Below are 275141 nucleotides of genomic sequence, written 5' to 3' on the forward strand. Positions count from 1 at the left end.
TGGTGCCTTGCAGAGCAATCAATCCATGATGCTTGTCGAGCCAGCGCACTATATCTGCAAGTTTCACTTCAGCCATTATGGAATGTGAAAAAAACCACGCCTAGTTAGAATGAAACGAAAGTTTAAATAGTAATTTGTGGGTGGATGGTTTGGAACCATTATCTACACCAGGTTGAAGTAGAACCCAACTTGGATTGATAAAATACAACACGGTTTCTGCCACAACGTGACAGGGTTCGCAGTCTGGCCGAAGTATAAAATTTAATAGGGAAGAGATTAATGTTGCGCCAACACGTTGGAAAGGGTGTACGACAATAGGAAAGAAGATCGGTGAGAGAGATAAGGTAGAAACATTTGGTAAGGAGAAGAGGTAATAGTAGAGTAAAATGTTATGAAATACATGGTAAAGGTTGAGTGTCTTTATTTCCTGCTAAGTCAGATCAGGTAAACGATATCAAGGTTAAATATATGAAAATACAGAATGCCGCCCATCGCCGGAAAAAAAAAAAATGTAAAGGAAAAAAGACATCTAGATGTAACGCCAACGCACAAAATACTCGTCCCGTTGAATAAAAGTTGTTTCAGAATATGATAGCTCTGATAACGTCGACAGAACAAATGAAACGCGACCAAGCGAAGGTGCATAATTTGATCCATGGCGAACCAGCGCTGTTGTCTGTAAAAGGATGGATACTGATGTATAGGAAAACTTTTTGAACTGATGTTTGACCTTGATATTGCTTATGTCGAAAAACATAACACCTGACCAAACGCCATAAAGATATATAAAAACCCGAAACAAGACAGATACGGTCCCGCGAGGGACGAAAGACACCCATGACTATTGTGAGCTCGAAGACTTTTCTTTTCGTTTTGCCGGCGTGGCTGATCTTTTTGTCTATTAGTATACTTTTTAGAAAGCGCGGATCCGAGGCTTCGAAGAGCGTGAAAACTGGACAGTTGTCGGTAAATCGTTCGTATTCGTGGCGCCGGACATATTTATGCGAAACAAATTATCGAGTACCCCATTCTGTTTTGATTTGCTCCCGACCGTTGATGTGTTCAGGGATTGGTTGGGGTCGAGGATGGTGCAATGAACCATTGCGAGATTTCACATTGTAGGCTTCCACTAACGGTCGGTCTAGACCATCATGTGGTATGGCTCCTACAGGCATCCCATTGGGATAAACCTGGCCTGTTGAGTAGGCTCTACCAACTCGTCGGCCCTCAGTTGAGATAGTACGACCGAGTGGAATCCCGGGGCTCCCAAGAGCCTCCTCCCTGACGTGAGCATAAGCAGGAGAGGTATAAGGACCTTCATTCATTAAATGTGGTTGATTGGCTCTTGCCATGGTCCTGGGCGAGAGCTGGAGCCCGTGGCTGTTGTGTCGTGAAATTGGTTGCTGATTCCCAAGAGAGGATGAGATTGTATTAGGTAGTGGCGTTCCGGCATATCTCATTGCAAGGTTCCGATAGTGGTCCCTCTCTTCCTCAACTACCTTCAGTCGAGTCTCAAGCTCAACGATTCTTGCGCCCATCTCCCTTTCCCTTTCCTTGCGGCGTTGCCTAAACCTAGCAGAGGCGCCAGCATTTCTTCTCCTCTTCTCGTCAGCCAATTTCGAAGCAGCAGTAGTATCTACAGGAATAGCAAGGCCTTCTAACCCTGCAAGATGAAGCCCATATGTGGATGGCTGGCTAGTAGTCCGACCCATGGGCGACGATGAATGTCCTTCATGGAAAGGAGGATTCATTGGGTAAACGGGACTCGTCTGCGAGTAGCTGGGGGGTAATGAATGTGAAGGTTGTGTCCTGGAGAATGGTGAAGCGCTTGGTGAGGTTGCCATGGCGGGTTGCGAATGTTGAGGCTGGCTCTGAGCATGTTGTCCATTGATCGGCGGGAAAGGAAACCCGCCAGTTGGATGCATCTGGCCAGTTGCTGGGGATGCCAAGGTAGCAGGATGTCGAGGAGGAGTTCCACCCGACGAAACAGAGGACTGATGGGGTTCAATCATTGGGAGCGGACCATCCCTTTGTTTGGATGATGGCGGAACTGGCTGCTTGATATTCCTCGAAAAGGCTCCATGATTGGCGCCCTCCTTCATTGTAGAAGGATCGTACCTATCAGTCGGCGATGGAGGAAGTGATCTTGTGAAGGGAGGTTGATGAGGCGTAGATGATATCCTCTGAGGTGTGTCAAGCTCTGCCTCTTCCACATTCCGCCGTCGAGCGCTTTGGCCGTTTCCTAGATCACCCTTATTTGGGGTAGGATTGAGCATATTGCTCACGTTTAGAGCCCTCGAGGCACGTTGGTCAGGACTTGGGGCGGCTGAGGACGCAGCTGACATCTCAGAGCTTTGAGAGGGTGGCATGATGCCATAAGGTTGCAACTTCTGAACGAAATCACCTTTGGCGGGCACCTGCCCAATGTGTCTGGAAGGTTCATCATGGTGCCTCTCGCTATCACTGCTGTCACTGCTGCTAGACGCAGGCGAGTGAGGAGGGTATGCATGCGACATAGATGGAGCGTCCCTTAGCTGCGCGGCAAGGAATTGCCTAGGCCAGCGGACGCATTGACGGCCGTCGTCCTCCTCACGGTTACCAAGCAGAGATGGTGACCTGCTGCGAGGAGGAGGGGACAAAGGGTACTGAGGACGAATTACAGAAGCCAAACCCGCGACTTTTGAAAGGAACCCCTCTGAACAATTTGGTATAGAACGGGTGGGCTTGGGGTTTAGTGTTGTCGCTTGAAGGTAGTCCACGGTTTTGGCAGGAAATAGGCGAAGGGATTCCAATGCAATAGAGGCCGACTGGGAAAATCAGGCGGCAGAAAGGCAGGTCCAAAGTGGTAGACGAAGAACTTATTCGGCTAGCTTCCGTGATAAAATATATATACTTTCGAATGATATGATGTTCAATAAAGCGAACTCGTGAGGGCTGCAGCTGCGCCGATGAGTTTGAATAATTCTGAGATTGCGAAATAATTAGGAACGAAAGGTGTGGGAAATATGTTCGAGGCTGTCTCGAATTCTCTTTCTCTCTATATCTTTGAATTGCAAAATTGCAGGTAGATCCTCTTTCGGCGAATATACTCGAGATGTATGAAAGCTTTGTAGAATATCGGGTCTGCTCTATGTATGTATGTACTTTAGGAACAAGAAGATAAGAAAGTGTGCTCTTAGAAACAACTTGATGGCGAGTGGGACACCACAGGCTATAAAATAGTAATGTTGCGGGAGCACCCTCTAGGCCTCTGCACGCACAGCATCTCGAGCTGGGTGTGGCCGATTTGGCTCGCAAAACACCAATGGGTGAGCATGGGGTTGACTTTTTTTCCCTTGAGGTGTGACTGGGGAGGGTTGCTAGCGCGATACTTGACGATGCAAGAGAGCTGTATGCAAGAACAGTCGGGTACAAATTGTGCCCCATATGGTACCTTTTCTTTTTCCACGGAACCTAGTAACTTTCATGGTTCGTTTTTCTGCTAGTTATGCATGGGGATGTTCCCGCATGGATTTAGACACCGGCAAGAACCAGATGTGGGTCGACGACCGTTCCCGGGTATAAAGTAGGCTTTGACCCATGACAAACACTTTAGTATCCTTGTCAACATTGCGTCGGGCTCTCCCGGAGCATATTGTCTCGGCCGGGCCAAGTAAACAACACTAGCTTCAAGGCTCCCTTGAAATATCTGGTGCACTGGGGTGTTCGAACTGACCTAGCCTATTCAAAAAAAAAAATAAAAATAATAAATAGGCCAGCATGCGAGAAGAAGAAATGTTAATCTCCTTCATCTTCATTAGCCAGACGCGTGAAAGGTCCCCAAGGATGCTCCTCTTGCCGTTGTCCCCGAAAGAACTAACCTCTCTTTCTCTCTTCTTCAAGGAAAACTCTTCGGTATCCAACTTAAGGTTGTTGGAGCGAAACGTTTCAGTGTTACTGTCTTTAGAAGCTCAGAATTCAACTTGTACAGCAGATCAAGGTTTCCCAACCGATGTTCTATCCTGCCGCCTTCGCCAGGTATCGAAGGTGATAATAAATCGTAGACGAAAGGAATTACCATGGCATAGGTACATTAACTAGGAAGCTAGTCAAGTAGCCGACGCGGGAGCGGGTTGAGAAACAAGCAGTTTCGCAGCTTGGGAAACGTGGGATGTCCCAACCTCATGCCGTCAAGGACTGTGGTATTTGTTGGAAGTGGAGGCCGCCTGGGGAGTAACGATAGAGAATCCGCAGGATTGCCTTCCCATCGCCATAGCTCCTTCTACTATACTCATGCTTGTCATTACTTGATCTATAAGGTGGATTCCCTTGAACTCAATCGATCCTTATATCAAATCTGGAAATGTGGAGACAGCGCTCCTCCTAACTATTTACGTCTAGTTCTCGTCTAGCTCTCGCTTTGCGGTATCAAAATAAGGAAGTAATACCCATCCAGCTATCGTTATGAAGAATCTATTTTGCATGGTTTGAAGAATATTATCACTCATACTACTCCTTGGTTTTGGAGGTTAATATTTGGAAACTCATCCGCCAAAAGATGTCATCTTTTCTAGGGGGAAAAAATATTCCCGCGTCAGAAAGCAGGACGATATGATGCCGAGAAAAGGTTAAGTGATAAACATATAATTATAATAGCATGCCCCGGCCTTCTACGAAAATCTTGCCGCACTACAATACATGCGAACAATTTGTCAGGTGGTGATCCTGGGGTGTGATTAAACAAAAGACGACAAAAGATTCCGGCGAAATACGATAAGCTGTGATAGGAAAGTTAGCAGGCGTAATACAATCCCAAAGTGACATTCCGAATAGCTGTGAAGCCCAAGAAAGATCGTGCAGTTCCCAAGAGGCATCCTTGCGAACGCCTCACAATCTGACACATAGCCAGTCACATCACGCTTCAGAGCGTTGTGGGAAGCAAAGCGGACATTCAGTTCTGCCGTATTGCATGGGGATGTAGCACACACAGTGCGTTCCGTTAAGAACGCCTGAATTAGAATTGTTTGACGGATTCGGTTCGACTTTAATTACCAAATATCATGTTTGTTATTGCTGCTATTTTTCCCTTGAAAAACTATTTCCGTGGGGGGTAATTTTAGTCTCTCATGATCTCGCTACTGTCTTTTGGGAACCCATCTACCTGAAATTTGGCACGCTGACGTTTTTCCTGTTCTCTTTTTTGGTCGGTGTGGTACAACGGACAGGGAATATGCGAGTCCCGGTAACTTATTGGCTGCCCGCCTAACCCAGATCCCTGGAACTACAGTCGGCCTCCGATGAGCATGAGCATTCGCTTTCATCCCGCTCTCTCTTTCCAAGTCTTTGTGCTCCTTTATCTTCATACTAGAACCGGTCTGGGCCATAGGATAGATCATCTGCTCGTGAATCTGAACATCACGTTTACGAACTTTAACATCCTCACAAGGAAAGTTTTCCCATTGTGGTAAACATTTGAAGCTTGTGGTTCATGCTTTTCCGGTCTTGAGCCCCATTCGCTGGGTGTCCACTTGGAATTGGAGCATGAGCCAATCTTGGTCCCACCATCTCCACATCTCATCGACCGATGTCCTTGAAGCATTTCTTCGATATTGAGTGAAAAAAAACGCTATTTCCCCTCAAAAGTGATGATTTCAGCAACCATGTTCGGACCCGACACTCTGGAAATTAGACCCTTGTGGCAGCGCCTTCAGTGCTTTAAGCGTTTTGGAAATTTGGGGGGTCCGGGTCACAGGGCCAGTTCTAGTTAAGGCAGCAGAGCATCGATCCCCACCTCTGGTTATTCGGTACAATATCATTGTTAAAAATTTTCCCCCAACATCTGGATGTAAGTATTTTCCAACACAGATTGATATGGAAAACATTTCTTTGCGGAAAACTTTTCCTCGTGGCAAGTAGACCAACAAAGGGGAAAGACAAGATCATGCTTTGGTTTTTTAATTTTCATTAAGACGTCCGATGCAATGTACCGGGATCTAATTGTGGCTTCCGGAACCCCACAGACCGTTCTGGACAATCTCTCGTGTTGTCTGGGACATTTATCATATTATACAAGTTCTCGGGAAGAGATTCATTGGTTATCGATACTTCAGGAATGAGAGGCTTGATCCACTTCAGCGAAGTATCTCTCATGATCATGATTCATCCCTTTTCCTGGGAACATCCCGATGTTCCGGTTTCCCCTCACTTCCTTCTGGCTTAATGCTCAGCCGTGTCGTTTCTTTTTCACTCCGGGGCATGGCAGAGGATAATGCGAAATATGGACTCAATTCGTCAAAGCAGAAACAAGGACCAAAACCTATCAAAGGGGTTATGAAAAAAAACGAAGACGGGACGGCAAAATGTTTCTGATGAGGCCACTACGCCCAAAAAGCCGTACCCAGCTAAGCTAGTAACGTCATCAATGTCCCAATGAACCCTCCCCAGCGATTTCGCGCCAAAGAAGGGATCGTGACGGCTCGTTGGTTCTGTTCCTTCCCAGCACCCACACTGACGGGTCATTTCCCGATAACCTTAGTTTCGTTTACTCGCCCGTTTCCTTGATATCCTCATGATCCTCTTCAGCAGAGAGCCTCGAAGGCCACACCCTATCTCATTTTAATCTTGGTCCGCTGTCACTTGACTATGGAAGACGAAACTTGTGAAGGCAAGAAACGAATATTTGATGTGACTGCTGCTGAAAAGCGTTTCCATTTCATCCGATAAATAAACCTTCCCTGTAAACCCCCAACCCTTGTTTCGCTTTAATTTGACGTCATCGGCGATGCTCAAAATAAAACGAAGAGAACCAGAGAAAGAAAAGAAAGCACCTAGACCCACGGCCTTATCCGAGTGTGTCCACTGGAGATAACAAACCCCAACCAAACTACCGTGAGCCGCTTGCGGAATTGCAAGATTTGAAAGGAAGGATGCAAGGGATAATCACATCTGTTTAGTATTATATATCAAAGAAACTACACCATTCATGGTCAAGGGATTCCTTGGCTCAGGCACGAAAGGAATCCTATGATATATCTATTTAGCTTAGCGGAGAGGGGTAAAACCGCAGGAAGGAGCCTCTATCATTAGCATAAATATATAATGTGGCGTGCGATATACATACATATTATCAGGAGGGCTCTTGCATCTCATTTCAATTAGCGATCTTCTTGTCGAGTAAAGCCATGGTAAAACAATCTTGGGGGTATGGAAGTGAATTTCGAAGCGGTGAACAACCATCATCCCAGCTGGCTGCACAAAATACTCGTCCAGACCTGTCACAAGCTGCCTGACCAAAAAAAAAAAAAAAAAAAAAACAAGATTCAATCACCAGGTACCGAACACATAGCAGGTTTCTCGTGTACCGGGAGAACGACAAAAGTCGAGGGATCATACCTGGTGTGTTGCACGAAATCGCAACGAAACATAAGTTTGTAGATAGTCTTCACAGGTTTCGTGGACGCCACTGTACCAAAATGGAACAAAATGTTGCTGTTGTGTTACAGGCGATGTCGTCAATCTACCCTACTTCACTGTTGGTTCCCGTTCCCTTTCCCTCAGGCGAGAGGAAAGGGTAAAATGCCATGAGGCATGCAGATTATTTGCAGGATGGATACCCCAAGCGAAGGGCACAGCAGCCATTAAAACTCTGCTGTTTAGACCCAATTGTTTTTTAGACAGTCGACTCTCCTAACCACCTAAATTGTTTATCAACTGCAAAAAACACCTTTAAGTTTGTCAATTGCAAGCTGCGCTAGTCAACGTTCAACCATGTGCTACTGCTGTACCGCGATAATCAATTACAATATTAATAGAACTGCTAACTTAACTCTCGGACGAGTAAAGAACCAAGAGCTGCTAGCTATGCTTATGGGCATTCCCCATGCGCTATAACATCACCTAAGAAGTCTGCAGAGTATGAGAAACGGCCAAGTGCAAATCATGATATCCGTATCAGAGCGTCCCAGCTCCCGGAACGACCGCGAAGTGGATATCCGGCTATCATAATCCGTGGCTAGCTTCACCTTGGCTAGCCTAGTATTCAGCGGACCGTGCCTCGAACATATGAATCTAAAAACAGCCTAACCCTTACGCTATGCGAATGGATTTCATTTTAATGACATTCAAATTTCGCCATATTAGCTCGGTGGAGCTGGGAGAAGACGTTGAGATGAGGCCATGACCGATGCTTGCTGTCTAGCTAACTAAAAACTATTCATGCAGTGACAATCACAATTAACGACACGAAAAAACGAAAAAACAAAACTAAATCTGCCTAATTGTGACTAAGTGAAGCATCGCCTTGAGGTTCACAAAAATACGTATAGAAAATGTTGACCGCCCCACTTCCCAGGGCTAGGGTGTTAAAAAAAGCAGCCACAGGGAGCCAGGGTTCTGGGGAAATGGTAAGCAGAACGCCTCAAGGGCATCCCTGGCTACGCCCCAAAATCCAACCTCACGGGAAGATTACTTAAGAGAAAATAACACGCTCGTTTCTCTAACACTCATGGGACGAGATAAATTCATATCGAACAAAAACAGGGCTTACGATAATAATGAAATGTCATGACTACAATCGATAATATAGCCAACAAAGGTTTTATCAGGTGGGTTTGTGAAACGCGTTGGCCATGGTGAGCCTAGATTTTTCTTGTCCCGTTATCAAGTTGTGGGACCGGATGCGAACACGGGACGCAGCAAGTCTTTGAAAGTTCCAGATCCTCACAACATTTTCTTTTAGTCGTTGATCGATCGAAATCGGGGACGACTTCCTTCTCATCTGTATCACATTTTTCGTAAAAGGGGATGGTCTACAAGTGAGATATTCTTGGCGTGTCATCGGAGAAGTTGGAAGTGTTGGCTGTTTATTGGCTTGGAGGGCTTCAAACCCAGTTTAAGGCGAGATATGGATGCGAAATCGCCTTAATGCAAAATGCCTCGCACCGGACCATCATCCGAGACCAACATCTCTCATCTAGCTTCGTTGATTTCTTCTCCTTTGATGTGAGTTTTAATGAACATGAATCTGCTAGTTATGCAAGAGACATATAATTTCGACGCATTAGGAAAATCTAGAACAAAAAGATTTCACTTCCTGTTTCCAAGGTTGACGTGCACCGCCTTCGCCTGCGTATACGCCTGAAGGCCGTATTCACCAAGTTCCCGACCGATACCTATCAATGACATTTGAACGGTTAGCGGCACGCCGTTGAAAAACAACGCCTTAAATACTACAAAAACCCGGCAATTGATTGGTGGTAAAGGGTAAATTTTGATAATAAACTTACCAGATTGCTTGACGCCACCAAAGGGGATGCCGAAATGTGAATCGTTTGAACTATTGATCCAGACCATTCCAGCTTGGAGTTTCGCAGCGACCCTGTGGGCACGTTCGATGTCCCTAGTGAACAATGCTGCCCCTAGCCCATAGGTTGTGTCATTTGCCCTATCGATTACTTCTTTCTCTGTTTTGAAACTCGAGAAGCAGACGAACGGGCCGAATATTTCTTCGCGAGATATAGTCATGTGGTCTTCTACACCTGCAAAAATTGTGGGCTGAATGAAATAACCTTTGTCGCCATGTTTCTTTCCTCCCGAGATCAACTTTGCTCCTTCAGATAGACCGGTTTCGACGTATCCTAATATCTTGTCATACTGAACTTTCGAAACTTGGGGCCCTTGGAAAGTGGCTTCTGCAAATGGGTCACCGATCACGTTGGCCTTGGGGGGCAATCAGCGACAGGCTTTTATAGGAAAAGAAAGCAATGGGAACATAGGTCTACGTACCTCGGTCACGAAGTTCTTGAACTCTTCAATGAACTGATCGTATATATTCTCATGCACGTAGACCCTTGAGGTTGCAGTGCAGACCTGTCCCATGTTGCCCATGATGCCAGCATGAGTCCATTTGACGGCTTGGTCTATTTCGGCATCATCGAAGATAATATTCGGGCTTTTTCCTCCGGTCTCGAGAGTACTGTACGCTCAGTAACATCAGTAAACACTAGCATCTACCAGCCACAGGCGAGCTACTCCGAGGTTTCACTCACATATTCTTCAAATTCACGGACGCCATCTTCATGATCTGCTTTCCTGTGAATGTGGAACCGGTGAAGGCAATCTACGATACAGAGTGTTTATGAGATCGGAGTTCCGTTATCCCCAAGAAGGAAAAGAATCGTAATTCATGCGGTACAAGGAACGGCATGGGATTACAGACCTTATCCACATCTAGGTGTTGCACAAGTGCCGCTCCAGCAGTCTTACCATAGCCACTAAGGACGTTGACGACACCTGGAGGAAACCCAGCCTCGTTGATGAGATTGCACAAGTATAAGATCGATAGCGGGGTCTGTTCAGCCGATTTCATGACCACGACGTTGCCGGTAGCGAGAGCTGGCCCAAGTTTCCATGCTCCCATCAAAAGTGGGTAGTTCCATCTTTCCACCGGTTAGCATGACTGACTTGTGGTCCACGAAAAATCCTGTCCTCGAAATGAAGCAGGGGCTACGCTTACGGGATGATCTAAGAAATAACGGTTAGTCACACATATACACATACAATGTTGGATTTTCACATCATCGGGTCGACGCACCTGAGCACAGACGCCAATAGGCTCATGCCTGGTGTAGGCAAACTTCTGAGGAGAAGTATCAATAGTTCTGCCGTAAATTTTGTCTGCCCAACCAGCATAATGTCTGAAGCACTGATTAGTACTAGTACTGCATCCAACAGCAAAGGAAGTTTCAAGGGTTTAAATGTCTCCAATTCTTGTTTCTTACGTACCTAAATACGTTAATAGACTCCGCTACATCCTCATTAAGAGCCACCGTGTACGGCTTCCCGTTATCCATCGTCTCGATGGTAGCGATTATTTTTGCGTCACGTTCCACCAAGTCGGCGAGTTTGTGCAACAATCTGCCTCGTTCGGATGTCTCAATGTCAGACCACTTGGGGTTCTTGAAGGCCTTCCTGGCTGCGGCCACGGCAATGTCGACATCGCCCTCTTCCGCGGCGTATACCTGACATATCTCTTCTTCGGTGCTTCGGAGGAGTTATTAGAGGTTCTCTCCCACACGCTCTCTTTGGGATACTTACGCTGGATTGATAGTTGCGAGTTTGTTCCCGGCCTTGGACTTGATCCATTCTCCGCCAACGAACAAGCCAATCGGCTGTTGATAGATCACTCCGTTGGGAGCTTTAATCTCATGCGTCAAGGATGGAGACATTGTAGAAAATAGTCGGCGGTGCAGAATGCTAGACTGTGAAAAGTTACAGGACTGCGAGAACCTAAAACTTGTGTTTGGGATGACAGAAATATATAACTGTTGTAATTGAGGGATTCTGCAGCACAAAGAGCCAATCCTCCGATTTCGAGCCTGCGGATGTTGAAAATTACGTAGCCCTTCCTGTTTCGTAAGTATCAACGGGCGACGGATGCAGTTAAAGGTAGAGCGAATCATATATTCCGGTGGTCCTCAAAATACTCAATACCTTTTGTATGCATAACCTCAAGAATGAAAATGCAATTGCTTGAATTAATATCCAATTGATTCTAGCCGTTTGTAAGCTTTTATGCACGAAAAACACCCCGCCTGTTGCTGCAAGATACCGATAGCTGCTAGATATGGAGGTGAAGAGCTCTTGAAGTGTACTTTGTCGCAAGATCGAAGATAGTATAGCCCTTAGCCTTTGCGTGCCTACCTCATCAAACCTTAATATTAATAATAGGTAATATGCAAGGAGTAGCGACGAGGTAGAGCTCAAATTGCAATTGAGGGATTTGGATGTCGAAGACCGCGTTGTTTTCGCTAGCTAGAGCTAGTCGAAGATTCTATTATATAAGTTGATAGTTAATCTACTTACTATCTACGAGCTACCAGTAACTAGTGGCACCGGGTGTGAGCAATCTGATATCAGATAGCAGAGAGTCGGGTTTAGATCCCAGAGTCTTAGATTTGTAAGTCGGGTTAGATTACCGGCGGAGAGTTTTGGAAGCTCAAGTCTAGACCAATGGCAATTCTATTTAGTCTCGAGGGCCCTTCAAATTCTTGCGTTGCATGGTTTTGATAGCAGAGCTCAACAACATGGCAACACATCACGAACTTCCACGCTATTCGTGAGCAGTACTAGCCGCAAGTTTCCCCGAACATCGACGACACCGACGACTTCAATTGGTTGATGTCAAAAGCAAAATGATACTCTGTAGTTACTCCTTACTGCTTGCTGGCGATATAGATAAAAAAATAAAAATAATAATAAGAATAACAGAAAAGAGAGATACATGGCATCCGTAGCAAATGCAAAGCTTAAGTTTGTCCCGCTAGGCAGGCCACGGCCAACGTCGGAATCTCAACTCTCGATACTGTACATACATCGGTTCGGCCAAGCGGGGCGGCGGATGCGCCAGAGCTCCCGTCGGAAGCTTAACAGACTGGTCGGACGGCAACACGCGAATAAACAGTCTCTCAATCGAATCCCCCTTTGCCAATTTCTAATCTAGCCTTTTCATTCACTCTCATACAAACTTATTTGAAAACTCTCTTTCGGTTCTTGTGTAATCGCGCGATCATCCGTCCCTCTTCAGCCAAGGAAAGGCTCAATCGGTTACCGGTATCCATTTTATCTAAGCGGCTTCATACCCATCAATTCCTGCAAGTAATAATAACTAGTCGGCTCCAATCGGCCGAGGTCGGTTTAATAATTTGCCTGGTAAGACTTTCGGCTATTCCGACGTCATTTCTGCGTACACCGGGACGACCCCATTTTCTGTCCCTGTGGTTTGGCTCCTCGAAGACACCAGGCATCCTCAAACTGCAACTATTGCAACACGGCCTGGCAAACTACACTCCAAAAAAATTCACCCGAACACGAAAGGAGGACGGACTGACCCCACAATTCTCAGATATACAAGGGGGATATTCACATACAAGCTAAAAGAAAAAGACGCAGCGTCGACGCACAACGGGCCAAGATATTTGAGAGCCCACAATTGTCTTACTAATTAATTTTCTATTGGGGTGAGTTTGTCTTTGGTTCTTCCTGGCATCGTGCATTAGAGCTTGTATACCGAGGGTTTTTTCGTCCAATATGTTAGTTAGCATAACCTAGGCTGACGATATCCTCAAACGAAATGACTGATGCACAGACACTTTGTGATTTAAAAGCGAGCACCAATGTCCCGTTTTCCATCCCTTCTCATTTCAGCTGCTCAAAATACAACAAGAGGCCTGAGGGCGCCGAAACAGTATCCACTGTTCACCAGAATCTTCGCAATGACAATGGCAACGTCGTCTCACCTAGTGCCTCCGGTAAATACGTTTCCAAGACCTTATGCCACGTTCCCAAAGGGGCCCCGCCAAAGGATCGCAAGCTAATAAATTGCCCGTTTTGACGTGTGACATTAGCTCAAAGACAAGTCCTTGTTCAAGGAGAATGTGGCATTCGTCAATGGCAAATGGGTCAAGGCGAAGTCTGGCAAGACATTTGAAGTCTACGGTAAGCTGGGTTTATCCTTGAATTGGGCTTCAATTATAGACCGAAAAAAAAAAAAAAAAAAAAAAAAAAAACCCGTTTTATTGCGCATGCGCATCTCCATCGGAGTAATATGCTCCAGGACATAGGCTACAAAATAATCACGATAAACACCATACTATCCCATATCTCAAAATAGCTAACGGAAATGGAATGTCCGCTTTTTGCTAGATCCTGCGTCGATGAAACTTATTGGGACGGTCCCTGAGATGGAAACGGTCGACGTAAAAGAGGCGATCGGTCATGCTGCTGCAGCATTCAAGGATTTTCGAAAGACGCTGCCTCGTGAGCGGGCACGGATGCTTAGAAAGTGGTATGATTTGATGTTGGAAAACAAGGAGGACCTTGCGACGCTGATAACCTGGGAAAATGGCAAGCCTACCGCCGACGCGCTAGGGGAAGTCAATTACGCAGCCGCTTTCCTTGAATGGTTTTCAGAAGAGGCTCCGCGATTATATGGCGACACGATACCAACGGCTGTTCCAGGGAATCGGGTTGTAACTGTCAAGCAACCAGTTGGTGTTTGCGCACTGATAACACCGTAAGCTACCCTCCCGAAATAGTCGAAATCATATTTTTTATTATTATTATTTTTTTATTTTTGAATAATATGTCAAATTATTATGGTCATGGGCCGAAAACGCCTCTATGAAACTGAAATCATCGACGGCAAATAGTGGTCAAAGGCTAACATGGAGTCTGTGGCAGTTGGAACTTCCCTGCAGCTATGGTCACACGAAAACTTGGGCCTGCTCTCGCAGCTGGGTGCACTGTTGTTGCAAAGACACCCAGTGAAACTCCTTTCACAGCCTTCGCCCTTGGAGAGCTTGCTCAACGAGCCGGTATTCCGCCCGGTGTTGTTAATTTCGTGACAGCGCTTGATCATACACCGGCTATTGGTCAACTGTTATGTGAGCATCCTACAGTCAAAAAACTGTCCTTTACAGGAAGTACAAATGTGGGGAAATTGTTGATGAAGCAGTCGTCATCCACACTCAAGAAACTTTCTTTTGAATTGGGAGGCAACGCTCCACTTATTGTGTTCGATGTGAGTGAATTAAATAACCAATTACATGGCCTCTATTTCCTTCATGTTCTCACTGGCTTCCGTTATCTATAGGATGCCGATCTCGAAACTGCAGTCACGGGCGCCATCGCTTCGAAGTTCAGGTCGAGTGGTCAGACATGCGTCTGCGCCAATCGGTTGTATGTACAGTCCGGTATATACGACAAATTTGCCGAGAAGTTTGCGGAGAAGGTCGAGGGCTTCAAGGTCGGGTCAGGGTACGAAAAGGGTATAACACATGGTCCCCTGATTCATGGGAGGGCTATCTCAAAGGTCGAACAACATATCAAGGATGCTATATCGAAAGGTGCCCAAGTCCTCGTAGGTGGCCAGAGGCTATCCACCCTCGGTGAGAATTTCCATCAGCCCACCGTGATCACTGGGGTCACGGCGGATATGGATATTGCCGGGGAAGAGACATTTGGCCCTCTAGCCGGGATATTCAAGTTCGATACAGAGGAAGAAGTCATCAAAGCGGCCAATAACGCAGATGTCGGACTCGCAGGATACTTTTTCACCAAGGATGTTCAAAGAGCGTGGAGAGTGGCAGAGGCTCTTGAAGGCAAGTTGATTATGTTTCTTCGATATTAATATTATAATATATTCCTGACTCAAAGTGCTAACTGCTTCATAGTTGGCATGGTTGGTATCAACACCGGCATCATTTCAGATGTTGCCTCTCCATTCGGTGGGGTAAAATTCTCAGGATTCGGACGAGAAGGAAGGTGAGTTATATTTTGAGATATTACGAGCATCGATCGGGGCATCGGGAGGCAGAAGCTGACATAACGGTTTACTTAGCAAATACGGCATTGATGAATACATAACCATTAAGACAATGACTTTCGGTGGGGTCCAGGCGCTCTAATTTACTTATCGAAAGTCAGTCCGGTCGCATACCATAATCACCGGATTGTTCTCTCATGGCCTGTACAATCACCCGAAAGTCTGTTTCTCAAGATTTGATTCAAAAACAAGAAGGCCATGGGCCACGTTGATATCATACCGGTGCCTTAGCTTACGTAGTTTAATAGTACTATATTGGAACCTACGAACAGAGCTATCTACAAGCTGCGACATGTTGCAATATGTAATATGCAATTAAACGTGCATGAATAGGATTTATACCAGCCACCAGTAAATCGTCGATACGCTATGTTTCGTATAGAATTGCTTGCTTATAGAACCAAATGCGAAATGCACTTCCCGCAGAAGCATACCATTTCGGGTCCGAAGATACCAAGTCTAACGTTGACGTGGAAATGCAAAAATGCGTTGCTCGGTAATCAGCAGCCAATCGATGGCATCATATGTCGTTCTTTGTGGAGCAAAGTCCAACAATTGCCAGAACCCAAAAGGCCCCGTTGGGAAGGTAAGACGTGGAGTCGACAAAGTATCTATTTCTAACCTCAATCAACCCACTTGAATTCAGACACCGTTGCGGAACTCCAGTTCTTCAAATTACCACATTTGCCAATTACGCTTGTAAGTTGCCTGTTCATACCTCCTCGAGACATTTGGGCGACGGAGATATGCCCGATCTAGACCAATGTTGCAACACGATGCCTGAATTAACGCACCAGCCGAGACAGAAACCAGAATCTGAAGAATCAGAGTCTCATATCAGCCAGCCTATCCTTAAGCAAAGATGGCAGTCAATCCTAAGTTTGCCGCCCATGTCTTCGCCGTTAATGGCGGAAGTAGACCTGTCCATACCCTCGAACTGTGTAAGTCAGCTCTAGCTCTCGGGCGACTGCGCATTCAATTGGGACTGAATAGTTCCCGATTTGGGCTGTTGTCATTTATCACATTTTCAACACATCCACCATACAGGAGCTAGGCTGACCCGTTGGCCCTCGCCTTGTCACATATTTTCGGGACGGGCCTGGTGTAGATCTCGATTTTGTTTGCCCTGTAAGTGGCGCGCCCTGTGCTCGGATTTCAACTGTTGTTGGATTGCCTGGTCCACAGCTACCTGTGGATTCGGCCGGAGGAACACTAAAACCTAAACCCACCGGATTGCGAACAATTTCCCATTTTCTGACCCCTCTGCTTCTGTTGAAATCTGTTGGATGTGTATTCGCCCTTCCTTGTTCCCGTGTCTCAGTGGGCGCAGAGGAGGCTTCAGCCGTCCTTGCCGCCCGACTACCAACTCTACTGCAGGAAATAGGATCTCTTTTCACATTATTCTTGGTCTTAAGTTGTTTTGTCTATCGCTCCGGCTGAAGGGATTGTCTGCGTGAACGCTCAGTGTCAAGGGCTCAGCTTTACGTAAACAGCTCATGGGAGCTTTGATAACGTTACGGGAAAGCTAACTACTGGTTCATCTCATGCAATCGTGTGATACATAGTACTCTGCCAAACTTTGGAAAAGGTGCGTTTAACAAATCCTCTTGTCCTTGCTAGTGTGGCTACGGGGCACGGCTCGAAAGTCGTAAGGGAGTTACGTCGTACGGGTGGCAGTGGGGATCCAAAGTCTATGGGGACCACTATACCCTACATGGTCTTTTAGGACTTCTAATACGAGGAAAAATAAACTACATAAGCATCACTAACATTCCTGAGTTTTGTTTCTTGTTTGATATCTCAGGATCAACGAAGATGTGATTCCTCATCTGAAGGCGACGAAGCCTGATCAAGTGGAGATCATATTCCGCCAGGTACGTACACTGCAGCTTCCTAGACAAAATTTACTCCCTACATCCCTGGTCGAAAATTATCTCGAGACGATTTCTTCGGTTCATGTTCTAGGACTACGCTCCATGAGTCTCACGCATTTCGGTACTTTGCTAACCGACTTTGCCTTCGAAAGCTTATTCAACCGTGGCATCCATCGTCCACTCTTGTCCATGAATCCGCGCTCGCCGTCGAGAGGGTTGACCCCGGAAAGTTCTGGGAGTACTCGAATGCCCTGTTCGGTGCCCAGAAGGAATACTTCGACGTCAATGTCGTGAATGAAACCCGTAACCAGACGTACGAACGACTCGCCGAGCTCGCGGGTACCGTGGGAGTCGACAAGGATGCCATTTATAAGCTGTTGCATATTGCAGACAAACCGGATGGAGATGCTTATAACATCGGGAATCAGGTGGGTTATTTGTTTTTTTTTCTTGCTTTGTTTAATTCGTAGGCTTTGTTTTCTTTCCTTCTTTCTTTTTTTTCGCACTCATTCATAAATGTAGTTCGTTTACTGCTACTATAATTGGAAGTTCTTGGAAGAAGTCGGAGGGAGTTGGACGGACCGTCTATTCGTCTATTGACTTATGCTACGAGTGAGACCGGAATACAAGATCATCATTGCTAATACATTATCTACCCGACGGGAATTTAGGTCACAAGCGATGTTAAATTCATCACCAAAGCGGCTCGGCAGGTATCTGCGCATGTGACGCCCACTGTGTTCTTTAATGGAGTTGTGGAAAATTCTATCAGCAGTGGCTGGACTTTGGACCAGTGGAAGGAATGGATTGACAACAACGTGGTTTGAATAAACGATACGGCAGGAATGAGGGGGCTGTATGATGCCATGCAGTTGTCAATCCTTGCTTGAAAAATGCCGATTTCTGTGAGAAAGGAAAGAAAACAGGGAATCGGAGGTGCAAAATGCGATCTTTTTCGCTTCGTTTTGTTTCTAACCTCTTTGCTTTGAGTTAGCTTATCGCGTCATCGTGCTTTTATGCGCCGGGAATAAATGATAAGATATTGATCGTTATGGAATGAATCTACATCTTCAGGACGTTAGATCGGATGAACGTGAGGTTTTGATATGGCCGTGAAGGAAGATCCTACCCTGGTCATGTAATGCAATGTATTGCTTCGTGGCCGAGCATATCCGCTGAAAATTGACACGACAGTGACTTGATCAAGAGGTATCTGGGCCAGGCAAGAGAATGGTAGAACTACTTGCCGTCATAACCTGAGGTTTTATGATATTATATTTGACAGCTGGTACTTGTCTAGACGCAAAGACGGGTGCTGGCCCGGTTTGACAGCTTGCTTCGGGCGACAGATTCACGTCTTCTGGGCGACGGTGATTTGCAATATTTGATACAGGCCCGACATAACGTTCTAAGCTCTTTGAGCTTGTCCTGGTGTACTGTTCTAGATCGTATCGAGCGGTTTGTAAACCAAGACTTATTCTTACGACTACGTAGACGATATATTAAAAAGCTATATGTTCCGTTACTATCCGCTTAGGCAAGTCAATAACTTGATCTCGAGATGTTAAGATTTCGGCATTAAATTAACACCGAGCTGCAGGACTTCATTCTTAAAAGAGTACATAACTACAGATTCTCGCTTCAAGCCCCGGTGGTGCCTGTCAATTCTCCAGCTGCAAGGTAAAAGTTTTTCCTGGCTGGGTGCTTAGCTATTACCCTAGGATTGTATCTAAGTTGACAATCAACCAGGCCTTTGGGGGTTCGCAATATGTGTCATATAGTCAGCTGTGCCACATCTTCTACTAGTATACTAGTACTAAGCCTATTCTAAAACAGTTTTTCACATCTAATTGTGAAAGCCCTCGCTCTTGATCTCTGAAATTCCTAGGATGCATGTACACGTCGACACAATTCGCTTTTGTACTTATCGGCGAACCGTTGGCGACAGACATCCCCGGACTCTCGTGTATAAACATAGGATTTGAGTGCCCTCCTAATCCGCATGCGGCTTGGAATTCTGTGGGTGATATTTGACTGCGATTAATACTTCCTGGTCGTCCCGTAGACTTAAATTCATAGGTGTCCAATGTATGCTCCCCGGTTCTATACTACGAACCCTTACCTAGTTAAGTTGCCGTCGGCCTAGCCTTGTTGTACTTGGTTAGTTATATTTTCTAACCTATTTTTTTTTTTTTTTTTTTATATAAGTCCAGCTATGACAGAAACCTAAGATCACATCCTCTTTCGCATTTATTCCTACTTGAGTCTAAGGCCGCGAATTCGCGAAATTAATGTAGCACTATCAAATCTTATGGTGCCACATCGGTGGCATGCCAGCGTATGCTCGAAGGATTTGTATTGTGTCGGGCCTCACAAAATACAACGTCTGTACAACGAATATGTTTCCCCCCCTGTTGAACAATTTAATTGATTTTACTTCTTTAGGGGGTTTTTTAAATTTTAAGGGAAAAGGCTTTGTATTGATTAAGAGTTTAGGATATAATTATACAATCCCATTTGAAGTTCTAACTCTTTTAAGTAGTATACTAGCTAGTAGGTTGTCGTTATTTGTGGTGATTTCCCAAGCCCACGTGGCGAGGTAACACAAGGTTTTACTCTATATTGCAACATGTCGCTTCCTAAACACTGAATTAAAGGATTTAGCTCAATGGAACCTTTGAAAATGATAATCAAGATCTTGAACATTTTTAGGTTTCAAATACAAGTGTGTACTAGGACACCGATATCAGCCGATTATTCTGAATAAAATTTCACCGTGTTCGCTCTGGGATGTTTTTATCTAGATATATCTAACTAACATCACTGGAGGCTTTCGATAAAAGTAGAATGTAAAATATACACTAAATAAGTGAGAATATCTATATATTTATTTACAAACGTTCGTCGAGTGATAATCTCGCACTAGAGATATCATAAAATGTCAATGTCCGGTTTATACGGTAGCAGTACAATTACCGAGTCTCTCTATGACACCCGCACAACGATCACAAGCTTCTACCTCACTCCTTGACGTATACATCCAGCATCTTGGGCACTTCTGTCCCTTCGCTGGTACGGCAATGGCCGTCCCTTCCTCTGACAACAGGTTAAACGGCTTAGAGTATGACCATGCTCCTTCGTCTAGGTTTGTGGGTTGGGAGGTGGAAACGTAAACTTTTGAGCAAAGGAGGATGGCGGTAAGTTCTGATTCTATTATGAATGGGTTTGGTATTAGCACTCCTTTTCTTCTTCTTTCTCAAAATTCGTCAAAGTGGGGAAGAGTATTATTGACTTACCAATTTCCTTCAAAAACTTCTGTGACTCACCACCCTCAGGCACAACGAGGATGATATCCGCCTCCAAATTCGCCCTCAAACTCTTTGCATTCCTTGCATCCTCAACCGCGAGATTAACGGCTTCCACGCAACTATCGAAGGATTGGAATTTCCTTCCTAACTCCTTTGCGGCATCGCCAGACCACTCTGCTGGCGGTTCGGTCCATTTACTCCTTACTGGCTGTTCCATATTTTGTGTAATAGCCGGAGTAGAGTGGCTCCAGATTTCTTCTGTTAGTAGTGGAACGATTGGAGATAAGATGTTGAGGTAGTGCTTGAGGATGTAGAAGAGGGTTGTTTGTGCGGATGCACGAGAGATGCCGTCGTCGACGTAGAGCCTATCTTTGAGGATGTTGAGGTAGAATGCTGATATGAATACTTTGTTGAAGACGTTGGTTGAGTGGAAGACTGCGCGGATTTTGTTAGCAAGACTTTTTCATGGTCCTGATGGGAAAATAAGATGGAATATAGTCCAATAACTTACTTTTGCTAAAGGCCAAGGTATCATACTCCGCCTTCGAGGACTGATTTAGCTCTGCGAGACGGTATAGAGCGTATTGGTCGATCCTAAGAAGTTCATCATACGGTACTTCCTTTCCATCCCAATCCCCAAGATTTCCAAGCAAGAATCTACCTGTCATCCTATACTTCCTCAGGGCCTCCTGCGCGAATCTCAACACATTCTCGCCAATAGTTCCATCGGCTGTAAATTCTGTCATAGCAACCCAAAGTCTCAAAGTATCGATATCAGGACTTTGTTCCTTCTTGGCTGGCTGTGATGGCTCTGTCACTGCCTTTGGTTTCTTTTCTGCCTTCTGTTTCTTCGCTTTCCCGGGATTTTGTGCAACTTTTGCCATCTGGCCAGCTCGTTGCCAATACGACCCGTCAATGATTTCTTGAGGGCTGATGATATTCCCCAAAGACTTTGACATTTTCTTTCCCTTCTCATCGAGAACAAATCCGTGTGTGACTACTTTCTCGTAAGGTGCCTTCCCTGTGCTCGCTACACAAGTAAGAAGCGAAGATTGAAACCATCCACGATGTTGATCTGATCCTTCAAGGTAGATGTCTACTAACGCACGACCTTCCCGCTCCCCGAGTTTCTCGCGAATAAGTGTCCAACTGGTTCCACTGTCAAACCAGACATCCATTGTTTCTATCCCGCGCTTGTATTTCTTATCACGGTATTGAGGGGCCACCCATTCTTCGGAATCCGGGTCAGACCACCATGCATCTGTACCCTTCTTCTCAATGACAGAGATGATATGTTCGACGCTTTCTTCGGTCAGGAGAGCATCACCGCTCTCTACTTCATATAAGGCGGGAATTGGAACACCCCATGTTCTTTGTCGGGAAATACACCATTCATCACGGCCTGAGACGTAGGCATGGAGACGGTGCTGACCGGCTTCGGGGACGAACTGGAGTTTTTTAATTTCGGATAGAGCAGACTCTTTGATCATTTCTACGCCGGCGAACCATTGTGGGGTTGCACGTTGGATGATGGGGAGTTTTGTACGCCAATCGTAAGGGTATTTGTGCTGGAATTTGGGTTGACAGCCGAGGAGGACGTTGTGGTCTGAGAGGAGGGAAAGGAGTTTGTCTTGTCCGGCAAAGAGGACGGGAAGTCCGGTTAGGTCATAGGTGGGCAGGGCGTCTGAAGTATAGTTTCCGGAGTCGTCAATTGGGGAGAACGGTTGGATGTTATGTTTTTGACAGGTGAGATAATCTTCCATGCCATGGCCTGGCGCACAGTGAACGAGACCTGTGCCTGTGTCCGAAGTAACATAGTCCGCTGCGAGGATTGGATGTGGAGGAGTAGTTGCAGGGAAGAGAGGATGATTGTAAGTTATGTCTAAAAGAGCCTTTCCAGGGATATCTTTGATGATGACCTCAAGTTCCTCATTCATGAGCTTTTGTAGATGCTCGACCCGCTCTTCACCCACTAAAAGTTGACCATGCTTCGGAGAGTTTACCACTACATACTTGAGATCTGGGTTGACTAAGATGGCAAGGTTTCCTGGGATAGACCATGGTGTAGTAGTCCAGATGGCTGCACTGATGGTTTTATCAATTTTGGGGAGCGAGGAAAGGTAAGAGCCTAGGTTTGCAAGTGGAAACCTGATAGTGGCCGCCTTGCTATTGTGGGCTTCATTGTATTCGAGCTCAGCCTCAGCGAGAGCGGTTCTCGAACTAGGTGACCAATATACGGGCTTGAAGTGCCTGTAGATAAGGCCTAGGGTATTATCGTCAGTAGATGAGCAGTGTTTAAATTTAATAGTATCTTACCTTTCTTGATCATTTCTTTGAACACACGAAGTTGTCGAACTTCATATTCCAGGTCTACCAGCAATTCGTTTAGTAAAGAGTAGTACAGTATAGACTATGCAGTGAAATAGTGTACCCATTGTCCTATATGCATTTTCCCAGTCACCGATGACACCCCAGCTTCTGAATCCTGCTTTCTGCGCTTCAACCGTTTCTGCGGCAAGCTTTCGGGCAAGTCCACGTATTTCAGTGGCATGAAGATCTTTATTTTTCTCGATAGCCTCTGCGGGCGACATTACAGATACGTCTTCAGTTGTGCCACGGATGTTCTGCAGAGCTTTGAGCTCGATAGGAAGCCCATGACAGTCCCATCCTGGGATGTAGGATACCCTTTTGCCCAATTTGATGTTATATCGGACAATGATGTCCTTGAGGATTTTGTTCATGGCATGGCCTGGATTGAATGATTGTTATTTTAGACCATATCCCCGGCTAAGGCATACAATATATATAATTCCTAACCTGTATGTAGTGCACCGTTTGCGAATGGAGGGCCATCGTGGAATACAAATGTTTTGTCACTGGATAAATTCTCCCACTGGAAATATAATTATAATGTATCTTAGAATTAGTCTTTGTCTACTTGAAAATATAGATATTATGAATAAAATAAAAAGGGGAACTAACCTGCCACTTATATAAGTCGTCCGTACATTTCTCAAGAAGTTCTTTGGCAGAAGCCGGAGTCAGAGTACTTCTGATAGGAAATGTTGTGGTTGGTAACTTGAGGGTATCTTTCAGATTGACCCTGGAGTTCAGTGTTGCTGAAGTCATGATGGATCTCTTCCCGTGTTTTGTGATTTGGAAAAGAGACCTCATCATCTCGAGCGCCCGCAACCTTTATGCTAGATTACGGGAGGACTTTGTAGTCATACATGTGAGTCAATGGGGGGTGTTGCCGGTTATGAGATGCGGTTGGCTGCATAGGAAGACCGGTTCCTGGTAAGCTTGGTTCTCTCGAGCCGTTACATCGAAACTTGAAGTTCAGGTCCAGCTAATGACAAAGGTACCCACATTGACGGATAATCGGACCAATACGACGGGGAAAAAAAAAGGGAACTAGGCAGCAGCGACGGCTCTAAAGCCTCTCATGCATAACATTCAGGACTTACTTCTTACTTGGAACCGGCACATCTGCATCAATATCAAATCTTCTTCTGTTGTTTTTCTGAAACAGTGCAGCAGAAGAGGTTTTGGTGGAAATTTCAGCTGGGCAAACGCCGCCTGCCATTGGCTTGCGTTGAAATGGACAAACATCGCAACACTTTTGCGAATTAGCGAGTACTTGGCTGCAGGCACACGGCACAAACGATCCAACCCGAACGGACTTCGAGGCTGCCCGAACCGACCATAACATAATGGCCTGCACGACCCGGCCTTGAGCTGCACGCACCTCCTCGCATGAAAAGCATTCGAGCTGGTTGGCCCCACGTGAGGGCTCGCTAATATCAATGAATGGCCATAGCTAGCTGATTCCCGTCTTAGAACCCGAAGCCGGGCGGATCGGAGGCGTTCCATCCCAGCAAGCTAAGCAGCGAGAGAGCATGGGGGCCCATAATACCACCCCGCCGTAAAGAGCACCGCGCGTCGAATCGAAATATTGCAAGCAGACCAGCCAACCAGCCGGACGGTTGGGATGTTGGACGGGCGTCAGGCAGCAGCAGGCAAAGCCCGTTAGTATATGTAGCTCTCGTCCCGCTGTTGTCCATGACATCTGGAGCTTGATTTAAGCTTAAAAGGACGGCATGTCATGGAAGTTGGAAGCTCTGATATGTGCTGGTTGCTTTCTTAGTCCCCTGCACCTTTCCGCTCTCTTTTTAACGACGGCTTGGGAGGGATGGGCAGTTGCTTTCTGGTCGAGTTCGACCTCAAGGATGCATTCGTTAACGTTCATTCATTCATTCATTCATTGCAATGCAATGCAACGGGACGCCCAGCTCTAACCACGGCAGCAGCCACAGTCCAGCAAACTTTTCCTTTATTAAAAACCAGGTCCGACTAATAACCGATCTAGCTAACCAAGGATAGTTACTATCAGAGAAGGTTATACGCCATTTGCTCGGTCAGTCGGTCCATCTCTTCTGCCTCGTGCAACCGCTTTGATTATCTTTCGGAGGGAAGTTGAGGGAAAAGACAAAAGTCTGGGCACGTGTGTTGTTGCCTCCAACAGAAAGGAGTCCTGACGGAAAATGGATGAATTGGGCAGGCGGAATTCTCCTCCCTGATGTTCCCCAGCTCCTTAGCATTCTGGGCTTGACTCCTGGCTTGCTTGTGCCTGCTTGCTTTCTTGTCTTGCTCGCTGGACATGGACGGATCCGACTGGCACTGGACTGGAACGAACTGAGCCGAATTGGACTGGACTGGATTTGACTGGACTGGGAAAGAGGTGATCAGTTGGGTTGAATGATAATACATTCTTCCTCGTCAATATACCCTTACGATACGACGGAGTATCCTGTATTGTCCTATCCTGTAGTACTTACGCCATCTTGTAGACCGCCATCTCGTCGTCTTGTGGGCGGGGTCTCGTGGGGGTCCCATAGCACACACACCGAAGGCATAGCCGTCTTTCCCCCCCTTCCGCTCGAACTATCGATCCATCGCTTGCTCCTTCGGTGCATTATTCGGTACTGTGTGTGCAGCACAGCGGCCGTATTTACTAAGAATACGTACTTACGTTAAGACTTAAGTGCAAAAGAAAGAACGAAAGACAGAAAGATAGAAAACGAGAAAGAAAGACAGAAAGAAAGGTATCCATCCATCCTTTTGACGAAATCGAATGTACAAACGATGCACACCCACCGCATAGACGCAGCAACAGCAGTAGCCATACATACACTACCCGATAGTTATAGTCGATCCTGCTGTCGAAGCAGCTGTTCGTTATTCTTCTCTGCATTTGTGAGCAGAGCCTTCTAACGTTAGCTAGTTCCGTTCCAAAGCAAAGGTTCCGACGTTCCGAGTATCTTAATCTTGTTGTATCACATCTTTTTGCTTGAGCAGGGGTTGGCTTCTACCTACACCAACCCAAGGCAGGTTCTGTCCTTATCTCACGCGACGTCACGGATCCCGACTTCTTTGCCCATGTTCTATAATCGCTTAAAGATATTCCGACCGACTGTGTAAGAGCGACGGCGACTCTCTATTCTTTTCAACTTCAAACACGGCTGGGAGCTTCTTTTTGTCCAGAGTTTGATCGACATCCCTCTTTCTTTTCTGTGCGGTGGAGTCCATTCGACAAAGCTGCTGCTTGTAGCGCACATGCAGCAGCAGTATTCCAAAATTCAGCCCGGCGGACGGCAATAATCCACACCAATCACTCGAACCATTGCATCCCACCTGCAGACTTGTTTTTCTTGGTTACGAGATTGGACAGTTGTCTTCCTCATTGGGCCGTTGGAAACTTGAGAACCCCATCAATATTTTCCAATATTGGGAGATTCAGGCCCACGGAATTGTGATACAACGAGAATTTTAGGCCTTTTCGTCCAATTCGCGATCGGTTTTCCGCTTATAGCTGTAAATCCTTGCTTCGGATCACAGTTTTCCGCTTGGATCAAGTCCCTGTTCGAGCTTTAGACTCGTCCTTGATACCATATGAGCTCAATGCTAGACCGCTCGGTGTAAGTTACCCCGACTTTTTGGCTCTCGCTTCCGCCCGGATACCCCGAGAGATATATCGATATAAAAACAATAATTCCTAAGCGTTATATTCTCTTTAGATCCATATCCTCAGGTCGATCGCGAAATGATAACTCGATAGACAATGGAACGAGGAAGAACAGCTCGGCAGGTAGTTCTCTATCTGTTGCTTCCAAGGCAGCCAACGGTGTTAGTCACCGGAGGGCGCCTACGAACGGGTCAAACCTCTTCCGCCGGCGACATATCGATGTCATCGTCCGAAATATCCTCATAGCTTTAAGGAAACCTAAGCCTTCCGAAATCCACCTAGTATATCATCTTATCAGCCAATTAAATGCGATCTTGCAACTCCAACGCCGTTATATGACCGTTTCGGAGTCAACCTTTTTGGATGAAATTGTGACAGTACCTACTCTATTAAAAATTATCGATACTATCACAAAGGATGACTTTGTTGGTTGGCAGATTGCTAGCCATACGGACCATGGCTTGCTTTGCCGTGAGCTCCAGCTAAGGACGATTATCTGTGGATTGAGACTCTTACGGCTTCATGGCCTGAAAACTCTTGATGGAGAATTGCTGGATAACCTGACAAAGAAGTTACCATTTGCCGCGGATCCGAATAGGAGGAAGGAAAACGATGCGGCCGGCGAGGCCGATATATATAACTGGAACATTGGTATGTTAGAGGATAATTTCTGCGTCTTGTTTCCCCTGAATACCATGCTGATTTCCGATGCATAGATTTTTTGCTCGTTTATATCAGAAATTTCCTTTCGAGTCTTCCCGAAAGCCGAACTGCGAATGCTGCCATAGTCAGCAAGGTCATAACAAGCGCCTCCGGTCTAGCAGATGACCAAGCCGAAGTCATTCCCTTGAAGATCCTCAGCAAGTCAAGGGAGCTGTTAAGCCAACCAGACATATCAGACTCATCTCAAACAAACTGGTATAAAATATATATAGACTTGGACGACCTCAGTTGGAGCTTGGTGGAATGGCACAAACGAGCAAAGCTTTCGCAGGATGTGGCACCCGATGCACAGGAGCACAACTTGCACCTAATACAAGAGATCGAGGAACTTGTGGTGGAACAGCTCGAGCTAGTAATGGATAGACAGCTGTCACTCCTCGAACAAGCAGAAAACGAAAATACAGAGGCTCCGGAAGGCAAAGATCCAGAAACTGTCAAGAAATGCTCCGACGATGCTCAACATCTCGCATATTCATCTCTCGATCTCCTTCAGCAACTAGTGTTAGGAGCTCTAGGAGACGGCTCATTAAAACGAGCCCGAGAAATCTCGATGCATGTTGTAAAGTCGACAACAAAGAGCAGCCTCCGCTGCAAAGCATTCGACATCCTCTCCATATTAATGCAAAAAGGCGTTCTTTCTCTGATCCAACTTGACGCAGAGCTGAAGGGCTGGGACGTGGACAGCAGCTTCTATTTAATGGTTTTAGAACAACGGGATAGATCCCAATCCGCCATGCTAACCAAGCGACGGCTTGACGAGCAGAGCGAGGTTCAAACGGACCAGAGCATATTCAAACTCCCCGACAAAGAGCTCGATAATCCATACCAAGAACCAGAGCCGGAATCTGCATCACAGGTTGCTACCTTGAGCTTTAGGTCGCGGCCGAACGTATCAGTCCCCCTGCTTGCCGACTTGGATGAGTGGCGGACCTTCCTATCTGAGATTGAGTTGGAGCTAGAGTGCGAAGGCAGAAAAGGTACCATCCACGGGAACCACTCAACCATGGATATAAGAGAAGCCGTTTTAGCTAATGCGAAATGGTTCTAGATGGGAAACCTTCGGATGATCTTGGAATCATGACATGTGGTTGCGTGATGTCGGAGAAATTTGCCCGATTCGAGTTGCAACGCAGTATTGTGAGTAACTTCATCCCTGTTCGATTACTCTTCTTCTTCATTGTGGGGCCACATGCTGATCGTAGCTTCTGCATTAGTGTCCTCGCTGTCATAGAGTGACGGAATGGAAACACCCTGCCGAGAAACTAAGGCGTATAGCAAAGCTGGTTGCCGGCAAGCGAATGGAAATGGGTGCCGTCCTTAATACGAATCATCGATTTAGCGTTGTGATATCCTCGCCGGGTGGGCCGGAAGAGTTTGAAGATGGAGCCTCGAGTGAAGTCGGAGGATCCACTGCCCCATCAGAGGTTGAAGATGCTATGGCAGTAGGGGCGGGGGCGGGTGGATTTCCAAAGGAGGTTTCATGGGAGAACCCCTCTATCAAATACACGCCATCCACTTTTAAACAGCTGTTCGGGGCTGTTCGGCCACGGACAGCTCAGCGTAACTCTGGAAAGTACGTTCTTGATATATATTTTCTAATTTATCGTATAACTAACTAGCCGATGGTGTAGCGATTCCGACGGGTCAAGAAGTACGTCGCGAAACCCCTCTATCACTGATACTGCTAGTGAAGAGAACCTGGCCGTCCCGGCGATGCCCTCAGGCTCGCTTCCAAATCGTCAAATAAGCGGCCGTATGGGCTCCAGCTCAATGTCTCCACTAGTACCTTTATCGACAACGAAACAAATCATCGGGATGGGGGGTATGGCGGGGATGCAACGGAGGCCAAGTGGTTCTGACCGATTCTCCGACCGATCTGGTCCGCCTTCTGCAAATGGTGGAGCATACACCGAGCCTACACCTAGGTCACCTGGCAGGGCCCAAGGAAGTAATTCTCCAATCGCCCCCAGAAAATTCCAAAGGCCGGCTCCGCTAAATACAAATGTATCGTCAGGTGGTATTTACGGCTCATATCCACGATCTGGTGCGACATTTCCCACATCACCCATAGGCCCTGCTTTGACACAAACCTCGTCTATAAGCTCGAGGCATAGAACGCCAAGCCTGCCGGTTGACACTTCGAGGACGAAGCCGTTGATGGGTTCTTTGCGGATGCATTCACCAAGCACAGCCCATCCGGAAGCTGAAGATGAGGCTGGTCCATCAGATTACCACACCCCGAGGAATGATAGGATTGCCAACTGGATCGATCGAAACCAAGAGGTTCCACAAGAAAATACCGTGATCCGACCACCTTTGAACCAACAGGAGGAGCATAGACACAACAAATTCGTGAAGAACTTCCCGTTCTACAAAGGTAAATTATATTGCCCCGCCAGTAATTGCGAAAGGAGGCTAACGCTCTAAAAGCTGAATATGTTCACCATATCCCAACCGGTGGCCGACTACGATTTGCTGATATCGTCGCTACCGCGATTTCTCCAAGCTGTACAAAGTTCGTCCTTCTGGAGCGGAAGAAATTCAAAGTATTCTCGATACTATCAAGCGAGAAGACGCCCGAGCTGCTTTGTGCCGGGAAATGCACTGGAGAGTACGGTCCGTTTACAAACCAATACGGCCTTATCTCCGCTGAGGACCGTGTCATGAGCAAGGTATGGGCATCCGAGAACCCTCTTTAGCTACATAGCTGGTGGTAAAGCTGACATCATGTGTACTGTAGCAAAAACGATTCGAGTATCTCTTTGCCGCCTGTAGCGATCAGCTGCTTGCCATTGCTGGGACAAGCGGTACGCTGAAAGTTCACGATTTGAGGGAAGATGGTCGGACGGTCTACACTTACATATCCGAATCATCTGATATTAAGTGCATGGTGAGAACAACTTCTCTTCATGACCTATTGGAAGAAATCCCACTAATATAGACCAAGGCAATGTCCGCGGACGGCTCTACAATCGCACTGGGAGTAGTTAACATGGAACACGGCAAAAACCAAACCATGATCGTTCTCCACCACCTCGACACGGCCCCAGAAGCCGGAAACGGCGGGGTGGGTTTAACAAAAATTATTGTTCCGTACACGGATACGACGGGAACGCTTTCCTTCTCCGACGATGGTGTTTACCTTGCTTGCAGTACCCTTCGGGAACCTCGATTCCTGGTCTATGACCTCGCTGCCCAACCTCCAAAGCTTGTTATGAAGTCTTCTCGAAAGCTCGATATTTCGCATGACGCTGAGGGGATTACATCTGTTAAATTCTTTCCGGGAAATCGACTCATGTGTGTTACTAGCGTTGCTACCGGCGCCATTCCGATTGTGGTGGATAATTGCATTGGCCTACTGGATTCGACAGGCCGTCAGGAACCTATTCGTCTTGTTACCAGACTCAACTCCGTAGGAGATAAGGTGCACGGGTGTTGCACATCCCCAACCGGAGAATCCCTCGCCGCACTCGACCGTTCCGGCAACGTTTTAGTTCTATACTTCCCTCTAGGATTAGTTAACGACGAAGGAAGAAGACCGAGATGTTTGAAGGTGGCGAAGGTGCAGGGCGCAATCAAGATGACAGAGGCTGCGTCTATGTCATTTTCTCCGGATGGGTATAGGTTGATTATTGTGGATCGAAAGGGCGATGTTACAATAATCGACTTTGCGGAACTGGATGATGGGAAGCTGAGTAAGAGCACTGCTTGGGAGTAATATTTTCGGTATTCTTTGGATTACCCGACTTTTATGACTATTTTCGTTCCGACTATTTAATATCTTGGAACCTTCACGACTATTTGCACGTTTTTCGATGACCTAAAAATCCTTTATTTCAGAAAAGTATCTTTTATACCCGATCTACCCCCCTTCCCCATCCCCTTTGATATTTACTATTGTCATTTTTCTTTGGCTCGTTTGCGCTTCGAATTCATTTAAAATGATACCACTATTCATGACATTTTCATCAAACCTGAGCGCCTTTGTTTTATTGTTCTCCTCAAAAAATCTTGTTTAAAATTATAAACCAGGAGGTTATGATATGTTAAGACGACACCCTTCACACCTTTTCCCTCCAAGCCTGTCCTTTTCATGAATTCAGTTGCAAAAACATTGCAGTGGCACTTACTCCCTGTTCATATAATATTTATCTTTCCCCTTCCCACTTCTGCATTTTTGCCATTGTCTGGTTAGATCCTCCGGAGGTGGTTCTTATCAAGTCTTTAAAATCTTGTCGATAAAAAAGAATATTATATATGTATTTATGAATAATAAATTTAAATAATTGAACCTTTGGGTATTATACCCTATGTATACTCAATTGGACGTCAATAAAAAGCTACGATATCACCGAGGCTTTGAATCCTCAAGATCTTTTGCAATTTTGAAACCACCAGTATCTCTCAGATGCTTCGAACGCCGCTCCGTCAAACACTTTATCTAGACAATCTGATTCCAAAACTTTCGATTTTGGGCGTGTAGTCTAGTGGTTATGATTTTTCCTTTACAGCTTCTGAGTTGAAATCGGAAAGGGTCCTCAGTTCGATCCTGAGCACGCTCAAATTTTTTAGGATTTCTTTTGCTATTTTACTTTTTGCTGGTTGAAGTGTCGGTTACCGTTTTGGTTTTGGCTTGGCGAGGAAGAGGTGATGTTGGAGGTTCTTGGGTGGACTCGAGGATGGTGTAATATTTAGGACTTTAGAAATTGTCTTCAAGGCTGCTTTTGGAATGTTATTTTTGGTTCGTTTGCGGAGACAGAGTTGATTCGAGGGATGAGTAGTTTTGGAGGGACTTCGATGGTTACAGAATTCTATATAATCGCTATTCGTAGGTGTATCTGCCCTCGAGGCTAGGGTGGACTCGAGACCAGAGACTGGGTGTATTTCCAAAGCTACGAAAGGTTTATAATTTAAGTATAAGCGTGTAATCAACGAAAACTAATTTTGGGACTTCAGAAACAGAAAAACAGCTAAGCTATTCAAAATATTCTACAGAGGATTACGAAACTCCCATCCAACACCAATACCACAGTATGTATATAATATAATACAGGTTGATTGATTGATTCCCCTCGTCGTATATATAGCTCCATGACATAAATGCCCTTCGATTAATTCTTGGCCTTCTTCTTCTCCCTTTCAATCTTCCTTCTCTTACTCTCCAGCCTCTCCTTCTCATCCTGCTTCTTCTTATTTCCATATTCCATTCTTTCATACAATTTCCTCTTCTTCTTTGTCATCATCATCTTCTGTCTCTCCACTTCGTCCTCTCGCTGTTTCTTTTCTTTATCTAGCTTCTTCTTGGCCTCTGACTTCTTAGACTTCTTCTTGTCATCCTTGTATTCGACTCCCTTGGCTTCAGCCTCCAATTCGCGTTGATGTTGTAGCTGTCTTGACACTTCGTCGTCTTCGGACTCGGCATCAGATTCTTGTAATGCTACACCACCGTTCTCCTCTACCTCTTCATCCTCTTCACTATCGTCCTCACCCTCGCCGGCAAGCTCGGTGTTCATACCACCCCACTCTTCATCCTCGCTACCCTCAGCCTCAACACCATTCTTCTCGCCATCTTCCAACATCTTGACGTCTTCCTCTTCCTCCTCTTCCTCCTCCTCCTCCTCTTCTTCACTTTCTCCGTTGTCTCCAACTGGTGCTGTAGGGTCGTATTCTCCTTCGTTCACTTTGACCCATGGACTCAGATGTGGCGGTAACTCCGCGCCCTGTGCATAAGCATCAGGTCTCAAGACCCTCCCGGCATTCACGCAATCCCAGATATATTGAGGCTGCACGTATAACCGTCCCAAAACCTTCCCCCTTCCAGCGTTTATGCCTTCTTCTGCTTCACTACCGGCCGGCATAGGCGGCAATCCAACTTGAGGTGGTCGATCAACAACTTGAAGGGTAATGCTTGGATCTCGATCGTCCTTCGTGAAGGATCCTTCACCAAGCACTGCGTCCCAACCAATTCTCTTGCATCCGAAAGACCTCAGCAAGAATTCCAACGGTTCTCTCGGTGTTTCACGAGATAGGTATACTGTCCATTCTGAGAACATGTTGGAGGTCCTCCCTTCCCCTCCAAGGTCTTCTGTAGGTTGCTCCAAGATGTCGGTTGTAGCACCGTCCTTCGATGGTATGGCCGTGAACTTATCGAGTCCCTCATTGACCTTCTCTCCTCCTTCGGTGGCTAGAACGATAGCGTTCTCCTCCTCCTCCTGTTCCTCACCCTTCTCCTCGATTTCCTTGATTTTATCTCCCAAAGTCTCTAGCTGCTTGCTCACATCCTTCTTCACCACAAGCTCCCCATTGGTCCCATTCTCCAACTGCCCAACCTTCTTGCTCTCCAAACTAAACGCCCTCAACCCAGCACCCATCTCATCCATCTTCTTATCAAACTTCGGTGGATACACCAATCCTTCCAAGGTATACAATCTAAACAGAACAAACCCCAACAAAGTCGTATAAAAATCCAAGAACGTAAGCATGATCCTAAAATCCACATCTCGCGGTACGCTCTGAGCGAATTTATACGGAACAAGCCAGAGTACATCCTGTCCTTGAATAGTAGCCTGGTAATAAATACCCTTAATCGATAAAAACGACTTTTTCAACGCATGTTTTCGAATGATATAATGCTGGAATTCATTCGCCAATCTAGCACAGGTTTCTATTGTCTTTGGTGGGATATCTCTGTTCGATGGGAGATTGGCGAAGAGGAAGACGGTGGAGAGTGCATCGTCAAGATCACGGATTGCGTCTGTGAAGGCTGGGTACCGTTCTTTGATGATGTGATCGAGCTTTATACGGGGTTTGTGGAGATCTTCGAGACGTTTGGCATCGGAGAAGTCGCCGCGGCCGAGGGCTTTAGAGAGTTTTTTGCTGAAGGTTTTGTGCTCACGGAATTTTTGGAGGACAGGCTCGTGGAGAAGGTATTGAATGTCCTTGGTCTATTTTCCGGATCTATTAGAAGGCTTCTTTTTGGCGAGGTGAGGGGTCATGGAAAGGTTATATACGTAGTAGAAGGTTACTGGGGCAGTAGAACCCTTGTTGGCTTTCTTCTTGTTACGGGGCTCTCGTGGGTAGATTCCTGCAGATGGACCAATTCGTATTAGAAACCTGCCGCAAAAGCGAATGACCCAAAGCATAGACGTAGTTATGCATACCCTTAAAGATGCAAAGCCTCCTAAAATCCGGTAAGGATATTTGGAGCTTGCGAACGGCCTGTGTCCTGGTGATGAAGTTTCTGGCATTTCCAGCCACGCCTAATACAATCAAACGACGGAAGTTGTCAGTTCTCAGTTACAAAGTTTCAAAGCCCTTTAAGATAAACCGTACCCTTCTTTTTAATTTTACCCATTGTGCTGGTTCTGCGACGTTGAAAGATATGAAAGATCGGGTAAGGTTGATGTTGGAGCTTCGTGTGGAGTGGGAAGAAGTTTCGCGACCAGAAATTTTTCGCAAAGCTTAAAGCGAAAAAAAAAAGTTTTGGCTTGCAGCTTTGTAGAACCATCGCAACACAAAAAATGCAACATGTGTAGGGTGAAATCTAGCCTCGAATTAGGTAGTTAGAGTCGAATCCATGGTCCCAGACCACTGCATTTCAAAAGTATTAATGTACATAAGTTAGTATAACCCATCGAAGGCCCCAGGAAGTCCTAATGAGAGTCGCTAACAAGGGAAGAATGGATCGTCTCCCAAACTCCGTCTAACAGGTTATTCACAAGAAAACGAAAGTAATAAAACAACCCTTCACAACCGCATTTCAAAAATGGGGGAGGAAAAAGAACACTGCTTGCAAGGCGCCTGAGAAATGCTAAGATCCCATGCAAATGCAGAAACAAGACTTCATCATCAATCATACAGAAGGTCATTAATAGGAAGACCCCTGGTCGTCGTCAAATCTAAATGCAAAAATGTCGGGGCTAAGCGGTTGTTAGTGTACTGTAAAAAAAAAAACATCTGTCTACTTCCCTGTCATCTCTCTGATTTGAGCCCTTAGTCGCTCGTTTTCATCTCTCAAAAACTTCACTTCTGCCTTCTCACCCTTAATCAACCCTTCCAAAAATTCATCCTGCTGCTTAAATTTAGTCTTCATCTCAGCCTTTAGAGCCACAATTTCCTGGTTGAATGAGGTCTTCAAGTCCGCGATCATATCATGGATGCTCATCGTCCCGTTTTGTGTGCTGGTGGACAACATAGCTGGTCCACTGCTTCTCATATTTGGCGGGCTACCTCCAACGTTAACACGTTTATGTGGTTTCCTAACTTCTTCTGGCATCCAAATATCCTCCGGGATTGGTGACTTCTGCTTCCCTTTTCCTTTGGAAACTAGTCTAGGCGCATTTTGCGAGGCTTCCTCCCTAGTGGCTTCGTAAGGATCATCTGCCGCTTTTCGTTTGGCACCACCAACTTTCGGCGACAATGTCGGAAGATCAGGATACGGTGGGCCATCGATTTCCATATCTTCATCCTCGAAGACGAGATTCGAGACAGGTGGGAAGCTCCCCTCTTTCTTCTTTCGTTTCTTTTCTTCCTTCTCAGACTTCCTTCGCTCTTTCTCTTCCAACTTAGCCCTCCTTCTCTCCGCCTTCGCATCTACTTTGCTGCTTGCGGAGTTCTCCTTACCCTCCACACTTTCAGGAGCACTAGAATCATGTTTGGACTTTTGATTTGGGAGGTGCGATGAAAATAAGGATAGGACAGGATGTCCGTGTCCGGACTCAAGTTTAGCTCGAACCTTTCGAAAATCCTCGACCGCTTTGCTATCAGTCGAAGGAAGGGGAAGTCCTGTCGGTAATGTAGAAGGGGGGGCAAAATCTCGACCCTTAGGAGGCTCTGGTCGAATCTCGTCTTTCAAAGGTACCGCGGGTTTCGTTTCTTTGGCCTCTTCTGCTTGTGTGGCAGGCGGGGCCGGTCTCGTTGTTGGTGGTAGTTTCTGCTGTTTAAACTCTTGATCAAACTCTCGTCTGACTTGCTCTTTCCTCGACCCTTTTTGCCTCGATAATTCCGCCATAGCTCGTTGAACTGACTTTGTTTCTCCTGGAACGGCTGCCTTCTTCCCAGGGCTTCTCGACTTCGCGACCGCCAAGGTCGGGGACGAAACACTCGGTCTCAACAATCCCTCTTCATCTTGTCTGATCGATTTGTCAATCTTGTCCCCTTGCTCCTTGTCCGGGGAATGTTGAACGGATCGAACACTCAATCGTGCGCTCCTCCTCCTTGGGGAGTTCTTTATTGGCTCGTTCTTGACTGGTGAAAAGATGCTCATATAATCCGTGGTGTACCCTTTTTGAAGGTCCTCCCATGCGGGTTTCTGTTCCTTAAACGTTCCTTCGACATCTTCCCACGAGTCTTCCTTCTCGGCTCCATGTGGAGCTTTCGGGAGAGGCTTGTTTGGGTTCGGAGGAGGGACCCGAGTCACAGGCGATGAAGGGGGGAATTCGATCGGTGCCTCCGGTTTTTCTGCCGCAACGATGGGTTCTTCCTCGTTTGCAGTTAGCAGGGTCTGCTTAAATTTCAATTGGTGTGGTGTGCGGTTAGCAGGGAGGGGTAGCAAACTGCTAATTTTGCGGGGAGACGTATGGGGTCTGATAGTTTTGGTAGCAGTAACGGGCAGCTTGACATCCCCTAACTTCCACCTGACTTCACGGATTCTGTTATCTCGTTCCACCTGAACTTCGTGTAACCGGTTTCCGTCTTGGTCATAGATGTAGCACCACCCATGAAGTGTTCCAATAGTGGCTAACCATTTGGTGCCTTTTTTCCCATCTTCAGACCTGATCGCAAGGCAGGTGGCTGGTGCTCCAATTTTGAAACTACCGACAACCGTCTTTTTCTCAAAATCGAGAACCACGCATTTCCCATCTTCACCAACCGATACAGCTCTAGCCTGGGGGCACGGGATAAATTCTGCAGCAGTCAGTCCCTTCCCACCCATATTCGCATCATGCAAATGTCCAAATGCATGGATATGTTGTCCAGTTTTGGTAGCTTTTGCGTAATCATATGCAGCCAGAACGCCATCGGCAAATGAGATCAGAAAGATGTTCTTCTTCATAGGATGAAAAGACGCTAGAATAGCTTCCTGATTCGAAGCCTGTGGCTTCAGATGGTAAGTCGTTCTAAGACTTAGGTTATCCAAGTGAAGAGTAGGTGGGTCTTTAGATGCAGAGAGTACAAGAGCCGAATCAAAGGATGTTGCGAAGGTGGTTACTGGTGACGGATGCGGTTTGAGGATTTCTGAGAACTTATCGTCCTTAATACTATAGGTTTGAATAGCATTTCGGAGCATAATATTCAGAAAGAGGCTTTTGCCGTCGGCAGCATACTCGAGCAGACGAGTGGACTAGAAAGAATATTAGCTATTGCAGCTACATGTTTGTGCAAGATATAAGGCTAACATCAGCGCCTCTGAGTCTGTAGGAGTTCGACTGTCCCTGTTCGATCCTGTGTAAAACGACAACCAGGTTTCCAGCCACGGCGAGGACATTCCCTGGTGGTGATCTCGTATCAGCTAATGCCGTTTCCATCTTTCAATCAGGGAGTCGGTATGTACCCTCTTTGGCCAACCTTGCGGCGACAATGCCTTGGGGATCGGACGTAAACACCGTATCATACTTGTTGTCTATGCCGTCCCAAACATTGACCTCCGTGGCTGTCGTGATGATAACCTTCCAGGTAGGTTCGACATCCTGCGCTGGCGGCTGTGACCTGCTGCTTCTGTTTTTGAGCCGTAGGGACATCGTGGATGATGTTGAAGAGTCTGGCGCTCAGCAGGTGCGGGTATCGTATGCTATCTCATCAATGTCGTTGGCAAGGCTTTGAGGAGATGGTAGATTTATTTGGAAGAGATTCGAAGGATAGCTGGTTGTTACCGGTGTCGACTTCCGTTGGCGACGATCTAATCTGCGACGGCAACAACACGCGACGATGGTAAACAACCCGACATCATGTGTTGCCAAGACTATTTGCCCCCTGTATTATTTCCCTTTTCGGACACGATTCCGCAAGCCAAAAAATTCAATGTCCAACGTCGGCCACAACACATTCGCCCCGCTGGCTTTCTTCAGCGCAATCTTCCTCGACGATAGCCGTCGGAAAGTCACCCCGACGGCCTCATCCGGCATCCCTTCTCGACATACTACATACAATCCGACACGATGTCGACAACTACACTTCAATCATCGGCTTTCGTCTGCCGCTCTTGCAGCCGGCACCTCCGTCAATGCTTGCCTTCCTCGGCCACTCGTGCTTTCAGTACTACCGCCTCGACAGATGGGCCATCATCAGCCAGCCCATATAGTCCCTACTACGTCGACATTCCTTTCCCGCCTCAAAGATATGCTCCCTGGAAGCCTAGGGCGAAGGGTACTCGTCCTGAGCCACGGAAGGTGTTTCGCAATGACAAGGACAACAAGAAGATAACCTCGAACTACCTCGCACTCGTCTCCAAAGAGCCCACCGTCTTCTCGAAGCCCGGTGAGACCGCTCCGGCGAAGGAAAAGGCATATATCAGTTGGAAGGAAAAGATGGCGGCTTCCCGTCGTCGCAATATCCGTGATGGCCTTCTTCAACTCCACGCCGAGAAGACCCGTCGAGATGAATACATTGCACAACGATCCACCCAAAAGCAAGCTCTCCGTGCCAAACTTCTCGCCGAAGAAGACAGTGAGGCAGCAAAGCTCACTACGCCAACTATAATATCCGCTTTGCAAAAAAAGCATCCTTTAACAGACCCGGGCCGTGAAGAACGCCTTGCCGCAAAACGTGAACGGTACCTAAAGCTCGAAGCAGAAAAACGCCTCGGACGACTCGAGGAACTTCACGAACTCTACATCCGTGCCCACGAATTCATTTTCACCGAAGCACAGCTTGACGAACTTATCAATAAAGAATTCTCGCTTATAAACCAGGCTGAGACGGTCCACATGCAGCCACCAGACAGCTACCAAGTTGTAGCCAGGCAAGCCAGGTCGGATCAAGAGGGCCAAGGCTTCTTCCTGAAGGATGAATTGGTTTTCAATGCCTTTACAGACGCCTTAACAGGCGGTTCCAAGAGAGCTGAGATGAGCAAGCAAACCCCAGAACAAGTACTTGAAGAATTTGCACCAGATATGACATATACCGGCTACGGCTACGGAGGGAAAAAACCAACCCAGCCGGCAATGAAATCAACTTCTGATCTTTTCAATATCCTGTGAAGCCCAGACTGGGCGTAAATGGCTCAAGGCCGAGGTATGGTGGAATAGCCACCTTCTTAGTTACATCTTAGCCACTTACGAAATCAAGCTACATCTACAACCACATAACCGAAGTGTACATCACCTAATAAGTCCTACCTATTGCTAGGGTTCTCAATACTTAGATATTGGATTATCAAAACGAATAACTGGTCTGCCGTTCGTTGTTATAATTAATTTAACAAAGGCACGCCTTTTATTAACATCCCTTGGTTTCTGCAATCCCATTTTCTGCTGCTATCGCCATTAATCTAAAGTCTACAGCTATCCAGTATAAATATTACTCCCCAGTCCCTTCACGTTCAATTCACATTCAACGCCTCTAGCCCTTCCAAAGCCGCCTCCTCGTCTACTTTGTTCAACACTTTTTCCATTCTCGAAAGCCCCAACTCTAGCTCTTCTCTAGGTGCTGAAAAGCTGAATCTATACCACCCGTGTTCTTCCCCAAAGAACATCTCAGCGGATCCAACATAAACACCACCATCTACCATCTTCTCCCATAGGATCTTATCTCGCTTTTGTGCACCTTCAGGCTGACCTGGGATATTAGTCTTCCCACCAGGAATCTTTCCATTATCACCCTTCGGTAACCTAATCTTTGCCAAATACCGCCTCAGGTCGGTCCAAACGAAGAAACCGGCGTTAGATCCAGCCACGTAAGGGATATTATGCTTCTTGAACCAGTTAACGAGGATCTGGTAATGCTGTCCTAGTTTCTTCTGGTTCTCGGATACAAACCCATCCAGGAATTTATGGTCGTTAAGAATCGTTCTCCAGGCGAGGTCTGGTAAAGAACTTGGCCATTGGAAAACTCCAACTGCCCCGACAGCAGCCAGGAAAATCTGTTCGTTCCACGGAGAAATTAGACATCCCATACGAAACCCATTAGCGCAGAAGTCCTTGGACATTCCATAGACGACATGGACAAGATGCGGAGAAATAACGTCCGTCAGTCCGGGAACTGCGAAAGTGGATGTGAAGGGAACAGCGGTAGTGTTCGAAGGCGTGGAATAAATTGAAAGGGCGTAGATCTCATCAGAGATGAAGTGGATCTGATGGGAGTTGCAGAATTTGGCATATTCTTTGATGACTTCCGGGGTCTAGATATGTCAATTAGTGCCCTCTCCAGAGTTTTCCCGTTGTATTCCAACGATCCACTTACGTAGCATTTTCCAAGAGGATTGTGGGGGCTACAACGATGTTAGTATCGATTCGGTTTCGAGGGTTCAACGGCCAACATACTTGCAAAGGATCATTCCTCTAACCCTAACGCCATTATTCCTCTGGACCTGCAGCTCTTTTTCATAATATTTGATCGCCTCAGGTCCCATCGGATCCACATCCTTCAAGCTAACCGGCACCAACTTCAGCTTACTCCTCCCAAACAAATCATGCGCAAACCCGGTGTATATCGGTCGCCCAATCAGTATAGCCTCGCCTTCATCAGCTATAGTATGGAAAAGTAGATCCAAAACACCGCTCACACCAATTGCAGTGTACACGTGCTCTGGTTTCACTTCAAAAGTTGGAGAGAATTTGCGGTTGTAGAGAGAGGCGAGGGCTTCCCGCAGCATAACTGAGCCACCGGGGCCCGCGCCGTAGGTTAAGTCGAATGGCGTGATTTTAATCTACGATTTCAAAGTTTCCGGTTAGGTTCTAGTGATAATTGACAGGAACCTATTATTTGAGGGTTGTACTTTATCTGCATAGTACTCTACGAGTTCTTGATGCATGAGACTGTTCTCTGCGACTCCAAGCGAAATGCTATGTGCCAATTATTAGTTTTTAGACTTTGCCAAATTTATAAATTAACAGACTATCCGGACTTGATAAATATGACTTACATTCCATTTGGATTCTTCTCCTTATTATACATGTTTTGGAAGATCTGTATTTCCAAATCACGAGTTTAGTTGTGGAGCTTTTAATGTAATTAAGGTCTGCATTACATCCAGAAGCATACCCTCATCAGATCAGCCATTGCACCAAAGGCGCCAGCGCTTTCGAGTGCTCGCTTGGACAGTGATTCCTCCATGGTTGAACCCATCTTGTCATCTTCTGGAAGTAGTTGCATTGGGAAGGAAAACTAAGGTTGTTTGTCGGGATCAGTCGATATTAAAAGCAAACAGAGCTAATTATAAGCTTGAGCAGCTCCAACGATAACCTTGAAGGTTAGCTTACATCAGTAGTATCTCTGACAGAAAGTATTCTGCGAACTGGTCGTATTGTAATTGACTTTGCTCATATATTATGTAATGACCTGCTGAGTCATAAAGTTGTATGCAAGCCCTACGTAATTACAGTAGTGTATCTTGAAAACGAGGGGCAAAGTGGTATTTTATACGGCCCAGCGCATTGCCACTAGGTTGACCCGCCACGGCGGAAGGGCCCTATTTGCGCTCCGAGACCGAAGCTAAAAACTTGGATCTTGGATCAAAATGCTAAAAACCGGGGTAACAAGTCGGGCGAGAGAAGGCTGCACCTGGCTTACCAATTCACATTTCATTTTACCCGAAAGTACCCGCTGACTCTCGAGCTCTCGTCGCAAAACCAAAGTTGGTTAAAGTATCGGCAAAGAGTGCAAAGAATAGAGACGCGGCGTAAATATCAGATACCAGACTTTTCAATTCCAGAGAGGAGCTTATCAGCTTGCCAATTTAGTCTCGGGTCCAGGCAATTGACCTTAATGTTTAGGCCCGGGAACATGCATGCCCTAGGTGGGTCCTTTGTGTCCGTCTTATGCTTCGTAACCCTCTAGATTCCACCGGCACATCTCTATCCCGGCTGTTGGGATTGGGGATTACTTTGCCTTGAAATGTCGTGGAACATGACTAATACAACAGCTTATCGCTCTAATTTAGAGGTCTCGATGCACGATGCTGAGCTCGCTACTAGAGCTTCAATCTGCCAGGCATCAGAGTCATACGCGTTCCCTCACCTTCCTCCTCTCTCGCCAAAAAAAATCGAGGGCTGAAGTTAATGTACACAGGAAGGAGATAGACACCCCAAACGGTTCAGACCTTGCAGCTAAAAGGTATGAATAGCGAAATATTCAAAGTATGCGTCTCTGAGGTTTACCGACATTTCGTCGGACTTAGCCCTAGTCAACCATTAAATTCAATCTACCTAACCACCATCCCCAGATTCTCCACGTAAGATTTATTGCTTTTCACTTGTCCTACTCGAAGACTCCCCGTTTGCAGTTGGCATCGGTATCGGCCCACCAGGCGAGTCTGGTTTCCTCGCCGTCAAAACCTCGCATCCAGTCTCTGTGACCAACAAACAATGTTCAAACTGTGCAGATTTTAATCCATCCGCCGTTGTGCTTGTCCAGTTGTCTGGCCACGTCTTATCTCTCCACGTACCCAAGTTAATCATTGGTTCAATAGTAAAGCACATCCCGGCCTTCGCCGCGCCGACAGCCTTGTTTTTAGCGTAATGGGGAACATTCGGTGCGCAGTGGAAAAGGGTATTTACGCCATGTCCGCAATAGGTTTTTACGACGGAACAGCCTCGAGATTTGGCGTGTTTTTCAATGACATTTCCTGGTTCACGGAAGAGCATGCCAGGCTGTGGATTCACAACGTTAGCATCTAAACTCTCCCCATTTTTGCGGACCAAAATAGTACCTTGACAATTTCGATTGCCTTGTCCAGACACTCTCGACTGGTCTCTACAACCCTGACAGTGTCGGGGTCTGCCTTAGCCTTATCCCCGACGTAGTAGGTTTCGTTCAAATCGGCATGGTAGCCATTATGATAAGCCGAGATATCGATGTTGATGATGTCTCCGTCTTCTAAGGGTCTTTGATCTGGGATACCGTGACATATCGACTCGTTTACTGATGTGCATACCGACTTCGGGAAGTTGTTGTAGTTCAAAGGTGAAGGGTAGGCCTATTCGAGTCCAAATCAGAATGGATTCTTTCCAATACATCGCCGTAGCTCTAGGGATTCCGCCTACATTTCTCTCAATTGTCGCTTTGTGCACGATCTCGTCAATCTCATCTGTCGTAATTCCCGGCCTTACTGCAGCTGCCGCAATATCCAAGATCTCTCTTCCTAGCTTACAAACCTCCTTCATTGCTGCAATCCCCTTCTCGTCTAGGATTTGGATTTTATTCGCCCGCTGAAATATTCCTTCCGATCTAGGGATTCCATCTCCGGCATAATCTGGTTTCGGGATATGGTCTGGGACGGAGCGGTATGGGGACAATGGGTACACCGGACGTAACGGGCCAGAGTATGGGTAAGTCGGGAAGGGATCGTAGGTTCCGGTAGCTGGGTTCGAAGGGTAAGGTGTTGGTTTTTGGAGATCTTTAAGTGTACGGAAGATGGAATTTTCTTGCTCACTTGCAGTCTTATGGACTTGTTTATGGTTGGACTAGATATTTCAAGATCAATAGATAAATCATGACCTGGCATTAGCAAAAGGCTCTCGTGAGAACAAAAACACCGATTCGGAGCTCTCCAAAGACTATGGAGTAGTATCCATACCCAACTCTTCTTGAAGCAATCCTGCGAACAGAAGAAACTGTTCTTAATACCCAACTTCAGACATGTCGGACACTGTAGTGTGCCAGCGGGGTTTGTGCACTCTACACCTTTGCATTTCGCGGCGTCACTTGCGGTCATGGCGGAATATTTACTTTCTTTGCCTCTTCACACGTAAGGTCGAGGGATCTTACTGGCTTCGACTAGCGGGAGCACTTGGGACTGCGAAATAGCGACGATTCTATACGAAATGTTGTGAAAGGTGTCCGGGGTTGGAGATAGTAGGTGTTGGTAAGTGGAACTGGAATGGTGGGCGAATGAAGGCTGTGGGGTGACAGAGATTTTGGGGTTGGCAACACACCAACACACTCGGTTTGTTGCATTTTCTAGTGCTTCGAATTTCGATATTTCTTGGTCCTCCGGAGGGTCCTAATTAACTCTTGACCTAATTAGGCTCGAGCACGGCAGATAAGGCTATAACGGTAGCAAAACAGTTTGTATAACAAGAATCGTACGTCGTTAGATAATTTAAATATTTCGCACTTGTCGGCTGAGCCGGATGACCAGATCGAAATTCCACGAGTAGTTTAAACTAGACAAATACCCTATGCACAAAATAACCCAATTATATACCGCCCATCAGGATCCAAGAATCTAAATTCTGGAGAATCTCCCAAGAAAAAAATATATTTTGAAAGTTGCTAGCCTTGGCACGGATGCCTGGCTTCGTGAGTCCCCCTCCCGCAAGTGAAAGCGTCAGACTTTGCAAATGCCCAGTTTGATAAGGCCCAGCTCCATCTTCAGCCGAGCAGATATATATATACCTAGGTATATATCTAACAACCGGAGGATGTTGAATTTGTCCTTAATTAAAGGGGTCCGGATTGCCCTGGCAAAATAATTTGTTCCTCACCAGGGTCTTTACGGTTCGCGTTGGAGTCGGAAGCGGCGACAATGTGCTACCATTCTCCAAACGTAGTGTACCTGTGTGCCGGTTCCGGATATCGATATTTTAGTATGTTTTGTTTGTAAAATATATGATCTAGTATATTAATTGCAAAGGAAATTTAAGCTTACCGTCTGATGATGCGTAATCACTTTCATTTGCGCGCAACCAGGAGCGTACTGCCCACAGTTAATGGTTATTGATCGCGTCAGAGTTGTTAAGAGCACCTCCTGTCCGACTATATTAGGAAGTGCATGATCTGTAGCAACTATATACGGACAAGGTGATGTTGCTCGTTTATCAACAAGCATGGGTTTGATCTCAGGATTAGGCATGGTGCCCACAGAACTAAAGAAATTAAATCTTTTAGCAAATATACATGTACGACAAGGTAACCAAATATCAATTCTCGTATATCAGCTTCCACGAAGCGTGTGAAGCCGTGACGGTATTGAAGTAATCGTCCATAATATATGATTGCAGGCAGGTACGAGCATAAAATTGCGAAGATTGTAAGGAAATTAAATAGGTAAACTAACCTAGCTAACTCTATCCAACCGAGCCCTTCGTTTTCAAATTGGTCATTTACAAGTAAATTTTATCTTGAATCTCGATGTATCCTACAGTCTTTAGCCAAGCTCCCGTAGAGCCGACGTATCCAACTCACTATCGTTATTATGGTTCGTCAATAAGATAGCTGGTATCAGATTGAGCAGGGCACGCATCGCTGACGCCTTAAATTTTGCAAATACAGTGCGGCCTCCGCTTCTGCACAATGCACAACGACCGTTACTGTAGCTCAGCCAGTGGTTTACGGCAAAAACTTTCCCCATAAATATGTCGCTACTTCGACATATACCCAGAAATACCCATGCGGGAGCTGTAAGCTTGCCGTCGTCAAAAAATATCAAACAGTAGGAATCAAAAAAATATGCCATCAAGTTGATTTATAAATTTATCTAACCAACTTATCCGGTGATCAAGAATAACTACGAGATAGACGACGAGGCTAGAGAAATCATGCCTACGGTATCACTCCACAAGGTGGAATATAGAGCTGTCTGTGCTAAGGTATTAGGATATGTTAGAGCAGCTTTTGCCTTTCCATCTGGGTTTGTGAGATGATGGGGCGCCGATAGCAAATCAGTTTTATCATTAGCTTCGATCTCTAGAAGTTTCAGCCGGGCTGAAATGTATTTGGAATAATACCACCCTGTCGTGCCAAAAACACTATTGCAATGTTGAATCATATCAAAGTTGTAAATCATAGTACCCAATTCCATGAATTAAATTTGCACATAACTTCATTAATTTTAAACAGTATTTTGAAAATGACAACATCCGCCCCGTCTAGCCTAAGTATAGACGTCTGTACTATCGATAATCCCTAAGGACCATTCTTCATCAGCTCCTAGTAGGTACCTACTTTCAAAACCTGGTCTCAAAAAGTAATCGAGTAGATATTCGAGATAAGGAGAACCAAAGCTAATAATAATGCATGTAACGCCTAGTTACTCCCATCATTTCCCCCACTCCGTCACAACCACCGTCTCTACATCTTCAAACCACCCAGCATACACAGTTTCCGTAACAGTTTGGATTTCCTTCACCGTAGAAACCCTCGTCACATACTTAGTAACAGTCTGAGTACGAGCCAACCGTTCCGTAACTGTATTTGTACGATACTTCGTAACAGTTTTCCTCTTCGTAACCGTCTGAACAAACCCTTCTCTCTTTGTAGTACTTGTTCCAGTAGGTTTGGTAGTACCCTCGGTCGAACTAACTTTCTTGCTCGTTGTTTTTCTACTCGTGGTAGACGGTTGATCCCTATAAATTATTATTGTAAAAGAGACGGTTAGGGTCGTGGGATATCCATCTTTACCGACGGCGACAAGGGTGTAGGGTAGATACGAGAAGTTAAAGGCGCGCTTGAGGAATGGAAGAGGATTTAGACTTAAAGATGCGACGGGGGTAGATGATATTGTAAGAAGATGTAGGAGGAAAAGAGGGAGGGAGTATGGGAAGCGCATGGTATCCCCAGATTTGGACGTGATAAGTGAGAGGGCGTATTTGATCCCTGGCCTATATATTGTTCGTAGATATGATATAATATGGTTATCATATAGAATAGAAATAGAACAAAGCTTTTGTGGGTTTCGTAACATATAAGCTTCATCGAAGGTCCTGCCTTTTTGAACTCGGTTTCGCTGGAGGCAGAATCGAAAAATTCGTAATATAATGTTTAAAAGAGCCATCGTGCCCTAGTTATATATCAGGTTATCGACAAACCCCAACATATGTTAAAATGCATATGCCCTGCTAGCGCTCTTAGCGCGTGCAGGTAGGGTGCTATATACTATGAGGTTGGCTGGCAGGTCATATGTTTCAGCCGTCATGTCGAAACGCAGAAGCCTTTTTCTGGAATGTTGTAATTTTTCCCATGCCACATTGGCATAATCATTGAACATTCCTTCAAGCTGAACTCGGGCCCTTTAATGGAGGTGTTTACCGAAGGCTAGAATTTCTTGGTGTAGAACATATATTTGTTATCAATTATTATAATTATAATTACAATTACAATTAATTTGTATCGAGGTTGGAGATATACTACTACAAGAATGTTAATGCCTATTACAAACGTTCGCCGCCATCTATAAATTCAAACCAGCCACTGATTACTGAGTGACGACTCGGAATACCTCTTCTAAACCGACTGCCAACTTTCGACCAGCCGCCAGACTTATGTCCTCTTAATCTTCAAAACAATCCAACTCAAAAACCTATACCCAAAAATAATAGCCACCAAAATCCCAGCCCACTCTCCATTCTTCCCAGTCTTATATCCATAAACCGCCAACACCCCATCCCCATCAATCATACACTGATCCTCCAGCGGCGTAGAATACATACAATGACACCCCTCCCCACACTCATAATTTCTCCTCGAAAATTCGTTCACCATCATACCCTGAAAGACATATGATTGGTAATCGATATACCTTGCCCAATATTTCCAGAATACATTGAGAATACGAGGACTGACGAGGAAGCCGCCGACGGACATCCAAAGACCGTTGAGGAAGGCGGTGAGAGCGAGGGAGACGACGAAGATGGGAAAGAGAGAGGAGACGAAAACGACGAGGGATTCGGCGGCTAGGAGGTCAAGGAAGAGCCACATTACCCAGTACATGAATGCGGTTCCGGAGGGGCAGAAGTTTGAAAGCCAGTATGAAACGACGGAGAAAAGTATGGCGATTAAGACTAGTGATTGTTAATTGGAGTCCCGTAGGCATATAAAATGAGGTTCTTGGGGAAACGTACAAAGATATGGTATCCCGATGAAGAAATTGGCGATTATGAAGGAAGTAGGGCCATATAAGCCGTTATTCCGCTCTTTGATGAAGGTGGCTCGGTCTTCGAGAAATGCTGGAATATATGCGACGGCCATGAAAGACATGAACGCCGAACCGAAGAACTATAGATCCTCGCATGGTTAGTATTCGAAAATTCGCCTGGATTCCGACCTGAAAGAAAATTACTTACGATGGCATTAACGAATGGTTGAATCGAATCTTGGTGAGTCGATAGCCGAAGCCAGACTGTTCCCATCATAATCGCAAGGCCTACTCGATGATTAGTTTTCCATATATACAAAATAAAAAAGGGTTAGCAAGTGATAAAAACTTACCCATGTACATAACAATACGAACACCATACGCAAAGACATCCCGATAACTCTTGACAAAACTGCGATGCAATAGAACGACCGGTATCAGAGTCTGAGTCGTCTTACCTTGCGCCTCCAATGCCACTTCGGTTTTCTTCTCTTGAGCCGCTGTAATTTGTTCTTTGATAGCCGTGAGTTTTTCTGAAGAATCCCATTTCGATTGAATAGTTTGCAATTGCTCCGAGGCTACCCGTTTATCTTGTGCGAAGTCGACATTAATAATGTCCAGAAGATATTCGGCGGGATTGTAGAAGTGTGGGATTTCGTATCCGATAGAAGCGAAGTATTCGCGAGTCTCTGGAAGTGAACCTGAATAGCACATTTTCCCTTGAGACAAGAGATACAGAGAATCGAAGAGATTGAAGGTCGATGTAGAGGGTTGATGGATCGAGCAGATGACAATGAGCTATCCCGGTACCGATATCAGTACATTTACCACAAAATATAACCGACGACGGGGAGGACTTTTGACAACCGACCTTGTTCGATTTGCAGACATTCTTGAGATAGGACATAACCTCGTAACTGGCAGCCGAGTCCAACCCACTAGTCGGCTCGTCAAGGAATAGGATCTTTGGGCAGGTTATCAAAGAGCTGGCTACACCAAGTCGCCTCTTTTGCCCCCCGCTCAACCCTCGACGAACTGGAGTTCCAACAAGCGTAGTCTGGTTTTCGACAAGACCAAACGACGCGAGGAGGGTATCGATTCGTCTTTTCCGTTCCGCAGCAGTGATCGAACTATGACATGCATTAGCCAAAATGGTACACGATTAAATATGTATTTCTACGTACTTCGAAAGCGCTAGTTTTGCAGAAAAATCTAGGGTCTCCCGTGCAGTCAAACTGCCAATGAGGTGATCTTCTTGCTCAACGTAGCTACTAATTTTTCGAAACTTCGTTTTAGAGAGTTCGCCGCCATTGACGAGTATCTTTCCGCTCGTAGCTATTTTGTGCGTTCGGCCGGCGAGAAGATTGAGCATAGTAGTTTTCCCAGATCCGCTAGGTCCCATAAGGGCGACCATTTCTCCTATAGTTTTCAATTTATAAATCAGCAATGAGTTCCAATGACATGACATTTCGAATCCGACGATTCAAACATACCAGCGCGAATAATTCCGCTAACATTATCAAGAATCCTTTTTTTCTCCTTAGAACCCTTAATAGGAACCGTAACAGTCAACGCCTCAAACGACAGCACCTGAACTGTATCGTTTAACAAATGCGCATCCGCAAGCGCTTCGACATCTGCCAAAATCCCATTTTGAGACTCGGATTTCGTTGTTTCCATATTGGTAAATTTACCACAAAACAATAGAATAAGGTTATGGTCGCACTAAGATCAACTGTTTTAAAATTCCAACAAATGCAGGGCAAATGCACCTTCCTGAGCTTGGAATCGAAAATAGAGACGAATGAGGATTGGTATAGATGGCGTGCTTTCAGGAAAACTATGGAGTTCACTAGGATCCCTTATAAAAGAGGAGGGCTTGGCTTACAAACCCGAACGGCTTTTGCTGACTCCCAGCCATTATATAATCTATGCTCTAGCCTCCTATCCTAGTCTCAGTTCGACTATCGCACTCGGGATATGCACTAGACACTTAACGATGCACGGCTGACGATGCACAAAGGTCCAGCCCTGTCGGGTTCTTGAAATTTGCAGACAACAAAACTCGAAAACTTGTTATCGTTTGCATTGGGACAAGCTTTGGAAGCTTCGGCACTCCAGTCTACCCAAATTGCGATTTTAGCGTAGTCAGCAATACTTAATTGGTTATTTCACCCGACATATTACGGCCCCACCGATATTCCGATAAGGCTTGTCTTTCAGCTGAAGCGAAGAAGTTTGGAGCATCACAAAAAAGGTCACCAGAAACTCACCAGAAACTCGCCAGAAACTCACCGACAATACTCACCGACAATCAACATTCCCTCCTGCATGCACGGCACATCCGGTTACAGATATTTTGGTATCAGGCCACCGAATTTCCCGGCCACCGAGAACGGCTCAGCCGGTAATATAATCTTTTGGGGTATTGAAGGCCTCAGCCGTTCTAGACTAACGAAATGAACATTCGAATTTCCAATCCAATCCAATTACACCTTGAGCCATAAATTCAGCACACCCTTTGCATATTCCACGATCTCGTCCCCACCAAGCTTGCTTTCACCGTACAGACGGTCGACGAATGATATTGGGACTTCAGCTACTGAGTAGCCCATTGCCCTAGCTCGGACCATCATTTCCTGCATGATATATATGATTAGTCTGCGTGTCTTGAAACAAGTGGTCGTAGGGCTGAACCAACCATCTGAAATGTGTATCCTTTGCTTTCTGTGCTCTTGATAACGCTCTCCAAGACGGACTTCTTGTACAACCGGAAACTTCCGGTCAAATCGCTCACATTCGGCCGTAGGACGACGCTGGCAAAGAGGTTGGCACCCCTACTGACGAGCTTTCTCTTGAAATCCCAGCCGTAAACCCCACCGTCGCCCGCATATCGTGTACCGGTGACGATATCGTAGTTCTTTGATTTCTGGACCTTGATCATCTCAGGGATGAATTTGGGCTACGGCTAAAGTTAGTCCCGAGTTTCGTGTATAATCCCGATAGGCTTTATATATTTGGAGACGAACGTGATGGCTGAAATCGGCATCCATGATGATAACATAATTGCCTGTAACGAATTGAAGTCCATGGACATATGCAGTTCCAAGGCCCAACTTTCCAGCTCTCGGCTTCAAGACAACGTTCGATCCGTATGTCTTGATTAATTGTTGCGCGACATCCTGAGTCCCATCCGGCGATGCATCATCGACGATGATAATCTCCCAATCGAGTTTACTACACCAATGGAAGCCAATTAACGTTACAAATAGGCCTAGAAATATGTGTCTTGGGAGTTACACAGTTTGCGCAAACGGGACGGGAATTTGTTGGAAGGTGGATAGAGACATGATGGAACAGGGATAGCGTACGCTTTGGTGAACGTCTTCTCGAGCAGCCAAACGATGATGGGCAAGTTGCTTCGCTCGTTGTAGGTGGGTAATATTATCGAGTACTTGTCACCGGCCATTTTGGAGTATATCGGTAACCTTCTTTGCTGGTGGTGGGGGTATTCGTGGGATCTGGAATAGTTATTGATACAATGGTCGCGAACCGAAGGGGTCTCGTGAAGCCAGGTTGTAAGTTAAATTGCACCCGGGCGATTGGAGTTGTTGCCAGGTCGCGTTAATCAGCCACAAACAGGGTAGCAATCGGCAGGCGAACCTCACCGCCAACGCATTCGAGTCGTAGCGTTTTCTTTCCTGGTAATTATCATCCAAGCTCTGGGATATTCCTTTTCCGATTTCGTTCATCATACTTACTATAGCAGGCTGAAGTATCCTAACGATGAGATAGTTAAGACGGACTAGCTTTGGCGGGCTAGAATAGCCTACATACCTAATTACCAAGAATTTACCATCTCACCGATTCGCGCACGATGTTTAAACGGCAGGCCCAGACCCCCACCTCCTCGGTGTCCATAACCCAGGCGGGGATGACCCGGTCGACAAAGGACTGGAACAAAACCACAACTTCAATGCCACTAGAATATGGCTTAGCATCTAAGGGGGACACGAGGTAGCTCTTTTTTACCTCGTCCATATCCTTATATACCTTACTCACCTCTACCTTACCAGGTTGGCCGACTACTCGAACCAAGAATCCTTCTTCCACACCATCCAAACCCGTTATTTAACCCATATCGGCTCCTTCCCGTCAGTCCCAGCTCTAGATGAACAGCTAGCAGCTCTCTCCATAGCTTCGAATAATACCTACACCCCACCTTCCTCCACATCCACATCCCAATCCTCAACTCCCAAACCCGATCTATCAACTCTGCAAAACATTCTTATGGATATGCGTAAACTCCGCGAAGGTCTATTAGCCTCCAACCGTCTAGACGATTTTGCAAAGTCTGCATATATCTTTATCGCCCGTGCTGCAATTCTAATGTCACACCCGGAATCATATTTCCCATCAATCCGACATCTTCTCTACGTTCTTCATAAACAAAACCCATTGTCGAATCCGGAGGTTAATGAATTGGCTGGGTATCTGATGCTACACCTTGCTTGTTCGACAAATTCATATCATGATGCATACGAAGTTAGGCAGACGTTCAAGGTTAGAGATCATAGAGTTGATATGGCGATTAAGGCTTTGGTTGCTGGGGATTATTGGTTGTTTTGGAGTACGAAAAAGTCGGTCGATGGGTATAAGAGTAAGATCATGGATAGGGCGGTTAAGGATGTTAGGAAACATGCGTTGAAATGTGTGGGAAGTGCGTATCATGCTGTCGATATCGAGTTTTTGGAAGGATGCACATGGAGGGAGTGGGAGGTTCTTAGAGAAGAGTTTTCAATTGCGTGGGAGGAGGATTGCGGCAAAATAATCATCAAAAAGAGACCAGATTCCAAGGCCAAGACCTTGAATGTGAGGAAGGAGGAGAAGAGGGAAGTCAAAAGGGAATTAACGGAACCAACCACCAAACCGAAGGCAGAGCCAACTCCGAAACCGAAAGTTGAAGCTCCAACCGGTCTAGCAGCAAGTCGGTGGGCTACTCCGAAAAATGAAAGCGTCCAACAAAAGGGCAATTGGACGCAATGGGGATGAGACCGTCAGCTTTGGCCTAATTCTTTTGATAGTTTATTGCCTAGTTTAGCGGGCGCCGGCGTTTTTTTGGTGTACGATGATATCATGGTGCATTTGATCTTGAGATATTATATTTATAGTAGGCGAAACCAACAGAGAGGCCGACCGAAACTCCATCCCTTGCCAGTGTATCATAAAACCAAGACGAATACCGAAAAGTCGAGAACACAAGGGAATACCGCCCATAAAGGGATATTATACACGTCCACTAATTCCATCAGGTCCCTCGTGTACCTCTCATGGTACCACTGGTGCCCCTCGGGATACCTCTTCCAATGCCGGACCCCGACCTTCCAGAATAACGTGCTAACCCAGATCCTCTCTGAACACCTCTTGTCGTTTGAGATGTGCTTGAAGACGACGTCGATGCCCCCGTAGACGTAGTAAAAGACGGCCGACCATAGCCGCTGCTGGTACCTCTACTTCCGGTTGTCTTTCTTCCAGTCCCTCGCCCTCCCCTTGTACCTCTGGTAGCTGCTGCTGCCGCCTGTGCCTGTGCTGCTGCCTCCCTCGCTCTCGCCTCTCTTTCCCTAGCAGCAGTAGCCTCTTCCTCCTCTCTCCTTCGTCGTTCAGCTTCTAGCGCCTGTGTTTGGGCTTCTTCCTCCATTTCTGCAATGTCGTTTGAAGACCCTTTCCAGTGTCCGTTTAGAATTATGCGAGATGTATGTGTCGATTGTGAAAGTATTTGTGAATATTTGTCCAATAGGAAATTGGCATTGTCTACCGCTTGGTTTACAGTCTGTATAAAATGGCCAGTTAGCGATAAATCCCAGTGTATTGGTCAATATAACAACGCCCGTCATAAGCATACCCCCATATTCTCCATCGCGGTTTGTAAACTCTTATTAACCGCAACAATCAATCTATTCACTTTTCTAACAGACTCTAATTCCGCCCGTAACGCCACTTCACGAGCTTCTTCGTCTGCGACCGAGGATACAAAGCGATTTCCAGATTGTTGAGGTTCTTCGGATTTAACGTTTACATCGTCGTCGAGGTCTAGGTCCATATCGATATCCGGTAGATCCTCGTGACGGCCCGTAGGACCTTCGTAGGACATCATCGAGGATTCTTCCAGTTCGCGTGTAAAAGAGTCGTCGAGATCCATGGTTGGGGCGGGGCTTTAGTAGTTTTTGCTCGGAAGGGAGGTTTATTTGGAGGAATGTGGATTGGGTGTTTGTATGTTGGAGGTTAGATGGGGTGTAGTTTCCATTATCGAGGGTTTGAAGGAAGGGAGCTTAGAGGATGTTCGCCATGGTGGTGTGTGACAGCCGTGGTTTGGCAGACTTCAGGTTGCAGTCGGTTGAAGCAATCGGCGCGCCACCAACTTGCGAGCTACCCTTGTCGAGAGCTTGGAAATACCACATTGTCAACACAGATAGTGGAATATAAATTTATCTTGGTCGTTTAGAGTCAATAGGATCAATGTCAATAGCACAATTATAATATGGGTGTTTGGGTGGGAAGCTACCATATCACTGGTTCATGAAATGGGTGGCCGGGTGGTTTGAAGGCGCAGCATCAATTTTGAGCTTACTAGGCCAGGGGCCATTACAAAACACCATTTACCGTATCCCGTCTACAAATCGATTTTTTCCACAAGCAATCAAGCAAAGGGGGATAAGGATTAATAATATACTTTATTGCATTCCCCTCTATGAAATATATAGACTTCACTTTACTAGTTTTGCTGTATATAACCTGTTGTTTTGTTGTTCTTGAAAATGTTGATATCACCGGTTTCGCTGGTAGGGCCTCGACATCGGCCCTTGTCGATAATGATAGAAATGCCAAGGGTTTCTAGAAACAGGCAGAATCTGTTTGATCTTATTTGGCTTTCCTCTACACTGAGAAGTTCAATCCAGCTCTTCTATGTTTCTTCATCCTCATCCTCATTGATACATCTTAACCAGCTTCATTATTATTCCTATCTTCTAATGATTTGTCATCTTCGCATAGTTCATCCCTTGTGAGATTTAAATCTCTCAGCTTTGGTTGTTTGGATGCATTTCTTGAGGTGGTATACCGGTAAGTGAGAACCCTCGAAACCTCCACTTCGGCCTTCCATCCAAGACTGACGGATAATGTAAAATCCACAGATATTCTCGTCGATAGCCTGCAAGATCTTCAAGCCATTAGATATGTCTGCTGTCGCTCGAATAGGCCAAAGACCTCCCTTCGATCGCTGAAAACCCAATAGTACCCTCGGTCCAAGGCCTAATCGGTGGAAATACCAAAGATAGGCTGAAGGAGTTACATTATGCTACAAATATCATTTGCTGGCCCCCTAAGCCTCGAGAGTGAATAATTTTGTCCGAGTGCCCACCTAGGTTCGAGACTATTCTGCGAGTGGTTTCTGTGGGTACGGCCTGCGATCTCGGGTGCATTGGCCATTTAATGGCCCAGCAAGACTGGAATATTACTCAAAAGGAGATTCGAGGTGAGCATTACCCTGAGAATCCAAGATGATAGGCCCCCAGCCGCTTCAGCTTCATATAGTATTTAGCTAATAGTGCCCTTTGGATCCCTAGCGAGAAAGAGCCCATGTGAAGCATTACTCCGTACACGCCCCACCTCATATCCGTCCCAAGGATATGCAGGGGAAGACCATGACAATGTCGTTGTTCTACGGAGTACGGGTTCATGGCTCATGCAAGACAACGAGGCCAGCCTCGTGCTGTTCGCGGAATCAATGCCAAGACCAAGGCTGTAGCCACAAATTGGGAGGCTGGCACGATGGGCGGATGAGAGATGTGTTGTCTCCCAGCCACACATTTTGTTTTGATGGTTTCCTTTTTGGGCAGGCAAATGTAAACAACAACAGCACAGCAACCACCGCAACGCTGTTTCTACCTCAACGCCCACTCATCGCACATACTACCACAACCTACCGACGCTCCCGCTACCCCCCCATCCATATTCTATACCTCCGACCGCCTGAGGGTCTTCATACCAAGGGGGCCTAGAGGACTATATCCAATTTGTCATCGATTCCTGACAGAGTCTTGACAGTCAGTCGCTTTGGCTGCTGTTCTGAGTCTAAGAAGGGGGCATTTCGTAATCTTGCCTCCTCATCTACAAAATATCGTTGTCGTTGTCGCCGTCGCTTTCGATCCACCGACTTCTATCGGACCCACTATCATCAGCGCCCCTGTCCACGGCTTCATCGACACGTACTGTTACTTGAATAGAACGAATTCAGGGCAAGCCCTAATCATTAAACTGGATATCAGAGATATTGCGCCAGAGACAACTCGTGTCTGCCTTTGAAGGAGGAAAAAATAATCAAAAAATATTTCATTTCACTTCTCACCCCATCTCCCTCCCCTCTCCTCAACCATCTCCCCATCATCCTGTTTTACAACCAACTTCGCCATCTCCATCCTGTTTCTGCAACCATCGACCTCACATCCCATTTACCATCCGTAAAGTTCGCGCCAGAGGCCAACAGGCACGATGGCAACTACCCCTCCCCCAAGATCTCCAATCGAGTGCCCCGGTGCTCCGCTCTGGCCTGCTAAGTACGAGCAGCCTCGTGAAGTCCGCCGTTCCGGGCGACTCGCTGCTAGCCAGAAAAACAAGGGTGAGCCATCGACCCCGCGTCGGGACCAAAGAATAACCCCTCCCCCTACCACAAAAAAAGACAAGTCCGTTGGGCGAAGTCTCTCCGGGGCAAATGCTCCACAAACCCCCATGAAGAAGAAGGCTGCGATGCCTGTTACTCCGGTCTCTGTTGTAAAAAAGTCTGCAAAGGCGGCATCTCTGATTTCTAAATTCTCTTTGGATCAACGCTCCGACAACCCTATCGCAATTTTCGAAGATTCTAACGCCCGTCTTCCAGAAGCTATTGGTGAAGGTGAAGACGATATCTTCAAGGGTGATGAAAAGGAAAGCAAGCGCCGCAAAGTTGCTATCGCTGAGGACCTCCCTGAACCGACTGACGAAGGCATGATGGTTGTTCAGTAAGTATTTCAGCGATATCTATTAGATACATCCATAAAAAAAAAGTGCTAACATCAAATTTACAGACGCGGACGCCGCATGTGGAAGAAATTCGACGAAGGTCCTGTCTTCTCCGGTCCACCACCCCGCAAGAATCTCTTTGCGAATTATCCTAGAGTCGCCAAAAATAAGGCTGAGGTCCCCATGCCGGAGGACACACTCGCACCTCTCGCCACCGACGATGAGGAAACCGAGCGAGAGGATTCTCCGGAGCCTAATGGCCGCATTGTTCGCTTCCAAGAAACCGAATCCAATGTTTCTACGTCCGTTTCTACCGCTGTCACCGCTCCCCGTGCCATCGCCACTCCAGTTTCCGCCAAGAAACCAAAGACACCCCGCCAGGCCAAGAAGGAAGTCGCGATTGATACGGCCTTTATGACACCCCCGGAGACTTTGGGGCGCGTCCAGACAATCGATGTTGAAACGACGGAGTCTGCTGGGCGGAATATGGTCAAGCGCAAGTTGTCTTACGCGGCCGCAGGCCCTGCGACCCCAGAAGCTACTCCGGCCAAGAAACGTGGTAAAGCGGCATCTGGAGCCTCGATCCCTCGCACGGATAACCCGTTCGCTCCCTCTCCAACTCGTACCCGCCGCAGTGGTGGGAAATCTCGTGTCTAGACATAAAATCCTTGACACAGATATGACGAGTCGGGCAACGAGCTTTTTTGGGTTCTTATTTCCTTTGTTCAGGGATGCTATTTCGTTTTCTTTTCTACATTAACGACCCTCACGAGATTCTTTTCTGGTATTCTGGCGTTCAGTCTGGGATCCTGGAAGCTGCTTTTTAAACACTGTCTTTCCTTTCTATCTTCTTACTCCCTACATCCATCCTTCTCTCGACATCCTCGACTCTCTCTTACACTCCCCCGAATCCTCACTTACTTCTCTCTCGAAATCCTCTCCACTCAATACGATCCGATTTACTACCCAAACTTAAATACCTGGTCCATTTCCTTGCCTAGTTTCATCGTTCAGCGTTGTTATCCGGTTTCGTTTTCCAAAATTCATACACTGCCTTTCAAGCTTTTCCTTTCCTTTTCTTTCCTTGTGTCATTTCTTGCTCGCACTGTAACGAAACCAAGGCATCGGGCAATTCTGCGTTTTCCTTTACTCTGCTGTGATAGCATTTTTTATCGGTTCCCGGGACTGCTGCCGTCGAGTTTTCATCATTCCACAAGCCTATCCCTTCCCCTCCCCTGTAACCGTAGCTAATGGTCGAGTTCTACCAGGATTCAACCCTGCCATTACTATGGCTACTATTCACAAAAACGTGTAACCCTTTTGTTCCCGATTATTTACCTTGTCTGTTTGTTTTCAATACTCATAGGTAGGAGCAGGGAAAAAATTAACGAGGGATGTCTCTATTTCCATCCCGGGAACCGCAAATTCATGTATAATAGTTTTCATGCCTACGAACGTTCTAGCAATGTCCGCTGGAGTGAACGAGAGCATACTAGGAATTAGGCTAGCTAGCGTTATTAAGTCAAACAAAATAAAATATTTTCGAAAAGGATGTCCTTCATATGTTGCTTCGGTCAAAGAGGTGACGGATGTTTTTTGAGGGTTAATCAAAATTAGATTGTTCCATGTGTAGGATACGTGACTATGTAGGGGCACCTTTTTTGATGTGAATATATGAGGTAAATATGTAATTTGCATACGATGCTATGAGCTCCATTATCATGTGCTTCGATATTCCTGCTCAAGGTATTGTCATCCTTCGGTATATACTCGGCGAGATAGCACGAGCTCCCAACGATTCTTTCGAATTAGGATGGGACCCTTGGCTTATCGAATTGTTTCTTATGAGCCGGTATCCGAGCCCCAATGATTCTAGACCCTCCTGACGCTTGATTCCGCCAAGGTTTTCGAGAAGAAAGGTTCTCGTGCGACCAGCATGTGCTTGCTCCCAGTTACCAGGTACAAAGTCTGTCCTCTCGAGAGCTTGTCCTTCGCTTTCATTGCCATGTGCGGTCTAAGTAAATTTGCATAATCTCTCTGACGCTCGCCACGGACAGAAGCAACCGCTGTGCGTAGGGCAAACCGTCATGGATTTGGGAATAGCATCGGTGGTATGCATGTGTTAGTCCGGGGTTTTTTACATATGTTCAAGGTACCCGCTTTTGTTGGGGAGTGGGGTTTAACGTTTTTCCCATTTTAAAAGACCCAATGCTTTGATTTCGCGTTCGAATTCTGTTGATGGAGCACATGTTTTTTTTTTTTTGGAGGTATTCATGGCATGTGAGTTTATAATCAAAAATGGAAGTTGCAGTTGAGAAGATTGTGGATATCGATTGGTCCCTGCTGTGCTAGAGCTTGAGCTTTGATATATCCTGATCTTGACCTGGAAGACTTAAGTTGACTAGTCCATACTCCGGTTTTCTATTGTTTTGAGCATTTTTAATTTTCCTCCGATCTCCCGGATTAGATAACAACATCCACCTAGCCTTTGCATTTGAGGAACCTATAGACGTCAGAGGTACCAAAAGACATCATGGAAGTTCGACAGCGAACGGCGAAACAGGAGAAGCATCCCCACCATCATCATCTCTCTGCAAGTGATGTTGTTCATGAAACTGCTGAGGTTAGTACGAGTCGTCAATCGCCAATTTAATAAAACCTTTTATGCAGCGGTTACTCCCGTTAATAGTGGAACTCAATATCATTAACATGAGCATTCCAATGCATGTGTATGCAGGTCACACGGGAAGTAGTCGAGAAGGTTGCTGAGAAGTTGACATGCATGTGGGATGAACTCCGTGGGTTGCAACAAAATTCCAACACATTTGGGAGGGGGATTACTAACTAGATTGGGCGAGATCGGTAGAGGAATGGCAGAGGTGAGGATATTTAAGTAGCTGGGTTTGCGGAAGTTGATGGCTGATGTGGGTTTTAGGGATAATCAATTTATCGTATCTGGGTATCGGTAAGAATTGTCTCTTTGGTATGCCACGGAGTTCTATATATGGTTCTAATTGCTTGCTATACAGCCCAGCGACGGCGTCATACTTGAAATCGCTGAAGTCACTCACGTATTGGCATAATGAGACTGTAAACATCTACAGCCACCTCCTCGGCGCCATTTTCTTTGGGATCCTATCTTCGATACTCCACGCAACCTTATCACTTCGGTATCCTTCAGCAAGTACAGAGGATATCTACGCCTTCCTCTGCTTCTTCATAGGATGCCTGTTTTGCTTGGGTATGTCAGCGTTTTACCACACCGTGAACAATCATAGCCACGAGGCAGCGAAGTTGTGGAATGTCTTGGACTACGTGGGAATTGTGGGGTTGATCACCGGAAGTTTTATTCCAAGTATTTACTATGGGTTTAAGTGTGAGACGCTTATTAGGGATGGATATTGGGCTATGGTTAGTATCATGGCATCCACGAGGGGAATATATGGGGTTTGCTAAATCAGATTGTAGATCTGCACGATTGCAATCGCATGCGCCACGGTGTCCGTTCATCCGCATTTTAGAACACCAAAGTATCGACCTATTAGGACATCGATGTTCGCAGCCATGGGACTCTCCGGTGTGCTTCCTATATTGCATGGGATACAGTTACATGGGATTAAAGAGGTGGAGAGGAGGTCGGGGATGAGTTGGCTGTTGGCGGAAGGTGCTGCTTATTTGGTTGGAGCGTTGTTGTATGCGGTTAGAGTGCCGGAGAGGTGGATGCCCGGGAGGTTTGACATTGTGGGGGCGAGTCATCAGATATTTCATGTTTTGGTGCTGGTTGGTGCGGGGTGTCATTTGAAGGGGATGGTGGTGTCGTTTGATAATGCTCATGCGAATGGGGTGCAGTGTCCGTAGAAAGAGGGTTTGTGGTATCTGGATGTCGGAGCATTGGTCTTGGGAGCGCGATAAGATATAATAAATGTAGGTTAGATATTTAAATATAGAAGCGAACTGGGGCCTAGTTCTCTAATGATAGCGCAGCGACATAATGGTCTGACAAGCGATAGAGATGAAGGATATAGATGAATATAGTTGATATTCGATGATATAACAAGTCTAAAACCTAGAATCCAGTAACCCCGTATAACACCAATGAGTGGCCCACGCGTTCAAGTCGTCCCAATGCATTGCCACATCTTGACCAAAGGATATGCCGGGTATAGATGGTTTATTTCTTGCCAGACCTGGAGACAATCGTTAGTATTAGGTAATGTAGATGTCGTATATAGGTATTCCGGTGTAGTATGGGCCTACTTCTTGATGCCGCCACCGCCCATGGGGCCCTTTTGATTGGCTCTGCACATCGTAGTCGTCAGCAAGGTCCCTGAGGAACGAAGTGGTGTTTGCGGATTCTTACTTCGCCTGCGCCGCTTTCAATTCAGCAGCCTCTGCATGGTTGTCATAAAATCAGTCTCCGTCGTTACCTCAGGTCGCTTTATTGAACTGTCGAAGCATACCCTTCTTCTGCCTTTCCTTGAAGGCGAGATCATCCTATAGAAGACGTTAGCAAGAAAGGTTCTTGAAAAGTTTGCAATCTATACGATCACAGGGGTCGGGCATGTGATGAATCATACATCATCGAGTTCCCTCTTCTCCTTCTTTGGGGCCTTCAACGGCTTTGCCTTTCCTCCCTGACGTCCGGACATCTCTGTATTTTTTTCTATACGGGGCCTTCGAAGGTCTTTGAATGTGGTTTGATTGATGGTTGGTGAAAAAGTTTTGTGAGCTGATGGTGGGCAAAAGAGATTTGGATGAGGTTGGCTTGCTAATAAAGCAGCTGCCAAGAACTATCGACACACAACCTCAACTGCTCATTTTGTCCACCTCCGTTAACTCCTCGCCCTTCATCCGTCGACACCAACGTTAACCATCTTCATCATCTCCATCTCGTTGTATTAATCCGACCCTTACCATCAACGAATCTGGCAGGGCCCCGAACAACTTCAAGAGGGGGTCAAGTCTACGTGCTCTTTGCTGGTAGGGACTTGCTGCTGCTACATCACGAATTTCTCCTGCAAAAGTTTATTGCTTTCGTTTCGTGCGAAAATCTCTCGGGGGTCTCTGGCTAACCATTCAATCAATACGAAATCTCGTTCGATATAATAATATTATAAAGCAATCTCCGACATTGCTCTTTCTCCCTGAAATTTTCAAGAAAGCTTAAAAGGAACTTAAGCCCCGAGTCGGACACTCCCGGCCCTGCTCCCATCTTCCTTGATCTCTTCCTCTCTGTTTCTTCGAATTGACGAAGAAAAAGGATTAAAGGATAAGAATTTGAAAGATGGCGACGCAGATGGATACGGTTGGTGCAATGCACGCCGACAACCAAGATAAAGTAGAGAAGGCACCACACTCGTTGCCTTCCGTTGATGACACTCGCGTTGACCGACAAAATAGTGAACATCACACCGAGTCCAAGAATAACCCTCGTCCATCAAACGGATATCGAGCATCGTCCTCCGAACCCAACGGTACTCGAAAACGGCCTAGAAGTAGCGAACGGAACGGCGGTGTCGATAGTCGTCGGTATGGGTCGAAACCATCGTCGAAGCTATCATCGGTGGCAAACCCGGTTGCGTCGACGATGATGGGACGGCAGCGGATATCTTATGCCGATATTGATACGATGGATACTCAACCTGATTTCTCGAGACCGATCGAAGCTACGGCACATACGAATTCCACACGAGATTCTCAGAAGTTGTCACCAATTGCGAAACGCGCTAGGACACGGAGCAGATCTCGAAGTAGATCCCGATCACGGTCTCCGGTTCGGGAGCCCCGAAGGGGCTATTATGGCGAATCACGATACGACCGAAGGTCTTATTATGATAATCGGGGTAGTAGGTATGATGACCGACGGGAGAGGGAGAGGGATAGAGATCGCGATAGTAGGGATAGGGATGGCCGGGATAGAGATAGCGGTAGAAATTATCCAGTGAGCGAAAGAGATAGAAGAGGAAATACACAATCCTCTTCTGCGAAATCATCTCAATCATTTACTAGAAATGACGCTGAAACTAGAAGACGAGAAGGTACTACTGGTTCTTCAGGGAGACAGCGGTCGCCGACTGCCGCCACCACAGCATCGTACGACTTGTCTGGCACGTCGAGAAGACACGAGAGAGCAGAGTCCGGTGAAGTTAGAAGGTTGGTTTCCTTCGACATCGGTCACACCCTGACATATGCTTATATTAATTATTCACGTAGTGCCTCGCCTAAGGAAAGCGTCAAGGATGAGCCAAAGGATGTTGAGATGGAGGAACCAAAGAAGCCCATTGATGAAGCTGCGATACTCGAAGAACGCAGAAAGCGTCGCGAGGCAATCAAAGCTAAATACAAAGGTCAAGCTACACCTCTACTTGTCTCTGCCCTAGCACTCAATACTCCAACTCCAACCCCAGCTACACCGACTTCCGCGGAGGCCACGCCTCTTACTCCAGGTAGGCCTAAGCACCAAGTTAATTTGGCATTACACCTTCTAAGACCACACTGTCCAGGTTCCCCTTTTGCTCCCTCTCGAGAGGAGTCCCCGGCCGAGTTTTCAATTGAAAAGCGGGATAGCACCGAAACCAAGGCACAAGGCGAGGACGACCCTTCCGCTGCGGACTATGATCCCAATGAAGATATGGACGATCGTATGAAAGACCAGCGCTATCAGCAAGAGAACGAGGTTTCGTCAGGTGCATATGATGAAGTCAAGACCAACCATGACATCCTAATGCCCGAAAAAACATCCGAGGAACCAGCCAAGGAAGCCGAAAAGGAAGCCGAAAAGGAAGATGATGAATTTGACATGTTTGCTGAAGTTGACGATGATGACATGTTTGCTCCAGCACCTACTAAAGCTAAAGCAGTGAATCCCGCGGGCGCAGGGGCGATCATTGCGCATGCTAAAAAGATGGATTATAACATGGTTGACGATTGGGACGACTTTGAGGGATACTATCGTGTGGTTCTTGGTGAGCTTATTGATGGAAGGTATCACGTCCAAGCAAATCTCGGAAAGGGAATGTTTTCTGGGGTGGTGCGCGCACTAGATACGGAGACGCAGAAGCTGGTCGCTATCAAGTTGATCCGAAATAATGAGACAATGTAAGTTCACCCCATCAAACATATGTTTTCAAGGGATGTTTACTAACATTGATGTTTTGAATAGGCGCAAGGCTGGGCAGAAAGAAATCGACATTCTGAAGAAGCTAGCAGCTCACGATCCCGAAGACCGAAAGCACTGTGTTCGTTTGGAAAGATCCTTTGACCACAAAGGACATTTGTGTCTTGTCTTCGAGAATCTCAGCATCAATCTTCGTGAAGTTCTCAAGAAGTTTGGTAGAGATATCGGTATCAATCTCCGAGCTGTTAGGACGTACGCCCAGCAACTCTTCCTCGGATTAACACTGCTCAAGAAATGCAACATTCTTCATGCAGATATCAAGCCGGACAATATTCTGGTCAACGACGGGCGAAATATCCTGAAGATTTGTGACTTGGGTTCGGCATCCGATGCCTCAGAAAACGAAATTACGCCGTACTTGGTCAGTCGTTTCTATCGAGCCCCGGAAGTTATTCTAGGAATGCCCTACGACTTTGCAATGGATATGTGGTCAGTCGGTTGTACTCTCTACGAACTGTATACGGGGAAGATTTTGTTCACGGGTCGAACGAACAACCAGATGCTGAAGAGCATGATGGAATGCCGTGGGAAATTCAGCCAGAAGATGCTCAAGAAGGGACAGTTCACACCAATGCACTTCGATGAGATGTTGAACTTTAGGAGCGTTGAGAAGGACAAGCTGACGAACAAGGTATGTCTGGAGTCTCACTGTGACCACGTAGCAAAACCGTAAGTCGGACTCGCAAGAACGAATTCGCTAACTCTTTGTTTTCTTTCGTCACAGGATGTTGTTCGAATCATCAATTTTACGAAGCCAACCAGGGAGCTCAAACCGAGGCTCATGGCGTCTACCTCCGGCATGAAGGATGCGGAAATTAAAGAGCTGAATCTCTTTATTGATTTGCTCGATCGATGTTTACAGCTCAACCCCGAGAAGCGGATTACTCCACTAGAAGCTCTCAAACATCCGTTTATCCACAAGACTTTGAAAGCTTAACTATGCGCCCCGTTTTCTGGATTATGGCGTTATCTCATCTTGCATCTTGTTTTGAATATTTTACCATCTGTACAGAAACCTTCGAAATCGGAAGTGTACACAGGGATACTAACGTTCTGTGTCGCGTTCGCTCTCGAATAAACCCAGTGGTCGGGTTGGCTATTGATACGGTTCGCTCAGCTCGCCTGACAGCTTGCAGGACGGCACGGGTCGTGCAGGATAGCCTCGCCGTCTCTCCTAGTCTCCTGAATGCCAGGAGATAAGGCCCTCTTGTCACAATTTCCTCTGATTTCTATTACTAATTATAGCGAGTGGGTAAAAGTGGGTTTGCATTTTAACTGCGTTTCTCTAGCCTTTTGTATTACTTTCCAGGGTGCTCAGATATACGAGAAAAGATACGTGTATGCATGAAATTTAGACAAAGCTTCGCCGGTCCAATAGAAGATGATCAATGAAAGGGGTGGTCAACTGGTCACTGTTCTTATTTCTTTCGTATTCGTTTTTGGTTTCGTTTAGGAAGGCAGCTAGGAGTTGGGACGGTATCATAGGACTCTCGCCTTGCTGGTATCCGCATATCCATTACATGGAAATTATGTAAAACGCAACCCTCCGCAAAGTTAGCGATAATTAACAAAAAAAAGCCTCATGATTAGGACCCTGGAATAAGAGAGAGCTGAACCCTGCCGAGTCCAAAGGAGGTTGTTTGTTACACCATATGACCTTCCTCATTCCTCTTTCCCCTTGAGCTTATTTCGTGATCTGTTGAAGGATCTGCGCCTTGTACACTAGGAAAGGATGAAGTGTTTCAGAAAAGGCATTTTATTTGCTATGGAGAGAGGGTTTGGTGTATTTGGTTACCTGTGTAACCGTGTTTGTTAGGGTGATACACTTACAGACTCAGTAGTGTGGTGGTTGATTAAGTTTTTAGAGCAATCTAGAACCTTCACAGGCGCAACGCACGACGAGGCTTGTTGGGCACAACGCAATTTTGGTTTGTGGTATGTGAAGTCTGAACACAAATATTTCGATGTTCAAATTTAACAATTAACTATATCGAGATGACCATTTTTTTGGTTGCTCTCTGAAACTTATGTGCTAATGCAAATCTAATTTTGGCTTTTCAAACTATTAGGTTTGTACGGCAAAGTTCTTTTCCAGTTGGTGATATCGGGCGGCGGAAAAAAGTATATCTTATTATCGCCTTCCATGTTCGTATGGGGCTGCATATAATTGTGTTATGCTTTTCCTGTGCCGTTTTTAATTTCTTCTGTAGTTAGCATAGCTAGCTAGCTGTGCCATTTCCCAATTCCTTTCGGTACCTACCAACCATTCTTTGGGAAACCTCATCTCTCGTCATGCATATATATGCCGGGCAATGGCACAGTTCCACCCGACGGCATGGTTTTTGGAAAATCGTGCTCGGGATTTAGGAACCCGGGGTGTCCGGTTGTCCCTAAGATTAATGGATCCTTTTGTTAAGCACCGGAAATTTTTTTCATTTCCTTTTCGGTCTTCTGTCTTGTTGGACGATGATCAGACATGAAAGTAGGTATTGTTAGTATCGGATGACAACTTGGTAACACTATATCGTGATCATGACGCACGCGGGAAAGGAATAGCTTGGGTTTGCATAAGGCTAATGCCCATTGGCCCACTATGTATGATTTTCCTATATTTTTTTCCCTTCCTTTTACGCTTTACCCTGCAGCCAATGGGAAGCGCCGTGCGGTAAAGGGTTCTCCGCGCCCTTTTACGGATATAGGATCCGACGCTAGGATTCGTGGATGCTTTTTGGAATCGGTAAGCCGATCAGTGATCTGAAAATATTACCACTACTACCACTCCAAAGATAGCGAGGTGCAGTAGTCTTGCGCATACGGAATATAATATTCGTACATATATACATGTATTTACATATAGACGATATGTGTTTACGCCGCTAGAAATATCCGTGCCGGTATATATCGCTCCTTTATTTTTGGAAGGGGTTTAGGTTAGGGTTGAGCTAGTTAGCTATTAGCTAGCCGCACGGTCAGGCGTTATTTTCAGCTTTGTGGATTCGCTTTTCGATTGTTGTTTTTTGATACCTTTTGCATATAGCCCCGCCTCGTTGCGTAACGCCGTGGGTAATGGACCGGGCGGTGGGTGGATAATCTAAATTTGTCGTTCTTGATACAAAATCGTATAAATTTGTATCCCAACTATCATGGCACAGCTAGTTGGGATTTTTTGCCTAAGAGCAAGTCGTCCCGACGGCAAATCAACGGTTAAGGTTGTGATGTCTGTCTTTGTGGGTGGTTGGGTTGATCATGAGCTATAAAAAAATTGGAAATTGCGATATTGCATTGGAGTGTACGTCAACAAGGCATATTTCCAGCTCGAGTCGGGACGATCGAGACATAAATTTTGTTGAAGATCGAACTGAAGAAATTTATATATCTCAATTAAGTCTCTCTTAAAAGTTCGGATAGAGATCCTTGTAATTGTGATTCCGATCCTGCGATGGCTCCCTTAGACATATGGCATGAGGTTAGGTCTGGTTAGCTAAACTTAGGATTTCGGTTTCTGGCTTATACGCGAGCCTGCATACCTGCATGCTGCCTTAAGCGAACATGAGAACAAAACAGGGGTAGTAGCTATCCGCCCAGTGCTCAAAAGTACTAAGTAGTACACACAAGCAAAATATGGTTGCAGCGACGTCTGCGTTTGAGAGACGCCTTGCTGCCTTGCAGCCTGTCTTATTGTTTCTAATAAGGTCGTCCTAAGACTTTGACTTATGAATGCGAAGAGTAGGGGGGAGGGGGGTTTAGGAGGATTGTCTTATTGGTATGATGGTTCAGATGCACTTTGTACATTAGGATATGCAGGTAGTCATTTGAGAGATGGTTTTGTATAAGCGTTTGCCTAGTAACGAAGTAGGTATATGATGTACGATACTTTTTTACTTGAATAGGATGTACATGTTATTCTTTGATCATGATCGAGAGATCTCCCTGTGGGTGTTTGACTTAGAGACGGCACAACGTTGCCTTGCAGTGCCTAGTAAAGCTAAGGCAGTCCATCAGGATGACAATTTGTACAGGACATGTCGGCAACGATCTCGGGTAGGAGATCCCTCAAGGACTTTTCTCGGATAGGCGAAGGACATCCTTTTCAAAAATGCATTCGTCGGGTTTCGGTAGCCATCGCTAATTTTATTTTATAATTAGAAGTATTCTTCAAATTATGATTGATCTTGCGGATATATGCCGTATTAGGAGATACTTTGAAAATCTGATCCCACAGCACAGCATCGCGGCTGAAAGCTGTTAAAAGACATTTCTATCGGTTACCAGCATGCAACATGAGAGGGTTCTTTCTGCAAGGTGCCGGAGGCTTACAACATTTTTTTATGTAAAAACCACCGTTACCTACCTCGTGTGTATGGCTCTCATCTCAAAACACAAATCCTTTGCATACCTTTTTTTTTTTTTTTTTTTTGAATTCCCGAGACTTAAGAGGCCCGAAAATATGCTGACTGCCTGTTAGTTCCTACTGTACCCTAAACTAACGTAGCCGGAAACCCTTATGATTATGCATGTTGGCGGGTTTGCGAAGCAAGTTGTAGACAATTATGGTTGGGAAAAGACAGTTCCCCACATAACCCAACCCAAACCTGTCCAGCTTCAGCCCTGAGCACAGCCTTTTCGGTAACAATTGCAACACCCCATAAGATCCACAGCACCTATTTTCAATTAATTGGTTGAGAAATCTCACTCAGATCGGGAGAAAGGAGGTGGGTGCAATTTACATACGTACTCGTGTACAAGCCTTCTAACCAACATTCTGGAGCTCGCTTGGAACATTTTTCTAGATGTTGGTGTGTGATATTCGATGCTCTTTGGGTGGCCAAGTACCCGTCTGACCCCGTCGGTCGAACATTCGAACGCGCGTTCAGAGTACATTACATTAGTAACGAGGCACAGCTTGTGAACGCTCGGGTTGCTGTGATTTCACTTTCCAACGCTAAGCTCGTGAACATGTTGGGTTGCCTATCACGACCTAACGTTTACTATGTAAGATCTGACATGAAGCTTGCTCATCGAATAACTGTCAGCAGAGCAATGTGGTTGGAGTTGTTTCGAAACACCAGGATACGGTTCGCAGTATTGGTTCCGTCATCAATTTTCACAAGACCATATACCCTCGTTGTTCAGCCTGAATTTGAGATTATTATTGTTGTTGTCGTTGTTCATGAAACGATCGAGCGATTTTTTCCGTTGTGTGATATGGAAGTCACTTTACTGGTCATATCACAAGTTCGTTAATGACATCTTGACGATGTCACAAATAGCGAAATAATTGGAAAGTCTTATTACGAAAACAACGTTACCCCAACCAGAAAATTTGTAATTTCCCTTCTGAAATGGAGTATATGTCGATATAACTTCATCTCAAGAACTTTCACATGCTTGTTCCTTGTAGTTGGCTTTGAGAATACAGTTGTAATGTAATATCAGACTTACCTATATTCGAAGAGCTCGTTCGAAAAAAAAAAAGACCTATGGATCGGCTCCACTGCACCAACTTAAAGTTTGGTGTTGCTCGAACATTCTAGGGTGCTAGCTTGTCGTAAATTCCGAATAAATGGGCTTGGGAATATGTACTATGTTCGTGACAACCCGTTATCCATGGGTTCTGATATCTGAAAGGATCCACACGCTCTATGTCGGGCTAAAAGGTTTCCACATGTGGGTTTAGAATTTTATTTTAGTCTGACTTCTGATTAACCAAGCTGTAGGTGTGATTTGCATGCATTTGAATTTCGTATTTAATATCACCAAGAAAATATCGGATTTGTAGGTTTCCGGAATAAATTAGCCCTTGCTTGTTTTCCGTCTTTACCGATGAAATGTTGAGCTGGGTTTGGGGGGTACTTGCTCGATGTATATGTTGTATATAGGCATTTCAAGCAAGCACATGGGAATAAAAGTTGACAGCGCAGCCGGTATTTTCACGTTTATTGATCAACGGCAGGCCTGGTGATGTGTGATGTATCAGATTCGTATCGGCTAGGCTTTTTGACAGTACATGGGCAATATTAGCCGTAAGTAACTCCGCATTGTTGCGTTGATTGGCAAAGGTGGGTTGACATTAATGTATATCGGTGATAGCGGCGATCGAGGTGCAGTTGCTTGAAAGGACGTGGTGACGAAACCAGGCTAGAAATGAATGAACGTAATATTGGTGTTTTAGAAAGCGGGGCCTTTTCTTTTCGATTTTTCGAACATTTGCCCTCGTATCCGCTACGCATTCGTTTCTGGATATATCCCGAGATCGATAGGTATCACGCTTTGCCAAACTTCCTTGCCGGTGCCGTTAAACTACCGCAAAGTCTGACAGTGGATGCTAGGAGTCGAGAGGAAACGGCCGGCTGGGCAGGCTGTGGGTACTCTCTTCGGTCTTGATAGCCATGTTCGGTTCGCAAATTCGGCGCGAATGGTGTCGCTGATTTTGTGGGCCTTTTGGCCCTTTCTAACATTAATAGTGGCCGCATATGATATCGCAAGCTGGTGAGCATTATGTAATATCAGTACTTGGAAGTGGGTCATGGACTTTTTCGAAGAAAAGAAAAAGAAGACATCGAAAGTTCCTCTAGTGTAACACTCTTTTGGTCCACTGATGTGCTGACAGCGGATTCATCTGCAGTCTGGTTCGAAAGTTCCATAAAAATTCACCAACCAGTTTAGGAGTATTTAATTTTGGTAAGCCACAACCATCAAGGCGGATCTTTCGGCACTTTTGCTTTCGTTTTTATCGGATGAAACGCCATCATGGCAGGCCTGTAAAATCTATGGGCTACATATGGAGTATAGATCACCTTTGGCAGCGGTTTTTGGTCAGGCCAGAGTTCGTATGTGTATGCACAAAAGGGGGGGCTATTCAAGACGGAACAACCCCCTCAGACCTGTCTCCCATCCTATATGCGAGGCATATGCAGGACGGCTAGATTGATTGGCGAGGTTTTATGTTGAGTGAAATATACAAATAGGAAAGGGGCCTGCTTGTTTTCATCTCGAATGAACTGCTTGTTCTTTTTGCATGCAGCTCTGCAAGATAGATGAAATTGGGCAAGCACATCGCGATATCATGTCATGGTAAGCTTAGATATTAGATGGTGGGGTAATAAGTCGTTAATAACTATTATATGTGGGGAATGGGCAGGATTCTGAAGGGAGAGGCTGGCACGATATCACTTAAAAGAGTAAGAGAGGCTGTTGCAAAGCAAGCACAGACCCACTTTTCAGAAGCCGAAAGTACTTTAAAGTCTGATACTTGTTGCTGTTAATATTTGCTGTGGAAATAAGGGTATCTGGTACCTGAAATGTCTCTCGCAAACTAAACATCCCTGGCAATCCACCGAGAGAATTGACGAGGGTGGGACTGTTAATTCCTCTTAGGAATAACTTCCCGTGTTATTACATTTCGCACATGGCAGTTCTATGGTGGCGAGACAGAAAGGAGAGGGAGAAGAAATGGTGAGGGAAAACTTGCGTTTTTTTCCCTCGTTTCCCGCGGCGCTGCAGGCGAAAAAGGCAATGCAGAGTAATCGTCTCGAGATCCTGCTGTAGCACACCGATCCGAGCTGCTGCTGTCTCATGGAAGGTCTAAACAGTCTCTCAGGCAAGAAATCGGTCCCTTTAGGTATTGCCCCTTCGAGGCGTTCGAATGTGCATCGAAGTTACATGGGCGAGGGGCAGGATCTGTACGGTGGAGTCGGCCCCAAGACCGACACATGCTTTGTCATTATAATGTATACAGGCCTATGCAGGCCGAGAAGAGCCAACAACAAGGCCATCTCGAACACACACCTAGACGGCAACTTTTTGCCATCAACTATAGTACACTTTGGACGAAGAATGCGAAGTCGGTGGACCTTGCTCCATGTCGAAGGGATCCTTCCTCAATCTACTAGGATCGGCACTGCGAGGTCAGGTCCTGCATCTAGAATATAGCAGCCCCTTGAAGCTCTGTCTGTATGTACAAATTCCTACAGCGGATGTATGTACATGAAGTTTTCCCGGCAGTGGGATCGGCTGTACTGCAAGGGTTTGAGTTTCCAAGATGTTTTTCTTAAGATCTTATAATATGAAAGGGAGACTGAAGGGATATAATCTAGCTCGTTGATATCGAACACTTATTGAGTCGACATAAGGTTTTGAGATGATTAACAGGGTAGTGTTACCAATCAGTGGTAATCGTCTGACTAGGCGCACGCAGCCATAAAGTTGCCGTGTCGCAAGTTACGGAGTATAAAAGTGACAATCTATAAAACTTCGAGGCTGCTTTCGAAACTCTAACAGCGTGTATATAGCCGGATCAGTCGGAAAACTGACCATCGTGAACCAAGGCTAAGGCGAGGCCATCCGAGAACAAAACATACACAGTAAGTACCAACAATGCCTGGTAGGCGTTGCGTATCCGTGTCTACTTGGCTGCCGCATGCACACCGGTTCACTATATTCGCCTGTTTTACGATTGCATATCGAAGACCTCGATCTTCGGCATGCTCTAGTCTGCCGATTGTTCATCCACACTTCGTTAGTTTAACGGCAGCTGGCAGAAATCTAGAGCTTATTTAGGCATAAATAGCACCCGGAATCTTGAAGACCAAGAGTTTCGCCTTTGAGGATCTACTTGCAGCCATTCGCGAGGTTGCGAATGTGATTTTGATATGCCATGGATCAGCTATAACAGCAACAGTCTTATAGCTTTGGATCCTCTCGATTACGATTAGTGTGGTGAGACACTGGATTCTGTGCATTTGATTGGTTCATATAGGGGGCAAACGTTAAGCTATGCAACAAAAACTGGGGTCCGTTCCTGAATTTGAGGGACGGCCGGCTCTCAGGAGTATATGATCTACGCATGCAAACTTGGTGGCAGACCTAAAGTATCCATATTGTGGAATCTTAATAGCTAGCGAAAGGGAAACTTTCCGCTCGTGTCGTTTACGGGGTATGTATGCACGTATGTAAGTACCCTGGGAAATGCCGTCCGCGGTCTGCCGCATGACCAGATGTATAATCAAACAACACCTACATCTCTCTTTTGACTTTTACGGATTTTTGAGTTCAGCATGGCTACCTTTAGCGCATGAGGGACGAGCAGCAAAGTAAACCTTAAAGAGCTGGTGCAAAGCTGGCTGGTATTGAATACCGAACTATGTATCTCAAAATACCTGATAATTTCGTACTTGAAATGAGGGCAAAAAGATACATGCATTGTAATAACCGGCGGGTGGTTCTTCATACGAACCCCGGCTACAGCGGTTGTTGGTCATAAATTTAGGAAACTGGCCTGGGTCCGTGTATACATACCTAGCATGTTCAAGCTATTGTAGATTTTCATGCGCCCGAGCGGATTTATCAACTCATTGATAATTCACCTATAAGTTATTCTATATGATCATTCTTTTGGTTTATTTTTGGAAAAAATACCGTTGACATTATGGGTACTTCATTCCGCAAAGCGTAATTTGGCCAAGGCCTTTCCCTTTCAACCAACAGACAGGCTGAGAGTAACTGGGCCTTCGAGAGCGCCGTTTCATGTAACCTACGAAATGCCTTTCCCACGTTTTTGTGCCTTGTTGCAAAGCCTATGAGAGCTAAACTTCAAACAATAACAACGAAAAAGCCGAAATTGAAGCCCAAACGCCTAATACCTACGGGAACAATAGCAACGATAAGCCATGCTTGCCCTGGGGTACATGTCGCAGCTGTCGCCACAAATGGGAAACAAGAGTGACGTTTTACTAGTTTGCAATGGTCGTCCCTATAACCTTTTCTGACAGCCGAGTCCTTCGCCTTGCGGGCTGTTTTACTTGTTTTGGGCATAGCTTTTCTTTAACATGTTGCCTTGGCTGGAACCGCACTAGAAGGTTGAGGAGCTCTAGAAGCAAAAAGCATATGTGTTCGTTCACGGAAGGGAATTTATTTTGATTTCTATTTGTGAGTTTTTGATTTCTATGAATAGATAGATCCTTTTGAAAGAGGAGGAAGGAACCTCCATAAAATTTTTTGAAAGGAACAAAAAAAAAAAAAAAAAAACCTTCCTCAAACAGAGTTGCAAGGTAGAACAAGTCGAGAAGCTAAAGAGAGCTCAACGAGCCAGTATGAATTCCAAACAATTGACAGGGAGTAAAAATGCGAAGTGGTATATTTTGGATATCATTTTGAAAGCAAAGGAAATATGTACCATTCTTCCATAAGAAAGAAGACATAAACGATAATAAAACTGCGCCAGAATTACTCAAAAACAGATGTATATATAAAAAAAAATACTGTTTTGAATGATGTAAAGTTGCGAGAAGAAAAAATGGAAACGATCGAATTTGATATTCTGAATTGATGCCCCCTACCCCAAAAGCAGTAAAAACCCCACCCCAAGAATAACCAAAAAATAAAACCATGACATCTTTTGCTCGAATAACAATGACCTCCAATCATACAGGTATCATAGGTAATGACTTTGACATAGGAAATAAGAAAAATCAGCCCAGATAAATCCCCAAAAAAAAAAACTCCATACATGCTTTATATGTGGTTATAAAAATGACAAGCTAGCTCCAGTGGTATCAAGTTGTAACGATTGTTGAGATAAAAAGAAATCATAGCTCCCCAAGCCGTATATTTTCATGAAAATTAGGAAATCATTTGACTGGTATATATGTTATAAAGAATTGAAAGGTTATTAGAACACCCTCTAGCAGGCTTGGATGCTTGGAGGAAGTGCTGGTGGTTGTGCAACGATATATTTGACTCCATCGAAGGGACTCCATGCGTTCTTATATTGGAACGAAATTGGAGCGTATTCATCTGCGACAGATGGCGTGATGGGTGTACCCGCCGAAGAATTGCTGGATGATCTTGAAGAGTAACCATGGTTGTTGTTGCGGAGAGAAGCTGGGATTGGGACTTGTCCCGTGTAAACCTGGGGTGGAAGTTGGAACATGTCGGTGACAGAGATATTTGGAGAAGAGTTAGTCTCGCTGAGTGGTGGGCTGTCGAGTGGGCTGTTGGTTGTGAATCTGGAGCAGTGATGAATCCTGTAGCGGAGCTCTGGAATTGTGATTCTCTTTGCTGGATTGATCTCGAAGATCCTGCGCAGAATCAAGTCCAACTCAGCAGACAATGGAAGAATGGTCCTGAGGAAACCGGGATCTTTCAAGAAAGCTCGGAAAGTGCTATCGCTCTGCGAAGCACGCTTCCATGGGTTTCGTCCACAAGTGAGGTTGACGAGGATGACACCAAGGGACCAAATGTCATTTGGAGCAGAAGCATAACAGGCAGATCCTCTAGATGGAGATTGTTGGCATTCTATAGGATAAACGTTAGCATCATCTGATTTTGATTTCGAAATATATATGTACTTACCAGGTGACATGTAGAAAGTGGAACCACAGCCAAAGTCGGAGGTGATTGGTTCTGTGGTAGCAAGACCAAAGTCTGCGAGTTTGACTTCAGTCCCATTACCGGTAACCAAGATGTTTTCTGGTTTTAGATCCCGATGGTAGATTCCCAAAGTGTGGCAGTACTCTACAGCATCCAAGAGTTGAAGGAAGACCCTCTTAGCCAAGATGTCGTTGCCTACAAAGTTACCCTGTTCGGTAATGTTTGTGAAGAGGTCACCCTCTGGGCAGTACTCGATAATGACATAAGTGCAGTCAATATCAGTAATGATCTTGACAAGGTTGACAACATTTGGGTGTGCACTAGCGCGGTGATGTAGGGCGATTTCCCGTTCCTGGAACCTGCGCTGACGCGAATCGAGCCCAACTCTGGATAGAGCCTTAACGGCATATGGGATGTGTGTGTAGATGTCGACCGCAGTGTAGACGACGCCATATGCACCAACACCCAAGATGCCGGTGAGCTCTATCCTACCAGCGAGTAGGTGGCCTATTCTATCCTCTGGTCTGGCGGTGAGAGCAACTTGGGAGGGTAACGAGATGTCCGACATGTTTTGTGTTGAGTAATGTGTTGTGATGAGGTTGAACAAAGTAACGAATGAGTGAGATGATATGTAGTTGTCGGAGAGGAGTATTGGTGGGGGACGTATTGTATTATATAAAAGATGATCGAATTACTGCAATGTCATCCAGGAAGTCGAAGAGAAAGAACTGGCAAGATATATTATTAAAGTGGCTTTTGCTTGTCTGTGATCAAAATTCAACAGAAGATATAGAATATGTATGGAAATATTTGAGTATAGAGGGAATGTAGTGAAGATATATAAAAATCGAGGTTGGATGTGGTGAGGTATTTGAGGAACGTCGCTCTACAAGCAGGAAACTAGTATGGAGAACTGAGTTGTACAAGCAATGCGAGGTCCTTTCTTCTTATTCGTCACAAGAGAGCAGGCAAGGGGTGTGGAGAGTGTAATGGTGGGGAGTTCTATTATCGAAGTTAAGGGCGAATGATAGAAGGTCTTCGCCAATTTGCTTTTTATATATATCAACTTGCTTTTTTTAACCTTCGCTGGCTGTCTCTGCAGTGTGACGAGTGCGAGGGGGGAAGACTAAGTTTGAACGGATTAAGATTTCGGTGTGTGCCACTCTGCCCGAGCGAGTGAAAGTGCCTTTATGACCGATATGAAAGTGTAAGCAGCCAACGCGGTCTGGTCTGGTATAGTCTGGGGCTGTAAAGCTAAAGAGCTACTGTGTACGCACCAGCGAAGGCCCAGAGGTACTCCTGAATGTGTAATACTTCCCTTTCGGCCTTTGGCTTACAAGCTGCTACATGTATGTACTTCTTTCTTTTCTTTTTCCCCCTTCCTTTCCAACAAGGAGGGTTTAATAATATGGCAAAGAAGAAAATATGGCTATGACATTTTTTTGGTCCCTCCGGAACTGCCCTCGTCTTAGGGTCGGTACGTGAGTATGCGTCTCCAAAGCCGCAGCTTCGTAGCCTGCCTGCTCTGTTTTTCTCAGGCCGCATGCATGTGCGTGTATATATTGCATATCATTTGGAACGAAATGAGTGGCTCGTCGGAGCAAATACGGATGGAACCTGACCCACGAGAGAGTAACACGACTCAAACGACCCAGAGACTAGGCTGGGTTCACTTCTTGAGCAAAATTAGCAGCAAAAAATCCTGTGTGAAGGAGGACAGCAGTGGGAACGAAGGATTTGCTTTTTTGGTTAGCTCTTCTTTTTCCAAATCCCAGTGCCATGCGTCGATTAGATTTGTACTTCTGCCGTCATTTTGTAAGGAGGGTTACCCCGAATCCTTGTGCCTGCTTTTTTTTTTTTGCGAGAACGATCGAAAAGGTACCAGGTGACGACGGTGGATGAACAAACTGGAGAAGGATAGCAGGTATCCTACCCAAGCGGCGAAAACTCCGCCGAACCAAGTCGAACTAAAAAAAAAAAACTAGATGCACAGTTTGCGCCGTACCCCTACCCTTAGGCGGGCTGACGCGAAAGCCAAGAAAATAGGAGTACCGTTGAGTACCTGGCCCGCTCGGAAGGCTACTCTCTTTGGCATGCCTGATAATGGTTTTTGCCATTCGAATGACATATCGGCCATTCTTCTGCTCTCTTTTTTTTTTTTTTTTTTTTTTTCGAGTGGCAGACCGACTATCAAATGATGATGTAGGACTATACTGGTTGTTGCACTTTGAATTTCCTCGCGGCTGTTATTCTGAAAGTCAAAGCTGCATCATTAGAACCTTGCATAGAATTGCAGCAAGCCATCAAAAACCAACTGGTGCATGCAATAAGGCTAGAAAGTCTTCCCTTGCCGAAGTACAATATTATCCGTTGGAAGTACAGTATTATCACATGTGAGGACAAACTTCTGGTGTTTTACAACCTATATAAATCTTATAACTCAACGATGTTGCGCCAGGCCAAACAACCTTCTATTACGCCTGAAGTTGGTCACTCGCCGTTCCCCTTGTGTGTTGGCGAGCCATACTCTTATAAGAGTAACATCCAGAAGGCCCGTCTATGGACCAGGTATTCATTGGTTGGGCGGCATCAGATCGGCCGATTCCATACTCCTGATCAGTAATAGCATTGCTCAGAATTCGCTGTCAGAAGCCGGTACTGCAACAGCCGCCCATAAGATCGTAATCTGATAGACCCTGGCAGCCGCATATTCTCTTTTGTGACAGTACGCTCCCTACTATATAATAAAACTGATAATAAACAAACTCACTTACAGTTTTGATGGCTTGATAGCACGATGGTTGTTTACTCCGTTCTATCGGCTCGGCACAAACATGTCGAATGACTTGCTTTGTACTCCTCGTAGGATTCAGTATGCCCAAATACCAAATTCCCATTCCCTTCTAGGCCGTCTCTGAGGCAAAACGCCCCTGTAAGAGTGTCATGTATACCCCAGGTCCATTCTGCTCCGTTTCGCATGCAACTGGAGCATATCACCCGTTCGGGCTTTCCATGCAGGTAACGATTTGGAAGTATAGCTGGTACATCTTCGATACATTTGCGTTCCTCGCCCCAATCTACCAACAAAAATAAACTATTCGCTTCTGCATTTAGGTTGCGTGCATTTCGTTGAGAGAACCAAGCTAAGAATCTCAAGAAGGTACCTTGATCCTTCTACGATAGCAAGGTACCCATCTATACAATACATGCTGGCCAAAGTAGCTACAGCCGCTGGCTGGTGCAAGGGCTGAGTTGACGATCTCAAGGCTAGGAAATAAGTTGAGGAGATGCCATTTAGGCATCTTTTTACCCTTTACACTAGCATCGAGATCGATCCTTGGACAATCCCTTAGCGGGGTCCAGTCCATCGCGGAAAGGCTTTTGATAATCTTGCTAGGCGGTACATACCGCAAGACAATGGCTGCTCTGACAGCTACTTCCATACCTAGACGAAACAGAGTCTTCCTCGCCCGACATTGTTGGCCTATAGGCGACAGCCTATACCGTTATAGCTTACCGTTGTATGCATGAATATTAGCTTTGAGCTTCCTGAAATTGTTACTTCAACAGTATAAAAAAGGTTTACCCTTATTGACGATGTTAATTTGGGAAGTCGCTTCCTCGGACTTAAAACCGAGATACAGCAGCTTTTGATAATAATAGAGGCAATTAGACGATGTCAAAAGTAGCTAAGATCCAATGCTAACCGATTGGAGCCACGAAAATAAGCCCGATCTCCAGATACTCGTACTTAGGTGGAGTCTTTTGCTTGCCGATGTATGTATGTACATGTCGGCTCTTCCTCCAACATGATCATGACCGACGACCGGATTTCGACGAGTGCATAAATTTTCTGTTAATCCAGAGGCAACAATAGCAAGGAATGATATCAGCCACATGCTGGATCTTGCGAATTCAAGACACTAGCCAGGCTACGCACTGTCACCAAGATACCATTCCGTCTGTGCAAGCCACATCTTGCGGGGAGGCCCTTCTTATGCTGGTCCAAACTATATTTTATTCTTGGAAGGCGCGCTCCTCCAGAAAATCCCTTCAATTTTAATCAGAGACAGGCCTGGGCACGTTTCCTTATCGCTCATCGCAGCCGGGCTCTGATTGGCTAAGGATCGGACGATATTCAGCTTTTCTTTCAGCAATGCAATTCTTTGCCACCTTGAAGCAGCAGGGAATCTTTACGTCAACCTGCGGAGCAGTCACCAGAAATCAGGCTGTTTGTCAAATCTGGACGTTGGGGAAATTCGAATCAGGATTTCCCCCATCTGTGTCGGCAAGCCCTTCCCCACACCTCCTTTCCAGAATTTTCGGTTTCCGCTTGCTGGGAGCCCGCTGATTGGAGCAACCGACGCCGACGAGATGGTTTGAAGATAATTGCTGTCTACGGTTAGCGTATGCTAGCGTTGGGTTATCGCTCTCATTTGCCAGAAATCTCCAGCGCATTCATTTCCATTCCAGACAGGCTAGTCTGATGTTTGGTCCATGCTCATGCTGGTGTCTCTTGTCCTGCAATCCTCGTGGACCAGTCTGTATGGAAGTATCACACTTCTGGAAAGAAGTACACGAAGTACACCAAGTCCCCTGCCGTGACTATGCGTTGTCCTCCGCCTCGAGGTCATTTGCCCGCCCAATCACAATGGCCCATGAGCCAGCAGATCGTTTCCACTATATCGAATTGAAACATCTCGGGTTGCCAGCAAAGTGGTCCATCGCATGAAGTTGATTGAGCCGTTTGGTCGAATTGCGACTGCTGCTGCTGAAAACAATCAATCTGAATTCATGGGATCGCAAACTAACACATGCACTCCAACTCGGTCCTCGCAAAAACTAGCCAGCAAACAACGGAGATCAAAGGGTGAGCACTCTCACTTGCCTTCCTCTGCTCGGCTATCGGGACGGCATTGGCACCTGTGTTTCGTACACGGTGGGGATTTCTTCAACTGCGATTCAAGAGGCTCCACCCAAAGTTTCATCCTTAGATATCATTATCGAGGCCAAGGCAAATGCCCAAGCGTTTTCAGGTTCCTATATGCGCAGTTTTCGGGCAAAACGGCACAAATTTTGGCCTGAAAAGCTATAGCTACGATCTTAATTGTTCGAAATAATCTAATTCGATGAAAATTTTGAGAAAGGGCAAAAAAAAGATACATCATGGTTATGAGGAGTTCCTTTGCATAAGTCTGGAGCTACTGTAAGGCAGCAAGGGCTTCGCCGTTTGCAGCGCATCGGACTTACAAGTATCTAACAATGTTGTTATTCCTGAAGTGTTCATTTGCAGAAAACCGAGCCGGCAAATTCCCAAAGCCCGAGTTGAGCTGCTTATTTCGCGGCCTCCGTGCGTTTACCGAGAATGAGTGTCTGGGAGGTTCCATTTAACGGATAAGCCGCTTTTCGCTTTTGATGTCTTGCTTCCAAGACTCGGATCATCATCTCGCACTCGGTCAGCTCGGTCAGGCAATTAAACGATATTACCAAAGTGCGACAGAAAGGAGAGTTTTACAAAGTGGATCTCGATTTTGTGTGGCATCCCGCAGCCCTACATGGGAATTACCATATCAAATTCGAAGCGAGAGAGGTCTCGACGAGCCCATGATCATCTGATCCTCGGGCAATCGATGAAATGCTTTTTGGTGGGGAACTCCTCGTTTCTCTTAGAAATGCTCTCAAAGAGGTTTGTCTTGAAGGGCATAAAACGTGGTCTCACACGCTATGACCCACCCTGATAACAATCACGGCATGTCTTTCCCACGTTTCTCCTCGTTTAACATGATCGTGTTCCGTTTCCTCAGCCCATATTCGAAATCGGTGCAAGGATTGAGAGACACCGAAAAAAACGACGAGCTCGTCTCCTCCTCGAGATCGTCAGCCATGTGCCCTTTGATCTTTAATTTTTCTTTGAAAGATTTGCTCCCTTTTGCCCCTTACATGAGCAAACGGGAATTAAGCGGACGATGACCAGTCATATCCCTGGAAATATGTTATTGAGGACTGGAGATCCTGATCCTGATCTAGGGAACCGATCGGGTGTTCCTTTCTATCCGCAGCGTCCGGATGACCGTCTACAACCGTTGAAAATGCCCTCTGGTTTATTCTATTGTTGGACCATCCTCGCAAGACCGTCCAAAAAATGATGTCCTCGGCTGCCCATGCATAAACGAGGGAGAATAATCATGATTTTGCATACATGCTTGTCCGGAGATCTTAAGACCCTGCCATAGCGTACATCTTCGCAGCCGAACTTGTCTTGTGAACAACCGATAATCTACCCGTTTTTCTAGCTGCAGATGTCAAAAAATTTTTGAATCCTTGCAGCCATGCCCCATGTAAATTGTTAATTAGCATGGAAGGGTTCGAGCACATCCTGGAGGGATGGCGTTGAAAAGCTTTTTAGTTAGATCTCGAGCTTGCCCGAATGCAGTCGTCAAGAATGCCAATCGTCAAAAATTACCAGCTAGCTGAGGGTTGAATTTCGAGATATGCAGCATCTTTGGCAATAAGTTGCACAAGTATAGGAAGTATCTGCAAGTCTTTCATGTATGGCGTCCAAGCTGACCGCCTTTTCCCAGATGAAAGTCCAAAAAAAAGTGCTCGTCTAACTTGGTCGGGTATTTTGGCGTGCATATCACGAAGAGGACGAACTAGAATTACTAAGTCCGAGGAGACTGGTTTTTGGTGGCGCTGCCAGAGCGCCGGACACCGCCATCCATCGGAGCGACGGTCTAGATTCTCCCAGCTGAGCTCCAACTGTGGCGCAACCAACTACCCCTTGTCGAGTAGTTACGTCATCCAAGCCCAGAGTTTTCCCGAGTCAGGATATTGAACACGCGCGAAACCTCCCTTCTAACCCTGGCTACCAAAAAAAAAAGTCTACGCGAGATTGAATAGTCTTAGACCAAGGTGTTTCTTCCTCGGAGTTGGCGAATAGCTGGCTGCACACGACCGGCGGCGTCAGACGATGAGGCGCTAACAGCTTAACGGAGATACGCGAAAGCGGTAGTTGTCCTCAATTCGGTCGACACATCCGAACAAAAATATTTCCTGAGCTGCCAGTATGCTAGCATTCTCACGAAAAAAAAAAAATAATCCAACAGCTGTGGCACAACCAAGCTCATGATTATGACATCGGGATCGGCTCATCGGAGAAATAACGACGGAAGTATACAATGCATGGCTAATCGACATCAATGAGTAGATAGTTCAGCTGTTAGAACGGCTAACGAGCAGCTCCTCGCAAATACGGACTCGCCGACTCAGTAGCTAGTAGATCTATTCTTGTCAATGGCCTATGAGCCTCCTTCGACCCATCGAGAGGATACCCCATCGAGGATACATCATACAGCTTCAAGCTGCAAGGAGTAATCGGTGCATGAAATGTGGAGAATCAAAGGGAGACAAAAATACATGTCCAACCGTGTGAATATGGATTCTAGGGAGTATGCATATGCAGCGTCTCCAAATTTCTTCTTCGCTTGATGCTCAAAATACCTGATACGGGATAATGGCTCCCATGTGGCCTCCAATCCTGAGATCGATCTGCCTCTGTCAACTTAAACTGTACGATCTATGCGGAGAGTACTTCTCCGTACCGAGAGAGCCGCTGAGGTCATTGGGATTCCCCCTTGCTTCGGTTCGTCTCATTTTTGTTTACGCATATCCCTCCGTCTACACACGCGGCTTCACCCTACATACTACGTACATCATACATACTTGTTTTTAGACGAAAAACGAAAGCCATGCAAGCTCCTTACATCCGTCACACAAGTAGTTGGTAAGTTAATGTTTCTTTTATTTCAACAACCTTAGTGCTTGGGTGTAATGTTGGCATTACATTGGCAATACACCTCCATAGAAGCCTCAGTTTCCCATTTCCAACCAATTAAAGCTCTATATTTACTAACTACCTCGAAATTGGAAAAGTGGATACCTGATTAGATTGAAAAAAATCCGAAAGACTAAACCAAAGCGTCGACTGATCCTCTCTGCAGCTGCAAGCTGCACCAACATCCAACTTCCAACAAAATCCAACGCACTTATGAGACCCACTGACAAAAATCGGCAACCACTCCTCTTCTTATTTTTCTCACAGGCTCAAGGCCTCCCAAAAGAAATTTCCCAGAAACCATCTTCTTGGGATGCCCGAGTGCGGTGTAATTTACGAATTCGCATTTTCAAACCCAACTGATCCTCGTATTCCAGATCCCAAAACCCCGTGACTCGGGTAAGAATTATTCCCTGAAAAGGTTATGGTTATGTCAAGAGTAATTTATCCAGCCAGTGAAAAACGACCCGTGCCGCCCGACAAGATATCATCGACGGTCACGGGAAGTCTTTTCCCCTTCGTCGGTTCTTTTTTAGAGCGTTTGTTGGGAAATGTCCCGCCAACTCGACAGGCTGCGGAATCCCCAAGTCACCTGCGCTCGTGGGTCCTCAATAGCCAAAATGTTTGCGTGTGGAGATGATATAGTGGAGACCACACCTCCCCACCACACCTTCATATGGGGAAGTTTCAGCCAAAAAGAAAGGCTAAAAGAAGGCTAAAAGAGTAGAGTCTCGACGCTGCCTATCCGATTATCTGGAAGCGCCCTGATAAAGCCCGATTACCGTGATGGTGGGAAGATCATCTCGATTTGTTCTGTGATTGGACAATTATCGATGTTGAATGGGTCATAGCTTCACCTCATCGAGTTTTTTGATGAAGAAAAAAAAAAAAACCTCGCATCATGGGACTTGGCCCGATATTGCCAGTCGCATATACGTATTCTATGGATTCATAATTCATATTTCTTTCGGTGCGAGTGAGATTATGACCAAAGAGGGTCGGCATATTATCGTGAACTCGAGGCGTATCCTGTCGGTAAATACCATTTCCTACCCCCCTGGAAACCCTTTCACAATTGCACCCATCGGGATGGGTTGCTGAGCGGAGTTTGGGTATTTGGTAACATTTTTCGATCCTCATCACATTTTACTTTTGTCGCATGGTAGATGGTCTACAAGTCACACCTTCGTCATCGCCCCGTCTTACCACGGAACATCGGCCCTTCCATTTCTATTCCCTCGCACAATGCATGCGCCTATCTCCTAAATCTAGACGATATCAAAAGCCCCCAACGTGCATCTTTTTCCTTTTAGGATGAGTCCTATAGTACTGAATCCTTATGACTGCCTTCCACGAGAGCCGCAATATTGGTAAGCTAGTCGTAGGCGAGCGGAGGAGCTCCATGATAGTGCATCAAAACGCCTCGATTCGAATTACTACCTCCGGAGACCCAACAGAGCGCAATATTCAGAGCGAAATGTTAACGTGTCGTATATCTCCAAAAGATGTTGGAGATGTCTAGAGACGGGGGGGGGATATCCCCATCATCCTTTTTTCTATTGGTTTACCTCTCAGAGCTCTCCCAGACAGCTATTTGTACAAGTTATAACAACCGTTCAAAGAATAAAATGAAAAAAAACAAAACAAAAGCCGCAAACAGTCCACTTACGCCCTGTAAACATTCCAGAGTTGAGAGGAAAGCAACAAGCAAACAAAACGCATATAGGTTCCCGAGTGATACGTCTCTGAACGCCGATTTTTCTGTACATGCATACCCTACCCGGCCACGTGAGCCAAATAACCAAAAAAACGAAACAGTTGAGCGAATGCGACGAAGTAGAGAGGTAGCTGAATGTCTATCTTCGATGTGTAGCTGTTGTATTAACGTCCCGACGGACTGTCCGTTTTTGATAGTTCATGATCTCACGGCTTCGACGTTGCTTCGCGCGCTTATACTTGTAATACAACGTGAATATATCCTACCACACCGGTAAACGTTAGTATAACCTGTTGGATTTTTTGGGACGAATTTGGATTTTTTTGGAAGGTTACCTTGATCAGAACGAACAGACAACCGCCCAAGATGTTTCGATGAAATCTTTCCGGGAGTACCCTGCGAAGGAATGGAATCTTGCCCAGCACACCGCCCATCGCTGCAACCACGCCTGGAAACAACAGCGCTCCAACGACAAGATTGGCGGTTTCTGGTCCCAAAACCAATTCCCTCTCTACCCTCCAGGCGTCTGCCTGATCACCGGCAACGGCAGGTTCTTCTTGTGCATCCAGATTACCGTTTGCGGCTTCGTCGCCATCCATATCTCGAACTTGGATTTCTAATCCAACATTATCTTCCTCGATGCCTTGCGTAGCCGCTGTTGGGCCGATCTCTGCTGTCCACTTCTTGTCGTATGGCAGCAAGAACCTGTTGTAGACGGTTTCGTATAAGGCCCTCGCATATGGTAATAAGGCGAGAGTAATCGCCGGCGAAGGGGGTAAGGTGAGGTAGAACGGCTCATCCCGACAGAAGTAGATAAGGGGAAGTATTGGCAGAGTAGCATCCATTAGCCTTGTCCTTGAAACTATGAGGACCATCGGTAACATCGGCAACCCTGTTGCAAGGCGCCATGACCACTCGAAATCACGACCGTTTGGACCTAGTATTATAGCATTTGCTTCTTTGGTACCGCATATCAAGTATATCGCGTTGACACCTATAAACCGTTAGCTTCATAGTTCAAGCTCTAGCTATTATTTCTTGTGATGGTTTCGTACCGTAGACTGTGCATGTAACGAAGAAGGCTGAACCCAGACCGGCAAATATGGCTATCGAATTGGTTTGCCTGACAAGTTTCTCAGCCATTCTACCCAAGTCCACCATCACACTCCTCTCCTGTTTCAATACAATATTTGACTTGCATTGAGGGCACTGAATAGTCTTGTTCATCTTCGAGGGATTCTTTTCCATATCTGAGATCCAGTCTAATAGACAGCTTTCATGTGCTGTGAGTGCACATTTACACGGTTTCTTCCAAACACCATGTGTAGAAGGAGAAGTTTCTTCATCCTTTCGGGATTCGAAGCATATCCAACATTTCTCTTCTTCGTCATATTCGGGAATAGATGACCGTCTTTTGAGCGGGATCAATAGACCGGGTTCTTCGGCTGAGCTGTCTTCGTTGATGAGAGTGGAATCTGATAGCTTGCCAGCGTCTGTATCGGATTCAGGGGCGCCGGAATTTGCCCTTCGGGTTCCTGCACGTTGTGCTTGTAGATGCGACATAGTGAGTATGGGATGTATGTGCTGTAGTATTTGTGTTTGTCTTGAACGTCGAACAGCAGACAGCGAGGCTAGCGTTATGTCGCTATGATGTAAGCGTGGGGTTTATTTTCGGCGCGTCAACGTAGGAGACGATCAACACTGCGAGCCGGCGTATTGTCTACCGGACGCGAGCTTCGTATGTTCCGTGATAGTAAGTTAGCTGTACACGATGGAGGAAAGCGACTGTATGTGGTTTGTTGGCGATGTTTCTTTCTTGGATAAAGCTTACTTGCGTGTAGGAGGCTGGGGCCTTGTCGTTGATTTGCCGCGGCTGTCCATGACCGCGCTAGCTCATGCAAGGGCAGTCGATATCCACCACAAACCTATTCTTATCCGGACTTCGAAGCTTCATCGTCGAACCATCCGATCTTAAATCAATATTAGTATAGGCACCGGGCCTGATAGAAACAATACTAGTTCCCGACTACTCAGACCACGACTACGACTTCCCTTACTTACCAGGGTGTATGGAGACATCGACATTTTCAGCTTAGCTTAGTGGGGAAAAATCGCGAATTCGATTTATTATTTCGATAACATCGATCGGTATCATGTTCGGTTCATCAACAAGCATCCGCAATAGATTCAGAAGAAACACCGCAGACCGAGCTCTCAACTGAATCTTCAGGATCTCTTACCCCATCATGGCGACCAATCAGGATAATGGGGAAGCTGCTGAAGCTTCTTCGACTGTTACGATACCATCGAGACCCAAAAGACAAGCTGTTATTCAGCGAAAACCAATTGTTCTAGGTGAATACGCCACTGATTCCGATGAATCAGAAGGATCTCGTCTCGAGAGACGACGTCTCATGGAGCTTGAGGCACTCGATAGCTCTGATAAGTTCCAGCCTCCGAGTCGAGCCAAAGCTACACCCAAAACCAGAAAACCGAAAGCAAATGCACCGAAGAAAGCTCCCACGAAAGCTTCCACGAACGCATCCCCAAAGGTCTCTACAAAGGTCTCTACAAAGGCCTCTATGGAGGCCTCTCAAGAATTCGATTCGGATGAAGAAGCTGCACGAGAAGAACTTTATGGCCAAGATCCCGATGAAATGTCACTAGATGAAGAGGACTCGGACGAAGAGGGAGCATCTGATGACGAGGATGAAGGAACAGGTCCTACGACACCTACAAAGAAGAACGCTGCCTCTCGTATCCGAACCGCTAAGCAGAAAAAGCTCAAAAGCATGAATACACCGGTTGCTCTCCACCGACGAATGATTCGACGAATGAAGGACATCTCTTATTGGGGTGATCATGAAGTTGACCCCATGGCTCTTAAAAGGAAGGAAATGGCTAGGCCATTTATTTACGACATATCTGCCCCGGCCAGAGCACATGTTGGCAAGATGCTAGATTTCGACGCTGAGAAAGAAGCGCAGGAGCTTGCTAGAGGCATTTATATTGAAAGAATGACACCCTTTCAGGAGATCATATTGCTTGATAGGGTTGCAGATGCTGAAAAAATCGCGAAATATTATTGGCAAGTTCCTAAGAAGCCATTGACACTCCTCCTAGGTCCTTTCACGAAATCTGGGCAGCAAAAGAAGTTTCAATTGAAGATCCACGAATCAGTCAGCTTAACAGCACCCGATTTATTCCATGGCAAGAACGGATGGGTTATCAACTGCGGCAATGAGATACAATCTTTGGACTGGGCTACTCGACAAGACGGCCGCGACAATCAATTCCTCGCGATAGGGACAAAGTTCCAGGAAGCAAAGCCGGCAATTAAGGATTTACCGCCAGGCTTTGCACCCTGCGTATGCCCTTCCCAGATCCAAATCTGGCGGATACCAATATCAAAATCTAACACCGCACCCAAGCCCCCTCCGACTCTCGATCACACATTACTCACAGACTGGGGTGCTCCAACAGAGATCAAATGGCGTCCAGGGAACGCTCCCATCAAAGGAAAGGGCATAGTCGGCCACCTCATGGCCCTCTTCGAAGACGGCCAAGCCCGCCTCGTCGAAGTCAAAGAACACCCCCCATCACCATCTCCTTCAACCGCTCCGATCTACAAGCTCACGGAACCCATGCAAACCCTCTATCTAAACGACACCCTCTTCACAGTTTTCGCTTGGATAAACCACCACACCCTCGCATTTGGCTGCGCGAACGGTTCAGTTGCAATCTACGACCTAAACGTAACACTCCCAGGCAGAGAACACCTCCCAAAATCATACCATTACATCGCTGCCAGTTACATCTGCTCAATCTGTTCTTTAGCCCCTAGTTTCCCTGACATGGTCGCCACTTACTCGATGGACGGAAGCTTCAATATGCACGATATCCGCGAACCAGGTATCTCAAATACCCTCTCCCACAGAACCAGAACAGTAGCAATGTCCACCCCAGTAGCCTGGTGCGAAATGGCCCAATCGCTGTGTTACCCTGAAGACCTCTCAGGCGTTCTATGCATGGGAATTCGCAAAGCCAAAAAGTCCGGCGGATTCCTCTGTTCTAACAACCCAGGGGATACAATAGCCGCATCCACAGGTTGCGGAACAGGACTCCATCCATTCCTTCTAAACGGCGGTAGAGACGGGAAAGTAAGAATAGCCAATCTAGTAAGAAAATATTTTTATTCGAAGTGTCAGGCTATGCAGCAGGTTTGGTTTCAATTGGAGTATGCGCCTACAACGGGGTTTTTTAGAATGTTGGATGGGTTTAAACCGGAGATGGTGGTTCATAGGAATAGAGTTGCGGTTGGGTTGCCGTTTTATACCTATCATACGAATATCACGAAAGTAGGATGGAATAATAATTTGGGATATGGGACGTGGGCGGCGGCTGGGACTGGGGCGGGGCTTGTGAGGGTGGAGGATGTGTCTTTGGATGTCCATCAGGCTACGCCGGCTATTGGTCAGAACAATGCTAAGGCCGGAGAGGGCACGGATGGGGGGAATGGAGCAGGGTCTGATGTCGAGATGGAGATGGATTAGCGCAGATGGTGTTTACTTAATTCTGTATTATAGATAAGAGGGACCACCTGCTTAGGTCCCGCGTAGTATGTACGATTCACGAATGATGAGTAACAACCTAGAAGCGATATATCGTCAATAGCTTCTGCATTCAATTCTCTATTTAACACATATGAATCCTTAATTAACTAGCACACGAGGGGCAATAGCACCAAAGCTATACCACAGCAGAGAAGGGACAGGCACAAGCAGAAGCTATCGTGATCGATCTTTATTTTTTGTTCTCTTTTCTTCTTTTTTTGTGGATTTATAATTTCGTGGAGGGACAAGCGCACGAGGCACGGCCGCACTTGTAAAAATAAAGACGGTCTTTGAAGATGAAGGTCCCCTAAGTATAAAACCGAAGCCATAAAATCGACAACCTCATCTTATACGTGTACAGGCCCACTGCCTCTAAAGCGTCGAACGCAGCACCTATACTAATATCCAATCTGTCACCCCCAGCCTCGGATGAAAACCACGCTCTCCACAAACTTTCTGTTCTCTTTCTTTTTTATATATTTGCGCGACCGATCGGTCGATACTTACCTTGAAAGCCACAATGGAAAAAAAAAAAAAAAAAGCTATAAGGACGAAAAAGATTCAACGAGGAAAAGAATCGCTAATTTGCAGGGACAAAGTAAAAACAACTTTCATGGAAGTAAAACAAAAACCAAAAAAGCGTGGAAACCGAACCCGTTTTTTAGTATACCTGAATATAAAAAAAGGATACATAAGAACGTTAAAGAATAAACCAATAACCAAGCGGCAGCTTCTAGTGCGATCTAATGGGGATGTTGTACTAATAAAGCACTGATGTCGTGGAAGGGTATTCGATCTAAAAGATGTTTTTTTTGGAAAATAAAAGTAAAAACTGCAATGAAAACCTGGGAAACGGAAGGCGAGAAGGGAGGCGTGAACCTGTATTATTAGTTGTTGAGGACAATAAACAGTTCTGTGAAAGATAAAAAGGGTAAACAAAAAAAACTTAAACTTAAAAAAAAAAAACTACCAGAAGCGATATTTGGGAATGGTGCGATGTTGAGTTTGAAGAGCTAGACGTAAATGGAACTGCGGGCAGGTTGACACGGATTCGGGGGGTTTCCCAGGATCGAAAGATGTTGCGATAGTGTGGCGTTACGGTATCACCCTCGCCATATCGATGAACCCCGGAGTCGCAGATCTTTCAGGTGGAGGTTGATGCAGAGAAGGCCTCGGCTTGTTTCGGTATAGCCCTATCATACACTAAGCGAGCCCTTTTGAGCCTTTCTTCAGCCTCCTCGAATTCTTTTGAGTCTCCGGTCTGCTTCAGTATTCCGGTGGCGAGTGTCAGACGAGCGATCTGGGCCGCCATTTCTTGTATCTGTTCTCTGGTGAAGCTTTTGCCCTTTTGTACTCCCGATGCCCCTGGTCGTATTGTATCCTCTTGCGTATCACCCTCCTCAGCTGCTGGGGTCTCAACACCGTCTTGGTTCTTCGCGTGTTTCTTCTAGGACGACGGAAGGAGGCCGATGTCACCCTTGCCGTTCTCGATCCACTTGGTATCGACTAGCGCGGTGCGTTCATTGTAGAGCAACTTGTAGGCAGTCTTGATAGTTCCATCACTGACACCAGCAACCGCCGAAATCTCCTTTGCATTCTTGGGTTGACGCATAAGGTGAGAGATCATGTAGATGCACGCAGCAGCCGATGAAATTGGAGATCTTCCGGCAAGTGTCCCCTTCTGGGCAGCACGTTCTGCAAGCTCTTGCGAGATGTAGATGAGGTTGTGCGTAAGACCCAAGTTGTTACAGAAACGGATCATCAGGTCATGCGCCTTAGTCGAGGTAGTAGAAGTGTAACCAGCATTCTCATTGGCGATGCCACCGCCACTGACGATTTCTGCCACAGTAGCTTCGCCCTGTTGCGAGAAGAACTTCTCGAGGGCTTTGAAGACTCGTCCAATTTCTTTCTTTGGAACCTTGGTGATCGCGAAGATTTCACGGAAGGTACGTGGAACGTTGCACTTTCGGCAAGCGATGAAGATGCACCCTGCAATGATAACTTCTTGTGGTTTACCCTTGAAGGCTTTGGCATCGTCAACGGACTTGTAGAGCTGCTTCGCAGTATCGGCTACGTTCTTCTGGAGGTTAGTAGAATCGCAGAAGGCACCGATTTCTTTGTAAGCAGCCAGCAAGCTCTTGGTTGACTTGTCGTGCGTGACTTTGTTCTGGGCACGGTGGAGGTCACGGGCACGTCCGCTTCCACCATCTGAAAAGCTGATACCGGTGTCTAACTGGTTGCCGTTGAGGAGAGGGTTGGCGCTATCACCGACACGAGAAGGATCGTCATTGCCCTGGTCGTCGTTCGAGAATGTTCGCCATTCCGATCGGGTGTCAATAGTGCGGTCTCCGAGTACCAAGCCGCACGAGCCACACACTATATCTCCGGACGAAAATTCCTCTACCAGATTCGGAGGGAATTCCTTGCAATCTTTGCAAATTACGTGGATATTCAAGTTCTTTTCGAACGGACGATCGGCAGCTGGGACCCCGGGTTTGACCATGCCATTATTTTGGACATACGGGGGTGCAATAGCTGACATCATGGGGGGCTTATGTTTATGTCTAGAGGAATCCCAGACGTTCTTGTTGGAAGGTTGGGTGGGATTTCAACGAAAAATAGACGATCCTTGCGGGTTGCACGCGTTGGAACTGGCTCAGTTCTTCAGTTTCTGGGAAGTGTCAGCCTTGTTCGTAACAAAACCTTCACTGGCCACCTGAAGCACACATCAAGTGAGTACAGGGTCATAGTACCTTTTGAGATTGCCTATGCTAGTGCTAGGCAAGTCTATTAGAATGCAAAAGAACGGTTGTGATTCGGAGCGTGCGCTGGAATCGCCTCGATCGATATCGTGAAAAGCGAGGTGGTTTTCAATTCGTGACTTTAGATCTGTGCTACAGAAACCAATGAAGGTGTCCACCAGGCCGTTTTGTTCTTTCTCTCGAGTAATCTGTCGGGAGTCAACAGACTGAGAGGAGAGGAGAGGTTGAAAACGGGGAGGCAGAGATAGTACAATCTGAAGGGTGTAGATGGGACGACAGAGGCGGGAGGGAAGGATCCAGACTCGAGGATGTTGCTATTCCGTCGGGAGGCTTTTATACGAGTTCGAGAGGAGTATCAAGGCTTCTGCTATCAAAGCGGGGGCGATACTCGATGACTTCGGCGGTTCGTGACGAAGTTTCGAAGGCGATGATGAGGTTGGGAGTGAGGTGTAGATGTGATGGTTTGAGGTTCGTGCAGCGATGATGCTCGAGGGTTATTTGTGACAGGGGAATGACTAATTTTCCGCGTTGCGGCTCTGCCGGATTTGTGGGTGCTGTAAACTACGCATGTAGAGCTGGGTAGTTATGGGAACCAGTGTTCGGCTGCAAAATTGTGAGTCCGATGGACGACCGAGTATGTAGCACCAATGCCTGTCGTCAGTTGACCCGCATTACCAACCTCATCTCGACCTTCAACCACCCGCAGGAACGCATCCTCTCCTCTCCTCTCTTCCTCAGTACCTTCAACATGTCGTTCGCATTACGGGCTTCGGTATGGCTATTATTCCGGTCTTCAATTGGGTGTCTTTGGAGCAGTCTGCTAACGTCAATATCGCTCACAGAGGTCTATCCTCCCTCGCGCTTCTGCCGCCCTTCAAAGCCAGACCAGGACATTCGCTGTTTCTGCCTCTAGAAGATGTTAGTCTGCTCCTTTTATACCTTCAGTTACGAGATTTCATGACAGTGTTTTCGGAAACTGTTGTCATCCCGATACGAACCTTTTGCTGACCCCGCCACTCTACAGCCGATATTGTCCAAGACCTCTACCTCCGCGAACTCAAATCCTACAAGCCTACTCCTCCAAAGGCTAACGACCACGAAGGCCAAGTTCGTGTCTGGAAGGCCCCAGCTACTGCCGGTGTCCCAGATCTCGGTGAAGCTTCTTTGACATCCGATATCTCGGCCTACCAGGCCCAGGTTGTTGAGACTGAGTCCGGTGCTCCGGATGCTGCCGCAGAAGGTGCAGTTCCAGTTAAGAATGCCGACGATTGGTTCGATGAGGAAGCCGCATTCGCAGAGGAGAAGCCAGCACATCATTAAACTTTTGAAGACGTGATGTGAGTTATTGGAGGTTTGATAGGATAAAAGCGGTTTGTACATATTTGGAAAACCAAGGGAGGTGGGAGGATGAGGGAGAAGTGGCGTGTTAATTGTGTATAATGGCATTCGAAATGTTCCATATCTCAAAAAGAAATAGAAGCTTTATCTGCATATATATTGGTCTCGGTCTCGGAAAGCGGCGTCTACGGCCCCTCTCAACTTTTTTTTATAGGCGGCACCATAGGAAGTTTACACCAATCACCTGAAGAAAGTTTAGCATACGACTACGAGGCCATTTCTACCACCTCATCACGAGATTCATTTGCAAACCAGCGTAGGGCCGGCGGTTTAGATGCTCTCGCCGGGAGCGCTTGGGCTTGAGCCTCAGTGCCAAGGATTGATATATGGAGTTCCCGGTCACCCGTAGAGCCCTTCCCGATTGGCTACATCCCTCGATATACAAGGATATATATGCTCCATCTGGAAACCACGATTTAACTTTTGTGAGCATTTATATAACGTTCGGAATGGTACTTTTCATATTATTGGAACGATCCAATCGTCTATGCCAATTTCCGCTTCATTATGCAAGCAACAATGCATCAGCTCCATGGATAAATACATGTATGCGCCCCATTCGCCCAAGGGAAAATAAAACCTATTTGAAGTATACACGCTCAAATTCGAGCCCTCGTCAAAATCCCATCCTATAGGCTCGAAGATAAGAACTTTTTTCAGAAACAGGACATTACAAAAGGAAAAGGCCACATCATTATTACAGCAACGCTGCGCTAAAAACGAGAAAAAGGGTGGAGGGTTAATGGCCACTTCTCTTTTTCATGACAGCACGTCTTTCTGCCTCCTTATCAGCATCGTAGACAAGGAACTCGTGTAAAGCCTTTCCACCAGGAACCATAGGTAAGACAGGAATCTTCTTGTCTGTGATGACCTCCATCAGGATTGGGCCATCATTGTATTCTAAGAAAGATGTCATGCTAGCCTTGAGCTCCTCCGGTTTCGACACACGAAGGGCTTTCAGGCCCATGGCCTCGGCCAATTTGACAAAGTCCGGGTTGCCTTGGTGGGTGTGTCTATAGAAGGTTAGCATTTGAAGGTTCTCAAGGACTTTGGACAAAAGAGTAAAAACTTACGCAAATCGGTCTTCGTAGAACAGGGACTGCCACTGTGTGACCATACCCTGCTCCTCGTTGTTCAAAACAATGATTTTGACGCCAATTTTGTGCTGCGCAGCGGTAGCCAACTCCATCAGAGTCATCTGGAAGCTAGCATCGCCGTCAATATCAACGACGACGGCATCAGGTCTTGCGACTTTAGCACCAATGGCACTGGGTAAACCGTATCCCATGGTTCCAAGTCCACCGGAGGTAATCATAGTCCTTGGATATCTCCATCTGAAATGCTGGGCAGTCCACATCTGATGTTGCCCAACACCTGTGGTGATAACGACCTTTTCCTTATAAGGGGCGGTCAAATTCGACAGCTCCTCGATGACAGTCTGGGGATTTAACAAGCCACTGGGGAGGTTCCTTTCGTAGTTGAAGGGGAAACGTTTTTTCCAGTCTGCGATCTGGGAAAACCATTCCGGGCGGGCTTCGATGGCTTCGAGTTGTGGGAGGAGGAGCTTAAGGTTGTCTGCAACATCACCTTCAATGGCTTCGTTGGCTTGGACGACCTTGTTGATGTTCTTGGGCATGATTTCGAAGTGAACGATACCACCACGGCCTTCAGCTGCCGCAAGTTTGGCTGCCGGGGCAAACCCTAAAGATATTTATCAGTACCATACTTCGCAGATGGCTTGTATCCAATACACTTACTAGGGATAGTTCCGGTCACACGGTCGTCGAATCTAGCACCAAGGGCGAGGATAAGGTCGGCCTCTTGCATAGCCATGTTGGCGTAGCCGCTACCGTGCATTCCGAGCATGTGTAAGCTCTTCTCGTCTAACTCATCGAAGGCACCCAATCCTTGGAGGGTGGTCGTAACAGGGATCTTGGATTTTTCGGCGAGCTCCTTCAGGAGTTCCGGGCCTTCGGGTCTAGCAAGAATACCCTGTCCTGCGTAGATGACGGGCTTCTTGGAGATATTGATGAGACGGGCAACCCTAGTTAGGGAAGTGTCCAATTGTCTCTTCATCTCAGCCTGGAGGGCGAGAGAAGCAGCGGATGGGCATGACGGTAAAGTTGCTCGGATCGGGATAGGATTTCTTAGAATTCCTGCAGTGACATCCTTTGGCAAATCGACGAGAACGGGACCAGGGCGACCAGATGTAGCGATCTCAAACGCTTCGTTGATACGTCTTGGAAGCTCAGCGATGTTCTTGACCATGACGTTCCATTTTGTACATGCTCTGCTAATTCCAACAACGTCGGCTTCCTGGAACCCGTCTGTCCCGATAGCGGTGGTGGGAACTTGACCGGTGAAGACGATCATTGGAGTTCCGTCGCTCAGGGCGTCTTGCATCGGAGTGATAACATTGGTAGCACCGGGTCCGGAAGTGACGAGGACGACGCCTGGCTTGCCGGAAGCTCTAGCGTATCCCTCGGCCATGTGACCAGCACCCTGTTCATGTCTAGGGAGGATGAAGTCGAAGTGTTTCGAGTTGTAGATGGCATCAAAGACAGGAAGAATGGCTCCACCGGGGTATCCAACTAAGTCACACTGTTAGATTTCAATCCCGAAAGGTTCATTTTGGTGCATTGCTTACAGATATGCTTGACGTTATGCCTTAGCATCATCTCGTGGAAAACTTCTCCTCCAGTCATACCGACAAAGCTTCACGGTGGCAAACTAGCGGTTAGCCAACTATCCGTTTAAAAACGTCAAACGCGAGATAGAAATCTTACGATTCATCGTATTCCGGCTGCTTTTGATTCTGCAGAGGGTGCAGTTGATCTGCCTTTGCCGGAGGGGCATCTTGCTGGAAAGCTGGTGAAGGGAGAGGTCTCGTGGAACTGCAGTGAAGTAAAAGCACGTCGAATTAGTTGTCAATTCAAGTCGCCACATTATCAGAAAAAAAAAAAAAAAAAAGGTAGAAGCATACGCGGCGGTAGATGTAGTCTGATTTCTCGACTGTTCATTCTTTTGCGGTCTCAGAGACCTGTGAAAAGATACAGCTGCGGCCGGTGTTGTAGTATGGAGGGGTCTTGTGGCAACTTTCGAAAAAGCCTGCGCCTGGCGACATATCGCCCTGGTCGCCGAATTGCGAATCATTGTGAAGGTAATGTAAGCTATAAAACGGCGATATTGAAGATGCTATGCATGTATCGGGAATAGGCGACCAAAGTGAATTCGTAAGAAGGGATACAATGAGTGGTAATGTTGGTTGTGGTGGGGTTGTTAAATTTTAACATGACAGAGAATATGGGTCTTCACGACTTGGAAGTGTGCGGACCTTTAACTAGATATAAAAATATTTCTCGATTGGAAGGAACCTTCAATTAATTACCGACGAACTGTTTATACTACCGCTGCTTCGATTGACTCATTTCTGGCCAGACAATGGCCCGACTCTCGGTGGCAATTAAGCCTCGAACAGGTTCATCTCGACTACCGCCAGTCTTTTTTTTTTTTTTTTTTTTTTTTTTTTTTTTTTTTGATGACAAGCTACTACCCTATGGAGCGGTCCTGACAAAAAATTTTACCGAAAGGGTTTTAGCCATGCAACTAGGACAGGCCATTCAGCCGAAAGTGTGGAGAACACTTTTACTGCACCTGGCAGGGTAGTTCCGATGTCGCTCCATCGTTCCGGCCATGCTCCTAGGCTAGCGCTCCAATTACTAGACGGGGATATCTAATGAAACATGTGCAACTGTGATCCTTCATGGTGGAAACTTAAGGTTGCGAAGCTCCCGAACGGCTACGGACAGAGCCAATGTTGGGAGTGTATATCTTCACCTTTTTGGCTATTTGCATGCTTATAGCTTATTAATACCTGCCATGGGCACCTTGGAATACGCATATATCGTCGCGACTCGCGCGCAAACATTGTGCGGCGGAAAATAAAAACTAAGTTTATGCAGGTAGTTTTAATATAGGGCATTAGAAGCCCTTCACGGTTCGAATGCTTCGCTCCTTTAAGGATATATTCTGTTGATTCGGGTTAGGAAGTCGCTGAGGCTTTAGCCATGATTCGTGTCCATATATTGTTCAGCTATAGCGGTGCAGCTGCAGGAGTTTGAGCTCTGAGATATCTTGACGGTATCTCCTAACGGTCCTTTCATGGCGGCCTCCCGTGAGCCGGTGTATGTGTATTTGTATGGCCTTATAGGTAGTCCACTATGGATTGTGCAATTGTGTTAGCCTCGAGTCTTTGCGTTTGTTGCTTCTAGAAATCTGTTCTCGAATTCGCGGGTCTAGTCCCACCGAAAGATTACCAGGATGTGACCTCACTAATCGAGGGCGTGTCGTATGCGCAGCAGCGGGGTAACTCCGTTAACAAATTCATCCCATATATAATCCTGTCCCTGACATCAACCAAGCCAAGCATTATCGAATCCTCAGGGTCCAATACCTCAGCTATCTACCGAAAAACCACACGAACCAACTTTACAACTCTAGTTGTATTGCTCCGCTCGTTCGCGGATATTAATACCGATAACCAAAGGAATTAAACTATAGCTCAAAGCGGGACGGAAGAATCCATGGTGGGGTCAACAGTATATGTACCAGAAGTAACATCTTTGGATGAGATTTACGCTCCCGAAGCCTTACTCTCGCAGGGGAAAAGATGGAACGATCTAGCCACGGAATTCGAGAGGTTGTATGGCAAGACGCCGGATTTTATCGCTCGAGCGCCGGGACGAGTTAACATTATTGGAGAGGTTAGTCTCACCTTCTTGGGTCGTATATGCATATATGCAGCTGTATATTACGCACAGGCCTAAATATCAAAAAAAATAAAAAATAAAGCTTACCAACTAATATATATCTGCATGAGGCAATCGTAGCACATTGATTATATGCTATACGAAGTTATGCCTATGGCTGTCGCGATTGATCTCTTGGTTGCAGTTACTGCTACCCCGACGCCGGAGGGGAAAGAGCCGACAGTAGAGATAGCCAATTTGGCCCCCGATAAGTTCCCATCCAAGGAATTTGGCATTCCTTTGGAAGGTGATGTTGAAATAAACAGCGATGATCACCATTGGTCGAATTACTTCAAATGTGGTCTTCGAGGCGCTCTCGAGCTCCTTCGAAGCGAGGGATGGGGTGGTGTCCCGACTAGTATGAAGGTTCTCGTCCATGGAACCATTCCATCGGGTGGCGGCTTGTCGAGCAGTGCTGCGTTTACATGTGCAAGTGCATTGGCGGTTTTTACTGCGAACGGACAGAAAGAGATTGAGAAGTCGAAACTAGTCAACCTCGCAGTTGTTAGTGAGCGATTTGTGGGAGTGAATAGCGGAGGGTGAGTGTTGATCTGATATACACAACATCAAGATAGCTAGCTTGGGCCGAAGCTGGATTTTGGGATAAAACGAGTTAGCTAACGGATTGTGTACTATAGAATGGACCAGACTGCGTCGGTTTTCGGTGGCAAGGATAGCGCACTATACGTGTCATTCGTTCCCGAACTAAAGGCCGAACAGTTCTCTTTTCCCAAGTCCGATCCGCCTCTTAGCTTCCTCATCGCCCAGACATACGTTACATCGGAGAAGAAGATTACAGCACCAATTCACTATAACCTAAGAGTAGTGGAAACAACTCTAGCGGCAGTTGTTCTTGCGAAGAAACTAGGACTCGGGTCTTTGCCTAGCGACAATGGACCTCTCGGTCACTCCTTAAGTGGGCTTCAAAAGAAGTATTTCGAAAAACAAGGGACGACGCCGGGTGTGGTGCAGCAGCTGGAGACTATGGTTGATGTCGTCAAACAAACACTTACTCAGGAAGAGGGTTATACGAAGGAAGAGATTGCAGAGATACTGGAGACTACACCGGAGGCCCTCACGGAGAGATATATGACTCGTTTCCCAAGTATGACCATACATCACCGTTTTCTAAGCTTAAAGGGATCTGTGCTAATATCGGAGCAATAGTCCGAGCCGAGAGGTTCCAGTTAAGATCAAGGGCGACACACGTTTACTCCGAGTCGCTACGAGTGAACAAGTTCGCAGGGCTCATGATGAACGCTCCTGAGAGTGCATCGCTGTCGTACCTCGAGGCAATGGGTCAATTGATGAATGAATCGCAAGACTCATGCAGAGATCTATTTGACTGCTCATGCCCAGAGCTGGATCTTCTTTGCGATATCGCAAGGAAAGCCGGCAGCGTCGGAAGCCGTTTGACAGGTGCTGGGTGGGGAGGATGCAGCGTACATTTGATACCGGAGGACAAGGTACCTCAGGTCGAAGCAGCACTGAGGGAACAATACTACAAGGAGAAGTACCCTCAGGCAACGGAGTCGGATGAAGCCTGGGGGGAAGCAGTGGTAGTGTCGAAGCCCGGACAGGGAGCTGTTGTTTTTCGAGGATTTTAATGTGCTCAGATTACTACTTGCAGTGCAGCGCAGTGCATTGCTTGTGTAACCGACTTTTGTCTGCATCTGCAACGCAAGTCTGAGCTGTTTCTGTGTGTTATTTTGGAAGCCTCTCTGATCGAAGAAGAATCGAAAATATGCACTACGATTGCAAGGAATGCTGGATGAGAAAGCGGGTCGAAGAGCTAGAGGCTGCATTAGTGTGCGCTTTCCACACCGTTTCGAAGCTAAAAACTTATATGCCTACGTTGTCGCTGCATTCCATAGTATTGGGATATTCCGTTCGATTGAATATGAGAACGTCGATGTGGTTGTGCAAGGTCCAGCGTGTGGCGCCAACCGCCAGCCCACTTTAGGCCTTCCCTGCACACCACCTCGAGTTCGAATTCAAGCTGTGCATGTAGGCACGTACGTATGTATGCATGCAGAGGGCCGCCCTTTTAATGGGCCCGCCTCGTTTTCTTTTAGCCGACCCGACATCAGATCAGTTCCTGACTATCCCAGATCGATAGGGCAGTCGTCTGCAGTGCCGTGAAGATTCAATTTTATAGAGGTGTTACTGCTTGTGATTGTTGGAATTGTCGCCGCCTTGTAATTGGAAGTAGGTAATTGATTGCCGGGCCTAGAATTCAAATCGGGTTTGATTTCGTCTGCTCCTTGTTTTTCCCGCCGTCCTTGTCCTGCCCTGTCCTGCCCTACCTGACGCCTTCTTACTGGACACCTAACCACAACCGACCCAAACTCCAGATCCTTTCGTTATTAACTTCCCATTCCCCTCACCCAAGCCTATCGCGACCTTAATTTCGATAACAAGTGCAGTCCTTCCAAGCGGTCGATTTGTCCTGGCGGAGATTTTGTGTCGATATCTGATTACGTCCACTCTCGGCTTATTTTCAGGAGAAAGCGTCAACAACATCACCAACAACATCACAACGTATCCGTTCACATCTTAGCGCGCTTCTAACCTCACCCCAGCACCCATCGTCGCTTTGAAAGCGACATCAAACATCACATTTCCCATTCTTCCTATTTACAACCGGCACGGTGTCGCCCAGTAATTCAATCGCAGAGATGTCGGACACACGTCTTTATCTTGGAAATTTACCTCGGACAGGCAAGTCTCGCTTCCTACACGCTACTTAGGGTATTCGCTAGAGGGTTGTCGCATGAGCACATCGGATGCTATCAGATGCCTCCGGAACGCGCGGGAAGGCCGGCCGGATATGAATTTATATATTTTTATACATTCGTAAACTTTCGAGACGCTGGTTTTGCTAACAATAGCTGGGTCACCTTGGTCTCTTCGTCTACACAGCCACTAAGAAAGATGTTGAGGATTTCTTTGTGAAGCATGGTCATGGCACCATCCAGGAAATCAAACTTATGAATGGGTTCGGCTTCATTGAGTACTCGAATCCTTCTGATGCTCGAGACATCGTTCCTAGTATGTATCATCCCGTTCACCCGAGATCGATATCTATAGATAGACGCCGTACTGACATCGATCCCTCCTGCAGTCTTCCGTAAGGATGCAGCCTCCCTAGTCGACAATGCACTTCGCCGTGATGCTAAAACTTAACTTCTGTTTCTCCTGCAAGACGGGAAGGAGTTCATGGATTCCAGGTTGACCGTCCAATTCGCACGTGGCCCTCGTCCGACACGCAACGACTTTAACGGACCATCCGGAGATCGTACTCCCCGCCCACGCCGTACACCCTATCGAATGAACATCTCTGGGCTTCCTACGGATACCAGCTGGCAGGTCTGTCTCTCTGTTACACCCAAAACCATTCACCACCTGTTGCAACATGTGTGAGCACTGGATTATCGTCATTCATGCATAAACCCGCCTGAGATCACTCTGGATTCTTGCTCTTTGTCAGCGGAACGGGAGGACGTGCTGTTTCCATCGTGTGCCAAATCATATGCGGGGAAGCATTTCTTCGCACGCACCGTGAGGGGATATAAATCTGGCTTCTGATATTGGAACTGCCCACCAGCTTGGAGCTTCACATATCGAAACAGCGAAACACCTTCGCAAGGTGTAGACACCCCGGCAGGCGGAGCAGGAGCTCGCTTGTTGCTGTTATCTGGACTGGATAAACTACGCCCTTTGGTCCCTTCCAACGAACCAGAAATGTACCCCCCTTTGGAATTCTGTCTATCTGGAAAGGAGGGGAAAGAAAGCCGAACGTGCCTCTCACCTCCTCCCTGCTGCCTGCTTGCCTGTTGATTCTCCTCGGCCCTGGCTGGATTGTTCCGTCCTTACTACAGCTGCTGCTGTGGCCTGGAACAGACATTTTGCTCAAGAGAGAGGAATGAAAAAAAAAAAAAAAAAAAAAAAAAAAAAAAAAAAGAAAAACCAAAGTTGCTTTGCCATCAACAGCGTCTCTGCCTGCATACACACTGAAATACATTCTGGATCTTATGGACGCCACTTATACGAATATCTTACAATGTAGGATCTAAAAGACTTTGCTAGAAAGTCCGGTGTCGATGTCGTCTTCAGTGAGGTTTCGCGTAACCGCGATGGATCTGGGTGAGTCTCCTCTTTTCTACAGAGCTTGAAAAAAGACGGATGGCTAATACGCAGAACGCAGCATCGTTGAATTCGAAACTGCTGATGATCTTAGGATAGCTATCAACAAGCTGGACAACTACGACTTCAAGGGAGGCAGGGTCTCTTGTACATCCGATGTAGGTTGAAACCATCCAACGGCCCAGAAACGGCATAAAACGTTAATTACGAGATGTTACCATACAAAAGCAGCAGGCAAGGAATTCCAGAGGACGTTCTCGATCGCCACCACCAGCAGGCCGACGCAATGGTTACTCTCCTCGTGAGGGCCGAGGATACTCACCAGGACGCAGAGGAGGCTATTCCCCACACCGCGGCGGGGACCGTGGCTATTCACCAAGAGGTAGAGGATATTCCCCACCACGTGGCAACGACAGCCGAGGAGGCGACCGCGGATTCCGCGAGCGATCACCCTACGGAGGCGGCCGTGAAGAGCGTCGTGGAGGCGGAGGAGATTACCGTAATGACCGTCGCTTCACCCCTCCTTATGACAGACGTTCTCCTGACGGTTATGGGCGGTCAGGCGGTAGATACGATGAGCAGCGTGGAGGGAGTGGAGGTGGTGGGAGGTATGATGAGCCTCCAAGGAGGTATGATGATGATAAGCGTGGTGGGTATGGAGGTAATGAGTATGGTGGACCACCCCCCAGAGGTGGCGGACGCTCTCCACCACGATACAGAGATGATTACGACCGCGGTCAAAGGTCTGGTGGCGGCGGCCGGTATTAGGTATGGTTTTTCGATGCCGTTATAAAGTGTCCTCCAAGCCTGATGTACAAAAGATACTGATCCTACGGAACACAGAGATACCCACCGCTCAACAGCCCCCTTAACCCTAGATTGCAAGGAGGGCTGGTACAAGAGCAATCGCATAGACCGGCTGCCGAACGGCTCTCAGAATCCGCCCCTTCGGGCCAGCCATCACGCAGACGCTGCAAGATCCCCAACGTCTACCCCCTAACCGAGAATGCTAAGCGACAAAAACCCTAAACATGAATCGAGACTCCTTTACCCTCCTTGATATTCACCCTACGACTGTGATGCGTAATTCACGTATGCGTATTGCAATGCGTCATACAAAAATGCATGTCTTCATTACACTTAACTGCACTGTCCTTGTTGGCCCTAAAGCGTCGCTGTAAATTATCTTGCGCGCGAAGCACAGCGTGCCTCATCCTGTTCCCTTTACCTGTATAGTAGCGGATTGCTTCTTTGTGCATCTGATTGTGCCCCGAAGCGAATGATAAAGCATTATTCTATAAAATTGAAAACCCGTTATATCTAAACCGTCTATCTAGCAATCTGCCTAAGTATCTAAATCCTGCTTTTTAGCTAAGAACTAGAGATTCCCCAATCGCAATGAAAAGGCAAGATCTAGTATACTACGTATTGTGGCGTTATCACCAAAGGCCCCCTAAACGTTAAACGCCGTTGCAGCTGTCAGGTCCCCCCATCAGCCCGTTTGTGTTGCGCGTCCACTTAGTCCCCTCCGCTGCCGCAAGCTCCCAATGACGACGGCCATTCAACCCCCATATCCCACCAAACAGCCCTTCGAAGAGCATCCCACGAAACCACCATAACACCTCCCTCCCGCCCTCCTTCCCCCGCACCACGACCCTATCTTCCCCCGTAGGCTCCCACCACCTATCTTACTCGTCCCGTACCCATATATCTCCCATTCCAACGATGTCATCGACTGCGCTGGGACTGCAATCCGAAGAGGCCCGTCTCCTCGAAGAAGCTCGCGCGGTGGTTAAGCAGCAAACACGTCTGATGCTGAAATGTCTGGAGACACCGGGAAAACTTATGGATGCGTTGAAGTGCAGGTGCGCACTTTCCCTACCCTCTCCAAGCATTATCTTGAAGCTTTTGTGCTGATGGCCGTCCTGTGGGTTTTGACTTGTATAGCTCCACATTGGTATCAGAACTCCGAACGAGCAGTTTAGGACCCAAGATGTACTACGAGCTGTACATGGACGTCTTTGATGCGCTTCGGCATTTGTCGGCTTTTTTGAGGGAGAGCCATCCCGTGAACCATTTGGCGGATTTGTACGAGTTGGTGCAGTATGCAGGTATGAAGGTCCTTATCTTGTCGCTCCATAATAAGCGATATTGTGGGAAGCTAATGAGGGTTTGGCTTTAAGGCAATATCATACCGCGATTGTACCTGATGATCACAGTCGGAACGGTCTACATGAGCATTGAAGATGCGCCGGTGAAGGAGATTATGAAGGATATGATGGAAATGAGCAGGGGTGTTCAGCATCCTATTCGGTATTTGAATCTATAGAATCTCGTGTGTATGTGTGGGAATGGAAGGCTAATGTGAGCTGGAATAGTGGTCTATTTTTGCGATACTACCTTTCAGGACAGGCGAGGGAGCATTTACCTACTGGGCTTGGGGATGGGTATGATTCGGTCTACAGCAGATTGATATTTAGGGAATAGGAACTAACGATGGGCATCGGGTAGACCGGAAGGAAACCTCACCGATTCGATATCATTCGTACTGAACAACTTCGTGGAGATGAATAAGCTATGGGTTAGATTACAGCACCAAGGACATTCCAGAGAACGAGAAAAGAGATCGCAGGAGCGAAAGGAATTGCAGTTGCTCGTCGGAAGCAATTTGGTTAGGCTGAGCCAGTTGGTGGATTTGGAGGCGTACAAGAAAACGATTCTAGGACCTCTGTTAGAACAGGTTGTGCAATGTCGAGATAAACTGGCACAAGAGTACCTCCTAGAGGGTAAGTTCATATTTACTCGGAAACGTGGAAGGTTTCTAGCTAACATGGCGGCTTGGACAGTTATAATACAGGTCTTCCCGGACGAGTTCCACTTGCATACACTCAACGAGTTCCTATCTGCGACGGCGAAATTGAATCCGGATGTCAACATTAAATCGATTATCATTGCGTTGATGGACCGACTGTCGACCTATGCGGCTAGGGATGCGAATTCAGAGTCCTCTGAGGATCGAAAGGCCAAGGAAGTGGCTGCTGTTGAGGCATTGGTAAAGAAGCTCAAATTAGAGAAGGATGATAAACCAGAACCGGTGCCCGTGCCTGCGCCTGCTGCGGATGTCGCTCCCCCGGATACAGAAGGTGACTCGAAACCTGCCGATGGAACCGATGACCCGCAACTTAAAGAAGACGGAGGTGAAGAAACACCAAAGGAGGCAACGGCGGGTGAAGAAGATGAAGAAGGGCCAATATTATCCAGGATAAAGCTCTACGAGATCTTCTACACCCAAGTGGTGAACTTAGCAAATGCCCAAATGCTCCCTATACAGGATATCACAGCTTTGCTGGTATCTCTAGCCAACCTGGCATTGAACATTTACCCTGAGAATCTGGAGTATGTTGACCAGGTTCTAGAGTATACTCACAAGAAGGTCCAGGAGCTGTCGAGTTCGGCAGACCTTCATCTCCTTGCTACGCAACAGAATATTCTCGGAGTCCTGCTTGCGCCTTTGGGGTCCTATGTTTCTTTATTTACCGTTCTTGCGCTGCCAAACTATATTCCCTTGCTTCATGCGCAATCATACCAAACGAGGCGTGCTGTTGCTTCCTCGGTGATCAAAACTATCCTCTCCAGCTCAGTCAAGATTTCGACAGAAGAGCATGTTCAAGGTGTCCTGAACCTTGTTCAAGTTCTGATCAAGGAATCGGCTCCTCAACAAGCAATTTACCCCGGAACCCAGCAGCGACGGCTCCGAGAAACGGACAGTGAGGAAGTTGTCGAAGAGCAAGGTTGGCTTGCGCGGTTAGTCCATGTCATCCATAGTGATGACAACGATGTTCAATACAAGCTTCTTCAGGCCACCCAGAAAGCTTTCGCAGAGGGCGGCGACAGGGTCAAGTATACCACCCCAGCACTGATAACCGCCTGCGCCAAGCTTGCTAGGAGACTTAAGACTAGAGAACATTTCGACGACGAATGGCAGACTAAGACTCAGTCGCTATACAAATTTGCGCATCAGATGCTGAGTACGCTTTACACCCGCGTCAACTGCGCAGATCTTTGCCTCAGGCTCTTCGTTATGTGCGGCCAAATCGCAGATCAAGGGCAGAGCTTCGAGGAGGCAGCTTACGAATTCTTTGCACAAGCGTTTACGATATATGAAGAGGCGATTTCGGACTCTAGAGCACAATTCCAAGCTGTCTGTGTCATTTCGGGAGCACTACATTCGACGAGGAATTTTTCCAAGGAGAATTACGATACGTTGATTACTAAGTGCGCGCTACATGGTTCGAAGCTGTTGAAGAAGCCGGATCAGTGCCGTGCGGTTTATTTGGCAAGTCATTTGTGGTGGGCGGTGGAGATCCCAGCAAGAGAGGAGGAAGATGGAAAGACAGTAAGTGGTTTCCATTTAACGATAATTGTTTTGGAACGGGACTAATTTGTATTCCTAGCTTTACCGAGATGGAAAGCGTGTTCTAGAGTGCTTGCAGCGAGCGCTTAGGGTCGCAGATGCTTGCATGGATGCTGCCGTATCGATTGAGCTTTTTGTTGAGATCCTCAATCGATATGTGTATTACTTCGACCAGCAGAATGAAGCTGTAAGTTTTTATCGACAGGAACCTTTGATATGAATCTGGAGTTAACGATAGATTATAGGTCACTGTCAGATATATCAACGGCCTCATCGAGCTAATTCATTCGAATTTGGCCAACAACTCCGACTCGGCTGCGAACGAGAGCCCTAAGGCCCACTTTGAGCGGACATTGGAGTACATTTCGTCAAGAGATTATGAAGGCGTCATCACGGACATCAAGGGTTAAGTTTCACTCTACGCATGCTTTGCTTATTCGGCCAGTTGGGTCTCTTATGGTGGACTGTCTATATTACATACTATTTACATCAAACTTAAAGCATAATGTCACCTTATCCGCAGCCTTTCAGATTCGTTCCTTTTTGCTTCTTTTGGACATTGTGCCTTTTCGTTTGTCAAGCAAAAAAATTCCGACTTCAAGGCTGTTGCATTGTCTGTCGGCCTTCGCATGGCTTTTTCATTTCATACCCCGTTCCGTTCCTTCCTGCACATATGCATACGCACAGTTTTTTGTCGAAACAATGTAGAATACCGATTTTTTTTTTTTGCCTTCGAAGGAATGGCTTTTTGCCGATTGTCGTAGCCACCAAAGATACCACCTTCACATATATACTCCTAATCTCGCCGTTCTACGGCTCACTATACTACTTCTTAACAACCTTTTCCTTCGGCCTCTTCCACTCCTCATTAAACCCGCCTCTAGGCGGTGTATCCGTCGGAATCCTCATCTCCCTCGGGAAGCTACCCACCCCCTTCTTATCCGTCGCAATTCTGAATAGTCGTTCATCACACTTCTTCAATTCCTCACAGGCATCGCGAATCTTGTTATATTGCCTTTCGAGTTCTAATTCTCTTTCTGCCTTTTGTTTGTGTTTGAAGAGTAGCCAGGCTTGTTGGATTGTCCAGTGACGAAGGTTACGCATATAAGACCATTTGAAGGGACGGTTGCCGACGGGGTGGGCGAGGGCGTAATCGATCATTTCTGGGAGGGGAATGTTAGTTAGTTGGGGTTTAAGGTATCTAGAAGGGGGAACGGAACGTACGAATCTTGACATCCTTTTGTTCGCCCTTTTTCTTCTTTCGAGCGTATGAGCGGGATTGAATGGAGGGGAGGAGGGATTGGACGGCATTGTGAATGGTGGGGCGAGAGTGGGTGAGGGATGGTAGTCTCGAGAAGAGGATTGAGCGGTGGAAGGGTGATATCGGCATTGTCGGAGATGGATGTATTGGTATGGGGCAGGGGCGCCTGGGTATGAGGGCGGTGGTGAGACCTTGGGCCAGTCACCGGATATGGATGTTGAAGTTTTGAAGTTGCACGGATTTGGATTTAGGTTTCTTTGCGGCTCTGCGGTTCCGTGGATGCCAAGAGAAAATACTTCTTTGATGCCGACAACACGGTTTTGGGCGTTGGATTTTTGGTCGGCTACTTTTAGATTTGAGATTCGGCAGTCTCGACACTAGCGGATTCGGCTCGCAATGCAATGTCAGAATGGGTTTCGGGTTATATTTTATGGTGAGTGGTATGATCTGGTAGGATAAATTATATGGTGCTAAGAATCTATCCTTGGGCCTTCGTTTTTTTTTTTTTACATAATAAATCGATTCTATCTATCAGTTAAACGTTTCCACCCACAGGCTCGGTTCAAATCAAGACTTGGTCTACCATAGCTCAGGCTGCCTCTTTTTTCGAAAGTTTGGGAATTATTCTTTATCCTAATTTAACTTTAGGAAGTCCCCTAGTTATGGGCTCAGAGGAACAGAATCTTGATGTGATGGAATGATTCATTGAAATATGCGTCTAATACCTTTCCGGTATCAGTATATAAATACAAAAATGCATAGGCTATCAACCCTAGCCACAGCCAACTCATCATGATATCATCCAAAATGCCCCGTTCAAATTTACATATTCCTTCCACCGGTAACCATCTATCAAGAATTACAACCATCAGTAACCCACCCCTCAAAGGATGAACAGAACAGAGAAGGGGACACGAAACTTACCAATACGTGTCCTGTAACGTAGCTCATCAAGGGACTAGCCAGGGCTATGATAGCACCAGCAGCTTCCAACGGTGTACCTCCTCTCTGGAGTGGAATCTCCTTGAGGCCAGCACTACCAGCACCTGTGTTACTGGCTCCCGGGATACCAATTGCAACCTTCTCGTTGCCATAAACGGCGAAGCCACCGGATTCTTTGGCCGCTGTTAAGCGGGTTGTCTAAATATTTAAATGGTAGACATTAGATTTTGACATTTTTATTTTTTATTTAGGTTAAAACAAAAGGCCAGAGACTTACGATGTAGCCATAGGCGATGGCGTTTGCGCGAACGCCGTACTTTGGGCCCCATTCCTTAGCACTGTAATATACTGTTTTGGTTATGGTCCCTAATGGTACTACAAGAGTAGATAGGAAACTTACATTGTCTTTGCCATGCCAGTAACACCGGACTTAGCTATGCTGTAATCTAGATTTCGCATCAGTGCCAATAGCGCCGTAACCCCAGCCTAACGACTCCTTGATTCGAAAAAACTTACTGATTTGTCCGGCATTTCCGTTAACACCGGTAGTCGAAGAGATCGTGGTGATCGTTCTGTTCTCACCGTCGGTGACACGGAAGAACGGAGCGGCGGCTCTTACGAGCATAAAGGGGGCCTTGTTGTGAACCGCGATCATAGCATCGAATTGCTTGTCCGTCATCTTATGAATGACTATCTTAATTTTAGCATTTTGAAGTTATTTAAACGTTTTTTATGATGAGAGGAGCATACCAGCATCCCATGTGAAACCGGCTAGAGAATAATATATATATATATTAGCATATTAAGTCCTTGTATGCGTATATATATGCGTAGTATTTGATCAAATTCTTACCATTCAAAACAAGATGATGAATCTTTCCATTTCCAAGCTCAGCCGCCTTCTTCACGAGATTATCGTTGTATTCCTAAACAGAATAAAACCATTAACAATCCCAAATCCTCCCATCCGCCTAGGCCTCTGGAATAACCACAGGGTAAAAAATAACATCTTCAGAAAATAGCACAATATAGACACAACTGTACAACTGTACAAGGTTATTGCAAAGGTAAAGTTCTTTTTTAGCTTACTTGACTTGTAACATCCCCAGCAACAGCAATCGCTTTACCACCGGCCTCATTAATCTCCTTTGCAGTAGCCTCAGCTTTACTCTGATCGATATCGCAAACAACGACATTTGCGCCATCCTTAGCGAACAGCTTGGCACATTCTGCACCGATACCCTGCCCGCTGCCAGTGATAATGGCAGTTTGGCCAGCGAACATTCCACTTGGGAAGTTACCGGATACGGGGCCGAGTTGGGATTGGAGTTGCTTAAGACGTTCGGCCATGATGATCTTTGCGTGATATTATGATGATTGATCTAGCTTTTGCGCAACGACGGGACGGGAGGGACGTATGTAGACGAAAGCAAACAACGGGGAAAAGAAGGCACTACGGGGCAGTATGGATTCTAACGGCGGATATTTATGTGAAGCACATACTACGTGCCGTTGTACCAGAATACTTCGAGATGCCGAAGCTACGCGCGGAATGTGGGGCGTCACGGTTCGGGAACCCCTTCGGGTTATGCAATGTGTGGGCGTGTTGTGCCGTGGCTGAAAATGCCCCAGATTTTTGGGCAGTCCGAAGCTAAATGCGCTCCGCAACTTCTCCTACACATCCGTTTTCGATTCAAGCAATACAGAGTAAATCCACCACTATCGACTATCCGTGTAGGTCTTCTCGGCAACTCCGAACTGGGGAATTGCAGATGAATTCTTAAATCTATGGATTCAGTATCATGTGCACCTGATAGACATAATGATGATGCATACTTATATAACGTTATAATTGAGTACCGATATCGATATCTAAACCCAAATTCATGGAATTTATTCTGCGGCTAGCCCAGCTACAACGATTGATATTTCGAATTCCGTAAGAGTAGGATAGAGATATAAGGGTGGCAGTGGGCCAATGGAATCTAGGAAATAGCGCACATGCCGTGGCGTTGACAACATTAGAAACACATTTTATCAAAGTCATACTGTCAAAAATTTATATCTTATACTATATCATCTCATACTCAGTCTCGAAGCCAGACGGTGTGCTTGCAACAAAGGGGCTTTTGCGAGACTATCTCATACTGTAGCTAGCCATAAGTGGCAACACATGTACTTTTTTGATATCTGTGTACACTAGAGCTGGGTCTTAGTCTTACAGGGAAGTGTATCTATAAACTAGAAAGATAACTTTTACGCAACCTCGACTGCAAATTTATGCCTAGGCGCATGGATCCTAATCTCCCCATTCTCCCCTTCCACATCAATCACAATCTCCTTACTATCCAAACTCACCAATGCTCCCCATATCCTTATTATCAGTCGGATATACATTCACCAAATCATCTTTCTTCAAACCTTGTACCGTAACCACAGCTTCCGCTTCAACCACTCTCTCCTCTTCTGCGTAAACCGAACTAAAAATCTTTGAAGCCGCTGCATCACCCTTGATTTCCTCTGCTGGGGATTCTTTAGCCTTCGCATCAACTATTCTGGATAATCTATCAATCCACGCAAAAATCTTTGGAATTGCTTAGGGTCGATAAGATCAGGAGAGAAAGAACCCATAGAAAGCGTCCATTCGAACAACCAAACGACCTCAATATCCGCCAACATGGGTCTATCGGTTTTCAAAACCCAGTCCCTACCATCAGCAAGGAGTTTAGTCTCGAGTATTTCCATCGCATCTCGAATGTCAGCTGCAGCCATAGGTCTTTGAAGTTTTCGAATCGAATCAGATGTCGGCTAGGGTGCCAGTGTTTTTCCAGGAACGATTCCCGCGAGCTCTACGCGGTCCTTTAGAAATTTAGTGTCCGAGAGGGGTAGGAAGTCGAGAGGGAGAAGCTGGATTGCCTTGTCAAAGATACCACTGTCAGACATTAGAACGTCTAGAAGAAGTTCAATGGCCTTTTGGTCTCCTGTTGTGCCGGAAAGAGATTGATGGTAGAGTTCTTCGAGTTTGCGGATTATGAAACGAGAGTCAATGTATATATACCGTCCGATCGAGAGGATAGGGATACGACGATAGGAGACACCGATCTGGGCAATATCTAGACGGTGACAGCTAATGGTTGGAGCTAGATATTCAAAATACACATTATTATCATTATATTTACTAGCTTTATAACAGTGGTATATGGGTATTTGGAACCTACGCAGTGCGTATATGATATGTTACGCAAAGTCATATCCTAGATTATTCGTCTCCCGACTGGAGAAAATACATAACAGAAAAGAACAATTGGAAGATTGGACGTCATGATGTTTAAGAAATGTAAGTTTCAATGAAAATAAAATGTAATACAGATATCTGGCAGTCCAATTAATATCATATACTGTAAAAGTGTATCTCTACAAAGAGACGTTGGGGAGGTACAGAGCGGTATCATAATGTCAGGTCCCTAAGTCAAGGCTACATACTAAGCAACCCCCCGGGAAGATACATGGTGTTAAGCAGTACGGCTGTTTGAAGTCTGATAGATCAGCTGTTACGTTATCCGGATACCTTTCGCCGAGGAATTTCCAGTCGTTTGGAGTCCGATAGCTTTGTTGTGTTGTCCGATGTGTCTTCCCGAGAATTTGGGTCGTTTTGGGACTAGTCTAGCCAACATGAGGCCTAATCAGGCCAGCTGTGTTACACAAAATCTAAATCAAGTAATTGTGTGATTTTATCATTTTAATCTTTACTCAATCTTTGCTGATAAAATGTGAACTTGCATTGATCGAGGCTATTACTTCCTGTACCTTTCCTACACCTTGTTAGCACCGAGATCCGTGGTTTCTATGTCTCATCTGTTTACAGGGATTAGGCATGAATGTTCATATCCTGGTTCTGACGTCACGGCTCGATGCATCCGCTTCAAAATCCGATGTTAGATTCGCGGATCTGGATGTGACACTGTGACTTTGTGCAGAATATACTAGAATATGGATGTATGTACGCTCTGATTTTGTACAGGGGTCTTAATGAGAGAGGAGAAGGAAACCAGCCTTGGAACGGGGTATCATCAAATGAAGGAGAAAATAAAAAAGAAGGTAAGAAGGTTCGAAATCGACAGTCGCATACAAGCTCAAGAGGATTTTTGGGGGTGCTCGGCCTGCAAGCGGGTAAAGCAACAGATAAAAGAAATATATTTCAAAAGAAAGAAAACTATATGGTATAGAGTTTGCACAAAAGAAAAGGCTGCATGAGGCAAGAAAAAAAAAAGGCAGGATATCATGTTGAACAAAACAACAACAACAAAAAAACAAAAAAAAAAAAAAAAACTATGCGTTCCGAACCGGCCAATCCATTAGTGGTGGAGGTGGGGGTGGGGGAGACAATCCGCCCAGCGGGTGTGATCTAGAAGTAGCTATTGAAGGATTCCGAGAATATGACGTCTCTATAGTTGACTGCGATAGCCGGCGTTGAACCTCCCAAACGGTTTGTCCGTTTCTGCTCTCTCGCGTCCCAACTTTTATCTTTTTATACATCGGGCTATTCACATCTCTTACTATAGTCCCATGCGTTCCCCTCCTTCCATCAGAACGGATGTCTTCTCGAGATTGGCCGGCAGCTAGTCTTGAAACATGTACTGGGCTTCCGACGGCTACTCCAATTATTGGCGGAGGAGCTGGTAGGTTCTTATCGAATGGAGAGTTTGAGTATCTTCGATCAGAGTTGTAGCCACGCTTAAGTGTTACGGGGGATCCATTTTCTTGAACGAGAGGTGCACTGAGTAGTTTAGCGCCCATTGGGGCGCAGAGGAGAATCAAGGAGAGAGAGACTTCGAGTAGAGACCATCCCATACTTTGCAACATTGAGACATCCATGATTTGAGTAGCGAATCGGAGACAAGATGCGACGATGACCAGTGCACCGCAGGCATATAGGATGCAGACACCTCGGATTTGAGATTTGCTGAGACTGGCTTGGAGAAGAAGTGGGATAAGAATCGCGAGGACCATAGTGTCTGTGACAATGTTGGAGATACCAGTGCCATATGTTAGGAGAATCTTCCTTTCGCAAGAGGCTGTGAAATTCTGTTAGTATGCATATTTTTTTACTGAGCATATAAAAGAAGATCTTACTCTTTGAGTTCATGATGTTCCAAAAGTCAGTCAGAGGAGCACAGGTCAGGAGCAAAGCGAGGACGCAAAAAATGAATGAAATTGTCGTAACCCAAAACCCAGCGCGGAGAAACCACTTGATGCTCTTAGTCTCTTGCGAAATTCGCAAGTAGAGGAACAAAAAGCTATATTTGATAAAGAATGAACTATTCCACTGTTAGACCCCAAACACATCGGAAATAGATCGGAGCAGAATGCTTACCTGAAAATGTAAATTAACTCAAAAACCATATACAACTTCAACCCCACTGTTATTCTCTTCCATCTCTCTGCTTCGAACTCTTCAGTCGTTTGTAGCATAGTATTGAGTGAAGCCCGGCCTGTATTATCTTGTCAGCCATCGATGTTCCCAATTCGATAATTATCTCCGTCATCTCAAGGAGCCATACCCAAATACACAATTCTCGTAAAAATCAACTGGTCCGCAACCACCAACATCCCAGCTAATACAGCGAACAAATCATCCCACCAGAACTTAGCATTAAACCTCGTCCTTGCGAAAAACCTCAGCATCAACGCCGCGATCCCCACAGTGACCAAAAACGGCGTCGCAGTAGCCAGCTGCGATGATGATCCAAGTTTAGATGGATTTACAGTTGTCGGTTTTTCCCAATTTGCACCACCGAAAGATTTGTCGTCAAAGTAGTCGATAAAGCCATAGGAAAGCGCTATCGCGGACTGGTTGTAGTTTGGTTTGGTACTATCATTAGAAGTTTGGCGGGCTTGAAGAGTGGCGGTAGCAGCTTGGACAACTGCATTTGCAGCTTCCTGCTGTAGTCGTTCTAACAATGTGATATGCATTTGAATATGGAGATTGTCGATTCAGTCGAGTCATGAGTGAAGGTATTTCGAAGTGGATCGGATTTGTATATATAAGTAAGTATATGCCTATGAATGGTGAACCAAAAATTGCCCTTTCGTTAACGTAGAACAAATTTTTTTTTTGTTTCTTGATGAAGCCTTAAAGTTGACTAGTCTGTCTCGATCCTGCATTGAGCGAACGCCTTTGACGAAATGAGTGTGGTGAAGCACTCGAATAGCGAGCGTGATAGAGTGCTACAGTGAAAGAAGGCGGTGTCGAGCACTGCGTCAAGCAGCTAGAGGCCATCTGCCTCCCTCCTCCAACGGCATCTAAAAAGAGCACACTAATGTATGGCCGTAGGGCGGTGCAAATTTTAGAAAAGAGGGAGAATCAATAATGCAGCAGAGTTATTTGGGAATAGTATTGGTTTTGAACAGACCGAATGCTAGACTTTCCACTCTGGGACGGCGGGAATGGGCGGACACTAGTACGGCCAATAGGGCAAATGGGATCACCGATCCGGGTCGTTCGAGATAAAGAGACCGTAAGGTGCTCTGTGCATCTGCCTGTAGAACGTACCTGCCCGGACTGCGTACTTGTTGATCGATATAAAAAGGCTGTAGCATCACGAAGCAGCTAGGCCCGCCAAACAGCGGAGATAACATTTGACCCGACCCTTCTTGATAAAACAATTTCTCGGTCCTCAGAAAGCGCTTTCGACCAGAAACATCAGATAGTAAGCACCTTCCCTCGGTCTTTTCGACCGGTGATCTCATAGAGTTTAGTCGATGATGGGTGTACAGCCTTCGGTATCAAACTTGTGGCGTTTCGAAACCGTCACAGCTGTTTCAAAACCCCCAAAAAACGAACTACGCACAAGATCGGAGCTAAGCATATATCCACAGCAGCTTGCCAGCTGGAAGGCGAGAAAATTTTTGTTCCTGGTACCTGACAGAAAATCGGCTATGAAATGTTCTGCATGCTGCCAACTTGCATGAGACTATACAGAAAGAAACTGGATTATTGATTACGTTATTTATAAGCGCTATGAATCTATAGTACAGTGTGCTATCAGCGACCTAACCACCACCGTAACTCCATCCAAGCATATGCAATGATCCCGTAGAACCTGATACAGTAATTGCGCCTAAAGACGATAGAGTTCAAGAAACGGAAAAAAAAAGATGGCATGAATCATTATTTGATTGCTCAAAGTTCCCCCTCTTCCCTGTCATCATCGGCCACGAACTCTCCTTCTTCACGATCATCCAACGTAGCGGCGCTTTGCGAAGTATCCGGGTGTTTAGAGTCCATAGGAGCATCTTGCATACTTGTGCCATTGCTATTGGTGGTACTCTCATGGCCTTCGTCGGTGAATTTGGTAGATGGGCGCGTTCTATTACTGTTGGTGTCTTCGGTCTCTGGTGTAGTAGGATATTTCCCGTCGGCATTCCTCAAAGGGTTGTTCCTGTAGGTCTGTTAGAGTAGTATTCTTTCGGTCTGATATATATTTAGCGCATAGGCTTTACGTACTCATACAGATCTGCCATTTGGTTGCAGGCTTTCTTGATGTCTATCAGGTTCACACCGATGACCTCCCACCAAGGTTTACCGTCTCTACCGTCCTTGAACACTGTGTCGTTGAACTTAGCACTCATGTACAAAGCTGCTCCTGCTATAGTCGAAGCTGGAAACATGAGGCACAAGACAGTCAAGTGGGAGTCATTGATAAACGCCCAAGCAACCTTCATGATATCCTTCTCCTTCGCCGCCCCATTTTCGACTTTTATGAGCTGAAGATAGTCCTGGAGGAGCTTGTAGGGCTTTTCGACATTGAAATCATAACAGAGAGCAGCCAGCATGTACTCTTCTGTGAACATGATAGTATCATGCCACTTCCAGTACTCTTTCGATTGCTCATCAATAATGATCTGGTCGTTCTTCTGGGCTGTCCTGGCGACAGCCTGGATCAAATCGGAAAGCTTCCTGCAGTTCTCTTCAACTTTGGTCGCAAGGTAGAGGGCCGTCGCTGCAACATTCTATCGGTCAGAGCGCCAGTTAGTTATCTGATCGCGAGAAGCCTGGGAGCTTCTTCTTGAAACAACCAAGGTGGGTCGCGCCCTTACATAGTAGTGAAAGTCCTTCAGCGACTCTCGCATGAAGAAGCGATGAAGGAACACCGATGCTGTCGCCAAAGTGAGCTGGGGCAACTTCAACTTGATCCCGACTTGAAGGATAAAGTTACAGCCCTTGCTTCGCCCTTCCCGTTCTTGCTGGAACGTGATTCCGTTCTTAATGATTGACGGTGTTTTCAGAAGCTCCTCGTCGGTGAAGAGCCACTGATCGTTTCGGTCTGAATCGTCCATCATGTAATCGTCGTCGTGAGGTAGTGCTAAGTTCTGCCTCATCGTAGTTGCCGTTGGCATCTCCTTAGACGATATTTCGTATATATATCGTTAGACCATGTCGTTTGGGACAAGACGTGGCAATAACGCAGCGTTCGCTGGGCGAGAGAGATTGAGTGAGGTTGAATGACGAAAAAAAGACTTAACGCGTTCGTGATGGCGATGGTGCGAAGCAACAACACAACACTAAAAATGACAGATGCCATCTTGAGTTCAAGGCCAGCTGGTACCTACTCTAAGTAGGTAAGTCGATAGCTATATGCCAGATATACCGATGTTTAATATATTGCCTAACGAAGTGGCTGTTGGTGAAATGTGGTGATGTTGAAGCCGGAGGGAAAGGGTCTTGTGAGGGAGAAACATTGACTACTATTATGTACATACATCATTCAGCAGCTGAAATAGACAAATATCGCGAACAAGGGTCGCTGTCGTGCTGACTAGCGCCTACAAGGTTGTTCAGTTCATATACTCTAACAATCATGCATGTCAACATTAACTTCCGAGGAACGACCGGATAATACTAAAGCAGAAGTGAACCCATAAACGCTAGAAAACATGGTGACCAGTGAGAGGGCACTCGGTATTACAAATTCCATATATATATTCAAACCCCATACGCATCGTACAAGACCAGTCCACTACTTGGCCTCGGAGGAACTAGATTCCCCATTAGCCGAGTTTGCGGCTGCTGCGGCTGCGGCCTTTTGCTGAGCTGCCAGCTGCCAGGCCGGAATAGCACGCTGTCCTCCGGTTATCGCTCCAAGAGGCTTCCCTCCAAGGGTTTGCCCTCCTCCGTTGGTAGCTGGTTCACTAGTTGGGGCGACAGCGGGCGAAGGGGAAGGTGCAGCGGATGTCACAGTTGCAGCTGGTGGGGGGACGAAATGTGCTGGTTGGGCCGGTGGAGGGGTAAATCTGGTAGTAGCAGTTGCTCTGTTGACAAGGAGAGCCTTCAAAGACTTCAATTCCGCCTGTAAATCCTTCAAGCTAGCGGCCTGGCTTTCCTTCTGTCCGTCCAATGCCTTCGGTATCAAATCCTTCAAGTTGCGAACTTCGTCATTAAGGCGCTTAGTCTCATCCTCCCTCCGCTTGCTTGATTCCTTCAAGGTTTCAACAACCCTTTCAACTTCCTCGAGAGCTTGGTCGACCTTGGTGTTCCGTTTCTCCTCGGCCTCCTTCAGAGCCTCCGTGTCGGTCTTCAGGGACTCAAGGAGAGCAAATGCATCGGAAAATGCAGTGTCGATAGCAGCTTTGTCGGCAGCCAGAGCCTCCGGTGTAGGTGGTGCAATTATTGGAACGACATATCGTTTGGCGAGTTGGTAGAGACCGTACGACACCGACCCCGATACAGTGGCCATCACAAACCAATCCCTCCAATCACGTCCGGCAGGTCTACGAATCCAAGTCAGTGCTGTGGTCAAGGTGTACATTTGTAAACTCCCGTAAAGTGGCATACTCCTGTCGTTGAACCTGTCCAAAGTAACCGCCGCTACCATATCCCTGACTAAATCCTGCTGGTCTCTGTGGCACTGCGAACCCAGATGGCGCAGCACCAAAGTTTGGTATTAATGATGGGTCGACACCCGTCCTCTGCAAAGCGGCTGCAATTTCTTCGGGTGAGAGGTTCTTGGATTGTAAGAATGCAATCCGTTTGTCGAGAGGTGCAGTGGCGACCGATGGGTCCTGAAGGACTGTTTACATCACAATGTTAGGATTTTGATATAAGCTATCAACGAGAACGTTTTCGAGTAACATACAGCCAATCTAGAATCATATTCGGATTAGAATTTCAGTCCATTCGGAAAGCATCGGAATGATATACTCACAGCGCCTTGGATGAGATCTTCCCTCATGATGACGAAAGAGTAGAGTGTGTGGGTAAGTAGTTTGTCGCTCGTGCACGCGTCCGCTTTAGATCACCGGTAACACGGTAGGGGTTTGAATGCCGCTTTTTTTCGAAAGAAACACGTCCGCTGGTAAGGAGAATATGTCGACGACTTTTTTGGTGAGGTTGCTGGATGTTGTTTAGAGAATTCTGCTGGGGTGGTTTTGGGGTTGGAGAAGGCCCGGCTCAGGGTGGGAGTTCGATGCTGGTGTTGTTTACCGGCCCCTTTGCGATTGGGAACGTGCCAGCGCCTTGTGCTTCTAGCCGAGGCATGTTTGCCGGCGATTTCGATTCCAACAAGGTCAACTCATCCCTCTATATAGTAGCATCTCGAGCCCTTCATTACCCTGACTGCCACGGGGCCTTATTCTAATTGGCGTGTTCTTTTATTTTCTGCTGTTTATAGCTAGTCCAGTCTCGTAACTAAAATAATATTATCCAATCAAAATCATAATATGTGCAGGGAATTTATAATATTTGTCCAGCAATTCAGAGGAAGGTTGATGAAGTTAACACACCCAACGCCATACGCTACCCCGGCTAGAAGACATTGGCTTCTGGACCTGATTAATATTAAATAGGCTAGAAAGGTGACGAATATCTCTCGATAGGGCCAGCCACAATTTTCACAGCGGTCGGTTTTAGAGGGCCCCGTTGCCTGTTCGTGGAGATTGGGCAGTGAGACCAGCCTTTTACATTTAATCGTAAACGATACCATCTAGATATTCCGTTGACGAGTTGAAATGTTTTAATGCCGGACCTAGAATACTATTTCCACCTATCCAGGATGTGTTATGAGTTTATAGTAAGTACCGCAGAAGCATCTGCGTATACCTTAATTTAGGTTACTGCTACCCTCAGCCTGATTTATACCCACTATAGTTATTGTTTAAAAGTAGGAAACATGGCATTTTTACATCTTATGATTTTTCAGCATATTAATTGCAATATGAATGTTGTTTAACAGATTATAAATACAACTATCTTGCTATTTAAATAAATAAAAATTCTAGGCTTAGGAGTAATTTTGAAGGTTTGGTAAGTCCTAAGATCGATATATACTATAGAAGTTCATCAGAATTTATTCACCAAACTGGATGACATGATCATTAGTCCTTCAACGTGCTGGCATTTTATATCAACAAAAGATTCCTTAGAATATAATTTAACACCCGAGACCCGCAATGAAGTCGGTTTAATCCTAGTATTACAGTATCCATCTACGAAGTGGTGTTGGAGGTTTCGAAATTCCGCACCAGGCAGATATCCTGCCAGACTATTTCACACATATAAATTTGCGAAGCCCCGGTGGTGATTAAGAACCGGCGAATGTTCCACAAAGCCAACTTTACGATGAGACTTATATAATTAGAGTCATTGGTTCAATCACACACGAGCATGAAAGTAAGATATGAGCATGCAACTGCCTATTTTATTCGAAATCCACGTGGGCGTCGTGAGTTAAATCTTCCAACAGCGCCTTGTGTTGGCCGAGGAATGTTGTGAGTTTTCCCAACGTCATATCTTGAACTTCCACCTTCAAGACACCAACACCCCACCTTGAAGGGCTATAGCGACGTCTGAAGCCCAGTAACAATCGTTATATTCTCGGAACTATGATTTGAACGCACAGGACTGAAGCTCGAACACAGTCTCTGGCTTCAAGAACCCTCCGATCTTGAATACAAAACAGCCAACATCGGTACCAATAATAGCACGTGAAAATGGTAAGAAAGATCGCGCGCAAAGCGTTCTGTAGTAGTACTCCTCAGCTAACATTGAATAGCCTGCCATTTTGCCTACAACTATAAGCCAACCGATGCGGGCGGCATATAGCAGTGCTACCTCTAGAGCAGCACAAAGGGCCTACATCCAAACCATCTTAGGCAGCATCCTCGCGATCCTCCTCTTGGGTGTCGCATGCTTTGGTTACATACTCTTCTACTACAACTACATACCACAAATAGGACTTGAAACTACCGTCCATTTAATATATGGACAAACCATAATAAATTCGCCCCACTTTGCACTCACAACTCCCAGGCTCAAGGGAGCAAAGTTAGTCCCACATGGCGGCGCTGATATCTCGAAAGGCGTACTTATGCATAACCAACCATATGATGTTTACGTCTCCCTCACGCTGCCGACGTCGCCTCATAATATTGAAGCTGGGAATTTCATGATAAATTTGACTCTCTTCGACGAGAATCTTGAAACACCAGGTGTTCTGGCGACATCAAGACGATCCGCTTGTTTGACATACAGATCTGATATCATAAATACCATGGATACCGTCATGAGGTCGCCGTTGTACTTATCTGGGTGGAGGAAGGAACAAGAAAAAATCGATGTTTTGATGATGGAAGGAGAAGTTTTCACAAAGAAGAGACTGCCGAGTTATCTAGGAATAAGGGTTGGGAACGACTATGCGTCCGACAAGGCACCAGAAGCGTACGAGTGCAAAATTTTGTTCAAGGCACGATTCAGAGGCCTAAGGTATGTATTGATATAATTTACGTAACCCGAGCCGACTGTGCGCTGAGTTCGCTAACAGGAATACTTACAGATACTTTATGTACAACTACCGAATCATTGCATTCATAACTTTTACATCAGCATTCTGGGTGACCGAGCTATTTTGGGCAGCAATTACTTGGGCATTTGTATCGTCGTACTGGCTTGCTTCTGACGATGAAAACGCCGACGACGATGAGGACCCACTCATGGAAAAACCGACGCAGTCATCTGAAACAGAGAGGCGCATGATACATCCTTTAGCTCCGGTTGAAGATGATTCGGCAGAAGATATACCCCGCCCGCGAGGTGGGGTATATGCTACACCAGAAGCTACACCAGCTCCTGAGGGTGAAGAAGGTGATGACGAAGATTCGGAAGACCAGTCCAATGATAGGAGTGATGAGGGCGGAAGGACGCCGACTAGTATCGACGAGAATACCTTACAAGGAAGTGCCCAGGATTCCGGGATCGGGACATCGATGAGTGAGCAGCGAGGAGAGGGGCTAGTTAGGCGGAGGTCTGGAAGAAGGAATGAATAAGCACTCTTTCCTTGATCAAACAGATTGTGGATACCTGAAAAGAAAATGACAGTAGGCTTCGATCTCAAGCACCTGAGTTTACCTCCTAGTTCCTATTTGAAATCTTCTGCGCAAGAATAGGGAGCCTCAGGTTGTTTGTTTTTCTTCCGAGAAGCCTGTTTTGTAGACCTTGTTGAAGATGGACGTATACTTTTAATATATTTGATACTGTTAATCCGCCCCGAATCGCTTTTGATATGCAACATACAGCCTTCTTAGCCGACATTCATAAGATCCAGGACACATTCTCGTAAAAGCATTAATCTACGATCGTATCCTGCCGTCTCTGCATGAAAAACCGGCCCCGCTGTTGTGGTTTTTTTGACAGCCTGTATTGATAAACGATCCCACAAAAAGGTTTTCCGGACCCTCCTTCGTTATATCAGGCGCGGCATGAAGTATTGAAATTCCCAACACCATGATCCCGGATCTTTATGCAATCCGTAGGTACGAATTCAATAGTATCTCTCGCAAAATCTACCCCTCTAGCCGATTGTTTAGGTACTCAGCAATTCAGGTGTACGTACGCATGGAAGACCTATCAATCTTCGTTTCTAGCTGCAGGCGAAAAAAGGGTTATCAGTTAATCAACCCTGCACTGACAGTTTGCGTATGCAGTGCGATGTGATCGTCTTGGCTAGGTGGGCGCTCCTCGAAATGGGAACGATAGTAAGCTGGGGGGAGCCCGAATGGTTAGAAAATCCTCAACTTCAAAAAGTTTTCCAGAGGGTTTTCCGGACAGCATAGAAAATTCGAAAACCTTGAGGCTCTTAAATCCGAATCGGATATTTTGAAACTCGGGACTGGCCAAAGATAGAACCCTTCCGACAGGCTGGAGTTCTTTTTTGCTGAGGTAACGCCTCACTCTGCAAGAAACGCCACAGGGTTTGTTTCTAAAAAAGGAAGCAGGATCCACTCAATCATCAAGAGGTTAACGAGGCACCAAAGCCTCATTTTGGGGTTAAACAAGAATGGCGTTCAAGAAAAGGGTGTGCGAGGATCATGCTTGTCGTTAAATTGCAAGGCTTCCAATTGTGCCGCCCCTTTTAAACATTTTGGGATGAAATTCGTGACAACATCGAACTCTGGGGAAAGGGAGTGATATTAAGGTATGGCGTTCAATATAACAGGTACCCTATATGATTATTGGGCTATTGATGCTATTTTCGAGAATAGTATGAAAAGGGAAAGGAAGCATTTTCGATAGGAAAATTTTGTTTAATTATGTTATACCATGTAAGGGAAAGTACAGTCTAATTAACACGGAAATGGAAAGCTGCAGCCAAATCGCATCTCCATAATACGCAGAGGTCGTCTGACAAAATCGAGATCTAGTGTCGAAGAAAATAGAATAGACATCGACAGGATAGTGTTAGCTTGGTAGTATTTTCAGTAAATATTCAGCTAATACACGGAGTGGAGAAACAAGTGATTTGATTTCTTCAGACAAAGGAAGTCCAGAATTGAGTCGCTTCGAACTTCGATTCGACAAAGGAAAGCTGAAGGCCAGAGCGGAAGTGGCAAGGGCAGATCAGGAGGTGGAATCTCGCCTCTCGCTTAAAAACGCAAGAAAGCAAACAATGACAATGCCCTTGCAGAATTGGGCAGCTTTTTTGAGACCAAACTTGACGTTTCTTGCCGATGGTTCTTTTTTCTAGCTGTTGGACTCACATTTAACTAGATCTGGCATGCTGAACCATGGGCAGAGAACTGACTGTCTTTGAGACTTGCTTTGAGAAGCGCTTTCGCTCTGGATCAAACCCCGGGTCCTGGTTATGAGAAGGGCCATAGGGATCGCCCGGCGAAGAATAGCCTTGCGTTTCGATGAGATCCTGATGTGATAATTATTTTTTAATCTCCTTTACTCCATCCTCATCCCTTTGAAAGATGATACTGACATTTCTGAAGGCAGCCGACTGGAATCCAAAGGGTTATATGGTCGCTGATCTAGGGTCCAACATATGTAGGTACGACGGGAAGTGACCATTACATGGATCTGAGTCGATTGACTACGATACATCTGTACAGGGGTAACTAACAGCGGGGCAAGGTACTTGTCGCCCAACCCAGGTCGCATGTGCATGAGATTTGCTGGTTATGCCCAAGATGTCGACATCCGAAAATTTTGAAACACCACAGACGAGAGTGGTCGATAAAACTAGATTGCGAACTGTCGCCTTTTGCGCAATTCGCTCTAGATTAGATACGAGATATACAAACGTTACCACCTGCTTAATGTCGGTACAGCTTCGTTTACATCAATTGTACCTACACACATGCAAATGCGGGAGCAACCAACTGAGGGACATTCGTGAAACTTGCCTAGCAGAAGGATCATCGAAAGCGTTGTGCAACAACTAGTTACGGCAGCCTCCTGGAGTTTTCCGGTGGACAATATCAAGTTCACGTTATGAAAATAATGGAAATGGTGACCCAAAAGCGCATAGTGCCTGCCGCTGGGGGTGTGACCTTTTGGTTGATCATCGCCGCCAGTGTCCCCGTGCATATTTCTGTTGTCAAAAAATTTTTGTGCGCGCGTGGAGATTGAGATTCCCTGCATGCCGTCAGGCCTGGGGTCATCTTCAAACGCCTACGGGGTTATACGCCTGCCTATACTTGCCTGATAGGGGGAATGCAGAACAGGATGCATAGTGTAGTCCGTTTGGACAGTGGGGGTATCGATTATGGTTGTTTTTGGCAATGAGTTCAGATGATGACCTAATCCCATCGTCTTCAAAGGAGAAAAAGTATACATGCGCACAGTTTGATGGCAAGAAATGAGAAAGCTAAGCCCCATCCGTCCAATGCAGGACTGATCTCTTGCAATTTCGACAAACTCTCTCTCAAAGACAGTGTATAGAGTTGCAATTGTGGTAATTGCGGGCGAGCGGCCTGGGCACATTTTCATTACAGTGGGATCGATCGATATCTTAAAAATATATATCTGCGTCATTATCCCAAGAAAATCCTCTTAGGATTTCGTCTGTTTGTTCCGTTTCCTCCCACTTTTCTATTTTTTCATTCCTGGGACACCTCTCCGACCAGGGGCAGTGCGTCTACACCGAGTTTGGCTCCCTGCTTTGGCATCCAACCAGTAAACATCATTGATAGGGTTCTTTTCAGCTAGCGCGCTGCAGTCTTGCAGTCCTTGCAGCGCTGTGCCTCACCCGTACGAAAGCTTTGCCCGCTGGACCGAACGTTCACGGAAAGGCCAAACCCCAGTCTGGGCTGACAATCGAACATTTCTCAGCTTAATATCAGGTACAGATCCCGTTCTTCTGTTCTTTCAAAATTTCACAGGATTTCTGGTCGGTTCCTTTTCGGCTTTCATTATTGTCTATTTCCCTTTCGATACTTTCATTAACGGCCTGTCAAAAAAAATAATAAAAATAAAAAATAACGATATTGCGGCCTGGACGCTGCATTACCGACCTGTCAACCTCTTTCGTCGTTACGAAATTAATACAACTTGCAACTGCATATTTTTAATACTTACCTATTGATTACTGTGCGGGCTACCCAACTAATACAGACGTTTATCGTTTGAAGGCAATCCCTGGTTCTTCGAAGCATTGACCTGCTTACCGCCCGCCCGAAACTGTTTCTTCATTCTCACATTCATGCGCTGAGCATCTCCGCCATCACATTCACACCTTCGATATAAACAGACGAGAAACGTCAGTCGCTCGACCCGAGGCAGTTGCAAGTTCACTTTTCGAATTTCTGCCGACGTTTTCTTAAAAAAAAATAATATACGGATTCAAGTCTAACTAGATAGCCGTTGCTGGTATTAATATTAAAGGTATGTCGAGTCGTTTCCGTTTTGTCGGCGTGTTTCAAGGATTTCGAAACACCACCGCCTGGTCTTCAACCCTCCCCATATCCAATATAAATTCCGTGTATTGGGGGAGCGATATAACATCGTTCTGAACCAGCTGTGCATCTTCGGCCCAGCCCACAGCCACAGGAGCTAGCTATCTATGTCGACGGCTCTATCAGAAGCTGGACTGGAATGGCCTTTGACCCCAGATTTTATCTATCGCCTGGGTATGCAATGTAATATACTTTGCAATATGGATCAAACAGGACACCCGGCCGGATCAGGCTCAATCCCTTTTAAATTATTTTTCACAAGCCGAGAAGGGTCCATATTCTATGTATATCACCATTTTTGGGACATTGCTTGAATTCCCAGCGTCGCAAGAGGAATGTTCTTTTGCCAACCTGTGAACTTCCTGTTCGGCCTAAACGACTTGCCTATTATCCGAGGAAACCCATGGTGTCTTTTAATCTAAAAAGACCAGGCCAGAAAACCCAAAGAATATTGTATCGGACGACACTTTTCGAGTTTATATTAGAGACTATTTCTCAAAAATTTCTTTCCAGATCGCGACTCGAGCACTATCGCTGGAACACCGCTAATTATCTTTGAAGCTTGTTGGACAGGTACCCCTGAGTTTGAAGTCCAGAGATCCCTGACGCTTGCCTCTGTCCGTCTCCATATTTGCCGTTTGCTGGTGTATTTCGATTCAGTGGCACGGCGCACCTTCCATAACGTCGGCCAACCGAAACGAACCGGATAACCTTGTCCCACATCACCCACCACCATTAAAACAACCGCTGCTGGTGCTGGTGTGAGTTGTGCTATATCAAAGGAAAGGAAAAGGAACCAGGCAGCGGGGCAAGCTCGTCCTGCCTGTTGAATCGTCATTCCGACTTTGCCATATATCCTGGGCCTGGTCATATCCTGACGCACAAATAACTACTTGACGTTGGGCCGGCCCTCCGATTATTTCCCTCCCGACACTACATTTGCATCTGCATTTGCATTTGCATTTTAATCCTTTCAACATGACGAGTTTTGTTACGACAGCCACAACCATGTTTAGTCGTTTTCCTCTACGGCACAGCAAGCCGAAGGAACCTGAAATCGGTTTCCCAATACTGGTCGAGAGCTCGCGACCGGACGTTTTGCTTATGAGGAGTGAGAGCAATCAGAATATCCTTTCGCCGACGGGGTAAGAATACGTAACATCTTTTTTCTCATATGCATGCGCTAATAAATTCACACCATCTAGCTTTACCGGAACACTGAAATACACTACTACTCCTAATTTTAATGCTCATCCTATTATGCCAGCATCGAACGGCCCTCCTGCTTTTCACACCATACCCCGCCACCCAGCTCATTTAGCATCCCTTCCTAGCACTAAGAAGAGTGCTTTTGCTCGAAAACCAGTCGCTTCTGCACCGTCTAGCGCAACCATTGGACCAAAGAGTATCGATTTATTGTTCGCTGCGGACGCTAGCAGAAGAGGAAGCAGCCCGGACGAAGTTACAAGGAAAGAATCTGTCGACGTTGTTGAACCAAAAACAGATCTTCCACCACCACCACCACCGGAAAAAGCACCAAGATTAAGAGATTCTATTGTACCATCCTTGAGTGCTTTAGATAAGTCTTTCTTGGGTAGCATATGCGGAGGAGACGAAATCAAGGAGGAAGACGAAGAGTCAACGTCCGGCCCACCAACTCCAGTACCTTCAACAACTCCGATTCCTTCAAATTCTACTTCTTCTAGATTACCCCTTCCTCAGGCTCGCAAAGTATCATACGAACCTAGACCTTTGAAGGTGGTTCCGAAAGCAGGAAGCGCACCTCCACCTAGGAGATCGCCTCCACCAATCCTATCTCCGACTGGAGCGCCTATGATAGAGCTCGCTCCCCTCACACCGATACTTCAAGATAACGGAGACGACACTTCCAGTGTACTCATGTCGCTTGTATCGGAATCCGGAAACTCCTCACTACAGGAGCCCAAAGGTGGCGAGGCGTACATCGCTCTTCTAGAACGTCAGCGCGACCAACTTATCGCAAGGCAGAGGCGAGTTATGCAACAAATCAAAGAACTCGAGGCCTGCTTGCCGCCCAACCCATCGACCCACAACTACACCCACAGGGCGCAGCTAAAGGATGAGTTGAAACAACTACAATCTGAGTACGATAGTTTGTCAAGGGACCTTTATGACAAGGGTCTCATGTTGCATCGCGCTTGGAAACGACGAGATGCCAACATGGGATTGGAGGCGCCTGCGGTCCTTTGGGTCCGAAGGGTCGGCGGCCCTTGAGCGACATTCCAACATTCTCGATTTTATGGACGGCCCTCCGAGCCGTTTATCTTTTAATGACCAGTCTCCGGAATCCCTTTTATTCGGATTCACCGACAGAAATTATTTGGCCTCTTCTTTCTCCCTTCCCCCATATCGTCAGCGAGTTTCAGCTTCCGCTGTTCGTCAAACTACACACACGTCGTCCTAAATCTGGAGGGATCGTTGCTTGCTTCTTACTCCTTTAAGTACATATTTTATCCAGGGGTTTATTATGGGTGTATTCATTAATGTTGGCGTTTTGATTTTATCTGATTCTAGCACATTACTAGCGTGCCGTTTGCATTTGAAGCTCTTTTTTGTCACAGTTTTGGTTTTCAGGTTTCGTTAAGTATACTTGAGCTCTTTTACGTGTCATTATCGCAAGAAAACGGAGTTCGGGGGAAATGAATATATTCTAGTTTTATTGCATGCACGGTCATTATAAAACTCGTAATACGTACTTGGGATCCGTCCACTCTTTCGTCAAGTTATTACTCTCATGATCAGCCGCTCTGGTCGAAAGTCCCGAGTGTTTGATGGGCTTTCAGATAATATTCTTGACAACTTTGACAACCACATCGCGCCAGGTACATGCTCTGTTCCATCGCCCATATCACTTCCATAAAACGTGTCTTGTCATTCTGTATACCCCGATCTTCAGATTCCTGCGTACCCTCATATCGGCTACAGAGAGATTCGAGGATTGCCCTCCATAATTCGCAGCGTACAGGATCCGCCCCCCAAGTGAACCCGCCCAAGTCAAACCAAGCTAAATTCATCCAAGTCTGGAATACGGTTGGTGCTGCGAGTTCAGCAGCTTGTCGGGATAGAACGACCCGTTCGCCGTTGCTCAGTTCGAAAGGAGCTACCTCGTTTAGCAAATCCAGTAGTTCTAGATCCCCTCTTTTGAACGCTATAAGGAACAAAGCCCCAAGTTTCCCGTCCCAGGAACTTGTTTGTAATTTAGATAGATCCGGATTCCTCTCCAGATGGTATCGGGTGATATCAGTGAATCCAGCTAATGCCGATAAAATTACCGGATGATATTCCCCGAGCGTGAGTTCAGGAAACGTTCCACTGAGATATCCATAGATGCTATTGTCCTCGTTGTTATGATGCCTAGTATAGGTCTTTGCGAAAAGATCAGGTGCAACAACCTCCGCTCTGTTTATAAATTCCAAGTTGCCCATCAGTGTTGCTAACTGGTATGGGTCTAGGCATGCCCAATGATTTGAATGAAGGTCTGGAAAAGCCTTCCAGATTCTCTCGAGCCCAGGAACTTCTGCGTGTGAAAAGAACGCACTCGTCCTTGGTTTTGGGGCTTCGCGCACAATATCGGCAACTGTATTCCAGCGGCCGGCAAGGACTGATGCTAGGATAACATCACCTCCTCGAACATCGGTTGCGGTCTCGGGCATACTATCTACGCTACGATAGCGAACCATGCCTAATTCTGGGCCATCAAAGCCACGCTTGCTGGCGACGCAAAGACCCGTTTCTCCAAGCAGATTCCGTTTCTCCCTCATAGTGGTAGCATCGAAGTCTCGGAGGAACATTTGACCATTCTCCTCTCCCCATAAACAAGCACGATGCTCTAGAGGGTCGATTTTGTGGTAAACTGTTGAGGTGTACTCCCTGACTTCGCCTTCGGGTTGCACAAGAGTTCCCCGAAGACGTTCTTCTATGAACATCTGGAGTATCGCTTGGGCGTCTTGAATATCACTGTATTGAAGCGCCGATTTGTATAACCTGGAGTGGTTGGCTGAAAGGGTCGTTGCGGATTTGATATGGTGAAAAAGCCGGCCGCAATTCTTTTCGTTCTCTATGAGGGTTCCGAGGTATGGAGACTCCAGGGTCACGCGGTCAAAATTCCGTGCCTCGATTGACTTTGTAGTGTAGGAGCTTGGTGATGCCACCATCAGGTTTACTAATACCGCGGCCTCGTAGAATTTGCTTTTGCTAGTCAAGTATTCGACCGTGGCAGCGGCTTCTTTCCGGAGTTTCTCTAGCTCAGTCTCAAGATTTTCTTTGCAAAAGCTTCGAACTTGGTTGAATATTGCAATGTTGTGGTAGAGAGCATCAATATTTTTTGGAGTTTGATAGAATGGGAGGTCCGTCCCTGGAGTCCATTGAGGGGGTACGGCAGTTTCGGAGCCATGAACTACGTTAAGAGATCCCAGGTCGTTAGAGATGGGCGTAGTCTTGATAGGATGGCCGTCATAATCCAATATCCCGGCGAGCAAATAAAAAACGCAGTCGAAATCCCGAACGCTATTATAAGGTTAAAGATTCGAATAACAAAGGGTTAGCTCGTTTGGCCCCGTAGGGTTAAGGCGCACGGATAAAATTTGTGGACTAGATCCTAGTCTAGACGCCTAGATATCTAAATTTATAGATGTAGGTATAGATACTTACGTGTCTATTATAGGTCTAAAGTGTAGCCTCGGGGCCAGGGCGTTTGGGATATCATTTTGGGCGATGGCTTCATTCGCAAAACGACGTTTTGAGCATGGGAGCCGGGACTTTATACACCAGTCGCATCTTTCAGAAGTTGTCGACTGAGACGTGGTGGAACCTGGCGTGCGAGACCAGGTGCACTATAGTACATATTAGTATCTTCGGTTGGTTTCTACAACTATACACTATCCAGACGTAACTAAAGATAACTGACTCTGAAGCCGGTAACTAGCTAGCTATGTTCCGAGAGCACGGGCTTCCGGAGCTCTCAGATGGCTCTAAGGCTTGGGGTTGCGTGGCGAATCCGAAACAGATTGTGTTATTGTAGAGCAGAGTAGTTACCAAATATGTAGTATCTTACCTTCTTTTTGTCCTTCCGACAAAAATAACACTTCGCAACTTTACCCATGTTGTTCACAGTTGAACAATTGTCTTCAGTTTGGAAGAAATGAATTGTGTTTACAGCTGAAGACCGATTGGGTTGTCAAACCTTTAACCTGATCAAGCGATTTGGGCAAGGGCCCTTCTGAAAGCTTAAGATTATATTAATATGTTGTATAAGTATCTTAGAGTATCTGTGAAGAAGTATAAGAGTAACTGGCGGGTCACGATAGATAGCTACCAAGTAGGTATGTAGCTTAGAAACTACCAAATTCTGAAGTGAATGGTCTTCGTCTTCATCTTTTATATCTACAGGTATAAGTATGCATGCAGTATGCTTCAACTGTCTTCACGGCTTCTGATGCCATGTAACGAGGCTTCCGCTTTTTCTATCGAGCTTACCGCAGCAAATCTTCAATAGACGTTGGGAATGCATGCATGGTACGGAGAGCTTCTAGACTCCGGCAGTGCAAATCCCTAATTATTTCGTAGCGTGTCTAGCCACCAAGTACAACACAACGCGAATGTTATTTTCGCATTAGGCTTGACCTGCCAACCCCACTCCGTACGTACGCACGATGTCGCTTTAGATACCCATGAATTCGAGGTTAATATCCCTTCCGTAGAGTATTAGTCTGCGGATGCACCGAATTCATTAAATGCTGTCTTGAAACTCAAGACAAAGGTAACCTGGAAGAACCGGCGGACTGACCAAGGTAGATACTCGTCTAGTTGGTCAAATTCGAGTAATACAATGTTTTTGTGGTTTCATATGATAGTTACTTGAGTATACAACCGATGGCTCCGAATCCCATCTCTCTTGCCTAGGCTCAAAGCATACCGTGCGCTACTCAGTGGGTTCGAAGACCGGAACCAATGATCACGCGTTACCAGCACAGGCAATGCAGCGCACCGTTCCACTTGCCGAACCTCACACGGGTAGGATAGATGTCGCTTTAGCCCTTCATAGGTCCCATTATTACAAAATGGCACTGCAAGGACAAATTTGATGATTGTGACAAGATGACAGAGAGCCTGGGCGTTAAACGTACCTCAGACCCCAGTTTCGCAAATGATTGGAGGAGATATGCGCATCCTGCATGACCTCATAACGGTGCTCACAATATTTCTTTCGCATCATTTCGGCAATTTCCACTTTAGCACATTGATCTCCTATCCGCCCAAATATCCCAGCCTTGTTGCATTTTATGCGTTGCGGGGCGTCACGGATGTTGTTGGGGGATCTTACGACGAGATCGGCTGGTTACATCATTTGGCTCATCCACGCTAACCAAAGCTCAGCTTGCCGTTATAAAATTTCCACATCCCAGCGCAGCGACTCTCTCCCGGCTCAGGTACCCAAAACATTCTCTCTCTCTGCTCCATCAATATCAAAACTTACCAAAATGGCAGATCCGGTCCGTCCCATAATCGTCGAAACCACCAAAATCATGGAAGCCCAACCTCCGGCTATTACTGAGGCGTAAGCTCTACCATAAAAACATCTTGTGCAGCAGTACCTTTGAGCTAACCGTATGGCGTATCCGGATAGAGTCCCCCTCGTAACTCCTCTAAATCTCATCCTTTTCTCCCTCGCCGCATATCTTATCTACATGCGCTTCAAGCCCTCTCCGATCCCCACAGTAGCCGCCCCGGAACCCATAGTGTACACGACCTATACCCCCCGTACCCTCGTCAAATACAACGGTACGGATGACCCGCGCATCTTTCTCGCGATGAAGGGGAAAGTGTTCGATGTATCTTCGAAACCCATGTTTTACGGACCAGGTGCAGCGTATAGTTTGTTTGCAGGGAGAGATGCGAGTAGAGGTTTGGCAAAGGGTGCTCTGGACCAGAGCTTGTTGACACCGTTGGATCAGAAGTTGGATACTTTGGAGGATTTGACGGCGGATGAAAGGGAGACTTTGCAAGGGTGGTTTGATCAGTTTGTGGGGAAGTATTTGGTTGTTGGGGAGCTGGTTAATGAGGGAGAGGAAGGCGGGGTCAAGGAAAAGCAGTAGGTGGGTGATGTTATCAGAATTGGCGCGACGGATCCGTGGAACAGGGCGTGGGTAGCTGGGCGCTTTATGTTGCATTTGGGAAGCTATGGTGGGATTCATAATTTGTTCTTCCGAGCTCGATATAATTTTGAAGACATCTTCAATTGAACACAGAGGCTAGCGTGGAAATCTTAGAAAGTTTTGGCTCGTTGATTCAAAGCAGGTATGATTTCATTAACACCGAGGGATGTCATTATGTTCTATTATTCAATTTAATCTAAAAGCCATGCGTGCTTTCTGCTCGGTGTAGAAAAGGTAGAAAATATACAAAATGGATGAAGAAAAAAGGACCAACCACGAATGTTTGAGTCTTAGACGTGTACGAAAAGAAACCGTATTATCGTTAAAAGGGTTTTCCCCGAACAAGCCAGCTGCAAGATATGCTCCAATAACGCCTTAACAAATGGAAGGAGATGTAGTGTATTTATTTTAGCCCCCGGTAATCTACCGCTTGATGATAAAAATTTACTCCAGCCTTATACTCCATTACCCTTTCCTGAGCGAGTCCACGGATAAAATCGGAATTTCCGAGTCTCGAACGTCCCTGATACCTTCATTCTTCCGGCGTTCCACGAAGTTATCGATTTCGTCAACAACGAGTGTCCATTCTGACAACGCCCTACCGAAGTATTTCCAGTTCTGAGGCGTTGCTCCGGTTGGCAGGCGAGCGAGCGGACCGACTGGAGGCAACTCCTTGTTCTCGCTTGTAGATTCAAACCAATCCTGTGTCAGACGAGGCAGCCGTGGAGGGTTGTTACCCTTGCCTTTCCTTGCGTGTGGTGGGCGGTCGGTGAACTCCAAGACGAATTTGAATTGCATCCTAGTTCTGTTGGCGAAAGCGGCTCCGTATGGGACCTTGGTACCTTGCCAGGCGTCCTTTCCGGATGAGGTTCGTGGCGGTACGTAGCCGGAATTTGTTGCTTTTGGCGCCGGCTGTGTAGCAACTGGCGTGGCCTTCGGTTGTGGCGTTGGAGATGGGTCGGACTTTAAGGCCTCTGCTGCGCCTAGGAAGTTTCTGAGAAGTGACCATCGTCTCTTGATGACAGACCCGCCATTGGTTTCTCCGTTTGACGCCGGCGTCTGGGCAGGCTTTGCCGGTGCCGGGGCCGGCTTTGGTTGCTCTGTCTGCGCGGGCATCATCTTGTCCAAGGAAAAGGGCCGTCCGAATCCGGGTTGGGACTCGACGCGGACGATGGCAAGTTTCCGATTAGGCGCAGGTGGGCACGGCACTATCGATGGCCTTACGGTCGAATTCCGGTCCGACTGGTCACGTAGAAACATGAATGCCGCATGGGATTCGTGAAGTCGCATCAAAAGCGTCCCGAAAATTTCGCTGTCGCAAGAAGTTGTTGAGATTTTGACACCATCAGGCGTAAGACTGGCCTCGCCATTCGATCCTTGGCCTGAAAGCCTTCCCACTCTCCAGCACAAAAGCCTCATGTAAAACGCTCGGACCATTGGGCACCAATGGCTGAAAAATCGGTTCCACATGTCCTCCGAAAGGATCCAATCCAAGCAAATCGACTTTTTCCTTTCGGAATCCTCCGTTATCAGATCCCAGACAACATAAATAAAAGAGAAAAGTCGGAGTTCGGTCATGCTGTTCTCGTTCTTCATCATTTGCTTCGAAACATCCATCCAGAATGGCCAGTCGATGTATTTAGCACCGGTTTCGGATTGTTGTTCGAATTGATACAGTGCCGGTATACCTTCCTCCAAGAGGTCGCAGAGTGAAACGCAAGCGGAATGTTCGACGATTTTCGTGTTCTTTGCCAATGATTTGAGAAGGTTGGCAAAAGCCGTCGCAAAGACGTCCCGCATGGCGTCGTTGAAATTTTTGTCGACCGTAATATCCTTCAAAAGCGAGAAAATTCTCTGATCCATCAACGGACGGTACATTGTTTTGGACGGTGCCTGTTGCATTACATTCCCATTCCCATTTGCAACCTGAGCACCAACGATATCGTCGAAAGTAACGTTAGCTTGGCTATTTTCCGACTGTGAGAGATGTGGTGGTCCGCGGTGGATGGCAGTCTCCAAGAGCGAAAGCAGATGAGCTTGGATGAACAAAAAGCCAGGAGCACAAAGTCTGGCCGTCGCAGATATTCCAACAGGCAAGTATTCCGCGAGCAAGAGATGGTAGTGCTTGGCGAACACGAAAAACATATCGGTCTCTCGGCCGGTCCATCGGGATATCCAGGGACCCTTCCAGTCGATATTACTCGTTGCCACCATATAGTTACCGGGTTTCTTCAGTCGTGGTAAAGCTGCACTCATGGTAGTAAAACCAACAGAGTGAACCGATTGGGGAAATTCGCCAATGACGCCTTCGGCCACCGCCTGAAGATCCATCCCGCGCCCGATACCGTACTCATTCAAAACCTTGCGCAATTGCGGGGCTTTTAATCCAAGCAAACCAACAAGCATTTCACTAACGCCGTTAACGAAGAAGAATGAATATGCGATGACTTTTCCAGCGAAATGCACAAGCCCACCACACTGCTGCTCAGACATCCCTTCCAGCGTGTAGGCGAGAGTGTCGAGTAAAGATGTTGTATACATTACTTTCATATCGTGCTGTAGCGATTTTTCATACGATATTGTCGATGAGGCGGAAGAAAGTGAGGAACATGAGTTGGAGGGGCTTGGATTTCTCGTCGAAAGCGGTGCAAGAGATGAGGGCGCACATCTCCATTCCGGTCGAGATATGATTCCGATGACACCCTCGAGGTAGGTTGACCTGTCCTGGACCGGAATCATATTGGCGCCATTTGCGCGAAGCGATGCTAACAAGAGAGTCCACCATTTATTCAACGTTCTTATCCTTCGGTCAAGTTCATGAATGTCAATCGGAACCGTCGAGGTTGAGCTCTCGAACTTGCGTAGAAAGGGGATAAGCGAGCTACGGAGGACGTGGGTTCGTTGAAGGATTGATTTGCAGTTAAACCTGGACGCTGTTAGTGACTGAGATTCTAGAAGAAATTATGGATCGCATACTTGGAATAATCGCTTTCCAAAGCCTTGAATCCAATCCAGAGCTCGTCCTTCTTTGGGCTGGTGTTACCTAAAGATGACAAGGCGAGGGAAGAATTGGACCGTTGGGAAGACAAGGTGACAACCTGGCCCTCAGCGGCAGGCGCCTTCATAAATGCGACACTCGGTGGACGTTTCTTTGACTTTAAAGACCGCAAGCTAGAAGAACTCGAAGACAATTGTTCAGGGAATCTTTGGACAGTATGTCGACGTTCTAAGACCGGTGCAGGGCGTTTCGGGGTACTGGATCCGTTGGTCGAGGTGGAAGAGTTGTCGTCTTCAGGGTTGCTAAAGATGGATTCATCTTTCCCGTTTGGCGACGGAGACCTGGATGAAGAGGGAGAAAACTCTAGAGAATCCCTCCCAGAAAGGTGATCATACTTGGAAAACATGTAGTTGAGATGAGGCTCAGAAGCTGAGCGTAAAAGAAAACTTGTCGGTCGTGCTTTGCCAACAGAATCAGCTACAACAACATTTTTGGGTAAAGCTTCCAGAGTGAGGGCTGCCATGGCTGCACCACAACCCAAATACTCGAGTCGGGAAGAGCTAGGGGCGAACTAGCACTCGAAGGGAAAGGGGATTTTGGTCCCTTCGGGATGTATTATTTCGGGGGCTCGCGCTTGTAATTCTGGCAGGCCGACGGTCTGTCTTGTATCGTTTTAGGTGATTCTGGTCAAGCAACTTCGGCTACTGTTTCATCTTGTCGAATATATCTGCCGTATGCGTGTAAGATTACTCGTTCAAATGAAATGGTGGTATGTAACTTGCGGCAGCCACCGATATCAGGTAATCCCGGAAATTCACCGTTGCAGACTTGATCGCCTCGTCGTACGGATATGGAAAAAAAAGGGATCCAAAGGCTCACAAAAGATGGATTCGATTCGTTCAAAGGTAAAATGTCATAGCCCGGATGATAAGATTGGCGCTGCGACAGGGAAGCACAAAGATAACGTATTGACCAGAAACAAACAAGAATAACGCTTAGAAATGCGATGGGAACTCAGAAGAATGCTTCGAGAATGATATTGTTCATGTGTAGTTCTCTAAACGAAGATTGTATCCTTTCGAGCGTCTAACGAAGGAATGAAGTGGGTATTATCAGGCGCTTTCTAATAAACGGCTGAGAAAAAAGTCGGGGCTGAAAGGTCGAAAACGAATGACATGCAAGCAGAAGATGATGGATGTGAGCAACTGGGGTTGATCAGGAAGGGTAAGAATAGCAGCACAAGAGGGCATGCAACTGCAGGCTTCTGTTTCTTTTCTAGCCAAGGTGTTAGCCGTATTTCTTTGTTGTCTATTTGCTGCTGAGGCTGACTGCAGGGAAGAACCGGTCGACTAGCTTCAGTTACCCACCCAGGCAGGATGCCTATTCGCACGACCGTTCGGAGACGTGGCTTTGGGTGGGCATCTTGAGCTATCGTTAGAGATTGAGTGCCTGCGACTTGGGGGCACTCACTTCCACAAGGGCGATGTTGGGATTAAACAAAGTTTTTTAAAGTCCCTTGCAACAGCCAAAAAGGATCCCGGGCACAAACAAGTTTCTTCGCCTGGCAAACAGCAAAAATTTGAAATCAATGATCGATCGAGTGTCTAAGGTCGTGTAATGCCTCGGATCGGCTCTCTTTTCTTCAGCGACCTTCTGAATGGGTGACGGGGAAAATTAAAATCAGCTCCCCGACCGGTGCAGTACGCGAAATTAAACAATGAGCTGGATGAGTGGGGCAGAATTTCGTCAACAGATGGAGTGGAGCTAGGGTTAAAAGGCTTCCGGTGTCCATCCACCTGTTCCGTCGTTTCGAGGGAGTACAGGACGACGACGTTCTAACGGCCTGGATTTCGAATTTATTTTTTTCGGTCGACACCGCGACAGTGTTGAATATGGGATGTTACCTCAGGATTGGTGTTTGAATCACTGCTGAAACGACTGTAGAACCTTCAAAAACAAATCAAACAGTAATGAGAGAGAAAGAGATTAAGGAATCCAGCTCAACAGAGAGGGTATGTATTTCGGGTGCTTGGCCGGACTTTTAAATCAGACGAAGCCATGGACATGCAGCGCTGGAATCGCACGTCGTTCCCAATTGCTAAGCCGTGCATTGATGCATGCAGAGACAGCGCAGGAGGGGCTCGCAAGAAAAATAAAAAATAAAACATGCATCGGGTGGTAATCCGGATTCTCCTGCGGTTATCCATCCAATACCATTCACAGCGTGGTGATAAAGACCATTTCGGATCACGGAATAAGGGGCGTCTCTAGATAGATAGGAGAACTTGTTGAGTGGCTTCGGTGAAGCCAAGGTAGCCAATGCAGCAAGCCCTTATCACGCATCTCTCGAGCTCCTATGTGTGGAGAGGGGTGTGCCTTCAGGTGCTGGCATTTCCATATCCTCAGTCCGTTGATGTAATGCTGGACCAACGATGACAACATCACCAAAGAAAAGAGTTTGGTGTAACCAACACGATCCGGACAGGGCCGAAGGAAATGAGTGAGATCTGGTTCTTAATATGGGTTGCTAAATTTGCAAGCATTCTCATAGGGCTCCAAAAGCGCCAAAGTCCGGCTGGCTGCTGATGTGGTTGCAGTTCACCCTGCATGGGTTCAAATTTCCTCGTGCATGTCTCGAATTGGCAAATGCACCATTAGTTCAGGAGCGGCTGACGTGCAGGGCCACCGATTAGCAAATCTGGGTTTTGACACTTGGCTCCGTTGAGGCTCTTTCGCTTGGCAGTTCATGTTCTACCAACGTACTCATATCGGTTAGCTTGGGGGTACATACATCTTAATCAAGATGGTGATTCGGGCCAGAAAGCTTGTTTGTATTGAAGGGCAGTTGTGGCAGGCAGTGACGTTTTTGTGCATCGGAATGTAAGGATGAATCTTGAAGTTCGACGTGCTGGTGCTAGGGCCAAAGCTAGAACCAATCTAGCGCACCGTTTGACCATTCACATTAACGTCCATCAGGCCGGCAAGATCAGCGGTCTGTGCCACCTTACACCACTACGATTGACCAGCTTGACTTCCAAGTTGATAGAGATCACGATATCACGATGATATGTTTGAGCGCTACGTACAACTATACGTTACAAAGTATGAAGCGAGAGGATCAGAGGAGAATCAATGAGACCGAGGTATAATAATGCACCACCGGTACCGTCAATGAGGATTGTAACCCGTCTAGCCAAATCCGTACGAAATTCAAAGCGAATAGAATACCGGATACGTATTCTCATCCATATTACGAGGTAGCGGCTAGTGCATTTGTTTTCAAAGATTTCCTTCTTGTTGCGGACTTGGGAATTACGAAGAACGGATCGATTAGCAACCCCGAAGTGCTACTTGATAATCAATGCGAAGTCTTCTCGAGATCTCGGGAACTGGTTCATTCGCATACAGAATCCAAGAAACTTCCTTTTACGTTTTGCTTGTATGTAGCATATTAAACAACCGATATTAGTCCATACTTTAGGTGTATTTCTTTTATAAACATTTGTACAAGCTCGATGAGCCAGGAAATCAAGTAGGTGTAAATATATATCCTGGTATCTATGTCTATCTCACATAGCAGCCCGGCGATCCCAGAACGGATTGATATTACATTTACATCATAGTCTCCTAGACTCTTAACTCCGTAAACATAAGATTCAACAACGTTACTATCCGGATATCCTTAGATCAGCACCCCCACCAGAACATGTTAACATCCCCCATCGCCGCCGGAATAACCACCGTCCCCACCGGAATAACCACCATCTCCGCCAGAGTATTCAGTCCCAGTGTATCCGGAATCGTCACCATAGTCGTGGTGCGATGTCGACGCATGGTGGTGCCCACTATCAAAACCAGGGCCACTGTCTCCGTGATTGTTATGATAATGGTGGTTGCCGTTGGCATTCAAACTCGTCGCTAGCATGGCATTGAGGGTCATGTTATCTATGGTGTGCGTATTTGTATTGTCATGACGATTTCCCGACGGTTTAGATCCACCATAACCATTTGACTTGGACTTATTGTTGGATCCTATCTCGGACTTAAGCTTCTCAGCTTCGTCGGAAGAGCTGTTGGTTTTGACCCCCTTTCCTATCCTCTTGAAAAGGCTGAACAAACTCGTTCTGGCTGTGGTGGATTTAGAGGCCCGGGGACTCCGGGATATAGTTTGATCGAGGCTCTCAAGGCGCGGTCGGAGAGTTAAAATGTACAAGTGTCCTTGCTCAATTAGAGTGATATGATGTTGGGCGGCGCTACGATGCGTGCGAGGTTGGTTGGATATGTTGCAAGTAATATGTATTTTATACTGGCTTTTTCAAAGGTCCGACACTGACGGTCTGCCTGCCAAGCTGGACAACCTTAAATTTTAGCTTGCAGTGCTATCCAACATCCAACTATACGCATACATTAATATTTGAGTCACTTGATCAATCGGTCGCGTGTGAATCTGCGGCCCTTCTTACCGAAATAGCTTATAGCCTCATTATGAGTTTCAAATTTGCGAAATTCGAAAAGGCGTTATCAAAAAAAGCATGTTTGCTCGTTTCGAATGGGCCACAAGGCGACCCAAGGCCTCCTTTTTAAATGCCCTTCTTTCATGTGTCTAGAAATATTTCTGTCAGTCTGCCATTGTATTTTACTGGATACCTAAGTGGATGTGCACGTAAATAATCAATTACATGGGCCCGGGCTGGAGGAAAAACATTTGAACTTGGCGGACCGAGCCCATTGAACTTCAAAAATTGAGCGGAGGCACTTTGATACAGTCTTGAAGATAATTTACATATAATCCGCGGAACTTAATTAAAACCCGCCCCCACAGCTGCTAGATCCGCCCCCATCACCACCACCGCTAGAAGAGCTACCCCCGCCGCCTCCATCGCCCCCGGAGCTATAGGAGGAGGACCCGCCCCCACCTCCACCGCCACTACTATATGTGTAACTGCTGCTGCTGCAGTGATTGTGCGAATTGTTGTGATGTCCATAACTGTACGAACTATCCGGACTAAGGCTTGTGGCTAACATTGAGTTCACCGCCACAGAATTGTAAGTGCCGCTTCCACCGCTACTGCCGCCGCCGCCATCACCTCCTCCAGGTGACTTGTATCTAGTTGAACGATTGTTGGTCTTTGGCGGTGGGGCGCTTGTTTTTGGCTTCTCCTCTGGTTCAGGGACTACTATTTGAGGAACATCTGTAGCGTTGATGCTTTCTGCAAGTTCAGTTTTCGTATCGGATGACTTCCTCTTCATTCTATTTAAGAGGCGGGTGAAAATTGCCATTTTGACGGACTTGGATGCAGGTACTCTGGGCTGGGGTGGTTGAAGCAAGAAAAGGTCTTGGTTTGAATTGGATCGTCCTGAGCAGGTGTATTGAAGAATGTAGGGAATATATCTTGCGGCTCTGGGGGACTATGGGAGGATTGTTTGGTCGTATATAGCGCACTTTGACCAACCGACCGAGTTTTAGAGTTGCTTGGAAAGGTGGACTATTTTTGAGGGGAAATCGAAAGTACTGTATACCGACGAGACAACTGTATACTATGATTAACTATGATATGATATTGATCGGAAATATAGAAAAAATCGATACGAAGTAATTCTAGAGAGTTTATATAATAATTTCTGGAGCTAGTAGTAGCCGCCAGTAGGGAATACTGGCATTTAGTCCACACCGGAAGTGCAGCTGGGATGAAGCTTCCGCGAATGATGATCGTGACGTTGTTGATTGCGGCCTTGTGTTGACAAGGTGATATTTTGGGTAGGGGCGAAGCAAGGTTGGTAGTCTGGTGCCTGAAGGCCTCCAACAGAACTAACCTCAATTCTGGCTAGCATTTTAATTTAGCCCAGGGAATTTTGGGTGAGGCGGCGAAATACACGGGACTATCTGCTGAACTTAGTAGTTAGTTTCCGAACTAGCTAAGTGTCGGCCCGAAAGGTCATGGTTAGTCGCCCTACACCCTCTGTGTTGAGCCAGGGTTCCGAGACTACCTTAAATCCTTCTCCGAGTTATAACGTTATCCATTTACCGCCATTGATAATTCAGCAACGGTCTATGCAAATATGTAGCTAAGGCCACAAGCAAGACATTTGGAAATGCCGGAAACGAGGCGTGGCCTTGCACAATTTTGGTCAGCTTCGAGCTTTGGGATAAGTCTCGTCACCAGATTTGGGATCTGCTTTTGTTCAGCAAAAATTACAACAAAATATGTGTCGTCAACCATCCTCCCAGCCAGGCCAAGTCTGTATTATTGGAAGGGTGATTCTTTAGCTCTAGGCTCTTCAGAATGGTCATGGATGGCTGGCTTTTTGAGTCCTCGAGTTTTTTTTGATGTTAACTTCGATACTACTGGTTTCTAAAATGCACGTGTATCATATATTTCGTAGTAAGGAAACAGACGTGCCGGTAGCAGCTATGCTAAGCTTATCAGGATTTCATAGTACGGACTATGATCGAGCTCCATGGATGCTCCTATTGTGACCTATTCGGCGTGTAAAATGTCTATTTTTGTTTTAGTCAGGCATTGATATGAATATTTCATATACAAAATCAATATTCAAAATGACACCAAAAAGATACTATAGTAACCGATCAGGAGGGTCAGCTTATTCAAAGGCCGTGCTTCTCTTTTCTCTTTTCTCTTATTATTATATCAAGTAAAAATTGCTCGATCTCCAGATAAATAGACAGCTATAAATACGGACGAACACACGGTGATGATGTTAAAATACTTGAATTTGCTTGTTATCAAATCAACGTAGGATTTAAATTGCATAGATACGTACAGGAGGGATTCCTATACTAGCATGTGCATCAAAGTGTAAGGTTTGAAACCCATATATGCCTTTAAACCCCCCAAAAAACACTTGCTTCAAAAAGATGATAACTACAGGCTGCCGTATTGATATATCCTCGAATCCTCCTAAGCTAGTCTCAATCTAATTGCCAAAGTGGCAAAACGAAACCCCCAAACTATTTACCGTCCTTTGGCGCGGCGAAGTGAATGGTGACATTGTCAAACTTCTGCTCTCCGTTCTGTCCCCACTTGATCGTAGTAGCCTTTGGCGTAAGGTCACGCCCGCGAGATCCAGCTTCCGCTGGATCAGATGGTCCAAGATAATGCTCTGCAGGGCCAACTTTTACCTCAGCCTCAAAAAACCAGACCTCGGAACCCCTCAATACCAAACTTTGTCCGACCTTAGTTCCGAACTTTATTTCTCCTTCAGTGTTGAAAATAGTCTCGAGTTTAATTGGGTCATCAAGCTTATATCCGTCAATGGTGACGATAGAAGCCGAAGCTCCATCACGAGCAAATTCGATGCCAAGTTCGGAATGGTTGGGGAGGGTCCAGGCATCTGCGCGATGCGTAACCTTGACCTTATGCTCGAAAAAGGGTAAAATGTGAATTGGATTTCCTGCAGCTTCGACCGACATTTTCAAGGCGTCTACACAGAATTGAAGGTCAGGGTCAGTATAAATTCGATCCATGGGGAAAGGGGTTTCTAGCAAGAATACGAACTTTGGGGTATTTATTTGGAAATAGAACCGGTTAAATATAGAAGAGTGTTTGTTTGAGCTGCTGATGAATTGATATGTGAATGCGATGCTGGATTGATTTAACTTCTTCTAACGGGAACAACTGTCGCTTTATATAGACAGATTATTTCGTCCCAGGACTAGATTTTGTAAATGCGTCCAGCATTTCCCCTCAGCTACGATCCTAGAATGAGTATCCATGACCCATTTCTTTGGCCGCACTCGGATCCATGATCCCAACCAACCGCTTCTTGGACGTGACGTCTTCATCCAGCTATTCCTGTGCACGAGCCGTTGTATTTCTCCGTCTATGTTGATGACCCCGATTTCCGGCTGACCAGATTGCATCATTACAAAAATATCTTCGAATATAACACATCCGCCGGTAGAACTGAATCTGATATCACATATGTACATCCTATCCTCCTGATCATGGGTCTTATGGCGAAATATTCGAAATAAAAATCAATACCCTAATTGGCTTTTAGCACCAATTGAGCGAGCATTCTAACAGATGTCATTGGACGTTTAGATGCTCAGCCCCCACTTAACTGCGACGTTATGCATATTCCTACGTGCGGCAGTGGACCGAACCGCATACAAGGTTTCGCGGCGAAAGGCATCTGCTCGACCTTTCGAATTCTGCTTAACCTTTGCTTTGTTCAGCTTGAAGGGACAAAATGACAAGGTTTCCTTGCTGGGGTTTGGTAAGCTATAGACGGTGAGAAAATAGCTGGATCTACGAAACTGTGACGAAAGGCTCAAGAGATCGATTTAACATGTTCTCATTATCACGCACCAATGGGATGTCAATGGCCATCAGAGGCGAGATTTTCGCACACATGCACAGGAGCGCCGCTGAGTTAACTACGTAACACAACTTGGTTAACGGAAATCCAACACAAGAAAGTACATAGATAGAATCGATACCCCTATAGTACCTCCATGTGATAAAGCTCCTTCGAGAAAAACTCTCATGCGAGGCGCTTGAGAATCACTAATTGAATTCTGGGTAATTGGCTATTCCTGTGTGCGTCTACACATTTTTGATAATTATTAGCTGAAGCTTCAACTGAATTCACCAAGTTCCTCTGACATCATGGTACCACCTATGGCCTAGGACACGGATTGCAAATTTGTAAAATCAAAACCGCCGCTTAGCCGTGGACATGTGCTCCTAAGAATCTAATTTCCTTCCCAGGTACCTAGGTCCGCTATCGTCATCACCCCTCACGTTCAGTTTATCCGACTGCGACAACCTCACATCGGCTTATCCCGGCTGCAGCAACCTCACATTTAGCCCATCCCGACTGCGACAACCCACATATTCCGAAGTGCGGCGGCGATATACCCACCCGTCGTATATCAATAGGGAGTTTTGAATCCCTCACTTGCTGTATACGAGGTTTTCATATATTGTCTATTTAGAATCCACAGAAGAGTCGACTGGTCGATATATATATCGGTATCGATAGAAATGGTAAGCTTATAAAGCCGGTGTCAAACAATTTGATATCCAATCAACGCAGCGAGTCGCAGACTACCATCGCTTGGTATCTATAAGAAAACTACTCGGTAATGATAAAGTAGACAGCTGTCATATGTCACCTCCCAAAATCCAACAAACTAACTGCGGACTTGCCAAAACCCTTGCTTTGATAAGAAACCCCCCCAAAAAAGACTCTTTCATAAATGATATATGTACGAGACCATTGTTAGCCGCCTTGACAAAAGAGTAGCGCTGCAATGATTAATATTATAGCATCCATTTATTTAACGAAACCCTTAAAATATAATTACTCAATTCCGTATCATATCACCACATTCCCCATCACCTTCAAGAAACAATCCCTTTATAATTACAAAAGGCTTCTGTTCCCCCTATATAAAAACCAGGTTTTGATTAGTTCAAGAACTCTATTCTTAGAAAGAAAAAAACTCAAGAACGATATATTATATAGCCCATACTGGATTCGATTCTAACTACAACGGCATGAACGGAAACCTCATCTAAGAACCAATCCGAATAAAGAACTTAGAATACGTATATCTATCCACACTGATTATACCTTCCACTCATCCATTCTCTTACGTACACTCAATAGAAACCCGGTATCAAATAATTAAACACAATCTAATTCCCTATCATAAAACCCAGCTATACACATTCATGTTTGCTTGCTAGGAATTAAAAAAAAAAGAAACCCACAACTTCCAGCTATGTGGTAAAGCAAGGTAAGTACCAAACATAAAAAAAATAAACAACTTCCAAATTCGATTAATGTATACCAGACCGAAAAAACCAAAAACCCTGAACTGCAATGTCAAAGCAAGAGAAATATGGTATCCCATCCATCCGAAAAATAAAAAGTGATAACATACGCCAGCGTTTTCCCTTGAACTGAACTCCGAAAGAGCACAAGAATATCGAATCCGGCGTTCAAAAAATATAAAATACCTAAACCCCCGTCCCAGTCCCCGGCCTCTCCCCATCCTCAACCGCACTTCCCCCTCCCCCTCCCCCTCCCCCAGCAATAACCGGCCTAACACTCCCACTCCCCGCACTCCCCTTCCTCCCGCTCTCCCTACTCTCCCTACTCCTAATACTGCTAGTCTCCCCGCCACCCAAGACCGGCCCCCCACTCTGCGCCAAACTCTTCGTCAACGTCTTCCTAACCCCCAAAGCGGTACTGCTATCCTTCATCAACCCTCCTCCCAAATTCTTCTTCGTATTTGTAGCCGACAGTCTGATAGACGTACTCCCCTTCGCATCCACATTCGCCGCCGCAACAGTACTACTCCCAAGACCGGGAGTACTAGGCGCCCCCAACTTCCCTTCCTCAACTGCATCCAATAAATACCATCTAAGCCCATCGCTAAGTTGAAACGGATTATCTTCGTCCACCGTCTCAACTCCAGTGTCGCTACTAACGCTAGACCCCTTATCCCCAAGCGTAGCAACTGTACTCCCCGCCCCCCCTCCGCCACCACTCTTCAAATCCACAACTCTCTGCTCGACCCTCGAAATCCTCGCCAACAACCAATCCCTCGCCTTCAACCTATGCCCCTCCACCTCCCTCAAAAAGTAATGCGGAGCACCAACGTTGAACGCAGCCCAAGGTCTGGTAACCTGATTCCTCGTCGGCAAAAACAGCGCTAAATCCCCTTCCTTAAAACTCTTGTATGCAATCTTCTCGCTCGCTTCCGCAGCCGCTCTATGGTATTTATCCCGATAATCACGACACTGTTTCTGCCATTTTCGAGCCATATGTTCCGCCTCTTTCACACGTTTGGTAACCGCATCGCCAAAGGCGTCGAGATCAAAAGTCCCAATCGAATTTAAGAATGTCGCATACTTTTCGCTTTCGGCTTCGGAATCTTCGTTGTCCATCCAATAGAGTAGTGCCACATCTCCCTTTGCAAAGTTTCGTGGTAAAGGGGGTAGGCTGGTTGACATGCTGATGCTTTTCGCCATTTGATCTCCATCTGCATTTCGGGAGATTCGTACGATCTGTGATTGTCCGTCGTCGTCAACAATGACTTTGAACCCGAGGGACTCAAGTAACTGCCCAGATCGTGCGTTATGCGTATACAACTTCTGAGTCAGATCCTTCGCCTTAACAGTCCGAGCCTCAAATCTGTTTTGCAAAGCACGATTCCCATCTTTCAAGACTTCAATCTGAGATTCCCTTTGTGCGATCTCCTGGCGTAATTCCCCCACAAAGGTTTCCAGCCGTGCCGTAAGTTCATCAACATCGAGTATCTGCGTCCGCGCGAGTTCGTGATGAGATTCGTGAATAGACTGTTGTACCAGGACACCGGTAACTTTACTCCTAAAAGTATCCAGTTCCTTCGTCGCCTTGTCAACTTTCGTCGTGAGCCGTTTGTTCTCCGCATCTTTAACTTGAACCGCCGCCTCAAGCGCATGGATCTTCCTTTCCAAATCCACAACAGCAAGACTGTGCTTCTCCCTTTCTTCCAAAGCCCGTTTCTCCCACCCTTCGATAACCGCCATTTTCTTCTCATCCTCTGTTTTAACAGCCTCCAACTCCTTCCTAACCCCTTCGGCGGCCTTCTCGGCTTTAAACCTCATCTCCTCAGTCTCCCTAAGCATAACCCCCATCTTCCGTTCATGCTCCTCTGACAATAATTTATACTCTTCAATCTCCCTCTGCATCTCCTCGACCTCCTTGCCCAAACCACTATTCCTAGCAGCTTCGAGCGCTTTGCTCTCCTCCATCCTATCCATCTCCGCATAAACCTCCTCAACCCTTGTCTTCCACACTTCCAACTGTTCCTCAACCTCCACAATCTTATCCTGTAACTCCTTCCTCTCGGTATTAAACTCCTGCTGCTGAGCTTGAATATTCGCCAATAAATCCTTTTTGGTAGAATCGACCTCCATCATCCGTTCATTCCATCCCCTCTTCTCATCTTCGAATTTTTTCAAAGCTTCGGATTCAAGTTTCTGCCGTGCTTCTTTTTCCTTTTCAAGATCGTTTTCCAACGTGACGATCCTCATCGTGAGAGCCTTTGACGGATCTTCTGTAATCGATATCCTTCGGTTGGCGTTAGAAACTCCAACCCCGATCCCATTCATAGGCGTAATAACCGTCCCTTGCGAACTATTCCTCGACATGGGTTCCGCAGCCAGCGGGCTCCCAACGCCAATAGTACCAGCAGCACTCCCATTCCCAAGGTTCGAACTCCCAAACTGCACTCCAGCCGCATTCCCCGGTCGTTGTCGATGTAGCAGATCCTCCAACTTCCTAACCCGACTTTCATACATCCTCGCTCGTTCCTCCAACCGCGCTCTATCCTCCCTAAGCCTCTTGATCGTTCCGTCGTCCCCACCGGTGCTCAAAAACGACGAACCAGTCATAGCAGCCTCATGAATACTCCCCATCTTAAACGCCCTCGTCGCGAGCGCGGGGGTAGTAGCCTTCCTCTGCCTCCTGGTCGGCTTATCAAGATCAATAATCCCCTGCGCAAGCTCCCTCACCAATCCTTCAACTCCTTCAACCCCCTTGAGCGCATTGAGCAGCACGTCCAAATCCGCTCTTCCGACAACCGGCCATCCAGCCGTTTCCGCCGAAAAGCTGACTTCAACATTAATCCCCCCGCCACCAGTCTCCTCTTGCTGCGGTAAAAAGGGAACCACAACCTCCCCACCAGAGGTGGTACTCCTCCACCACTTCCTCCTCCTCTTCTCCTCTTCCTCTTTCAACCCCGCCAGTTCCTCCGCAAGCTTCGCCCCATCCTGTCCCATCTTCTCCCCCCACTCCCTCCTCCTAACACACTCCACCAAAAAACTCGAATAAACACCGGGTAACCGTGCAACCAACACCAGCACCCCGTACCCCCTTTCGCTCTTCTCCTCATACTCCCCTTCGCACTTCTTAACCACGCTCGTCAAATCCGTATAAAGCTTCTGCTCGATCCTCGAAATCGCCTGTAAACTCTGTACCGTAAACCCGGCCGCCACATTCTTTCGTTGAATACAAGCCTGCACGATGCCCCCCAATTCGGCAGTATACTGTATCAGAGCCGGTAAATAGTCCTTCGTATGGGTATGCGCGATCTTTGAAATTGGCGAAATGCTCTTCGAATTATTCGCATACGTGGCGATATGTTCTGTATCCTGCTGGATCTTCTGAACCAACACCCGAATATCAGCCAGTAACCCTTCCGCCTCCGCTGAATATGCATCCTCGTTCTTCTTCCATCCACGGTGAATATCCGCCGTTAAAGTCGCAGACTGCTGTTTAATACCCTCCAACGTATTCCCCAACCCCTGAACTTTCATCCCAAACTCTCTAGCAATGACCTCCAACTCCTTCGCGGCGCTCCTAACATCCGATAAAGAAACGATATCAACCAGCGTCCCCGTAGCTTTCCCACCACCGGCGGGAGACCTCCCACTCTTAACGTTCTCGGCAGCGACAATCTTCCCAACCTCCCTATGTATCGGTATCCTCCCCAGCTTCTCAACCCCACCCTCCCAACTCCTCAACAACTTTTCTTGAGACTCCAAAACCTCAAGAGCCCATGTTTTCAACTCATCGTACTTTTGTGCGGAGGTTTTAACATGACTGTCAAGATTTGTCGTGGCAGCTGATAACGATCTATCGATTACTGCTATCGAAGAAGTTGTGGATTCGATGGATGCGAAGAGGGTGTTGGCGTGGGAGAGGATGGAGTTGGACCATGATAGTCGGTTTGCGAAAAGCGTGCGCCAGGATGAGATGTCCGATTGGGATTCGAGACGGTCGGGCGGTGGTGATGGTTTACTCAATGCTGGGATCGGGAATGTAGGTGGTGGTGTGGAGGATGATGGGGTGATGTATTGACGGGAATAGAGGAATAGCTCTTTCTGTTAGTTGTTGTCAGTTACATCACATCACCTACGATAACGGACAGAAAAGAGAATGAGGGAGAAAGTACAAACCTCAGTGACCAAATTCGCCTGCTTGACCAACCCCCCCTTGACAGTCGTCAATATCTGGTTCGAAACGGGAACCTTGAACTGTTCCGCAACCCATGCTTTAAGCTCGTCGACACTACACAACCTCGATCAGCACGCCCTCGTTATCGCGATAAGCGGATTCCAAAACCACCCAAAGGAAAAGGGAAACGAACGTAGTAAAGAGATTAGGGTCTACGGAATAAGCGTCGCCCGTATGAGCGTATAAAATGGTGAGTTGCATGGAACTCGACCGGCCCCCCTTTCCGCTCCGGTAGCGATGCTGATGAATTTTATGATGGATGGATGATGGATGATGGTCTTGATTAGTTGTCCGGCGGTTGATGATGAAATAGGTCCAAAGGCTGTTTGAGCTAGCTTGTTGTCGTATGCATTCGACGTTCTCGTCCGAGAAGAGCGCGGAGGCTGTTTGGACCAACCACTTCTAACTATAAATACTATCTATCCGTCGACGGAGTATAACAAAAGAAGACTGGTGATATTATAAGAGGAGGGAGAAGATGGGGAAGGGAAGAGAGAGAAGAGTCGTCCGACCACGAGAGTGAGCAAAAGTGGCGACGGACAATCGATAAAACGACGGTGATTCGATCAGCTGCCCAGAGCTCGAGCTCGCGACAATGACGACGACCACTAATTTTACCTCTAATATACTCCACAGTAAGTATAGTATAAGTATAGTATTATATTATATTATGTAGAAGCTGAAGTCGCGAGAATTACCAATATAATCCTCAGGATCCAGCCGGTCTATATTATCTGGTATAAAAGTACCAAAACCGCACAAATAAATAAAAGAGAGAAGAAGAAGAAGAAGAAGAAGAAGAAGAAAGGATAAAAAGAGAAATTCCAAACTTCAATGGATGACAGCTAGAAACCCCTGGCTAACCAATTCGACTCCAAAAACACCCCCCCTGTCCGTTCGTGTCCCCATAATTGGCCAGAACGTTTGTGCTCGTCACCGTGCATTCGTCTCATCCTGCGTCTTTACTCTCAATCCCAACCGGCTGATCCTGCTCCGAATAAATCACATATCTTCGGTGTAGCGGTATAAGAATATAAACAAGAACGGATGCATTTCATTCACTTTTCATATCTCCATAGCCATTTAATGCTCACAATAACAAAACGAACACCCCGTAATAAAGAACGTAGTCACGAAATTAAGTAATAACATCCGGCTTCGCCCGCCCCGTATACTCCTCCAACTTCAACAACTTGACCGCGTTCCCAATACTCTCCCTCAAATACTCCTGCGCATCCAGTCCATACGTTTCCGGAGCCTATACCCTCATCAGCATCAGTTTCCTAGAAAAGAGGGAAGGGAAAGGAATACTCACATCGCTATACTTCTCCACATACAACCTAATGGTAGCCCCCGAACTCCCCGTCCCACTAAGTCTAACCACAAACCTCGCCCCATCGCTAGTCTTCACGTACAATCCCTGATTCTTACTGACACTCCCATCCAAATCCTTATAACTAAAATCATCGGCCTCAACAACTCGACTCCCCTCTCCGATACCAGTCCCCACAAACTCCCCAGATCCAAAAACCAACCCCTTCAACTCATCGATAACCTTCTGCGCCCCCTCGGACGATACATTTTCATAGTCGTATCGTGTAAAGAAAGTACGACCGTATTCCCACCAGAATTCATTCTGAATGGAAGAAATCGTGGCTGTGGTTCCGTTTTGTTCGGAAATTCCGGCGATGATGTTCAACCACGCCGTAACCGCCCAGAGACCATCCTTCTCACGGATATGGTTCGATCCGGTTCCAAAGCTCTCCTCACCACAGATCGAAAGCTTATCCGCATCGAACAGCGCGCAGAAGAACTTCCATCCTACGCATCGATCCCCATTAGCCCCAAAAAGCCATTCGAAATAGAGGGAAGAAAAAAAATTACCAGTAGGAACCTCATAACTCTCCAACCCCTTCTTCTTCGCCACCAAATCCACGGCTCCGGAGGTAGGCATGCTCCTCGCCAACCCAAACACCCCCTGCTTCTTAAAGTACGGAATCAACTCCGCATGATGCGCAATGATCGCAAGACTGTCTCCAGGACTGACAAACGTCCTAGCCCCATAAATCATATTCCTATCTCCATCACCGTCACTCGCCGCTCCGAAGGGGATGAGGCCATTATCGACCTTCTCCACGAGTTCATGCGCATAGGTAAGGTTTGGATCCGGGTGTCCACCGCCAAAGTCCGGTAGTGGGACGGAATTGATGACCGAGGAATCCGGAAGTCCCAATTCTTCAACGAAGATACGGACGGCGTAGGGACCTGTGACGGCGTGGAGAGCGTCGAAGAGAACCTTGAAGTCCGGGTTCTTCTTCAAGAAACCGCGGATGAGATCGAAATCAAAGATCTCCTTCAACATGTCCACGTAATCCTGGACTCCATCGATAATTTCCACCTCGAGGTCTCCATAGGTAGCCGTCCCGATCGTAGACAAATCAATCTATCACAATGTTGTCATCAGAATGGTCTTAAAAAAGGTGACAAGGGGGAAATAATGACGTACCTCCTCAACCCTCGTATCAACCTTATACTCCCCAATCTCCTTGCTCGCCTTGAAAATATTATTAGTCACACTCTCCGGCGCCGGCCCTCCATTCGCCAAATTGTACTTGATCCCAAAATCCTCCTCCGGTCCACCGGGATTATGCGAAGCAGTCAACAGAATCCCCCCGGTAGCCCCCCTCTTCCTGATAACATTGCTGGCAGCCGGAGTGCTCAAAATCCCATTCCTTCCAATCAGCAGCTTCTTGACTCCGTAAGCAGGCGCAATACGTGCGATCTTTTGAATAGCAACATCGTTATAATACCTTCCATCTCCACCAACGACTAAGAACGCGTCCCGAGCACCTTCGGGGATGGAGAGGAGAATCGAGGCGATGAAGTTTTCGGTGTAGTTTGGTTGTTGGAAGACTTTGACTTTCTTGCGGAGGCCGGAGCTGTTTTTGTTAAAAAGTGGTGGTTAGGACGTTTTTTTGATACAGTTTGAGAATGAGGGGTGGGTGGGGGTGGTACAACATACGTCCCAGGCTTCTGGTCGGTAAACGCAGTGGTGGGTATGATCTGAACCGTCATCTTGAATAAATGCCGTCCGAGTAACGCTACACGCCCAATTGATGCTTCAAGTGATCCCGAGATGATGGGTAAGAGTTATATGCAAGAACGAAAGGGACGATAGAAAGAGAGCTGATAGATAAAAAGGTGGAGCCGGCAGCGCTGGCAAATGTGATCCCGACAATACAATGACGTCTACAGGCTAACCGCAATCTTAGCGAGTACTGCCCTCAATCACTAGCTAACGATTAATCTAAAATCCGAAAAACTTCCCGTCTGGCAACCGGGCCAATTGGCCACCCTTATATACACCTCATCCCTCTCTAAGTCTCAGTCTCCCCTGGTTACAGCCCAAGTCATAGCAGTACCAGAGCAGCAGAGTATTCCCCTCACCAACCCCTCCAGAAATGGCAATAAAGTTCCCAAAATGAGGCTTTTAGGAATTCGTTGAGCAGTGAGGGGCAATTCTTCCCCTCTTCACCGAAAAAAAAAAAAAACATGACATCGGACAGCCCACCGATAGGAATCATCATCCCTCACGCTAACCAGGCCCATGCACGGCCAGCTAAACGATGGCCACATAACCTTACGGAAGGAGGGGCAAATGAGATACGCATGCAAATGCAAGCAACGGGGCATGCGTGAATTCCGACGCCTTCTATCATATTCCATCTCATACTTTTATATCATCCCGATGCAAACGCCAACGAAGTCTTATATTGATATTGTCGTTGACGAAAATAACACTCTTTGTTACATATCGTGTATATCAAATTCAACCGAGAACGTTTGGGATATCGATAGAAAGGTGCCATATCGCGTATACCACGTAGACGAAAGGGACAAGGACAATGGCATCACTAGAATATCATTATCCCTCCATATACCACCATCACCCTAATAAAACAAAAAACAGACAATTGTGATAAAATGCAATACTAGCGTAACGGAAGGTGCATAATACAGAAAAAACGTAAAGAAAAACACAATAGACAACAATCTATCAATCCCGTATTAGGTGCATAACGTAATCACTCTCGATCAACCAAAGGTTGTGCCTCCGCAGTCCCGGTCGCATGCTCCGTAGCCTCCAAAACAGTCTCCCCGGCCCTTCTGACCTCCTCCGCCTTCCGTCCGCTCACCACATCCTCATATTTCTTCGTATCAAACACCCAAACCCCGTTGGTCTTCGCCGGCTCGTCCATGCAAAACGGTGTAATCCCTAACACCCCCTTCATGAACTTCCCGGCTCGCTCAACAAGCGCATCGACATCGTCCACCTTATCAACTGCGCTGAAATATCTCCTCTCCCATGTAGTGCCTTCCTCTTTCTCCTTCTTCCTGAGATTTCGCTGTGCGTTCTCAATCTTGGACTTTTCGATGCCGGTCTCATCGTAATCTCCCTTGTCAATCGCCGCTCCAACCTTCGCCCAAGCGCGTCGACTCTCCAGGGGATCCTGTTCTTCGATAGGTTTGATCGTCAACCCTGTTGTCGGGTTCTTCTCTCCGTGCTCGAACCGTTCAACCTATCCTCAAATCAGCATCCCCCACAGAATAATAATAAATGAAATAGATATATAAATACCAACCTCGGTCTTCACCTTCTTGACGACCAACTCCTTCGTCCACTGCCCCGAGATGGTATAAAGCAACTTTCCGGTCTTATTGTCATACAGCTCCGCACTGACCGAATTCGACTTGCCTCCAACCCATCCCTTTCCAGAATAGTCAATCTTCGCGAAGAACCCAGAACTCGACTGGATGATCGTCGACTTCTCCAGTTCCACGAAAGGCGACCCGTAAACAAGTCCTTCGATATGTAGCGCCGGGAGCGTAATCAAGTCTGCCCTCGAATTATCAGCCCACAAACAACATCACGGTAGGTATCGATGCAACGGGTGAAACATACACTCCTCATCCCACTTCTCGAGCCTCAATCTTGCGATACCGACTTGTTTCACATTGATAGTCATCGACGCGAACCCAGCCTTTTGTCCATTGTACCCCTGTAGCTTAACCCCATGCTTTTCGTTGAATATCGAATAAGCCGTAACCGGTGGATGATGGCTGACTTGCTCAGAGATCAATTCCGTTCTTCCAGCTTCCTCATCCTCCCAGTGTCCGAGGAAGAGTTCTCCGAGGAAGGGATTCAGCGGTTTCTTCTCAGAACCACTGCGTGATTAATTTTAGTAAGCAACGTATTATAATGAAGAGGGGGTGACTCACAGCTTCTCACTTCTCGAACTGTACTGCTGCTTCAACGTCGACAGGAACCACTTCAACACAAGCAACGCCCGCTTTTCCGGGTCTTGCTCTTTAGCCGGCGCGACAAAGAGCTTCGGGTGTTCCGTCTACCAGAAACCAAGAAAAAAAAGAAAACAAAAAGAGAGAATTAGTAATTAATCCCGGAGTATGCGTGTGGGGTGGAGGGAGGGGGGAGGAAGAGGCTATGCTCGGCCCCAAGGCGACCGGGAAAGCGTACCCAATATGCACTGTACTCGACCAAGCTCGTCTTGCTCAGAATGAACGGCTGCCGGCAAAAAGAAGTCAGAGTTAGTTGGGAAAAAGAGGCAAGTGAGATCGTGATGCTTACGGGAGCGGTCATAGACGCCAGGTCGCCATTGAAGCTGCACAAAAAAAAGTCAATACAGCGAACCGACTCAACTGCACACGACGGTGAATTTACCTCGCAATGCTCTAGAACCAGGTCAGCTACTGTGCTATTTCTTAGAAAACAATCTAGGAAAGAGGAATGAATATACCTTCAAGAACGAAGCCCACGTGCTCTTCGCAGACCCTGTTTTACGACCCATTGTAAGCGAAAACGTCAAAGGAACTCGAGGGTTTAGTAGTCCGAGGGTCTATCGAGTGGATGCCGTAGATATATGCGGTCGTAGAGATCGAATAAAAGGAGGGTGGTGATGAGGGGAAAGAGAGAGATTACCAGTTAACGCAGAAGCCATGGTGGTGGGGGAGGGTAAATATGGAGGACGGAAACAAGCGTGGCGACGGGATCAGCTCTGTCGTTGGAGGTTGCTCGATTACGTAGCCGTCAAACGTCGACGGGTATGTAATTAAAATAATACGAGCGGTATCGGTGGGCACTAGTTATTGTGGAGATGCCTAGCTCTTTAAGAAGTGCTACCTCGAGTACTAAGTAGATATAGAGGTCGGCGAGGGTGGTCAAGTTAAGTCACGTATCTTAGGCTAATAATGGGAACAGTAGAGGGAAAGGGGGGTACCGGTGCTTACAGGCTGAGTAGAACGAACGAAGGATGTGGATGTGAAGGTGCAGTGGATGTGGATGTCGTTGTGGATGTGTCGTTGGCTGGCGACAGGGAAGCAAGGCAGTCAGCCAGTCAAAGTCTGGGTCGGATCTTGGGTCCAGCGTCCAGAGTCTTGGGTCTTAGCTCTGCTACCCAGCTACAAATCCAAAATATTGTGGGGAAGACACTTTGCAGATAGAAACAAGGACAAGACTCACCACTGTGTTTATGTCGCCAATATTTTATGAATTTTTTATTTTTTTTTTTTTTTTATAATTGAGACGGCAACGGGGGCTATATATATACCAAATACAGCTTCTGCAATTCCGGCCTGCGGTCAGCGACAGTCCGTTCGTTGTTCATTCCATTCGTTGATGCTCAAAAAGCTAAACAGTGAGGATGCCTTATTACGTCACAGCCAGTCCCCCCGGCATCTTCCCCGGGGCAATGCAAGGTACTACTCCATAACCATAGCTACCAAAGTATCACAGGAATGTCCCCAGGATCTTAGATATGGGACGAAATCGGGAGCTTTCGGAGTCGCATGATAGAACGCCGCCGGCGGGCGCGGAGCCCCAGTTTCGGGACCTCGCCAGGCCGGGACAGTACCTGTGGCTAAGCTTATCTAATCAGCCATTGTCTCTCACAACGAACTCCAACAATTCACAACTCTATTTCATTGTTGAATATAAGATGGCACTATAAGATAGGATAGTCCGGTAGATTAAACTACCAATTCTATTGCAGTCATCGTATCGTATTCTTGACCTGCTTAAAGTTCCCAACGCTAATATTAATTACAACCTATATCCGATACATCTCCCAAGGATATCAAAAATCACTTCACATGATCCGCCACACTGTCCCCCTATCCAAACCTCTGATCATACCCCCCTATCGACCGAAAAACACCATACCGAACGTTAACATCCCCAAACACGCTTTCCGTAACAACCCCACAGAACAGTCCACTAACAACCCGAAGATTTCAAAGTGTTCTGCGGTGATGCTCCAGGCGGTCCGTGATATCCAGTAGTAGTTCCGCGGGAAGCGTTGGAGGTGGAGCTGGAGTGGACATAGACATGGTTTTCGTTCTGGCTGTGATGCACGCATGGGTATTCTTATATTATCCTTGAATTTTTGATGATATATCTAAATTAAATACCCCCATGTGCGGGGCCTGAGGATGATACATCTCACCTTTCGTAGATAATATTACAGATCCTTAAGAAATACTTTGAGTATTCAATCCGCCCGTACATCGTGCCATCCTATTGCTTCAAGACTCGAAAAAGCCCTGTACATAACGGGCGTAAGTATCGTACATGCATACATGCCATCTAGTATCTAATGTGGAGTCCTCATGCAAGTCAAATCCATCTCCTCAACAACCAAAAAAAAGAAAAAAAAAGAAATGAAAGAAAAAGAAATGAAGCGCATCTATCACCTATCATTCTCAATTCCATACACAAAAAACCTCCCCATCTACCGCGCATCGCTCAAGAAAGGGTTGTAAAGGAAAAGAAAAGCATCATGATAAAAAAGAAGAAAACAAAGTATTCACCTCTCCGGATGAATCTTCTCATAAAACAACAAATAAACCTCCTTCTGCAACCCCAGTACATCCCCCGTCTTGACCTCCTTCACGGAATCATCACTGATCCTCCACCACCGACTATCGACCCCCTTGTTCTTCTTCCCTTTCGACGGAAAACTCTTCAACGAAAGAGTATCAGCCTTAACCTTCCCCGCAGCCGTAGCCGCAACCTTCTCACCGTTCAAGGAAAGCACACTCCCCGTCGCCGTCGCAACACCATTCTTCTTATCATCCAACTGTAAAGCAGAAGCGGAGGCGGAGGCGGAAACAGACGTAGAAGCGGCAGGCGTAGAACTTCCATTGCTGCTCTCCCCACTCTTCTCCTCCGAATTAACCTGAGTAACCCCCGGCGTTGCCGTCATCGGCGTCTGGATCTGCGAAACCGATGTTTCCAAAGCTGTTGCCGGCGTAATAGGTGTCGCCACCTCACCCTTCGGCATCGGCATCATCATAGGCGTCGAATAAGGCGGCGGATGCGAATTCTGACGTCTATAACACTCGTAATGCCCGCTATCATGACTACCCCTGTGTGTGATCAAACCCAACAACTTGTATTTACTCCGATTCAACAACGGTCCCAACGACAACTCCTCGGGAAAAGCCACCTTGCAGCTGTTCTTCCTGGAGTAATAATCGAATATGGATCTCGACAAGTGAATCGCCAACACATTCGGACAATGAGCAAAGTATGTTCGTTTCGCGATGCGTGATTTGACGGTTGTGAGTTTTGGCGGCGGGAGAAGTGTGTCCTTTGGTATTTCCTCCGGGTTGGTTTCGAGACAATCGTTTAGTGTTTTTAGTGAATCTCGGAGAGCGCTGGCTTCTTTTTCGTCCTTTGTGGTTGCGAGTTTCTTTTCTTGGACGGCGATCGTTTTGACCAACTTGCATTTTGCGCATTGAAAGTCGTCAATGAATTCCGTCGATAGGTGTTCGTTAAAGCAGTCGTCGAGAGTCGCGGAGCTCTTCATGGGGACGTTGAGGGTCAAAACTACGAATGTGGATCCGGTAGGTTTCGGTTCGAATCCACAGACGAGGCATTGGATTCCTGACTCCAACTTGCCTTCCATCGGCATCCCAAACTCTGGAATCTTTGGTTCCTCCTTCTTTTTGTCCTTCTTTGCTTCTTCCGCTTCCTCCTTCCCCAGTTCCTTGATTTTGGCATCCAAAGGGATATGTTTCGGTTTGGGTTTCGGTAGCTCTTTGCCTGTCTCTGTGGATGATGTCTCTCCTTCATCGTTCGATGTTTCGGGTGTCGAGGGTTCAGTGGCAGTCGACTCGGGTTCTTCGGTCGTCGATTTGACACTCTCGACGGTCGAGATATCTACCTCGGCTCCCTGCCCTTCCTCGTCCACAGCCGCAACAACCTCAAAGCTCTCCTCGCTCGTATCATCTTCCTGTTTCTCAACTTCCACTTTCACATTCTCCTTCTCCTTCTCCTCTCCTTCTTCCTTATCCTCGCCATCTTCCTTGTCTTCTTCGCCCTCTTCCTCCTCATCTTCTTCGACCTCTTTCTCCTCAACCTCTCTAACCATCAACCTAACCTTCTCCTGCGCCTCATACTCCTCCGCCAAAGTCTGCGCCACAATCTGCAAAAACTCCTGCGCATCCTGTTGATTCCTCGAAATCCTGGACCTAAAAACCCTTTCAAGCTCGTAAATAAAATCCCTCGTCGAAATCGTCTTCCTATGTAACGGCCGCTCATTAAGCTCTACACCGAATTAGCATCCCCTCACAAAAAGGGAGGTGAAAAAACCCACTATCAAGCATAACCTTCAAAGCCCTCGTCAACACCGGCCGTCTCCCCTTCCATACCACCCTACCCCTCCCCTCCCCCTCCTCAAGCTCCCCCTGAACCCCCATCCTCCCTCCCAGAAACTTTCTCAACTCACCACACCCGGCCAACGCCTGCAGCACCGAGTTTACGAAACAATCGTTGGCAGGATTGTAAAGCCCCACAACCGTCTGCTTCCTCTTCCCGTTGGCACCGTTCCCATTCATACTATTCCCATCGATGAAAAAAGTAGGACCGAACACGTAAATCAACACCCCGGCCGCCAACCCAGCCCCGGCGGCATAGGCGATGATTTGTGGCTTCGTTTCCGAAGGCGAAGAAAGGAACGACGACATTCGGTCGGAGAGGTAGGTTACGAAGCGGGTGAGGAAGTCGTTGCGTTTGAAGTACTCCGAATCTTGTTGGGTGACGACGTAGGGGTTGTAGGCGTAGTAGGACATTTAAAAATGTTTCGTTTTGCGCTGCGAGTGTGCGTCTCTCTCTCGCTCTCTTGCTGTTGCTTGTGTGTGTTCGTCTCGTCGATCTGCTTACGCGGTACGTTTTAGTCGCGGAACGTCAAGGTAACGGGAGTAGGAGGGGAAGACCTAGGTTGTCAAGAACGATCGCACGGCCGGTCGGTTGCTGTTTACATGGCATCAATTCGTAGCAGAGGATGAGATGAAGTCGCAAAGCTAAGCTTTACGCCCGACCAGGACCGACCGCCGGCGGCAACTCGCGAATCTGGCAAAACACCCCGGATTTACGGCTACCCGGCCGAATCGGATCGATCGCATATTAATCGACCTGGCCCGGCGGGAGGATATCATCTCGGGCCATTCTATCTACCACATTTAACGAGTAACGAATTATTCTACCAATCCGGATTTTTATTTTTTTATGAAAAAATCCATTGATCGATCGGATTGAACGAACGGGTGTGTCGTATTTACAGTTTTTTTTTTCCCTGAGTGCCGAGCTAGCTTACTAACCAACGTGCATGAAAAGCAAAATAAACACCTGGGACTTTTTTGTTGCGAAACCTTTCCGTCGAGAAACGGAAAGGTCCCTTAACATTACCTACCGGAATAGAAAAACGAGGCAAGCGTGGTACTTCAGCGTATATATATCACGAGCAAGCGTTGCGTGCGCCATCAGACCGAAATAGAGAGAGAGAGACAGAAAAGAGCGGACAGCTGTCAGAATAAAAAAGAGAGAGGGTGTCTTTTCCTTCTTGAGGACGTTAAAAAATATATCCTCGGAACCCCCCTTGCATTCCATTTTTTAATTTCGAAAAAGTATGTAAGTACCGGCACTGTAATTATATAGAGTACCGGCGGTAATAAGCGGCAGCAGGCAGCAGCGGCAAAGGTCTGAGCTTCTCGTAATATATAAACATTACTTTGTGAATCAAAGACAGACAGCAGCAGGCGGGCAGGCAATTCACAGAACACAGAAGAAACAGAGTAGTAATGATAATAAACACCCCGATAAAAAAAAGTGAAAGAAAAACCCTTTTCCCATTTGAATAGTTGTAAAAGAAAATATCATAAGACAGTGAGGAAAAGGTCAGCTAGAAAGGAGGAAAATAAAATAAAATAAAATAAAATAAAACATGTACAGAGCACCTAGAAACACATTTTTTTTTAGAGTGAAAAAAGGAGCTTCAACAGGCAGCCAGAGCAATAATTGGCCCATCGAGGAAGACATTATTTAAAAAAAAGAAAAATGGAAATTCATCGATAACGCGTGTGTTAGGTGGAGAAGTGTCTTTAGAAGAAGAAGGGAAAGGGTCGAGCGAGGGGTGCGGTGGAACAGGGCCCAATCGATGCGAACATAGGGAAAGCCCCCTAGTGCCCCCCATATCCCCAGCCGCCTTGCTGGCGATTGCCTCCTTGGCTCCCGTATTGTGGGTAGCCCGAGCCGAATCCGCCATACATGCCGTACTGGCTGTTGTGATGTCCTTGATTGCCTCCCATGAGAGGAGTGTTACCTCCGGATTGACCTTGAAGGTGTTGCGGATAACCACCCATGAGGTTCTGTTGATGTTGTTGAGATTGTCCCTGAGGAATCTGGGGCTGGCCGGCTTGTCCGGAGAGACCGGAAGTGCTGGGTGGCCTTCCCGGGGCGCCGGCGGGGTTGGCGGAGGGGCCGGTGGGAGCCTTGGCTTCACCGTATGGTTTCAAGGTATCTTCGGCATGGCCACCTTGTTGACCACCGAGTCCATGTTGCTGCTGTTGGGTTCCAAATCCACCCAACTGATTGTGCTGGCGAGAAGACATGTATTCAGGCACGACACCGGAGCCGTATCCGAGGCTGGGGTGCTGCGACTGCTGCTGCTGCTGCTGCTGTTGTTGTTGTTGTTGGGCATGACCTTGGGTAGCACCCGTACGTGCGTACTCATTCACGGAGGAGTCGCGACCTTGGGAACCGGGGCCGCCAAAGCCGCCATAGTTGCCGGGAGAGGAAGAGTGCTCGTACCCTCCGGGAGACATGTAAGCTTGAGGGGAACCCCCGTAGAAACCCTTCGGGTAGCTACCGTAATGGCCGTATATCTGCTATCCAAGTGTGAGCGAGAAGAAGATGATTAGAATCCAAAGCCAGCGGTATCACTTACAGACATATAGTTGTAGTACGGGTAGTACGACGGGTGCACGGGGTATTGAGATGGGTGCTGTTGTTGCGGCCCTCCTTGTTGGGCATTGGCTTGACCTGGCTGCGAGGCCTCGTTTCCTTGGAACGAAGCTCCGAACCTGGATTGCTGGGTTTGCTGTTGGCTGCCTGAAACCGCGGCGCCAGATTGAGCGTTATCGAGGGAGGCTCCGACACCTCCACCTAGAGCACTAGAGGAACGGGGTTGAGATGCAGCCTGATCGGTGGGCTGGGATTGCTGTTGGTTTCCGGATCCCGCGTATGGCGAAGCGTAGAAAGCATTGAAACCCGAGGATCTGTTCGGATCATTGGCGGCAGAGTAATAGTTGGCGTAGGGATCTGCAGCAGGCTGAGAAGGCTGCTGGACCTGGTTCTGGTAACCACCGTATGGGGATTGGCCGACGGGATTCTGTTGTCCGGCGAGGTGTGGCTGTTGCCCGTAGCTATCGAATTTGGTGGCCTCGGCACCGAAACCGGACTGGCGAGGGAGAGATTGTCCAAGGGATTGGGGAGGTTGCTGTTGTTGGAGCTGCTGGGGAGCACTGGGGGACGACGAGAGAGGATTGCTGTGAGACGGCTGCTGAATTGGTGCGGCCAAACCGGGGGCGTGACGTGGAACGGAAACGGGCTGCGGCTGCGGCTGTTGCGGCTGTTGCGGCTGCAGCTGTTCTTGAATGGGTTGTTGCTGGGGGATTGCAATCGGCTGTTGCGCCAGGGGCGTGATATTCGGGGTGCTGGTAGCGGGAACAGGGGTAGGGAGAGATGCCTTGGGTTGGCCGATCGGAGATTGCTGGGGTGGGGCGACGGTTTCCGGTTTCTCCGGTTGCTCGACCTCTTCGGAATCATCGAGGTCACCGTTTAGGCCCATACTACCAAATTGAACAGCGGCTCGGTCGACGAAATCACCGCGCGGCATGACGACAGCCTCGTGTTGGTCGAGCATACGACGAAGTCCGGACCGGTGTCCGGGAGCACGATGCGCGGGAGGGAGTCCTTTGGAGGCTTGCGTCGGGGACGCGATAGGGAGAGGGGTCGTGGCAACGGTGCCTGCGGCCGTGGAAGTAGGTAGGGGGGGTGCGACATTCTCGATCTTATCCAGGTTTTCCTCAGTTAATTTGTCCTGAGCCGGAGATGGGAGTGATTCAGGAGTTTCCTCGGGGATTTCTTCAGGGGTTTCCTCAGTTACGGGTTCGGGTTCGACGGGATCCTCGGTTACCTTGGTAGTTTCGGCTGGTGGAGCGGCCAGTTCGGTTTGTGGGAGTTTTGGAGTCGAGATATCCGGTAGAGCAGGTGCGATGATGGGAGATTTCTTAACCGACGGTGTTGCAACCGGTGGTGGGAGAGAGACCGGGGCTTCTTGCGGAGGGGGGAGAGACGCGGTGGGGGGAACAACAGGTTCGGCGACCGGGGCAGGAGGTTCGACCTTTTGTAAGACAGGGCTTTGCGGTTTCACCGGGGCGGCAACGGGGACAGGTTGCGGTTGCGGTTGCGGGAGGGGTGGAGGCGCGGTATGCAATAAGCTGGCCCATGTTTTCTTGGGAGGTTCGGCAGGGGCGGAGCTCTTCGCGGCAGGCTTCTCTGAGGCCGTCATGGGGGCAGCCGGGGTGACGGGTTTGGCCTTTTCGGCCGGGGACGTGGCGGCTTCTCCGGCAGCAACTGATTTCCAGGTGGGGACTTCGGCAGCGCCGTCTTTCGAATCCTTACGGTCTGTCGGATCATCCGTAGGTTTCTCGGCTTCGGCATCGTTGGTAGCAGCGGGCCCGTCCGAAGATTCGGCAGTCGTGGCTTCGGCTCCGTTGGTCGTCTTTCCTCCACGGGGAGCCAATCCTCCACGTCCTCCACGGAAGGCTCCACGGTCAGCGCCACGTCCTCCGCGGCCGCCACCCCTTCCTCCTTCGAAAGCACCCCTGGCAGACTTGAAGCCACCGCGGCCTAGACGGGACCCTTCGTCGATCGTAGCGGCGGGGCCCTTCTGCTTTGGCTTTTCCTTGGTCTTCTTCTTGACATCACTCCATTGAGTAGCGTGACCTAGAGTATCATGACCGTCCGCGTTAGCATCATCGTAATATAAACCCCGGCGAGGACACGGAAGGATCGGGGTCGTGAAGGTTGTGATTGCGAAGGGAGAGGGGCGTACCTTCCGAGATGAGGCTCGCAGCCATCTGTGCGTCACCAAAGGATTCCTCCAAGGGGTTGATGAGATCCTCATCGGTCCAGGATGGGAACATTTCTTTCAAAATAGCCAATTGGGAAGCGTATTTCTGCTTAAGCTTCCCGAGTTCACCCTGTTCTTCCAGAGGAACTTCATCGTGAGAGTCACCGTTCGATCTAGATCCGGCACCGTTTCGACCACCTCTGCTGCCAATCACGCCGCCACCTCTGCCGCCACGCGACAGTCCCCGCCCTCTGGTGGGCGTTCTGTGAGCCGAAATATCGGACATTTATGTGATAGTGTATATGTGTGTATTTAGGTTGGAGCAAGAGGTGGATTCCCAATGGCGTGAATCCGTTGTGGGGGGAGTAGGAGGATTAAAAAACTGTGGAGAAAGAAAGGGAGGTTAGTTGTTGGTTCGACAACACGAGATTCGTAGGCATGGCATGGTTCGATATTTAAAGCAGCAGCACACACTATCTTTAGGGCTGGGCCATTCCATTGCCATCCACGGTCACAAGAGGAGCGAAAGAACGGCGGGGCGTTACGCCTCCAGCATCAGACTAGGCCCGGACTTGGGAAGGAAGTGTTTCATGACGGAGATACCTGAAACAAGGTGCCGTGGGAAGCTGGTAATGCAGCGTAGATGGTATGCGGGTCGTGATGGCAAATGCCACCAGCCAGCCAGCAAGCAAGCCCTGGGGGGGAAAGGGAAGGAGAGAGCAGTGCATGCTTACAGAGGAGGAAAAGTCAACCGAGCGAGCAAAGGCACGGTGAACGAGCAGTTCGGTAGCAATGGGGACAGGAGATGATGAGAGGATATGGATGTTGGTTGGTTGGTGGATGAGGATGGGTCTGATATGATGGATGGTGATACGAGATCCGAACGATCAAGGACCTAACAAGCAAAACTCAAAACCGAAAGCGAAAGCGAATTTTGACGGTCAGCTGACCGTGCGTAACAAACTTGCCGACAAACATATGCAGGCAAGACATGTTCAGGGCAGGGCAGGAGGAAGAGGAGATAATCACACGTACCGAATTCACGATCAGATGATGGCCAGAGTGGGTTCGAGCGGGGTTGGAGATGAGCCGGTGATGATGGTTGATGTCAGGTTGGCGATGAGGTTGAATTCGAGTTGTAAGGGAGAGCGAGAGAAAGAAAGAATGTGGGCCAGATGTCAAGAATGCGTTCGGTCGTGATCCGACCGAGAACGTCCACTGTATCGTATTCCAGGCTTCTCCAACCGAACTTCTCTCTGTTCGCCATTCCTAGGATCCTGTTGCATGCATAAACTATCCCATGCAATGCCCTTTCGACATTTAAGGCAACGGTCAACTGATTAACAATTTTAATATTCAAAATCGGTACAGTCCAGTCGCGGATATGGGAGGATCTGGTATATCAACCGTTCGATACAAATTATATTGCCTATTGCTAAAGTATACTATTTCTCCAGAGACAGCCAGGGCTCGAATTTGGAAACCAGCTTCTGATCCAATTCCGAAATTAAAATCGGCCCTCGATCGAAACCGTCCCCGCCTCGTAAACATATTATAATTAACATGGTGATAATATACCGTCGTTCGGCGTTATCAGCGAAGGAAACTCTGGTGGTGTTCATCTACCACTTTATACTCCCCAACGGCTGCAAGCTCACATGATCCGATCACACACCAGGTCTTAATTCCGAGGGCCAACCGACGAGGGTTGCCATGTTGGGTATGCGCTTTTCTTGCCCTGCCGCCAGCCGGATGGTCTCGTGAGTGCTTGTTTACAAACCAATGGATATCGAAACCGGCCTACTTGTATGGATTCGATTATTCTAGGGAACCAAGCTTTACTGTCGTGGTTACCGTCATGTTGGCAATTCTTATTCGGTTCCCAAAAATCCAATCCAGAATCCGACATGGCGATGCAAAAACGAGGGACGTATTCCGTTCCATGATGGAGATAAATGAGAATAGAAAGGATCGAAAAAATCGCTGCTGCATTCCAACCCCAGGACCATACACAAGCAAGTGTTCTGCGCTGCCGAAAGATCCAAATTTTCGTCCGTCCGCCCAGGCCGACCTTCCCCAGAATAGCGGAGACGGCATGTCCAACGGTTCCGGGCGCGGCTCGAAAATCCGGGGCAGGGAGCAACTTGGGACGTCTGGGCGCGGGACAAGGGTGTCAACGCAGGAATGCGACGGCATGAAGTTAACACGCGGTTTCTTTCCACGGATCGTTCGGGCTCGATCGATATCAATATCTCCACGCCTGCAGATCGCATTGTCGGGTTTGAGATGGAATGGGTTTAATCGAAACGTCTAAAACTTTAGAGATCGAGGCAACCGGATTGTTAACACAAATGCGTTCCTGGAACCCGGTGTCACCGTCACATATTAGGTAACGCGGCGACAACCGATTCGCCTCTTCGCCAGAGATGAAGGATCTATGGGATTCGAATTCACGAGGTGATGGATTCGAAGCTTCTTCCGAAAGACTTTATGCGGCCACCACCTCAAATTAGCACGCTGATTTCGAACAGCGTCAACCGTGATGGCAGTTGCCAGCACGGCCACCCAGCTGCCTGTTGTTACGAGTCACGGTAATCCCCACCGTAAACCCATGCGCATTAATGTGATCTCCCCTCCTCCGGATATGTCATTTTTTTGACAAAACGAAAAAATATTATACGGTGCTCTGTTAATTGGTTTATCCAGACCAGCCTTAGCAGCATGACGTCATCCCATCAGACCGACGACTTTGCTCGATCGAGCAGTTCTTAATTCCACCCCAAACGCCCGTACTTGTAGTATTAGTAATCTACAATCTGTAACTCCCGCCTCCCGCATCCCACTGCCAGACCCCCAGGCTGATCGTATTACTCGATCGATCCGTATGACTTTCTGTCTAAAATCCCCTGCCGCTTTCTGCGCAACACCAATTGCCCATTCGTATTACATTATATACAGATTGCATCCGAATTCCCCCTTCTTTCCTTTCCCTCCCTTGCAATTAGACTTTTCCACCACCGTCACCTGCTTCAGAGTCTCGGATCTGATACATTTTAAACCTCCGAGTTAACTCGTATGCACCTCTCTACCACTGACCTTCGTTACCTTTGACAAGTACTTTTTACATCATATCATGACGGATATCAAACCTGGAGATCAAGGTAAGCGGCGTTTAATGTTTTCGATCGGTCTGTATTGTTTCCTGTGATCGGTCATGTCGACAGACGACGTCACGGGTGCATGGCATATTTCTCGGTGGGAATGCATTTGATTGGAATTTTATATTCAATTCGATACCCTTTTTGTACCCATGCATCCCATAAAAACAGAATCGAGAATAGAAAGAAATAAAAACTAATATGCCCTACCCGGTCCGTGGGGGCAAGGCCATCCAATCGGCACAGTCACCGACCACGGCTCCCTCTCAATCCAATCCTCCAACGGGAACACCGTAACCCGTAACGCCGATGGTAATACCCCAGCACAAGGAAACACCAACGGCGGGAAACCATTCCCCGCACCACGACAATCAGCGCCGATAACTCGGCCGCCTGATACTGCTCGAGAGCGGGAAGAAGCGAATCTATCGATCGAAGAGCAGGTAAAACTTGCCGAGCAGAGGGATAAAGACGCCGAGGGGGGCGATACCGGGAAGGCTACCATCCACGGACATACCAACGGTGAACCGGTCACACAGCCTGCAGGACAATTGATGGATCTTCGTGAGGAAGTAAAAGATCGAGAGGTTTCTCCGGAGAAACAACCAACGCACGAAGCTTCGGTCGGTGGGAAACGTGGGAGGGATGAGGAACCGGCCGGTGCTTCTGATGAACAGCAAGCGGATGCTGAAAACGGGAAAGTCAAGAAAGATACCCCGGCGGCAGCGGCTCCGGAGCCGGAACCGAAGAAGCCAAGGGTCGAAGCAGAAGTAACGGATCCGACCGCCCCGTCATCGACCGAACTGGATCAAACCAAACCGGTGGAAACCGCGGAACCATCGGAACGAGCGCCAAAGAAGAAAGCCGGCCGGCCAAAGAAAGAAGAGACGAAAGCCGTCACAGGGGAAAGAAAGAACAGCGTCTCTTCGAGAACCAGGTCCAAAGCCAACGCTGAGGATGTTTCCATCTAAAATTATAAAAGTCTCCTTGTAACCATAGCTTCGAAATCCTGTACTTTCCTTTGGTTCGTAACAACTATTGTACCTCGTATTATTTTCATTGGAACGGACCTTGAAGGGTATATGATGTAGTAAATCAACAGTACTTTCTTTCTTTTTCACATGGGAAAATACATGTCGACGAAAGTACCCGTGTTGCAATTGCCGTTCCGGAACCCCAGCAAAAAAATGCAACAGACGGATTAAAGCACGACATTTCGGCTAACCTCGCCTGCAGCCAGCGTGCCCGCCTGCAGCCCTTCCGCTGCAACCGCTTCGGCATTTCTTTCAGCTCCCGTTCCATCCTCTCTTCTCCCTCTCTTGTTCTTTTCTCGAGCTTCGATCCCCAACTCCCCGATTCCAAAATGCACATCCTGGTAAGCTACCCCAAGCTCCAAAAACTCATCCGCTAACCACGGCCGTAGCTGACGAACGACGACGGCCCCCCCTCCCCCTCCTCCCCCTTCATAAAATCCCTGATAACCTCCCTCCGCAACCGCGGCCACACGGTCTCGGTCTGCATCCCCGCCGACCAAAAATCATGGATCGGAAAAGCCCACATAATCGGTCACCACCCGACTCCCACGTTCTACCATCCGGACACGGATACCACGCACGGCACACCCCGAACGGACGGTGGTGAAGAATGGGTATTGATAAATGGGACGCCGGCGAGTTGTACGCAGATCGGATTGTTCCATCTGTTCGAGGAGAGGGGGCCGATCGATTTGGTTGTTTCCGGACCGAATTTTGGAAGGAATTCGTCGGCGGTTTATGCGCTCAGCAGTGGGACTTTGGGGGGTTCGTTGGAAGCTGCGCTGGTAGGTTGTTCTTTATTTTCATACCACCGGTTCAGGGAGAAGATGAGAGAAGACTGACCCGCCTTTGATAAAAAAACCAGAGCGGCGCAAAATCAATCTCCATCTCCTACGCCTACAAAACCCGCGACCACGACTGGTCAATCGTCCGAAACGCCTCCGACATCTCCTCGAAAATAATCGAAAACCTCTACGCGAACTGGCCAACCGACAACTCCGTCGACATTTACTCCGTAAACGTTCCGCTCGACGAAGGCGTCCACCACGCCAAAATATTATTCACTCATATTTTACAAAACACCTGGGGCGGATGTTACAAAGCCATTCAAACGAAAGAGGAGGAAGAAGATCCGGGCAAGTTGGAGAAGGCGACCAGAGATGGGGTTTCTACGCCTAACGAGGAGGCGGCGAAAGAGGAGGGGACGGACAAGTTGATGGAGAAGTATAGGTTCAAGTGGGCGCCGAGGTTTATCGATGTGGAGAAGGCGGCCAAGGAGGAGAGTGCGGTTGGGAGCGATGCTTGGGCTTTGGTGCAGGGGTTCATCAGGTTCGTTTCCCTCCCACGTATCATACCAACGGACTTCTATCTTTTTTTTTTTTTTTTTTCAAAAAAAAAAAAAGGCAAACGAACGTTAATTTATAAATTCTAGTGTAACGCCGTTGAGGGCCAATTTTATGCACGCAAGTGCCCAGATCGGTGAGGAGTTGAAGCTTTAGATACCTCTGTATACCCATAGGGCCGTAGATAAGCGAGCGTTGTGGATCTTGTTGCATTTAGCCGGCTATTTTTTTGGGTCGAACTTTTTTTTTTTTTCTTTCTCGCTCGAGCTTCAAGCTTTCTACGATGCATTCGAGATAGATATCAGATATCAGTGTATACATAGAATCTCATCTTCTCTCCCTCATCCTCCCTTTGTATCTATTCTTCCCTTTCGAGACAACCCGACATCAAAAAAGAGAGAGAGAAAAAATGACAGACCTGACCCCGGAACTCTACGCCCTGATCGACTACACCGACGACAAATCCTACGTCGAACCGCTAATCCTCTCCGCCCTCCACCGCCACCTCCCCTCCGTCCACCTCCTCCGCACCCCACCTCTCCCCCCACGACCCCCCTCCTGACCTGGACCTCCTACGAATCCCTCGACTTCCCCACCCTCCTCCAACACCCCACCACCCACCTCTTCAACGCCTACGTGATCCGCAAAGCCCTGATCCGAAAACACTACCTCCTGCACACGATCTCACATTACGTTCGAAAATCTCCAAACAGCATACTTGCGACTGCGGCGCCGGTTAGTGTGGAATTTGAAGTCGATTATGCGGAGTTTTTGGATGAGGCGTTGGTGGAGGCTTACGAGTTAAATGAGAGTTTGGAGAGGAACGAGGGGGTCGAGGAGAGGGAGTGGTGGATTTTGAAGCCGGGGATGAGCGATCGCGGGGTGGGGATCAGGTTGTTTTCGACGATGCGGGAGTTGCAGGGCATTTTTGAGGGGTGGGAGGAGGAGGACGAAGACGAAGACGAAGACGATACGACCGCCGGATCGGACGGAGAGGATGACACCGAGGATACATCAACGGTCGAGGGAAAAGAAAAGAAACAAACCGGCATCATCACCTCCCGTCTTCGCCACTTCGTGGCCCAAATATACATCCCACCCATCCTCCTCACCCCGAAAGGAAAGACATCAACCGGTCCCCGAAAATTCCACATAAGGACTTACGTCCTCGCCTACTCCGCCCTCAAAATCTACGTCTACAAAAACATGCTCGCCCTCTTCGCCGCAAAAGAATACACCCCACCCTCAAACCTCAAAGATGTTACATCGGAAACGACAGACCTATCAGCGCACCTAACGAATACCTGTCTTCAATCAGGGGTTCACGACGGGAGCGTGATCCCCTTCTGGAAACTCCCAGAAATCTTTACGGTTGAAAAAGAGGAGGTGGAGGGATGGTACTCGCAAATCCGTGAGATCGCAGCGGAGGTATTCAAAGCTGCTATCGGCGGTGGGAGGATACATTTTCAACCGCTACCGAACGCTTTTGAAATCTTCGGGTTCGATTTTTTGGTAGGGCAGGATGGAAAAGTAAGGGTTTTGGAGGTCAACGCTTTTCCGGACTTCAAACAGACCGGCGAGGAGGAAAAAGAACTCGTGGCGGGACTGTTCGAGGGGACGGTGGGGGTCATTAAGACTTTCTTCGGGGGGAGAGAGGGGGAGGATGAGAGGATGGACAAGGTGCTCGATGTGGAGGTCGGGGGGTTTTAACACGGATTCGGAGGAAGGGGGACGAAGGATGGAAAGACAATGCCACCCAAAACTTGTAACGATACGGAGAAGATTAGCATCGCCCCCGCACAAGGATGACGATCTCCCAGTAGAGTGCTACGTTTTCTTTTTTTTTTTTCAAAACAGCGGGAGTTCGAGGCTCATATGGTACATGGAATTTATACTAGATTTAATTACTTGGGATTTTCTAGATTCGGAGGGGGAATCATCCGGAGATTGAATGGGATCGGGTCGTGGCATGGTGATGCGTCGGTTTCCAATCTATCGTATTATACCAGGTTGAGTAGAATCTGCGTTGCTGTTGGAGTTTCACTGACGGTGGTATTGTTCCTGGAAGGGAACAAGTTGTCAAAGTGAAAGAGGCAAACTGGGAGATCGATAGTTGAAGCTATCGTGAATTATTGCTATTGAGGTTTGTGTCAAGTGTCGATGATCGATAATTCTCGATAAAGAATTATTTACATGAGGGTTGCTTGTTTTAATAGTGGGAAGCAGGATCACGTGACGTCATAAAACCTGTTGGGGCGCAACAGGTGGTTTGAATATGGGGGCAAACATCGTCTGCAGGTCCCGCTGCAAGTATCCTCGGTTCGCATTAGTTGCCTACGTTGCTCGCCAAGGAGATGTTGATTCTGGACCGTATGAGGCGGCGAATGCAGTTATCAGATGGTAGCCATCACCATTCGCCAGCTTGAATTCCAACGCTATGGCCATGCGGTGGCTATCACCTGTTTTTGGCAGAAACACGAGGCTGCGAACTTTGGATCTCCATAGTTAACCGACTGACTGCAAGGCATAGAAGCTAGCTAGTTTCACCAATAGGATGCCAAGCGCTTAGACAATAACCCAACATCTGCATCTTGTATGCCCTGTAGAGTACCTTGCCGATGATGAAGCCCAGCATCATGATATCTCACGGACCAGACCCGTTCGCGGGAATTTGATACCCCGATTATCTCGCGCATCGAAGACCGTGGAGGATCAGAATGCAAACGCAAATCCCGCCAAGCTTGTGATGTGAGATCGAATCGTCTCCGACGAAGGGGTACACAACAGCATCCCGTCTTGGAATAACCACGCTAAAGATGTACCCAACAGCCACAGCGATTGCATCTGCTTTTGTTGGACATTGCGGAGTAAAACCTCAGGATTTTTTGTCTCCTTCGAATAATATTATGCATCGCATATGCGCACCTGGGGCCGGAAATAGTCGAATGGTAAGAGCGAAAAGAGCTTTCCAAAAACAGCGCCGATTTCCTGGCTTATAGGGATATCTGGTACCCAAGACTTATCATCGGCAGCTTGGACTTTCGGAAGCACGAGCTAAACCACTGGATTTTGAAAAAAAAAAGACCGGTTGGTCTTGGCAAAGATCTGTCCGGCCAATACGAGACCCCTGTTATCAGAAAAAGGAATGGTGTGGTCCACGTCGAATATGGATAGTCTGACCGTCGAACTGCGCCGGCGTGAAAGTCTGATAGATGTTAACATGTTGGAAAGGAAAAGGAAAGAGGGGGTGTGATGGTATTATATAAGAGCGATCGATGGCGCGCTTTCGGTGATTGCTAGCTCTTACTCCTCACCTGATTTTCTGGCATTCGTAAACCTGTAGACTCGACTTTCAACCTCACTTCCAACACACTTTGCTCGTTCATAATATCACACGTTCCCTTTGATATATCGGAATATCATATATCGTTAGTACAACAAACAGGGCTTAAGATATGGCAGACCATCAAAGCGGACCGCCTCCGACCGGTGACCAGCAGCAACAGTGGGGACAACCTCAGCAGCAATGGGGACAGCAGCAACAATGGGGTCCCCCGCAAGGGTATCCTCAGCAACAGCAATGGGGACAACCTCGTAAGTAGTACTATAGTGCACCACCATTTTTCTAACGATTTCCCGAATTCAGAGCTAACCGGACGATAAAGAGGACCAACAACGTGGATACCCACCACAGCAACAAGGCCAATGGGGCCAACAACCCCAGCAATGGGGTCAACCGCAGCAGCAATGGGGGGCACCCCCTCCGGGTCCTCCGCCGCAACAGCAGCAATGGGGAGGCTACCCACCACCGCAACAACAGCAATGGGGAGGTCCACCGCAGCAACAATGGGGACAACAACCTCAAGGTTATCCTCCCCCGCAGCAACAGCAACAATGGGGTGCTCCACCACCCCAGGCGGGCTATCAAGCACCACCTCCCCAAGCCGGTCCGTCTCAAACGTACACCGGACCCGCAGCAGCCCCGTCGATCGGCTTCGTAGCCAACCAAACATCTCCAAATTACAACCCCACAAACGACGTCGAAGTCATCCGTAAAGCCTGCAAGGGGTTTAACACCGACGAAAAGGCCTTGATAAACACAATCGTAAAACTCGATCCTTTACAAATCGAATCCCTGAACCAGAAATACACCGCCGACACGAAAAAGCAACTTTGTTCGCTTATCGAAGATAAAACTCGAGGAAGCCTCGAAGATGGACTCTGTGCCCTCGTCAGAGGTCCGTTAAACTTCTACGTCTGGCTTGTGGACCGTGCTACGAAAGGGATCGGTACCAGGGAGACTTTCCTAGACCTCGCATTACTGGGAAGGAGTAACGCGGACATCAACGCCATAAAAACAGCATTCAGAGCCAAATACAGCCGAAAACTAGAATCCGTCATCTCCGACGACCTCAGCGGCGCAGAACGGCGGATGTTCGAAATGGTCATGTCCGCCTCCCGTACCGAAGAATCGGCAGGCGTAAATCCTACCAACGTCACAGCCGAAGTCAAAGCGCTCCACGCGGCCACGGAAGCAAAAGTAGGAACGGACGAAACGGAAGTCTCGAGAATATTCATCAAGAGTAATGATGCTACGATTTTGGCAATCGCGACGGAGTACGAAAAGACGTATCATCAGTCGGTGGAAAGTCTGATAAACAGCGAGTTTAGTGGGCATCAGAAGGAGGCTTTGTTGTATATCCTCAAGGGTGTGCAGGATAAAGCGAAGAGAGATGCGGAGTTGATCGAGGGTACTATGAAGGGAATCGGGACGAGGAACGAGGAGTTGGCGTTCAGGCTGATAGCGGCTCATTGGATCCCCGGAGCCATTCCGGCGATCAAGGCGTCGTACAGTCGGCTTTATGGGAAAGAATTGGTGGCGAGGGTCAAAGACGAGACCAGCGGGGATTTTGAAAGATTGTTGGTTGCGATTTTGAACAAATAGGGAGACCCTGCCGATAGGGAGCGCGGTTGTTTGTAACTGGGAGGTCTTTTGTTCTGTTTTGATGCTGCGTAGTAACTCTCGCCTTTTGTCCAACTTGCTTCGTTTTAAGATACGATTATAATGATACCTCTGTGGCACTCCGACTTCCGGAGTAAATCATTCCGGTCTTCTAACATGCGTGATATATACCTTGGACGAAAACTACTTGGTAAGCAGCCTATAATTTTCGGCGATAAATGCTAAAGACACAAGCGCGATTTGTCTCGCCAGACCCCTCACCTGTAGGCGCAATAAGCCAAGAACTGATGGAATTTCGGGGTCATCTCGCAAACTCGAGTGCCCCGCGGGCCGCCAACCGGTCGGGAATTGACACGGTAGCATCTGGTAGACGGGGTGGCGGTCGGAACCCATCGGCACATGTGTGTTGCATTTTCTTCTTGGGCTAGCAGACCGGATGGAACACCTGTTGATAATCGATAATCGAAAGTACCGGTATGCATATCACCATATAATAGCAGGAGCTCGAGCGGTCGATCCCAAGTTACCTTGTCCCTGCGGCGCTTAATATATAATCGTACATAAGCGATACCTCGATTCCCGTTTGACATTCCCGACGACGTCACCACCCCGCTGGTGTATAAACATGTCGCATTCCCTCTATATTATAACTTACGACCGGGGCACGCATTGGGAAACCGGTCTCGTAAAAGCATACCACTGGACCTTCTTGATCGAACTATCCCCTTCAACGGGGTTAAAACACCAGCTGCGGGGTACGCCGGGTGCGTACTACTATCCCGGGCCCGAAGCAGCCGATCCGAGAGATGAAGAGCCAGGGAGGAGTATTAAAATCAACGGCCAAAATTTTATAAAGAGCGAGGGTATATCCGAGGAAGATGAAGATGAGGGAGAAGAAGAAGAAGAAGTGGTAGATGGCATCGGCAAAGACGATTCTGCTACACAGATCGTGGTTGCAAAGTTGGAAATTGGGAGTGTCGACCAAAGTCAACTCGGAGGGTTTGAAAAGGCGTGTAGGGAGGCATACGTGGAGAAGGAAGAGGTTCAAGGCGGAGAAGGAGGATGGAATTGTCAGGAGTGGTGCTTGGGGTTGCTGGAGGGATTGAAAGGGAAGGATATGGGGAAGGATGTTTGGTACGGCAGGGAGGAGTTGAAGGGGTGGTTAAGGGAGAAGGATCATTCCGCCATGGCCATGGAATAATTACAGGGGAGATGAAGTTTGAAGAGGCCTGAGATCGATGTTATATCAACGCCTAGGAAGCAATTTCGACTTACTAATTTAACGGTAGTTTGAAGATAGGTATACAGGAAGCTTTATATATAGGGCAAAAACGTCGATGGGAAGTTACACTAAATGTAGATCTATTTGAGGCGTCTGCGAGGCTTTTTCCAACTTCCATTCGCCTTGATTCTGTTGGTATGTGTTATCCCAACCGGGGAACGTTGCGTAGACGAGAACTAGGTTCACCGCCTTCGACCGCACTCTCGATGTCGGTACTATTGCTTGTAACACCTTCGCTTTGAATGGTCTCTGGTCCTTCCGTCGCATTTGTCTTGACATCGCCGTTCACAATGTTCTCAGCGACACCAAGTAGGTTACCTACCACAGCGGTCATAGCTCTTGGGTCGCGCTGCTATACAAAGCTTTTTCATGGGCCTCTCGCTTTTCTGCATCGGATAAACTATCCCATTCATTCGTGTCGGACCGTACCCGCTCTTCAACATTAACCGTTGCGGGGTCTGCTCTTTTAGAGAGGAACAATTACACCATACCCCCCCGTTTGTGAATCCCTGGGATAAAGAACCCCAGCAAAAGCTGAACCCACAAGCAATGAGCTCACGGCTACAACGAGTAATCGACTACTACCCGGCAACATCGTCGCTGAATACGTGGGAATGTGTTGGAAATGTGATACTTTTCTAATGCCTCACGGGAGCCCCGATACTGGCAGGGAGCCCAGTCCTCAAAAAACGCGGGAGCCTTGAAACGTGGTAGACAAAGCGGGGTTTATAGCGTGCCCTTTTCATGGTGGGAATGGGTTTAGGGACGGTCCGCATTCAAGGAATAATCGCAATCCGCGCTATAGAGCCTATTTCTGAGTTAGCGAGTGTGAGATTGTAAATACAGTCTGAATCGCCACAGGGACGGATGTGGCAAGCTAGAAGGTCTGTGGAGAAAAAAAAATAATATTTCATTATAACGGCCGCCTCGGCCCGCTAAGTAAAACCGCACCTAGCGCCTATATACATCCCCGTTGTTACTCAGGATTGTTTCCCAAAAGCAGGTTCCCAAAATGCAATAACACAGAAATGCCGTGAATCTAAGGAGTTGAGAGGTTGCATCAGGTCTAATATGGTAGAAATTGTAAGGAGAAGGGTCGCCGTCGACTGATGTGCCATGCCGCTGGATACGGAAAGTCGATTCACCCTTTGAAAGGGAGTGGTGTATGATACAGTGGTCGGAGGAATATTTACAGAGAAAACGTAGGTGGACGTATAGATTTGTGTCGTGGTGTTAAGACACAAGTGTATTAATAGACGACTAAAAAAAAAAGTCGTTTAAAGGAAGGCCTTTCTTGAGACGGCCCAGATACCGGCGACGCTGCCGGTGATACCGGAAGCGATAAGCATCGGTCGTACACCTCTCGTACTTGAAGAAATAATTGTAAACTGTTAGCCAGTTTCGCGAACATGCTCCGATTCGAAGTTTTCTCACCTCTTGAAGATAGCCCCGCTCAGTGCACCAGCCACAACACTGTTAGAAGTATCGTGCCTCCCTCTTACGTGCCCGATCGTGCTATTTATGCCGTTGTAAACCATTGCGATTACACCAGCGCTGTTGCCCATAAATGGCCCTCGCCGTGTCATTCCGTTAAGAATACTGTTGAGCTTCAGCTTTGGGGGAGCCATTGGTGGACTCCTGTTGACACCCTCGATGAATCCCCATGCGCCACCTATCGATAAGGCTGCGAGATATGTTGTGCCGGTGCCATAACAAAGATCGTCACTCCATCCTCTCGAAGGTAAGATGGAATGCGATCCTGGAAGGTCCGAAAGTGCTTCGTCTTCGAGTTTCAAGTATTCCAAGCCTTCGTCTAGACCGGCCGATGGATGTAATAAGGAGGGGTCGAATGCCGGAGTATTGAGGAAGGAAGAGACGTCGGCAGCAGTGCTAGGGTCGAAAGGAGTCGGTACGAAGACGTCATGTGGCTCTACACTAGCTCCAGATGGAGAAGCAGAGGTAGTGGTCTTGCGACCTGTTATGGAATCCCACCACGACATGGCGATTATTGTTGACCGACGTAGGATGGCGAAACGGGGCGGAGGGAAGCTGGAAGGCGCTATACGGTAGAACCGTAACAGAAGTTCAAACCGGGTCCGTTGATACTACTCACGATATCCGTCGGAAGGATATTATAAATCCAAGTTCGTCGTGAAGTCGTATGGGAGAAGGCGCCGTGGTAGATACTAGGTATAGAGGTGAAGGTGGGATGGTTGAGTCGGCAGGCGAGAAATAAATTTTTCGTTAGTTGCGTTTTCCAATTTCGGCAGCTTTTCGTCTCGACCTTTTGACCGAGCTGTCCCACCTTAACTAGCCCAAGTCGACTCCCACGCTATATCGCATCTGGTAAGTGGACGTTAGCAGGCCGGTACCAGCTGCTGGAATTTTTCTGACTACGGAATACAAGGTTCTTCCAGTTTCTCATAGTCCGTTATCGATTTTTGAATGTTGCTACATACGCCAAGATCGAAATCTTTAGTACACCAGAATTCAAATCGATTGATTGTGTACTGCGGTGTGCAGTGCCCGCGTGCGTGCATATTTTTTTTTCAGCAAAATAGTGTCTACCGCCTTCGATCGAATCCTCACCATGGCGTCGGAAGGAGTATTTGGATTCAATGCTGCTGAATATGAGACATCATCATGCATCGTTCCCGAGGAAAGGCTGCTGGCCCTCCGAGAAAAGCTGATAAAATTAAATATCAAAGATCCGTCCCGAGATTCTACAACAGTAAGGAATATATCTTTCGGATCATTCTATATAGGCCTTCCGAAAAAGTTCTTGCGCATGCATGCTAACTTGTTAATCGAGACCTACAGAGAACTGGAGAGCTGGGTTGAGCCACTTCTTAACACAGGGTCAAGTCCTCAAATTGAAAATGGACACCGAGTTTGTGCTGTCGACGCCCTCTCGATCGTCTTCAATAGGCTTGGGGGTTTGTCTAAAACCTTTTCGATAAAGCCTGGGTCGCCGGTTTTACCAGAAACTCGAAAAGAAGCCAAATATCTCTCCATCTTTCGAGATTATTTTGATCTAGCGGCGGCCCCTGTGCTGAAAAGTCTTAAAGACTGTCTCACGGCTTTCGTGGCCTTTGGTACGGAGACCTGGGATCGAGAAGAACGTCAAATATTCTCAATTTCAATTGCCGAGGAGGTATTTGATGGTATTAGGAAAGGCGATTTGAGAAAGGGCGATTCGTACCTCGTCGAATTCTTAATAAAGAAAAAATGGCTTGCTTCGAGGCCTTTCTTCATTAGAAACGAATCCGAAAAGGCTTCAAAAGCAATAAATCTGGAATCGATCTTCAAAACGATGAACAACAGGACACTAGCTCCTGGTATTGGTCGTTTATTAAGCTCTTTATTTCGCAGGCTTGGGGAAGAACTGGCTGTAGAAACGGACGAGGGGTCTCTGAAAGCAGTTTGGCTCTCCTTTTTTAAAGAAGATCTCGCAAGAGCTTTACTTTCATCGGATGAGCAGATTGCCTTGAACACTGAACTCTACGTTGTTCCAGGCGTATTCCATGATGAGAAGGAGGGGTTTGCGCTTGTCATCCAGCATCTCATTCATACTCATGGGATCTTGCGGGATAATGGAAACTCAATAGCAATAATCGGTTGCCTGAGGACTGGGAAGGAGAATGGATGGCTTACAGAATCCCAAGTCGGTAGGTTTCCAAGACGCGAAACACATATTTGACCCAAATATTGACAAGCCTTGCATTTAGATGAATACGTGGGGTCCCTCGGTGGTTATGATTCCCTTCTTTCGGATCAGTCTGGGCTCTTACGATCCCATACGCTGAGGTTGATGATAATATCATCCTCGGTCGCTTTACCTTTCACGTCAATCTATATTTCTATATTTTCCGATCATTTCGACTACCTTTTCTCGGAGTCAGACCCGCAGGTCAGGAACGAAATTTACGCAGGGTTTAGGGTTCTCTTGGAAAGGCTTGTTGCTAGCTCCTACGCCCTGAATAAAAAGCTACGATCATTGGAAGGGCGACCCGCAGGTCTGGGTGCTGATACCGAGACCAGAGATGAGGTCCAAGTTATCAACAATAGGTTACTCCAACAAAAGGCTTTCGCCAGCTGGTTCCTGAACGAATTACTCCCTGCTCAATTACAGCCTAACGCCTCTTACCAGAGAGTCATATTGGCCCTCAAAGTTTATTCATACTGGCTTCCTCAAATCGAGCGGGATTGGAGAAACTCGCTTCCCGGAAGCGATCTGGCAGCAGATATCAAGAAGTCGAAAAGGAAACAAAACGAACGGGAACACATTGTTCTACCCTTCGACCCCGAAATTCAATACCCGACCCTCCTCAGACTACTTGTTGAACGAATCATGGACCCGTATGACGACATCAGATCTCTCGCTACTGGTCTCATCAAGGAACTACCTCAAAGCAAAGATGTTCCGTGGGCACATGTTCTACAACGCTCTCAAAAGATGATTGAGGACAGCGGGCGGCCTGGCCAGGAAGATGGATTCAGTAGGATTCTCGAGGTCTTATATGACTTGAGCCTAAAATATTCAAACATCTCCCGGGAAGCTTGGGAGGCATATAGCTCTTCCACAAACGATGGAACAATCGTTGACCTGGCGTTCATGTTGCTGGATAAAGAGCCACATCTGCAATGCCAAAGCCAGGCAAATCCGAGATCACGAATCGATAATAGTGTGCTTGGAGCGTTGGCATTGATTTTCAAAAGGAAGGACGCAAATCTGCTAGTCCTCGAAGAAGAAAAACGACAGCGGATGCTCGGTCGAGTGTTGAAGTTGGCGCGAGATATTTGGGCGCGTGAACGGGATATATTATGCAACGAAAGTCCCGAAGGGCGTGGAGCGGCAACGTCTGGAGAAGATTCGGATGATGAAGATGAAGATCAATTAAATAATCAGGGATTCTTGAGTTATAGCTGGAGGGTTGTATCTGAAGCCAGGTCGGTTCGATTTGTTTGGATTTTCGTAATGGAAGCTCAATATTGACTTCTGTATAGTTCCCTTCTGGGGGCGATTGCAACATATGTTCCAAAGAGCCTCAGCCAACAATCAGAGGCCGCCACTTTTCTCCAAGACAGTGGAGATCTTCTGATAGAGCAGCTCACATCGATACGACATAGAGGCTCTCTGTCATCTATATTCCCAGCTTTGACGGCAGTCTGCTATCGGTGCTTAGCCTCCCAATCAACATTGGCCCAGGATCTTCCGCGACAATGGTTGGATAAGCTATTGGGCATAGTTTCAAGTTCCGGAAAATTAATAACACGACGCTCTGCTGGCCTTCCGATGGCCATAGGTGCTATTATTATTAGCGAGATTCAGATGAAAAAGAAGCAAAATTATTTTATTCAAAATGCCTTTAGCTCCCTTGAGGATACAGTTAAAACGCCCAGGACCGTTCCAGAGGACAAAAAAGGCGAAACCGATCACCTCGAGCTACCTCAGGTCCATGCGTTGAACTGCATGAGGTTTTTGTTCATGGACTCGCAACTTTCGACAGTCGTTGATCCCTACGTCGCTAGCTCTTTGCATATGGCGTTTAATTGTTTCAAATCTGAGATGTAAGTTCAAAAATTTTGATCCTGTTGATAGCCATTAAACTAACGATAATAGATGGGCTGTTCGAAACTGCGGTATCATGCTTTACACAGCAATAGTGAACCGTATTTTCCCCAAAGACGGTTCTACGCAAGTTTTCAAGGCTGAGCGGTTCTTTCAGAGATACTCGAGGTTAGATACCGTCTTCCTTGAGACACTTTCGGATGGATTTCGAGACCTTAGTGATGTAAGAATACACTCCCCTGTGTATTTATTCTAAAGAAATATTATAACTCTCCCATCGATAGCATCGCCTAATCGAAGCAGTTTATCCGGCACTAGATGTCATTTCTCGACTCTCGTTTCAAGAAAATCGGATGTCGGAGACATTTAAAGATCTGGTTATTCGCTATCTCGAATGCAAGATTTGGAAAACGCGAGAAGCAGCTGCGAAATCTATCCTTGCATTCACGCCTCGTGAGAGTGCTGTTGAATCGTTTAGGGAATTCCTCGTATGGAACTTCGGGGATTATAAACGAGATAATAATGTGATTCACGGTGGCTTATGCACTGCTCGTGAGATCTACGAACAGAGAATATTTGGCGTTGAAGGTAATGGGATTCCCTCCCAGCTGTCTGACTTGGACGCTAACAGAGTGGCCCCGATAGATGAACTTCAGTCAAAAATAGAAGATATCGTAAAAGGCGCGGCTAAGGATTACTTTGAACATAACAATAAAGTATCTCCGGTCAACCAAGCGCATTTTATTCAACTTTGTGGTATTGTGTTTTTGAACGATACCACTCCTTTGGCAGAAAACGTCGTACCGTTCTGTCAAAGGGTTCTAGAGGAAGCCCAAGGCTCACCACCTCGGGGTTTTGCGGATTCGTTACTTCGGAAGGAAATCGCCAAAGTAATGGCCGTAGCAGCGCCGGACCTTGCATGCGGTTATCTGTCTTTCCATGATCCGGATTATGGGGTATCGCTTTCGGAAGCACTTTCAAAGGCAGACAAGAAAGTCCAACTCCATAAAACATTGAGGGAGCTGAAAGGAAATGTGGATGTTGTTCCTTCGGATGAAGGAGGGATTAAAACTGCGTTTACTGTAGTGCAGGAAGTGCTAAACAGTCACGGGTGGGAATGGTACCGGGTTGCTGCCGTCAATTTGTTACTTCTCTCCTCTGAGAAGCAGGCGGTGGACCCCACGGTTCTAGCTCACTTTGCGTCGAATGGCCCAGTAGAGCCGTTAAGAGAGTCCGCACTGACTTTCTTAGGACGAAACCTATCTTCAATCTCCAATAGTGATTCATACGAATCGATGCTACGTGTATCAATTCAAACTTGGGTCCAGGAATTATTCAAAAATGTTAAGGATGAAATACCGTACTCATCGAGAATGGCAGCATTACGGTCCATTGAAGAAGCCTCCGGGGTATTCAAAGTTTGCGACCAAGATATCCAACAAGCTCTCCTACCGGTCTGGATTGTCCTGCAAAAGCTACTAAATGATGACGAAGACGATATTAGGAGTCAGGCAGCATGCACAGTGGCAAAGCTTCTCGCACTCGAGGAGGCGGAACAAGAAGCTGAAACGTTTACACCCCTTCGAGCCGAACGAAGGCTTTTTGAGCATCTGGCTAGGATCGAGGTTTACACGAATATAGAGGTCCAACGACGGTTATTGGAGGATATTATCGATCTACCGTTAGAAAAGGTATCCAATATCAAGGAACAATTAATTACCGCGAATACGCCAAATACCCTCCTCTTCAAAATCGAGAAACAGAATCTATACAGAGACGAATTGAGATGCATGGACTACCACTTAGAGCTCCTTTCAAAAGCTACAGAAGAAGACAGAGCCGCAGGATTAGTGGAAAAGCTGACGCAGTATGTGGCCGTTGGCATGCAAACGCTTTGGGAGATCGCACAGGAATACCAGGTTGTAACGGGTGAAGGTGGGGTTTCTATCGAAGAGGGGAAGCTTAAGGCGACAGATGGGATCATGGGGTGGACTACAGCGACAGAGGAGATATTCGTATTGGGAATGAGGGTTGCCAATGGGTTTAAATTGTTGGGAATGTGGGATGTTAGAGGTCATGAGGTTGGGGAAATAGTGGGGAGGTTTGTGGAATACGGGGAAAGGGATGATGTGAAGGTGAATAAAACCTGGTTGGATACCTTTGGATCTCCTTAGAGTGATACAGAGTTAGCCATCCGGTCTAGCCCGGGGCTCATATCAAGGCTTATTATACACCATGCATGCGTCTTGAATTTCGGGTTTTTAGGAAAGCAATAATTGTTATACCTCGGACGGGCGACTATGCCTGCTATCTAAGCCTATATGCAGCTAAGATAAGCTCATGTAGGGCACAGTACTTGCAGTTCGTGTAAAAGTGAGGCTCGAGCCTTCAATTGTGGTTCCAAAAGTGGAAGAACCATGGATCGTTCTCTTGCATAAATACGCGATCACATGCATACATTGCATATACCCGGTCTTAAGATTGAAAGTATCACAATTTTATACATATACCCATTTCCTTCAAATCTGATAGTAAGAGGATTCGGGGGGAACTGAGCTCGGAATCACATTTGATATAACTACACTGGGTGCACCCCCATCCCCGGTATGCAGCCCTTCGCGAAACGGCGAGCAGTTGAAAAATCAGAAAAACAGATTTAATGTGACTAATTTCTTTATGGACAATTGCTTCATTTGATGTATGTACTGATTGGTTGGTTGATTGGATTCCTGTGGGAGCAATCACCACCAGGTCTTCTTGCCAAAGACCGCACGTCCCATCCCGTACATCGAACCTATATCAAATCCCGAGTCGGTCAGCTAGTCAATTCCTGTCGCAGTAGATCCATGCAAGTGGTCATCTGAACGTTGAATGTTGACTATCCAACATATAATGCATCGAAGGAGAAGCGTACCGGTGATTCCGAGACCGAGGACCAAGAAATAAGGGTATAGCATCGCCTTAGCACGTGGGCCCTGTCGTCCGAAGAAAAAAAGTAACTGTCAGAATACGAGATCCCAAAACGTGGCTCCATATAATGTTATCGTGCGGGTGATCGTACTTTTACCCAAGTGCGAACGCCGTCATGCCTCTGGTGAAGACGCTGCCATTGGATGACGTTGTTTTGACGGAAGACGAGTCCACTGCGGTTTATAGATACGATTCGGGAGTTGTCAGCTTCGCATATTTGCAAATTGAACGGAGAGAGCGAGAACTAAAGACGTACGCCATTGTGATGGTTTCGGAGGCTTAGCCTATTTTGTGAAGGCGGTAGATGGTGGAGAAGTACTGGCTCTCGGTGAGGATGGGGATGTCGATGTAGTGGTTGGAGGGTTTTCTGAGGTTCGGAAAGAAGTGACGTCCAAGATTCGACAATTTCGGAGAGTCGGGAGTGCCAAGACGTAACCGTTCCTCCCAGCCGAAACCAAGCATTCGGCTCAGACCACTTTTGCTTGACCTCCTCGACCTTCCTTACATCCAACCCACAGCTACATAGCTTAACCACAGCGAACAGTACATGACATAACATAACATAACGAGGGCGGAACATACGTACTTACGATACTGCAGTGAAGCTGCTAGCTCATCGACCGGCCTTGCCATATCTTCTTTCTTCCCTTCGCCGTCGCCGTCGCATCTCAGCCTCAACATCGTCGTTGTGTTCGTCATCGTAATCATGGCCGGATCCTCCACAAGCTACTACTTTGTCATCATAGGTACCAAGGACAATCCACTTTACGAAGCAGAGTTTGGGTCCTTCAAGCAAGGTGGAGATGGCATCCCTAAGGTACGGCCCAAAAAAACCCGGCTCTGCCTCCTGCCTGCCTGCTTGCTTGCTTAACAAACCGCCCACGCACAAATTATACTCGGATCACTAATCATTGAGGCGCATGCTACCCGCAATCTCCTGTGCAGTTTCGCGAAGAGCAACGGCACATGAACCAATTTATCGCACATTCCAGCCTGGACTGCATTGAAGATCAACAATGGGCAAGCAAGGAAATGTATCTCAAAACCGTTGACAAGTTCAACAATACCTGGGTATCCTGCTTCCTAACCGGCGGAAGTATGTATAATACCCCCGTTTTTAATCCATTTCCTCGTCTTCACTGGTTCGCCTTGTTTCCAGTCCCCTAGTTTTCAATTACCCAAAAATAAGAAGCAGGAAAGGAAGATTGCAATCGTGGCTTATACATTTCATTGAATAAGCAGATATCAAATTTCTACTCGTACATGATACGCGATCAGACGAACCTATACGACAGTTCTTCGCGGATGTATATGACTTGTATTGCAAAACGTTAATGAACCCGTTCTATGAGGTCAACATGGCTATCCGTAGCCAGACATTCGACCAAAAGATCAAGGCTGCAGCAAAGAAATACCTCTAAAAACGGTTCGAGGTGCAGAAAGTCAGACGGGGCAAAATCAAGGGAGGCCGTGATATGCGTTATATGCAAGAAACATGCAAGATTCGTTACAGCGAGGGCTGATAAAAAGCTGGGCATTCAATGGGGGATTGTCGGGCCCAACAGAGCAAGCAAAAATGGGGGGGGCAGACGTTGTGCAACACATGTGATGTTGGTTTGGCGAATACGATAAATGCGACCTGAAATGCGACCTGCAAGTAGACCTGAAGAAGTACCGTGCAGCAATGTACTTGATCGGATTTAGCGAAACTTCGGTGAGTTCATTCATGTATCCAAGCCGCTATTGCATTGTTCACATAAGGCTTCATTAGCTAAGACAAATCACATGGTAGGGGCGCATTTTGTATCCCTTCTTTCGGGTAGTGGGACTTACAATCCCGTCCAAAGCGGGTGCCCGCCTGTATCCCTGATCGAGCCGTAGTCGGAGTTCACTAGGGCCGAGTATATGGACTCTGCTATCGAACTAGAGACATGTCGGCCTCCGTTAGCCAATCCCGTACCACCAACAAATCAGATCGGTTGGACTCTCGGAAAGACTCACAGTTTGGTTGCTCCAAAGATAACAAACGGATAGCACTGTTGCTCTTGCCACAGCCCGTCTATGCCATGAAGAAGCATAAAGTCGTTCAATCGAGTTCGACATAGCATCGTAAACCGACCCGTTTCGTTCCACATATGACAGCTCAAAACTCCGACTATGAAGCTTGGGAGGTTCTCCATAATGTCGATAGCTTGTTGTTCTCTTCCTTCAACGTCCCCCAGGGACAAATCGCCGGATCTGAACATCGAAATCCAATTTCGTCCCAAATCTTGCAATAAATCTTTTTGCACCTCAGTCAGCTGGGTCGACATTGGAAAATCGTGACCGGGACGGCGTATATCACCAAGCATTGATGGATCTCCTTTGTTAAGAACGATCTCCTGGAAGCCTTGGAGATGTGTGGATCCAGAGGGGAGGGTTTTATATGACTTTTTTCCTTCCGATTGATCAAGGACGCCAATAACGATGGACATTCTACCTGGCATAACAGATGACTTGTCTACCCGCCGGCTTCGCCGAAAAACTTGTTCAAATTCCGTTTTAAACGACAGAAGGAGCTCTCCTTTACCATTTCGTTGCCGGGAGAATACTTCACGGAATCGACGACAGGATCGGATTAGATTGAAGACGTCTCGTGGATCTGTCGATAGAGCGGTGTAAGCCGGTTGCGAATTTGTGGATGACAAGTCTGTTTCTTTAGCCACGAATTCTGGCTCAGATAGGAAATATATTATGCGGTGGACGACGCTATCCGGCAGTAACAAAATTGACATTTTTGTTACTTTGTTTTCTTTTTTCCTAGTCCAACAGTTTGCCTCTGGTTGCTATGTCCCGTGGTTGTTGGTACCGGAGCTAAAAGCTCACGTTGACTACCCAAGCTTATAGTGCACGGTAGTTGTCGAAGTACAATCTTATATTCTTTGCGATTTAGAAGTTTTTGTTTTCTTACAGTGAGAAAGGGACAATATATTTTGATCGAAAAACCGAAGGAATTGCGAAAGCCTGAATATATGATATACCATCGACCATGCAACCTCGAAAAAAAGGTCTATTACCACTCGTGTAGTAATAGAATTATGGCGATACGCCCTGGAGGGATGGTCGATAAGACCCGCCTTTAGGACCCTAGTCGCTCCATTACCCTGGGCTAGCCCTGCGGCTTTCAGTGCGCTTGGCCGTTTAAATAGAAAGAAAATCTGTCGAGTACTCTTTTGCTTTGCCGTACAAGAAAGAGATTTCTGAGAGAGCTGACCGAGGGCGAGGGTCTATATGCTAGGTCGGCCCTAGTGGAGTTAAACTCGCACTATACGCCCCGGAGCTGGGACAGGGAACTTCCCACAATCGATTCCCAAATCCGCACGCCGTCTGCAGCTGAGCAGGACGCCTTCAACCTTGAATTGCGCCATATGCGAAATCGACTTATCTGAAAATAACTGCGCACTGTTCTGCTGTCGCAGTTGATTTCTTTCCTGTTTCACCTGAGTCGAGATCAAAGGCCAAGCCAATTGTTCAAAACTAAGCTAAGATTAAAGATCATCATGCTAGGCTCTCTGATACTAGAGTATCATGGAGGGGAACTTAGGGAAGTGGTCTAACTTCGTCCCGATATGCTGATTGACTGGCCTTACAATTCAGCAGCCATGGAACACGAGCTGTCGACAACAATCGACAGCATCCCCAAGGGCATGGTACATGGTGCATGTGGACATCCTTCATTTAGTGCTCCCGCTCCTGGGTGCGCATCTGTGACATACCGAGCCATATCACCTGCATATTACTATCATGGACGGCGTTGTGTTAATATATCTTGCCTTCCGCTTCTTTTTCTGTGGATCTTGCATTTTGAATTTCTCAACCTTCTACTGCAGGTGCATGATGGGATCTCGAGTTGGCCTCGAGCCGCTTCATAATCCTATCCCCAAATGACAACCCCCCAGCCCTTTGCTTGCTAACAAAAAGCAAAAGGGACTGCTGTACAAATGCATTTTTCATCAGAGGCAGTATCCAGATTGCACCTCAATGCTGCTTTTGGCCGAACTTGCCCTTTTTTTTCGTTTTCTTGTCAAATGCTGACTGCATAAGCTAAAAGTGTCTGGGATTACCATATTCGGTGTGCGTCAGCACTAGCGCTTTGCAATTGAACCACAAGGTCTCTTGCTAAAGATTGTAAGCGAAATCTCTTGTCACCGTTCACGCTATGGTATGATCCCGGGCTGGCATGCCTTGATCGCCCCGCAAAAGATACCCAAGACGTAAGGGTGCAGAAGTGCAAAATTGAAGTCGCACGATTTTTATGCCGGTTGCTGGAGGGGTACCCTCATTCCGGGGCCCGTGAACGGATGTGCAATGACAGAGACGGTTTCTGATATTTGTGGCTTGCTCGCTTGAAGTTTGACAAGCTGCAGGTGGAATTCTCACCTTAGTCGCTTTAGGGTGCAGCCCGTTCCTTCTTTCAATAAAGATTTCGGCAACCGAACTCTGAAGCCTTAGCTTCTTTCAACTCAAGTTGGTCGTATTCGCAACTTCGGTTCTTGCCATTAAGAAGCGGAACAGGTCTTCGTCCAATCTAGAATGTCTCAATCTGAGCACGAAAGTCCAAAGCGGTTCCCAAATGGGAATAAAGTCGGCCCGGAATTCCCCAGGTTCAATTTTGCTCCGAATATCCACCGTTTCCGACTCCAAGAGTTCAATACAAAGTTGAGGCTCTTACAACTGCCTTACCGAGGGGTGTTCGCACCCCGCGCGCGGCTAAATCTTAAGTAATAACGTATGCATCTGCCCTGGGTTTCTGCTTCCTTCCGAAATAGGACATGTCATCATCCAATTTTCTGTACAGGGGAGATATTATCATGCTTCCTCCACATCCCAACGTCTGTAGACGTGTCTGAAGCAGCTCCACTTCGTCATTTCAACCCCTCTTTCTTAGAAATCAAAAAAACCAGTTTAATAATGGCATAATTAAATTCTTTACGAAAGGTTCCACTAAGCTTACTCGCGCAATAGGAGACACTTATTATTCAGATATTTTCTTGTTTTTTGGGTCCCGCCGAACCCCGAACCGTATCATGAAACGTTATACAAATTTAAAACTAGGCAATATCGGGATACGTGTTGCAATTCCAAGAAAGACGATAATGCTTAGGTCATGCAAACAGTGATGCTGAGACATAGGAAGATTGCAGAAGAAGAAAAGAAAGCAAATCAATCCCACTAGTCGAGAACGTTGGAGACCGTTCAAAGCGCCGCGTCTTCTACATACGATTAGAAGGCGCACGGACAAATCATGCATGATCGCTTGATTATCTCCATTTTAACATAGGGCCAAACTTGTGATAGGCGAGATTTTATTACGAGACATATATTGCAACAATTAATCCCCATTTCCGGTAGTTTTCCTTCCTGATATTGCTGTTATATACATTATTACCTAGGAAAAAAATCATCAATATATTCAGGAACGGTGGCACAAGCCGAGGGCTAGTGCATTGCATGAACGGTGGATCTCGGTAACAGCGGCTTGGCCTGGGATTCTTTTCCTGTCAGGTGTCGTCCGAGGCTGGTTTTATGCCCTACTTCCCCCACCCCTACCCCAGTTCCGGCAAGTTGGTAGTAATCTGATAAATGGTTCGTGCGCATATATATGGGACGTCCGAGTCGGTAGAAAATCTTTAGACATAGCGCATGGCCTGTAATCAGAAGATCTCCGTTCATGAATACTGCGACTTTCGCCTTCTGTCTCTGGCAAAATATCTCGAAGTGGTTCAACGACAGCTAAAGTTTCGGATGAAGCGAATGTGAAAGATCTACGACGCAGAGGTATCATCATATAAGATTACTTCGCCTGTATACGATATCACGATCCTAATGCCGTAAACAAAAGTATGAAGATAAAGATGGATATCATAACATTTCTAACCATTAGGGTTTCGAACTATCAAAGCTATTTACATATGTAAAGCGGCATAGCCGTCGATATCGGTTGATCAAACGAGCTTTGCCGGGCATATGCATATGCAGGCAATCTCCGTTATATTTCAGCCATCTCAATCCCCGATTCAGGCCGTTGTAATTCTGTAACATGAGTCTAAACGTCCGGGGCGTTTCGCGAGCTGCACTGAACTAGCTGGGCGACAACAGTGCATTACAAGATTCACCGAAGCGAAGTTAGTTAGTAATCATGATTACCGTATTTTTAAAGCAGAATTTTTGAGTCATATCTCGGCTTCTCTTGACGAACTTTTTGAAGGGAAATTCGCCTCGAATATGGCTCACTATTATGCTCATCTGAGTAAGGAATGCAGAGCACTTCGTCAAGTCCTCATTTAATTGCTAGTTATGTTACGTAATTGTGTATTTCTATTTATTGAAGCGTGTAATCGGTTCTATCAGCCAATGGGAAGCTCAACCCCAAACATCGTACTCAGTTTTCTAATATTGATAATTTAGGATTCCGAAACGTTAAACAAGGAGTTTTATAAGCCAACTTCAATAAGGGGTTCATAGATCTGTAATCACTTTATTAATGATAAAACTACAGGACACTTGTTCGAGAATTCGCATCTGGCAAATCTTGTATTCAAAAACGATGTTCAAGGTAGGCCCTCGGCCATAAGATCCTTTCATCAAGAACTCACAGCGCCGATGTCCTAAGAACATGGTACCGTAAAAACACTGGATTAGTGAACTTCGGAACCCTATATATACTCGCTGAAAGCAAACACGGTATAAATCGGATCGATTTTCTAAGCTAAGTTCCTTCCACATTGCACCAAAGCTCAATGGCTCTAACCATTAACTAAATAATAGATTCGCAGTTATGGAAGTATGTCATCATTAACCAAAATTAACGCTAATATAATGACGTCTTAACTTTACGATTTATGGACCACCAACACATTTTACCTCTCTGCCTCCAAAATACCACACGAATATCGATATCGATATGACAAGATGATCTGTCAGCGGCAACAAGGGATTTCTTTCTAAAACCTAAAGTGCGAGTGCTTTTTCCTAGTCTACATTTTATACTCTATTATGGTCTAGGTGCCAGAGCAGTCCCGAGACTAATTCTATTACTCTGTATCTTGACTTTTGCCCGTACCCTTATGCACCGAAAGAGGCTTTTATCACGACCAGAGTATAGATTCCATGCAGTTATGCATATGGTCGTATGATTTAACTTTGGTAGCTTCGATATGTGAAACCTTAGATGTTTGCGTCCTATGACATCAGCGGATCGATTCAGAATTTCCTAATCTCAGGCATTGTCACGCTCGAAGAACTTTCGGTTGACGGGTGCCACCAGTTATGTACAGAAGTGACAATGTTAAAGTTTATACCAATCTACTCTGGCTCTAAGACTAGGTGATCTCAATATTAATATTGATGTTAATTTTGACGAATAACAATTAACCTAATGGCGCCAATATCTCCAAATAAATTACAAGGCACGTTATCTTTCATATGTAAATAAGACAAGTTTATCGTTTGCTGTTGTAGGTGTGTGTCACAGTTATTCAGGCCCTCAAGCCCTCATATGTTTCATGAGCTACCCATACAGTTAGTGTTCACTTTAAATTTGAACTATATAGCTACATCGATGCGATTCGTGGTTCGAGTGTTCCCTTGGTGTAATCCTAACTTACTGTATGATATTAGAGACACCGACTAACTACTTGGATTTGAGCAGAGGTACGATGGGTTTATAGCAAATTCTCTAGCCATGGCCATACGCAGTTTTAGATTTCCGTTATGAACATGAAAAGAAACCCTGCTTGTTAAAATTCGAAGCGAATATTGTTTTGAGTAAGTTCACATTGCCCCTCGAAAATGCGGGCAGAAGGGACTCTAACTAATCGAACCAAGTTGCTACTCAATTGTGCATGTGCGGGGAAGCTCGAAGTGGAAATCCGGCGACATGAATGGTACCTATCAAAGAGGCAATATAATAAACTGATCAGCTGGCAATGCTTAGGTGTTAGGCAAAATGTAAAATCTCTTTCTCCATGCATAAATTTAAATTTGATGCTGAATACCTAGGTAATTATAAGTGCGATGCCTGGTTCGGCGCATTCGGAGTAGTATCCTGTTTCTCGATATATATCCCCTTCGCTTCACGTTGCTACATTTTCTTGGATCTTAAACTTTTTTTTTGCTCGAGCATTTAGCATGAGACTTCTATTTTTGTTTCTGGCGTTCTGTGTATATTATTTAAAAATGGATCAAACCCACTCTTAGAGTTCAATGATATCGAGTTGATCGTATTTTTAGTAGAGTTTTGGAACCTCCTCTGACGTTGAGGATCTATCCACTATACTCGCTAACCGAAAAGTCAACCGACGAATCTGCCGTAGTTTGTTTGTGACTGTACCTGAGTAAGCAGCTGCAAGGACAAGCAAGTCTTCGAGATCCAGGGTTAACTTTTTTCCCCCCTTGGTGCAGAACCTCGTGACCATAGTTAAATTTCTCAGTTGACTGGGAATTTTTGCATGACGTGCATGTTTGGCACATCAGTGGAGAGACCTACATATGTGGGGATTGGGATATAAAAAGACTTGGGCGCATTTTTCTAATAATGTTTGGCATGTTTTATTATCGACGCCCAGATTAACAGATGTAAATCTCGAGGAAATATCGAAGTGAAGGCGCATATGACCCGCCTTGTAATCACATTGGTTGTATAACTAAAGCACAAAAAGTCGATAGCTAGTGTAGTTTGGTAACGGGAATTTGGGATCGGATTACCCTGTCGACTAACGCTGGACCAACTGGGAAGTTAGGCCTTTTCGGTGCTAGGGGCCAAATCGACAAGCTCTAACAGGCTCGCCTGTGCATTTTGAACAACGTTTCATGCATAAGGTTATTGGTTCATCTGCAAGGTTTGTCCGCACGGATTTCTTGCATCCTGAGGCGCCCAGTTTGCATTGGACACCTGAGCTCGTGATGTGGCATTATTATTTGAAAGCGATATTGAAATAAATTCGGGGATTTGAGAGTATGTAACCTCTATCGCTATGAAATACATCAATCCTTCAGATCATTTCTCGAAGCACGGAAGTCATTTGATCAAATTGTATTTTTGGCTTCTCCAAGGCCAATTGATCTTATGGAAGGATATATATGTTGGGACAACAAGACAAACCTTCAGCCCAGCCCAACGTTCGTGGGGGAACCGAACTGGTTACCCCGGCCGTTATATAGGAGCTCACCAACTGTGAAATGGCGAAAATCTTTTTAGGGACTTGCTCACGAGAGCTTGCTTGCGCAACCGACACTTCCAACAGGGCTGTAGACCTCCAGGTGGTGTGTGGCAGCAGTCGTCCTTGGGAAGTGCATGTATGTAGCAGCCTAGAAGGTTCGAAATCGAAAGCCAACGAGCTAGCTTCTGATGGCTGGGCAGGTTTGCCCGTCTTCTCCGCAATAAAAGTTACGTACTGCTGGGAAGTACGGCCAGACCCAGACCAGGTGAGAACCATGTCCTATGCTCTGGATGTAGGACTGTTCCGTCCTCGGGGCCAATTGGCGTTCGCGAATCTTCTGTAGAGGGTTTTGGACGAGTCCACCCACTCCATCCAGCCTGGGTTCCGAATGAGTGAGAATTGAGTGAGAATTGAGTGCCGATGGTTAAACCGCGCCATCGTCGTTACCTCTCCCTGCCTGATTGTCCCTCGAAGGAAGGTGTGAGAACAAGTGGGCCTGATTTTCTATTCGCCGTTTCGGTGCGCATTGTGGTTTTGAACTGTCCGGCTGGCCCAATCGCAGTCCTGCGAACAATGTTTCTTTTTGAACTGAATTCGATGCCGAAATTTTAATTTTTTCTGGTCAAGAAGAAAAGAAAGAAAAAAAATTAAAAATTAAAAAAATTTAAATTTAAAGCTAAAAATCACAGCTTTTTTATTAGCTCGAACGTCGACTCGATCTGGCTAACTAACTTTCTCCGCCACCTCTTCTTCTTCCTCAACGTCCACTTTTCCTCAGCGAAGGCTCGACGTCTCATCACACGACCAAACCCTTCCGAGGTTTTCTGTCTTCTGCCTTCCATCCCCGAATTGCCATTTTCTCTGGCTTGTCAGTACTACATTGTACTCGGTGCAGACAGACTCTTCGCCCTGCATCATCCGGTTGCTGAAGGCCAGCCAATTAAACGCCGTTTCATCGTGACCTTGTCCGAGCGCCACGTCCCGTGGTACCGCCGTTAACTTGCTTGCTGTCCGGTGCAGTACAGTCTCCTCGAACGTTTAGCTGCACCCTGTAAAGGAGCCCTTCTCAGTCCTTTTTACTTTCCTTGTACACGTAGGAAGTCATTCCTATTTGCTCCGATGACACGTCGATTGACCTGCCTGATTTTGCTGTGAGGGACCATATCTGGACCAACGGACGGGCGAAAGAGAGTCGAGAGCAGTCTTGATTGGGCTTTGGGAATCGAATTCGTCAACACCACTGGCTTTCTCTCGGAAGCTTGAGGCACAGAACCAAGGAAAACCTTCCTAGATTTCTCAATCGGGCTCTTGTATTTTGATATTGCCTTGATTACTATATTCTTATTGTTTTTCTCATTTTATTTTGTTACGTCGTCGTTTTATTGTCCATTCAGCTGCTTCTGCGCCCACCTAGAATGACAGCTTCGAGAACCGACCTGCAATCCACGTCAATCGCTACTTCTTCGCTCCAATATCGCAGCAGCAACAGAAACTGCATCAATCACACCAACGACTGTGATAGCAACGTCATCGACACATCTGCTGTTCAATTCCAGACGCCAATACGAATTGGTCACCTGCTCATCTCTTTCTCCGGTCGTAATTCGTTCCAATCTCGATTCTGACCACATCGGCTCGCCATCCGAAACATTCAATATCCACAACTGCTAGATCTATTCTCTGAGGGCCGACAACGGCCAATGTGATACGATGATGCATCCTCCGGTCTCACCTGGCAGTAATAACGTGTTATTAAACGGTGGGAAGGCTGCTGCTTCTGGATCAGAGCGTGCGTCAATTGATGCCATCACACATCAATCCAAAAACTCTAGTAGGCCTGCCGAGACTGTGGGGAATTGTGTCGATGACAAAAGCTACGGTGCTGGCAAGATGCAGAACAAAGACACTGGGGTACAGAAGTCGGAGACTCCCAATGGACGGCCACCCCCACGGGCCACCCCGATCCATATATCAGATATAAGATTACCATCGAATAAAGCCAATGGTGGAACCTCGACAGGTGGCTTTGTTCCACTACAACTTACGTCTCCCACAGAAGCGACAGATTACGAGGGAAGATTGGCATCAAACGAAATAAATATGGCTGCCAAATCGCCAACAGAGCCACCTGCACCAGTAATAACCAAGAGCGATCCAAAAAAGGCTGACCCAAAAAATGGTACATAAAGATAAAAGCTCTGAGAGAAGCCCTTTCATATACACTCTACTAACTTCAGCTCTATCCGAATATAGACACAAACGTTAAAGCACCTCCAACTACGCCACCAAAGAATGAGAAACAACAAAGTCAGCCAACGACAAATATGCCTTTAGCAACATCACCTGCTCCAGCTGTGCCAAACGGCACACCTTCGGGACCTCCAAATCCCAATAGCAGTGCACCATATATCGAAGATAGCGACTCAGAGGACGAGGAGCTCCAGGAACTATTGACGCAGAAACGGGACCAAATCCGACGGGACATCGCCCATTATCAGAGATCCAAGGAAATGGAACTCTTGGTGTACGAGAAGCGGCTGCGGGATGACCACATGAGGCGGAAGCGGAGAAAGCACACCCAGGCCAATGGACACCCCGTAGCAACTGGGTCTCCCCGCAGCTACTACAGTCTCAGCACTAAGAGCAATATCGGCACCCTACCTGGATATCTGCCTCTCACCCCTACACTAGGTGGTACCACCCCGGCACGCCCGTCCGGATTACGGAAGATGGTGGAGAATAAAACCGATGATGTTTCGGACAAAACTGAAAGTGCTGAAAAGGTATCCCGGAACGTAGCGGTGCCAACCGACCGACCAAACCAGGCAGAATCAAAGACCGAGACAATACCCGAGATAGCCATGAAGTCGCCTCCTAACACGAAGGCTGCTAGTAAGCCGCATAAGGGCTCCCCCGCTATATCTCCCGTAACCCCTTCCCCAAGTCACCATTCTCTACCACCTCAAGCACCCACAGGCGCAAAGCTATCAGCTTCTGCTCTCAGAGCTCTTGAAGCAAATGAGAAAGGTCCATTGACACTTCCCAGTAGCCTGAAAAGTACGTCCAGTTGGACTAGCGGGAGTGGGAAGGATAGCAGAAGGAGCAGCGTCAATGATACCAAACCGAAGAAGAACAAGCGTGTTGTTTTTCAGTTGGAAATCCAGGGTGACTTTTTCCGGTTTCACCCGGATGGGGAGGAAATACCAATGGACCCTGAAGAAAGAGAACGCCTAAGAGCCGAAGTTCTTACTGTTGATTCAGATGATTATGACTCTGACTCTGCTGAATCAGATTATCTCGAATTCAAGGTTCCCTCAAGCAAGCCGGCACCGAAGGCACAAGAGCAAGGTACTGGGTATGATACAATCGAGGATCTTGAGGGGGTCCCAGCTGCTGCTGCCAAGCCCAACAAAGGACCAGAGGATCCCGATTGGATATCAACGAAACCTCCTGTGGGACCTAAAGTTCATAGCAGCGCAAAGTCGACGGTATCTGATGACAGCATAGAAGATGACGTATTCGATCTTGACGAGGAGCTCCCTTATGACCCGGCAACGGCTGCGTTAGAGTTTGCAAGTGGTTCGTTGGAAGATTCGGTCATGAGTCTTGGTCTTCCGTTGGCTCCACCGCCCCCACCACCTCCGAGTGGCCCCGGGCATGCCCTGCCCCCTGCTTTCGGACTTGGTAGAGCGGGCGGCTCATTCGCTGATACGTTGGCTTATATTCAAGCCTATCAACAAGCGGGCATATCGAGGGGGTCGTCGGTATCTGGTTCCTACCTCTCCTCTTCATTCCCCAGAAACAGTTATGGGAGTAGCTCCTGGCGAGAATCAAACGCGCCTCCTCGTCCCTCTTCATCTCATGGATCATCATCTGGCCCATCCGCGCCAGTTACTATAGGACGACGAGCATCCGGCGGAGCAGATCTGGTGATGGCACCTACACTTGAAATGCTCTCATCCTCTATTTCGGGCAGTGTTGGACAAAATAGCACGACTATAAGTGGTAGTCTCCCTATTGGCTCCGGCTTCAGGCGTAGAAGCGTTACGAAGTATGATATACCAGACGAGGATGTTAAGGACAGCTCCGCCTCGTCGTCAGTTACTTCGAAGAGCGATATTCTAGCCGAAGTCGAGCCCAGGCCAAAGCCGGCGCTCCCTTCCCAAATATCCATGCCAACCCCTACCCGGAAATCCATGGCCGCTAGGACTTCTTCCGAAGAGGTCCGTAAGGCATCGCCGTATGGCACAAGTGCTCCAATAACCATTCCACCACGAAGCGCATCGGTACCACCAGTAGTGACAGAGACGGTAGTGGCTCCGGAGCAAGCGAAGGACGATGTTCCCAAAGAGGTAGTAAGCGGCAGACCTAGTCCTCAATCATCTAACACGACCGAGAAATCTAACCAAGCCCCGACGGCGAAAGCCCGAAATGAAGCTCAAAAGAAATCTGTCCTTCCGCCAACTTCTGTTGAAAAAGTTTTGGAGGCAACCACGGAAGCTCTAAGCAAAAATACTCTACCATCATCAAGCGGAGGGAAACCGAGACGGGAGCATAAGAGCGGCAGTCGAAGTGGATCATCTACCCCGAAGATTGGGAGCTACAGCAAGAAATCACCGAGCTCCAGATCGAAGAAAGCGGAAGTTAAGCCGGAGCCCTGGCACGGAACCATCGTCCAATCCTTCCCGACAGATATTGGCAACAAAAGCCTCACCCATGATGCTGCGCAAGCAGTATCATCACCTGGGTGGAACAGCTACAGCTCGGCGTCTTTATTATCATCTTCTCTACCGAAATATGCTTCCGGTGCCAGCACGTCCACTTTTGCTACAAATCCAATTACGGCTCTACCGGGTGTCAAGAGCTATTCTCCCACTTCTCCTGCACTGGCATCGAATTCACCCCGGAAAGGCCCGATCACCCTGGCTCCTGGTCCGAGATATGCTTCCGCTGTTGCTGAGGAAGCAGCAGCGACGGTTGAAGCCAAAGGCCTGTCGAGTGCCAGTGTTGTTGGACGCCCTAACCTGCGGACGGATACAAAGGCTTCCAACAGAAATAGCCTAGTATTCACAGAAACTGGTCCGGAAAGCCTTAAGGAAATCCTTCTAAGCAAAGAACCTGGTTCTTTAAGCCTCAGTGCGCGATTAGCACTGGAAGAGGCGGGCGAGTCCGTTGGTCCGCTCGCCAAAAAGTAACTTATCGGGTAAAACCCCAGCGCGCTTCCCTCAAATATACCACCGAATGATCGAGGAAATTGTAGATGAACATCTCCAAGGTGGGTGGTTCTTTAGTCTTTGATTCTTTATTTGTTTCCCCTTTCCTTCGGTTTCGTGTCTACAATACCTAGCATCGCCCGGTTCGATTTTGTTCTTTGGATTTTTTTGTTCGGATTGCCCCGTGGTTAATCGGTAGACCCATAGTTTTGTTTTGTTTTTATTTATCGGACTTGGTTAGCATTGGGTAGACGTAATGTCTGTTCCTACTTGGACAGCGAATCCCCCTATACATTTTCGGATTTTAAATGTCACTTTTTTTGTACAACCTATTTCTCTTTTTGGAGGGTAATGGCGTTTTAATGGCCTATTTCCTTTCTTTCCTTTCATTTTCCTAAATTATATGTGCAAAAAAGCTTCAATGTGAGAAAAACGGGGAAAATGTATTTTTGGTATGTGATTGCCTACACTATTTACCAGCTTCTAAAAAGTGAAGCGGGGTTTATAGAAAAGAAAAGCGGGAATGGAAAAGCTTTCTTTTATACGGGTTTTAGGGAATTCGAAGGATTGATATGTGTACGTTACAGTTACGAATTGGATATGATGGAGGATTTGGGGCTATGAGAATCCATAAGTTTATCTTCACTCGTGAATATGTACATCTTGGTGCGCCGAGCAATATAGCTGAACGTCTTCCCCCTTAAGCTTCTATCTCGTAAACTAGAATGCCTGTACTTCACAAAAGAGTACTGCGTCTGGCCTCGAGACAGCCTATTGGAAACGTCAAAACCCAGAACTGGCAAGCCAAAAACCGAGAGAAAAAAAAAAACACAAAAACAACACTCTCAAATCACTACCGTTAGTTAAGAATGCCGCATAAAATGCAGACTTGGACTTCTACAATGAAAAGTGATTCGGCACCATATTAATGAAATCTTGAGGCCGACTCTAAAGGTCGAAATCGCTACATTGTTTATTTAGTCTGTAGACCCAATAATTTGAGCCTCTATCTCTGGCCTGATACTGGTCTCGACTATAAACCTTGCCAGGAGTTTTTCCGGTACCGATATTGCGTTTGTCTTGGCGGTCAGAACTCCCTGCCTAATTCAGTCGTTTCTTATTTGAGATAAAACAAACAGACAAACGGGACTACAACACAGTAACATCGGAGCAGCGACGCATGTTGAGGTTGCTTCCCATGCCTGGGGATTAGACTTGCCGCAGCTGGGAGGCGGATACCAACTGATATCTGCTTTGCTGCAGATGTTGTATAGAGAACGGCGATGCAAAACCGTGGGTTAGACCAGAGTCTTTTCGCCAGTCGGGTAAATGTACGCTGGTAGACGCCGTTTCTCGTATTTTATCACGTCCTAGGTTTTACTTTGCTTTTGTTTTTTCAAGGCCACTTTTTATCCACCCACGGGTGACATGAACACACGTAGCCTCTAACCGGGTCTCTCCTTTCCCTCCCTTTCCTGCCTCGATCGTATCTTCGCTGTTTACCAGTCTGTTCTTCGTGTCTTTACTTCACAATGGGTCTTTTTGGAGGGAAGGATTCGTCGTCCTCTTCGGCATCTGCAATCAGCAGCGACACTGGTATGTTGTTATCCCATTTCCGTTCCGTGCGAAAAAGGCGACTCAAAGGACGTCATCCATAATAATGCTATTTAAGCAGCTCTGTGGTCGTTCGATTTGCTATATCGCAGGCTTGGTTTCGATTACTGATGTGTATCGAATGTATTTCAGACTTTGCCGACTTCGCTGCCAGCACCGTCGAATCAATCGTCAATGCCGCCACTTCAGTTGTTGCCAGTGCTGCCACCGGTGTCTCAGACGCCCCTCCTACCTCCCTCCCGGTTCGTCCGAGTATTTTCGGCGATGAACACCCTTGGTACGCCTTCTGGCTTCGTGTGAACCCGAAGGACTTCCTTACCGAGTACTTTATCATCGGATTCCTCACTCTCATGGTCTCGTGGCACTTCATCGGTGTCTCTGTCAACCGCAAGATTGCCAAAAACTGGATACTCAAGAATGTCCCGCTTCTGCAGCGTGAATACGCTCGTGTGGGATTCCAGCGAACACTTACAACCACGGAAGAGGCAAAGGAAGATGTCGCCGCCGGAAAGTTCGTAGGCAACGAGAAGGATTTGATCCGTGAGGAGAGCAGCCAGGAGTTCGTGCATTACACCTCGGGAAGAATGAACGTTCTTTCCACGGTGTTCGATATCAAGCTCAAGGGCCGTGGCAATCCCTTTCTCTGGTGTTTTGAAATCGTTACTTCGTTCTTCATGGATACCTTTGCCGCGCCATCCGATACCGTTACGATCACAACTTATACCTCTGACGGGGCCGATGCATCTAAAACTGGTGGCCACAATTCCAAGTACGATGGATTTGTTTGGGGTGTAGTGAACAAGAAGGTCATGGCTGCTCATAGGAGCGCACGTTACGATTTGAGCTTGACAAAGACTGTGGATACGCCCAAGTTGCCAGCTTGGTTGACGGTTATGACCGAAAGTGCCGAGATTACGGATACGATGCTTACGAAAGAGTTGATCGCGGCCATTGAAAAGATCGGGCAGGGATTCCAATACCTCGCTATCACAGATCAGCCAATTGATAAGCCAACTTCGTAAGTTGATATTTCCTCACCTGACGATTTTGCCAGTTCCGAGAATGAGAAAGAAAGCGTTTCTAACTGTCTTGGCTGCGCTGTAGGACCTCTGAATTTGATAAGACGAAGAAGAGAATTGTTCTTCACTTGAACATCGAATCCGATGATGATACTACACCACTCATGGAGTGCTTCCTGAGACTTCCTGATTTCCTTGTCACAAACGCCCACTTCCGTCCCGAGGTCATCAGGAAAGTTCGCGCTACCCGCGACGAGGAGCGCCGCAGACTCGAGAGAGCTGAAGATGATAAGAAGGCCGAGGAGCGACAGGCTGCCAAGGACGAGAAGAAGAAGCAGGAAAGAGATGCAAAATTGAGAAGCCTGTCCGCCGATGAACAGAAGAAGTTCTTGGATAAGGAGAAAGAGAAGGAACTGAAGAAGGCCGCGAAGAAGCAAGTCAGAAGGGTTTAAGAAATTCCTAGGAGTGCGCTCGTGGCACCTTCAGGCGAAAGCCCGCCGCCGAGATATCTTCGGATGCTAGAGGAATTAGGCCTAAAGATTTCGATTATTAATTCTACTTGGCCTTATGAAAACGGCCATGTATTCGCAAAAAATGTATCTAACTTTTGACGTCCATCTCTTAATACCTACTCCAGTAGTCTAAAAGAAGTACAGTTAATGGTATAATTTTACAATTCCTCATAAGCTGATTCAGTGATCATCTAATTCCGGGTCGCGATATGGTGTATGCAATGTACCCAAGTGGGTAGTAATGATATCCAATTGACGTGCTTTTGAAATTGAGTGATCGGTATCACAACATAATATAGGGCTATCAAACGCGCTTGCGACTGCTGATTTCCGTCACTATGAAGCCGACATTGGTGCTACTTTCAGCACAAGATCTACTTGAACTAAATTCCTCCGGAATCAAATGCACTCGGGCCCACCCGACGAACCCTTAACCTTAGATTTTAAAACTTGTTGTACGAGTAAAATAATATCGAGGACGAGTAGGAGGAGGGGTTTGAAATAACAGCACACGAGTAAGACCCATGTTCTAAATAAATGACTATCTGGACTGATTTATTCCGTTAGAGATATAACAAGATATAAACTTGTTAGTCCCAAGACCAAGGTATAGGCGTAATGCGTAGAATCAGAACAAGGAAAGGACAACAACGCGATACATCGATAATTTGGAGAACCGTTCTCCCGATTTGATTCGATTCGTATAGTTGCCATTTAAACGACTCATATGGTGTTCAATTGGAACACCAAACCAGCCTTGTCCGATTGCAGGAGTTAATCAAAGATCCTTAAAGATTTAAAGTACCTAGGCCGCTGACTTAGCCTCACTCTACACAGTTCTACATTTGCTACACCTGATCCTGAAGTTACGCCGTTAACCGAGCTCGATAAGCGGTCCGCGCCCCTTGGGCCTCCCGACGCTTGTCCGTCAACATTTATCCTCGGAATCTCTATGGTGGATCGAGGCCTCACCGTAAAAGCCGCCTACACCAGCATGATACCCCAATCGAGAACTATTGATTGTGTCTTGGTCAGGAACGGGTGCGCTCAAGCGACGGTCATGACTATCCAAGGAACAGTATGTTCTCCCTTTGGGGTCTTTTTCATATCTCGATCCCTTCCCTCCGTATACGATATAATACTATACGCATGGTCCAGAGCGTTGATGATTCGAGTGGCTCGAACCTTTTGTGTCGGGGACACCAATCCCCATGGAGACAAGAACGCTAGCCACTCGTGTCGTGGTGGAACCTCTATACTTCTGCAAAGGCAATCCGACGCCGATTGATAGGCCGATCAATTGATGAAATATATGTTTTTGTAGTTTTAAGTTGCGTCTTGGCTTGGTTCATGCACATAAGGGATTATAGGAAGTACTGATTTCGAGATCAAGGACCCGGACTCGAGGATAGACTAAGACATCTTTCTTGAGGATTGCCATCAATGTATAAAACATAGAAATGCATTATATGACAGTAAATTCACATTTTGCATCAGCGTTTTGAGGATCTTGCAAAATTACGAGGCGATCGAGTCAAAAGTTTAAAGTTCACAATGCGTTACCAGAGCTAGGGCTGGCTATGCTTAACCGCGGCTGTTATTCTGAACTTGCGTCTGGAGATTTACACGCACTCTCGAAATATAATACCGATACCCTTCGAAGCTTCGTCTAAAATGGGGTTTCCCCGCTTTGAAACTATAGTTACACTAGAATAGATGCACGTACCTGGGCATGTATCCTGACTTTCTTAGTGATAAAGTGTTGGTAATGTTGTAATTTGAACTCGCATTAACAGTTGAGTCCAGAGCCGCCGCACCGCTCTTGTGCAGCTGTGTTTGGGAAATTCTGCCTGCAATCTGAATTGTAGCCTCTAGTTTAGGAGGCACGTTTTGATTGTTTCGACACAGAGGACGTCACATGGAATTACGTCAGGTAGTTCGGGGGTTGCCAATGTTTAGTTAATTGTTTAGGCCTACGTACCTTATATATACTTGAGTATATATATGCGCAGTCCGCTTAAGTACCAGTCAAGCATTATTTACTAAATTACATACACGAACTTCTTAATTCTCAACCGTTAGAAAATATTTACTATTTCAACCAAGGCAAATAGGTGGCCTTAGCAAAGAAGATGTCATCAGAGAACAATAGTATGGCTTTCAAAAAGTCAGAGATTCTTCCATTTTGGTAACCCGAAACATATTGGGGCGGAGAACTCGAGGGCTTTACACTTTGTGAAACCTAATTGTAATTATGAGTTCTGCGTATAACACGTCCGGGAAGCTAACGCCGGCCATATTGGTAGGACACCTCTTTATCTCTATTCCAAGCCAGACCTCACAATAGCAGTCGGAGATAGCGACATCGAAGTACATGAATATGTACTAGCATCGCAGTCAGAGTTTTTCAAAGCTGCGCTCCGTTCCGGACTAGAAGAGTCCCAGAAAAGACGCATCACGCTACCCGAAATCCAGCCAAACATTATGCTTATAGTCTTGAACTGGTTGTATAGGGCGCCTCCAACATCCCACTATTCTATCCACGCCTCTCATACTCAAGATGAATTTTCGAGTGAATCTGCACAGGCGCTGAAGGATATCTTGCAAGCTTTCGACTTTCTCCAGATCAACGGTGCCGAGAGAGATTACTGTAAACTTGTCGAAGAGAGTCTCCAAAAGATAGGGACACACGACCGCCTCCAGATCAACGGCTCTGATGCCAAGAGTATCGTCATCCAGCTGAACGAGGTGTACAAGGCTAAAGGCTCAATAAGCAAGAAGGCCCTGGGCAGGCTAGTTAATGGGATATATGCCGAGCGACGCTCGTTCGCCGTTCCAAACGACTTCATGAGTGCGTCCGAGCAGCTCCCGGACCCCAATGGAAGATGCTTCCGAGATATTTCACTGGCATTCGCAAGAAGCAAGTGTGGTTATTCTTGAGCGTTTATCTCGAATTTTAATGAATATTTAATCCGGAATGGCCACGGGAACACCAGCACCAACATTATCGATGAAGCAACGACAAGATAGGATGGGGCAGCTTCCTTGTTCCTTGATGAACTTCCCAAACCCTTGTTTTGCCAAAGTTGAAAATTTTCAATATTTCCTGATGAGTTCGTTTGTATACGCATACGTTTAATTTGATATTCTTGGCATAGTCTCATGAGTTTCGAGTTCAAATTAATCGACCCGCTTTCATGTTCCCTTAGAAAGCAGGCCAGCCGACCAAGAGTAATCTCTACTTACAGGAAAAATTCAAGCTTAAGAAGGTTGTGATTTGATTGAAGTAGAGATGTTGCATATATGCATATTATATTGGTGAATTCGCAGCTGGGTGTGTTGTGATACTTAGTTCTAGCTAATACCGACAAGGACCTTGGATCCAGCAGGCGAGAGTGGGGCGAGTTAACTCCGAATCCTTTAAAATTTGGCAGTATCTCTTGCAGAGAGCTCTGCATTTTTATACTCCCAAAACACCACGCTTAATACCGATATCTGTATCCAGATCCAGTGCTTTTGAAGCAATCCAGTACATGACACTAAGGACATTCTCAAATCGAGTGCTTAACCTTACTCACTGTACTGTCCAGCGCCAGAAGTTCGGGACATTCAAATCTGAAGTTTTCCTGAGTCACACCGCAAGTTATAATACTCTGCGCCAACCCCCCTCCGACATCAACACACCCCGCCATCTATCGTACAAACTACCACACTTCACCCCACCAACACATCCACTACGACGACCAAATTCCATCACCAAACCTACCATCACCACCACTATTACCAGCGAAGCTCACAATTATTCCACAATGGCAGCCACAGTTGCCCCTTCAATCGGCTCGATCGAAGATGTCCAAGCCATGCTCACCGAATTGGGCATCACAGACCCTTTGCCTGCCTACGAGGCGGCGAGCGTCACGACAAACCCAATCGACATCTTCCGGTCTTACATTGCCGAGGAGATGCATAAGATCACCGGTGTCAGCAGGGGTATAGTGTATCCTGCATTAGAATGGACGCAACAAATGGAGAAGGGCGATCTTATCATGGCGGTACCTAGATTGAGGGTCAAGGGTGACCCGAAAGCTTTGGCAGCTGATTGGGTTTCTAAGGTTAGCTGGTGGCAACAAAGAATATAAAACAGAAAGCGTGGATATAACTAACCGTGAAGTCCATGTACAGTTCCCAGAGAACCAGTACATCCTTCCTCCAGAGGCCGACAACCAATTCATCAAATTCTTCTTCAACCCCAAGACTCTCGCACGACTTACCATCCCAAGCATCCTCTCCAAGGCCACCAGGTATGGTGCCAACCACTCCGGTGCCGGCAAGAAGGCTCTCATCGAATTCTCTTCCGTCAACATTGCCAAGCCATTCCACGCCGGTCATCTCAGGTCCACAATCATTGGTGCTTTCTTGTCGAATCTATATGAATTCTGCGACTGGAATGTGGTCAAGATGAACTACCTCGGCGACTGGGGCAAACAGTTCGGTCTGCTGGCTGTGGAATTTGAAGAATCCGGCAGCGAGGAGAAATTGAATGAGGATCCTATCCAACACTTATTCGAGCTTTACGTCACGGCAAATGCTAAAGCGAAGGCCGAGGAAGAGAAGATCAAAGCCGGAGAAACCCTTGAAGGCGAAAGTATGAATGATAAAGCTAGGGCCTACTTCAAGAAAATGGAGGATGGGGAACCTAACGCCCTTGCTCTTTGGAAGAGGTTCAGAGACCTCTCGATTATCAAATGCGAAAAGGTCTATGCCAGGTTGAACATCAAATTCGACATCTACTCCGGAGAATCCCAAGTCGGTGCCGACACAATGGCCAAGGCCGCGCAGATCATGGAGGACAAGGGAATTTCTGAGAACTCCGAAGGTGCCAAGATTGTCGATTTCGTAAAGCACGGGTACAAGAAACTCGGAAAGGCTATTATCCAAAAGAAGGACGGTACTACGCTCTACTTGACTAGGGATATCGGTGCCGCTATGGAGCGATACGAAACCTACAAATTCGACACAATGATCTACGTTGTTTCCAGCCAACAGGATTTGCACTTGCAACAGTTGTTCACGATTTTGAAGTTGATGGGCCAGGACTTCGTTTCCAAGTGCGTCCATATCAACTTCGGACTTGTCGCCGGCATGAAAACCAGGTCTGGTGAGGTTGTCTTCTTGGACAGCATTCTCGATGAAGTCGGTGAGGCAATGCACGAAGTCATGAAGAAGAACGAAGAAAAATATAAGCAAGTCGAGAACCCCGAAGAGGTTGCAGATACCATCGGAAAATCCGCTATTATGATTCAAGACATGACGGGCAAGAGGATCAATAACTATCCGTTTGACATCAAGAGGATGACATCCTTCGAAGGTGATACTGGTCCATACCTACAATACGCCCACGCCAGGTTGTGCTCCATCCTCAGGAAGGCGAACATCCCGATGCCACTGATTCATACCGCGGACTTGACACTCATTACTGAGCCTCAGGCCATCCTACTGCTCAGGACTTTGGCTCAGTTCCCTGATGTCATTACTAATACCTTGAAGACTAACGAGCCAACAACAATTGTCAACTATCTCTTCAAGATGACGCAGATCTTGAGTTCGAGTTATGAGGTTGTAAAGGTCGTTGGTAGTGAGGAAGCTATTGCGAGGGCTAGGATGGCGTTGTTTGAAAGTGCTAGGACGGTATTGTCTAATGCCATGAAATTGCTGGGGTTGACACCGGTTGAGAGGTTAGTTCCCTTATCTTTTCAGGGGAGATTTGTGATGAGATACTAATTTGATCGTGTAATAGGATGTAAACTGTTGAATCCGAGTCTGCGAACACAAAATTTGATGGAATTGTGTAAACAGCGATATGCGTGAGGGAAAGAAATTCATGATGGCGTTTTATGGGTTTCGTTGATTTTACTATTATTTTCGTATGAGTTTTTCTTTTTTTTTTTTTACTGTAATAAATGTATATCCATAAAAGTGGCTGTCTTTTACGACGTAGGTGCATTACTACCGTAGCTAGATTCATGAAGAATCCAAGCAATCGTATATATCAAACAGCTCAGTCCAATTCGTCGCAGCGCTAAATTGAAGATCAGCCCAGATGCGAAGAGGTACTACATCCCTACATCCTCTACCTGTTTCCTCGGGGTCTCCGTTCGCAAATCGATCTATCCAGTACTTTTCGAAATCCATTCGAGCCATTGCACTCATATAGGAACTTATAAAGAACTTATTACGAACTTATATACAACATAAATTTGCAACACTTTTTTTTTAAAAGCTTTCGGACACTATACTATAGTGTGTATATATCATCTTTAGACTATTTCTTTTTGTATGATCTATATATCACTTTCAAGTTGTAAATTTGCGGGAAACTAGAATCTTACAGTACCCACTCCTGCTGGTATACCTGCACTTGGTATCGAGATCACGATTGTGGTTTCGAGTTCGAAAGGCCCAGGTTTTAAGGCTCACGAACAACTGTAGGCTTGAAGTCGGACTGGTCGATAGCCCAATAAAATATCCATAAACCAATACACATTCCTGCGTCCGGGCATCCAGCTGTGACATTCCTTGAATTGCTGTGTTCTCGGACCTTAAAGTGAGTCTTCTATTGGAAATCTAGATCAGACATATATATCACTGGGCGCGTTCGAAGTAATTTATGTATCGATATCTCTTTGGCTGGACACCTTTCCCGGCAATATCGAAGTATTCTGTCGAGCCAGCTTATATTCATAAGTGGCGTATCTTTGTATCCAGCGAAATGCAACAAGATCCTAACGGTGACACGGACCCCAACGCCCTCCTGCATGACGATACGAACTTCAAAACTCTTCCTTTTGGTTTTTATTCACCGACGGTGATATTCTCAGCCGTGAAGTTCGTACATTCGCCAAAGGGCTGGTAGAGTACGGGCTTCACGGTCTCGCCTCCGTTGTGGCCACATTCGGCGAACAAGAGTTACCACCTTCGCAAACCAATGTTTCAGTATTTGCCGTCAGTCCTCACTGTGCTTTCTTGTACACGCACATTAGCACTGGATCACCTATGTACTACAAACGAAAGGTTGTTTCTCAGCTTTACTCACCAAGGGGGCTAAGAATCCTAAGCTGGACGCAAATATCCGTTGGGAAGAATTACCAAGGACGTCTTAGGAGAACCTCTCCAGAGTTCCTGTTCCTACAGCTCAATCAATAGCTAAGGGTGAAATCATCTTAGCGGGCAGCACAGAATTAATCTATCTAAAGTCTTCGACGAGCCCGAGGTTGACCTTGATATTGCCGGCCGACTGCTTGACAATGAGGATAACCTGGAAACCATTTCCTTACTGGCAAGACTCAAGGCCAAAGCTAGCAATTGAGAAAACAGGGTCGAAAATGCTAGCCTCGATACCGCCGTTAACGCGAAAATGAAAACAGCGGACGACGACAGCACCTTGTTAGATGAGACTGTGGCGAAGTTAGTGGCCAAAGAAGATCCAAACGAATTGCGTGGTCTTCAGAAGCAGCTTCATAATCACAATTTGCTCGGCTTCTCTCGAATCCTGCGGCGGATATCGTTTTATTAGGTCATTGAATGGTGGACCAAAGGATATATCCTGCCGGGAAACACGATGTTTTTCCTGAGCATTCAATGCTTCCGTTCCCTGTAAGCTGCAGCTGGAAATCTTGGAACTCTTCTCTTTAAGGGTAGTATAGAGAGTCTGGAAAACCGAGGTAGCTGTTATTAACATCAGGAGATTTGTTAACTTGGCCTGGGTTTTGAGCTACACTAGTATACCGTGCACACGTGGACATCTACAGGTGGGAATAAAGCAGTTGGATTGAAAAAAAAGTCGAGAGGTTTCTATAGTCCAATTCCATTTTGCGATGCAAGTAGTCATGTTTTCCTCCTGATGCAGAGCTATACGACGGCCTAATCCGTCGCATACGCCACTGCAGTACACTAAACTATCTACCCGACCAGTGAAGTGGACCGATCAATCGATTCCACTTAAAATCAAACGTTTGTATACACATCTACATGCATATGATCTCATCTCGTAATGATGTTACTCTTCGGTAGCAGACTTTGCCGCGGCATCGGCTTGGAGGATTTGCTCCACTTTGGAGACCTATCAGAAAAGGGGCAGGTTAGAAAAGCGGAGCTCAGAGTCATCGGTATGCATATAAAAGTTTAAACAAAAAAGTGAGGTTGTTGTGTAGGTGGGTTATAGAAAAGAGCCGTGCCACAGGCCCACTTTCCCCAGTTAATCTTCGGGCGCCTGCGAATGGGGAGGAGTAGCCTCGAGGTACTCTACTATGTAAGGGGAGATGTGGCAAATGTGGAGAAGAAAGAGAGACATGTAATGTGCATCCAAGTGGGGGGTTGGAAAGCAGGAACACGATGGGTCAGCTAAGGTACAAAAGTTTATGACTTGAAAGTCAAAGCTTTGATCGATAGCTTTGACAAATGAAAAATACGACTGAGCGCTGTGTATACACTATGTACGCCACACGAGAAAGGGGAAAAAGATCGCTATAATCGATATAGCGCTAAACCCAGCTAAACTGTGGGATACGGAAATAGAGCTTATGAGGGGGTTTTTTAGTAAACGTACCTTATCCTCCATAGATTGGACTTTATCCGTTCTGTTAAAAAGTTATAAAAACAAGTCAGTGGGTCTACATAATATTATAGAGTTCTAGGGTAGACGACGTGGTTGGGTGTAAAAACAAAAAGCGGGTCGATAGATATGCAAGTTTTGCGTTTCGCGGGAACATTCACACCCCTCTTCTGTTATTCTGAAACGTTAACATTGGGGGTTGTGTGTGTTTTTTGGGGAAAGTGGGTCGAAAGTGGAGACTTTGTCTTGTAAATGTCTTAGAGGCTTGTCGTGCATGCAGGATACATGTAGTCTCGAAAGGATAGAATAAACGACAAGACAGCTTCCCTGGGGATTGTATCAAAAACAGATTACATGATGATGATCGCGTGTAGCCACGGCCCAAAAGATATTCCGGGCGCCGAGAATAACTGATACGTATAGAAATTTGTAAACTGGGTTCTGAAGGTAGTGATGAGGCACAGTGGGCCGCTGATACTATGATATGATGTGAAATGCAACGTGGTTCAATCAAAAACCGCTAGATCATATCAGGATGATACGAAAGCCCTGCAGCTGTATCTGATGCATATTCTTTTTCGTATCAAGTACGAACTCGAACTGCGAATGTGTGTATATACTGAGAAAGTCAAATGACCTTGTGATCATGATATGACATTCCCGGTCTGTTAAGCCAGAGGCGCAGGTTTTTTGATCATGCCAGTGGCTTCTCGAGACATTTCAGGATACGCGGAAGGCCGGAAGGGATCCGGATTGCAGGAGCGGGGGTTTAATGATTGATTGAAAGTTTGAAGCCTGCTCTATCAAACATAGAACGGGGTATTCGGAATTTGAGCATGGGGAAGAGGTAAAATGAATTGAAAAATTTGAAGGTATATTGATTTTTGTTCGGAAACCAAAGCTGGGGGGCCAAGACACGGCATGATCCGCTGAAGTCTTTGAGAAATTTTCTGACGTACCTAGATCCAATGCGAATATCGGTTTGTCTGTGCCGAAGCGGGGAGGGGTTAGCAGGGTCCATCTCAAGGCTTCAAAGTTTAGGGTTCATGAGATTGTAGAGCTCTAGAGGGATATATTGGATTGGATGTTCTAGAAGGGTTCTCAATTCCTTGATTATGGAACATCAGCCCTGGAGCCTTCAGGGACTACCATGAAGACAATTAATCCGTACTTCCATAAATCGAGCGTAACTGAGATAATAGCTCAGGATGTACCTTGTTTCAAGCGCCGATTCGATAAACGTTCGAATGTTCCTGATAATCAAGCTTAAGGCAAATCTGGATATGCACATAACTTCAAGGGCGGCCCATAAACCTGGAGCATCCCTGGAAAGCAAACGCTTCAGGTGGAAGGGATTTGTCTGAAGTAACACAGATTTGGAAGGAGCATGTTACACTCACATTCGAACAACGCCCTGGTTATGCAGTAATGTATGTGCCTGTCCCATAACCTTGGTGACTACATGGGGTCAGTTAGCAGAAATAATCGCGGAGAATAAAATGGTTGTTGGTTTCATGAATCGACAAGAGAGGGACGTGCCGAATGGGGAAAGGTTGGATATGCGATCACCAAGCCCTGGGTTGAGATCTTGAGGTGGCCGAGTATCCTTGGGATGTCAGACCACCGGCCCACGGTTAAAAAGGCCAAAACCTGGTAAAAACAGCATGGAGCCGGTTATTTCTGCATGAGAGTAGAAGGTATCTGGACCCAAACAGATCGACTAGATAATGTAGATCCATCGAATACTGTTTGGGATAAGATACAGGTACATGGGAGAATGATAGGCCATGGGTGATTGACCAGGACGAAGAGTTAACGCAAAACGCAAATACTTTAACAGTTTTCCCTGGTAACCTGATATAATGGATAAAGCCAAGATTAAAAGTTTCAACCCAAGACATCTAAAACTATGGGTTTGTTCGAATCTCGGAGAATTTCTCAGGATGAATATAGGATCGTTGATGTATACAAGCTGGCGAGGCAGAACGATTGAAAAGAGGCAGAATACATAGGCACGGGAAGTAGCGGAAGCAAACTATCTTCGAACAGGTATAGTTACGTACCTTCTTCCCATGACCCTTCCAGTGTGGTGCCGGCCGAGTGCATAGAATACTTGATCCCGCTTGCCGCGAGCAATTTTTGAATGTTGGCGATGTGCTGCGATACGGAGGCGGTTGGAGTTCCTATCTGCTGACAGCAAAAAAACAAAAAGTTTAGTTAGGTATATGTTAGTGATTGCATATGATAACGGCAATGTAAAATTGTATTTATTGACAATGATTATAAGGTCAGATGGTCATCTTGGCTGCAAAGACAGGGTAGTTCCTCCGAGGATGCATGGGGGTTAATTGGTCAACTGGAATTGTGTTGACGTTGGGAAAGACCTTAAGGGGAAGTGGTCTGTGCACGCTCGCCAAATTGGGGGCACAGCAAAATGCTCTGCGGGGAAGGACGCACAGGTATCAAACAGAAGTCTGCGGTGACATGCTCCGGTGTCGCAAGATGGGCGGACTGTCTGAAGGTAACATTCTCCGCATGAGCTGCCATTGTGGATGTGATTGAAGTGGGGACTTCCTTAACACGGCCGATGATTTGAGAGATGAGCTGCACAGCTGCAGTTCGGCTTGCAATTGCAATTGGTGGCACACTGGTGGGGTAAGATTCGAAAAAGTTGAAGGAGTTTGGAAGGCAATTTCGCTTTCGCCAAAGGAATTTAATTTGTGGTCGTTTGAGAAGCTAAACAGCCTGTTTACAATGAGGTAAGATTCCGCCGACCCTCTTGAGTGAAAATTTGGGAACTAATGGCCAGCCTTGGGATACTAGGAGCTAAAGGGCTCAAAAGTACGGTCATACTATACCAACCCGCATGCTATGGCCTCGTCTCCTGCAGCTGCCACCAGCATTGACGACTTGGAAGCAGGAACCACAACCCGGTCGTTCCGGAACCATTCCGTATGCATAACCAGCAGGCCCCCAAAACTCCCACTTTCACACACGAGGTAGCGGCAGACGCCCTGTGCTCAGTTTAACTTTTAAGCTACGCCTCCACATCGCAGTGGCGTTTGCATGCTTTTGAAAATGGTGCAATTATATCGACGAGTTTATAGATCCAGTGCAGTCCGTACCCCGACTTTTTGCCAGGTGGCCGAATTCCGACCCGTGTATGTATACTCGTAGATGGGGCACGGCCCGTATTGAACGAAAAGGGGGTATCTAGCACTCGCGTCTACCGCAATATGTCCAGCAATCCAGTACAAATTTGAAGCGCCTCGCTATGACCCGGAACCGTTGCAGTACCGTTGTACATTATATGCCGACACCCTGGTCATTATACAAGAAACTAGGCACAAAACGTGTTCAGACTGAGATACGAGCTCAAAAGGACGGTCAGCTATACTCCAGTAAAAGTATACATATTTTTTAATCTATTCCAACTGCCCAGCACCATGATGTCAGCAGTATTAGCTCGGTTCCACTATCAGGAACAAAAAATATGAGTAACTGAAGGGTTTAGATTGTTCTGACAAAGACATGACATGAGTGCAACTCACGGCCTGAGCGTCGTTCACGGGACTGTTGATTTTAGAATTCAAAATGTGGCAGCAAAACATGAAGATCATTGATAATAGCCAGCCAATTGAGAGTTTGTGATAGTGATATCTCCGTGCCCAACAGTAAAATACAGCCTCACCACAAACTCTATATATTGTCAAGGAAGTATTATGATTGCGACGAGAATGCACAGACACAGGCATACGCCTTCTAGAAGAACTTGAAACACTGACAAGCCAACCATGGCCAGTGGCAAACTGCAGCATCAACACTCCTATCTTAATGTTTCATGAATCCCAAGTTCATGGAATCGCAAAATACGGTCGTGATAATTCTTTTTCGGGATGAGAAACAAGAAAACAAATTCCGCCAGAGTGTTTCGCTCCAATATACGTGAGGGACTTGGCCCGCATAATTTTGCCAAATGGATAAATACAGATGCAGATGCAAGGAACTAGGTCCCAGCACTGTCATTGCGCTGGTCGGTCTAGCGAACGGCTGTGTTTCAGAGCTGGTCCAAACCACCAATCCAACACAGCACGCACCACCTGTAGATTATTGGAGGGCCTGGATCGACCAAAGGGCTCGCTGAGGAAGAAAAAATGTATCGATGAATGGATTCTAACTGCAATCTCTTTTTTTTGCTTGTCGATTTTACCCGCGGAGGTTAACCCCCAGCTCCTCCCCCCCATTGTCTGGGTTGACCATGTACGAGCTTGGCTAGCACAGCGGCCTTTATCGACACGGAAAACTGGGTCTTTTCGTTTTGCGCTGGAATTGTGGTTTATCACGGGGAGAAATTCAGGGAGTGCCCCAAAATAGATTAATTCCTATAACAGGTCCTAATAAGCAGCATATTAGCATGTTTCCCCAGACTGAGCTGAGATATATAAGAAGGCGATGATATCTTCTTGGATTCGATCTCTCCCCACTATTATTCGATCATCATCATCAAGCAAGCACATCAAATTAGAAGCTTCCCTTTCAACTTAAATATTCGATATAAACCCCAAAGAGTAGCTCAGGTCTACCATCGAACCACTCGTTCGCAACTTTTCTATACACCACACTCGCTCTTCGAATTTTAACTCATCAGGCTTAAGTCCTCGAATATCCAATCCTCAATTTAATATCCAACTATCAAAATGAAGTTCACTATTGCCTTTGTTGCTGCTGCTTTGGCCTCGGTTGTCGCCGCCACCGGCAATGTCGCGGACTGCCAGGGAACCGCCAACCTCAGGCCAGTCTATGCTCAATGGTACGAAAATAGTATACGGTTGATGATATATCTATAGGGTTTGGCTAATTTGGATTACTTGATAGTGATGGACTTCAATACGGAGGCTGTAACAAATGCGTTCCCACCGCTACTTGCACCTACGTTAACGATTACTACTCCCAGGTACGTTTGATGTCAAGCCCTTATTCAGATGTTTATAAAGCTAACGAGTATTCTCCCAACAGTGCTACCCAAAGCCCCAATAAATTCGGTAGTGGACGAATCCTAGCAATGCCTTTTTTTCGTCCAAGACGAAATCTCGGAAATTTATGGCTAGGTGACGAACGGGAGTATTTTTTCTTTTCGACCAATGGACTTGATGTGGAGAAAACTTAGACGGTGTGATTAATTATCTCGAATGGTAGTTGGAAAGGCATATTTCTTGGTGTTTCTTTTTATCCTGATATACCCTGTGCAGAGGGACTTCTCTTGAACTTAGCTCCACGGCTTCGTTTGATGTTCCCAATTGCTGCTTTTCATTTTCGTTTGCGAAGGGCTCCTTTGTACATACACCCTTAAATCTCAAATATATTTTCTAAAAAAAAAAAAAATAGTAACCACTTTGCCATACCCATAGAACGAGGTCTATTGGTGATATCAATTTGCACGTTTCCTAACATCGCTTGCGACAATGTTTGTGTTGAGGACTGTGTCATCTATATCCCTAATTAACATCCCTGCGAACTTGCAGATTGAATAGACCTTGGAAGATCCGGCGTCCGGTCTTCACCGATACTTAGTCTGGCAACGGTAAAGCGTAGCATCTTCTGACTGCAAGCAGGTTATTATTTCAAGTTCAACGCTCGAAATGTTCTGCATGCGCTTTTGGTTCTCCAGTCCTTGGCATACGACCACACCCCGCCTTAGGCGTAAACTTCGTGCACATGCGCGTATGCTGACAAGTTTCAGATTAAGCACGAGTAGCTGGTAAGGTAAAGACGTATCTTTATGGTCGCGCGTCTGCCCCTCTGCAATTGAAGCTTTCGAAGTAGACAAATCGTCACCACTCTCAATTCTCAATTATCTTCACCGTAACAACTTCCAACACAAGGCGGTTTCCCAAAGCTTACCATCCCCAATACTAGCCAGAAGTCACATAACATTGTGACTACCGATTCCTCAATCTTAGAAAAAATGACCAGACGTCGGCCCACCATGATGGACTACGTCCCCAGCGCGCAGTACGCGCGAGAGGACTTTAATTCTACCAACTACGACCTTTCGGAATTATGCATCAAACATATCCAAACCCATATCAAATCCGCTGAACTTTACCATGCCAAACTGGCCGAGCTTCTAACGAACTCCCAGAAGGCCGGTACTATTCCTCCGCTTACGACAATTGCCATGAACAGTATGATCAATTCATTGAGGGAAGATCCTTCGCCGTCGAATTTTGAAACTGTGATCAAGCATTGTCCCGAGAGTCTCCTGGGTGCTATGATCGATAGTCCGAAATTGCATTACACCTCGATGTTGAGGTTCTCGGAGCAGAAAGGTTGGGATAAGTTGAACGACGATAGCACACGAGATATTTGGATTTTGAAGGTATGGAAATACTCGGTGTTATCGATATATTCCGTATTTACCAATTACTTATGAAATAATATTAGAACGAGTATTTTGTCCGTGCGGACGGAACAGACTGGGGTCTTTTAAATCTCGACGATGCAGAAATTGTCTTTGGACGCTCCTCTAAGCTCGTCGAGAACGAAGCCGGGGAACCGATCTACCGTGAGATTACGAGAAAAATTGCTCCTACATCCGGATTGCAATATCTCGACCAGAAACGCCCCCGAACGATCAAAATCCAACCGTCTACAGCTGCGTTTAAGAAGACCTTTGACAGGCTCATGGGCGGAGCTCTAGATGGTCTTGATTGGAGCAACATCCTGGTTGCAGGAGGTATGCCTCTTAGCACTCTCCTCTGCGTGGACGAGAGCATGGACGAAAAGTACAAGTCAAATGATATCGACATGTATATCTACGGCTTGACTCCTGCGGAGGCGAACGAGAAGATTAAGCATATTGCCAATGTTTGGAAAGAGAACCTCAAGCCCGACGATGAATTCATAATGGTCAAAAATGCTCGAACGATTACCTTGATCGGAACGTTCCCGCACCGTCGGGTTCAAATCATCATGAAAATGATCAAGAATCCCGCTGCGGTTCTGCTCAACTTTGACCTGGACCAAGTTGCCATCGGGTATACGGGAGATTCCGTCTTGCTTCTCCCCAGATGCGCCAGAGCCCTAGAAACCGGTTATGCAATCTTTACGTTGGACATGATACACGGGCACCATTTGAACGAACGACGGGAAACACAAGAATCTAGGTTGTTGAAGTATGCCCGGCGCGGCTTCGGCGTGCGGATTCTTCCTGAATTCTGTCGGATGGTCGAAATTGACTTTTCAAAACGTCGGGTCACCCACCCTTTCATCGAACAGGCTATAGGTGAATTAAGTGAATCGCGCAGTGGTTGGTACCGCCACGAGGCCCCTGAAACACCGGACGTAGTTTCCGGTGTTGAAGCCGTAAGGAGGGTATTCGCAGCTGGTGAGGATATGGTTCATCGATTTTACCTTGGCAGAACCGAAGTCAGCACACCGGAGGAATACGACGATGACGAAACTTTTTATAGTGATCCTGAGGATCAGAACGGTTACAACCACGCAGATTATTACCTGTTTGACTGGGTGGATCCTGATACTGGGGAAAAAAAGAGACTACCTAAGGGGCAGTTTAGCGCAATAGATACCTATCGTTCCGGTGTCGGCGCGCCTCACGGTAAGCTCAATGCCTTTAAGCTCCATGGTCGCTAACCATGTCCTAATCCAATATCATATAGGCAAACGCGGCCTCGGGTCATTGGAAATGCACGCCCGTCACTGTGCTCTCTTCCGCTTCGAAAGCGAGAAGAAGATGATGGTAGATTACAACACCCTCGCATCTACTACCTACGACGTGGAGTCCTATGACATGCTTCCACAGTATCATTGGAATTCCAATTTCACACCTAAAAGCTTCATGCAGACGATTGATAACTACAACGAAAACCTCTTCCAAAAGTTTTGCTCCGTTCTGGAGTCCGATCCATTGATCGAATCATCCGTGCGTGGGCCAGGGCGAGGAAATTACAATCGGGCGTATGAATCAGGGTGGAAGTCGCATTGTCAGTGTCGCTCGGTCTTTTCTGATTATATCCCCTACATATGACATATACGGACTAACCTTAATTATGCCGTAGTGAAAGGATACCTCACTCGTCGTATCCGAAGAATCGCTTATTCGAAGGATATCAACGAGCTTGTTGACCGTTTCCAGATCGTTCTTCCGGTGGTGGTTAACTATCGGCTGGAAGAATGGATTAAAGAAACATTTGCAAAGGCACTGGACGATGCTGGTATTCCTTCTGATAAGCATGATGTTCTTATCCAGGTTCATAAGCCCGGCATGGGTAATGGTAGGCTTCCGGATATGACTGAGAGCGACAAGGAGAACTTGAGATACTGGGTTATCGATTCAACGACAATATGGGCGGGTTTGGACAGACGAATCGATGAGTATGGCCGCTTTACGTTGCTTGGATATCCTGTCGGCGCGGCCCTAACCTAGCTTTTTTGCAACATCTAGAATCTTTGAAGTTCTGTGGGTCCTCTCCCTGGGTAGCGATATCGTCTCGGACCATTCTCTAGGATACGGCTCCCGTGCAGATGCTGCAAGGGATTGGTACCAGCTGGTTGCTACGATCCTTCTGAGAAGAGTCACAAAGCTCTCAATCCAGCAACTCGGAATCACCCGAGTGAGCCTCTCGGCGGAAAAAGTGGCCGACGGTAGTGACTATGAAGAAGAAGACCCAAATAGAAACTTTGTGGAACCAAGAGTTCCGGAGGACATCAACCCACTGGAGATACCCAACGAACGCGACCGATATCTGTTCACAAAGTGGTTGATGGAAAGACCAATAGAGATCTAGTACGTTCGCGGCTTTACCTTACCCCTGAATAAATTCATAGCTGACCGTCAATATCTTTCACCGTACGCGCAGCCGGAGTTACCAATACGAAGTCCACCATTCATACCGTGAAAGCAACAACGCCGTCCCTCCTCCAAAAGTAATGTATCTCCGCGAGGGTGCCGAATATAACGGTACCGAATGGACGGAGTGGCCTGAGGATTCTCCGGGGTTTGAACCGGTAGCAACATTCCGCCCGCAACTAAGAAGAAGGCCTCAAGATAGCGATGCAGAAGGTGAAGAAGCTGACGACGGTGAAGATGCAGAAGGCGAGCCTGCCCTTGCTGAGGACTCTGCTGCCGAAGGGGAAGCTCATCGGGGTGTGAAGCGCCAACGGGAGTCTTCTGATCTAGCGGATATGCTCAGGCCAAGCGGCGCTGGCGACCGCTTTGCTTCGTTCGGTAACGACACGGTAATGGCCGACGCTGGCGATCATGGCGAAGGTGAGGGGGCCGGGTCGTCTTCGGCGGCTTGATGGTCTTTACCTTTACCTTCCCCAGTATGGCGGAGCACTCACCGAAAGATATCATATATCGCATTCGAAGTTTCTCAACTCGCATACCCAATTTTGGCGAGCATACTTCTGTTCTACGTTCAATGGGTCGTTTGGAAAGAGATACCGAGAGAGAGGGAGGATAGATTTTGGGGTAATAAAGAACTCTAGCACTATAGCCCGGTTTTGATAGCTGGATTTGAAAATATGTAAAAAGTAAAATTTCGAGATCCATGTCGCTTTGTATAAATAAGGTGCCCGCTAGGCCCGAAAGCAAAAGGTTACCATTAAAAGACGCCCTCCGTTCAAATTATACTGTCGACGGTCGATTTGAATATCAAGTCCCGTGTGTATAACGCCACCATCCCCCAACTATAATCACGATTTGATCGATATCCTCAATCCCTAGGAATATCAAATATTCCCCCCCACAGCTCCCCAAGCACCCCTCCAACACCCTTCAATCCATCTCCGACCCCCCCAATACCTCTCCATCCACCCCTTCCCTCGCCACCGTCATAACATCCACCCCGGCCGGCGTAAACAAACTCTTCTCGAAATACGTAACAACCCACTCCACCCCCTCCAACACCTCCTCCCCGCCCTCGCCGGTAACAACCCTAACATCCCTCCCACCGTACCCCACAACCTGCCACCTCGACGTCGCAATAAACAACAACCCCTTCCCTCTCCACTTATACGTCAAATCCCGTTCATCCCCGGAAAGCGGGTAGTCAACTCCGTGAATTGATTTTGTCACCAACTTGGCGGATCCCTCTGGGGTTTGGGTTGCGGCCGGAGGACCATCACGCGGGTTGTAGTGGATCATGTCATCGATATCTTTGGTGGATGGGATGGAGGTGTAGGTTATTCTGATGTTTTTAGCGGATTTCCACATCGGGAGGGTGGAGGTCGTTACCCACCAGGTTTTCAGGAGCGTTTGTGGTGTCAGAGGTGGGAGGGAGGTTGACGGGAAGGGGGTGTTCGGAGCGCGGAAGATGGAGAGGGGTGGCATCGTCGTGATATCGATAGCTGTGTTGGCTTGGATATTTGTGTTGCAGACGTTGGATTTCGGACACTGGATCTCTCGGATTGTAGAAATGCAAAGGTGGATGCTACAGGAGGCCTGTGCGCTCGTCTGCGAAACTACTTGTTATTTACGCAAGCCGGGTTGAGGATAAAAAGAAGTCGAAAAGAGAAAGCAAAGGAGTTTGGGCTGAAATATTGACGTCGTGCTTCAAAGGATGGGATTGCTTGGCGCTGCAGTGCAGATGCTGAAACGAGAACAAAGGTAGAACGGAAACATGAAGTGTATCGAAAAATAAAAATAAAAACCATAGGTGTAATAGACTCCCGCTCCATAAATTTCTCTCAAGTAATATTCAACTAGAATTACGCAACATGTCCATGATGACCGTGTGCATAATGCGTTTCCTCCGGTCGATGTGGATGGTTTGCTGCCACAAACTGACGATGTTTCTTTTCACGATATTCAAGGCGGATGGCCCAGAGCGCCGCGCCAATTGCATTGGTAAAGGCGACAAGGATCGAAAGCATGGGAATAAATTGCAGACCGATGGCCATTGTCCCGAAGCTGTGCAAAAGAAAGCGTTAGATTGGAAACCGAGGGTTTCGGATGGGGAACGTACTTTAGATACGACCAATGATAGTTTTTGATGAATGCCTTTTGCTGCCTCTTATCCATCTTCTTGAGGCGGAAGTACCAATAATGTGCGATAGGTCCGGCACGGTTACCCTGAATGGCAAGGAATATGAACGGACCGACTATCATCGAAGGATTAGCCACTTCCGGGCCCGCGATTCGCCACGGGGGTCCGTATTACACACCAATAGGAATGAAAGATACCGGGCTAAAGAATATGAATTCAAAAATAGCCTTCCACTGCGGCCTCAAACTAGTCGGGACCTTGTATTCCCCCAACGCTGCCACAACATCCGGTGCGTTCGGAATAACCTCCTGTCCTTCTCCTACCAGTTCATGATGATGTTCCAATAACAAAACGGCATCGAACATGTTTATCAGACTTTGTTCCAATAGGAAGCCCTCGCACAGGGCGGAGTTCAGATTTGCGGCGAGGGTAAGAATTGTGAGAGCGGCGTTAAGAAGGGCGATTGGACCGGTTAGGAAGGACATTATCGCCGCCAGAGGGATGTAGAGGAGCATGAAGAGGACGATGGTGACGCAGAGGGAGAGAATGAGGCAGGGAATGACCCTGCCACGGATGACCCTCCATAGGATGGGGTTGTAGTAGAGATATACTATGCCCTAATGCCATATAATATTAGATTTACAGTACGAACCACCAATACCTCCCCATGGCGTATGATCGTATCGAGGATATAGGGCATACCCGAACAGGATAAAGCACAGCAGGTGTGTGTATACGCTTCCTGCTGGGATCGAACCTTTGAGAATTAAGAGTGCTGGAGCTTTGGTTGACATCGTAGTATGAATTTGGCAACAGGGGTTCCTGCTCCGAGCGGGGTGTCTCCACAACATGGGTGTATATGACCGGTTGAGGGGTATCAGGATACCTGCTGGTGCCAGGCATCATGAAATGCGAGTTGTAGGCCGTTGACAGATACAGGTTGGGTGGTGAGGTTGGTACGATACCAATATCAAGATCGATATCTTTGAAGGTTTGAGTGAGTCGCCGTGGCTATACGCAAGGGGGTATCGGGTGGCTGCGTTGCCGGTGAGGTTGGTATATCTGCGAATGTGCACAAACAGAGAACTAAGTCTGAGTGCCGTCCGATGTTATAAAGAACCCCGCATTCGCATGCCCGACATGTAAGGATCCTCAGGACCTTAGAAATGCAGATTCCCTTACGGCTTCCCGCATGATAACATTTGTCGGGTCTGGGCAACTGACGCGTTTCGGTCAGCTGGCCCACCAGAGCGGGAGCAGGGACCTCGAAAGGGTCCTCTTGGCACGGAACCAATACCACGCCCTCTATGGATCCCATCGACGATGCATTCGTAGTCGCACAGCAGGTAAAAACCAGCCTATCAGAGTCGCCCACCGCGTGCCGGGGTCATTGCCTTTTTCGCTAATCATTACGCCAGGAGATACGCTGCGTGCGCTCATCTTGATTAATCAAATCCTCGAATCCATGGTGGCGCCCGGCCGATACCTCTAAAGGCCAAGCCCGTCGCTTTCTCCGGATACGATTGATTCTTTTGATCAAGGCGTCTACGTACCTTTGATCTTTTCGCCGGTGGGCCCAACCTCATACTCCGAGGAAGACCGGAATGGTGTTTCGTTCCATGTTATATCGCATGCCATGTGGGAGAACCGGTGGGCGTCGACAACCCCCCCAGGTCTGCATACTAATCAAGCATTTTGATTCAAGCTTTCCGGATTCCAGGGGTTGTCTTTCTTGAATTTTATGTTCAGCCAAAATATCTTCAACCTTCTTCTCGCACCGGGTGGCATTGTCATCCGTCAACTTGGAATTTCCACAACATGTTGCCATTTTAGCCGCCGTGATAGATCGGTTTATGGCGAGCGGTGGACTGACCGTCGATAACATCAATGTATCAACTGCGGACACAGCTGCTTGGCGAGGCCTTCACCACCGGTAGAAGAAACGGTACATATCGCCAAACGTCACCATTTCCAACTCCGCGTCGTAGCCAGGATGGATCCGACACCGATGTCGCCATAGATCCGAGCCTCATGCCAAACCTGGGCTCAGACAGCACCCCTGAAAACTCTTCCAGTGAACCTAGTAGTAGCAAATCTGCGCCTGCAGACGATGGAAATCGTGGCGATATAGACGAGACGGAAGGCTTTGAGGCGTACGAAGAAGAGTTCCAACGCCATGACGAGCCACCCATGTCCGTTTGCCTCCATTTTGTGCAACACTTGAATTTGTTGTTTTCTAGACATTCTCGATATCAATTCCTAAAATGCATATTATGACCAAGATTGTTGACAAATTTTTTTTTTTTAATAGAAAATGGTGGTTTGCGGCAAAAGGGATTCCATTGATCGCTGCTACCGTAGGACCGTTGGTAAGGCTTCGAATTTCGTATTCGAGTTGGAAGAAAAATACATTTCTTACGGATTTATCAGGCGAATCTTACATCCGTAGCTGCGCTGGTTAGTCCCTGGCGGGCGGACCTCATGCTCGAAGGGGCCCATCCGTATGACCAGCGATATGATGTGCCGTTTCCGGATCCCAAATGGTACATCGGAAGCTAGAATCGCATTATATTCACCGCTGATATTCAATTTCTGCAGGGCGATTGGCATAAACGCAGCCTCCCTCGTATTCGGGTTCGTAGGAAACTTCTTCCTCATGTGCAACTACTCCAGACGTATCCGCTATGCCGTAGCCATGCCCTTCACAATAATCTGCTGGTACATCGCCTTCGGACTCCTCTCCGGCATCCTGGCAGCCTTACACGTCCACGCCCGTCCGGTCAGTCCGGGGCAGATATACACACAGGCATTCTGGTTCGGTGTGATATCGGCCAGTTTATACCTTTTCTCCGCTTCCATTCTCTTCGTTAACATCGCGGGGTTCTTGAAGAAACATTATCCGGCGCATATAGAGTCATCAAGAGCGGAAAAGAATTTGATGTTACAGACGATATTCTTTTTCTTGTGGATGGGGATTGGGGCGTTGATATTTTCGAAGGTCGAAGGGTGGAGTTATTCGGATGCGGTGTATTTTTGTAATGTTACGCTTTTGACCGTTGGGTTCGGTGGTAAGGATTCTACTTTTTTTATTTTTTATTTTATATAAAGTCGGGAGATAGAAGTACTGATTTTGATTCAGATATCGCTGCGACATCCGATGCCGCGAGGGGGGTAGTTTTTCCGTTCTCTGTTGTCGGTATCATCATGCTCGGTCTGGTGGTCAACAGCATCCACGGATTCGTCATAGAGATCGGTGAAAAGCAAGTAGTCGAACAGTAAGTCCTTCGGATCCATTTAATTACTAGATCGCACATACTAATATACAATCCCTTCTTCCCCAGGCACATCACCAACCGTCGCCGAGACGTCGCAAACCGTGCCGTCGCCGCCTCCTCGGAACTCAACCGCGACGACCCCTCCCTCTCCCGCTTCCGAACCCCGGTTACGCCGCCGGTAACATCCCCCGTCCACCGTCGTACCACCGACAGTCTGAAATCCGAAACCATCCCGCTCCGGCACTCCGGCAGCATCCGTCACATCCCGCAACAAATCTTCACCGCCTTCACCGGTAAACGTCGAACCCGCCCCATCCTCCTCCGCGCCTCCCGTGACCGTTTCGAAGCCATGCGACGGATCCAACGTCATACGCTGAAATTCAAAAGATGGACGGCACTCGTCTCCTCCACCGTTGCATTCCTAACCCTCTGGCTTCTCGGCGCTGTGATCTTCATGATCGCGGAAAAGGATACGCAGGGGCTTACGTACTTCCAAGCATTATATTTCTGTTACGTATCATTGCTTACAATCGGATACGGTGATTTAAGCCCTCGGAGCAATGCCGGTAAGGCCTTTTTTTTATTGTGGAGCATATGGTCCGTACCTACCATTACGATATTGATATCGAGCATGGGTTCCACGGTTATTGAGAATTTTCAGAATGCGACGTTGAGGCTGGCGGAGTTTACGATTTTACCGAAGGAAGGGATCAGGAAGAGTTTGAAGGAGATGTGGAGGGATCGGGAGGTCAGGAGGAAGGAGGAGAGGTCGAGGGATCCTAGTCTGGCTATCGATAATGCGAGGAGGGGGTCCGGAGCTGTGTCGGCGGGTGACAATGGCAGGATGCCAACATTGAAAGAAGTCAAAACCCAAGACCGAGATTCCGCACACCGCGGAGCTCCGATCCCCACATTCTCCCTCAACGACCCCTCCTCGATCGAAGAACAAAGACCGGAAGACGGATCCCAACCGCAAGGAACCCCCCTCCGGCCCGAACTTTTCGAAAAGCCAAGACCGTTACCGGAAGACTACACCTTCCAAGGACTCCTCGCGGCGTTAACAGCCGCGATAAGAGACGTCGGTCGACAAGTCGCCACGGACCCGAAGAGGGCATACGACTATGCGGAATGGGTCGAATTCACAAGGTTGATCAGGGCTTGCGAGTTGGTTAAACCGCAGAAGTTGAAGGGGTTGAAACCGGGGGAGGAGATTTCGAGGGAACATATCGATAACGATGAGGGGTTCGTGCTTTGGGATTGGATCGGTATGTTTTTTTTTTCCCTTTAGTTTATATTTTGAGGGGCGTGCTGACTCGTATTACGACGAAACAGGCGAAGATAGTCCGCTATTGTACGAAGGTAGGGAACCAGCATGGGTGCAAGATCGGCTCACGAAGGGTCTCGAAGATATAGTGCAAGAGCATTTGAAGGGTATTTCGTTAGACGTCCCCAAGTGAAACACCGGCGATAGAAGGTATCATCATGATGGGTTTGTAGGCGCTGGAAGCAGGTCGTGTTTGCGAGTTCTATTTTGATGAGACAGGTCGTTTTTGAAGGATATGTAATTACCAGACACGATGCAATGAAAAGCCACGATACTTTTGCCTCGTCCGTTCGTAACCGAAAAGGAGATGATCTAAAATAACAACCAACGATACCCTGCTGGTTCATAAAGTTTCACCATGCCCGTGAAGAAAAAAACAGCTAAGACGCCGAACAAAAAAAGGTAAACCAATACTCTTACTCCAAAAGAATAATAATGATAATGACCCCTTCACATCCCCAAAATCTCAAGATCATCATCGCTATCATCATCCACAACCCCCCTGTCGGGCGTCGGCGCAAAAGTGACCGTCTTAGAATCCCTCCTGGGCCTCCCTCCACCCGCAACCGACTTTATATTACTCTTCGTCGGTGACGCCTCCCTCTCATACCCCATCGCTCCATCCCCCTTCGGCGGACTCTTACTCCTACTCCTGCTCCTACTGTTCGCCCTTCCGAATTCCAGCCTTGTCTGCTTCAACCCCCCACCGGTCGTCAACGCCGCATTCCTCTCCAGATGTTTCTTAACATCCCTCTGCGCCCACCCGACAGGTCCTTCGTCAGCCTTTCTCGTTCTCTTGACGGCCCTCTCATCATCCGTACCCCCCATCTTCCCCGGTCCCGCCTCCGGTGATCCGCTTTTTCTATCCGCTGCTTTCCTCTTACTCTTCACCGGCGATAACGAAACGTCAGAAGCCTTGACCGCCGCCATCCCCTTCCTAAACTCTTCGAGTGCCTTGCTCCTGACCTCCTGCACCGTCTGTCCCTTTCCGATACTCTTCCCCGCATTTTCCATAGCCCTCTGACCCCCCATGACGACCTTCCCTTCATCCTCCAAATTCGCTTTGAGGTACTCCATCCCGGTATTACTGTTCCCCACCGCCAAAAGCCCCTTCGTGACCTCCCTCTCCTTCTCCCTCCTCGCCAAAACCCTTCTCACCCTCTCCTCCTTCTCCCTCTGCCAATTCAAATCCCCCGTCTTTTCTCCCCCGTCGATCAACCTCGCCGTCGAAAACCCGGCGGAGACGTATACATTCCCCCCACCGCCACCGGCTCTAACCGGTAAATCCGGTACCACCCCCGTCCCTCCCAACGGTAACAACCCATCTTCCCTCTCCTGTTTGCCCCCTCTCAACCAATTCCTCTTCGGCCTCATCCCTCCTTTATTCTTGGGGGGAGAATATAATTTCCCCATGGTATTCAACTCCATCCTTCCGGCTCTATTCTTCGCCACCGTCTGTTCGACATGAAAATCGCAGTATTCCGTCCTTCGTTTATCCACCCAAACACCACATTCCTTCCCATCCCTTTTTCTGGCCTTGCAAGCCCCCAAATCCCTCGAATGGCCTATTTCCAAGATACTGGATGCGTCGTCGTTGCTATCCGATAGCGTTAATGAGAATTTGCCGCTATCTTGATTTCGTGGTTTCATTATATTCGGATTCAAGATCGCCAGTACCGTCCCAACCGGTATTCGATAGTACTTTTGAAACGTAGACCCGAAGAAGAACAGGTCCAGTTCCCATTTTAAATCCGTCAGCTGCATGACAATGTACTTCCCACCTCCTTCGCGGGCTACATCCCTGGGCTCGGATTTCGAAGAAACGATCCCAAAGACGACCCAGTCACCCGGAACGTCAGGTGGGTCGTATTCCGGCGAGTGAACGGTTTTGAGAAGACGGGGGAGTTGGAAGAGTTCTTTCTCCTGGAGGTGGCGGGAGAGGGTGGTATGCGGGATCGAACGACGGGATAGGTGAAGGCTGGAGAAGGAGTCGAAACCTGCGCCTAGGTCGGAGGGTTCTTGGCCTACCGACATAGGGTCTGAAGGTCCGCTGATGGAGCTGGAACCCGAGGGTTTGGGAGGTTCCGCCGCTACGACCGTCGAGGCTGTGGAAGTTGAACGGGGGGGTTGGAGACGGCTGCCGATGTTTTGCTGAGAGCTCGACGGACGGTGGGAAGCCACCGAGGGAGCTCGAGAGGGTGCGAGTGTAGCCGAATCGGTTCCCATGGTCGAGGAAACCGTAGACGCGGCGTCGCTGGAGTCCACGTTCCAACCTTTGCTCCTCAACTTTTCGTTCTCCCTAGCTCTCGCCTCCTTGGCTGTTATCCCTGCTCTCTGTTCTGCTATTCGCTCCGAGAAAGTTTTAACCTGTTCCACGGGGGCAGCCGGGGTTATCGTAGATCTCGAGGATTTGGGAGCGAACGGATTGTCTTTCGTGATGTTGTGCAGAGCGCTCGAAGTACTCGAAGTAAACTGCGGTTTCCGGGGAGGTTCTGCTATGAGATTCGTCATCCCGGGAGCACGTTTTAGCGATATATCCCTCGCTCTTAAACCCTTATCGATTCCCAACAAGACCCTCGACGGCGACTGCGGTGGATTCGTGTCCGATATCGGCATCATTTTTTTCCGTGGTGATGGAGAAACGGGTACTTGAACATCTGGTTCAAACGCCGGCCGGGACGGAGGAGGAGGAGGCGTTACCCGTCCCGACTGTTGTGAAGAAATTGGATTCGAATTACCGCCGTTCCCGGCAGCGGCAGCAGCTAACGCCTTCCGTTTCTTCTCCTTTTGTAAACGCTTTAGTTTTAATTTCATTTCTATCGCTTTAAGTTGTAATTGTAACGCCTCTTCGTCTTCGTCTGAAGTTGTGGCATCGCTGTCTTCATCTTCGTCGGCTGGGAGGGGACGACGGGATCGCGGGGAAGGTGAGACGGCGGTTGCGCGACGGAGAGGGGAGGAGTGGTGAGGGTTCGTGAGGGGCTTTTTGGGGGTGAGGCGGAGGACGTCTTTGGGGGATGCCGGGGGCCATTGGGTGATCGCATCTGGTTTTTACTGTTAGTTTATATATCTCGATGTTGGCATCGGGGGGAGGGAAGTACCGTTGTTGCTAGCCATGATGGTAATAACGCAGATTGAAACCTTCGAATCATTCGTCGATAATCCAGTCGATAGAACTCCCAGCGGTTCCTCTCTTCGGGTAGAGCGGGGCACGGTTTGGGTATTTATCAATCCGGACGAGTAAAAGTCGCAAGGAATGATTTCCCGAAACAGCGAAACCGCGATATCAAGCCGACGATATGCAAACTCCCATACCCCGATAACAACCGATCCCGAAAAAACCTCTGGAATTTTGTAGAATAATCAAAAACGGCGCCTCGAATTTAGCGTGTGAATTCCGATATGATAGGCTGTGCAGCCGTGTGAATTGTTCGGCGCGAAAGGAACCGACCGCGTGAGCACGTTTTTAAAGCCGATGCGATTGGATACGATTAAAGTTCGTACGAAGAATCGCGAGGGACCGGTGATTCAGCAACGGCCGTGATAATTGTCGACGAGGAGGAAGAAGGAGAGGAGATGTTGACGTTAATATTGATGAAGATGAGGAAGAAGTGGGAGGTCCTGTCGAGGCGACAAACATTAATCCCGATTGGGAATAACACCAATCGGCGCCACAACGCGTGTCTGAGAACAACCAACAGGCCTTCAAGCCTCACCTCGACACCCCTTCCGCCGTAGACATCAGCATCATCACCACCAATCGGGCTCTGAGGGTTATCGTATCATGGCTTCCGATCCCAGGGTCTTCATACTCCCTAATTCTGACGACAATAATACAATACTAACCTTCGAACACCCAAACACCAACATCCCAACCCGATATCTGATCCACCACCCGACATCATCTTCATCACCCTCGGATCAATCCACACCGTTCATCTACGAAATCCTCAAGGTCTCAAATCCTCCACACGCTCCCAGATCATGGCTCGTAACTCCGGATGTACCTCCACTATCACTTCCGGACTCAAATTCATCGAAGGAAGAGGAAGAACGGGATGATAAACTATCCCTGATCATCAAGGACGCCCATCTCTACCTCACCACCCCCCTGGACCCCCTCTACCTCCTCCTCCCCCACCTTTCCTCCCAAAAGACCTCCTGTAACTTCCTCTCCTTCGACGACCTCCTCGAATCCCACCCCGAATCCACGAAATGGACCAAACTCCTCTCCCTTCACCCGAATTCCTCACAGATCCTCCAATCCCGTCTACTCTCCATCTGCGACACCGTATCAGCCGGAGGGGTTGAACAAATGTTTCGACTTAATTTGGAAAAACTGCACACCCTCCTCATATCCCGCGTCGAAGCGGTCGCCAAAGCTTTACCGTCCAGCTTGACGAAACATATTTCGAGGAAATTGTCGAAACCGATAGGTACGCAGGCATCCACAGCTTGGAAACGGCAATCGGATATAAAACCCAGCGGTGGGGGGATAATAAACGACGCCGAACTCGAAGATCAAGACGAAGATACCCAAGAACCCATCCCGGAAGGCGGAGTAGACTCCCAACTCCGTCGTGAAGCTTCAAAATTAAACCTCGATGATACCACAACGGATACACCCACGGAAGGGGGAGGGGGAGGAGGAGAAGAAGAAGAACGAACGGAAATAATCCAAGAAAACCTCCTCCCGCCTCCGGAAATCCAATACCTCTGCCACCTCTCCCATTCCCTCCAATTTTTCCAAAACTACCTCCCTCAGGAAATATACTCTTCGCTCTCCGAAAGACTTGACAAACTCCACCCCCGAGAACCGTTAGAAAAGTATACGGAGGAATTAAAATCCCTTCGAGCGGCTGCGAACGCTGCGATGGACTTTTCCATGTCGCATTCCAAGCGGACGCTTGAGGATTTAGAAGCAGGCGGAGGAAGGAGTAGAGAAGATATCGAGAGGGAGAAAAAGAGGAAGAAGAAGGAGGAGGATTCGAAGAAGAGTAGCGGTGTCAAGAAGCTGGAAAAGGTGGATACCAAGGGAATGATGAAGATGACCGCGTTCTTCAAGAAGAAGGATCCCAAAACATAATTTATCACCCAATTCGTCCGATGTATCATTACCGCTGTCGCTCATGCATAAAAGGGTATCTGTAGACATAAACCTAATGCCATAACGAACCATCCGAAGCTTCACCTTCGTACGAACCCCCAAGGCTACAATACAAAGCCCCTCATGCCTCCGAATCCCCCGATCTTTCCGCCCCTCCGAACAGCACCTTCCGATAATACCTCGCCTCCTCGATGCTCTCCAAAATATCCTGCTTCGCCTCATGCGTATACTTCTTAACCGGCAACCCATCCAGAACGCTCCCCTCGCACCACCTCCTCGCGAACTCCTTGATGCTGCTGACATCCCCCACCCTGTAACCCAACCAATCCACCACCTCGGGCATTTCGTAACTCAAAAACAATTTATCAAAATGAATACTATTCCCGCACATTATCGCTGTCTTTTTTTCGGGGACGTATTTTTTGATGTAGGAGAGCAATTGGGTCGCGGCTTGTGCGACTGTGACTTCCGAAGAGAGGACGCGGGGGATCAGGCCCGTGGCGGTGTGGGTGTCCGTGCACCAGGTGTCCATCTGGTTTAGAAGGGATTCCGGGCGGGAGATTACGATTTCGAAGCCGGTTTCGTCGAGGAGGTCGAGTTGGGAGTCGGTGACGAAGCAGGCTATTTGGAGGAGTTTGTCGGATGGGGGGTTGAGGCCCGTCATCTATTTCATTAGCTTTTCCGATATAATAGAATATTTAAGAAAAAAAAGAGAAAGCAAAGTACCTCGCAATCGATCCATACCAACGGATGGATGGATTTTTGAGACAAGCTCATGTTCTGGAAACTCGAACCCGTCGCCGATATATTCTGCTGCTCCTCGCCGGGAACCGAAGTCGATGTGTTCTCCGCCATCCTACCGATTGCCAAAGTATTCGACGGAATGAAGTTCCAACCTTTCCCTCCTCCCGAAGAACGATACCGGTATGTACACGTCCTCCTCCCGACAGCACTCCGAGTAAAACACCGTCGAGAAAGTCCGCCGATAATCCACGCGAACATCGATCGATAAAAAAAACCCAAAATTATGCGTTGCCAAACGTGTGAAATTCACCTCCCAAGATTTCTCGAAAATTTCGCCTTCCAACCACCTATAAATTCCCACCCCATCTGCGAATCCTCCATTCAGATGTAAATGTCCTTCCCACAAACCCTCGCCACCACCCTCCTCGGCTCCGCCGGCCGGGCGAGTTTCCTCAGACCTGCTGCATCACTATGTAGAAGCAATCTATCGATATGCTCTTCCTGCCTCCTCTCCCTCTCCGCACCCGGTCCGACGACCTTCATCCGCGGTAAAAAGAAACTAGTGAAAAAGGCAGCGGGTATCAAAGTCAGGTTTCTGAAGGATATACCTAGATATGGGCCCAAAGGTACCCCCTCCCCGGTTGTTTTCGATCTCCAATTGATATTTACGGGGGGATGTTAACGGTATATGATGATTAGGATCGATAATGATCGTAGCCCCCGGCCGCATGCGCACGATCTGGTATCAACGCGGCGAAGCGGAGTATTTAACCCTTGAGAAGGAGAAGGCTTTGGGGAAGCATACGGTCGTGGAAAGGGATCCGGGGTATAAGCCGTTTGTTGAGAAGGCGGAGGAGAAGGGCGATGCTTGGGATGGGGTCGTTAAGGATCAGCTTTTGACGGTATGTTTGATCCCTTCCTTTATTTCGGTTCTTTTATATACATACCAAGGTATATATTGGGAAGACTCGCATGATGAAGATTTTGAATTTTACGCTTATCCGAACGATAACATGTGGATTTTATCAAAATTTCTTTTTTATATTACTCCAATTGTTCCTACTGATTTCTGTCTTTCCCTCCTTTCCCTTACCACCCATTCATCTCCACCGATACTCTTTTACGAGGAAACCCACTAACGCTTCTAAAAATAAAAAAAAGCCGGTCGAATCCATAAAAATCCTCTCCACGATCCTCCCGTCAACGATCCGTTTCTACCGCTCAACGATAACCCCCCAAACCACCTCCCTGCATGGTTCGGTAACAACCACCGACGTCGCCAACGCCATAAAACTCATCTCCTCGGCATCGGCGCTAAAAGATGCGAACCGAGTCGTTGTTTCGGCTGAAAATATCACGTTGGGGACGGAAGACGGAGCCGTGAGGGTTAAAGAGTTGGGAGAGTATGAGGTTGCGATTGGGTTCAGAGGGGTGGATGAGGTTGTCAGGAGGACCGTGACCGTTGTTAGGGAGGAAGGGGAGGATGAGAGTACACAACAGGGGGTGAACGGGACGGTTGCAGGCGGGGGTGGAAGCATATTCGGGGGAGGGGAGAGAAGGGCGGAGTTGTAGATTTTTAATACGTCGATACATTCAGGATATCTATCGCATCGAACGGCTGTACATATGAAATAAAGTACATGTTATCATAAACTATCACATGAGACTCCGGATCTAGATCCAATCGATGACGGGATCTTTTGTAGCGTGTGCGTAGCATATCGTTCCTACGTGCATCAAGTATATGCTAGATGGTCCGGATCGAGGGTGCTTCCGTCCCTAAGACGTAATTCGGCAGACATCATGCCACGAGCCAAAAATTTACCGCCCAGCCCATCGATATCGTGACGTGACGAAAGCTGGTTGAGAGAAAAGTAGCTGCGCACCGTCTCTCGCACACTTCCCGAACCCGTATCCTCCAAACAAAAGAAGAAAAAAATTTCAGATGCCCCCGCCGGGCAGGGATTCGATTAATTCACGCTTTTTTTTTCCATCGACCGGCCAGCCGAGAAAAGCGAACGCGAGAATTCTTCGGTCCGGGTTACTTATCTATTGTATCATGGAAAATTTTGGAAAGAAAAAAACAGGTGGGAAAAAAGAAACGAAAGGGTCGATTGCGATCCAACCAGTGAGGATATCGCCGTTTAGACTTACACCCATATCGGTCGGGGAATCCTATGCCATGCAATGCAATAGTTTGGGGGGGGCTCCTACGGCCAGGTATATTACGGCCAACTTAGCTAACGAGTTGACGTAGCTAGCCGACCGACCGACCGATCGACCGACCGGAGCCTGGAAATTCGATCGATGGCAATGGTCGACGGTCAGCCCACGGCGGGGTGCACCGGTGGTCTTATTTTTTCGAGTTTATATAAAGCGGGGGGCAGCCCCGAGTGTTTTTCGCAGAGTCTTGTCAAAAGTAGGCATCTCATCGATCTTCGAATTGCTTTCGACATCCAGTCCAGTATAATATAATACCGCAGGTGAGTTAACTCGATCGAGCCTGAGTCTTTATCAATTGCAATTCCGACCCCCCCCCCGATCCGGGCCGAGAGTCACTGGAGGCAAGAGAATGGAACGCGGACGGACATGCGGGGCAAGGAAAAATTAGAGATGTTATATTGGGAAGGAAAGGAGCCATCTTGCCCGGCCGGTGCGCGATAGCCTCGGAATATCATAATAAAACCCGGGGATCGGATCTGATTCTCGATGTTTCTTTTAATTTATTTTTCTATTTTTGCGCATCCATCGTGCTCTTGATATATATATATATATAGTTAGCAGCATATCTCTGTTCTGTTGAATTTCTTCTCTCTACATTTTACCCCACGGAAACCACTCGAACTAACATCCGCAACCACGGTCAACAGCATCGACCAATCATCCTTTGAATACTTCACAAAATCATCAAAATGGGTGCCCAAGACGTTCTCACTCGCAAGGCCGGTGTCATCACTGGTGACGATGTCCTCGCCGTGCGTACCTTCCTCTCTACCCCGCTATCACAAAATTACCCCGCCATGTATATCATATACCCCGCCGCAGACGGATACTAACACGACTCGATGGACATAGCTCTTCAAGCATGCCAGGGAGAACCAATACGCCATTCCGGCCATCGTAAGTTCCCTTTTACTCGGTCAATTGGTGGTGGTGGCTGAATAATATGGTGGTGATGATAGAACGTCACCTCTTCCTCCACCGTCGTCGCTGCTCTAGAAGCCGCCCGCGATAAGAAATCCCCGATCATCCTCCAAACCTCGCAAGGCGGTGCTGCCTACTTTGCCGGAAAGGTATTTTCTCCCTCTACGATGGTGGTCGCACCGGAGATGATACTGATGCATAATACAGGGCGTCTCCAACTCCGAACCCGTCAACCAATACGCCTCCATCCAGGGTGCCATCGCTGCCGCCCACTACATCCGCGCCATCTCCCCAGCCTACGGCATCCCCGTCGTCCTCCACACCGATCACTGTGCCAAGAAGCTCCTCCCGTGGCTCGACGGTATGCTCGATGCCGACGAAGCCTACTTTAAGGAGCACGGTGAACCCCTCTTCTCCTCGCACATGATCGACTTGTCCGAGGAGCCACATGACCAGAACATCGCCACCACCGCCAAGTACCTTGCACGCGCTGCTCCCATGAAGCAGTGGCTCGAGATGGTACGTCGTGCACAGTATATCATCGATGGCATGATATTGATATGGTTAAAAACTAGGAAATCGGTATCACCGGTGGTGAAGAAGACGGTGTCAACAACGAAGATGTCGACAACGCCTCCCTCTACACCCAACCCGAAGACATCTACAACGTCTACTCCGCCCTCAACCCGATCTCCCCCTACTTCTCCATCGCCGCTGCCTTCGGCAACGTCCACGGTGTCTACAAGCCAGGAAACGTCAAGCTCCACCCGGAACTCCTCTCCAAGCACCAAAAGTACACCCAGGAGAAGATTGGCTCCTCCGATGATAAGCCGTTGTTCTTGGTCTTCCACGGAGGATCCGGATCTACCAAGAAGGAATTCTCGGACGCTATCAGCTACGGTGTCGTTAAGGTTAACTTGGACACTGACTTGCAGTGGGCTTATTTGACCGGTATCCGAGACTACGTCCTGAAGAAGCAGGATTACATCAAGACACAAGTCGGAAATCCGGAGGGTACGGATCTCTTCCTTTCTCCTTACGATAGAGATGCTAATCGGGGTAAACAGGTGACGACAAACCCAACAAGAAGTATTTCGACCCCCGCGTCTGGGTCCGTGAGGGCGAGAAGACAATGTCTGCTAGAGTCCAAGAGGCTTTGGGTGATTTCAACACTGCTGGGCAGCTGTAGATTTCTCCTCCGCATCTTTTTATTCCCCTCTTCATGGATAGAGGGTGGAACGAGAGAGAGGCGTCTATGAAGAAAAAAAGTAATGTAATTGCAATTCGCTAGACTTTGAGGAGCATGAGAAGAAACTCCCAGCGGAGGAACATGGACATGCGTCATCTCTCACCCTTCTTTTCGTGTCGGGTTCTTGTTTCTGTGGTTGCTGGTCTAGGGGCTTTCTTTAATACGACCTTTTTTTTGCTCTTCCGAACACGCCCCCCTTTTTTCAAGTACGATTGATTAGGGCTTTTTGTGCTGGTAGCTGGGGAATAAGAAACGATACCATTCTCTCGTGTTGGTGATATGCTTGGGTTATCGTAGATGTGATCATGTGCTTCATTCTATTGCAAGATATCGTACAACCCGACTCGACTCCTCTTACCATCCTGATCCGAAAACCAGTTGCCGATCGATTTCGTATAAAAAATACCAACTCTTTGTACATGAATGTTGAACTCTTTCCAAGGAAAAGGTTCGGATGAGAACTACAATGGGTAACCGCTTCTTCGAAGGGATGTGAATGAAAACAATGAATAAAAAACGCCAGTCGCCGGGTTGAAATTCACCGGGTGTGGAACGCACGCAAAATTAACACAAAAGCTCCCTCCCTTGCTACTTCTCCTTAGTCGTTACGGATGGATATGACCGAGGTGAAATATTAATGTTTCTTCTTCTATTTATTTTAAATATTTTTTTTTTTAACCCCGTCTGAAGGGTTCGTAATTCGATGGTCGTCCCTGTCCGTACCCCTGCTGCTGTCCCGGGGCGGCGCTTTGGGGCTGTCGGTGAGGGGATCCGGTGTCGTAATGTGGAGACCGGGCGCCCGTTCCCTGCTGTTGCGGGGGCGGCGGGGATATGGAAGGTTGGTGGGATTGGTAGTCATATCCTTGCTGCTGCTGGGGGCTATAACTCCGCTGGTACGATGGTGATTGATAACCTTGTTGCGCGGGTGGTTGTTGGTATTGCGGTGATTGATAACCTTGCTGAGCGGTCGGCTGCTGGTACTGCGGTGATTGCAAACTTGGTTGCTGCTGGTATTGAGGTTGTTCGTACTGATCGTATCCCCATACCGGTCCTTGTTGGTGCTGATAATCATCCCATCCGTCTCGGGATACGCCTCTGCTGTCGTATCCGTCTCTGGAGACGGCTCTGCTATCGTACCCATCATGGGGTGCATGACCTACACCGCCTGGCGCGGCGAGTAAGCCTGCTAGATCGCTGTCGCTCGCCATTCCCTGCGGTAATCTATGCTGTGATTGGTAATATGTCGGATCTGGGGATCCGGAAGCATCTCTTCCTAGCGGAGATGGTGATCGTCCGGTTGGTAGCGTTAACTGCTGGGGTGCCAGTGCGGGGCTTCCGAGGCTTGTATATTGCATTCTATTCGCTGGGAATCCACCGGCGCTAGGTGTCCCCGGCCGTGAGGTGTCCAGCATACCCAAGGCCCCTGGGGTGGTAGGTCTTAATGAGGGACTTGCACCTCTGCTCTGAACGCCACCGCCGGCGTTGGCGGCAGCTGAGTCGAATATATAGTTAAATTCCTGACGTTGTTGACCTGCTAGGTTGTTGTAGTCTAATTGATGTTCTTGTACGAAGCTGTAGTGTTCCAATCCTGTCGGTGGGGCTTGGAGACCTGGTTTGTCGGATTGCATTTGTTGCATGTTCATGCTGTTTCCTCCTCCTCCTCCTTGGGAGAATGGGAAGCTTCCGTTGACGGCGGAGTAAGGGTCTTCTTCGTTGTTACGGATGGAGTAGACACGGGCTAAGACGTGTTTGGCCTTTTCGTGGACAAGCGGGGTTAGGAGTTTCCGAGTCAATGCCGGATGGCCGTAACGGTCCGATAGACGGTCTTCGCGGTGTTTTTTCTGGGCCGCTTCGGAGATTACCATCTCTGCTCCGCTGCCGCCGCCGTTGGTGTTCTCTGCGTCGACGACTTTGGTGTAGAAGTCTAGTTTGTTGTCAAAGACTCTCATGCAGTAGATTTTGAAACCGATGGGGATTATAATAGGGAATAAAGCCCACACCGCTGTTCTTCCGTTAAAGTTGATCCAGACCACACCTGCCGTTACTATGTTTCCGAAACTGGATGCGACCAATACTCGGTTTACGAGGACCCGCCAGAACATTCCTCCCGACTCGGTTTTGGTTACAAACATGTACATGAATGCGTACTTTCTGAAGAAACTGTCGATGGTGAAGTACAGACATGCGATGGGGATGACGAGCGGTTGGATGGAGGCAAAGGTGAAAGCTATGGTGGCGTAGAAGAGAAAGTAATTGTAGTAACTTGCGAAGTCCATGGGCTGTGGGGCGGTCCATTCGATCATTTCTCTCGGTGTCGGGGAGAGGAACTTTCGGGAGTACCAGCGCATGAATAGCGTTACGAATTGGATCAAATCCAAGACCGCACCGAGGTTTCGTTGGAGGAGGTACATGATCCAAAAGCGGGAGACTCTGAAGACCGCGTAGACGGTTTGGGTGGCGAAGCGGAAGTCCTTTATTGCTTGCCAGACATCCTTTTTGGCAGCACCGTTGGAACCGTCGGTGTCACTGATGACACTGGCGACGAAGCTCCAGACGGTGCCGAAGATGGTGAAGACTATTAAATTGTTGAAAAGGAAGAAGGAGAAGAGTTTTGTGGTCGTGTGGCGTTCCCGGCCGGTTTTGGTGAAGTCGCCTTGTCGGGCGGAAATTCTACGCATGATGATGGGGAGGACGAGGAAGATTAGTGACGTTAACAGAGGGGCGATGAATCCTTGGACGAAGACCCAGAAGCTGTTGTATTCGATGAAAGATCGTTGAAAGGCCGGCCATAACGCTCCGATAAGACCGATATTCGGCAGGAAAGTGGCAATGAACGCATTCGGGACGATCCAGGCGACGGTGAAGAAGCCGTAAAGCATCCAACCCCAGGTTCTGTTCCAGCGACGTTCGCCCTTGGTCTTACTGTATTTCAGTCTTATTAGGCTTTGTTCTTAAAAGATACAGGATGGGAGACCATACGCAAGGTTGTGCCAAAGCAAATCCGTGGGCCTGGGCGCCAATCTGACTCTTGTTCCTTCCGGCTTCTCCCCCCTCGCCGCATATGCTACCGTATGCGCATTCTGCATGGTCGAAAAGCTAACAAACCCGTACGGCAGTGGTTTCTTCAAGTCGATGCTATTGCGAGCCTCCTTGATCCTTGTTTCCAGCATTTTGAGCCTTTCGTCTAGATATTCGATTGCATCTATCTTTCCATCTCCCTTGGTCTTTCGATCGTCCTTGAAAGGCTTCATCGTCGGCCGATTCGGCGGCAGTCGGTCCGGATTCTTCAAATACTTTGCTAATACGCTTTCGAGCCTTCGAACCGTCATCTCGTGCTCACGGACTAACTTCGGTAGCTCCTTCATATCTCTCGCAATCCTAGCCTTCATATCGTCTTTAATATTTGGGTCGACATTAATCCTCCTCACGATATCGGCCAGTCCGTCATTCGACGTATATCGGTTCGGAACATCCGTCACCATCAATGTCTTCGCATACAAGCTCGATTTGTACTCCTCGCTTTCAAAGTACCCTAGTTTCAATTGCAAAAGCTTGCGATAGGAATGCCAGATAAACCCACATATCACTATCGGAAAAATCCAAGACATGAGAATGTGAGCGTAAAGACATTCACCGTAGACGATTTGAGGCGACATGAAGATAAAAAAATCATCGTTGCCACCGAGGATTTGCTTGTTTTTTGCGGAACAGCCGGCGTTGACTCCGATCATGATGACGGCGAGAATGGACAGGACGGCGAAAAGGTTGCGTAACATCCTGAGAAAACGCAAGAATACGATGGCGTCCAAGCCGATCTTGTTGACCAAGTCGTTCTCTTTGTATTTAAAAACCGGCCTAAGCCATGATAGATATCCCTTTTCGATCGGAGGGGGGGCATGCTTTTCGTCGGAGTATTTAAGCCGAGGGGCGTATACGGTGGCATTGTGGGGTCGCAAGAGACAGAAGAGAACGAAGATACCGAAAGATATACCGATCGAGCTCCCCAGGGAAGTAAAAAATGAGTGATTGTCAAAAGATTGTCTGTTCGGAGTTCAAAGTTAATTCGAGCCTTTTGTTGTAGAACATTAGATGTAGGAATTACGTACTGGAAACTATTGCGCAGAAAGCCTAAAAGTTTCTTTCCAGCATCTTCATCCTGTCGCTTATATAGCGATCCGGACGATGACCACGGACAGGTCGTCGCCATGCTTATAGAAAAGGGAAAAAAGTGAGAGCGCCTATCACTCTCGTCCTCGTGCGCCGCTGTTGAAGGTTGGATGTCAAAATGTGTTGGAGCTGATGTTCTACCACAGGAGAACCATTGAGCCGTCCGTCGCTAGAAAAAACGGTGCGGAAAGACCAGCCAAAGATGCAAACACACTCGCAGCAGAAACAAGCTTAAGGTCCAGAAAAGAGTGTCGCGATTCGGAATATCCCTGGGGTACTATCGTTATCGACGGACAATCGCATTCGGTTGAAGTGATTATGAAGCTGGAGAAAAATATGATATGCTCAAATGGATTAGGTCTTGTTCAAAAGGGATGGTTTTGATTGAGTGCCTGCGTCCGGTCCAAGAAAAGCCGGGTAATTTGTTAGAGAAGAAACAATATACGATGCATGGCGAAGGAGAGAGGAATGTTCAAAAAGGAATTAATTATTACACCTACCAGGAATAGGCCAGATTAGGTCAAGAAGTCGGTCGAGTTTTCGAGCCAACTCGGATATTTAGCTCCCTTTCGCAGCTTGAAGCCGACAGATGTTGTCTGTTGATAGATATGGGCCCGTGATCCGTTGTGTGCTAGCCCCTAACCGTTTTTACAGGGTAGCTTGCTTGCTTGCTTGCTTGCTTGCACCTTGACACCTCAACCTTCGTATTCCAAACGAGAGTAATAAATGTGAGAAAAGGTACCGGTATTTGACTTTTTAATTATAGATTGACAGGGGACAGCATTTGCATTTGCATTGCGTATATAGGGGAGAAGAAACTAGGAAACGATTAAAACCCTGAACGAACGAATGAGCGAACAAAGAGAGAGAGAAAGATGTCTGATATAAAATTTTAAAGTTGAGCGGGATTTCAAGATTTTTAGTCTTCAAGGCACACCGATGGAGAACCCCTGTCGCCTTGCCGGGTACAGACTGTCTCGATCTGCTGGGATGACGAACACAAACAAGCTCGGGCTGCAGCGGCTGCCGGATCTGCCGTCTTGACACTCGCATGCATGGTCTGGAGTACATAGTAGCACAGGTCTCGAGATCACGAAATCTGTCCCTCCAAGACAAATATCGTCATTCTCCGTACAACTGGGGTGCGCCGGATGTTCTAGATTATCGCGAAGGAAGCTCCTAAGCTTGCAATTGAGCAGATCTGCAAGACCCTTTTTAAAAGCTGTTGAGCAAGATCTCTTGGCTTCCTTTTTCTCGTACTTCAGTCTCGTAGATGTAACCTTTCTCGGTAGCTTCTTTGCCACTTTCCTGCGCCAAACTACGCCTTCTCGGTAATAAATCACCGTCTACAACATTTTCTCCCTCGACGCCTTAAATCGGTAAAACTATTTTCTCCTTGACGAATGGTGGTATTGCATTTTTTTTCAAAAATATTAATATATTGGTAATTGTGATGCTAAATATGGCTACTGGAGCCACGACCTGACCGATCGGCTAGCCCGCTAGCTTCTGACGGGACATCCACTCCTATATCCAAAACTTGGAAGAATACCGTTACATGGTTTGATGTATATTGCTCCACTCCTTTGCTGCGATTTCGTAATCTACCGTCCCAACCAATGGTATGATCCTCACCGACGGAATTCCTAAGTTCCGAGGGCCTTGTACAATTGTTGGATTTTCTTCAAATCAACACTTATTAAACGGGTCGCGTGCTCACATATAATGAGAACCGGTACCACCAAAGTTGAAAGTTAAAGACCAAAGGGTTCCAAAAGTAATGCCAAATTGGATCGGACAAGACATCGACTAGAAGTAGAGATAGTAGTTTCGAAATACATGGCGCCCAGGTAGGTTTTTAATACTAGTAGTCCAGTTCCAAGAGATAAGGATAACATCTAGACTCGTTAAACCTTTAGAAGTATATTCATACACTGCCCCTTTATGATTAATTCCCATAGACTGCTTCTAAATGGAAATAAGACATAAAATGTATCTAGATGACCCTGCAGACATAGCCTAAATACAATGTAATGATGCTGTGCAGTGCCGTGGCAACTAATAGCTGACCTATTGTCATCAAGGCACGTGATCTTTTTGGGCTTCAAAACTTGGGTGGTGGCAGAATTTTGTTTTTGTCGCGCTTAGTAAAACTTTAACCTTGAACCTTAAATTCTTCTATGGGGAAAAGAATCACGTGCCGGAGCTTGGGTGATCAGTGGCTAGTGGTGTTGAACTCTGTGCTGCTTGCTAGAAATACACTTGAACTAAGCTATAGTTTCTTCTGGTACAATGAGTATCTTAGCTACTATACCAAATCGTAAACTTCCATGTTTTAGAATTTGGTATATATATCCGCTCAGAGTCATTCTTATCATCAAGTTTGAGATGCTTCGGTATCGAAGATTGCATGATAATCTTTTTGATTACAGCTACCGGACCCGCATATGACTACCACAGCCGACACGGACAACTTTCATACTTCTATTGTCTTCTTGGGATCATATCCATCAGCCTGCGAGAAATAATATCCTCTCTGGTTCGCCATAATACGCTTCCCTGTCCCCTCCTCCACAACGTCGTAATTATAATGCGTGTGCCCAAATGCCCAGACCTTCACATTCTCAAATTTCCAAAACTCTTCCTTCGTCATATCCGTGGTAAACCCCGATATAATCGTACTCGTCCTATACTTCGGATCCGTCGCATCAAAAGTCGGACAATAATGCGTAAAGACTACGATCTTACGCGCCGGTTCCTCTTCTACAATCCGTGAAATTCGAGCGTTGAGCCATGCAACGTTTGAATTGTGGCCAGAGCAATGATCTTCGACAGTCCAATTTTGAATGTGATAAAAGTCGTTGAGACCGAAGCTAACGTCCTTCATATGATTCGGATCGATGGCCGAGAATAACACGCATCCCAAGACGGTAACATCGTTGGTAAGATCATAACGTGTTTGATTCATGTATATGAATTTTCCTGATCCCATCTCAGGTTCGTCGTTGACCGATTCTGCAAATTCGATGAATTTAGAGTGTGTGGAATCCCAACTGCTGTGGTAAGGTTCATGGTTTCCAGCAATATAGAATACGAGTTCGTATTGTTTGAGCATCCGCCTGAGAAAATCCAACAGTCCAGGGTCGCGAGTATTGCCAATATCGCCTATGAGAGCGAGGTATGGAGCAGCAGGATCAAGCTCGTAGGTATCGTATTCGAAGCTAGCTTCGAGGTGGAGGTCGGAGACGACTTGGATTTGGACCATTTTGCTAGCCAGGGTGAGTTTAAATCTGAACACTAAAGACTGAATATACCGTAAATGCAATACCCGAATTCGTATCGAATTTTTACGCTTACTTTTGTATGTAATGTTAACGTTGTCAACATATGCATGGTGATCTCCGCAATTGGCGTTAACAGCATCACTTCTCGATTCAGCAGTCTTGGCGGGAGATCACAAAATCCAACAGTTAGCGCTGTGTTGTCGCACTTGCAGGCTAATTTCCCGGCTTGGCGTTCATGGTGTTATCGATAAAAGGTGGGATTCGAAGATGTCCGCCGTAACGACGTCACGGATCTTGTGTTCCAATAATGCTCATACATCGAATCCTTGCTCGGAGACTCAACTGCTTCATAACACCATCTACATCTCGTATACTACCGCTTCGGTACCAGTTTCGCACAATGGCCACTGACACTTCAAGATACAAGTTTGTTGCCCTACTACCCGACCAATAATAAAGAAGGCGTATGCATTAGCTAATGGAAAGACAGGCTCAACCATACTATGTATTTGCACCCATATACGTAGCTTATATCAAGAAGCGTAGATGCTCATCTTCGATTGAATAGGCTCCGGGTGAAGGACCCAGTAGAAAGCGGTACGACATGATACGGAGGAGTCTCAATATTTCCATGCTTTCATGCTTATGAGGGAATTTCATGAAATAGTTAAATTCTACGAACTCCTGGGCATGAAAGTCATCAACAAGTATGAGCGAACGATCCGGTCGAGAATATTGGAAGGAAAAAAGCCATACTCATGCTTTTGAAAAACTCACTAGGATTCCAAATCCACAATGGAGCTTCGATCTCTACTTCCTCGCCTACGACTCACCGAAAGCCGAAAGCGCCGGAAATCACTGGACGGATCGAGAGGGCATTGTAGAGCTCACCCATAACTACGGGACGGAGTCAAATCCTGAGTATACCGTCAATAACGGAAATGACGAGCCTCACAGAGATATGTAATCCATAACCATCTATATGATAGGATCAACAGTACTGACTTCAAAATACGGTTCGGTCATATGTAGGTTTTACGGACCACCAGGCGGAGAGAAGAGGCGACCGTTGTGAAGCTATCACTAATAGGAAAGCAAAAGCTGCATCTCGGTTGATAATCTCCAGAATGCTTGTGATCGTCTTGAAGAAGCCGGTGTTGCCTTCAAGAAAAAGCTCTCGGAGGGCCGAATGCGACAGTAAGGAATCCATTTGACTACTCGTGTAGGTTTTGTACGCTAAATATATGCAGCATCGCATTCGCCAAGGATCCAAACGGATATTGGTGAGTTGAAGTTCTGGAAATCGAATCTTGGTATCCTTCCGTAGTTAAGCTGATATTGTTGTTTAGGGTTGAAATCATCGGCCTTAAGGACCAAGTCATCACCCCAACCGATGTAGGAACCTACCGCATGAATCACTCCATGATCCGAGTCAAAAGCGCTACCGAGTCTATCAAATTTTACACTGAAACCATGGGAATGACCCTGCTTCGCACACACAAAAGCCCAGAAGCCAAATTCGATCTCTACTTCTTGGGATATAAACGTGAGGGCGAGGTTGAGAATGAGACTTTGACGTCAGACCGAGAGGGGTTGTTGGAGTTGACTTACAACTACGGCACGGATGATCCGGATAGCACTTTTACAGGATATCATGATGGAAATTCGGAACCGCAAGGGGTAATTATACTGTTCCTTTTTTGAAAAAGCATAGCAGAGGGGAAGTTAATGTTTGAATATAGTTCGGGCATATCTGCGTTACGGTCGACGATCTTGATGCTGCATGCGATAGATTTGAGGGGTTGAATGTCAACTGGAAGAAGAGATTGACCGATGGCAAGATGAAAGATGTTGCTTTCATTAAGGATCCTGATGGATACTGGATTGAAGTTGTTCAGAACGAAGGTATTAAAAAGCGAGCAGATTGGTAAACATTGCTCCCTTGTAAGCCTAGTCCGTTCTTTTGGAACCGGATGGCTATCAAAAAAACTAGGATCATATTGTATGCTCTTGCCATTCAGTCCATGGACTTTTCATAGCAGTCATTCCATATCTTTCAGCATACTGCACAAAGTCACCAGTACCCGTCTAAGAGAGACTCTAGAATATCGAATGCTGCGTAGAGGGAACATAAAATACAATCATCCCCTCCGATGCGTTCATAATTCCATATATTTATCTAGATCTACAAAGGCGAGCCGGGCAGAGAAATTACACCAAGGGCCGGTGGTCAAAAATCGGAACTGTGGCCTGCTCATATTAAGATGCCGGCCGCGGTTTACCCAGCACATAACGTACATAAGACGCCAAGCATTTCTCAAGATCATCATCCTGCAAGCCACCTTCCAAAAAGTCGTTGACAAGCTCTCCTTTAACAGCATCTCTACATTCCGCCATCACCCTTTCTAACCTTTCACGGCACCTCTCCACCGTCTCTTCGGCGCGACGGTTTGCCAATGCTCGTTTTATGTTCGGCTCCAACCCGTGGTTCCTCTTCAAAATACACGAAACCAAGTCCGCCGGGAAACAAAAGTGTTTGTTGAATAATGAATTGTGAGTTCTTTCGTAGATAAACCTCTCCAAACTCCCTACTTCGACATTTCCAAGTTTAAAACCATTTTCGACTTCATCCGGTGTTTTGAGTGTGCCATCTCTGTGTAGAAAATGCGTGTCGGATTCGTACATACTATATTGCCGAAAGACTGCATCGTAATCCAAGTATAGCTCCTTCAAGTTCGTAAACTTGTATTTCGCAAATTCCAACCACCATTCTTTTGAATAGTATTGGATGTTTTTGAGTTGTAACCTCTCGAGAGATTCAGGAACAGGAAGAAAGAAGGATACGTGGAAAAGGAATCCGTCAAGTTCGAGCGAGCGTAACCGTTTTAGATTCTTAAAAGTATTTTGAAATTCCTCAAGTTCAGGCGGTAAGGTACCAAGCGGCCGAAATTTCTTATAGTGGAACATTAACGGATATATTTGTAAATGCTCTAAACTCTGAGCTCGTGCCAACAACTTGTTGAGACCGACTATATCTTCAATTATTTCGGGACTGGGGAGGCTATATCGTTCATAAGCATTTTCTCGGAGGACCTGTCGGTCTTTTAATGTACCATATCTGTACTCGGCGGAATCGATATCCAAAGCGCCAGATTCATATTTGGGAATGTTATTCCACGGCTTCACATGGAAAGTGATGTTTAACTTGGTTAACTTGCGGACATCAAATATCCGAGCCACTTCATCTGGACGAAGGTTCGCAGTGAGTGAATTGATTGAGAATTGGCTGGCCGGACGTGTGTAAGAGAAAGCTTTGAGAGTAAGTAGTAGATTCCGATTGCGTTCTGGTCTTATGCCTAGAGAAGTGTGAAATCGGATCAGTTAAAAGTTCAATTATTCTTATATTTATAATGAATTAATTAGAGCGGCAAACTAAGTTTCAATCAAAAATACGGGGTACCTAGGCGTTGTTTCACAAAATACTTACTCTCAGAACTCACTCCAAAAGAAATCGTAAGCGAATTACTCTTTTCCTTTAAAAGTGTTTCAATAGCTTCAATCAGGACATTCAGTCCTATACCGGTATCGGCATCTCCACCTTTAGCCTGTTTTCTGAACTCAATTCCAGAAAAGGCGTTTAGTCTTGCCTCTGAAAGTACCCGTAGTGTAGTTTTATTCGCTTCGTCGTGTAAATACCCCGACACGGTGTGGTGAAGGTACCTACATGTCGGCAAAAGGTTCGGAAGATCTTTGTTATCCAGGTAAGAGCAGATTTGGATAACTAGTTCGGGAGCGAGGATTTGGAAGTGTGAAAGAGAGGTCTCGGGTAGAGTCATGTTTAGATAAGATTTCGAGTATCCACAATGATTCTGGAGGAGCCATTCAATTCGCGAAGGCGGGTATTTAGAGGCATAGATAGCGACTCGCATGTCATGTCGCGAGACCACCCAGCGCGTTAAGCTAGCTCGGACGGTCAGCTTAGCGCCCCAAGTGCATGCGTCCCTATTGATATTTGGGCCGACGTGTCAGCATTGACTCACTGGTACCGATTGGTGGGTGGGACATAGCTAGTGCCATCTGAATATTGCAATATTCTAGATTGCAATTGCCAAAATAGAGGAATTTAAGTCATGGGATCTTCTATAAACGCTCAATGCGGCGAAACTAGATATCGATATCGATACTACGATAATATCATAGAAGTTTTGCATTTTGGCTGCGGGATTGATAACGGGTACTCGAGCTCAGTTTTGTATCTTGAAGCCAAGCTCTAAACAACGCGGAATATACAACAAGGCATGTTCGTCATAAGTGGTTACTAAAGTACTCTAGGTTGAAGCTTTGAATATATATGAATTGAGGAATTCATAACTAAACTGTACGGCTGTATATTAAGTGATCTTCATCGTAGTGTTTGGAAAACGGAGTGCTTGCATTCGTTTTCTTAACTATTACGGCAGCTATAATTTTATATATGTACCTTGGGCCATGGGTTAAAATCCCATAGTTATCGATATATCCGGAAGTTTATATAAAAGGGTATCGAGACTTTCAGTTCTCAAGTCCCTTATTTCTTCGCTTGATGCGCTCAACTAAATCTTTAAACAAACAAGGATCCTCTGCATTCCGACATGTAAACGATTTCAAATTTCTAGTCTTAACATTACTAATATAGAACCCCTTTCTACCTTCTTTAAAACGCCGCTGTAGCTAGCTCCGATATTATTGTAGAAACCGGGCAGGAATCGGGCGCTATTCAATCGAATAGTCGGGCTTTCAACATTCGTAAGTGGCGCTTCCGCAAACCGAAACCACCATTGCCGGGAGAGTTTGTTGGCATTTTTATATTGTAAAGCTTTCACTGTTTGTGGGATTGGGAGAAAGAAAGCCGGATGAAACAGGTATTCGCTAATTTTTAGCGTGTGTAGTTTGGTCAGCCCCATAACAGCTTGCTTGAGCTGATCCAAAGCTTGGGGTAAAACTGGAAGCGCTCGATGATTCCTAAGAAGCTCACCTGAGACCTTAGAGAGAGTATTTTGAGGGTTGTGGCCTTAAAACGTAAATCTCTGAGATGTGTAATATCCCGTAGTACTTCTTTCTTGGGAGGAGGGAAGCCTTTGCTGCAATCGTATTCCCATAAAGCCGTAGGAAATGATAGGCTGAGTTTTGTGAGTTTCGGGGTGTCGAAAAAAGTTGACACACTCCCCAGAGGGAACTGAGTAGAAAGAGAGGTGATCGAGAACTCGGAAGCAGGATGAATATGGGAGTATGCTTTGAGTGTTGAAAGAATATGACGTATCTTATCTAACTTGAGAACTAGAGTATTGATGGCAAGCAATTAGTAAGTCGTGATCGGTTGAAATTAATGTTATACGCCCTATAGACTTAAGCTTCGTGAAGCCTAGTTTAGAGCCCCTGACACTAAGATTCGACTTATTTTCACTACCCATTCTGATTGCCCCATCGACAGTTTTCTTATTTCCCGTAGTTAATTGACCCACCAATGCATGGAATAGGTTTCCCGAATGTGGATTATAAATGGAGCTCTGAAATTTGTTTTCCATATCTATGATGGTAAAGTTAACGGTGAACATCACTTTCGTTCCTCGTGGGCTACTAATGGTTCCCCAACCGCTTGCGGGATGCCGGAGCCGAGAAGCAACTGCTAGTGTACTAGCATCGACTTTTGATGCATGAGGCCATTGCCAGTGCTGTGTAAATGTCGGCATGTTTGTATAAAATTTGCAAGTTCTTTTAGGCCAAGAAAGAAGATGATATTAAGAAGTAGCTGGGAGCAAGGATAGAGAGACACATATTCGACGTAGCGGTTGCTCCTCCTTCGAGGAACCGTTTCAACTTGAGAAAGTAATTTATGTTTTGGACTCTGACACAAGATGCTATTTGTATAGCCCCGAATGGGGTACGACCTTCGCCAGGACGCGAATATGACCGCTTGTTAATCTCGTACCCAGTTGACTCCAGTGATTGACATGAAGTGGTTTATAATAAAAACCAAACTATATATTATGACCATAATAAATTACCAAGATTAGTTTGGAGTAATTTAGTTTAGTTTAGTAATTCTAATATATATTCAAGTTCACTGGAAAGTTTAATTCAAGTTTTAGCATATTATTTTATTATTTCATAATGTTTTTAGTTACTACTTTCAAGTTTATATATTTATTTTATTATTTTAGAATTTTTCTCACAAAGTGCATTTAAAATTTGTAACTGTAAGAGCACAGGCTCACCAAGCTGTGTCTCCATATATATACGGTATTCTTGATGTACGCCTAGTTACGTACCGCTGACGTTTTGGCTCAGTGGTGCGTGACACTTACAGTAACTATTGATTAAAATAAATCCTTGTTTGTTATATTACAAAATATGAAAGTGTTACGAATTTTGGGGGGAGCTAGTAGATATTATGCCATTCAGAAACCGAAGCGTACAGCTGCTGGGTAGAATAGTTCATAATGTTAAAAAGGACCGAGAGGAGAATGCATTCGGAATCATCGGTGGGAGCGAATGAAGGAAACGGTAAACTAGTTGGCCATGGCCTAGAACATACTAATCTTGTCCAATATGGCAGAAAGTAAATTTGTATATGCTGCTATCTACATGCTACATCTGATATCCCCCTACAACTATTCCTATGTACTATCGAGTTCAGTCGCTCTCGTCGGAATAGAATTGGACCTCATCATATCGAGCGATTTCATCAGCCGGAACTCTTTCCCTAAGATAGTCGAGCAGTTCATCCACTATGAGTTTTCGCCTAGCCCTATCATTCTCCTCCAAATAGTCTACTACTTCATCATTGTAGCCGCGTTTGTAAGCCAGGTCAATGGTATCTTGGTCTAGCCAGAAATCCATAAAAGATTGGCCATCCTCTGTCCTCGCGTTAACGTCTGCTCCATTCTCAATCAGTAGCTTTACGGTGGAGTTGTGACCGGCTGCCGCCGCATAATAAAGAGCATTACGCTCACCCCCATCAGTCGCATTGATATCTGCCTCGCGCTCGAGGAGATTTCGAACTTGGACCTCCCAGCCAAAATAAGCAGCCTGACGAAGACCAGTAAAACTGTAATTTCTGTCATCGATATACGAAGCTTCTAGTATGGCCTTACTTTCATTAACATCAAATAGTCGAAGGCACGTGATTGCTGTCAAATTGGAGTTGAATTTCTTAGTAAAATCCACTCCTTGATCGCCCAAGAGCTTGACAAATTCAACATTCCCTCTTAGCAGTGCGATGTGTAATGGTGTGCACCCATATGGTCCAGGTATGCTAGCGATGTTTCCGTCAACTTCGAGAAAAATTTGACCGATCTCCACATTGCCGTAGTAGGCTGCCAGATGAAATGGAGTCCAACCGTACTCGTCTACTGTATTAACTGTGGCGTGGTACCGGAGAAGTATTCTTATAATTTCGATGCTACCTGATCTGATCGCTTTATACAAAGCAGTGCGCTGCTCTTCATCTTTCGAGTTGGGATCTATGCCGCTTTGTAGTAGTAGCTCCACGGTCGATGGAAGATTCTGTGAAACCGTAAAATCTAAAGCCGTGGCCCCCCTTCGGTCAGTAGATTTTAAAATAGCTTGGTCGTGTGTTATGAGCACCTTGGTCACTTCATCGAAGCCTGCAGGTGCTGATTCGTCTAGTGCTGTCCATCCCTCTGTCGATTTTGCTAAAGAATCCGCGCCTAAGTCGAGCAGTAATTTGACTGTTGCGAGATGTCCCTCACCAGCGGCTGACATCAACGGTGTTTTGCCATCTTTCGGCCTTGGAAGCTTGATATCTGCCCCGTGGCGTGCCAGAAGCTTGATTACATGATCGTGCCCATGAAAAGCTGCCGCATGAGCTGCCGTATGATATTCGCCACCAGTTGCGTTAACGTCTGCACCCGCGTTCAGAAGAATCTGTACGCAAGCCTCCTGGCCATAACTGCTAGCACCTTGCAAGGCACATTCGTAATCGCCCCCGCGAAAGTTAGGATCCGCGCCTTCTTCCAATAGAAATAAGACAATATCGGAATAGCCCTTACAGGCTGCAACCTGAAGAGGAGTCCCAAGTCTCCCTCCAAGTGAATTTTTGTCCATGCCTTGCTGAACAAGTTGCCGTACGGCATCCAAAAATCCGGCCTGTGCTGCAGTATAGAGAGGTGAAGGACGGGAATTAACTGGTGTAAGGGCACTTGGCTTTTCAACCCATGGAGTGTCCGGATCGAAGAATCTGATTTGGGTTTGCCCCTGTGATACCAGAAACTCTGCACAAAGTTGCTTTAGATCTAGTAGCTGATCTTTAACGCTCGAGTGTTTCATCAAGGCTGACGCCTCTACGCCTAAAAGACCAAGTAATTGGATGAGAAACTGAATAATCAAATTGATTAGTGTTGCTTCCTGAGCATCGATTCCAGTTGGATATGCAGGTGCGGAAGAAGATTGGAGGATAGCTGCCTTGGTTGCTGCCTGCACATGATGAGACCAAAATCTGGCAGCATATCGAGTAAGAGGGGGATCAAGGATAGCCTCCTCATATGTAGGAAGTTGGTCGTTGGTTTCGAATTGTTGTAGATATACAATGCAAGCTTGAGCAATGCTATAGTGAGCAGAAAGCTCGGTGACGTAAAAGTAAGAAGCTGGGGAGAGGAGTATTTTGGTTGAAAGCAGGTAATCTCTGACAGACAGATGAGCCAGTCTCAGCTCTGAGTACTCTTCGTTCCCGATCTTCATTGTCGTGATGGAGACCAAATTGCTATACTAGTTGAAATACCTCGCCACATGTACTTCAAGTCGGTGTTCAGGGTGGTATTGAGGTCGGGGCCGAGCTTCAAAGTCGATAGCAAGCACTTCACTCATCTCGTCGAGGCGCATTGGCCTTGCCGAAAAGCACAGGAATCTGAGGATATGGCAGATTGAAGACCTTCGCGATTCTTCGATAGCTGCCAGGGTTCTTTCATAGGTTTCCTCAAGTGTTGCTGGCAAAGTCTCTAACGCTTTCTCAAGTTCCTTGCGCGTGAAGCATCCGCGTAGTGCCTCAAGCTGGCATGCCACCCACCGAAAGCTAATGTTTGAATTTTAGTCAATGAATCATGATGTCTGAAGAGGTCAATTGTAGGTCATACTTTCCATTCGCACGTGCGATTAGGGACCTAGCAATATTTTTACGCTGTTCTGAATCCCAGTGATTAAGAGGTTCGTCGGAACTCTCGAGGGTCGTTTCGATATACGTTTTGACGTCTCTATTATTGCTTTCGTCCATTGACATAGTGAAACCTTTCCAACTCCGATTTGGCAGCTCAGAACTAAGTTCGGTTCGGCTTGTTACAAGGAGATGCACTTGGGGTATCTTCCATTGTCCGATGATCGCATTGACAAGCTTCAGAAATGCTTGCTTCTCCTTGCACTCGTCGAATGCATCAGCTACCAGATAGCATGGCGAAAATGTTTGTACGAGGGAACGTAATGTGTTGGTAAGATCATGCGTCATTGGCGGCTTTGTACCATTCTGACTTCGAGAGTATAGACTCTTTAAAGGTGCTGGAACTGAGCCGGTGGAAGTTTGTGCTGCTAGCTGTTGAATCAATGATCTCAACAATCGATTATGATCTTGAGATACCGTGTGGTTTGTCTGATCGAAGTATAGGTAGGCGACCGCTGAGGAGTACCCTTGCTTCGAATTGCTGATGAGATGGTTGATAGCCGTAGAACTGCAATCTTGATCAGGATAACTAGATCTTAAGACTTGAGAATAGCCGCCTACCATAAAACTGTCTTGCCTCATCCGGCTAAGGAATTGTGAAGTCATTAGCTCTGTGCACTTTTGCGAGATAGTTATGCGTTAGTAAACGTAAGCTTACCGCCTCCGGAAACCCATAATACTGAACAGGGGGAACTCTGCCACTGTTTAAACTCTTTGCTGTCGAGAAACCAAGAACCAGTATTTTCGCCCTTTTTATCGAAAGCGATCATGTGACTTATTGAGAAATCAGGTGGCAGCAGCCATTCTTTTATTTTATCTAGTTCTCCGGAGTCACGAACCCGGTCCATGGTAACATTGATCTTGTTGTTCTGGCGGCTATGAGTCAAAGTTACTATTTTTCTATAACGAAAATTGACAGTTTCGATACGATACTATCAAGCTCGAAGGAAAGCCAGCAGTGGAACGAGAGATTGCACTTACATCAGAACAGAGCCGGTGGCCTGTTGAAGAATTTCATTGATTCTGGAGATATCGTCGCGCAGTTTTTGGAGACCTTTCTCTTGAAAAGGATATAATACGCGTACTCTCATAGACATAGTCTTTCGTTTAGATTGCCCTTTGCTTGGTTCGACAAACTTCCTAAGCTCCTGGCTGAGATTGGTCACTCGCTCTATATAAGTGATGGACAATTCCATCAGCGGAGCACATAATTGCAGATATTTCACACCGTATCCCGGTAAATACAAACCTCTACATGCGGAAAAGATGTCAGTGACCGATTCTTCAAGCTCCGACCTCAAGGTACTATCTTGCATGGCGCTTTCAAGACTCTTTCACCAAAGGGGAGGTTAGCAACTGCGCAAAAGTGTTGCTTTGTTGGAATTTGAGCACAGATGATAACAAATCTTCGATGGTTTCCCACCAAAAGAGTCCGCATCAGGGTGCTTGTGTCTTCATGTAGAAGCTCGACATCCTTCTGTGCACCTTGATAGCTGCTGCAATACTCAGTTATTCCCTTGCAGCATTCCAATCCGAGGGATACTAATCCCGCGAGACTCGCGGCGAGCTCCAATCCAGACATGATGGGTTCGAGGTATGGACAAAAAATGTGAGACTTGTACTGTATCACGGCTACAAGTGTAGCTATCCTCTGCTAAGTGTAGGCGGATACTGTGTAGGGAAGAGACCCAACGGTTTCTAAGCTCTGTTGTCTGGGAGTGTAGTATTCTTACCCCGAGGCGGGATGGTCCTTCCGCTAGGCCCGTCAGGATCTAAAAGTGGGGCTGGTCTCTCGTACTTCTTTTCGCGTGGGGTTTCTGGAGGCACTGACTGGCTGCTTTCCAGAAAACTTTCTATAGCTAGACTATACATACATACAAATTTATTATAAAATAGAAAGTTAGACTTATCCTATAGTCAAGACCCTTTCGTACCAGTAAGCGAATTCATCATGTGGGACTTTTTGAGCAGTCGAGTCTAAGCAGGATCCATAAAGCCTTTCCTATAACTAACGGCTGAGGCCTTACACAGATTTGTCTCAAAGCAACGCTCCATTTTTAAATTTACAAACTTGTGTATGTGGGACCCGCAGCGCTATCACGTATGATTTCTTAGAGATACCAATATCGATCAATGCATCCTTTGTTTTCGCGAACCAAAGCGCCTTTCGTCTTAGCAAACTTCCACTTAGGTTGGCGATCCTACCTCTTAAGCTAGAGCTCCGAGCCTCATGAAGAGCTTACCAGCTTGAGATATCATGTCATGTAATTGCCTAGACTAGTTGTCTCGGAAACCATCCCTGGGAGGATCCAAAACTAGTGATAAAGTATCTAGAATCCGGGTCATTGGAGGACGAGTTGGTTTGAAGCTTTGACCGGATTACGATCATGTTAACAACGGCCCTGCAAACACTAACAATATAGATGGGGAAGACAGGAAAGAGAGCTGTCAATTCTACAACGGAGCGAACATTGTGAAAAGAAAGCCTAGAGGAGTAGGAATTTATTGGAGTTTGATTAAATTGGGAAACCAGGTTAACAAAGATGCTGGTTTTCGGGATATTAATAAAGATCTTATTGGATTGGGCGGGAAACTACATATGCCAACTCAATAACCAAAAAAGAAGAGAGACCACATTATTCAACCAAGCCTTTGAACATCAAATACTGACATATCTCTGTCATTTCAATATCAAAGGAAAGAGGATAATTTCAGCAAATTCGACGATATTGAATAAGTTATCATGCTACTATCTGTTTTTGGTATTCGTTTAGTTTAATTTCGGTGGAGGGTCGACATGGAGAAAATTATATTAAAGTATACGTACGCCCTGATATGAGTTCGCTCTAGCTATATACGTCTATGCATATATGTCGAGGGTCTAGATACCTAACTTCTGTTGTGTAACACAAGCTATCGATGATTCATTCCGACCCTCAACTGTTCGATACAATGTGTTGAGGGTAGTGGAGATCTAGATCTATTGAGAAATCGATCCCAACACGAGCGACTACCAAGCTTTCCTGTGATGTTCACTGTGACGTCATCTGCTCCCAAAAGCGCACTCTCGAGACTATATCTGTATTTGTACTGTATATCAGTGTAGAGGTAGATGTGTGGCTCATAAACTTCATTCCCCAAATTCAATTTAAACCCGAATCCCGATATCCCCTCCAATCGCTTCCCTCCAATCAGCAAGCGTCGATATATCACAATTACAAGGGTCTGTCGTCATACCGGATATCGTATAGCTCCGGTTCCTGATTTACCCAGATCGGCACTACGGTCCATAACTGAGCTCCCAAGCCCGATGACAAGGCGATCGCAAACTTAAGAACACCTCTATTCGTTCTGGCGTGATATCTTGCATGACTAGGTGTATCTTCTTCAACAGCGGAGTTAAGCTGCCCCGCTTTAATCTTAAAAAACTCATGTCACCGGCCTCCGAATCGCGAATTCATTCCCACACATAAAAAGCTAAGCTGGCTGCCTCTTTCGCAAATTTTTGAAATCTTCCATCCCGAAAGCATCCATCGAATTGCAAAGAAACCCTCGCTACATCCCTGTCTGGTTGTAGCTTTTGCCAGCTAAAGGCGGTCTCACACACGACCATACCCTTGTCATTGTCACCTCTACCGAACCCGAAACCATGTCAGCAGCCGTCCAAACAGCGGCTGTCGCGGAAGATCCGCTTACCAGCCCTATTCCTCAAGAGAAGGGAGATGTCGCAGCTCTTCTTCTTGAAAGATTAGATGCATGGAAACATGCATGTGGCTATCTCGAAGAATATGTCGAGGCGACTGCGAATTTGCACAAATCGTTGTCCAAAGACTATGATAAGGTGTTAAAGGTGGGAATCTATATGTCTAGATATCTAGACTATTTGCGCCTAAGTTTTAGAGTTAATAACTGATGAATAATAATATAATACCAGACCGTAGATGAGCCTCTACGAGAAGGTCACCATTTCTCACAGGCGAACGGCGGTATTGCCTCGTTTTTCGAGAACATCCGTGCGAATACACAGGTAAGAGTTACCCCTCGGTTGCAATCCCTCTAAACACCCCGCATTTTCCATTAACCTACAACCCACAAATATTAGGCCCTCGCGAATACCCAGCTTGAAACTGAAAAGGCTCTCAGAGGCCAACTTCTTCCGACTCTTAACCGTCTGCACTCCGAGATCAAGAACAAACACAAGGAACTCACTTCCGGAGCTGCCAAGGGCGCTAAAGCCGTCGAGAAGGCTCGAGGACTCACGCAAAAACAAATCGAGCATCTTGGTACCAATACCGCCAACTTTGATAGTGTGGGTGGGAGGATAGAACCGACCCAAGACCCGTATATTATTCAAAGATCGGTGCAGCACCATTTACACAAGCAAATTCTCGAAGAAAATGCACACAAGAAGGATCTCTTGGACGTCCAGAACAACTTCTTGGTCTTCGAAAAGCATGTTCTTGAGGTATAAACTCGCCCCTTTGCCTTAATGGTGGTAATATAATGTACTAAATTTATTCCTATAGACCCTCCGCGGCGCCTTCAGCCAATTCTTCCAAATCGTCAGCGGCCAAACTGACAAAAACCGTCAATTCTACGCCGACATAAACGCCAACTTCCAAAATATCCCGGATGAATTCGAATGGACCAACTTCACCGTCCGCTCCGCAGAAGTCCTGATTGACCCCACAACCCCTAACCGTAGCCTCGAGGCCATCAAATTCCCCAACCAGAACCACCGCTCTTCGCAACCGCTCATCAATGGATTACTCAACCGTAAAGGTAAGATTATGAAATCATACGACTCATATCATTATGCTGTTACTCCTGCCGGTTATTTGCACGAATTTAGCAAGAACAATGATTTCAAGGAAAACCCTGAGCCGGATCTTTCGTTATACTTGTCTGAATGTGTGATTGGAGCGCCACCTGCGGCCGGAGAAGCCAAGTTTATCGTTGCTGGAAAAGATGCGAACAAGAACCAGCACCTTACTGGTAAACATGAGTTTGCGTTTAAGGCTGGTGGACACGATGAGGTATATAATAAAGACCTTCTAGAGGGATTCAGTTTACTAACATGCGAGATAAACAGGCAATGAAATGGTACACTATTATCGAACAATTCACTACTGGAAAACTTACCCGTCAAAACTCCATCGCTTCTACTAAATCCCCAGTCTCAGATCCAACATCCCCAGTCGTCGTCGGTGAGACCATTCCTGAAGAAAAGCCAGCCGTAGCTAAACCCGCAGTCGACGAGAAGCCCGCCGCTCCACCAATCGATACTAAGGCTGCCGCAAAGCCAGAGGCTGCTCCATCAACATCCGCACCTGCTTCCGCCGAAGTTAAGAGTCCCACAACTGCTACTTCTGGCAAAGGGGAAAAGTCACATAAGAAGTTTGGGTTGTTTGGAAGAGGTTGAAATTGAGGGTACGAAACGTACATATGAAGTGCGAAGTGGTTTTTTCTTTCTTTCTTTGTTTTAGCTGTTTCTTCCTAAGTATATATCTATTTTGTTCAAGGTCTTCTTTTCTTCCACTTAGCACAAGCCTTTTACGTCTCCTAGTCACATCCTTTTAGGTTAAGTTTACCAAGTACACATAGCTGTGCACTAGTACGAACCAATTTACTCGGAATACTTTAATTGAAAAGACGACTGCCTAGAAATCCCTTTTTATTGAAAGTGCTGTTAAGAGGGCTGTGAAACAATGAAGCTAAGAACTAACAATCAATTAGCTATCAAACCAAAACCGAATACCTCATCTCCTGCATGAACCAAAAAAAGAGCCAAACAAATAGGAGTACTTCTGAGAAAGTTATCCTACCTCCCCAAAGGTACCCAATTCCACTTCGCAATAACCGGCTCCTGATAAGCATGATGCTCATAGCTCAACAGCCCAACCCCACCAGCATCCAACTGCAAATTCTTCCCATTCGCAATCTCCAACCCCAACCATCTAGCCGCCAGCGCTCTCAACAAATGCCCATGAGCCACAAACAGTACATCTGGCGTCTTCAACTCCGGATCATCAAGATGATGATCCTGCCCCGTAGAAATGCATTTCTCATGAGCATCATACACCGCTTTATGATTCTCCTCTCTGACCTTTTTAATAATCCTATCCACACGGTCTGAAACCTGTTGTGGGGTTTCCCCCGTAGGGGCTCCACCACCATGGACGTATATTTCCCAGTTTTCGTTACCGCATTTGGCTTTGATTTCTTTGGAGGTGAGACCTTCGTAGGTGCCGTAGTTGAATTCGGCGAGGTCTTCGGTTATTTCTACAGGGATGGTTGGTGGGAGGTTTAGGAGTTTGAGGGTTTGTTGGGCGCGGAGGCGGGGGGAGACGTAGATTTTGCCGATGCGGGTGGGGTCGATGAGGCCTTTAGGTGGTATTTATGGTTAGAATGGGTCAATTTTCTGGGATGAGTGAGTTAAAGGGACTTACTGTCAACCCCGATGAGTTCTTCACCTGTCAAGGTGATTCTAGAGACGCCATGCTCCGTAAGTGGTAGGTCTGTGACTGAAGTATGTCGGCCAGAGAGGGACCATTCAGTCTCTCCACTACATATTACAAGAAAAAACCATATGTTAGCCATCAATCATACGCTCAAATCATAAAATTTGTTCAAGTAAGAGAGGTAGGGAGGGAGCTTCACATACTGTCGAACAATATACAACCTCGGATCCCTGATCCTTTTAATTCTCGCTTCATCAGAACTAGCCATTCTGGATGTATTCGATTCTAAACCCTTTCTTTGATATCTTAACGGAGTAGTGATAGTAGTTGTGGCTAAGTCAAGGGCTTCAAACCAGGCCGGGTACTTTGTAATCGCAGGATAGGTCTACGAAGTTTGAGTAACCTCGGGAATGTGTTGTTCGTGTGGTAAATCGTAACTCCCACTAAGCTGTCCCGAATTCGGTGGTGGGGCTGTCGACGCAAAATCAAGATCAAGATCGAGCTTGAGGTATAATTGAAAAGTGTAAATCAAGTTGAGGGTTGTAATGAGAACTGTCAAGAGCAAGAGGAGAAGGAGGAGGGTACGCTGATTTATCAAAATCTTTATTCCCTTTTTAATGTTTCTTTTTCTTCTTTTTTTTTCTTTTTTTCTTTCTATGAGTGGGGAATGCAGGGTAATGCAATGGCTATGATGTCAAGCAATTTTATCTACAAGAGGAAGACATCGCGGACGAATACGGGCTTATATTAGTCAAAGGAGACGGTGAATCTATGACCCGGAACTTGCGCGGGCAGATCGAGCGTATTACACGTCGATTACGTTTACCAGCTTTAAAGAAAGCTTAAAAACTGCCCTTGTCTCCCACGGAGTCCGAGGTGGAAAAATTACTACACAATTGCGAATGGTAGAAAATCGACCAATCGAACGTAGAGATCTGGGAAACGGGTGGGTTAAAGTAGATACCCAGTTGAATTTTGATGCGCGATATATCCAGGCCTCAATACGGTGCAGGTGAATTTTTGCATAGTAATCAACTCCGGGTGCTACATAAGAAAGCTATGTGGTGCGACACTAAACTGGATGCGGCCGGGTAGCTCCTCAAGCTTCCTTTAATCGTGCCTTGATTTTAGATCCTTGTGAAAAGGGTCCTTTGTCAGATTCCCTGGTAAGCAAAGGAGTGCGTGACTAATCAACTGCGGAAAACGTTGATTACATGTGGTTATCGATAAGAATCGACCCTAGAGTTCGGATGAAGCTGGTGCACACTCATTGTAAGACAGAAATCCGCACTGCTACGGTGGCGGAACTGTACTCATCGGGAAAGCTCAAATATAGGATTGATGACAAGATCACCATTACCATTAACCATAATCCACCCCAGATGGCAATGGGGAATGAGCTCTTCGCCCAGTAATATTTGCATTGAAAAAAAAAGCGTAGTAAAGTAAAGGGAAATCATCTGCTAATTTTCACAGCACGTGCTAATAAAAGAAAGAAAGAAAAAACCATCCTCATTAAACCCATAGAAAAAGAGGCAGAAATAAATAAAAAAGGACAGATAATAACAGTAAACAATCATGTCATGTGTTTATCAGAAAAACAAAGTACACTCGCTTTTTCCCTCTGCCATTTCGATAAGGACGACGAATACAGAAAGGATGGAAACAATAATTTTTGTTTCACATCTTACCATTATGGTGCTTGAACCATAAAACAATCCCGTTTTTAAGGGGCGGGATAACGTGTCATTGTAGAAGGGAGGGTTGTGAGGAAAAGGTGAAGGGCAACCAAACATATCGTGTCTAGAAAACGGGTGAAGAGACTAGAAAAGAAGAAGCTAAATAAGGAGAAGGTGGTTCGAGATACATATTCTGTACTCCAGTTTGGGAGAGGTTCGTCAGGGTCGTAGCTTCAATTGTAGGGCGAAAATTCGGGGAAAGTCGGGGTGATTGTTGTCTGTAAAGAGGGGAGAAAACATGGGTTGGTGAATAATAATCCAGACGTTAAGTAGTTGCTGTTTCCATGTCGCAAAAGGCACTTCTATCGAGTTTAAAACGCAAAATCGTGGCAGGAGCTTATAAGCACGTCAGAGGGTATGTATATTCAGGATCTTGGGTCCCAGAAACCCTCCCACCAGCGTGAAATAGCTGACGAGCTCGAATAGCTTGGATGAGAGGCATGTAGAAGGCGTGGTCCTCGTCTTGGTGCGGTTACTCTGGGTGGGTGTCTTCTGGGTTCGCGCGGCAGACTGCGTCCCTAACGCTGTTGGTGTGCGCGCTCTTTCGCTCGCTGGTCGCGAGCAGCCTTAACAAGCGGGGCGAGCGTGATGAGGTGTTCAGCGTGTGTCATGAAGGGGTGCTATTGTGAACATTGATTAGTACTTCAAACTCGATGGTCGGAGCTAAAAGGGAACTCCCTACCTGAAGCAATTCGGACGACGAAGCACGTCGTTCGGGGTCTACCTCTAAAGCCGTGTCCAAGAAGGACCTCATGTCTGGCGACAGGTCTCCCGGTTCCTTGAGTTTTGGCGTCCCTATTGTCGCGATCAAATAGAGCGCTCGCAATGGTGCCTCATTTAAGTATGGGGGCTCGCCTTCGATCATCTCGATTGTCATAATTCCTAAACTCCAGACATCTACCTTCCTTCCGTATTCCTTTCTAGTGACTACTTCAGGAGCCATCCAATAAGGCGTACCAACCATGGTGGTTCTCTTCTGCATCGTCTCATTGATTTGAGCACAGAATCCGAAGTCGGCTAACCAACATTTAGTAATGAGCATGGTTTCCCAGAGAGAGGGGCAGAAAGAACACATACTTAGTTTGATATTTCCTGCTAGGGATAGCAATATATTATCACTCTTGATGTCGCGGTGAATGACACCTTTCGAATGAAGATGTTGGAGCCCTTGTAGAACCTGTCATCGTGTTAGAAATGGAACGTTTCTCACAAACGAGATAAATGTACGTACTTCTTTGCAGACAGCCGCGATTTGGCCCTCTGTCATCAGATTGAAGGTGACAACATCGGTCAAGCTGCCGCCCTCCATGTATTCCATTACGACCCACAAGTCACCTCGGATTAAAAAGCTATCCATAAAATTGACGATATTGGGATGCTTGCTTTCGCGCATAACCAGAATTTCGTTGATTATCAGATCTTTCTTAGGCTGTTGCTCAAGATTCATTTGTTTGATTGCAACGATAGCATTTGTCCCGTTTTTGTAGGCCGTGAAGACACCTCCGGAAGCACCTTGTCCGATCTTGTTGTACCCACGATAAATCTTGGTGGGATCCTGAGGGCTACAGATTGCTTTGAGACGAGCCATGATCTCACCGTCCTTGCTTTGGTTACGAGTGTGGCGTCTCTGTCCGATCCCAGGTTGCTGTGGAAGTTTGGATCCGAATTGCTGCTGCTGCTGTTGCTGGTAGCTGCCCGGCATGTTATAGGAATTGGCAGGAGGGTGGGGTGGGACCGGAGGAGGTGGGCCTTGGAATGCAAGGTTATTCATTTGATTCGCGAGTTGCTGCTGCTGCTGCTGCATATAAAGTAGCTGCTGTTGTTGAGCGAGGAGCTGTTGCTGTTGCACTTGTTGGTGGTTCAACTGCATGTTCGCGCTATATGCGTCGGGGATCCCACCAGCTGGTAAGGCTGGAACGTCGGTGTCCTTGGGCCTACCATTGGCAGCCTTAAGTGAATTCTTGCGAATGATTTCGGGAGGTACACCGGGCCTGCCTTCGGGAACTTGGGGGATTTCAACTGGCATGGCGGGTGGTGGCCGGGTCGGAGGCGGCATCCGGTGCACTTCCGTTGGTGAAGGACGTCCATCGAGAGGTTCCTTTGGCGGGACGGGAGGTGATCGGAGCGGAGCTGAAAGGTCAGTTGGCGGTTTTGGAGCCGGCCGTGTAGGAACTAGTGCCGCGGGTGACGGTTGTGAACCGCTAGGGCGGGGTGATTTCAATGGGATTGGAGGAGCCGCTCTCGGATTCTCGAACGTCTGTTGGGCCTTGGGGAATCGAGGGCTTATCGGGCTATGGCCATTGGGTTCCGCAGGGGAAGTATCCGGGATGAGCATTGTGAGGTCCTTTGATTGTGCTTTCTCGAACTTGCTCCAGACGACGTCCTCTTCGAACCTCGTGGAGTTAGTAGCATCGTTGTAGAACCGAACAACCTCCATCACAGTTTGAGGATGCTTCTCCTGCTCCTCTTTCGTTACACCATTGCTTTCCAGCAGTCGTTGCCATTCTGCGGGAAGGCCCTATTGAATGCATAGTTTGTCAGTCAGTCGTGGTCCAATGAAAACGATCAGGGCGACAAGGCCTACCGTAAATTCGCCAGTCTCAAAATCGTACCCAACGTGGGTGACATGGACAGGATTGCTGGGTTTAGAAATCTCGGGCTTGCCTTTGGGACCCTTGTCGCTGCCACCGAACCCGAAGAAACCAGATAGGCCACCACCTTTCTTCTTAATAGGGTTAGGAGGGTGCCGAGCTTCGTCCGATAGACGCTTCGGACTAGTGGCACCCGTGCCTATGGCCATCTTACCGGTTAGATCGGGGCTGGGAGGCCTCGAGCGTGAGCTTCTCTTAGACTGTTTAGATTGGGCTGAACTTGTAGATGCAGCCATCGTGATAGACCCGTCGGTCAAGTTAGATGTGGAGGGAGTGAGAGTGGGGACGGAGGGGTCTGAATGCTGATGAGACGGTAGGAAGTAAGGAGAGGTCTGCTGAGCTCCAGCTTGATTCCTGGTGATATTGCTTTTTGGCTGAAGCGTGTTTCGTTTGTCGCGATGAGATGGATGATGATGAAGAGAAGGTTGGTGATGCGGGAGTTGAGGTTGAGGTTGAGGTTGCGAGGAAGGTTGTTGCTGTTGCTGAGCGTTGAAGGGCTTATACACCGTCGACGTCAACAAATGGTGGGCCACCCCGTCCTCTGACTGTCGACCACCTGAAACGGGACCTTGCTGCATCCCAGACGACCCTCCACCCGGCGGCCTCTTCTCCCTATCTGTAGGGTCTGTTAGATTTAAGGGTTGTCTGCTGTACTCGCTCGAAAATCTCAGGGCCCGATCTAGCGATGTCGACGATGCCGAAGGTTGGTATTCCCCTGCGATAATATTGGGCGACGTCGGTGTGCGTTCGTGCCTTGACAACCTCGGCGGCGTTTCAGTAAGATATTCCCTCGGACGAGGCGACCTGGAACTCTGACTACGGGTTATAGATGTGGACGACCGGGATTTACCAGCATTACTCGGATGGCCCCAAGTCGATGTCGCGATCTTTGGAGGCGGCGGTTTCTGCAGTTTCGATGCTCGTCTTTTCGTCTGATGGTCCTTCTCCTTCTGAGGCAGAGGCGGCGGCGGCGGAGGAGGGGCGTGAGAAGGAGCAGCAGGTGCGCCGCCGTATGCATAGCGACTGCTCTCCTTCGCGCCGGAGTCCTCCATCGGCATCGTCTGGAAATATATTAATTCTATCGGAGGGGCTGCCTGTTACTCGAGTCGGACTGCACTCTCACAATCCGAGGGGTCAGCGGTTCAGAGCAGGATTGTGAGAGGCTACGCTTTTTGCTTTTTCGTGCACTCTTGCCAGCACCCTTAGCAAACCACAATGGCCTCGATGATTCTCGTTCTATACGAATGTTGGATTGTGCGCTGTCCTGTTGCCCTCGTGTCTTCCCTGTGGCCGGGCTCGATTATCGTTCGATTCGAATATATTGCGGTTCTCCCTCCTTTCCGATGAGCAGGCTGCACTGACAACGATTCCAATTTGCGCCCTGGGGAGCGTTAAAGTAAAACGTGAAGAAAAGGAAAAAAAAGAAGAAACGACCTCGTTTCGTGCCAAACTTTTCCCCGTCTAAATGATTGATCCTTCCCTTCCCTCGAATTCCTTAATTTATTTTTCTTAAATGATATTTTAGCTTCTTCGGCTGTTGGGTTTTTCGTCTGCTTCCTGTTAAGGTTGTGGTGCTCGCTCCTGCGACGCCTAAACAAAAAACAAAACAAAAAAAAACATCAACTTTGGACGAGCCTTGAATTTGCAAATGTTGGAGTCGACAATATTAGGGATATTGGAGTTGTGTGAGTCGAATTCAGGGTCGAATTAGAGGAATGTCAAGCCTATGCACATGCACCGTGCTTTAGGCCTATCGGGGACTGGTTCCGACTGCTAGTTTCGAACAGCCGATATGGTGGAGACTTCAAACAATAGCGTCAGGCGATGACAATGGTAATTGACATATGGGATGGAATGTACAGAAGAATATTGACCGATGTCGACTAACAAGGAGATGAACAAAAGGAACGGGAATGTAATGTATGACAGAACGTCACTACACCAAAAAACGAGCGCGCACGAATGGCGGCGGGTCAGGGCTGGGCCGGCTGTAGGAGAGGAGGGGCCAAGTCAATCGAGGCAGACGAAAGGAAGGGGCACAAACATTAGTCAACGTCAGCGTGTTAAACTAATCGTTCGGTCGGTGCGCATGTATGAAGTACCGCCCAATGCAAACTGCGCAGACGAGCAGACGGGAGAGGCCAAAGTTGTGACGACTAGGGTGGTTGGAAATCTGTCGTCGACGCGGTTAAAAAATAGAAACGGACAGGTAAGATGTATTTTTACTCCCCGTCGCCCTGATGCCGTGAGAAGACAGACCCCTGAGAAAACGTTCGAAGAATTTTGAGACAGAGCTTAGATCGTCAGACGAAAGTAACCGTTATGCGGTCACCATGCTTTCGAAATTCTCCCACCTAGATGCCGTAAATAGAGACTGTCGAGATGGTCTGGGAGTCGGGATCAGGGCCGGAGTGCTTGATCCTGTTATATTACCTGCATCCGGACGAATGATTCGTGGTAGATATTAGGTATCTTGGGACGATGACAGAATTATGTCCAGATCAATCAAAACTTGGTCGAAATGCAAGGTCGAACTAGGCGTTTCAGAATGGCAGTCTTAGTGCCACAGTTCTGTCTTCCCCACATCTAGACCGACGATTTGGCTGGCCAAAATGAGCCAATCTGGCTAGCGAAAGATATCAACCTCGGAATCTTCCTTGATTGAGATGCGCTATCACGATCCTCAACGGATTGATCTTCTCTTGTATGGATTGTACCCTGATGGAACAGTTTCAACCAATCTTGGCGTCAGAAGCCCAAAATACAAGCGATTAGGTAGGGCTGGTGTGCTGGTTGGAGCAAGAAAAACTAGTTATGTCTCTTCTTTATCACTGATTCTGCGGCTTATGCAGCTAGTCGGCTCCGGAAATCGAAGCGAACGCCCATTTTGACACAGGACAGCGATGAAATGCTACTTAGTTCAGCCGTGTGCGCTGCAACTTTGGATGGGAATCCACAATCAGCCATCAGCTAAGTCCGCCCTAGAGTTCACATGCGCGTCCAGTTGCAATATTCGATATCCATGAAACGAAATATCAACGATTGAATAGCACGTGTTCGTGCAGGTTTCAGGTTCCCTGGATTGAACAAAAGGTTGGAACGCGACGTTGGGGAATTCGGGCTCTTCTCATCTGGAGCTGAAAGAACGCTGGTTCAACTGGATCCTGGAATTCGAATATTATATTCGTATATACTTAAGTATATGCACGAGAAATGCAAGAAACATTCTTGCACCGAATGCGCATGGTGGCGAATTCCATGCAAACTTCACATGGAGGACTTACGCCGCCTCTGGCACCTGAAATCGACGCTAGATTGAGGTTAGACCCACTCGGTGATATCAATGTCAGTCTCGATAAACTCGACATGAAAGATTCCAGCCGACTTCCCCAAATATTGCAAATTCAAAAGGATGGCAATGATGTACCAATATCCTCTGCAGCTTCAGCAAAGGCATTGAATACATACGAACTGTTAGAGCAAATCCTTATCCATGTTGACGACGCAACCCTCATCGTCGCCCGTCTAGTTTCAAAGGCTTGGTGCGAAATACTAGAGACCTCTCAAGTCCTCCGCTGGAAAACTTGGCGATGGGAGCATACCTACCTTCCTCGCCTGGTCCGCCAGGATTACAATTTCTACGTCCAGCCCATCCCGCTTTCCGATTCGGAATACTGTTCTTCCTCTTCCGATGAGAATGAAGATGGGAAAGCCTTAATCTATTTAAATTCGAGGGGACGAAGAGCACAAGCGAAGTTACTGCCAAAAATTCCAGAAAACCCGCAATCGCCATGGACTGGCCGCTGTGAGTTCGCCTACCCTTACGTCGACGGGATTCAGAAACTTTGGTACGCGGTTAGCACAATCCCGGAACATTTGTGGGGTACCCCTGCTCTATCAGATGCAATATACGACCTACCCATGATGAAATCTATTCCATCCGTCGAACTCGTTAGACCACGAGCCTACAAAGGTGTAAGAATTGAAATGTTACATGTTCCCTGGAGGACACGATCGCAAATTGGAAACGTGTATAGAAAAGCGAATGGGTTTAAACTTAGGGATTTCGTGAATGTGATCTTAGAGCATACACTTTTAGGGGATAAACTACCAGTGCCAGTGCTGAGGAGTGGGTCTGGTTTGATTTTAGTAAGTGTATGGTTGATTAAGGAGAATAGAAGGGAGGAAATAGTCGTCGGATTTGAATTGAATAGGCATCAGAGATGGATTGCTGCGCAGTAAGTATTGTTGAATTCTACTTTTCAACCCTCATTAAGTTTAAATCTACTATCGGTGACGATGGCAACAGAAGTTGGATGTTCCACTAATATCTCAACAACCTTTTAGAGGCATCAAATGCGGGTTTCTAAATCGCTAAGCATAGTCCTTGATAAACCCGGAATTTTGAGCCTCCAGGTGCCATTTAGTACTGGGGATCGTGCTCATGTTCTTATGGACGACTCGAGCTCTAGTTCTAGACGCCTTGCCTTCGTAAGGACGTTTTCATGGCCCAATAAAAGTTTTCCTATTTCGTGGATACGTACAATTACCCCAACAATTTCTATTCGGGGCTCGCGGCTCCAATCCAGTCGTAATTGCTCTCGAGTCCATGATCTAATTATATTTCATATTTCGTCCTTGCCCAGTGGCTCCCATACGCTCTTTGCAGGCTGTAGCTCGCAAACTCCTTGAGCACATGCTATTGGCTGTTCCAGAAATAATTTGCTCTATATTAAATATTCTTCATTGCTATATTCTTCTCAGCAAAATACATGATAATTAATTGTTCGTTGGATTTTTCAAGGTGAGATTGGGATCCAGGAGGGCTGGCTGATTGGGTTCCAATTTAGCCTTTCTCGTTTATATGTTTGTGAGCCCATGAGATATCGATAAGATGTTATGCATGCTTGCAAAGGACGGCCCCGTTTCTAATAATGTAATGCGACTTTTATCTTGAGTATTGTGGCTATAAGATCTGGATCTAATATTGGTCTAAGAATTACCCTAATACACCATTGATTAATATTTTTTACGTATTTCTCCTCAGGGGACATTTCAAAGGAACGTCCAATGGAGGTCATTGATCAAACCTTTGCTCAGGATGAAAACTGTGTATGTATTAAATCTTTAATATGATACGCTTGTAACCATATAATTTACATTAAAGGTCTCGATAGAATGCTTTTCAGGTATTTTTCGTGTATATTTGTATATGGAATCCCACATGTGATTAATTCGACTCTAGGAAATCTTTGTTTTAAAGGATCATCGCGCCTACGCTATATGGATATGCACATAGTATGTCCGGACGCCTAGATTCGAAGCTCTCGCTGATAATGCAACATTTGTGGAATTACTATATATATAACAAAGTCTAGAACTATTCCGCAAGGGTCTAGGAACGACCTCTAACTAGAGAGCGTTAGGGCCCGGAGAATTGATTCGTATCTTAAGCCATATCTCCACGATACGATTACAAAGCTGATGAAGAGGATAGGCTATACCCCACGTTCTACTCTTACCTTAGATCTCTCAAAGGCTACAACATCTCCTGCTTTTGATTGAATAGGCAACTGAGTTGATTTAAAGTGTTCATTTTATAATTAATTGAATGATCCGTCATATCGATATTATATCAACCGTCGAAGTCTAGAGGTCGGACATCTGTAGTGCATGCGTATGCGCATGCACAAAATAATTCAAAAACTTGAGAGACTTTATTCTGACCCGAGATATATCTCTCACTTTAACCCTTCTATGCCTTTAGTTTTGGTGTCCGCGAGGTCTCTAGAGCCTGTAAACTTCGTTGACGTTTATTCCCACAGTAATGAAGTGGTGTGTGGTCTCATAATCCAACACTACGAATGTTGACGATACGATCGAAAGCATGACAAGCTTCCCACATGTGGCCGAGCTTAGCTGAATTGGGTTTCCAGAGTTACCTGAGGGCATAATATCCATCAGAATCTGTAGCTTGGCTCGACGTCATGTCGGTATATATACCAGTATCGAATCGACATCACGGCTGGGCTGCCGGCTGAGCTCCGACTTGACTCGCTTCGGACTTTGTAAACCTTGTCAGGCCTCATGTTTAGGCGAACGGCCGTCGCGACAAGCATAATTAAAATTTGATTACAGAATGATAATGAGTCATATGCAATGAGATCTCGTAATACAGTCATCCATCGTTCGCATGGGACGCCATCCCACCTGATCTCGCGAAGTTTCACCAGCAATGCGTGGCATCTTTCGATTGTATCCGCGACGGAGTCATACTGTAAGTGCAGTGGCGGTTCCGTGTGAGTCTTACGAACCCCTGCTGCGACTCGTTTAGCTTAGCGAAAGGTTAGCTTCACAATGATGACCCACCGAATACCTGGTCCCTTGTGGAGATCCTCGTCCGGGAACCCTACCAAAGATCTTGATTTGGGAGTGAAAATTAAAAGTGGGGAAGGTGCTTCGACGGCCCTTGGCCTTCGGACGAGGTTTCAAAATGTTGGAGATTGTGGTGAGGACTGGATGCTTCCGGCGGGCTGGGAATGGGATCATTCGTTGGATTGGTCAAAGTATAAAGGTATCTGAAGCTGCTTCTAGTTTTGATATTTGTCGACCGTCCACCAGGCGATTCCATATTCATCTTCAACCTACAGCTTCAAGAAAAGACCTCCCCAATTGATCAACTTCAAGGCAGATTCTAGCTTCAGCATCTGTCCTCCCAGATTTATATCTCCCAATCGTCTTGCCCCAGGTCACTTTCGTGGATACTCTACCTCACTAACCCCACCACAACCAACGACAAATATGAGCAGCTCGGAAATTCTCCCGCCTCTCCCTGCGGAGCCGGCATCCTTTTTGTCATATCTCTCTGAAAACTCCACCAAGTCTGTTCGAGATTTGCTTCCTCCATATCTCGAATATGAGAGTAAACTTCGTACGCTTTTCGCCCAGGACTCCTCAAATGCAGTGTTGGCGGACAACACTGTTGGACTGGTTCCAATCTACACCGGTTCTGGGCTGGAAGCCAATATCAAAGTTCAGGCCCGAAATCTAGATGCAGAAACGCCAGAGCAAAGGGCCAAATATCTCATGGAACTTGATTCCAAGGTCCGCAAGAGGGATGGTGAACGAGCAATTGTGGGTTTTGATGAATTCAAGACGAACTTCACGCTGTTTAGTGAAGGTAAAACCATCTCCAGTATTCTAATTAAACTGCCAAGACATAGAGTTTAATCACACTTCGTATTCGATAGGCGCTCTCCAGAATTTGGATTGGACCAACATAATTGCGGCGGGTAGCAGTGTCTTGACTCCCCTGCTCCCTATCCCAGAAGAGCACAAGCAAACCAAACGCTCTATGCGAGATTGGTATCATGATAAACTAGCTCCATCTAGTGATGTCGATCTCTTCATCTATGGCACAAAGGATGAAGAAGTTGCCATTAAACGAATGGAATCTATCGAAGCTACTATCCGCGACAACCTTCTCTGGGAAACGAGTAGCATCCGGACCAAGAACACAATCACCATCATATCCCAGTACCCTAACCGTCACGTTCAGATCGTTCTCCGTCTCTACTCTAGCATCAGCGAAATCCTCACTGGATTTGACGTGAACTGTGCTTGTGTCGCCTACGATGGAAGTCAAGTCTATGCAAACCCGCGCGCTATCGCATCTTGGATGTTGCAATGTAACGACATTGATATCACCCGCCGCAGTCCATCTTACGAGTTCCGTCTCGGAAAGTATCGAAAGCGTGGATTCGAAGTCTATTACCCTGCTCTTACTCGGGAAAAGATCGACCCTACAATCTATGAACGTAGCATTAATAGATTGAAGGGCCTTGCCAAACTGCTCGTCTTAGAGCGACTCCCAGATGTCGAAGAACGGGATTCCTATCTTGAAGACAGGCGTCGCGAACGTGGTCGCCCCAATAAGCGAAACTTCGTTAGCAAAAAGAGTCTCAAAGGTAACTTGAAGGCTCAAGGGGCTGAAGTTCCTGAATGGGATATCACAGAAGAGGAGCAAGCAAATTATCATACCGTTTCTATTCCTTACGGAAAACCCCACAATGCCAAAAGGTCTGAGAAGTTAATCTATCAAAAGGATATGCTTCTCAACGCCGAGTGGAACAAGCGGGCTCAAAAAGAACGACCAGCTTATCTTCATCGCCACCCAGCTTTCATCGGAAGTGTCAAAGATATCATTGATGACTGCTGCGGATATTGCCCTGAAGCTACGACCGAGGAGGAGAAGGCTCTACAGGCAGAGGACGACAAATTCTTTGTTCGTGGAAAGATCTCATTTATCCGGGATGATCCAGGTCGTCAGGAGATTGGAAGTTTCAATCCAATTACTGAAGAAGATTGGACTGAGATGGCATATATTGGCGACGATGAAACTCTGTGCAAAGCTATCATCGCCAATGACGTCGAACTGATCAAAAAATGGGTTGCCGAGGAGGGTCATGACGTTAACAAACGCGACCATACTGGTCGAACTCCTCTCCACTTGGCCGTCTTGACTTCTACTCCTGAGATCGTCAAGATTCTTCTGGATGCTGGTGCTAAACTGATCTGGCGTATCGTTGACGGACGTACCGCATTGCATATCGCGGCGGCTAGGGGCGACCCAGAAATCGTCAAACTCCTCCTATTGAAGAGCCAAGAGAATGAAGAAATCCGAGACGAGAGAGAAGATAGAGAGCGTGCCGCCAAGGGTCTTCCGACCAAATCTGAAGGGGAGGATGGTGCAGAGGACGAGTAAGTATACAGTTCTAGTCCGACATCCAATTTATGGTAGCTAATGCCAATAAAAGAGAAATAAAAGAAAATGAGAAGAGTGAGGACGAGGATGAAGAAATGGCAGAAGACGAGGACGAAGATATCGAGATGATATCGGAGGGCGATTCAGTCACTGCTCGCACTGCCCGAACGGGCGCTTCGTCCTTCGTCGAGATCACTAAGAAGACGAATGACGAACCAGAAGCTGGTGCCCTGGGCAGTGAAGAAGAGGAGAAAGATGATGTTCTCGATATCAACCTCGCCGACTGGGATTACCAGATGTCTCCATTGCACTACGCCATCGTCAATGGTCACGTTGATGTAGTAGAACTCCTCGTTTCGGAATTTGGAGCTGACGTCCTACAGCCGTAAGTCCTTTTTCCCCGTCCCAACAGGCAACATAGGTCTTTAACGATTCTGCTTGTTTAGAATCAAGACCAAGTTTGACTACAACGGCCAACCGCGATCAGCCTTCTTAACTATTAGCTTGATAGTTAAGTTGCCCAAGAAGGAACAGCGTGAAAAGATGCTTCGAACGCTTCTCGAGCTTGGAGCCTCATCAGGTCAAGCCGATATGAATGCTGTCAGTGCATTTACGCGCATTGTACAAGTGGGTGACATAGACTGCCTAAAGATCCTTTTCGAAGAAGATGCTGCGGCTGCACTTGCTGCCTCGAAGCATATTGCTATATTGGGTGAATGGAGACCTTCTCCGACGAGCACTCTCATGGTTGCGTAAGTCTTATGAAATTGTAGGA

General features: G+C 46.8%; 80 protein-coding genes across 83 annotated transcripts in view; 36 read left to right on the plus strand and 44 right to left on the minus strand.

Moving 5' to 3' along the window:
- Positions 1-1013: 1013 nt before the first annotated feature.
- DFL_004592 (uncharacterized protein) lies at positions 1014-2516 on the minus strand (the record flags this gene model as incomplete). The annotated part of the gene is made up of 1 exon (XM_067633712.1): positions 1014-2516. One exon carries the CDS (start codon positions 2514-2516, stop codon positions 1014-1016), a length of 1503 nt encoding a protein of 500 aa, XP_067491854.1.
- A 6547-nt stretch (positions 2517-9063) lies between these two features.
- On the minus strand, positions 9064-11204 carry DFL_004593 (uncharacterized protein; the record flags this gene model as incomplete). The annotated part of the gene is made up of 9 exons (XM_067633713.1): positions 9064-9149; positions 9264-9696; positions 9763-9952; positions 10026-10096; positions 10196-10415; positions 10493-10500; positions 10571-10673; positions 10762-11019; positions 11074-11204. The coding sequence occupies 9 exons, from the start codon at positions 11202-11204 to the stop codon at positions 9064-9066; spliced, it is 1500 nt and encodes a 499-aa protein (XP_067491855.1).
- Positions 11205-13250: 2046 nt separating this feature from the next.
- DFL_004594 (uncharacterized protein) lies at positions 13251-15443 on the plus strand (the record flags this gene model as incomplete). The annotated part of the gene is made up of 7 exons (XM_067633714.1): positions 13251-13286; positions 13383-13473; positions 13681-14050; positions 14218-14557; positions 14630-15137; positions 15210-15300; positions 15377-15443. The coding sequence occupies 7 exons, from the start codon at positions 13251-13253 to the stop codon at positions 15441-15443; spliced, it is 1503 nt and encodes a 500-aa protein (XP_067491856.1).
- A 780-nt stretch (positions 15444-16223) lies between these two features.
- Positions 16224-18062, plus strand: DFL_004595 (uncharacterized protein; the record flags this gene model as incomplete). The annotated part of the gene is made up of 6 exons (XM_067633715.1): positions 16224-16302; positions 16470-16489; positions 16927-16949; positions 17166-17235; positions 17388-17663; positions 17907-18062. The coding sequence occupies 6 exons, from the start codon at positions 16224-16226 to the stop codon at positions 18060-18062; spliced, it is 624 nt and encodes a 207-aa protein (XP_067491857.1).
- A 2126-nt stretch (positions 18063-20188) lies between these two features.
- Positions 20189-23672, minus strand: DFL_004596 (uncharacterized protein; the record flags this gene model as incomplete). Its single annotated transcript, XM_067633716.1, has 7 exons — positions 20189-20445; positions 20532-20978; positions 21055-22806; positions 22860-22913; positions 22975-23292; positions 23361-23436; positions 23526-23672. The coding sequence occupies 7 exons, from the start codon at positions 23670-23672 to the stop codon at positions 20189-20191; spliced, it is 3051 nt and encodes a 1016-aa protein (XP_067491858.1).
- Positions 23673-26495: 2823 nt separating this feature from the next.
- DFL_004597 (uncharacterized protein) lies at positions 26496-31009 on the plus strand (the record flags this gene model as incomplete). The annotated part of the gene is made up of 10 exons (XM_067633717.1): positions 26496-26521; positions 26621-27219; positions 27285-28268; positions 28340-28428; positions 28506-28864; positions 28923-29239; positions 29306-29668; positions 29722-29963; positions 30032-30181; positions 30239-31009. The coding sequence occupies 10 exons, from the start codon at positions 26496-26498 to the stop codon at positions 31007-31009; spliced, it is 3900 nt and encodes a 1299-aa protein (XP_067491859.1).
- Positions 31010-32402: 1393 nt separating this feature from the next.
- On the minus strand, positions 32403-34645 carry DFL_004598 (uncharacterized protein; the record flags this gene model as incomplete). Its single annotated transcript, XM_067633718.1, has 4 exons — positions 32403-34235; positions 34302-34375; positions 34452-34550; positions 34624-34645. The coding sequence occupies 4 exons, from the start codon at positions 34643-34645 to the stop codon at positions 32403-32405; spliced, it is 2028 nt and encodes a 675-aa protein (XP_067491860.1).
- A 606-nt stretch (positions 34646-35251) lies between these two features.
- On the minus strand, positions 35252-38030 carry DFL_004599 (uncharacterized protein; the record flags this gene model as incomplete). Its single annotated transcript, XM_067633719.1, has 3 exons — positions 35252-37633; positions 37689-37780; positions 37844-38030. The coding sequence occupies 3 exons, from the start codon at positions 38028-38030 to the stop codon at positions 35252-35254; spliced, it is 2661 nt and encodes an 886-aa protein (XP_067491861.1).
- Positions 38031-38447: 417 nt separating this feature from the next.
- DFL_004600 (uncharacterized protein) lies at positions 38448-39488 on the plus strand (the record flags this gene model as incomplete). Its single annotated transcript, XM_067633722.1, has 1 exon — positions 38448-39488. The coding sequence occupies one exon, from the start codon at positions 38448-38450 to the stop codon at positions 39486-39488; it is 1041 nt and encodes a 346-aa protein (XP_067491862.1).
- A 341-nt stretch (positions 39489-39829) lies between these two features.
- Positions 39830-42033, minus strand: DFL_004601 (uncharacterized protein; the record flags this gene model as incomplete). Its single annotated transcript, XM_067633723.1, has 8 exons — positions 39830-40627; positions 40690-40717; positions 40770-41155; positions 41225-41291; positions 41372-41415; positions 41491-41613; positions 41709-41762; positions 42019-42033. The coding sequence occupies 8 exons, from the start codon at positions 42031-42033 to the stop codon at positions 39830-39832; spliced, it is 1515 nt and encodes a 504-aa protein (XP_067491863.1).
- Positions 42034-42686: 653 nt separating this feature from the next.
- Positions 42687-44161, minus strand: DFL_004602 (uncharacterized protein; the record flags this gene model as incomplete). Its single annotated transcript, XM_067633724.1, has 5 exons — positions 42687-43097; positions 43157-43423; positions 43491-43807; positions 43880-43910; positions 44024-44161. 5 exons carry the CDS (start codon positions 44159-44161, stop codon positions 42687-42689), a joined length of 1164 nt encoding a protein of 387 aa, XP_067491864.1.
- Positions 44162-46486: 2325 nt separating this feature from the next.
- On the minus strand, positions 46487-46996 carry DFL_004603 (uncharacterized protein; the record flags this gene model as incomplete). The annotated part of the gene is made up of 1 exon (XM_067633725.1): positions 46487-46996. The coding sequence occupies one exon, from the start codon at positions 46994-46996 to the stop codon at positions 46487-46489; it is 510 nt and encodes a 169-aa protein (XP_067491865.1).
- A 710-nt stretch (positions 46997-47706) lies between these two features.
- Positions 47707-49981, minus strand: DFL_004604 (uncharacterized protein; the record flags this gene model as incomplete). The annotated part of the gene is made up of 7 exons (XM_067633726.1): positions 47707-48227; positions 48288-48441; positions 48510-48589; positions 48655-49099; positions 49173-49431; positions 49486-49720; positions 49795-49981. 7 exons carry the CDS (start codon positions 49979-49981, stop codon positions 47707-47709), a joined length of 1881 nt encoding a protein of 626 aa, XP_067491866.1.
- Positions 49982-50790: 809 nt separating this feature from the next.
- DFL_004605 (uncharacterized protein) lies at positions 50791-51770 on the minus strand (the record flags this gene model as incomplete). Its single annotated transcript, XM_067633727.1, has 4 exons — positions 50791-50940; positions 51003-51263; positions 51331-51538; positions 51673-51770. The coding sequence occupies 4 exons, from the start codon at positions 51768-51770 to the stop codon at positions 50791-50793; spliced, it is 717 nt and encodes a 238-aa protein (XP_067491867.1).
- Positions 51771-52178: 408 nt separating this feature from the next.
- Positions 52179-53353, plus strand: DFL_004606 (uncharacterized protein; the record flags this gene model as incomplete). Its single annotated transcript, XM_067633728.1, has 2 exons — positions 52179-52318; positions 52378-53353. The coding sequence occupies 2 exons, from the start codon at positions 52179-52181 to the stop codon at positions 53351-53353; spliced, it is 1116 nt and encodes a 371-aa protein (XP_067491868.1).
- A 256-nt stretch (positions 53354-53609) lies between these two features.
- DFL_004607 (uncharacterized protein) lies at positions 53610-54500 on the minus strand (the record flags this gene model as incomplete). Its single annotated transcript, XM_067633729.1, has 2 exons — positions 53610-54131; positions 54204-54500. The coding sequence occupies 2 exons, from the start codon at positions 54498-54500 to the stop codon at positions 53610-53612; spliced, it is 819 nt and encodes a 272-aa protein (XP_067491869.1).
- Positions 54501-56848: 2348 nt separating this feature from the next.
- DFL_004608 (uncharacterized protein) lies at positions 56849-58012 on the plus strand (the record flags this gene model as incomplete). Its single annotated transcript, XM_067633730.1, has 2 exons — positions 56849-57354; positions 57421-58012. The coding sequence occupies 2 exons, from the start codon at positions 56849-56851 to the stop codon at positions 58010-58012; spliced, it is 1098 nt and encodes a 365-aa protein (XP_067491870.1).
- Positions 58013-59888: 1876 nt separating this feature from the next.
- DFL_004609 (uncharacterized protein) lies at positions 59889-61213 on the plus strand (the record flags this gene model as incomplete). Its single annotated transcript, XM_067633731.1, has 6 exons — positions 59889-59978; positions 60093-60153; positions 60222-60234; positions 60291-60320; positions 60385-60766; positions 60824-61213. The coding sequence occupies 6 exons, from the start codon at positions 59889-59891 to the stop codon at positions 61211-61213; spliced, it is 966 nt and encodes a 321-aa protein (XP_067491871.1).
- Positions 61214-62942: 1729 nt separating this feature from the next.
- DFL_004610 (uncharacterized protein) lies at positions 62943-65469 on the plus strand (the record flags this gene model as incomplete). Its single annotated transcript, XM_067633734.1, has 5 exons — positions 62943-63508; positions 63569-63801; positions 63859-64453; positions 64518-65163; positions 65257-65469. 5 exons carry the CDS (start codon positions 62943-62945, stop codon positions 65467-65469), a joined length of 2253 nt encoding a protein of 750 aa, XP_067491872.1.
- A 9744-nt stretch (positions 65470-75213) lies between these two features.
- DFL_004611 (uncharacterized protein) lies at positions 75214-76470 on the minus strand (the record flags this gene model as incomplete). Its single annotated transcript, XM_067633735.1, has 2 exons — positions 75214-75827; positions 75885-76470. The coding sequence occupies 2 exons, from the start codon at positions 76468-76470 to the stop codon at positions 75214-75216; spliced, it is 1200 nt and encodes a 399-aa protein (XP_067491873.1).
- Positions 76471-85592: 9122 nt separating this feature from the next.
- DFL_004612 (uncharacterized protein) lies at positions 85593-87016 on the minus strand (the record flags this gene model as incomplete). Its single annotated transcript, XM_067633736.1, has 3 exons — positions 85593-85715; positions 85789-86447; positions 86509-87016. 3 exons carry the CDS (start codon positions 87014-87016, stop codon positions 85593-85595), a joined length of 1290 nt encoding a protein of 429 aa, XP_067491874.1.
- A 683-nt stretch (positions 87017-87699) lies between these two features.
- DFL_004613 (uncharacterized protein) lies at positions 87700-90006 on the plus strand (the record flags this gene model as incomplete). The annotated part of the gene is made up of 1 exon (XM_067633737.1): positions 87700-90006. One exon carries the CDS (start codon positions 87700-87702, stop codon positions 90004-90006), a length of 2307 nt encoding a protein of 768 aa, XP_067491875.1.
- Positions 90007-91513: 1507 nt separating this feature from the next.
- Positions 91514-92611, minus strand: DFL_004614 (uncharacterized protein; the record flags this gene model as incomplete). Its single annotated transcript, XM_067633738.1, has 1 exon — positions 91514-92611. The coding sequence occupies one exon, from the start codon at positions 92609-92611 to the stop codon at positions 91514-91516; it is 1098 nt and encodes a 365-aa protein (XP_067491876.1).
- Positions 92612-93576: 965 nt separating this feature from the next.
- DFL_004615 (uncharacterized protein) lies at positions 93577-94148 on the plus strand (the record flags this gene model as incomplete). The annotated part of the gene is made up of 3 exons (XM_067633739.1): positions 93577-93600; positions 93671-93746; positions 93853-94148. The coding sequence occupies 3 exons, from the start codon at positions 93577-93579 to the stop codon at positions 94146-94148; spliced, it is 396 nt and encodes a 131-aa protein (XP_067491877.1).
- An 817-nt stretch (positions 94149-94965) lies between these two features.
- On the minus strand, positions 94966-97379 carry DFL_004616 (uncharacterized protein; the record flags this gene model as incomplete). Its single annotated transcript, XM_067633740.1, has 6 exons — positions 94966-95239; positions 95300-95927; positions 95984-96817; positions 96874-96941; positions 97013-97120; positions 97210-97379. The coding sequence occupies 6 exons, from the start codon at positions 97377-97379 to the stop codon at positions 94966-94968; spliced, it is 2082 nt and encodes a 693-aa protein (XP_067491878.1).
- A 1430-nt stretch (positions 97380-98809) lies between these two features.
- On the plus strand, positions 98810-100641 carry DFL_004617 (uncharacterized protein; the record flags this gene model as incomplete). The annotated part of the gene is made up of 4 exons (XM_067633741.1): positions 98810-98989; positions 99116-99573; positions 99673-100139; positions 100202-100641. The coding sequence occupies 4 exons, from the start codon at positions 98810-98812 to the stop codon at positions 100639-100641; spliced, it is 1545 nt and encodes a 514-aa protein (XP_067491879.1).
- A 1071-nt stretch (positions 100642-101712) lies between these two features.
- DFL_004618 (uncharacterized protein) lies at positions 101713-104180 on the plus strand (the record flags this gene model as incomplete). The annotated part of the gene is made up of 10 exons (XM_067633742.1): positions 101713-101755; positions 101957-102085; positions 102159-102164; positions 102240-102403; positions 103104-103180; positions 103242-103338; positions 103409-103679; positions 103743-103841; positions 103900-103948; positions 104024-104180. 10 exons carry the CDS (start codon positions 101713-101715, stop codon positions 104178-104180), a joined length of 1092 nt encoding a protein of 363 aa, XP_067491880.1.
- A 725-nt stretch (positions 104181-104905) lies between these two features.
- Positions 104906-108004, plus strand: DFL_004619 (uncharacterized protein; the record flags this gene model as incomplete). Its single annotated transcript, XM_067633743.1, has 8 exons — positions 104906-105045; positions 105128-105291; positions 105364-105493; positions 105559-105627; positions 105692-105966; positions 106027-107576; positions 107635-107781; positions 107840-108004. 8 exons carry the CDS (start codon positions 104906-104908, stop codon positions 108002-108004), a joined length of 2640 nt encoding a protein of 879 aa, XP_067491881.1.
- Positions 108005-108419: 415 nt separating this feature from the next.
- DFL_004620 (mitochondrial 54S ribosomal protein mL40) lies at positions 108420-108984 on the minus strand (the record flags this gene model as incomplete). The annotated part of the gene is made up of 2 exons (XM_067633745.1): positions 108420-108757; positions 108819-108984. 2 exons carry the CDS (start codon positions 108982-108984, stop codon positions 108420-108422), a joined length of 504 nt encoding a protein of 167 aa, XP_067491882.1.
- A 693-nt stretch (positions 108985-109677) lies between these two features.
- DFL_004621 (uncharacterized protein) lies at positions 109678-111147 on the minus strand (the record flags this gene model as incomplete). Its single annotated transcript, XM_067633746.1, has 8 exons — positions 109678-109704; positions 109780-109995; positions 110075-110135; positions 110198-110243; positions 110314-110487; positions 110548-110568; positions 110651-110723; positions 110887-111147. The coding sequence occupies 8 exons, from the start codon at positions 111145-111147 to the stop codon at positions 109678-109680; spliced, it is 879 nt and encodes a 292-aa protein (XP_067491883.1).
- Positions 111148-112141: 994 nt separating this feature from the next.
- Positions 112142-112569, minus strand: DFL_004622 (uncharacterized protein; the record flags this gene model as incomplete). The annotated part of the gene is made up of 2 exons (XM_067633747.1): positions 112142-112347; positions 112425-112569. The coding sequence occupies 2 exons, from the start codon at positions 112567-112569 to the stop codon at positions 112142-112144; spliced, it is 351 nt and encodes a 116-aa protein (XP_067491884.1).
- Positions 112570-114202: 1633 nt separating this feature from the next.
- Positions 114203-115770, minus strand: DFL_004623 (uncharacterized protein; the record flags this gene model as incomplete). The annotated part of the gene is made up of 5 exons (XM_067633748.1): positions 114203-114295; positions 114355-114872; positions 114931-115115; positions 115172-115289; positions 115359-115770. 5 exons carry the CDS (start codon positions 115768-115770, stop codon positions 114203-114205), a joined length of 1326 nt encoding a protein of 441 aa, XP_067491885.1.
- A 1210-nt stretch (positions 115771-116980) lies between these two features.
- DFL_004624 (uncharacterized protein) lies at positions 116981-118179 on the minus strand (the record flags this gene model as incomplete). Its single annotated transcript, XM_067633749.1, has 3 exons — positions 116981-117239; positions 117305-117810; positions 117898-118179. The coding sequence occupies 3 exons, from the start codon at positions 118177-118179 to the stop codon at positions 116981-116983; spliced, it is 1047 nt and encodes a 348-aa protein (XP_067491886.1).
- A 638-nt stretch (positions 118180-118817) lies between these two features.
- Positions 118818-120029, minus strand: DFL_004625 (uncharacterized protein; the record flags this gene model as incomplete). The annotated part of the gene is made up of 4 exons (XM_067633750.1): positions 118818-119568; positions 119633-119867; positions 119934-119940; positions 120003-120029. The coding sequence occupies 4 exons, from the start codon at positions 120027-120029 to the stop codon at positions 118818-118820; spliced, it is 1020 nt and encodes a 339-aa protein (XP_067491887.1).
- A 1756-nt stretch (positions 120030-121785) lies between these two features.
- DFL_004626 (Seipin family) lies at positions 121786-123117 on the plus strand (the record flags this gene model as incomplete). Its single annotated transcript, XM_067633751.1, has 3 exons — positions 121786-121788; positions 121848-122557; positions 122628-123117. The coding sequence occupies 3 exons, from the start codon at positions 121786-121788 to the stop codon at positions 123115-123117; spliced, it is 1203 nt and encodes a 400-aa protein (XP_067491888.1).
- A 4920-nt stretch (positions 123118-128037) lies between these two features.
- DFL_004627 (uncharacterized protein) lies at positions 128038-129282 on the plus strand (the record flags this gene model as incomplete). The annotated part of the gene is made up of 2 exons (XM_067633752.1): positions 128038-128174; positions 128235-129282. The coding sequence occupies 2 exons, from the start codon at positions 128038-128040 to the stop codon at positions 129280-129282; spliced, it is 1185 nt and encodes a 394-aa protein (XP_067491889.1).
- A 524-nt stretch (positions 129283-129806) lies between these two features.
- On the minus strand, positions 129807-132169 carry DFL_004628 (uncharacterized protein; the record flags this gene model as incomplete). The annotated part of the gene is made up of 3 exons (XM_067633753.1): positions 129807-131574; positions 131719-131900; positions 132122-132169. 3 exons carry the CDS (start codon positions 132167-132169, stop codon positions 129807-129809), a joined length of 1998 nt encoding a protein of 665 aa, XP_067491890.1.
- An 874-nt stretch (positions 132170-133043) lies between these two features.
- On the plus strand, positions 133044-134162 carry DFL_004629 (uncharacterized protein; the record flags this gene model as incomplete). Its single annotated transcript, XM_067633754.1, has 4 exons — positions 133044-133080; positions 133473-133496; positions 133555-133624; positions 133694-134162. 4 exons carry the CDS (start codon positions 133044-133046, stop codon positions 134160-134162), a joined length of 600 nt encoding a protein of 199 aa, XP_067491891.1.
- Positions 134163-134687: 525 nt separating this feature from the next.
- On the minus strand, positions 134688-137743 carry DFL_004630 (uncharacterized protein; the record flags this gene model as incomplete). The annotated part of the gene is made up of 2 exons (XM_067633756.1): positions 134688-137148; positions 137199-137743. 2 exons carry the CDS (start codon positions 137741-137743, stop codon positions 134688-134690), a joined length of 3006 nt encoding a protein of 1001 aa, XP_067491892.1.
- Positions 137744-142023: 4280 nt separating this feature from the next.
- On the minus strand, positions 142024-142500 carry DFL_004631 (uncharacterized protein; the record flags this gene model as incomplete). Its single annotated transcript, XM_067633757.1, has 1 exon — positions 142024-142500. One exon carries the CDS (start codon positions 142498-142500, stop codon positions 142024-142026), a length of 477 nt encoding a protein of 158 aa, XP_067491893.1.
- A 1690-nt stretch (positions 142501-144190) lies between these two features.
- Positions 144191-144652, minus strand: DFL_004632 (uncharacterized protein; the record flags this gene model as incomplete). Its single annotated transcript, XM_067633758.1, has 1 exon — positions 144191-144652. The coding sequence occupies one exon, from the start codon at positions 144650-144652 to the stop codon at positions 144191-144193; it is 462 nt and encodes a 153-aa protein (XP_067491894.1).
- Positions 144653-147212: 2560 nt separating this feature from the next.
- DFL_004633 (uncharacterized protein) lies at positions 147213-151461 on the minus strand (the record flags this gene model as incomplete). The annotated part of the gene is made up of 3 exons (XM_067633759.1): positions 147213-151127; positions 151203-151314; positions 151394-151461. 3 exons carry the CDS (start codon positions 151459-151461, stop codon positions 147213-147215), a joined length of 4095 nt encoding a protein of 1364 aa, XP_067491895.1.
- A 937-nt stretch (positions 151462-152398) lies between these two features.
- On the minus strand, positions 152399-154335 carry DFL_004634 (uncharacterized protein; the record flags this gene model as incomplete). The annotated part of the gene is made up of 5 exons (XM_067633760.1): positions 152399-152518; positions 152576-153081; positions 153145-153703; positions 153767-154199; positions 154283-154335. The coding sequence occupies 5 exons, from the start codon at positions 154333-154335 to the stop codon at positions 152399-152401; spliced, it is 1671 nt and encodes a 556-aa protein (XP_067491896.1).
- Positions 154336-155345: 1010 nt separating this feature from the next.
- On the minus strand, positions 155346-157277 carry DFL_004635 (uncharacterized protein; the record flags this gene model as incomplete). The annotated part of the gene is made up of 9 exons (XM_067633761.1): positions 155346-155840; positions 155904-156157; positions 156224-156486; positions 156541-156665; positions 156797-156844; positions 156908-156941; positions 157001-157011; positions 157077-157111; positions 157259-157277. The coding sequence occupies 9 exons, from the start codon at positions 157275-157277 to the stop codon at positions 155346-155348; spliced, it is 1284 nt and encodes a 427-aa protein (XP_067491897.1).
- A 1863-nt stretch (positions 157278-159140) lies between these two features.
- DFL_004636 (uncharacterized protein) lies at positions 159141-161304 on the minus strand (the record flags this gene model as incomplete). The annotated part of the gene is made up of 2 exons (XM_067633762.1): positions 159141-160885; positions 160935-161304. 2 exons carry the CDS (start codon positions 161302-161304, stop codon positions 159141-159143), a joined length of 2115 nt encoding a protein of 704 aa, XP_067491898.1.
- Positions 161305-162795: 1491 nt separating this feature from the next.
- DFL_004637 (uncharacterized protein) lies at positions 162796-166038 on the minus strand (the record flags this gene model as incomplete). 2 transcript variants are annotated; one of them, XM_067633763.1, is made up of 3 exons in its annotated part: positions 162796-163500; positions 163563-165625; positions 165735-166038. In XM_067633763.1, the coding sequence occupies 3 exons, from the start codon at positions 166036-166038 to the stop codon at positions 162796-162798; spliced, it is 3072 nt and encodes a 1023-aa protein (XP_067491899.1). The 2 variants fall into 2 exon arrangements, with proteins under 2 accessions (XP_067491899.1, XP_067491900.1); XM_067633764.1 differs by having other exon boundaries at positions 162796-163503.
- A 2847-nt stretch (positions 166039-168885) lies between these two features.
- Positions 168886-169881, plus strand: DFL_004638 (uncharacterized protein; the record flags this gene model as incomplete). 2 transcript variants are annotated; one of them, XM_067633766.1, is made up of 2 exons in its annotated part: positions 168886-168913; positions 169139-169881. In XM_067633766.1, 2 exons carry the CDS (start codon positions 168886-168888, stop codon positions 169879-169881), a joined length of 771 nt encoding a protein of 256 aa, XP_067491902.1. The 2 variants fall into 2 exon arrangements, with proteins under 2 accessions (XP_067491902.1, XP_067491901.1); XM_067633765.1 differs by having other exon boundaries at positions 169157-169881.
- Positions 169882-170273: 392 nt separating this feature from the next.
- On the plus strand, positions 170274-172997 carry DFL_004639 (uncharacterized protein; the record flags this gene model as incomplete). The annotated part of the gene is made up of 4 exons (XM_067633767.1): positions 170274-170285; positions 170334-170729; positions 170810-171273; positions 171704-172997. 4 exons carry the CDS (start codon positions 170274-170276, stop codon positions 172995-172997), a joined length of 2166 nt encoding a protein of 721 aa, XP_067491903.1.
- Positions 172998-174742: 1745 nt separating this feature from the next.
- On the plus strand, positions 174743-176232 carry DFL_004640 (uncharacterized protein; the record flags this gene model as incomplete). Its single annotated transcript, XM_067633769.1, has 2 exons — positions 174743-174881; positions 174953-176232. 2 exons carry the CDS (start codon positions 174743-174745, stop codon positions 176230-176232), a joined length of 1419 nt encoding a protein of 472 aa, XP_067491904.1.
- A 643-nt stretch (positions 176233-176875) lies between these two features.
- Positions 176876-177451, plus strand: DFL_004641 (uncharacterized protein; the record flags this gene model as incomplete). Its single annotated transcript, XM_067633770.1, has 1 exon — positions 176876-177451. One exon carries the CDS (start codon positions 176876-176878, stop codon positions 177449-177451), a length of 576 nt encoding a protein of 191 aa, XP_067491905.1.
- Positions 177452-178809: 1358 nt separating this feature from the next.
- DFL_004642 (uncharacterized protein) lies at positions 178810-179532 on the minus strand (the record flags this gene model as incomplete). The annotated part of the gene is made up of 2 exons (XM_067633771.1): positions 178810-178900; positions 178967-179532. 2 exons carry the CDS (start codon positions 179530-179532, stop codon positions 178810-178812), a joined length of 657 nt encoding a protein of 218 aa, XP_067491906.1.
- A 590-nt stretch (positions 179533-180122) lies between these two features.
- Positions 180123-185278, plus strand: DFL_004643 (uncharacterized protein; the record flags this gene model as incomplete). The annotated part of the gene is made up of 7 exons (XM_067633772.1): positions 180123-180263; positions 180345-181200; positions 181261-182482; positions 182540-183103; positions 183156-183327; positions 183389-183692; positions 183750-185278. The coding sequence occupies 7 exons, from the start codon at positions 180123-180125 to the stop codon at positions 185276-185278; spliced, it is 4788 nt and encodes a 1595-aa protein (XP_067491907.1).
- A 567-nt stretch (positions 185279-185845) lies between these two features.
- Positions 185846-186335, minus strand: DFL_004644 (uncharacterized protein; the record flags this gene model as incomplete). Its single annotated transcript, XM_067633773.1, has 4 exons — positions 185846-185898; positions 186019-186079; positions 186166-186247; positions 186331-186335. 4 exons carry the CDS (start codon positions 186333-186335, stop codon positions 185846-185848), a joined length of 201 nt encoding a protein of 66 aa, XP_067491908.1.
- A 445-nt stretch (positions 186336-186780) lies between these two features.
- On the plus strand, positions 186781-187495 carry DFL_004645 (uncharacterized protein; the record flags this gene model as incomplete). The annotated part of the gene is made up of 3 exons (XM_067633774.1): positions 186781-186891; positions 187020-187170; positions 187317-187495. The coding sequence occupies 3 exons, from the start codon at positions 186781-186783 to the stop codon at positions 187493-187495; spliced, it is 441 nt and encodes a 146-aa protein (XP_067491909.1).
- A 9489-nt stretch (positions 187496-196984) lies between these two features.
- On the plus strand, positions 196985-200469 carry DFL_004646 (uncharacterized protein; the record flags this gene model as incomplete). Its single annotated transcript, XM_067633775.1, has 2 exons — positions 196985-197453; positions 197528-200469. The coding sequence occupies 2 exons, from the start codon at positions 196985-196987 to the stop codon at positions 200467-200469; spliced, it is 3411 nt and encodes a 1136-aa protein (XP_067491910.1).
- A 1550-nt stretch (positions 200470-202019) lies between these two features.
- DFL_004647 (uncharacterized protein) lies at positions 202020-203572 on the plus strand (the record flags this gene model as incomplete). The annotated part of the gene is made up of 3 exons (XM_067633776.1): positions 202020-202083; positions 202234-203119; positions 203206-203572. 3 exons carry the CDS (start codon positions 202020-202022, stop codon positions 203570-203572), a joined length of 1317 nt encoding a protein of 438 aa, XP_067491911.1.
- Positions 203573-205764: 2192 nt separating this feature from the next.
- Positions 205765-206572, plus strand: DFL_004648 (uncharacterized protein; the record flags this gene model as incomplete). Its single annotated transcript, XM_067633777.1, has 2 exons — positions 205765-205799; positions 205939-206572. The coding sequence occupies 2 exons, from the start codon at positions 205765-205767 to the stop codon at positions 206570-206572; spliced, it is 669 nt and encodes a 222-aa protein (XP_067491912.1).
- Positions 206573-207441: 869 nt separating this feature from the next.
- Positions 207442-209436, plus strand: DFL_004649 (uncharacterized protein; the record flags this gene model as incomplete). Its single annotated transcript, XM_067633778.1, has 3 exons — positions 207442-207744; positions 207815-209367; positions 209430-209436. The coding sequence occupies 3 exons, from the start codon at positions 207442-207444 to the stop codon at positions 209434-209436; spliced, it is 1863 nt and encodes a 620-aa protein (XP_067491913.1).
- Positions 209437-211688: 2252 nt separating this feature from the next.
- DFL_004650 (uncharacterized protein) lies at positions 211689-214790 on the minus strand (the record flags this gene model as incomplete). Of its 2 annotated transcripts, none has more annotated exons than XM_067633781.1 (6): positions 211689-211751; positions 212238-212268; positions 213203-213229; positions 213644-213701; positions 214307-214430; positions 214701-214790. In XM_067633781.1, the coding sequence occupies 6 exons, from the start codon at positions 214788-214790 to the stop codon at positions 211689-211691; spliced, it is 393 nt and encodes a 130-aa protein (XP_067491915.1). The 2 variants fall into 2 exon arrangements, with proteins under 2 accessions (XP_067491915.1, XP_067491914.1); XM_067633780.1 differs by having other exon boundaries at positions 214307-214433.
- Positions 214791-216940: 2150 nt separating this feature from the next.
- DFL_004651 (uncharacterized protein) lies at positions 216941-217280 on the plus strand (the record flags this gene model as incomplete). The annotated part of the gene is made up of 3 exons (XM_067633782.1): positions 216941-217053; positions 217119-217197; positions 217260-217280. 3 exons carry the CDS (start codon positions 216941-216943, stop codon positions 217278-217280), a joined length of 213 nt encoding a protein of 70 aa, XP_067491916.1.
- Positions 217281-217966: 686 nt separating this feature from the next.
- Positions 217967-221564, plus strand: DFL_004652 (uncharacterized protein; the record flags this gene model as incomplete). Its single annotated transcript, XM_067633783.1, has 7 exons — positions 217967-218001; positions 218160-218622; positions 218688-219861; positions 219923-220246; positions 220322-220637; positions 220708-221049; positions 221123-221564. The coding sequence occupies 7 exons, from the start codon at positions 217967-217969 to the stop codon at positions 221562-221564; spliced, it is 3096 nt and encodes a 1031-aa protein (XP_067491917.1).
- A 478-nt stretch (positions 221565-222042) lies between these two features.
- Positions 222043-222597, minus strand: DFL_004653 (uncharacterized protein; the record flags this gene model as incomplete). Its single annotated transcript, XM_067633784.1, has 1 exon — positions 222043-222597. The coding sequence occupies one exon, from the start codon at positions 222595-222597 to the stop codon at positions 222043-222045; it is 555 nt and encodes a 184-aa protein (XP_067491918.1).
- Positions 222598-222974: 377 nt separating this feature from the next.
- Positions 222975-224155, minus strand: DFL_004654 (uncharacterized protein; the record flags this gene model as incomplete). The annotated part of the gene is made up of 4 exons (XM_067633785.1): positions 222975-223176; positions 223232-223367; positions 223431-223869; positions 223955-224155. 4 exons carry the CDS (start codon positions 224153-224155, stop codon positions 222975-222977), a joined length of 978 nt encoding a protein of 325 aa, XP_067491919.1.
- Positions 224156-225139: 984 nt separating this feature from the next.
- DFL_004655 (uncharacterized protein) lies at positions 225140-227984 on the plus strand (the record flags this gene model as incomplete). The annotated part of the gene is made up of 7 exons (XM_067633786.1): positions 225140-225444; positions 225564-225621; positions 225683-225795; positions 225851-226320; positions 226392-226527; positions 226594-227792; positions 227860-227984. 7 exons carry the CDS (start codon positions 225140-225142, stop codon positions 227982-227984), a joined length of 2406 nt encoding a protein of 801 aa, XP_067491920.1.
- A 317-nt stretch (positions 227985-228301) lies between these two features.
- Positions 228302-230965, minus strand: DFL_004656 (uncharacterized protein; the record flags this gene model as incomplete). Its single annotated transcript, XM_067633787.1, has 2 exons — positions 228302-230892; positions 230950-230965. 2 exons carry the CDS (start codon positions 230963-230965, stop codon positions 228302-228304), a joined length of 2607 nt encoding a protein of 868 aa, XP_067491921.1.
- A 667-nt stretch (positions 230966-231632) lies between these two features.
- Positions 231633-232934, plus strand: DFL_004657 (uncharacterized protein; the record flags this gene model as incomplete). The annotated part of the gene is made up of 1 exon (XM_067633788.1): positions 231633-232934. The coding sequence occupies one exon, from the start codon at positions 231633-231635 to the stop codon at positions 232932-232934; it is 1302 nt and encodes a 433-aa protein (XP_067491922.1).
- Positions 232935-233076: 142 nt separating this feature from the next.
- Positions 233077-233810, minus strand: DFL_004658 (uncharacterized protein; the record flags this gene model as incomplete). Its single annotated transcript, XM_067633789.1, has 2 exons — positions 233077-233619; positions 233682-233810. The coding sequence occupies 2 exons, from the start codon at positions 233808-233810 to the stop codon at positions 233077-233079; spliced, it is 672 nt and encodes a 223-aa protein (XP_067491923.1).
- A 280-nt stretch (positions 233811-234090) lies between these two features.
- On the plus strand, positions 234091-235271 carry DFL_004659 (uncharacterized protein; the record flags this gene model as incomplete). The annotated part of the gene is made up of 3 exons (XM_067633790.1): positions 234091-234325; positions 234399-234601; positions 234861-235271. 3 exons carry the CDS (start codon positions 234091-234093, stop codon positions 235269-235271), a joined length of 849 nt encoding a protein of 282 aa, XP_067491924.1.
- Positions 235272-236611: 1340 nt separating this feature from the next.
- On the plus strand, positions 236612-238032 carry DFL_004660 (uncharacterized protein; the record flags this gene model as incomplete). The annotated part of the gene is made up of 6 exons (XM_067633792.1): positions 236612-236674; positions 236775-236819; positions 236882-236992; positions 237051-237362; positions 237419-237857; positions 237911-238032. 6 exons carry the CDS (start codon positions 236612-236614, stop codon positions 238030-238032), a joined length of 1092 nt encoding a protein of 363 aa, XP_067491925.1.
- Positions 238033-238766: 734 nt separating this feature from the next.
- Positions 238767-242299, minus strand: DFL_004661 (uncharacterized protein; the record flags this gene model as incomplete). The annotated part of the gene is made up of 3 exons (XM_067633793.1): positions 238767-241014; positions 241072-242133; positions 242199-242299. The coding sequence occupies 3 exons, from the start codon at positions 242297-242299 to the stop codon at positions 238767-238769; spliced, it is 3411 nt and encodes a 1136-aa protein (XP_067491926.1).
- A 2436-nt stretch (positions 242300-244735) lies between these two features.
- DFL_004662 (uncharacterized protein) lies at positions 244736-245524 on the minus strand (the record flags this gene model as incomplete). Its single annotated transcript, XM_067633794.1, has 1 exon — positions 244736-245524. One exon carries the CDS (start codon positions 245522-245524, stop codon positions 244736-244738), a length of 789 nt encoding a protein of 262 aa, XP_067491927.1.
- A 419-nt stretch (positions 245525-245943) lies between these two features.
- Positions 245944-247474, plus strand: DFL_004663 (uncharacterized protein; the record flags this gene model as incomplete). Its single annotated transcript, XM_067633795.1, has 10 exons — positions 245944-245969; positions 246034-246048; positions 246112-246140; positions 246211-246250; positions 246324-246502; positions 246559-246571; positions 246645-246740; positions 246794-246826; positions 246893-247223; positions 247286-247474. 10 exons carry the CDS (start codon positions 245944-245946, stop codon positions 247472-247474), a joined length of 951 nt encoding a protein of 316 aa, XP_067491928.1.
- A 328-nt stretch (positions 247475-247802) lies between these two features.
- Positions 247803-249379, minus strand: DFL_004664 (uncharacterized protein; the record flags this gene model as incomplete). The annotated part of the gene is made up of 2 exons (XM_067633796.1): positions 247803-248899; positions 249031-249379. 2 exons carry the CDS (start codon positions 249377-249379, stop codon positions 247803-247805), a joined length of 1446 nt encoding a protein of 481 aa, XP_067491929.1.
- Positions 249380-252215: 2836 nt separating this feature from the next.
- Positions 252216-254282, minus strand: DFL_004665 (uncharacterized protein; the record flags this gene model as incomplete). The annotated part of the gene is made up of 1 exon (XM_067633797.1): positions 252216-254282. The coding sequence occupies one exon, from the start codon at positions 254280-254282 to the stop codon at positions 252216-252218; it is 2067 nt and encodes a 688-aa protein (XP_067491930.1).
- A 27-nt stretch (positions 254283-254309) lies between these two features.
- DFL_004666 (uncharacterized protein) lies at positions 254310-256333 on the minus strand (the record flags this gene model as incomplete). Its single annotated transcript, XM_067633798.1, has 9 exons — positions 254310-254613; positions 254675-255158; positions 255218-255259; positions 255313-255337; positions 255410-255468; positions 255587-255627; positions 255733-255922; positions 256001-256082; positions 256175-256333. The coding sequence occupies 9 exons, from the start codon at positions 256331-256333 to the stop codon at positions 254310-254312; spliced, it is 1386 nt and encodes a 461-aa protein (XP_067491931.1).
- Positions 256334-258400: 2067 nt separating this feature from the next.
- Positions 258401-260173, plus strand: DFL_004667 (uncharacterized protein; the record flags this gene model as incomplete). Its single annotated transcript, XM_067633799.1, has 5 exons — positions 258401-258601; positions 258686-258778; positions 258854-259216; positions 259278-259787; positions 259844-260173. 5 exons carry the CDS (start codon positions 258401-258403, stop codon positions 260171-260173), a joined length of 1497 nt encoding a protein of 498 aa, XP_067491932.1.
- A 399-nt stretch (positions 260174-260572) lies between these two features.
- DFL_004668 (uncharacterized protein) lies at positions 260573-261480 on the minus strand (the record flags this gene model as incomplete). Its single annotated transcript, XM_067633800.1, has 3 exons — positions 260573-261135; positions 261201-261316; positions 261416-261480. The coding sequence occupies 3 exons, from the start codon at positions 261478-261480 to the stop codon at positions 260573-260575; spliced, it is 744 nt and encodes a 247-aa protein (XP_067491933.1).
- Positions 261481-263469: 1989 nt separating this feature from the next.
- Positions 263470-266654, minus strand: DFL_004669 (uncharacterized protein; the record flags this gene model as incomplete). Its single annotated transcript, XM_067633801.1, has 5 exons — positions 263470-263571; positions 263634-263968; positions 264029-264128; positions 264183-265469; positions 265536-266654. 5 exons carry the CDS (start codon positions 266652-266654, stop codon positions 263470-263472), a joined length of 2943 nt encoding a protein of 980 aa, XP_067491934.1.
- A 2161-nt stretch (positions 266655-268815) lies between these two features.
- DFL_004670 (uncharacterized protein) lies at positions 268816-269844 on the plus strand (the record flags this gene model as incomplete). Its single annotated transcript, XM_067633803.1, has 1 exon — positions 268816-269844. One exon carries the CDS (start codon positions 268816-268818, stop codon positions 269842-269844), a length of 1029 nt encoding a protein of 342 aa, XP_067491935.1.
- Positions 269845-272403: 2559 nt separating this feature from the next.
- DFL_004671 (uncharacterized protein) overlaps positions 272404-275141 on the plus strand; it is a gene marked incomplete at both ends in the record, with an annotated part of 5781 nt that continues 3043 nt past the window's right edge. Inside the window, 4 exons of the mRNA XM_067633804.1 lie at positions 272404-272782; positions 272853-274362; positions 274419-274751; positions 274813-275118. Of these exons, the coding sequence (XP_067491936.1) occupies positions 272404-272782; positions 272853-274362; positions 274419-274751; positions 274813-275118 (2528 nt within the window). The remainder of the gene's footprint in view (positions 272783-272852; positions 274363-274418; positions 274752-274812; positions 275119-275141) is intronic.

Source organism: Arthrobotrys flagrans (genome assembly GCF_004000055.1).
Source record: "Arthrobotrys flagrans strain CBS H-5679 chromosome Unknown unitig_0, whole genome shotgun sequence".
In the NCBI taxonomy this organism is placed as follows: domain Eukaryota; kingdom Fungi; phylum Ascomycota; class Orbiliomycetes; order Orbiliales; family Orbiliaceae; genus Arthrobotrys; species Arthrobotrys flagrans.